This window comes from Trichosurus vulpecula, chromosome 5, assembly GCF_011100635.1.
Source record: "Trichosurus vulpecula isolate mTriVul1 chromosome 5, mTriVul1.pri, whole genome shotgun sequence".
Lineage (NCBI taxonomy): Eukaryota > Metazoa > Chordata > Mammalia > Diprotodontia > Phalangeridae > Trichosurus > Trichosurus vulpecula.
Genome location: NC_050577.1, coordinates 242,657,211 through 242,945,568, shown reverse-complemented (window position 1 = coordinate 242,945,568; position 288,358 = coordinate 242,657,211). Strand labels below are relative to the sequence as shown.

General features: G+C 37.6%; 3 protein-coding genes across 3 annotated transcripts; 2 read left to right on the top strand and 1 right to left on the bottom strand.

Moving 5' to 3' along the window:
• Positions 1–140,612: 140,612 nt before the first annotated feature.
• On the bottom strand, positions 140,613–195,410 carry CAPS2 (calcyphosine 2). The gene is made up of 17 exons (XM_036761517.1): positions 195,330–195,410; positions 186,125–186,171; positions 185,112–185,157; positions 184,885–184,998; positions 181,524–181,691; positions 176,616–176,738; positions 175,055–175,122; positions 174,061–174,180; positions 169,724–169,798; positions 169,051–169,146; positions 168,873–168,966; positions 163,743–163,861; positions 162,563–162,639; positions 157,566–157,720; positions 151,709–151,828; positions 148,845–148,941; positions 140,613–140,788 (listed from the first exon to the last, which is right to left on the bottom strand). The coding sequence occupies exons 1-17, from the start codon at positions 195,408–195,410 to the stop codon at positions 140,613–140,615; spliced, it is 1,776 nt and encodes a 591-aa protein (XP_036617412.1).
• Positions 195,411–210,802: 15,392 nt separating this feature from the next.
• Positions 210,803–231,298, top strand: LOC118849926 (GLIPR1-like protein 1). The gene is made up of 6 exons (XM_036759026.1): positions 210,803–211,028; positions 219,208–219,453; positions 220,453–220,550; positions 226,736–226,821; positions 229,069–229,095; positions 229,177–231,298. The coding sequence occupies exons 1-6, from the start codon at positions 210,843–210,845 to the stop codon at positions 229,335–229,337; spliced, it is 804 nt and encodes a 267-aa protein (XP_036614921.1). The 5' UTR covers positions 210,803–210,842; the 3' UTR covers positions 229,338–231,298.
• A 4,276-nt stretch (positions 231,299–235,574) lies between these two features.
• Positions 235,575–271,451, top strand: LOC118851229 (GLIPR1-like protein 2). The gene is made up of 3 exons (XM_036760727.1): positions 235,575–235,787; positions 247,161–247,406; positions 271,338–271,451. Exons 1-3 carry the CDS (start codon positions 235,575–235,577, stop codon positions 271,449–271,451), a joined length of 573 nt encoding a protein of 190 aa, XP_036616622.1.
• The last annotated feature ends 16,907 nt before the right edge of the window (positions 271,452–288,358 follow it).

The following is a 288,358-nucleotide window of genomic DNA, read 5'->3' as shown; positions in this document are numbered from 1 at the left end:
GGTTAAGCTTTTCTCAAAAACCTCCAAGTTGGGATTATAATCTAGTGTTTCACAACAATTAATAGTCAGAGAATTAAAGCCCAACTAAACCCTTTTCCTTGCCACATCCCTAACTTTGAAAAGAAAAGTACAAAAGAAGCCATTCATTGTCACATTCTCCACAAATGAGAGAATAGGCTTTTGTAGTCTTCTCTCTAGGAAAAATCAAACAAGGTAATTTAAGCTTTTGTCATTGGTCCATTTCTGCTTTTAGTCATTGCTCTCCTTTGCATCCTGTTTATGTTTGCAATATAATAGGCTTTAATTCTAATACCTGAAAATTCCAAGCACAATGTATATATTTAGAGTCATTAAACTTCAAAAATTTCCAGTGTATAGATGATGAAAGCTATCACATACAAACTGCTACTATATAATTAAAATCATGGGAGTTTTTGTTTGTTCTTCTGTGCTTTTTTTAGGAGCTTGAATCCAAAATCACAAACGTAATTTAGAAAGTCTCTCAATTACACAAGGAATATATTTTCAGTGAGCTGGAAAATTGTATTGAATGATGTGTTACAAAAGATGGGTGATTATGTGAAAGCTGAGAAATTTGAACTAGTTGAATAAACTTTTATTAATCATATTTTTCTCTATCCTTTGTAGATTATTCCTTAACATACACATGGGCAGCTAGGAGCTGCAGAAGACAGAATGCCAGCCTGGTGTCAGAAATATCTGAGTTAAAATCTGACCTCAGACATTTACTAGCTGCGTAACCCTGGGCAAGTCACTTAACTCTGTTTGTCTCAGTTTCCTTATCTGTAAAATGAGCTGGAGAAGGAAATAGTAAACAACTCTGGAATCTTTGCCAAAAAAAACCCACAAAGAGTTGGGTGTGACTAAAAATGATTGAACAACAAGAACAAAAATATATGCATATAACAATATGTTAGAGTTAAACTAAAAAAAAGTAGGTAATCACATCAACAAGAATGATTAGGTTATTTGTGAATTGTGTTATTGTTTAATGTTCCCTGAGTAAACCTAGCTGCTTGTTGGGTTAAGGAAAAGCTTCTGTCTTAATAATAATAAATAACATCTTACTTGCATCCCATGGACATATTTGAGTTTTACAAGTTTACACTATACCAAGAAGTCGGACTCAATAAATGCTCTAGGAGATGAAGTCTGATGTAATAAAAAGTAATTATAACTGATGGTTACATAACACTTTTAAGGTTCCCAAAGTACTTTATGCACATTTTATCATTTGATCTTTAGAACAACACTATGAGTTATTTGCTATAAGTATTACTATCATCATTTTCTGAATGTGGAATCTGAGCCTGGGAGAAGAGGACTGATTTGACTAAGGTCACATATCTAGTGTCTGGAAAAAGTTTTGAAATATTTTCTATGATTTCTTTCCCTTTCATTATGCTGTCAATCCCACAAAGAAGTATAAATATTTCAAGGTTTTGGGTATTGAAAAGCTTTGAAATATATCAACCACAGATAGGTGCTGCTCTTTGCCTATCTCTGGTTCCTATCCAAGACAAAAATGTAATCTATATCATAATCCAGGCAACAGGCACTCTTCATATACTTGGTTTTTTTTCTATGTCTAAAGCTAGAACAATAACTTCTGAATGTCCATGGATCTCATTAAGGAAGCTTGTGTAGATTCTGGTGCAATCAAACAATGTCAGCAACATCGGAATTTTATCATCTTTGGAGGAATCTCCTTTCCACATGACTCTGAGCAAGCCATCCTTCACGACAAGAAGAAACATCTTTGTCTATTATATATTTTCCTATTTTATGCCTCATCTGATGTTTTGTTTGAGGCAATCAGGGTTAAGTGACTCACCCAGGATCATAGAGCTAGTAAGTGTCAGAGTTCAGATTTGAACTTAGTTTTTCCTGACTCCAGGGCTGGTGCTCTATCCATTGCACCACCTAGCTGCCCTGATATTGATACGTATTAAATTGGACAGAGTCTTCTCTGTAATAGAATCTCTGAAGGAATCTTGTAGTCTATTAACAAAGTCACAGGAGATATCTCCTTGACCCTCCTAGATATATCTTGGATAGGAGTCAAATGCTTTTGTTGTAGTTAAGGAGCAAATACGTAGTAGGATATTGGATTCTCCATACCCTTCTATAAACTGTATGACTGTGAAGATATGATGAACCATAGAGAATTGATTATGAAAACTTGCCTGTTCCTTTTTTATGTTTTCAGCAAGGATACCCTCAATGAATGAATACATAGATCATTCTCAGAAAAGTTCTTATCAAAATGAGAAAGTGGTCAGATGCATTAGTAGTGACTGATGTTTTCCTGATGATTATTTTTCAGTAAAAACAAAACCCAGGATTTAAAAAACAATAATTTGCCTCTTTTCCTTTTTGAGATATTAATCAATAAGCCTTTGTTAAGCATTTTCCATATGCCAGGAACTGTGCTAAGCATTCAACAAATGGAAAACAAACAAGAGCAGTCCCTAGCTTCAAGGAATTTAGCTTCTTGTGAACATTTTGAAAATTTCTGAGTACCTTGAAAATTATGTCATCTATAACATAGATGCTTTCTTATGTGTGTTTGGTCAAACATTCTTCCTGATCTCATCTTCTTACTTGTTATTCTGACTTCTTAAGAAAGCCCTTTGGGTTCTAAGGGGAGATCATGTGTAATTTTACTGTATCTAATGATGATAAAAAGTCATGATAAGAATTCTGGAAAATCTATTCTATCATCCACTTAAGTTGTCTTTATCCAGCTTCATCCAAAATGTTCTTGTGATATGTTTTTGCTTGGGTTTCTCCACAAGCTTTTATGAGACAGAATGGTACAGTGGAAAGACCATAGACATGGTGTCAGAAGTATTGAGTTTGAATTTTGCCAATGACTACCTGTGTGACTTTGGCTAAATCACTTAACCTCTTTAGGCTTTTAGACCTCGACTATGAATATAAATGAGAGTGTTGGATTAGAGGACTTCTAAGGTCCCTTCCAATATGAGACTGATTATCCTACCAAAGCCTGTTTTTCCCTCTCGGTTGCTTTCCACTTCTTTTGCGAGATGATTTTTTTGGTAATTTTCCACTGTCCTTCTCTGTACATAAAGCACAGCATGGGACATAAAGTACTGGACTTGAAGTCAGAAAGACCTAGGCTCAAATTCCTCTTCTGATGCTTAATAGATCTGTGACCCTGGGCAAGTCACTCACATTCTCTGAGTCCCTTTTCTTTCATCTATAAGAGAGAGATAATGATAATAGCATCTGCCAAGCAACAAAATTGTGAGACTCAGATGCAGTAAACCATGTAATATACTTTGCAAACCTTAAATCATTACATAAATTTCAACTGTTTGCATATTACTTTGAGGATGTATTTGTAGTCTAAAGCAGCATTATCCTCACAGCTATTTATGTCCACTTATTGAAGAGATCAAGTACTTGCAGGCTGAGGCAGTTTCTGGACTTTTTTAGCTTTCTCATTGTGGTGATAGGTTTATATCAACTAAACACTTCTCTAAGAAAGGAAATGATGATAATGATGATAATCGGGGTCAACGTCTTTATTTATGTCCATTTCCTTATACCTACCTGAAATCTGCCCATCCTTAATGAGATAGACCCTCTAAGGCCAAGCACAGCCAATTTGTTCTTTTTTTTGTTTCATATAATGGCCTTTCTAGTATTTAAAGGAAGTTCTCATGTTCCCCTGCTTAAGCCTTCTCCAAACTAAACAGCCCCAATTTACTCCAACCAGTTATTAACTAAATGATTCTCAACTCTCTTGTGAGACAGGTTGGTAACATGGCTATTGCCCTATTTCACAGATGAGAAAATCTGAATCGCATTGAGGCTAAAGTAGAAGACCCCCAGTGACATTATAATGACAGTGAACACAGAGAAATTTTCTGGCCTTTGATCACCTATTTAAACTAAACCACATCCTCTTAGCTACAGTTCATAAAATCTTTTTTTTATTTTATTTTTTGAGATCAGGGTTAAGGGATTTGCCCAGGGTCACACGGTTAGTAAGTGTCTGAGATCATATTTGAACTCAGATCCTCCTGACTCCAGGGCCGATGCTCTATCCACTGTGCCACCTAGTTGCCCTTGTTGCGTACAATCTTTAAACATACAGATCAGAATTTATAGCTATCACTAATAGATATACTTTACCTTATATCTGTATAAAGATAGTGTGTGACAATGGCTTAAAGAGGCTGTCCCAGAATTAGGAAGTTTTGAGTTCAGGTCCAAGCTCTGACACATAGGGGCCCCACTCCTTTGAGCTGAAAACATCCATCCTCTTCTCTCACTTCATTCTCCTAGCTTTAAGTTCGGTCTATGGAACATGTTGGCTGTGTATACTTAGGCAAGTCACTTAAGCTTCCTAGTGTTCTAGACAACTAAGACCATAAATTTGTAGAGAGAAGGAATAAACATAAATATAATACCTACTATGTGCCATGCACTGTGCAGAGCTTTACAAATATTATCTCATTGGATTTTTGCAACAATCCTGGAGGTAGGGGCTGTTATTGTCCCTGTTTAACAATTAAGGAAACTAGGGCAAACAGAGGTTAATTGACTTGCCCAGGATCACACACTTAGTGAGTGTCTGAGACCAGATTTCAACTCAAATCTTCCTGATTCTAGGACCAGTGCTCTATCCACTGTTCCACCCAACTATTTCTAGAGCAGAAGCTGATTTATAGAGAGACAGATAGGTAGAGAGATGGATAGACAGATACATGGATAGATGGACAGATAGATTAATTTAGCTAGATATATGCTTAAAACCAATATTCTCTCTCTGTATATATATATACATATATATGTGTGTGTGTGTATAGATATAGATATATAGATAGATAGATCATCTATAGATATATACATATATACACACATATATGTAATGTGTATGGAAAGAATATATATATACACCTGTACATATTAATAACACATATACATATGTACATACATGTATATATATACACACATGCATGCAGACATATATACAAACCCACAAATAAACCGATTTAATCCAATAACAATCAATCCCAGGTCTGAAGGAGAGGATACACACACACACACACATACACACACACACACACACACACACATTTGTGTGAAAATATTGCATACATGTATGTGTTGATGTGTTTATATGCTTCTGTGTGTTTATAATGTATGATGTGCTTATACTGTGTGTGTTTATATATAATATGTTTATATAAACATTTATATTCTAGAGTTAATTTGTAATAGCATATTCATATATAGTATATTAAACTCTAAGAAATTCATGAAACTGTTAATAGTCCCCATAGAGAATACTATGCTGGCACAAATAAATGAAAACTGTGATTTTAAAATTGTCAATTTCCTTTAAGTAAAAAAGAAAATCCATTTAGTTTAAAAAAAATCTATGTGGATTGATATTGATTCATTGCTTTTCTCTCAATATGTAAATATTTGTGAGGAACAACCATGGGCTCTTTATGGTATATTCTTTTCTTTAAGAATAAAGACTTCAGATAAAGAATATCCTCAAATCACTGTCAGAAAAAAAAATCACTTCATGAAATAATAGGCAAGAAAGTAGAAAAAATTAAATGGCACAATCAAATAACTGTAGAAAGCAAAGGACTGCAACCATAAATACATAGTTTTCTGGATTTTTTAAAAATTAAAGTAGGAAAAAATTTCCCTTACTCAAACTACTTCTGTGCTTTGCTTAAAGAAAAATAAGCTTTCTAAATGGCAATTAATAAGTCTTTCCAAAGAACAGATGAGAAAGAATGAGTTAATTAATCATCCCTTGAACTCCCTAAAAATTTTATTATTGCCATGTAAAAAGCCTACTTTATTTTGAAATAACTCCTATATTCGTATCACATTTTAATTATGATTATACATACAGCAGTTTGTCAAGATTGTCTGACACTTTAATGGCCATGATCTATAATACATGAAAAGGTCATCTTAAATCTTCAATCATCATTTCCAATTTTGCTTTCATGTCTGCACTTCATCTGCTAAGTTCATAGAACAAATATTAATCTAAAGTATATAAAATGAAATTTTTAGAGTCTGAAATAAACTTGGGATTACAGTTAGCTTTTTTATTTTTTTTTTTGGAATTCCCATCTCCAGACTCCCAGCCTTTCTTTGCTTATTATCACACTGTCTCCTATAATAGATGAAGTATTTTTGTTTCTTGTACGAAATAGGTTGTCTGAGAAGTATGAACATCAATGACTTGGTCAAAGGAATCAAGAATTCAAACGAGAGCTTTGATGCAAAGAGCTTCCAATTTGTATCTCATGATGAAAATATTCTTTGGATAATTCTTCTAGAGAAAACAACGTAACTATAGGGGATTACACTGGGGTTTTACCTCTAATACAGACAAGTGACTAAATGCTTAGTTATCTCCAGAAACTTTCAGGAGAATTCTGCAAAATAACCTTATCACAAATATGTCGATTCAGACCAAACCACTGTAAGAACAGATACATCACTTTCACTTCTGGGTTTGTGTTCATTTCCTACAAGTTTGCATCTCCTGGTTCTGACTAGAATACTACCTAGAATATTGTTCTGACAGGACAAATCCTTACTTCAAATTCTTAGAGCAAGATGGCACTGTGGATAGAGTTCTGAACCTGTCAGGTCAGGAAGTCAGGAAGACCTGAGTTCAAATCTGCCCTCAGACACTTACTAGCTTTGAGATTCTGAGCAAGTCACTCAACTTCTGTCTGCTCAGTTTTATCAATTGTAAAATGCAGAAAATAATAGCATCTACTTCACAGGTTGTTGTGAAGATCAAACGAAATATTTGCAAAACTCTTAGCACACTGCCTGGTTCAAATAAATTATTTTCCTTCTCCCCCTTAATTGAGCTTCTAGCCTCAGGGTTCAGAAAATCTGTGGAAGTTATGAGGTGCACTGAATAACATAAAGAGCTATGGAATATGGGCACTGACCAAAATTTCATCAAAAATATGTAACTCAGCTCTGAAATCAGGAGGACCTGAGTTTAAATCTGGCCTCAGATACTTACTAGCTGTGTGACCCTGGGCAAGCCACTTAACCAAGAAAAAAAAAATAATTCAGCCAAATAAAAAGAATTGGAGATTTTTACTAATTTCACTTTGAAAAGTAATCAATTACTCAATCAGCGTTTACCAAGCACCTACTATGTGCCAGACACTGTACTACCTGTTGGGAAAGCAAATATAATACATAAAACAATCTTTACTCTCACAAGGAATACCACAATGCACTCATTTCTGTTTTCTCACATTTATTTAAATAGTGCTTTGAGGTCCTTCTAAAGGTCCTGTGAAATAGATATTACAATTATTTTTGTGATCTCTATTTTGCAAAGGAGAAATCTGAAGCTCAGAAAAGTCATCCAACAAGTAAGTTTTGAACACAGGTCTTCCTAATACCAAGTCTAATGTGCTACTGACTACATTGCTTCTTCAACTTCTTTGAAACTAGCTTCAAATATAGTTCTTAAACATCTTACTACATAGCATAAAGCATACTTTGAATTTTTTTAATGTTTGTTTATAACTACTTTGTGTTCATGCTCCCATCCCTTCTTGACTGGACTATTACAAACACTCCCTAAGTGGACTTCCAGTTTCATTTCTCTCCCACTAGTGAACTGGGTTCAAAGGAAGGAGGCCTGGCTTTGGAGTCAGTGCATTTGAGATCAAATCTTGACTTTGCTATTTTACTACCTGTGTGACCCTGGACAAGTCATTGGCCTCTTTAGCCTTGGTTTCTCATTCACAAAATGAAAACGTTGGAAAAGATGAACCCTAAGGTCTTTTCAAACTCTTGATCCATGATCCTATGACCACTTCCCATCTATATTCCACACAGTTTCCTAAGTAAGTCATCTTCCTAAAATATGAGCTGACCATATCACTCCCCCATCTAGAATCTTCAGTGGCTCCTTCTTACCTCTATGATAAAAAGAAAAACAAATCCTTAGACTTGTATTTAAAGCTCTTGACAATCTGATTTGAGCCTATTTTGCCACATTTTTAAAAAATATATTATTACATTTCACTCTCTACATTCCAATCAAACAGAACTGTTGACTGCTATTCATTCCAATGCCATCTTTCACCAGTCTTTATGCCAAGAATACTCCCCAACTCCCTTTTATTGCATCAAATTCCTAAGTTCATTCAATATTGATAGAGGGGATAGAGCCCTGGACTTGAGAGTCAGGAAAACTTGAGTTCAAATTTGACCTCAAATACTTACTACTGAAGAAGGAAATGGCAAACCACTCCAGTATCTTTACCAAGAAAAGCCCAAATGGGGTCACAAAGAGTCAAACAAAACTGAAACGATCGAACAACAAAAAATTTTGTGATTCTCTGGGAAGATACTTCAGTTAATCTGTCTGCCACAGGCTCTTCATCTGTAAAATAGTAATTAATAGTACCTCCCCACCCCATCAGGGTCACTATGAGGGAAAACAATAAGACATTTGTAAAATGTTTTACAAATCTTAAAGCACTATATAAATGCTAGCTATTATTATTATTATCAAAATAACAGGATCTTGCTAGAACCTCTTATGTACAAATAAGGTAAGTGAGACCAAGGGAAGGAGGAAGTAATTTGTTCATGGACACATTGGTAGTAGATAGAAAAGCATTTGAACCCAAGTATTCTGACTCCAAATCTATCATTTTTTTCCCCTACACCACACAGTGTATCCTCAAATCATGGCAATCCCAACTAGCTCTAAACCCGATTAAAAAAAAAAAGACTGTTAACATAGGGGAAGGAGGTCTCGAGTCAGAAAGTGATGGTTTGTACATGGGGGCTGGTGCCCATGGGCACCTTAACCTCTCTAAGATTTTTCTTATCTGTCAAATGCATTAGTTTGACTAAATGATCACTAATGTCACTTCAAGCCCATATGCTATGAAATCGATGTATCAAGAAAATCTGACATGAAATAGTCAAAAATAAAAAAAGAATCAAAGACTCAGAGTGTGAGAAATCATCAAACAGAATTCATGTTTAAATAAAATTTCACAGATTGTTCAGACTGTTGAGATCTGCTTGCAGGAACTTTTCAACACTAATAAACAGGTTATACTGTACTATGGTTGAAAGAGGTTCTCTTTAAACATCAATAAAAATAAAGCTGGTGGTGTATCAAGGGGTTCTGAACCATAGGAAGGAAAAAAGCAATTGTAGGTTGAATTAGTAAAAAGAAACTTGATTCTTTTTCTCTTTGGAATAATGTTCTACTTTTTAATTGAGATGATAAAACTATTTAGTGAAGATACAATAGTGTATTATGATATATAATATAGCATAATATTTTCTATTATTACTATATTATAGTGTATCATGTCCTGAATTTTAATGTATTATATCTTATGTTACATATATATGTTATATGTATGTATATATATACACATATATATATCTAGAACGAGTCAACACAATACAATAAAATGTGTGTGTGTATGTATGTATGGGTGCGTAAAACCATGCCACAGTGAATCAAGAGCGGCTTCAGAGAAAAGATGACTTAAATTTAAGTACAGATTCCGAAAGTATGGTTGGTGAATTGGGCACTTCATTTAAAATCAGACCTGAGTTTGAATCCTTCCTCAGACACTAGCCTTGTGACCCTGGGCCAATCACTTAACATTTCTTTGCCTCAGTTTCCTTGTCTACAAAATGAAATGATCTGACTTTATGGCCTGTTAAAGTCCTTTCCAGGTGTAACATCTATTATCTATGTCAAAATAGCTCTATAATCCCCTGCAAATCATTTTACCTCTTGCCTAAGGCAACTTTCTAAGCCTTAATTTAAATTTCAGAGCAAATGGCTATCTTTATTGATAGAGTGAATTTCCTCATCATAAAGATTTCCTTTTATTAATGTAATAGGTTCTAACCAAAATATATGGAACAGGAACTGAGATATGGACTGGACCTGTGATATGAAACTAAAATATGAATATATATTCTATTATGGTCAAAGGACATAAACAGAAATGAAAAAAGGAATTCAACAAAAAATAAAATGGGAAGAAAGAGATATAAAGAAACAAAAATAGAGCAAGAGAATTTTCTTTTCCCAATGAAGGACGTACCATTTCCCACGTCACTGTCCAAGATGTCACCCAATGCTAGAATGCTCCCCCTCCTCTGGGTATCTCTCACTCCCTTCAAGATTCATCTTGACATCTGCATGAGGCCTTTCTTGATGTCCTCAGTTGTTATTTTTCTCTCAAACTTTGAAATCATTTTGCATATAATTTATATTTACTATCTACACACACAAGTATACACATACATCTTGCCATAGAATATAAACTCCTTGAAAGTCAAGGATCACCTTTTTTTTCTCTTTGTATTTCAACCGTCTAGAACAGTATATAGTAGATATTTAATAACTATTGAGTAGAGAGTGAAATTCAGAAGCGAAGACAAAGAAAGATGTGTACTAAGTGAAGTACACACAAGGACATTGCCAAGAAAAGGAAAAGACACACAAAGAGAGAGACAAAATATTCACATAGATAGATAATCATCTAGAAAGAGGAGCAAGAGATTCTTATGTAATAATACCATTTTTAATGTCTCAAACCATGTAAAGTAATGTAGTATTTTCATAGCTATTGGCATGATATAGTCATACTCCCTTTCGTTTTTCCCATGGGCAAGAAAATGAAATAAAGGTAAGGACAGAGTCCTCTAAGCCAGAGATTTCCCAACCATAGACACACACACACACACATAACTTCATCTTTTTTCACTTAGATTTACAAATTGTTGCCTTTAACATTTCAAGCTATTACACTCATGTACCAAGACCAAACAGAAGAAAAACAAGTCTTAGGCTCCATCTATTTCTGAGAAGCTTCTTTGTTTCTTGTCTACAAAATAAAATGGTCTGACTTTATGGCCTGTTAAGCCATAATCTCCTTCCTCAGAATCTCAATCTCATGGCATCTCTAAGGCCAGAATACAACAAAAACAGAATGAATAAAAGATCCAGACTTGGTGCTCAAGTTGTCGTATGAAACTCAAAAGACCACAGAATCACCAAATCATAGAATTTTAAAGGTAAAAAAAGATATTGAAAATATCAAGTTAGCCTCCCTCAATATTACCTATGATCTAATTTTTTTGATAAACCAAATAAAATTTTACTGAACTAATTAATTTGGAAGCAGCATGTCAATGCAGAAGGAATGTTAGATTTGAAACTAGAGGACCTCAGATTGAATCCCATTTTCTCTTATTTAACTACCTATAAGATCTTGGGCACTTAATATCTCTTGGCCTCTGTTTCTTCATCTGCAACATTTAGAAGTTGAAATATAATTAACTCCAAGTTCCTCTCCAACTCTAATCTTTGATCTTACAATCTATATACACTCTTTGTCTGTTAGATATAACTAACTTCTGAAACCTCAAACATCCCCCTAAAATCTATGATCCTATGATTTCTCTAAGCCTCAGTTTCCTCCTCAGTAAAATGGGGAGAGTTGAAATGCATGACATTTAAGGTCCCTTCCACCTCTAAATCCTAAACTGCTTCTTTAGGAAAAGATAAAATGGTATTTTTTGTAGATTACGTTAAATCAGGTCATTCCAAATGTTACACCAATTAAAACAAATGCTACTCTGATCCAAAAGAAATTTAGATGGGGAGCTTTATCTAGCCTTTGCAGTATTAGGCTTAGTCAAAACATATTAATGTCCAGAAGGCATATATGATTCAGTTTTACATAGGGGATTTCAGGAGGAGAGTCATCATTAACAGCAAAGGATAAACCAATTAAAACAGCTTTCTGACTTGGAAATAGAAGTCCTCATCTTTGATATGCCTATTACAATTATACAAACAATAGGTTTTTATGCTATCAAGATATTTCAAATAGAATTTAAAGATGGAGAAATAAGCAGGGCCCTCTTTCAACTGGTATCTATTCATTTCTCCTCCTTTGCCAAGACTAGCAAATCTTTGAATGGAGGAAGATAAGGTGGAGTTTCTCATCTGAACCCTTTCCAAAGCTTACTGACTACATGACCCTTCTATGTCCTATGGAGTTCAATTACTATTATTCAAAATTGTCATTGGCAATTTATATTCTGTGGATTTTCCCTGGCAAGAAGGGCTAAAGCAAAAGGTCAGCTGATTTTCATTGCTTACCAGGTGGTGAGGCATAGGACCATTTGCTAGCAAAACCCTTTCAAAGAAACCAATATGTCAGAAAAGCATTTTATAACAAAATTCCAAAAAAAAACTCCCTAGCATTTAAATTCCTGTAAAATGTTGGTGAAAATCATTACCACTGAAGAATGGCCATTTCAACTATAAAGATATCCTTAAAATATTTTCCGTAATGTTTTTAAAGAAAATAAATTCAAAATGTCTTAGCATAGAACTCCAAAGTTTTCCCCAACCAGAGATTGGCTCTCTAACATTATTCCTCAGGACTCTGCCCCAATCAAAACACAATGGAAATATTGTCCTCAATTCTAGGCACTTTATTTTAGGAAGACATTGACAAGCTGGACAGTTTGCTGAGGAGGGCAACCAAGGTGCTGAATAGTCTTGAATTAATTCTCTATGATCATTGGTTGAAGGAACTGAGAATGTTTATTTTGAATAAGAGATTTCGGAGAACTGGAGAAGTGTGAAAATTTTAGGTGTCTTCAAGTATTTGAAAGCTCATTAAATAGAAAAGTGATTAATCTTGTCCAGCTTGACCCTAAAGTGTAGAACTAGGAACAATGGTTAGAAATTGCAGAGGTAAATATGGGCTTTGACTATATGGGAGATAAATTCCTAATGGAGTCATAGCTCTATAAAAATACCCAAGTGAAAGCCAAATGACTGTTTGTCATTTATATTGTAGGGTATCCATGTAAGTGTGTGTGTATGTGTATGTGTGTGTGTGTACACACCTATACATGTATGTATATGTGTATTATGTGTATATGTATGTGTGTATATGTATATATGTATGTGCGTAAGTATATGTGTAACATGTACATGTTATTATTGTTGTTATTATCATCCTACACAAAATTCTTCTCTTTTCTAGGCTAAACATGTATCCTTTCTTCATATGTCCATTAAAGCTCTTCACCATTCTGGTAATCACATAAATGCTTTTCAGCTTATCATTGCTCAAACAGATAGCACCCAGATCAACATTCTTAATGTTAATGTAATAAGAACGTTGGATCTAAGGTCAAAGGATCAACCCACTGCCCTGCTAATTATTACCCATATGACCTTGTATAATCTGTTTCACAGAAATTTCAGAGATGAACGGCTCCTTAAAGAACCTTTAGTCTAACTTTTACTCAAAAGAGAAACCCCTCAACCTAACAAGTGTTAATTCAGGAACACCACCATCATCTTTCCATGCACCCAGGTTCACAACCTCAGTGTCATTCTCTATTACTCACTCTCCCTCACTCCATAGATCCACTCAGTTGCCAAACTTTGGTGTTTTTATCTCAACATACACATCCTCTTTCTCCTCTCAAAGCTGCCATCTTGGTTCAGGTCTTTCTGAATTTCCTGCTTAAGCTATTACAATAATTCCACCAAACTGATTTCTCTAAAATTCAAATATGACTATATCAATACTCTGTTCAACAAACTCCAATGGCTCCATATTTCCTCCAGGATCAAATACAGTCTCTTTTTTGGAATTTAAAACCTTTCACAATCTGGCTCTGTCCTTTCTTTCTAGTCTTGTTACACATTACCATCCTATTATCCAGTCAAGCTGGATACTTGCTGGTACACACACACACACACACACACACACACACACACACACACACACAACTCTATCTTCCATCCATGAGAGCCATTGTCTAGAGGAGCAACCCTTGCAGAGAAGGGACCTGCCATCCTTGCCACCACCACCACCAGCTAACAGGTAGTTAAGCATAAGAATCCCAAGAGTAACAGCATACCACAGACCACCAGCCCTGTTTCCAGACTGTTCTATGGCCATCATATAAGTTGGAAATTCTTATAAAGATGTCACTGACTGCAGCATCTACAGCCCCTGTCAGAAGCCACAGATACTGAAGACCCAGAAAAGAAAGTTCTTACCACCAAAGTCCTTGGCACCATCAAACGGTTCAATAACAGAAACTTACGTATATGTGTTTTTCCTCTGATGAAAGTTACACTAAAGAAAATGTATTACCATCTGCTTTCAGCACCCTAAGGCTATCAGCACCTTAAAGATCACTGGAACTTGTGGCTAAAACCAATCAGAATGTGAACTTTTCTATTTGTATCCCTAGTACCCAATAGAGCAAAGAGGAAGAACTTAATGAATGCTTTTTCACCGATTCTTTTATTCATTCATTCATTCATTCATTCATAAATGCTTGTTAAGCTGATTTGGATTAGATAGTGGTCATTGTTGTCTGCTGTTGTTAACATCAGACACTCGAGAACTGTCTTTAGCCTATGTTTACTTTTGAACATACCCTAACCATTTCTTTATCATTTTGCTATTCCCTCTGCCACAGACAAAAGGAAATTGAAAAATAAAGTCTTAAAAGAATATCTAGCAAAGAATGCCTGGTACTCAGGCAATATTTACATATCAGAAGTAAATGACACATTAATACATTGTTGGCAAAGCTTTAGGTAATGAATTTGGAATTGTGTAAATACAGTGACTAAGATGCCATACCTCTTAAACTAGAGATTCCATTATTAGGCATATATCCTGAGGAAGCCATCAATAAGAAAAAAGTCCCCACATACTCCAAAATATTTATAGCATCACTTTTTGTGATAGCTAAGAATTGGAAACAAAGTAGGTGCCCATCAATTGAGGAATGCCCAAACAAATTGTGGCATATGAAAGTAATGGAATACTACTGCTATATGTAATGGAATATTACTGTGCTATAAAAAAACTGCTATGGGTGATGAATTGAGAGAAGTATGGAAAGATTGATATGAACTGATACAGAATGAAATAGGTAGAGCTAAGAAAACAATGTACACAGTAGCCACAATCATCTAACTAGAAAGAACAACACACCAAAAAATCAAAAGTAAGTGTAACAAAATTATGAAAGATCAAATGGGACTCAAATGAAGAAATATAAGAAGACACCCTCAACTTACCCCTTCATGGAAGTGGGAAGTCCACAGGTATTACATATTGTACATGTTTTCAGACTTTTTCAATGTATCAGCAAATTACACTCACTTTTCTTTTCTAAAAACAATACTATTTGTCATAAGGGATAGTCTTTGGGAAGGAACAGGGGGAAGAGGAGAGATATGTGTGATACTATGGTGAAATAAGAAACAAGAAGATATCAATAAATATTATCTAAAGAAAAGAAAAAATGGACCCCAGCAAAATACTGCTCCCATCAACCTACCAAGATTTCTTGTAAATGAACTGACCATGTGTCAAATGCATCAACAGTTATGATAATTATCAGTAAACTCTTTTTGTGTGCATTCATTTGTTTTACAGTATACAGATATAGCCTCATCTTCTCAAAAGACACTTATTGCTATGAAAACCAATCAAGAAGGGAAAGAAACAAAAGGCCGGAAATATTGCTTTCTCTATTAAAACCCTGCCTGTTTTGCACTAAGCTCCCTACTTGAATTCCTTTAGGCCACCAAGCCAAGTGTTGATCTTAATGTTTAGATAACCTACATATCCTTTTATCTAACAACAGAAACCTTGTTTTAAATATCCTTTGTGGATACATAGTTGGAACTGAATTTCAGCTGGGAACTTATTATAAAAGAAAAATTTGGGAGGAAGTCAAGACAGGTTTGAATTCACAATGGAAAAAAAATTCAAATAAAGTCTAATTGCAATATTCAAAATGCTATTTGCATACTTAATTATTTCCAAAGCTTTGCAGTTCAAAGAGTCTTAAAAATCTGTTCCTCCTTTCATTCCCAAAACCATAATCCCCACAGCTAATTTTCTAAAGCAACCTAAATTATTCATATATATTTTCTCTTCACTAAGCTGCAAAGAAAAATCAGTCAAGAAAAATTTGAACTAGCTCAGCCTCCATTTCAAGGCACTGCTGTTTGCTCATCCATCCTACGAGTCTCCTTTTTCATCTCTACAAGCTTTTCATCCTTTCCCTCCAAAAAAGCAGTCATTTTAAAAACAGTCATTTCCCCAATTAGTCTACTGATTAGGCTTATGTTACATGACATCCTTCCTCAGGGTTCTTCCATTTTTTTTTCAAAGTGGATGCTTAATTATACCCATTTAAAGAAACACTAAAAAGCTCCAATATTCTAGATCAGCAATTTGATGGTGACCAGATTTCTTTATCTGTTTTGGAAAATCATTGACTATTGGGGGACTTTTTATTAAATTATTTATTATAAACTTAATAGTATATGGAAATTTAGCTAAATATGCTAGGCAAAATAAAATAATTCCACATGGGCATTAAATAGTACTATAATTAATTTATCTTTTCAAAATCATAATAAAGTTTTCAAAAAATGGAAATTTTCCAAAAAAAAAAAGTAAAAAGGTTTTTTTCAACTTTTAGTTGGTGCTCTCTTTTCTTCACATCTATCACCACCTATCATCCCACCTCTCTTTTTTTACCCCCAAGTAGAAGTTTCCTTTATAGCAAATTTGTATAGTCAAACAAAATAAATCAAGATACTGGTTATATCTGAAAATTCTTGGCTAATTTTGTATCTCTAATCTATTGCTTCTCTATTGACAGATGCAAAATATCCTCAATTGTTGTTTTACTAATCAACAATTCAGTCAACATGCATTTATTAAACACCTACTATGTGCCAGGCAATGTGCCAAGTGTTGAGAATACAAAGAAAGGAGCTCCCAGTCTGGGGAGCCAACTCACCAACAGCTCTGTACAAACAAGCTATAGACAAAATAAAATGGAGCTAAACCACACCAAAAAGAGACCAGAATTAAGGGGAATTGGGAAAGGCCTGGGGGAGGGGAGGGGAAGAAGTAAGAGATTTTAGCTGGAACTTGAAAGAAGTCATGGAAGCCAGGAAATTGAGAAGAGGAGTTAGGGACTTCCAGACATGGGAGACTTCCATTAGAGGACTGAAATATTGTTTCCCCTCATGTTACTGTGGCCATTATATAAATCGTTCTCCTGAGTCTTCTCTTCACTCAGCATCACATCCTATTTTGACATTTCTCAGAATCTATAACATTCTTCTTTTCTTATGGTGCAGTAAAATTGCACTGCATTCATACGCAACTATTTGTTCTCCTATTTCTCAGTTGAATTACTTGAATTCCTTTAGGCGTCTGTTTTGTTTTCAATTCTTTGCTGCAACAAATAAGTGCTGCTATAAATATTTTTGTCTATAAAAGGCCTTTCCCCTCCGTCCCTGAATTCCTCGAGTTACATGTAGTTGAGAATTTTTGAAAGAAGTGTATTGAAAGCTGGGGAAGGGGGGAATAAACTTTAAATTTTCTCCCCAAAACATTTCTGGAGTTAATGAAGCAGAGAAGCTTTTCAACTTATCTCAAAAAAAAAAGAAAAACAGGAGACCAGCTTATTTGATAATTCATGAAATTCCTCCAAGATAAGTAGCTTGTCCTGGTGAGCACAAACCTAGGGTCACACAAATGTTTTTGGACAGGATTCAGTCACACCATGAAAAAGATTTTGAAAATACTGCTTGGCAATTCTTGGGCAGCCAAGAGATATTTCATGTTGAAACATATATGAATTTTTCAAGATGTACTGAACATCCTGTTCTCAGCCAACTGATCTTCCAAACGGTAAGGCTGAAATTGTTCCTTTCCCTTACAGCCTAATATTTATTTAAATATTGTCTCTTTTCTGGACTGTGGCAAAAGAAAGGTTTATTTCTTGTGGTCATAGAAATTGATGATGAATTCAATCATAGGCTCATCAATTTAGAGTTGGAAGGGTATTTAAAAGTTGCCTGACACAAATCTCTTCATTTTATGGGTGAGAAATAGGACCAGAGAGATGAAGTAACATACATATTAAGTGGTGGATCCAATACTCGAAGCTGCATCCTTGGACTCCAAATTCAGCATTGTTTCCACTTTGTTACAAGTGAATGTAAAATATAATTTTGATCTGAGTGACTTCTCACCAGCAATAGATAGTCCTCACTGAAATAATTCCATCCTTTTCTATTCTGGTAGAAATAATACTGTCTGTCCTTCATTCTCCAAGACCACCATGTCATCAGGGAGGTGATGCCATGACAAGCAAGTGAATTGAATTTAAGTGAGGGAGAGCTATATAAAGTCACCAGTCTCACTTTCTCCTACGGAATCATCTGGGTCCAGTGACAAGATATAGATCAGGATGACTGGAGATGGCCCTCAGTGCAGTGGGAGACCTTGACCTTTTTAAGCTAAGGTCTTTAATAGGTCTCAGTTTGACTAAGGTGAAGCCCAATCAGTGATTAAGGCTTATTATTAAGCCTTATGAAATGAGACAGAGAATGGTCCCTTTCACCCAGTCAAAAAAAAAAATCTGGGAGGGAAAAACTCTCAGGGTTTCTGGCCAAAACAGAAACAATTGCTATTTATATTCACTCTGAGCCAATCAGGATCCAAATAATTCCCTGATGGAGGCCAAGTGGTGAGGCCTCAAAGATCATCACTCTATCTACTAGGGTGGGGAGAGATGCGAAGAGCTGGATTCAAAATCTGCCTCTGGTTCATACAATTTCTGCATCCTTACGTCAGATATCTATCTTCTCTAGGTCTCAGATTCCCCATCTGTAAAATGGAACTAGTTAAAAATCTATAGTGTATTACAAGGTTGTTGGGGGGGCTCAAAAGAGATCACGTATGTGAAATGTTCTGCAAACTTAGTACACTATATAAATGTCAATTATAAGGAAATAAAAGAAATGCTAAAATATGTTTCAGACTGAATGAGACTGGAGGTAAAATTTGTAAGAAAATATTATAAGGGATAAATATAAAATTAAACTTCCTTTTTTTAGCCTGCTTCTTTAGGACGGTATTAATCAACAAGATAACAAGCTGGTCCTGAGTTTGGAGAATTTGATTATAAGGGAATAGATACTCAGGCAGTCATTGCAGGCTGCTTATAGATTCTTCTGCACTTGACCTTTGAAAATAGACCCAACTTAAGGTAGCATCACTTATTTCTGAATCTTCATTTCTGGCACCTCTCTCTGAAAAGATTCAGGATACTAAATATTTGCCATAACTTCAATTCTACATAGAGGACCAGCTTTAGAAGAAAGAAAACATTGATTCCAGTTCTGTCTCCAATACACACATTAGTATGAATAAAAATAAGTCACTCAATTTCTGAGTCCCAGGACATTTTCTAAGACTGCAAATGGGAAGGAAGCATAGCATAATGGAAAGAATACTCGTTCTGCAGCCACAGGATGTTTGACCTTGGGCAAGTCACTCCATATTTTTCATAACTATAAAATAAGGGGGTTAAAGTAGAAGGTATCTAAGGTCCTTTCTACTGTTAGATCTAAGACCCTATGAAGTTTCAAATAAATTTCTGACCTATTCTTGTAGGAAGGCCTACTTTGCCTACATGAAAGACTCCCTTCATTGACTGATAATGGCATGAAGACAATCCTAAAATCTGACAGGTATGCCAGCTCAGTGCCAGCCCTGGCAAGCCCTAAAAAGGTAAAATGTGTGTGTGTGTGTGTATATATGTATATATATATATATAATTTTTTAAAAACTTCAGTAACATGTTAGAGGTAGATTATCCATATGCAAGGAATTGCCATACTGTTTAAAGAAAATTATCACCAAAAGTTGGTCGTTAAATGATGGGTTAGGGAGGAGGCAATCAGTAATTCATAAACACTGTCTATTCAGCATGGAGGAGTCCCTCCCTATCTGAATCAGTGGAGGAGTACCCACAATGATGAAACCACTCATTTTCTGAAGCATTCAAATATGAAAATTGATAATGACAACCGTTACCAGATGTAACTTGTAAAATCTATCTGTGACAAAAAGTCCCCATTGGTCCTTGCTCTGCATTCTAGAGAGAGACAATCCAAGGTCATAATGCTTTCAAAGACAGTGCCATTCTTAGACAAACTTTATAGATTATTGAACAAGAGGAAAAATGGATTTATTGTTTGTAAAAGCAAGAATTTATATTTGCTTATGAAATATCAGGGGCTACACATTTGAAAATATTTATAATTTGTTCTCAGCTTGCAATGTATAAATTCCAAGAATTACTAAACATCAAATGTCCATAGCAAAGAACTGGACTCCCCGTACTTACAGAAACCCTTTGAAGTCTCATGCCCATTGAAATCTAGAGGACACTGTAGAGGCATGCTTCAGAACATGTCTATCAGATAGATAATATCCACCAGAGATCAGCATAATTCTTTACCTCTTTTGGTATTTTTATTTTTGGTTTAATAGTCTATTTGTTGTTGTTGCAGAGTCATTTCAGTTGTGTCTAATTCTTCATGACCCTATTTGCAGTTTTCTTGGCAAAGATACCAGAGTGGATCACTGCCCCCTTCTCCAGTTCATTTTACAGATATTAGAAACTGAAGTAAACAGTGCCTCTTCTCCCTCGCTCTGAGACGCTAGCCCTCCTGAACCCCCATGGGTCTCTACAGCAGCCCTTGTCCCCTTGGCACTCCCCAGGGTCCATGTTCTCTCCCTCTGGGCCTCACCAGAGTTAAGTGATTTGCCCAGGGTCACACGGCTAGTAGGTGTTGAGGTCAGATTTGAACTCAAGGAAATGTCTTCTTGACTCTAAACCCACTGCTCTATCCACTATGCCACCTAGCTTCCTTTAATTATGTATTTATCTGTCCTCAAAAGGATGCCAAGTAAAAACACACACATATGTGTCTATGTATGTATGTATGTGTGTATATGTGTGTATGTATATATATATATATGTATGTATATGTATATGACCAAAACATTCAGTAGTACAGGCACTATATTTTTAGACTTAAGAAATCATTTTGTTGTGGGGAAAGCTCTATGTCACAGTCCCATAAAGGTGGACTCAAGGGAATTGGGAGGGGGGAGGAGGGGAATCAGAAGCTATTGTCAAAGGCACAATTGTCACTGACCCAGAGACTCAGAGTCATAATCACCAAATGCTTTTATGTTCTCTGTGCCCAAGACTTTGGGCAACTCACAGAAATATCCTGGTATGCAGTACTTCCCTAAGGACACACTCAACACAAAAGAAGACAAAGACACACACAGAATAATGTACCCCAAGGAAAACAGAACTCTAAGCTATGATCATATAGAGGTTTCACCTGGCATTCTCTCCTCATTTAAGAATAATCAGTTTTGTGACAACAGTAGAGCAGGCCAGCCTCAAAAATCTGCCTGTTGTTGAAGAGCGGGTTTGTCTGTTTTAAATCTGCCACCTTCCAACAATCTTGTGGAAACAATGGGGCTGGTGTTCTCATCATGGCTATAAGTACCAATTCCTGTCTTCCCACTCACACAATTAAACTGTGGTACTGCCTTCCCAAGAAAGATCTCTGGTTCTAGATCAAATGAGATGAATTCAAATCCTGACTCAATAGATTACTACTCGTGTAACCTCGGGCAAATCACTTCCCCTTCCTGGCCCTGAGTTTCTTCATCTGTAAAATGAAGAAGGTGGACTAGATAATCTCTAAGGACCTGTCCAGCTCTAAATCTCTGTTGCTGTGATGGTGATAAGATCTTAATACAAACATCAGTCATTAGTTAAATCAGAAATATAGCATATTGATGCAGTGATCTCCATTCCATAAAAACAAGACCAAAAAAAGCAGGACACTTCATCTCTAAGATGCCTTTATTTTCATCCGTATATTGCCATCCTCTTTTTTTATCCTCCTGGCTCTTTTATATCCTCCCTACTCCCTTTTATCCTCCCAAAAAGGAACTCATATATTGCCAGAATTTAGAAACACTAAGAAAAATATGCCTTCACTGTAATTCACTTGAAAAAGATTTTTTAAAAAATGAATTCATTGCTTTTAGTAATACCCCTAAGGTTTACTAGGATTTCAGTTAACATTCATTCACTTGGTGACCATTTATTAAGTATCTATTATGTGGACACTAGGATAGGACAACACAGTGGAAAAGAAGAACACTTTGGAGTCAAGAAGACCTGGGTTCAAGTTAGGGGTATGTTGGAGCCAACTGGAACCAGTCCAGAGAACCGAGTGTTAAATGTTCATTGTGAGTTTTTAAACCTCAGATATCAGCAAACACCATAAATTGAGGCTTGATTTATTGTTTTCTAGATTACCTAGACTTATGAAAAGTGATGGAGAAAATGTTAATAATGCAGATCAAACTTAAAAGTATGTCATGTATACATACTTTCCCCAAGAACCATTTGTGAAACATTTACCAGCAAGTCCCTGTTTCATCCTACCTCTAGTGCCTCTAATGGCTGGGTAACCTTGAGCAAATGACTTAACTTCTCAGTGTCCCAGGCAAATCTTGATAACTTCAAAGGCCAATACAGATGATGCTTTGAATTGGTAGATATAGTTTTCTCATCAAGAGAATGTGCCAATAAATTCAAAGATTAGATAGATAGATGAATACATAGATAGGAGAGATGATTGATAGATAGATGATTGATAGATGAATATATAGTAGAGATGATAGATTGATGAATAGATAGATAGTAGAGATGACAGGCAGACAGATAGAATTATCAATAGATAGATAGATAGATAGATGATGGATTGATATATGACAGGTAGGTAGATAGATATATGATAGATTGATATATGATAGGTAGATGATAAGTAGGTAGATAGATAAATTGATAGATACACACATATATACATATCATATACACATACACACATATACATATAACATACACACTGTACTGGATAACATGCAAAGATAACCAATCAATGATTCCTGCCCTCATAGAATTATAATCTAGCAAAGGTGTGTGTATATGTACATATGTAAATATGTGTGTGTATACACACACAAATGTGCAATGCTACTGAATACAGCATGCAACTTACTGCATGCAATACTACTATGTGGTATAATAACCACACAGTAAGGATAATGCAGAGCAGAAGAAGAGCAAAGAGAGTTACAAAGGGCTATGTAAAGTTATAGGAAGAAAGATCATCCATAATGAAGGGAAACAGGGAGAGTTTGAGAAAGAGAAAGTAATTGAGCTAGTAATTGAAAGATGGGTAGGATTACTAAAAATTGAGATTGGCTAAGGATGGGAGGAAAGGAATGTGGGGGAGAGATTCCAAGCCCAGAAGATGGATTTAGCAAAGGCAGGTAAATGCTGGCCATACACAGAGTTCTGCTAACAGTTCAGTATCACTAGAGTCACATGAAGGAGAGTACATATGGCTGGAAAGAAAGTTAGGTATAAAATTTTGAAAGGTCTTGAATCCCAGTCTAAGAAAGCTGATATCTATTTGATTTGGTAGATTGCAGCTAGCTTTTGTTGAGTTTTACACAGAGTAATATTCATATCTGCAGATAAATAAGATTAATCTGGTGGCAGTCTGATGTTAGAAGGAGACACTGGAAGTGAGAAGGTCACTCAGGAAGTTGCTTTGGGGTGCAAACTAGTGACAATAAAGACTTGCACTATGGTAGCAGGATTAGGAATAGAACCATCTACAGAATTTGGATTCAGGTGATACTGTGGAGATAGAATCAACATAACTTGGACATAGCAGATGACAGAGAGTAAAAAAACAAAGAGAACCCCAAGATTCCAAGCATGAGGGAATGAGGAAATAATGTGGTCACTGAAGATATAGGAAAATCAGAGGAGAAAGCTGATTTGGGGGGGGGGGGGGACACACTAAAGTCTATTTTGCACACATTAATTCTGAATCACTTCTTGAGACATCCAGGTGAAGAAGTTCAATAAGTGTTGAAAGATGAAGGTCAAAAACAGATCTACCATCCCTCAAGGTGACCACCTTGAATAAAATGCCTATTTGGGTGCTTAAATTCTGCTATCCAAAAATGCAAAGACATCTTTGATTTTTGAGTCTCCAAAAGCAGGCTAAACCATTATAGATGGCAACCACAAAGCCACCTAGGACTTAGTAAGTAGATAAGTCATAAAGAGTTGCCTCTCACATGGAGCTTAAATAATTTGTCCAAGTCCACATGGCTAATGTCAGTGGCAAGACTGGTTCCTAGTCATTTCTTACTCTAAGACTAGAAATCAATCTCTCTGGAAAAGAAGCAGGAAGACACACACACATACATATATACATATATATTGTAGGTATGCATAAATATCTTTATATGCATTTATCTACGTGTATACGTAATTCTTGAATCCACACTCCTCTTCTCTACTCCTAATGCTACCACTATAGTACAAACCTTTGCTGTCATTGGTCTGCACCCTGAAACAACTTCATGAATGGTCTTCCCATTTCCAGTGTCTCCTTCTTATGCACTCATCAAACTGCTACCAGATTAATCTTACTCATGTACAGACCTGATCACATCATTCCATCTAAAAGTCATCAAAAGTTTACTATTGCCTGCCAAACAGATGCTTGCCAATTTTCTTAGGCTGGGACTAAAGGTACACACACACACACACACACACACACACACACACACACACACATATATATATAGTGCATATATGTGTGTGCATACCTTTGATCCCAGGCTAATGCATGTACATATGTATGGGGATGTATACACGTATGCATGCACATATGCATACCTATACATATATGTTTACAGGCATTACACACTTGTGGCCATGTGTACATGTGTTGTGTATGTGCATATGTATATATATGCCCATATACACACACACACACGGGTGTGTGTGTGTGCGTGTGTGTGTGTGTATCATGTGCGCACATATTATATATGTATAAGGGGGAGGAGTGGTCTGGACCTGCCACTTTATGGCAGCAAAAATCCTAACTGCTGCCTAAACCAATTAAAATGTTATTAGGAAATACTTAACAAAATAAATTAAATACAATCAAGATAACATTAATTTGTGACTTTCCAATTCACTGTGTGGCCAACAGAGATCCAGTTCTATTTGAGTTTGGCACCATCAATGTAGGGAACTCCCAGTGTGGAAGCTTCCTCTCCCAATGTAGATCATCTGCTGCTCTCTATCTCTGTATTCTTAGTGAGTTACCTGGGACACTGTGAGATTAACTGATTTAACAAGGGTCATAGAATCAGTATTATCTCAGAAGCAGAAATTTACCCTAGGTCTCCTTAACTCTAAAACCACATTTCTATTAAGATAGGTGTTCATCTATACATACAAATACAGAAACAGTGTGGTATTGTGGACTGACGATATCAGGAAAAAATTTGGATTCAAATACCAGCTCAGCCACTTACTAGCTGGATTATCTTGGGCTTAATCTCTTTAAACCCCAGTTTGCTCATCTGTAAAATGTGACTGATCATTGCACCTGCTTCTCATGATTGTTATGGGGATCAAATAATGTAATTTCAGCTGCTTTCCAAACCTTAAAGAACTATAATGAGCTATCATGTATGTATACATATATGTATACATATACACACATTTACACATAGATGGCTTAATTATATTTATTTATTTTTATATAATATATATTTAATTATATTTATTCATGAGTGTGCATTCTACAGTCGTCTGCAAGAAGTTTATCTGCTTCTATTGCCTCTAAATTGTTGAACAGATTTATCTGGGTTTTTCTGTATGTAACCTGAAAGGGTAAATTGTGACATAATTATGTCCTGAAGTTATGAAACCACAAACAAAAAGTGCACTATATACTGCTTTTTCCTCCAACTTGAATAAAGAAAGACTTGTCATATTTTATCAGATCACTAGTCTTCCCAGATCAAGATTTGTTTTCAACAAGAGTCAATTCTCAATGCTATAGAATTATATGAAAAAAGTTATTACATAAAAACCTAATCCTAAAAGCCTTCCTCAAGGCACACTAGGACAATCAGACAGAGGCATGGAAATTTCCTGCCTGTCCTCTGCTAGGCATTGACAACATGGTCCAGTCATGAAAGCATAGTACCAGGAGTCCAGAGACTGCTCTCCTATTTTCAACTCAACTAGTGACTCATAGTATGACTCACAACACAGCTAAATACCATTTCAATGATGCAATTTGTCTATGCATTATTTCCCATGCAGATTAAGACCGGCCACGTCCCATTGCTAAGCATATACACCAAAGAGGTCAAAACCAAGAAGGGCCTCACACACTAACCACCACAACTATAATAAGAATATAATAATCACAATAAGTTGCTAGGTGTCCCAGTGGCTACAGCAAACTCAGTCTCAGACAGTAGCTGCATGACCCTGGGCAAGTCACTTAACCCTGTTTGCCTCCATTCCCTCATCCATGAAATGAGCTGGAGAAGGAAATGGTAAACCACTTTAGTAATTGCCAGGAAAAGCCCAAAAGGGGTCAAAAGGAGTCAGATGTGACTGAAAAATGACTATATGACATAATTAAGGATAATAACAGTAACAACTCCCTCAAAGGATTGTTGAGGGAATCAAGCGAAATAATATTTATAAAGAACTTAGCACTGCACCTCATACATAGTATGAGTTGTTGTCCTTTGTTCTCAAAGAGGACCAAAATGACATCACTATGCTTGAGTCAAGGTCCAGTGTGTCCCACTGTGGCTGATCAGTCCAATATGAGCTCAGAATGCTCTGCCACAGGCCGGGCACAAATAGTCCTTGTGAACATGTGGGGTGGATACTCCAAACTTGTGCATCTGGCATTTCCTTTGAGCTGTTTCAATTCTGCTTTGCTCATAGAGCATCTCCGATGTGGGCATGCCATGCTGAGCGGTCCTGTGCCAATGTCTCCCATGTCACACAATCAGTTCCAAAGTTCTTGAGAGAGGCCTTGAGACATAGTAAGTACTATAGTAAGTATTCACACATGGTAAGTACTATATAAATGCTTATTCCTTTCCCCCTCCCAAATTATTCATAAACAAGCACTTATTAGGAACCTACTAGGTGGTACACACTATGCTTAGCACAGGGGATACAAAGGAAAAAAAACAGTCTGGACTCTTCCAGGGCCCCACAGTCTAATGCAGGGAGACAACATGCAACCAGCTGCATACAAACAAGATATATGTCTATACGGTAAATTGGAAATGATATCAGAGGAAAGGCATTAAGATTAAGGAAGAGCAGGAAAGGTTTCTTACAGAAGGTGGGACTGTAGCTGAGACACCTTTACCATCTTGGATATATCGCTTATACATAAGTATTCATTCAACAAATGTTAATTTAGGAGCTACTGTGTACAAGGCTTGAAGAAGATACAAAGACAAATATGACTCTGTGCCTAACCTCAACAGAGCTTTTACTCCAGGAAGGTAGAGATGACCGGACTGTATCATAAAAGGGAGTGTGCCAGAAAAGTGAGGAAGGAAACAAGAATTTATTAAGTACCTACTATGTTTCAGGAACTGTGCTAAGCACTTTGCAGATAGTCTCATTGGTTCCTCACAACAACCCTACAAGGTAGGTGCTCTTATGATCCTGATTTTACAGTTGGGGAAATAGCTATCTATATATTATGCCATGCCGTAGCTCCCTATTTCTATTAACAGCAATAGACAATAGAGAAGGAGGAGTTGGTATGCAGCAGGGTTGAGGGGAGAGGGGAATGATGAGTTCACTTTTCATTATACTAAGTATGAGGGCACAGCAGGAAGCTGCTAAGAGTTTAGATTTTAAATCTAGGCATGAAAAAATGAGGCGCAGAATCCAGCCTGGGGGAGAATAGGAAAGGAGCACTCTTCTAAAAATCTCCAGCAAAATGAGAACTTCTAAGACTACCTGATATGGAAAGGCATCATGCCATATTGGGAAGATTTCAGAACTAGGAATTAGAAAGACCCAAGTTCATATCCCAATTCTGACACTTAGGACTTATGTGACCCTGATAAGGCACTTGATATCATGGAGACTCAGTCCATTTATCTGTAAAATAGACATCATAATACTATAGTTTTGAGAATCAGATGATATAAAATATTTCATATGGTTTGTAAACTTCCAAGCATTCTAGTAATGTCAGCTACTACTACTATTTGCTATTATGATAAATCTAAGTTGAATAAGTAATGTTATAGCATTTCAATATTTCTAAAAGATGTGATACCTGATTTAATAGAGAAGAATAAAATACATGCCATTTCTAATTTTAAAAAAAAGTTAGGACAACAATAACAATTGCTAGCATTTACCTAGTGCTTTAAGGTTTGCAAAGCAAAATCATCTGATGCTCGCCACAATCCTGAATGGTAAATGCTATTATTATTCTCATTTTTACAAATGAGGAAACTAAGTCAGAGAGAGATTAAGTGACTTGACCCAGGTCACATAGCTAATAAGTGTCTGAGGCTGAATTTGAACTCAGTTCTTCCTGATTCCAGGATTCCAATACTCTTATCTTCTTGGCTACCTCATTGCCTTAGAAGTAAGAAATGTTGCATAAAAATTCACTCATTCATAAAAAAAAAAATTGTTGAGCACATAACTACCCGGTCCTCAATATTGCAAGTGTATGTCCTTTGGTAGATCAAATTAACTTCATAGGAATTTGTCAACTTTATCATCAGATTTTTTTTTTGGTCAGTATTAAGTTGGGTTTTCTAGGTATAGTCAACAAGCACTTGCTATGTGCCAGTTACTATAAGTGTTAAGGATACAAATAAAGGAGAGAGAGAGAGAGAGAGAGAGAGAGAGAGAGAGAGAGAGAGAGAGAGAGAGAGAGAGAAAGAGAGAGAGAAAGAGAGAGAGAGAGACAGAGACAGAGACAGAGACAGAGAGACAGAGAACAGAAGGAAGGCTATCTGAGAGGGGAAGAACTTGGCAGCCAAGGAGGAGACATGCAAAGTTCCCCTGAAGAAGGTGAGATTTAAGCTAAGTCCTGAAGGAGACCAGGGATGCAAAAATAAATAATACATATTTTTTAAATTGTTCCTTAAATCTTAGTAAGGATATTAACAAAAACAATTATTTGAAAGTCCTCGCATGATACCCAGAGCCTATCATAGTTCCCCGCATATAGTAGATGCTTGAAGAATTCACATCAATTAATTCTATAGCAATTCCGAGATTCTCAAAGTGAGACGTAAAGGCTAATATTCCCAAGTAAGCTCTTTGAGGGCAGGGACTTTTTATAATCTGTCTTTTTATATGCAGAGCCTAAGACTATTTGATAAATGCCTGTTGTATTGCACTGAGTTGAAATAACAGATTATATATCTAAACTTCAATTAACCTGTGTCTATAAGCCCTTGTATTTTCATTTATTCAAAAATAAGCCACTGAATTTCATTCACTTCCCCTCTGAATAACTGATGCGCTTCTAATTTGTTCATTTTTCGAAGAAAACCTAGTGGTATAATACTAATATATCGAGGGAGCGTGAAGTGAAAGTGTTACTGATAGAGTCAAAAATCCTTTTATCATCATCAACAATTACATTTATTACATGCCTACCACAGACAAGGCACTGTGCTATGTCATGGAGATTTAGCCAATATTCAAATTCTGAAACTTGAAATCTTAAAAAATAAAAAAACGAAAAAACCAGTGATGGAAAGTCTTCAGTAGATAAACCAGTAAAGACACTCTGGGTAAGGGATAAGGGAGGAGGATCAGAGCTCTGGCCTTTAAAGATCAAAGATAGAAGCTTTTTATCTCCAAGTGGAGAGTGAGGAGAGTGAATCACTTTCTCCTTAATTGTACTGTAAGTTCAAAGTCAAGGACTAGGCCTTTTCACCTTGGACAAAGAGATAATATCTTTGAGGGTATGGTATCTATTTAATTAGAACCTCACCCCACTGATATTCTGGCAATCAACCAATTCCAAAATCTCATTTAATGACATTCAATGAACATTAATTAAACACCTACTCTGGGCAATACATTGTGCTGAGCTGAGGACACAAATTGAAATAACACAGGGTCCTTATCCTCAAAGAACTAATATGTGTTGAAGAGGAAGTGGAATGCTTTGAATAGAGCAATAAATCTCAATTTATTTCCTTCCTTCCTTCCTTCCCTCCTTCCCTCCTTTCTTCCTTCCTTCCTTTTCTCCTTCCTTTCTTTCTTCTTTCCTTTCTTCCTTCCTTCCTTCCCTCCTTCCTTCCTTTCTTCCTTCTTTCCTTCCTTCTTCCTTCCTTCCTTCCTTCCTTCCTTTCTGTCTTCCTTTTTGCTCATTGAATACTATTATTCTTTTCAGTGAAGAATTGTAGGCATACTAGGGAAGAGTGAGAAGACTAGAACATGCACACAGAATTGTAAGTGTCAAACTCCATACAATTCATGGCACATCTAGTAGAAATTTCTGGTACACTAGTGGCTTATGTAGTGTTATGAAGGGGAAGACCTAGGAACGAAACTCACAAGTCATACATTTCCAGTGGGCTTCTTGGTCAACTACACCTCCTCTTGTTATATGTTGAACAATAAAAAATGCTGCCTTAAATAACATTAAGAGAGCTGCCATTACATGTCAAGTGCTTTGTTCAAAGAAGAAAGAAGTAAAAGAAATAATTTTGGACCTTTTTTCCACTGAAAAGAACCAAAGGTCTTTTCGGCTACAACTTTCCAAGTTAGCTTAGGGATAAGCTAATTATTGTATTCAAAGAATTTATGTAGAAAGCAAGGTTTCTAGTTAGAAATTCAAGATGCCACAGAAGATAAATTAACCAGAAATATTCACAGCTTCCAATCAAAATTATTCATGAATAGACTAATTTGAAACTAGTCATTCCCATATGGGTATTATATACCCCCCTAGGTATTTAATTACGTAATTGGGGATATTACACATATTATATGTCATACTTTCTGCATTAATGGAATTAACCTTAAGAGGCAAGGCAAGACCAAAAAAAAAAAAAAAGAATTTTAGTAGTTTGAACTGCAAAGGCATAAAAAGGTCTCTAAATTTGAAAGAATATAAACTAATTTATTTTTCAATGTTTATACCTCCCTATGGCTATAAGTTACAGAACAATCACTGATCTTCTTTGATATATGGGGTGCTTAGGCATCAGAAATCCCACTCATGCCAATTAAATCATAGATCTAATCTTAAAATTATTTGTTTTGCCCACTACATCTAGGCACAGCTCCAGTCCTGCTTCACACAGCTTCCCCTATACTTTTCTCATTAGCAGCTTTGCTGTCAGAATATCCTCCCCAACCCCCATATTGTTTTCTAGTGCTGAAATCATAATAAAATTGTGAAGAAATTCTGGATGAGGTACCAAGAAGAAACACAAACCCTTAAGGATCACAACTCAGGAAATATATTACTTGCAAGCATGCAAGCCTGCAACTATGCAGCTCTTCAGTCCCATGGGCAAGCTCAGGCTGCTGCACAGATGGAGAAGAGCTCTGGGTCTTTGCCTGATGGTTATTACTGGGCAGCTTCACAGAGATCAAGTGAGAAGAGGGTCTTCAGGGCAGTCAATCTGTTGTTGTTCAGTTCTGTCTGACTCTTTCTGACCCCTACAAAGGTTGTCTTGACAAACATACTGGAGTGGTTTACCATTTCCTTCTCCAGATCATTTTACAGATGAGGAAACTGAGTCAAACAGGGTTAAGTGGCTTGCCCAGGATCACACTGCTTAAGTGTCAGGCTGGATTTGAACTCAGAAAGATGAGTCTTCCTGACTCTAGGCCCTGCACTCGATCTGCTGCTCCACCTAGCTGCCCCAACAAGTGGCCTAGTGACTCCCATTATCAATCACAAAGGGCAGTGTGATGAGGGTGAAGTTTGCTAAACTGATTATAATAAGGAGAGCCTTGTATTCCTTGTCTAAATGATGCTGACTAAAATAGTTACTGGGTACACAGGAACTCCTGGTACACAGGCCAGTCAATCAGTGATTAATACATGGAGTCACTTCTGTCAGCCAGGGCCTAGCAACATACAAATCAACTCTGTCATTGTTCCTAAAATAGATGGGTCACTCTACAGCACCATTCACCATCCTTAACTTTGCAAACCAAAATTCCCCTCCCTGGCCAACACCCTTAGAATGCAATGCCCTCCTTAAGGGTAGAGACTGTTTTCCCTTTTGTATTTGTATCCACAGAAATTAACTCAGTTCTTGGGCCAAATTAAACACTTAATAAAATGATTTTTCATTCATTTATTCTTTTTCATCTCATCTTTTCAGGATTTTAATTTGAGGTTTTTGTAATTCTGAACTAAAAAACCCTAGCAAACACTCCATTTACAATGAACAGAAAAAGAAGATTATATGTAAAGGCACAAATCTCTTTGATTTAGGATGTTTGGTTTGTGTTTTTTAAACACATAATAAATTCAACACATTAGTTCCAAATCTATTCATGTTTGTTTGTGTCTCCTTCTGAACTTCCTTCTGTTCTCATCTATGCTTTTTTATAAATGTTTTATTGATGCTCTTTTATTCCTTTTCTTCTTTTTGTGACTTTATTATCATTGGTGCCCTCTTACCACTATCATTATTCCAAAAGGCCTCCCTTCTAACAAATAAGCATACTCAAGTAAAACAAATCTACAGATGGCAATATCAGAAAATATATGTCTCATTCTATACCTCTAATTTATCACCCCTCTGCCAGGAGGTGGGAAGCACACTCAACCAATAGTCTTTTGAAGTGGTGATTGGCCATTTCCTTGATGACACTTATTAAATCTTTCTAAAGTTATTAGCCATGTAAAAATTCTTCTCTTGGTTCTACTCACTGCACTGCATCAGCTCATGAAAGTCCTCCCAAATTTCTCTGAAACCACCCCTTCCACAATTTCTTACAGAACAATAGTATTTCATTGCATTCCATAATCCATTCAGTCATTCCCCAATTAGTGGATAATCTTAGTTTCAAGTTCTTTGCTACATAAATCATTCATTTATGAATGAGTGATTCCTTTCCCTCTCTCTCTGGGAGATAAGCCATGTGGTGTTATCAGCAGATACAGAATTAGTAACTTTTTGAATGTATCTCCACCTTTCCAGAATGGCTGAACCAATCCACACCTCAACCAATAAACAGTGCAGGAGTGAGTCCTTATGATAGTTGGAGTCTGGGTTTATCAACCACCACACAACTATATTTCTTTCCTGATGGATCTAGTATGTACCACTGATTGACCTCCATACTATGCTTTGACAAATCTAAACAGCATACTAAAAGCAGAGACATTTCCTTGCCAACAAAGGTCCATATAGTCAAAGGTTTTTCCAGTAGCAATGTATGGTTATGAGAGTTGAACTATAAGGAAAACTGACCTCTGAAGAATCAATGCTTTTGGACTGTGTGCTGGAAAAAACTTTAGAGAGTTCCCTTAGACAGCAAGGAGATCAAATTGGTCAACACTTAAAGAAAATTAGTTCAGACTATTCACTGGAAGGTCAGATACTGAAGCTGAAGCTTAAATACTTTTGCCACATTGGTGACAAGCCAGGATTTATTGGAAAAGAACCTCATGTTGAGAAAGATTGAAGACAAAAGGAGAAAGGGATTGCCGAGGATGGGATCGATAGATTGAGTCATGGAAACAACAAAAATGATCTTGGACAGACTTTGGGAAACAGTGGAGGATAGAAAGTCCTGGCATGCTGTGGTCCATGGGGTCACACAGAGTCAGACATGACTGAACAACAACCAACAGCTAGCTTTTCTACAATTGTATCAAATAATAATGGTGGGGATGGGCATTCTTGCTTTACCCCTGATTTTATTAGAAAGGTCTTTAGAATTTCTCTAAAAAGGTAATGTTGACTCTTGGTTCTAGTAATGACCATATTAAGGAATAGTTCCTTTATCTTTTGCTATTTAGTGTGTTTAACATAAAAGAGTCATGTCTAACCCTTTCTGACACCATGGCATAGAGCATTCCTGGCCTTTCTATCCTCCATATCTCCCAAAGTCTGTCCCAGCTTATTTGTTGTTTCCATGATACTATCTATCCATTTCATCCTCTGCCATTCCCTTTTCCTTTTGCCTTCAATCTTTCCCAACATCAGGGTCTTTTCCAATAAGTCCCATCTTCTCATTAATGCAGCCAAAGTATTTGAGCTTCAGCTTCAGTATTTGACCTTCTAGTGAATAGTCTGCATTTATTTCATTTAAATGATCAGTTTACTTATAGTTGGACAAGTTTGTTTCTAATAATTTATTTTTTAAAAAAATCTGATTAACTTATGATTTATCTATTTTATTTTTAAAACTATCTCCTAGTTTTATTTATTAATTGAAGGGTTTTTTGTTTTAAATTTTAATTTCTTTGATTTTTAGAATTTCTATTTTTGCACTTATATTTTTCATTTGTTCCATTTGTAATTTCTTTTAACCTATACATCCAGCTTATTTACTTATTCTTTCATTGTTTCACTAATGAAAACATTTTGAGACACACAGTTTTTCTCTAATGATGGCTTAATGATGGCTTTGGCCACATGCCCAAAGTTTCAGCATGTTGCCTCTGCCATTTTCTTTTTGAAATTATGTTATTTCCATGATTTGTTCTTGGATCTTCCCTTTAGGGTTAAATCATTTTATTTCCATTGAAATTTCAATTTTGTTTTCAAAGGTACTTTATTAATCCTAATTTTATTTTATTATGGTAAGGAAGGACATTTTACTGTACCTGCATAGGTTTATGATGTTTTGATGCCCTAGCACAAGTTCAATTTTTGTTAAAGTGACATACATAGCTTAGAAATGCACACAGAGACAAAGTCCTTTCTATTCCTGATCACTAAGGCTATATCATATTTAACTTTTCTAAAATTCTATTCAGGCAGTTTATTTCTTTCTCATCTATCTTTTTTTAGATTAATCTACATCAGAAAGGGTATTTGAAACTTCCAATTATTATAGTTTTTTTTGTCTTTCTCTGTGATTCAATTAACTTTTTCATTAAATACTTAAGATATCAAACCATGTTGTACAGATACATTAAGTATTGATACCAGTTCATTTTCTATGATTCCATTAAGTATAACGTTGTTTTCCTTTTTCTCTCTTTTACCAAGATTATTTTTACCATTACCTTGTCTGAGATCATGAACCCTACCTTGTTTTTTTTTAGGTCACCTAAAACATAAAAATTCTGTTCCTGCCACTCATTTAATTTTTTTGTTAATGTTTCTAGTACATGTCTTGTAAACAACAAAATGTAATATTCTGTTTCTAATACATTTTGCTATGCTCCTCTGTTTTATGTGTAAGTTTATCTGCTTCATATTCACTTTATGGTTATTAATTGTATATTTACTTCCATCATGTTTAACACATTTTTTCTCTTTTTGTTTTCCACCACCTCTCTCTTTACAAAGGAAATGGTGGTTTAAAAAAAAGAAGGAATGTAATTAACAGAAGTAGCCTATAATTCACATAGTTTTCTTCCACTCCACTGCCCCTTCTCTGTTCATCTCACCCAGACCTGTATTACTGGTTTTTACTTTCTTTCCTTTTAGTCCATATTTTATGATCTAAAGCTTGTTTCCTTATAACTAGTCCTTCGGTTCTATCCTCCCTTGCTAAGCTCTATCATCCTTTTCCCTGTTTCCCTATAATGTTCAACTACACTAGCCACTTTGTGTGTGTAAGTTTTCAATCTTTCTTTTTTCTAATTCAGATAAAGGTGAGGTTCATATGGTGTTTGTTTTTTCCATTCTTCCACATTTGTGTACTCTTTCTCTCCTACACACATATTTATTAGGAAGTAAGTTCCTACCCTTTCATACCCATGACTTCCCTAGAGTATTGCTTCACCTCCCTTTTTTCCTCTCAGGGCCATCAAAACAGAACAACTCCCACCTCCAACTTTCTGTTTGTTGGTAATTTTCTCTATGATGCTTAAGGACATTAGGATTCTGGAAGGACACATATCTTCTTGCCCATTAGAATGTAAGTACTTTATTGTCATTTGGGCCTTTCCAATTGCCCAAATGTACTTATCTTTCTTAATTTTTCTTAATTCTTTTGTTTTCTTTCAAATTCTTCCTCAACTATGATTTTTCCATCAGGATTGTACTTCAAAGTTCATTCCATTAAAGGTTCATTCCATTATGGGATTATACTCAGATTTGTCAGATAAGTGATTCCTGGATACAAGGCTTTATATTTTGCCTTTTGGAGTATCATATCTCAAGATTTTCTCTTTTTATAATAATTACTATACAGTCTTATGTGATTTTGATTTAAATTCCTTATCTAGCTGAACTTTTTCTGTATATAAGCAAATTTTTTTCTTTAACTTGGAGGCTTTACATTTTTGCCGAGCTATTTCCAAGAGTTTTCAATGTAGGGTTTCTTTCAAGTGACTATGTGAGTAATGGTTTATTTCTATTTTTACTTTCCTTTTTGGTTATGACGGCGCTGGGAAGTTTTAATTTGACTTCTTGAAAGATGCTATGCAGGTTTGTTTCTATTTTTTTCTTTTTTTTTTTTGGAAGGCAAGGTTTGGTCATGATTTTCAGGAAGTCTGATGATTCTTAAGTAATCTTTCCTCAATCTATTTTCTATTTCAGCTTTTTATTCTTAAACTGATACTTTATATTGTTTTATTTTTTAAATCTTTTTAAAAAATTATTATCTCCTGAAGTCATCGTGATAATTTGCTCCATTCTGATTTTCAAGGAGTCTATTACTTGGGTTTTTCCATGTCCTGTTCTGAACTATTCATTACTCTAACCATTTTGTTTTTCCTAAAGCTCTTATTTCATTTTTTTATCTTTCACTTTGTTTTTCTTCTACTGCACAATTATACCTTGTGGCCAAGTCACTTTTTCTGAGGCTCTCCTTGTATTTTTTGTAGAGTTGCTTTCTTCTTTCAGGTTTACTCCTTAGAGGTCTCATGACTCATAATATTTTTTCACTGTTTTCAGTATCTTCTTCTGTTTATTCATAAAATAGCTACCATTTATATAATGCCTTAAGGTTTGCAAAGAGCTCCACATACATTATCTCTTTTGACTTAACATGTCCTGCTCTAGTTCCTAGTTAAGAACTTTGTGCCAAGGCGCAATGCTGCCCCCTTACACACCATTTAATGGAGTAGCAAGGCCCTTTTCGGTCATGACTTCAATGGCCTGGGCTCCTGAAACTAGCTTCCACCTACCCTGGGGTTTCTGCTTTCAAAGTACCAGCAAGTTTCAGGTTAACCTTGATCTTCTCAGGTTAGTATTCTGTAGCCTTCAGGCTCCACTGAATCATCCTGTGTCAGAGCTCTATGGTTCTTCTGGACTCCCTGAAACAGGCATAGGGAGCTTGGGGCCTTAAGGACACATGTGGCCTTCTAGGTCCTTAAGTACAGTCTTTTGAGAGAATCCAAAGTTCTGTAAAATTTGGATTCAGTCAAAAGGCCACACTTAAGGACCTAGAAGGTCACATGTGCCCTTAAGGCCACAGATTCACCAACTCTGCCCTAGAACATCCCACAGAGAACACTGCCAGCCTCTAGGCCTCCTAGAACTTTTCCATCAGGGCACTGTGGGCTTCCACAGTCTCAGATGTGCTGTAGATCTCCTGCTTCAAGTACTGTCAAGCTTCTAGCCTGTTTGCTTAAGCATGTACTGGCTGTCCTGGTGAAACTTCTTTTCCAATGCCCATATGTATTTTGTATAGTTCTGGTGTAGACAAAGGAGTTTACTATTGTTTCCCTTTGGATTTATTTATCATTGTTCAATGTTTTTTTTTTTTTAACTTAGATCTTTACTGGATTGTATGCAGGAGAAACAGACTACTCTATGACCTTCCTGTTGCCATCTTAACCAAATGTCTACAACGTCCTCGTGTTGTACAGAATACAGCAACTAGCCACAGATCCAGGATTGGTCTTACACAAAATCAGTTAGAATGTCAATTTTGTCTTCAGTGCCCTTCCAGTTCCCTCTTTTTCACTCAAGTTGATATGCTAATTAAGCACTTGCTATGTTCCAGACACTGCTCTAATTGTTGAGAAAAGGAGTACAAGCTGAAAGAAAGACAACTTCTTGCCCTCAATGAGCTTACACTCTAATGGAGGAAGCTAACATATAAAAGAGAGATGAAAGTCAAGAGGCTGTGTGGAAGGTACCCAGTACTGGGGCATGGTAGAGAAAGTTCTGTGGAGATCAGTCAGTAGTATAGTCTGCGGAGGAATGAAAACTTTGTTGACCTGGGCCTCCTCATTAAAATGGAAGTTCTGGGAGAAAAGAGCCAATCATATGGAAAGGCTATAGGGATAAGAGAGCACTTCCAATGTGAGTTGTTCAAAAGTGGAGTGAGCTCCAAAGGGGAAGAAGTTTCTAATGACATGGTAGAGAAAGTCTTGTTTAGATGAGTTAGCAGTGCAGCCTGGAGAGGGATTGAGGCCCTCCTCCCCCCACCAATGTCCTCCTATTGCTCCCTAACTGTTTAGGATGCCACCTCCATCCACTGCAGAGGCTTTTCTCCCCTCTTTAGCTGGTGCCTCATGCTCTAGACCTTTCTAATTATCCTACATCCCCATCAAAGCTTATCTATCCTTTTTTCTTATTCTCTCATATCTTGGCCAGATGACTCACTAGATAAATAACAAAACTAATTTATGCTGATGTGCAAAGTGCAGTGATGGACTTAGTATTGTACCCCTTCCACTGCCCCCACAGCCATCCTCCAGGGGAGCAACCCTTGTGGATGTGTGACTTGCCAATTGCCTCAGCAGAAGCTGCAACACTGAAGACCTGGAAAAGAAAGACCTAGCTGGCAGTCTTTAGCATTGTCAAACAGTTCAATGTCAGATATAGTTTTATCATTAGAAATGGCATTAAAGGAGCCAAGATGGTGGCTGGTAAGCAGGGAATAGCATGAGCTCCCTACAGAGTCCCTCCAAAAACTTATAAAAAATGGCTCTGAACCAATTCTAGAACGGCAGAACCCACAAAACAGCAGAGGGAAGCAGGGCTCCAGCCCAGGACAGCCTGGATGGTCTCTGGGTGAGGTCTATCCCACACGGAGCTGGGAGCTGGGAGCTGGGAGCTGGGAACGGAGTGGAGCAGAGCCCAGCCTGATCGGCGTGGACCAACAAGACCAGCAACCAGGCAGAGCATGCCCTAGCGCCCTGAATCAGTGAGCTGCGCAGTTACGAGACTTCTCAACCCACAAACACCAAAGACAGAGGAGAAGGTTAGTGGGAAAAGCTGCGGGAGTGGAAGGAGTTCGTGGTTCGGCTTCCAGCCCCGGGGGCAGTGGAAGTGGGGCAGCTACAGTTGTTGCTGCTTCCGGCTCCAGGCCCACCTGGTGGGAGGAATTAAGTGGCGGATCAGAGCAGGGGTACACAGCCTGCTGAAGATCTAAGCCCAGTTCGGGTTGGGGGTTCTTGGGGAAGGAGCAGTGCTGGTGTGGTAGAGCTGGCACCTCCCCCACAAACGTGGAACATAGAACTCTGTAGTTTACAAGCAGTCATACCCCACTGAAAAACTCATAGGTCAAGTTAGTTGGCTGGGAATATGGCCAGGTAGTGAAAACGCACCGAGATTCAGTCTCAGACTTTGCATTCTTTCTTTGCTGACAAAGAAGACCAAAACATACAGACAGAAGAAATTAATAAAGTCAAAGAGCCTACAACAGAAACCTCTAAGAAAAACATGAACTGGTCCCAGGCCATGGAAGAGCTCAAAAAGGATTTGGAAAAGCAAGTTAGAGAAGTAGAGGAAAAATTGGGAAGAGAAATGAGAAGGATGCGAGAAAACCATGAAAAACAAGTCAATGACTTGCTAAAGGAGACCCAAAAAAATACTGAAAAATACACTGAAGAAAACAACACCTTAAAAAACAGACTAACTCAAATGGCAAAAGAGCTCCAAAAAGCCAATGAGGAGAAGAATGCCTTGAAAGGCAGAGTTAGCCAAATGGAAAAGGAGGTCCAAAAGACCACTGAAGAAAATACTACTTTAAAAATTAGGTTGGAGCAAGTGGAAGCTAGCGACTTTATGAGAAATCAAGATATTCTAAAACAGAACCAAAGGAATGAAAAAATGGAAGACAATGTGAAATATCTCCTTGGAAAAACCACTGACCTGGAAAAATAGATCCAGGAGAGATAATTTAAAAATTATTGAACTACCTGAAAGCCATGATCAAAAAAAGAGCCTAGATATCATCTTTCAAGAAATTATCAAGGAGAACTGCCCTGATATTCTAGAGCCACAGGGCAAAATAGAAATTGAAAGAATCCATCGATCACCTCCTCAAATAGATCCCAAAAAGAAATCTCCCAGGAATATTGTCGCCAAATTCCAGAGCTCCCAGATCAAGGAGAAAATACTGCAAGCAGCCAGAAAGAAACAATTTGAGTATTGTGGAAACCCAATCAGAATAACCCAAGATCTGGCAGCCTCCACATTAAGAGATCGAAGGGCTTGGAATGCGATATTCCGGAGGTCAATGGAGCTAGGATTAAAACCTAGAATCACCTACCCAGCAAAACTGAGTATCATGCTCCAAAGCAAAATATGGATTTTCAATAAAATAGAGGACTTTCAAGCTTTCTCAGTGAAAAGACCAGAACTGAATAGAAAATTTGACTTTCAAACACAAGAATCAAGAGAAACATGAAAAGGTAATCAAGAAAAAGAACAAGAAAAAGAAATTGCAAGGAACTTACTAAAGGTGAACTGTTTTGTTGACATTCCTACATGGAAAGATGACGAGTATGATTCATGAGACCTCAGTATTAGGGTAGCTGAAGGGAATATGCATACATATATGTTTATGTATATATATGGGTGGATGTGTATGTATGTATATATCTATGTGTGTGTATATATATATAGAGAGAGGGGGGGGGACAGGGTGAGTTGAAGATGAAGGGAAGATATCTAAAAGAAATAAAATCAAATTAAGGGATGAGAGAGGAACATACTGAGAGAGGGAGATAAGGAGAGATAGAATGGGGTGGATTATCTCGCATAAAGGAGGCAAGAGCAAGCAGTTCTGTGGGAGGAGGGGAGAGGGCGGATGAGGGGGGAATGAGTGAACATTGCTCTCATCAGATTTGGCCTAAGGAGGGAATACCATACATACCCAATGGGGAATCTTACCCCACAGGAAAGAAGAGGGAATAAGATAAAAATAAATGGGGGGGATGATGGAGGGGAGGGCTGATGGGGGTGGAGGTAGTCAAAAACAAACACTTTGGAAAGTGGACAGGGTCAAAGGAGAAAATTCAATAAAGGGTGATGGGTTGGGAAGGAGCAAAATATAGTTAGTCTTTCACAACATGAGTATTGTGGAAGGATTATACATAATGATACACATGTGGCCTATGTTAAATTGCTTGACTTCTTAGGGAGGGTGGGTGGGAAGGGAAGAGGGGAGAGAATTTGGAACTCAAAGTTTTAAAAACAGATGTTCAAAAACAAACAAAAATGTTTTTGCATGCAACTAGAAAATAAGATACACAGACAATGGGGTGTAGAAATTTATCTTGCCCTACAAGAAAGGAAGGGAAAAGGGGATGGGAGGGGAGTGGGGTGACGGAGGGGAGTGGGGTGACAGAGGGGAGTGCTGACTGGGGAACAGGGCAACCAGAATATACGCCATCTTGGAGTGGGTGGGAGGGTAGAAATGGGGAGAAAATTTGTAATTCAAACTCTTGTGAAAATCAATGCTGAAAACTAAATATGTTAAATAAATTTTAAAAAAAGAAATGGCATTAAAGATGATGCACTGCTCTTTGTTTTCTTGCTGAACCTTAAGGACCACAGGGCATTTCAATATGACTTAGAGAATAACTGTGTTTTTGCATTTTTGCAAAAACTGTGTATTCACATTTTAACTGCAGTCTTCTGGAAACATAATGCCTCATTGCAAGGGTGGGGAACCTGTGACCTCAAAGCCACAAGGGGCCCTCCAAGTCCTCAAGTGTGGCCCTTTGATTGAAACCAAACTTCATAGAACAAACTCCCTGGATTCAGTCAAAAGGCTGCACCCAAGGACCTAGAAGGTCACATGGCCTATAGGTTCTCCACCTCTGCCTTAATCAAAAGGAGTGATTACAACACTAGGAATTTCACACTCCAGTACAAGTTAATGGAGCTAACTTTTTCTGCCCATCAAATCAGACCAACATATTAACAATGTACAGGACTGGCTGGCCTTTCCCAAAAACTTTAAAGTTGAACTGCCTTGTGTTCTTTTGTTAAGTAATCAAAAAGTACTCCAACCTAATAGCTATTTGTGAAATTCTGAAAGACAACATAGTGACTCCATTGAAGTAAGGTAACTGGTTACCATGTCAGGAAAAGGTAAAAGAATTTGACTCCTTCACCTATCTAAAAGATTATATCTAATGAGATGTTGTCCTTTTGTTAGTTGGGGCAATAAAATAACTCAATATCCCAATAGACTTTCAATCCTTTTAAGTTGATTTTTTTGTTTTGTTTTGTTTTTGGAATGATACCCCCTAAGCTAGCACGGTGAATGGTATACAATAAGCACTTGAGAAATGCTTGAATGAATAAATCTCACCTAAACCAGAACAACCAGATCTATTTTTTTTAATAATAGACATTTTAAACAAAAATACCCCAGTAGCCTAAGTAATGATGAGACCTCATTGATAAACACAGAGCTACAAACCTTGACATACATCTATCTGATTGAATTACCATGCTCTTCACTTTTAGAACATCTCAAAAATGTGCAGCAAGTACATACGTTTTTGCTATTTTTCAGACCTGAAATTAGCTATCTAATATTCACACAGCCTCATTAAAATACCTGAAAATACTAAATGTTAGATTTTATAAGGATGCTACATTTTTAAGCAAGAGAGCAGATTTCCAGAAACCTGATTTATCCTATAATTTAAAAGGAAAGTCAAAAAAGATGTATTTTTCCTTGGAAGTTGCCTCCCTTTCCAGAGATCAAAGAGAAATGAAATTTCCACTCATTTATTTTCAAAACTCCTTTGCAAGGAACTTCCTTTAAAAATTTGACTCTTTCTTTAAAATAAAATATGTCATGGCTACAGTTTGGTGCCAGCTGGCATGTCTTAAACTATAATTTCTAAATGTACTAAACTCCAAATCAATCAAGGATTAGTTAAAGAAAACTATACTAAGATTTGGAAATAGGTTCTATGTCTGTGTCCCTGGCTTTCTTCTGATCAAAGTTTCAATAACTTCAATGAAAAGGTAACATCAGTGCCCTCCAGACTACTAGCCCTATTGCCAACGCTGCCCCCACAGCTATCCTCCAGGGGAGCCACCCTTGTGGATGTGTGACCTGCCAATTGCCTCAGCAGAAGCTGCAATACTGAAGACCTGGAAAAGAAAGACCTTGCTAGCAGTCTTTAGCACTGTCAAATGATTCAATGTCAGACATAGTTTTATCATTAGAAATGGCATTAAAGATGATGCATTGCCCTTTGTTTTCTTTCATTTCAATGTAACTTAGAGAATAACTGTGTTTTCTCCCCCTTTAAGAATTGTGAGCTCCTTGAGAAGAGATTGTCTTATTCTTCTATTTGCATCTTCAGTAGTAATCATAGGGTTTGGGACATTATAAATACGTGACAGATGCTTTTTCATTCATTGGTTCTTGTCAAATTCATAGATGAGAGGAGCATGGGAGATGCAGCTAACATCAGATCATACAGCCAAGTTCTAAAATGATCTTTGCCAATTAGGATAATGCTTCAGCTTCAGTGAACTGAAATTTAATATGGATAAATGTGGATGAAAATAAAAATAAATCTCAGAAATAGGACAAGTAGGATTCTACGCCCTAAAATTCTACAGGAGAAAGCCAGCCTGAGAAGGGTGGAAGTATCTCAAGAATGAAATTCTGATAACAGACACAAATGATTCCAATGAATAAGAAAAAGAGAAGTGGCTTAAAGATACTGATTTAGATTTTTTTTTCTTTAAGACTGGGCATTCTTAACCTTTTTTGCATAACAGACTTCTTTGGCCTTCTGAGAAAGCCTTTGGATCCCTTCTGATAATAATATTTTTAAATGCATAAGACAAAATATTCAGGATTACAGAGAAAACCAATTATATTGAAATACAGTTATCAACTTTTTTTTCTAAAAAGAAGTTCATGGACCACAGGTTAAAAACCCTTGCTTGAAGAATTGCTAACAAGATAGAAGCAAGGGTAGGTAATTGAAGGATAGAGACAGATGAGTAACACTGATCTAGAAGAATAGAATGCTGAAGCTCAAACACACCTCGGGAATGGAGAATGCCAAGAACCACAAAAAGACTTGTTGAATAGGGGCAAAACCAATATCAAATAAGTGTTAGAAATACTACTTTAGTGATAGAAACATTACCATTGTGATAATGGACAGAGGATGGAACTATTATCATCATCATGTACAAAGCACTGTAACAGCAACCACACTAGCACACCCAGGATGACTGCTAATGCAGGTTCTTTCATCTGCTTTACTAGGAAAACAACTTAAAAGGGGTCAATGATCTTTAATTAAACAGAAAAAATGCAAAGAGAAATAAAAACCAACAGACAGGGCTCTACTGCCTGAATCAAAGCTTTACATCCACCACTGAATCAAGATAGAGCCTTTACCTCTGAGGAGTCGAGGAGCTCTGAACATGCGGCCACTCAGAGTCTCAACCAGGGAATCACAACATCTTTCTCATAAGCGAGCCTCCAAAGCAAAAGCTCACCTCTCACAACATACACTCTTTCAGCTAATAGGCTCAGAGCCAGAAAGCATCACAACCAGACTCATTCCCTAATTAGCTTATTAACAAAAGGTATGTAAGCCTTCCTACAAGCAAGCAAGCTTCCCTTAATGGGCTCCACATGAGGCCACAGTCTTCCTGCCAGGGAGGATCTTACACCCCTCTCCCATTAACATAACAAGGACTTTTTAAATATAATTTCATTTTATCTTCGCAGCAACCCTGGGAGGTAGGTGCTATTATTACTGCCAATTTACAACTCAGACAACTGAGGCAGAGAGTGGTTAAGTGACTCACATAGCTAGTGTCTGAGACTAAATATGGGCCCAGGTCTTCCGAGTACAGCACAATACCTACTGCACCACCTTTCTGGTACCTATTATCTTCCCACTGACTTTGTTCTGAGGGCAGAACAGACACCGTTAACATACAGTTGAAATCCAAGCCCAATTAAGAAAAAAGTAAAGGGACACCTGACCAACTCCAATGAGTTCAAGTCACCGTAGATGGGCCGATTACATTGCAGCATACAAAATCTTATCAAGAAATAAGCACATATTGAGTACCTACCATGCGTCAGGCACTGGGCTAGAGACACAAAGCCAAAAGTAAGAAAGCTTCTTTCCCTCAAGGAAGTTACATTCTACTGGTGATAAACAGCATATATGGAGTTGGGTAAATGTAAGATATATACAAAGTAATTTTGGGCAAACGGAAGAAGAAGCATCTTGGAACTGGAAAAGTTTCAGGTAGGAAGTGGTACATGACCCGAGCGTTGAAAGAAGCCAGAGATTTTAAGAAGTAGAGGGAGGAGGGAGTGCATCTTAGACATGGGAAAGAGTATAAACAAAAGCAAGATGGTGGGAGGTTGAATATGTTATATGAGAAATAGCAAAGAGGCCAGCTAGGCTAGAACAGAGAAAATGAAAGAGTGATATGTATGTAAACAGAAAGGAAAGGTGGCCTGGAGCCAGATTGTAAAGGGCTTTAAATGATAAAGAAGTTTGTATGTTACCCTCAAGGCAATAGGGAACCACCAGGGCTTTTTAACCTGGGGAATGGCATAATTGGATCTATGCTTTACAAAGATTGCTTTGGCAGCTGTACAGAAGATGGATTGGAGAGGGGTGAGTCTGGAGGCAGGAAGGCCAATTAGAAGGCTGTTGCAATAGGTTGGGTGAGAAGTAATGAAGTCCTGAACTAGGATGGGTGAGTTATGTTATTGGAGAGAAGGGCATGAGTGAATCGTCTGAAAGTCAAATGGTTATAAATCCAAGACTGTCTGTACATATACAATACTGATCAGGTAACTGATTTTTCATCCAGAAAAAGTAGAGAGGAATGATTTTATCTGAATCATATTTACCATCATGGATAACAGTTAGATATTGGTGACACACAGACCCTAGAGTAGAGATAGGCAAAAATGAGCAGCTGCCTGTAATACAACATTCAGGAGAGCACAACAAGAGGCTCTTTTTAAAATTACTTTTTACAAATGCTCATTTTTATAATGACCCCAAGCTGCAACCTGCTCCTCCTGGGCACAAAGACAGCTTTGTATCACAAATGTTCTCCCCTCATCCCACCCCCTACTGTGACTATTGACAGCTCTCAGTGCTTTAAGCCAGGGAGTCTCAAACTTTTAATTCTCAGGAGCTCTTTACACTCTTAAAATTATTGAAGATCTCCAAGAGCTTGTTTTTAAGTGGGTTATATCTAGTGACATTTACCATATTCGAAATTAAAACTGATATTTTAAGATATGTATTTCTTTATTTTAAAATAAAAAGAAAAATATTATACATGAACACAAATGGCATTTTTAATGAAAAATAACTATTTTTTTAAAGTGATAATTTTATAATTTTTGAAAAACTCTTTAATTTCTACCTTAATAGAAGATAACAGGATTCTCATATCTACTTCTGCATTTAATCTAGTGTGATATATTGTTTTAAGTGAAATATATATGAAGAAGTTCCAGCCTTGCACAGATATGTAGCTGGAAAAGGTAAAGCCATTTACAGAGCCAAATAATGTCTTACTATTATTATGAAAAGACATCTAGGTGACACAATGGATAGAGTGCCAGCCCTGTAGTCAGGAGTTTCCTGAATTTCAGTTTAATCTCAGACACTTACTAGCTGTGTGATGATTGACAAGTCACTTAACCCTGTTTGCCTCAGTTTCCTCATCTGCAAAATGGACTGGAAAAGGAACTAGCAAATCACTCTAGTATCTTTGCCAAGAAAACTCCAAATGGGGGTCACAAAGAGTCAGACATGACTGAAATGACTAAATAAGTAGTTTTGATCTCAAGGTCTCTGAAAGGATCTCAAGGACCCCTGGAGTCCTCAGACCACACTTCTAGAACTGTTGCTGTAGGCAATCTGAAGAGTTGAAGGTATAGGTGACCCAAAGGGAAATGGAGAGATGAATCCCAGATGTAAGTAGGTTGTTGAATATTTCTAATGATAACTTACACACAAGGATTTGAATAAACGACATCATCAGGAAAAAAATGATTTCTAAAAAATATGTGATTTGGTTTTGTGGAGAAAACAAGGGAGAACAAATAGATGGCCCATGTGTCCACTGGTCCCACAGTAAATGTAAAAGAAGTTAGGAAGGCTTCCAGTTCACTGGGGGCAGGCCTCATGGGTGATTTGGAGAAGAACACAGACTAGAGTCACATATGAATGAAAAGTCATGGATGAGTCCTGGTCAGCACTGATGGAGTGAATGCCAAAATTGTTGAAGTCCCTGAACTTCTGAAGTATAGTTCACAATTGTACCAAATCTGTTCTCCAGGAAGATTAAGTCTTTATCTTGTATTAAATCAAGTGTAAATTGTTATACAACAAATGCCCAAAGCAGACATGGTGTTGATCTTGGAGCTAGAAGAATCCAAATTTCTCCTCAAGACACTTACTGACTGTGTGATCTTGGGCAAGTCATTTAACCTCTCTATGCCTCAGTTTCCTCATCTTTAAAATGAGAGGTTGGACTCAGTGCCAATAAGGTTCCTTCCAACTCTAAATCTATGACTCTACAAGGCTTTTTTAATTGTTAGTAGCTTTCCTCCTCACCCTAGAATCATAAGATCATAGATTTATAGACTCACAGATCAACCTCCTCACTTCTAATACAGCGAAGATCACTAGATAGAACCCACCTAAACAAAAGTTCCTTGAGATTCTCAATAATTCTGAATTGTAAAGTTTCCAAGAACCTAAAGTAGGGGTGAAACCTAGAGCAATACCTGGCACAATGTTTTTGGTTTGTTTGTTTGTTCTATTGTCATTCCAGATCTATGATTTCACCAGTGAAGCCAAATTCCACCTACCAATAATGGTTAGAAACTCTACTACAACTTGGGCTCTCACAGAGTTGCATGGAACACAAAAAGGCTCAATGACTTGCCCAAGATGACACAGCCAGTGTGTGTCACAGGCAAAACCTGAACCCTGGCTAGATAACAGGCTTTAGGTGGTACGCCTACATAGCACAGTGGATAGGGGATTAAGCGCTGGAGTCAGGAAAACCTGAGTCCAAATCTTACCTTTGACACTCACTAGCTACACGACCCAGGGCAAGTCCCTAAACCTCTCTCTCTCTCCCTCAGTTTCCTCATCTGTGAAATGAGGATAATAATTGCACCTACTTCAGAGGGTTGTTGGAAGGATCAAATGAGACAACATATCTAAAGCACTTTATTACTGTTAAAATGTTATGTAAGTGCTAGCTATCAATACTATTTGTAAATGCTTATTGAATGCTTGCTAATTTGAACCTGATGGACAACACATATGGAGGATGATTTTCCAGTCTGTCCCTAGGACGAACAAATGCCTGATCCAGACACATGCTGTGAATCCCAGCATCCTCCTCCAAGAGTCCCATGCACAGCCCAGCCCTACCTCTCTAGGCCCCTTATCTTTGGCTGGCACCCTGGCTCCCTTTTGTACTTACCTACCGGCTGTCATCCTAAGGAACAATTCCAGGCCCAGTGGCCTATTACTATTTTTAAAAGCCCTAGTCCTATTCAGAATCCTACCTTTAAAGGCCACTTGTACTATTATATTGGACAATAACTCCCATTTCATGGAAATTATGGCTGTATTAAAATTATTTCCTTTGGATTCAGACAGACACCCAAGTAATACAAAGTCTATATTTTTGATAATCAGCACTGTCTGTTCCTTGCTCTCTAGATAGGGTTTTAAACAATCAACAGAAAATTTTAAAGAACATGATTTGCACTGTATTGTACAGGCAAAATACCTGTCTAACACTTTTCTATAATTATATAACTGATACTGGAACTTAAAAAAATCACTAGTCATAAGAATTCAAAATTATATTGTGCTAAATTCTGGGAAGGAGTGCCAGATGAAGAAAAGAAACTAGAGTTAGAAAAGGCAATAAATAATCTAGTCCAACTCTACCATTTTACATAGAAACTGAGGCCCAGTGACTTCCTCCAAATTCCCACAGGGAATATCTGGATGAGTCAGATTCAAACTCAGGACTTCTGACCCCAATGCTCTTTTAGATACTATATATAACATGTATATGTATGTGTATACAATATGTTTATTATTCGCCCAATTGAAAGGTACAGGTTGGGATCTATTTCCTCTGAAATCATCTAGCCAAGCGGAGTCAAACTTCAAAATAGGAACAGGGGCCATCAAGCCATAGATAAGGATGCCTATGGGCTACATATTGACTTAGAAAACCACATTAATAATATTAGATATATCTAATTGTGTTTTCATTTATTTTGTGAAATACTTCCCAATTATATTTTAATCTGGCTCAGGCCACATTCAGGAGTATTGTGGGCCACTTGCAGCCTACAGGCTAGGTGACTGACACTTGTGATCTAATATACCCTTCCTCCTAATTCAAGAATCCTTTTTAAAACATCCAAGGAAGGTGGTCACTTAACTTCTGCTTAAGTATTAAGTGACAAGAAACTCATTGCTTCATGAGGGAAGGCATTACATTACAGGACAATTCTTGTTGGTGGACATGTATTCCCTAATTCAAGATTAAATCTGATCCTCTCAAACTTTCATCCATTAGTTCTAGTGGGATAAAGTGTTTTGTCTGGAGTCTGGAAGAACTAAGTTCAAATCCAGCCTCAGAAACTTACTAGCTATGGGACCTTGGACAAGTCACTTAACTTCTATTTGCTTCCATTTCTCCAGCTATAAAATAAATTAATAACAAAACCTACCTTCCAGGATTAAATGACATAATAATTCGTAAAGTGCTTAGGACAGGGTCTGGAACATAGAAGGCTCTATATAAGTGCTTATTACTATTATTATTCCTTTCCTCTATGGAGTAATACAGAAGGAGTCTACATTTTACTACATGTCAGTCCTTCAAATAGTTACAGCTCACATGTTTTCTTTTTCCCCAGGCAGCTAGATAACACAGTGGGTAGAGCACTAGGAATGGAGTGATAGAGACCGAAGTTTGAATTCTGCCTCAGACACTTACTAGCCATGTCACCATAGACAAATCACTTAAGCCCTCTGAGCCTCAGTTTCTTCAACTATAAAATGAGAGGGTTGGATTTGATGGCCTCTAAATTCCTTTTCATCTTGAAATCTAGGACCTTATGATTCCTTATTCCTTCACCTATTCCTTTATAAGACTGTTTCTAGATCTATCCTGCTTGCTCTTTTCCAAACATACTTGTTTGTCCCTTTTTGTTTTCCCTTAAGGTTAGAGGTCCTAAATTGGATATAGTATTCGCAATGTAATTTGACTAGCACAGACTATACAATAAGATCATTAAATCCCATGATCTTGACAATATACTTCAATTAACAAAGCCCCAAATTTTATTTGCTTTTGTAGCATCTGTGTCATACTACTGGCTCATTTAATTTGCCATCTTCTGAAGCCCTTGAGTCTTTTTTCACAAAGATGCTTTCTAGATAAAAACCATACCTCAGGACCAGATTCACATAAACCTCATCAAGAAAACCCTCCACATGGTTTTGTAAATGAGAGAAGAAAAGGAGGAGACAAACAGATAGATAGATAATATAGGTACAGATGAAAACATAGACATAGAAAGAGACATAGGTATAGACATAGACATAGACACAGACATAGACACAGACCTCCATCCTGGAAGAAAAGCTGATTATTTACAAGCCTGGATCATGAACATCTTCTGGAAATTCTCTTGAGAGCAAGAAATGATTGTTTTTTAAAGAATGAGTGAAAGAAAAGCATTTATTAAGCTCGTACTATGTGCAAAGCATTGTGTTAAGCTTAGGGATGCAAATAGAAAAATCAAGACAGCTCCTATTCTCAAGAAGCTCACACTCGAATAGTCAGAAACAACACATTAAAAAGAAGTTTGTTTACAAGGCAGACAGAAAGGCCTGGAATTTCTAAGGGAGAAAGGAGCAGGGTGGATCGAGGCTCAGGCATCCTTGGATGCATCTGATGGTCAAATGACAGTGCTAAGGCAAAGGGTGAAGCATAGTTATCTTTTATTTCATTAAAAAGAAGAAAGTTATTGACTCTCAATTGACTTCCAAAAGTTCCAAGTCAAGCAGCTCAGATCATATCTGTGCAGTCCTAAAGCTAGGGGTGAAAGGAAGGCAAAGGAGGAAGTCCTATGACAATTATGAGCCAAATCCTATGATGCTTCTGCAAATGCTTTTCAGAAGAATTTCAAACTATAAATGTCCACAGGAAAACATGATCCAAATTATTAACAGTAAAAGAACTACCAGTTAGAATAACAGTGAGGTTTCACTGCACACACTGAAAATTGATAGAGATTAAAAAATGTCAATAGTCAAAGTTTGAGGAGTTGTTGGAAAACAGCCACATGGATGCCCTGTTGGTGGAGTTGCCAATCATTCTATACTTCAACTTGGAAAAGTACAAGAAAAGTGACTAAACTGGCCAAATGTTTTGACCAAGAAACACCATTCACTACTAGACATATATCCCAGAAACCTCAAAGAGAAAAATACAAGATACACACCAAAAAATTCATAGCAGAACTCTTTCTGGTGGCAGAGAAGGTGCTAACCTGCATTGATGGAGGGAGTTATTCATCCAGGAGCTCCCTATATCAGTTAAAATTTTCACTGATGGCATCAAGCTAAAAGCTGTCTCTGAATTCTGCTACCTCAATGAAATTATGCCAAAACAAAATGTTGAATAGAGAAACAGATGACTGAGTCCAAACATCCAGGACTAAACGTGACATCAGTGAGCCACTGAACATGGAATAAACTGTAGCTTAAATAATATTTAGGCCTGGCTTTACACCCAACATGGAGTCTTGAAAAAAATATTTTACATATATGTGTATATATGTGTATATATGCATATATGTACGTATATATGCACATATATTATATATGCAGAGAGAGAGAGGGAGTAGACCCAAGACTCTTTCTCTCTGTCTCTCTGTCTGCCTCTCTGTCTCTCTCTCCCTTTGTCTCTCTGTCTCTGTTTCTCTCTCTCTTTCTCTCCATCTCTCTGTCTCTCTCTCTCTATCTAAATATATATATATATAAAATATATATGTATATAACATGTGTATAAATTTGGATTCTTACATTTGTTTAGAGCTAGAAGTGATGTTACAGGCCATTGAATCCAATTCCTGCATTTATGAATGAAAGAACTAAGACAGAAGGAGATGAAATGACTTGCCCAGGGCCACACAGAGAATAAGTGGCTGAAGTGGGATTTGAACCCGAGTCTTCCTGACTTGAAGCCTAGTCCCTTATACCATTGAGCCTTCAAACTACTCTGCCAGGTAGGCATTACAATAATAATAATAACAACAACTGACATTTATATAGTCATTTCTAAGTAATGCTATCTCTGTTTGCTGAAGAGGAGATGGTGCTGCCTCATCATCAAAGAGAGTTCTGGGCATAGAATCAGGAAACCTTGGATTCTAATCCTTCTTCTTAGGCTTACTAGATGTATGATCCTGAGCAAATCACTTAACTTCTCTGTTCTTCAAGCAATTTCATGAGGCAATTTCCTACTGTCACAGAGCTGTAATGATCTTCTTCAGTGGAAGGTGTCCACACACCAGAAAGTGCCCAAATGGAAAATTAAAACACTAATGCACTGTTGGTGAAGTTGTATACTGATTCTGGAGAGTAATTTGGAACTATGCCCAAAGGGCTATGAAACCATGCATACCCTTTGACCAAGCAATACCACTACTAGGTCTGTAGTGCAAAAAGATAAAAAAATGAAAAGGAAAAGGACCTATAGGTGCAAAAAATGTTTATAGCAGTTCTTTTAGTGGTGGCAAAGAATTAGAAATTGAGGGAATGTCTATCAATTGGGGAATGGCTGAACAAGTTGTTGTATATGGAATGTGATGGAATACTACTGTGCTATAAGAAATGATGAGCAGGATGGTCTCTGAAAAACCTGGGAAGACTTACATGAACTGATGTAAAGTGAAATGAGCAGAAGCCAGAAAACACTGTATAGAGTAACAGCAATATTGTATGATAATCTACTGTGAATAACTTAGCTATTCTCAGTAATACAACGATCCAAGAAAATTCTGAAGGGCTTATGATGAAAGGTGCTATCCATATCCAGAGAAAGAACTGGTGGAGTTTAAATGTAGATCAAAGATATGTTTTCTTTACTTTCTTTACTTTTCTTGGGGTTTTTTGTTTATGTTTTCTTTTACAGCATGACTTACGTGGAAATGTGTTTTATATGACTACACATGTTTAACCTATGTCAAATTGCTTGTTTTCTCAGTGAGTGTGGGGAAAGAAAGGGAGAGAATTTGAAACTCAAAATTTGATAAAAGAGTGTTAATTTTTTTACATGTAGTTGGAAAAAATAAAATTTTAAATTTTAAAAAAGAAAGAAAGAAATTCCCCACATGAATGAAATAATAGATCTTTCATATGCCTGTTTATCAATGAGAACATTGAGATTCAGTGAGCTAGAGTAAGACACAGGATTATTCCAGAGTTAATCTATCTACTATGCCACTGTTATAGGACCAATATTCTAACCCCTATGAAAGTTTAACTAGTTTTTCCTTTTAAAAGTTATTGAGATCATCCTTGAGAATGATGGGCTCAGAGGACTAAAGTCTCAGGTTGTTGACATTGCTTCCGGGTTTCCTAAATCTGAAATAATCATTAGAATTTCCGGGAGCTCTTTGATGCTTGGCTGGTAGAAAAGAATGGATAACTCAGGAAAGGAAACTTCACTAAACTGAATTAATGCAAGGTATCTTCAATGCCTGTCCTTTTTAAATGTGCTTAGCCTTGTTGAATAATCTTCTCCTGCTACAGCAACATCTCATTTTGTTAACTCTGTATCTTATTTTGTTTCAACACCAAACACAAACTATAAAGCCACTAGTCTGAGTCCAGCTCACTTCCCCTAGAATTCTGAGTTCTATAAACCAAACTTATCACACGACAGCCCATGAATCCCAAGAGATTTGAAGCCCAGTTATTTTGTCTATGAATGTTCAAGTCCTCCCTGCTATATCTGAGTCGCAATATTGACAAGTGACTGAGTACAATACAAGAATTTCATAGGCACCAAGATTTAATCTCAGATGAAGTAATCATAACTAGCACTGGCAAATAAACACTATTAAATATGACTTCAAGGAATTTAACACGGGCACTTGCTTCTGGAAAACACTGATGCCAACAGCTCAGACTGGGGCGGAAGAATAAGAAATGGGTTGAATGACAGAAGAACCAGAAGCAGCCAGTTTTCGTAAGCAGTGTTCTCATTTCCTATCCTCAGCCTCCAAAATAAATGAAAAATCTGAATCTGAAAAGCTTTTTTTGTGGCACATGAAAAAACTTAGTGATTATGAATCTGATTTAGGAAGCTGTACCACATTCCAGGGCTTACAACAACCAGCATGATGTCACCAGCAAAATGTATCATCTGGCGACATCACCAGCTCCAAGGAATCCCTCTTTGATGCAGGCTTGGGCTAGAATTCCTCCATGACAATGGTGAGCACCTTTGGCAAGCATATGTCTCCCTTTTCTATGCTTCACTTGATGAAAGGCAGGGTAGCACAGCGTATATAAAGCTACCTCAAAGCCAGAACACCTGGGTTCAGGTCCCACTTTTGATACATACATATTATAGGACCCTGGACAAGTCACTTAACTTCTCAATTTCCAATTTTACATGATTATACATGTATAACTTACATTTGATTGTTTACCATCTCAGGGAGGAGGGAGGGGAGAGAGGGAGGGATAGAATTTGGAACTCAAAACAAAAAAAAAGGTTAAAAATTGTTTTAATATTTAATTGGGGAAAAATTATATATATTTTAATTTCTCAATTCCCTGCTGCAATGGCAAGCAAAGTGGGATTTTTTGCTGTTTTTTTTTCTTTTGGAGTTAAGTTTCTGTGACACATTAAGAGCTTAATGTAATGTTAATGAAATGGAATGTTAGTGGAATAGGACCTGCTTTGAGCTCTGGCCCAGCTCAAAGCTGTGGTGCATCCTGAGTCACATGGAGCCCGAGTCACAGGGAGCCTATATGGGGGAGGAGCTTGCCCAACAGAAAAATGAGTGGGAAGTGAGAGCAAGGCAGAGCTGAGGGAGAGAAGCTAGCGTGAGTAGCAGAAGGAGGAATTATCCTGGGGGAACTTGCTTGTGGGGAGGCCTAACAGAAAGACTGTTTGGGATGTTGGCACTCCCTCTCTGTTGATCTGTGTTAATCTCTCAGACAGAAGCCCTGTCTGTTGGTCTGTGTTAATATCTCAGACGGAAGCCCTGTCTGTTGGTCTTTATGAGTGAATTGAGCTGAAGGGTGGAGACCTGCCCACGAGAAGGAGACTTAGCTCAAGACTCTTTTAAGAGCTGGTAAAGTGACTTGAGATGATGGTGCTGGTAATGTGTGTAAATATTGTTGTAGCCCCGTTAAGGTTTGCTTTCCCAGAAACAGAAGCTACAGGCAGGAGCCCCTGGAGCCTGCAGTCAGACAGAAGCAAGGATTACTTGGAGTGGAGCAGTCCCCGTGAGCTGAGACATGGAGCAGGAGCAGAGAGCTGCCTGAGTGTGAACCCAGGCAAGAGCTGCAAGTGTTATCCCACAGAGGAAGAGCCATGGGACGTGGAAGTCAACCTTGAGTTAAGACACTCTGTATTGACTGAGGACTTACTGTGACCCAAGGGTGGATGGCATTTGTATTTTCTGATACCTTTTAAGGATGATATGTGGCTAGAGGAGAGGGGAGGGCGCCAGGCCAGGGAGGGGAGAAGGGGAGAGGGGCAGGAGGGAGGGAGGGGAGGGGAGAGGAGAAGAGAGGAAGAGAGAGAAACAGATAGATAGATAGATAAGCAGCTGTCATTTACATACAAACTGAGTAAAAAGTTGAACAGAAAGAAGAAAGGAGACAGGGCTACTTTTAGAAAACTGAAAAACTCTTTTAGTGACCTTCACAAAATCTACTCTGGAATAAAGGCCAATTTTTAAAATGCAAATATTCTTCTGGTTTTGTGGTATAGCTGTGAGTCATGGGATGCTACAATTTCTGAAGAACTGGTGAAATTAAGGTTTGCCAAAAGGGCAAAGAAGAGGCAAAAGTTGGCATAAGCAGGCTATGACACATTACAGACAAGGAATTACAAAGAAGAAAGTATGTTAAGGGTGTCATTTTTAAAATGTACAATCCAAAATGAAAATGAGTTGATGATGGGGGAGAATGAGAAATAACAGATGAACAACCTACGTACTTATTGGAGGATCCCCAATGACAAGTTCTGGGATGCACTTGTAATTGAATACTTGAGTAAAATCTGAACAACTGTTAATGGCTATAAGATAAAACAGGAAAATAATTAAAATCCTGATTGTAATTCTGTGGTCAAAGTTGATTGTTTAAGTAAAATGCTTTGCTTTAACAGATGCATTGGTACATACTAGCAAATGAAAATATATTGGAATTTTCATGACTGTATTTTAATGTCACACACTTCATGTCATACTCTAGGCCCTGTGGGTCTAGGGACCTATGCCCAAGTAGTATGATTTTGAAAACATAAAATCAAAAAATAGTCAAGAAAAATATTGGATTACTACAAATTTTGAAGAGATTTTTGTTTAGGTATGAGTTGGACAAGATGGTTTCTATGATCTTACAAGCTTCATTAAAGTAATAGCTGATTACCTATTACAAGGTAAGTTTAAACAGAACTCCAATGAATGAATCTGAAAATTGTTTGAGACAGAAATTATTGTTCTATGGCTGTGATGTGGTTCCCATTAGATGGGATTCCAAGAGTTCCTGATAGTCTTTAATAAAAACCAAGGCATAGGATGGCCAGTTGTCTCTTGCTGGATAAAGAGAAGTTTATCTACTCTGGGATGATATTTAATAAAGGAAAACTCTCAACAGATAATATGATTTTATTTTAATTAATTATCAAAGAATTAGATGGATAATATCTTAGACTCCTTATACTCATAATTTAGTTGTTCAATTATATATGTGACAAAACTTAAGATCATTTACAATGTGGATCACATAAGTTTCAGGGGAAATGATTGCTTTCACCACTGTCTTTGATGTCCATGTCTCAGTAGAGATAAACAAGAGATTGCCAGTTATTAAATAGCCAAGACTATTCAGTACTGGGCAAGACCTTGGATTCATTGACTTAAGAGTCAGAAGGCATCTTTGAGGTCAACCTAGTACAACTCCCTAAATTTATAATCCAGGAAACTAAATTTCAAGGATTTATGACTATTAAATAATAAAGCCCAGGTCCTCTGACTCCAAATACAGGGACCTTTGCATTGCACCAAGTTGCCTTCTTGAGATTTATCCAGAAGACACAGCGTACACACACACACACACACACACACACACACTACACACTCTGTTTGATGATATGATGACATCCAGCAGATATTTGCTATGCCTGCAACATTATCCTATAATGTAAGGATGCTTGGGCATTACCATTAACCCCACTAAACACCTATAGGACTTCCAGACTTTTCCAGCTGCTCCACAGCTGAACTTTCTTTTGTATGTTGCCTCCTTGCCATTAGGATGCTCTTGAGAACAGGGAGTGTCTTTATTTTTCTGTTTGCAACTGCAGCACTCAACACAGTTGTGGCACATTGTAAATGCTTAAGAGGCAACTTGGTGATACGTGAAAAAAAGGGAAATGCTTGGGGTCAGGAAAAACTGAATTCAAATCCAGCCTTGGATACTTACTAGCTGTGTGACTCTGTGACACTAGCTGTTCCATGTGATGAAGTGGCCGTCCTCCTTACCAAAACTAACCTCTCTACTTGGATTCCATTCCATCTCATTTCTTCCAACAGATTGCCCCTCTCTCATCCCCACTCATTCACTCATTTTCAGTCTCTTGCTCTCTACTGACCCATTTCCTACTGCCTACAAACATTCCCATGGCTACTCTATCCAGAAAAACAAAACCCTCACTTGATCCTTCCATCCCTGGTAATTATCTTCCTATCTCTCTTCTTCCCTTTGTAGCTGAATCCCTCCAAAAGAGCCTTATAATAGGTGTCTCCACTTTCTCTCCTCTCACTCTCTTCTTAACCCTTTACAACCTGGCTTCCAACCTTATCGTTCCACTGAAATAGTTCTCTCCAAAGTTATTAATAATCTCTTAACTGCTCTATCCTTTTCTCAATCCTCATTCTCTCTGACCTCTCTGTGGCTTTTAACATTGATGATCTCTTTCTCTTTTCCTTGTTATTCTCTCCTGCATAAGTTGAGACACCAATCTCTCTTAGTTTTCCTTGTAATTATCTGCCTGCTATTCCTCTGTCTCTTTCACTGGATCCTTCTTTAAATTGTGCCCTCTAAAAACTGATACCCCTCAGGGTTCTGTCCTGGGCCTTCTCATCTCCTTCCATGCTGCTTCGCTTGGCAATTCATCAGCTCCCATGGATTTAATTACCATCTCTACTTCTCCTGCCCCAATCACTCTGATAACCTCCAAACTCTCATCTCTGACTGACTTACAGATCTCTCAAACCAAATACCGAGTAGACATCTTAAACTCAACATATTCCAAGCAGAATTCACTATATTTTGCCCTAAGCCCTTACCTCTTCCTACCTTCTTTATTACTGTAGAGGGCAACACCATCCCTCCTAGTCACTCAGGCTTTCAACCTTTGAATCATCCTATATTCCTCACTACCTCTCAGCCCCACATAAAATCTGCTGTCATGGCCTGCCAATTTTACCTTTGCATTATCTCTTGAATATGCCTCCTTCTCTCCTCTGACATTGCCACCAATCCGATGCAGGCTCTCATCACCTCATACCTTGATTTCTGCAAGTCAGTTGGTGGATCTGTTATTTCAAGTTTCTCCCCACTTCAATCCATTTTTCCATTCAACTACTAAAAGTGTTTTTCCTAAAATGCAAGTCTGATCATCACACACACACACACATACACACACATTCATAAACTCCAATGGTTTCTTACTGCCTTCAGGTGCAAATGCAAAAATGTTTGTTTTAATCCCGCGCCCCTCTTAATCTAGCCCCCTTCTCCGTTTCCAGGCTTCTTACACCTTACTCCCCAGCATGTACTCTTTGATCCAGTGACACTGGCCCCTTGGCTGTTCCACAAACAGGATGTTCCATAGGCTGTAGGTATTTTCTCTGACTGTCCCCATGCCTGGAATGCTCTCCCTCCTCCACTCCAACTAGCGACCTCCCTGGCTTCCTTTAAGTCTCAGCTAAAATCCTATCTCCTACAGGAAGACTTCTCTAATCCCTCTTAATTCTAATGCCTTCTCTATGCTAATTATTTCTTATTTATCCTATATTTTGCTTGCTTTGCATGTATTTGTTTGCATATCACCCCACTCCCACATTAGATTGCTCCTCGAGGGCAAGGTCTATCTTTTGCCTCCTTTTTTGTCCACAGTACTTAGCACAATGCATGGCACATAGTAGGTGCTTAATAAATGTTTATCGAATTGAATTGAACCAGAAAAAAACCAATATATACAAAAACCACAACAATGAAAAAGAAAAATAATAATAAATTGAAACTGAACACCATAATTGTAATGGCCAGTCTTTGGTTCTGGAGAAGTGGTTAGAATTAGATATAATTGAGGTTAGACACATAATTAGAGTTAGAAGTGGGGTTAGAATTGGGGTGAGGACAGAAATTAGGAAAAAAGGCACCTCCCTCTTTTCATTGGAGAGGTGGGGGACTATCAAAGGAATATGACATCCTCTGTCAGACTAACTGATGTGAATCAGTTGGTTTTGTTTAACTATTTTCTTTGTTACTGGCAAGAGGAAGAGATGGAAATATATGCTAAAATGATTGCTATAAAACCAAAAAGCATCACTAAAATGTTAAACTATAAATAAATACATAAAAAAGCAAAAGCCAGTGACTTGCCCAGGGTCACACAGCTAGTAAGTATCTGAGGCCAAATTTGAACTCAGGTCCTCCTAACTGGAAGGCAAGTGCCCTAACCACTGAGTCACCAAGCCACTTCAAGAGGATAGGATTTTAAGGCCTGTTTCAGATGCTTAGTAGCTGTGTGACTTTTAGCAAGTCACTTAATGCCTGAATTCACTGAATTCACTGAAAAAATGGGAATAATAGTAATGGCATCTACTTCATAAAGCTATTTAAGGTAACATATGAAAAGTGCTTTTGCAAACCTTACAGTGACATATAAATGAATGGCTTACCACCTGATACTGGCTCAGACAAATGCATCTGCACCCTCTACTTGTTGTTTTTTGTCCTTCATTTTCCAGGAGGACCTATAACATCACAGGGTGATGTCTCAACTTATATGAATTGGATTTAAGTGAGGCAGAGTTGCACAGAGTTGTCAGCCTCACTCTCTCTCCCAGAGGGACAAGGCAAAAGTCAAGATAATTGGAAATAGGGCAGCTAGGTGGTGCAGTGAAGAGAGCACCAGCCCTGGAGTCAGGAGGACCTGAGTTCAAATCTGACCTTAGACACTTACTAGCTGTGTGACCTTGGGCAAGTCACTTAACCACGATTGCCTTGCCTTCCCCCCTCCAAAAAAAAAATGACTGGCAATGGTCTGGTATGCAGTGGATGACCTTGGCCTTTCTAAATTAAAGTTTCTCCCGGGCCTCAGTCTGTCAATGGCTAAGGACTAGGAACGAATTGAGACAAAAGATGGTCTAATAACAATCTGGGAAGGGAAGGCTCTCAGATTTTCTGGCAAGAACAGAAAACAGTAGCTATTTATTGTTTTTGCCCTTTATTTTCTAAGAGGATTAATGACATCAGAAGAGTTATATCTTGACTTGTGTATGAATTGGTCATTCATTTCATCCCCAGGCCATTGCCAGTCATCTTCACTTTTGTCCTGCCGCTGTACTTTGATAACTCAGAAAAAGAGAGAGTGATGCTGAAGACTTTGTGAAGCTATCCACTGCTTCATCTATAAGGTGTTTTTGTGGTTGTTCTTCTATTTTGCTTTGGTTGCTTTTTTGTCAGACCTATATTTTAATGGGCATAGGGGCTTCTCAATGGGGAAACTCCCTCCATTAAAACAGATCAACATCTTTTCACAACTTATAGCCTTAGAGTTGCCTGAGGCACTTCAAAGTTAAGTGACTTGCCCAGGATCACCAAGCCAATATATGTCAGAGATGGACTTAAGACCAGATCTCTCTGACTCCAAGGCTAGTCCTCTGTAATGTGCCAGCTTGACTCTAATTATCTTCATAAATATCACTCCAAAAGAGCATCTTTATGAGATCATTTGCTGTCGAATGGCCGGGCCTTTGAGATTGCAAGCTGCTCTTCAGCAGAATTCATCGAATCCACAATGGCCAAGAAATGTTGGTGTGGGCTGGCTGCTGGGATGCAGAAATGACCTTCTAACATCTAACAGGCTGTTATTATGATATTTGTTCAAATGATATAGTACCTGGATATAAAAATATTTGCCCTGGAATCCCCAATGTTATCAGAAGGCTCTCTTATAAGAGCAGACACTGAATTAACCTAGCAAGTTGAAAATCAAACAGCCCTCTGAGAAGATTAAGCTATATTAAAGGCAAGGAAACTGTGAAAAGTAAGACAGTAGGAGGACCAGAATAATTCTGCCATATACAACACAATTTGAATTATAAGCCTCAAAACATAAAGAATTAAGGCCAATATATCAAAGTCTTTTTTCTTTTAGATTTAATCCCATCCTCTCCCTTAAAAAAAAGGAAAAAAACACCAATTCCATTGGAACTCCTAAGTGCTGAGCACTTTATAATTATTATCTTATTTGATCCTCACAACAACCCTGGGATGTGGGTGCTATTATTATCCCTACTTGACTCACTAAAGTTACCTTAGTGCTTAGCACAGGGCTTGGCACATAGTAGGTGCTTAATTAATGCTGGCTGACTAACTTTTCAACAAGTGCATTGGCTCTACCCTAATGCATAATTGCATTTGCAAAGATGGGAGCAGGGAGCCCCTCTCTCCAGCTTGGACCACAAAGAATTATTTCATATTTCCCATACTAGATTAGTTTTCTCAAAAGCAAGGCTATATTACTATGTTTTCAGAAATTTCCATTTCAATTAATTCCCACCCCAAAAAGCATTTTTAAGTCAGCACAATCACATAACAGATGAGCACTGGAAAATAAATAAGTAGAAACAAGAGTGAGCTCTCCCTATGGATTCTGTGTCATTGTTTCCATTACGACCACCATGCAGTCAAAATGTACAAGAAATATTTCAGAGTAAAAAAATTTCCAGAATTAACACTGTATTTTCATTTCTGTGATTGCAGGCGAAAAGAAGAGTTCACATCAACTCTGAAGGGCGCCTGGTCTTTAATTGACTCAGAGTTGTGTGGTTAATGGTGATATTGATGATTACATACTGATTTGGATGAAATCTTTTATTTCTTAAACAAAAATCACAGAGCTTATTGCTGTAAATTTAGAAATTTATTTATCAATAGTATGATATGCAGATGCATTTCTCATTCCAATCCTTTGCCTCGTTATGGCACGGATATCCATGGAAAGGAATGGATACCAGTAAGCCAAAGTTCAAATGCTTCCCACTTCTCTCTTAGGATATTTGGTTTCCAAATAATGTAAGACAGTCTATAGGAGTTACACACATACACACACACACACACACACACACACACACACACACACACTTTTTAACCATTTATTCAGTGCACATAGTATGTTTGGCCCAATATGCAGAGGTAGACCTCATTCTCCAGGACAAGAATTTTTCATCTGGTAACCAGGAATTTTTAAAAATGTTTACATAACCTTGATTTTTAAAATATTTTAATTCTGCATCTCCATATAATTAGTTTTTTAGAAATCTTATATATTTTAATTTATGTATTTAAAAAAAACATTATTCTGAGATATCCATAGGCCACTCTAGGCTTCTAAGGTCAATGATTAAAAAAAGAGGGGGGGGTGGTACTAAGAACCCTATTCTATGGTGTAATAGGAAGAATACTAGATTTGAAGTCAGTAAGACTTAAGTTTATATGTCTGCTGCACGACTACGGGTTAATCATCTAACCTTTTTGAGCCTCACATCTTTATTTTTAGAAAATGCTGGGAAAAAGAAAAAGGCCAGAAAGAAGCACAGACAAGGAAAATGACGTTGAAAGCTTTGAAAACTTATTATATTCTTAGAAAAAATAAGCCATAGGTAATATATTTTCACAGTGTCATGTATAATCCTCTTTTTCTGATCCACTGTGTTTAGGGAAATACCCATTTTATTTGGTGTTTCTTAAGTTTAGAACAATTTTTTTTTAAAAAACCCTCTCTAAATTTCAGTTTCTCTATTTATAAGATAGCAATAATAATCATAAAAGCACCAAACTCCTAAGGTTGTCATGAGGGTCAAATGAGTTAATATCTAAGTCACCTTGTAAATATTAAGGTATTTCATAAATATTAGTCATCCTGAAAACATTTTTTTAGAAAAGAGAAAGTCTAGTAATGAAGCAAACACATACTAATCATCTCACTCTCTTTCTCTCTCTCTTTCTCTCTTTCCTTCCCTTTCTTCTTCTCTCTCTCCATCTCAAGACACTGAAACCGTGGCATACAGCACTTGCCATTTTCTGACAAGTCCTCTCTCTTGCCAGAGCCACAAAGGAGAAAGTGCTAAAATCTGAAAGCAAACTCACTGAGGACTTTGAAGAGGGAAAATGATTGCTGAGATGCTTCCCTGAACTCTTCCTTAACCCAAGAAGCAGAGAAGTCAGACCACAAGTATCAAAATATACTTCTCTACTTCCATATTGATCCCTAAGAAAAAAAGGTCATTCAATCGATTGTGCTGTTACTACTCAGGTGATAAAAGCACATTTTGTCTCCCCTGATAGAATATAAGCTCCTTGAGAGCAGGATAGTTTCCATTTTTTCTTCATTTTCCCAATACCTAACACAGTTCCTGGAACAGAGAAGCTTTATCAATGTTTGTTGATAAATTAACTTGGAGTTAGAAGACCTGAGTGTTAAGTGTTGGCTCTGCCATTTCCTGGTTGTGTAACTAGGTAAAAGTCACTTATTTCTGTCAGCCTCAATTTCCTCGCCCTTAAAGTAAAAAAGTTGAACTAGATGTTCTCCAACATCCCTTCCTGATCTAGGTCTATGATCCTATGATGTGATTCAAACTGATTATAAAATAACACTTTAATTATTATTAATGATAATAACATCCACACTACCTCACAAGGTTGTTTTGAGACAAATATAAATATGATTTACCTTGAAATGGGCACAAACTACAACCAACTCTTTTTCCCAGAGCTAGGCCTAACCATTAGATACAGGTAGAGAATAAAAAATAATAATTACTGAAGAACCACATCCATAGCAAGTTAAAATATAGTCCTTACATAAAGGATAAAAGAGCCACTTTTAGGATGCTTTAAAAAATGATCAACACTGCCATTTTTGGACAACGACTTAGGCCTATCAAGAAAAAAACAAGGATGCACAAATAGCAACAAGGTCTTTGAATGGTGAGAGCAGACACCAACCAGAGAACAGCTATCATATGTGCACAGAGTGGCAAGGGTATTCAAAGGTGGTAAATGATAGCTGTATTTAAATATTTGAAAGCCTGGCCTGTGGGAGAGGAATTAGATTTGTTCTGCTTGACTCCACTGGAAGAGCTAAAAGCAAAGGTTTATTGTTGTTTGTCCTTCGTTCATGAAGAGGACCAGGACATCAGGAAGATGATGTCACGACTTGCAAGTGAATTGGATTTGTGTGAAGGAGAGTTACAAGGTTACCAGCCTCACTTTTTCCTCTGGAGTCATGTGGGTCCAGTGGCCAGATATAGATCAGGATGACTGGATATGGCCCTGAGGAGCCATTTGTCTGAAGAGACAAATTGAGCTTTGATTCTAAGAGAAACTTCTTAACAGTAAGACCCATCCTTAAGTGGAATTTGCTCCCTCAGAAGATAGTGGGTTCCCTTGGTTCTAGTCTTCAAGCAAAGGTTGGATGATCATCTGTCAAGTGTATTATATGGGGAATTCTTTTGCAGATCAGAAAAATAGAGAATACATAGAAAAGTTAGACAAGATAGCCACTGGAATCTCTTCCAGCTTTGAAGTTCCTTGAACCCGTGAATAGCTAGCTAGCCACCCCCTAGTACTTTCAGCACCATAAACGCCCAAGTCAAAATCATTTTGAAGAGCAGGATGAGACATATATTTAGTTGAAGAAGTCATATATTAACCTTTCCCTCTCTACACAAAAGAATTTCACCCACCAGCCTGCTATAGTGCCTGGATTCCCTATGACTCAATCTTCGGAATTGAAGCACTCAGGGTCCCAAGCAAAATAGGGTAACATTTTCATTACTAACTATTAGCTCCTTAGATCAAATTAGTTTATATTAGGTAGGCTAGGGTTAGATCATATGGTTAGAGTTTGAGTTAGCAAATTAGAGTTAAAGAAATAATTTGGAATGGGGGATAAAGGACAGTCCTTGGAGTCAGAAAGTTATGGGGTCATGTGCCAACTCTGTCATTGCTTTAAAGCCCTAAATAAGTCACTTAACCTCCCAGCATCCTAAGCAACTTTCTAAGATTACAAATTATGAAAAATGCTACTACTCTGCATTGTAGAAGGACCTCTCTGATCTGACCAATAACATCATAAATCCAATTCCTTCTCATTAGCTAATAGGCACTTAGTAAGACTGAGGAGATGGGACATAGGACAGGTAAGTTTTGATACTGGTGAAGAGGACAAGAACAAACTGGAGTATGAGGAGATTCTTGGAAGGAGAAGCACCTTCTACATGAGCTGAGCTAGTGCTTTTCTCTAAAAGGTAGTGAAAACCATCCTTGAGACTTAAATGAATAAGGGGACCAAAGGCTCAATCTATTGTTATTTCTAACTGATTGCTAGAGGGAAAAAAGGAGTTCCAGCTCTTCCCTCACACTTCACTGAAGGATCAGCAGTATGATGCATAGGAGAAAGATTTTGGCATAGTAATACTGTATACAATATACCTATTTTATATGACTATGGTCAATCTTATATAAACAGTATGTACCACATATATATATATATGGAATATATGTGTTTGTGTGTGTACATGTATATCTCAAAGTTCACAGTCAAGTCAAAGACAACTCTTCAAAAGTATGTACTTTAGGTAAGAAACTATACATATGCTCTTGGGGGAGATAAGGGAGGGAACACATCTATATAAATATATGCTCCTACCCCTTCCCCTCCCCCCAAAATGGGGATGACAGGAAATAGTTAAAGACATTAAGAAAGGAAGAATTATGTAGCAGATAAATAATTGGCCTTAAAATTAGGAAGACCAGGGTTCAGGTTCTGCTACATGAAGACAGTATGATTCTGAACAAGTCATTTATCCTTTCATTATACTTATATTATAAAATTATGGGACAATAGTTGAGCTTCTCTAGCAAGTGGACTTTCCTTACCAAGAGTTCCCTACACTACTGAAATCCCAGGTTCATACCAAGAATAAACAAATAAAGCATTGAAGGAGCTGCATTTATGAAGATATACCAGTCTTCTAAAATACTGCCCTCCTTTATATAAGAAGTTACATAATCATTTTTTTGAGGAATGCCTCTCTATGAAAGGGGTATATTCTGTCTATATATAGATCCCTATAATGGGACAAAAGAGCTTCTCCTGCGTCTAGTAAGATCTCTGAACCCTCTAAAGAAGGACATGCACCTAGGCACTCCCATTTCTGTCTATGAAGAGCATGTTTGCATTTTAGGTATTTAATAAACAGTTATACTAACTAAGAAGATTCATTAGTAGAACCTGTTAACCCACAAGTTATTTCCTGCATCAGTGGGGATGGTTATGCAATGGATTCGGACTGAATGATTTGACAATATTTTGTAAACATTTAGAACAATGTGTTAGACATATCTGAAAATCCCCAAATGGATGAGACTTTTCATTTTCTAAGATGCAGAGGGAGGAAGGGGGAGGGAGTGTCTTCAATAAGGCACATTTCAAGTGAAAATCAAAGGCAGATTACATAATCAGTATACCAGTGGGGTGGATGACTATGGACCTGCATCAAATCTTAGGTTTATGAAATTACGGTGCTGATCACCTTTATGGGTTTCATGACAGAACCACAGCAAAAATGATTTCCTGAGATCAATATATGGCTGAGAGAAGGCTGTTTTCAATGGAAACAGGAAACCAGGAGCTAACCTGTTTCTATGGCAACAGTAGCAGCAGCTACCCAACAGCTGGAGAGGAAAGGACCCAAGTTACACAGGCAAAAAAAGCTTGCTCTTGTTTTACTCTATAAGTATTATGATCCTCATATAGTAATCAAAATTTAATATAGATACATCTCAATTCATGATTCTGTCCTAAATCATTTTAAGTGATAATCATAAATAAGTTTTAATCAACCTCAACCTTTCTCAAGACATTCCAACAACACGTCAAAGAATGTCAAAGCTGAAAGAGACCCTCATTGGGTCATAGGATGACAGGATCTCTGATTTAGACTTGGAAGATCTTCTAGCGCAGTGGTGTCAAACTGAGATAGAAATATATCCCTGTGGGCCATATATCGACTTGAAAAAAAGCCACAAATTAGCATTATCTATATTGTATTGCATTTTTATTTATCTTGTTAAGCACTTCCCAATTGTATCTCAGTCTGGTTTGGGCCACATTCAGGAGCTTTGAGGGAGGCTGCCAATGGTTGTGAGTTTGACACCTCTGCTCTAGTTCAACCCTCTCCCCATCATTATCCAAATAAAGAGGCTGAGGCCTAGAAAGGTGAAGGAATAGCCCAAGGTCTCAAAAATCATCAAGTAGTAAAGCCAGGTTCCAAATTCAGTTCCCCTAACTCCAGACCTAGTCCTATTTCCATGATGCTATACTGAGATCATCTTTATTTTACAGAAGAGGAAAGCAACACAGAGAAAGGTTAAGTGATTTGCTCAAGGTCACTCAGTGACAGAACACAGGTCTCCTGATTTTCATTCAAGGTTCTTTTCTGTGTTCATTCTACTACATTACTACATTGTTCCTCATGTCTTTCTTCTTCTTACCTCAAACTTGCTTTCTAGAAATACACTGACTAGGCATTATGGAAATCAGTTAACAATTTGCCATGGTAAAAGAATATAAAGTGGCTTTATCATCCCCAAAGAATATCATCTCCCTCAAAAACAAAAAACAAACCAACCACCACCACCAACAACAACAACAACAAATGATCCCTTCATACCTCAAATAAGACTCTGGACTAAGTTCATGCAACACCCTATGTGTCATTTGACCAGATTGTTTATCCACCATGTATATGCTATCATTTTCCTTATGCTGTTAGCTAAAGGTCTTTTACAGATCCTTTAATGTCCTTTACTATTTTGTTTAGATGTATTCCCAAAGATTGCCATGATAGAAGGATACGTGACTCAGAAGATCTAAAAATATGAGACCTGAAATCACATTGACTTCATTTGGAGTAGTGAAAGAGAAGGGTAATGATATGCATTTTAAGATTTGAAAACTCTGTCATAACTTTTATAAAAACATAGACATTTCTTTGTCTCCAGGTGCTTAGAAAGTAAGATTTTTGACAGACAATAAATGTTTCCTCTTCTTTCCTATTCCTCAATTTCTTTTATGAATAGGTGCCTGCCAAAATACTCCTGGAACCACATCTGAACCTAGTGAACATACCTACACTAATCAGATTGCCTGTGAGTGTTGATTGATTGGCAAAGATAATAAATAGTTGACCCAATTATGTTAAAATAGACCAATTGACTACTTTGGTCTTTTGGATAATTCTAATAACCCAAATACACCAATTCTTCAGCAATATGACCTAATAAATGCTCAGCACTTTACCATATCATTGTGAAATTAAGTAAAACTGACTCAACTACAGCCTCAATTGACCTTAAACAAACTGAGACATGTGGAAGGTCATACACAAATCAGAAACACTGGACAACCGAAGCTCCATGTTTTAAGCTGCTTTAGTGCTTGGTTTGTATTACTCTGTGGTGGACTGGGTAAATGCTAAATGATCAATTTATGATCCATTACCTTTTTTAAAAAAAGGTGAATTGAGCACCCTACAGTTGATTCATTTATTTGGGGAAAGAACAGCACTGAATCAATGCTATATCCACACCTTGATACTATGACAAGGATACTCCCAAATCAATTAGAAAACATGAGAAATACACATCAATGAACCAAAACATAATAATCTCAGACAATTATAACAGACAATATCTGTAACCATATTTCTAACAGAAATGGATTCATATTTAATGTGTCATATTTTGGGTACTTTTATATACAATTTTCCAATTTATAATATCTTTATAAATATATATATATATATATATATATATAAAAATTCATTCTTATCACTACAGTAGTAAACCCAACTTTCTAAAAGTAGGCAGCATGTATTATAAGCAGCTAGGTGTCACAATGGTTAGGGCACTGGTCCTGGAGTTCAAATTTTACCTCGGATACTTACTATGTGACCCTGGGCAAGTTACTTAACCTATGTGTACCTCGATTTCTTTATCTGTAAAATGGGCATAAAAATAGCATCAACCTCTCAGAGTTGCGGTAAGGATAAAATGAGATTAAATTTTTAAAGTGCTACATTAACATTAGCTAGTATGATTTTTAAAAGCCCATTTGGGACATCAATTCTTTGAAATGGGAACCATGATGAAGACAAAAGTACTTCATTCAAAACTTCTAAAGAAATATTTGCTCGTATAGTACTGTAATGTAGGAAAGAAAAGGACCCATCTTTTAGCTTCCACATATATTACGTATCTCCAGGGCAGGAAAAAAAGATTTGCCAGTCACATAGCAAGAAAGTGGGTATACAGTATATATGGTCTGTGGGTTCCGTGTTAAAAGATCTAAACATAAGTTCCAGCAAGTTTGGTGGCCTCCCTATGGTAGATTTACAGGCAAAAGTGGGCAAGGAGTACCACATTAATAGCACAGATCCATCAAATTACTGAAGTATGTGCCAATATATTGTCTTTACATCAAATTTCCTGATCTGGAACATTCAGCCACTTGAAATGCTTTTGTTTTTTCCATTTTTCTCCACATGTGTTTGACTTCCTACATAACAATTAAATACCTTATGGAAACTTTGGTACAACTATCAGAATAACTAAAAAAATAAATCCTAAAGAACTAATTAAACAAACACCAGATTTCATGGAATAGGTGCCCTTCTGATCTTCATTGCTTTCACTGGCATTGAGGGTATAATTCTACTAGTATTTTACCAACACAACCTCTTTGCTATATAATCAGAATCACTGTAATAAGTAACAAAAAAAATTTTAATATTTTAATATCTTAAAATATCGTGCAAAAGTGATGCAGGCATAATGAACAATTGTCTCAAGATTTTGGAATTTTGTGAAAAAAAAAGGTGGATTAGACAGAGCTAAATAAAGTATGGGATGCTGCAATGCTGCACCCACAAAAAGCAACACTTTAATTGCTGTGTCATTGTAGAAATTCATTCTCTTTCCTTAACCAACCCCCCTCCCCCACTTTCTCTGCAAAATGTTCCTGGAAAAAAGCAATAGAGGTGCATAAGTTGTGAATGATATACAGATTCATTGAAGGAGATCCACACTTCTAGATATCTGAATTTCAATCTTCTCAAAAAATTAAGTTCAAAGAGAAAGTTTCACATGTTCCTAGTTACATGACCAAAGGGATAAGAGTGAACAATTTTTTTAGTATGGCCTTTATTTCTCACCTTCAGTCCTTAGAGTATTTTTTTCTTAACTTTAAAAATTCAAATTCAGCAAAGAATCTTTCTACAGGCATCCCTTTGTTCATTAGTAATGTAGTATTTTTTTATAGAAAATAAGATACATACTCCATTTGCTTCTAAAATGTAAGTATTAAAATAGAAATAAAAAAGATACAAGATTATTATAAAGGTCTATAAACATCTCAGCGTAACCTTGTTCTCACTGTTTGTGTAATATCATCTGATAGTATCACTAGAATAATCTCTCCTTTCCTCTCCTGATCTCACTTTCTTGCCAACAGGTTACCATGACAACTTATATTTGAATTTCTATAAATTTCTATTTTTAGAGAACATAGTTAAGGATAAAAATTCATGTCATAAATAAGAAATGCGACCTTGTTTACCAAAATACATCAAGTTAATTTTGTATATTTATGTATTGTGATTATATACGTTTTTGTAATGTTAAAAAAAGTGGAAGAAGGGGACCTGGGGCATCAACTTGAGCAAAAGACAAGGAAAATATGTTGCCATATGTAACTAATTATGAAATTTCTAATAATTGTGGTTTCATAGTCTGTGAGTTTAAATCATTAAAGTTAAATAGGACAAACATATTATTTCACTGAAGCAACTACTAGACAGCATGAAATAGAGACCCTGAGAAAAAGGATGAAGAAAATAGGTACAATTAAATACAAAAGATGGAAACAGATCTAAACATATTAATGGAGCCAAAATTATTCAGCAAAAAGGAATAAAAAATGAATCTTTTTTTCATTCCAGTGATCATGAAAGTTAAGGTACTTAATGACATTACATATTAGAAATAAAATGTCAATGAAACGTGCTGAATCAAATGATTTAATTAATTAATTTATGTCTACTATGATAACAATATTACATATGTACCTGTATACATACAGACATATGTATATATTATTTCCACCTGGATCTCCCAATGCAGTCATATTCATCAAATCAAGCTGATTACTCAGGTTATTGGCTTAACTGCAAACATTTTCCAAAGCCCTGGGTACTTTCAGAGTCATTTGAAAACTCACATATATCAATGACCATTTAAATACATAGATATTATTCATGATAATATTAGTTTTATCCAGTAATTTGAGAGGGGACTTCCCAGAGGACAAGTTCATCACCAGTAGACCTAAGAAAAAGGAAAACATTAAGTACTGACTAGACAATAGAAACTCGAAAGTTCAAAGGTTATTTTAAAATTATTCTATATTCTTACTCTTTCCTACAGGAAGAGAAGGATAACAATTCTACCAACCTAAAAGCACAGCCACTAAAGTTGTAGAAGACTCCTAGATATTAGAATTTCAATAACTATATTACAACACATCATTACAAAAGCAACATGGATCCACAGAGAATTAACAGACTCAGGAATAATAGCTTGTAACTTAAGTCCTCTTCTAGTTGTCATTCCTCACTGCTTCTTACCTCACCTATAAAATGGGTAGCCTATCAAATACTCCATATTACTCATCTCTGTGTATTGCAAACATTTCTGATGCAGTGGCCTACATTTATAAAGCAATATTCAACATAATGAAATTCCAGCACAATGTGGACACCTCACCATTGACCTAGACTGATACGTCCCTTGGGTTATCATGGAGAACACTGATAAAACACTGCCATTCATATACACCACCTGCAAACAATGATGTGTGGTGAGCCTTAAAAGAAAAAAAAAAGAAAGCCACCAAATGAGAAGATTCTGGGGTTCTCAGACTGAAAGCAAAAGAGAACTACAATAATCATAAACTGAAATTAGTATTTCTCTCTTTGTGAATGTTAGATCTTCAGGATTAAATTCTGAGAAGAATCATCGCAAAGAAACAGAACATTTCAGAGTTCAAGTTATTAATACTATTTCTAAAGATAAAAGTGTGAACAAACCAGAGAAAAAGTGTGTGAGTCTCAGTAACTTCTTTTACAAGGGAAGAAAAGAAATACTATACCAGATTTTCTCCTCCACATTCTATCCAATAACTAAAACTATGATCCCCCTCTGCTCCTCAAGACATTATATGTAACAAAATCTGTTCATTTTCAATCAGGTATTATTTGAAATTAGTCATTAGACTTTGTTACCAAGTATTATCTTATCATGGAAAATGTTAACAAAGAGAAAGAAATGAAGATGAGGCTAAAGTGTAATTGGAGAATCCTTTGATTTACAAATCAGATTGATTTAAAATGGTTTAATGATTTAAAATGATTAATGATTTAAAAGGAAAAAAGACATTATTTTCCCACGCAAAATTAGAACCCCTAACTATATGACTTTCTATTTATATTTATTTAATGCTAAAGGAACCTCTAATGATTAAATCCCTTCAAAAAAAAAGTGAAGACTGAATCTGGGCTCTTTCTAAGCAATGGCTGAAGATAGAAACTAGAAAGAAAAACTGAGTTGGGGTCATGTCTCAGTCAAAAGTTATGAAGTTGACACAATTTGAAATCAGGTCGCTTTTTAAAATTAAAACTACATTGTTTACCTAAATAAGTAATTCAAGATCAAGCTATTAGGAAACTGGCTGAACGCCTTGACTTAGTTTTTTTTGGTGGGTTTGGGGGTTTTTTTTTGGTTTTTTAGTATAAATGTAGGATATTCAAACTCAGTGTCCTGATGGGGCTTTGTAAGCTCCTGAAGACCAGCTCAGTGAAGTTCAGCAGACTTCCAAACTAGGGAAGGAGTGAGCTCTAAAGAGAAGATTCTCTTGACCAAACACCTTGCATGAATACACACACACACACACACACACACACACACTCTCTCTCCCTCTCTCTCTCTCTCTCTCTCTCTCTCTCTCTTTCCCCAGGCTGGAAGGTTATGCTTCATTTGGAATGTTAAATCAGTATGACCACAGGGTAGGAGATAGCTGTAAAGGTGAATGAAAAGTGGAACATAGAAGTAGAAAAAATAATTAGAGGTAAAGGTGGTTTGAGTTCATGGCTCTCCCAGGGTTTGAAATGTTAAATCAAGATGACCACCGGGTAGGAGGAAGTAGTAAAGATGAATGAAAAAGTGGAATATGGGAGTAGAAAAAATAAGGAGAAGAGGTAAATGTGGTTTGAATTGCTGAGACTCAGACCAAGACTTGCACTAGCCCATAAAGTGAGTTGTATTTTATTTATACCCCGTTTCCCATCCTAGGCGGAGAAAGTCAGTGTGGCCCTTTGTACGGTCTACAATCCTGTGGGGTCCAAAGGCCCTCTAGGCGGCACAGGGTTGACCCTGCAAGGACCCTCAGAGAACCATCCTACCAAAGACAGAGCAAAAAGGAAGAAAGCAAGCAAGAAATAATGAAATTGGGGAGGAGTTTGGGGAAGAGGGTGGGGTCGACCCTGGCCTTACCCTGGCGGCTCGAGAAGAGTAGGGATCCTCGAAGAGAGCCCACATCCGGGGCTGCAGCCTTTTCCAACGGCCAGCTTTGCAGTCCGGGCCCCCCACCCCCGCCACCTCCTCGATGCCCAGCCTCTTGGCTGTCAGGTCCTCGTCGTCGCCTGGGTCGCCGCCAATGAGGTCGGGGGTCTCAAAGATGTCGAGCGCCTCCTCCGCGTCCCGGTGCTGCCTGTAGGTCATCCAGCAGCAGGGCTCCACGTCGGTCTCGTCGATGCCCCAGAAGGCCAGCTCCTCCTCGAACAGGGGGCCGCACACGTCGGCGGGGCAGTGCAGCTTGCCTGTGCGGTAGTAGTTGAGGACGTAGGCGAAGACCCCAGGGTGCCGGTCGAAGAAGAACTCGTGCCCTCCGCCTCCATGGGCGCCCCGGGGGCTGCAGTTGCTTGCGCTGCTCTCGAAGCAGCCTCCGGCTGGGCCAGGCGGCAGGGGCGGAGCGGGGGGCGTCGGGGGAGGGGGCGACGGCTGCTGCTCATCGCCTCCAGTCAAATAATCGCCCTGGGGCTCCGAGGCGAGCAGAGCTAAGCGGGTCCCCGGGAGGGTCTTCAGCGTGCTGCGGTAGGTTTCGTGCCGGGTCCCCCCCACGTTGAGGATCACCCTCTCGTTGTTCTCGATCTTGCCCATTTCTGTGGCTCAGACATGACTGAGGGGAGGCGAACACACCACCGGGTTAAAGCTACAGGCAAGGCAAGAGGCCACCCCCACCCTTCTCTCACAGACCCCGCCACCCCCGAGAGGAAGTGAGTGATGACACAGAGAGTGGACAAGGGGGCCAAGAGCTGGAGGAGTCAGAATCAGCTTTGAATGCTATCTCCTCTTCATCGCACCTCCTCCCATTAACTGCCTTTTCTGATTGCCCCAGATCTTCCTTGAGCCTTTCGGTTTTCCCTAGCTCACGCCCCTCTGGCTCCCCAGAGCTCCCCTAGTTCATCTCTTCTACCTTCCTCCCCTCGTCTTCCAATCCGTCCACTGACTTACTGCCCCTACAGCTCCCCCTCTTGCTCTGCTCTTTCCCCAAGCGCTAGGGGGCTCGTCATCCTCACTTTAATGAACCTCTCTGCACTCACAACTTAGAAACTAGTGTGTGGTAACCACAACCCTACCTTCTTTCCCTCTCCTAGCCTGATCTAAAAGCCCGGGATTAAAAAAAAAAAAAAGAAAACCTCCACAAACCCGGAACGGACGGTTTGCTTTGCTTTTCCCAACTGAGCTGTGGGTTCCCCCAGGCTCTTGGTCTTTAACTCCCATCCACTTCTTCACTTTGCCTTGCGGAATTGTCCAAGGGACTGAAGGCAGAAGTCATAATATAGATAGATGGATAAACAAATAGATAAGGCTGCCTCTTACCGAACAGACCCTGGTCTAATCTCCTTTTCTTCCCACCTTTGGAGGGAGGGGGCGGGGCATGAGAATGGATGGCTAGGAGCTGTCTCTCTGAAGGCAAGTAATCAGTTCAGTGCGCTCATATTCCCCAGGGGAGTGGGGGAGGGGGCGCTGAAGAAAAGCATTTGCTTTCTAGGAGGGGTATAGTGCAATCCAACGCACTAAGGAGATCTCAGCGGATAGCCGTTGGCAGACAGTCACAGCTACCAGCTGTTCTAACACCAGTCTCCTGCTCACCTTTCCCTGGGGTTTCACCTCTACAATCAGATGCCCAAACAGCGGGAGGGGATGCCTGCCAGTCAAGTGCTCCTATCCCACAGCATCCCCGACTCCATTCCTTCCCTCCCTCTCCATTCTTCCTTCCATCCCTGAATACCTTAACAAGCGAGAGACCAAGAGAAAGTAGGTCTGCCTGCTTTCCAACACGACGCGGCTTTCTTGCCTGCTGGACTGACTCCCACCTGACGCCCAACCGATCCTCCTTCCACCAACGAGAAACTACTTGTTGGATTTTTCCATGTTCAGGTGGCTATGCCGCCTCCCTCAGCGCTGAACTCGGGAAGACACAGAAACAGCCCCCACTGCCAACCAGCCGGGCTTTCTGCCTTCATGTTGAAAGATGTACACCAGGCATCAGCATCAGAGCTCACATTCACCATCACAGAGGTCTGGGGAAACCATGGAGCTTTGGGTGGGTCCGAGCGATGCTCCCCAACCCTAACAAAGAACAGATGGACTGGAGGCTTCTGAGGTGCCTTCTGAGACCAGCTGAATGTCACTCCCCTCCTGGAAGGTTAAATCGCCTTTGCAAAGGCTAGTGTTTTCCCAGTTCACAAACCAAAGCTGTCCCTTCAGCACTAATCTCCTGTCTCCTCGTGTTCCGAGGCTTACATAGCAAGAAAGGATGGGTGGGTCTGGTGAAAACGTATTGTACCAACCGAACTCACATCTTTTTTTCTTTTGGGAAGCTCTGTCCCCACCCTCGCTGCAGCCTCTGCCTTCTTTACATCCCACTCCCCACACGCTGTTCATTCCCCACTGCCTCCCACTAGCCCACCCTCCAACAAGAGCTGCTAAGATCATTTGGGATATGTTTGCTGACAGCTGAAGGGAAAGAGAAGTCTACCTACAGGTGATAAGCCAAGCTTGTTTCTTATATCTTATACGTAGTTTCGGCTTCCTCTCTTCTCTCCAGTAAAATGTGGGTTTCCAGATATTTCTTTAGGATTACATAAAAGCAAGGAGTTACAAAAGTTTATTCCAGGCACACATCATTCCAGAAAAGAAAATGTCAGGTTACTTCTTTCTTAAAGCTAAACATCCAAGCTACAGACAGCCAAGTTCTAAAGCAGGGCTATCCACCTCCAGGAAGTTTCTCCACATTATCCAACAGGTAGTTTAACAAAATATTGTGTATTGTATCAAAAAAGAAAATCTAGGAAGGGGGCAGACATGTTCCCTAGTCAGAAAAATCATAACATTTGAGAATGAAATGCCTTTGGGAGGAGATCTTTGTGAAAGGCAAAGACACTGATAAAAAAAAATCAAAATGAAAAAGAAATTAAGAGAAAGCGTGCTAAAGGTAACATGCCTTGAAAAAGTTAAGTACCTATTGTGTTTAAAGCATTATATTTGTGCTTAGAAGTCAGGTGACTTTAAGACCTGAATATTGACAAATGACACTTTTACCTTAGGAAAACAATTTTTTTTAAATTATTACTACAAGCAGTAGGAAGTGATGGGAAATGGCCATTGCAGAAAAAAAGTGCATAGTAAAAATATATGTAGATTATTGTGTACATCTCCATATATGCTTCAATCATTTCCATTAACTTGATAAGAACAGCATGGGGTTTGTTTTTGAATAACTTAAATGTCAGGATCCTTCCTGTAAAATCACAAGAGCATACTAAGGTTAAGATAGAATTTTCGAAAATGCCAGTCAGAGATAAAAAGAACTTTGAGTTGTAGGGCATTAAATTTGTATTATGAAATATGTGTGGAGAGATCTAAAGGAATGAATTAAGGATGCAAAGCACCCATGGGAGAAAATGGGGGAGAAAATGTTCTAATCAATCAAGACCTTAGGGTGAATCTAGAGAGAATATTCTGGGATTTTATGTTAGAAGGACTCCAAAACATAACAACCAGAAGTGGGATTATAGAACATATCAAGAAAGTACAACAGCAAGAACATAAGACGCAAAAAGGATGTGTAATGCATGTCAATCGATACTAAGAAAATGAATGGGATTCAGTCTTTAGTAATATTTCCCTATACCATATCTTGCCAATGTTCAAGAAAGACTAAAACTAATATCCTGTCTTCATTAAGTGAGATATGAGGGGAGAATAGGAAAACCTCCAATAAAGGTACTCTTATGATTTATTTGAAATATCTATGTATGTATAATACATATCTAAATATATAGATATGAAAGTGACAGGAAAGGAAAGGTCTAAAAGATAATGATAGAAAAGAAAGAAAAAGAAAATTTTTTTTTCTTTATTAGTTATGAATCCAGTACAGTTTCTTTAATTCGTTCATATGGAAAAAAGAATAAAAGAAAATCATGGACCATTTTCACTAATAGAGAGGGTCCTAAAGTGCTGTTATATTTTGTTTCATTTTGTTTTGCTTTTTGTTTTGTTTTCTTTGGTAACTCCAAGCATCTATCATGGAGGGTTTAACAAAGAAGAAGGGGAAAATTAGTTGGGATAGTTCTAAGAAGTGCGTGTCAGTACCAGAAAGAAGAAAGAAAAAAAAAAAGAATGGATGGTTCGGAATCCAGCTCAATATCATTCCTGATGAAATTGCCTTTGCCAATTTGGTTCTGCCTTGTAAGTGATAACTGCAGGAGCGCCTGTAGCAACACTCCCCTATTAGCTTCCCCAGGGATTCTGTTCAGTGGTTGAATTCATTCAGCTCCTTGCTAAGCATTTCATAAGATGAAATAAGATATGATACCTGCCTTCACAGGGTTTACAATCTAATGGATCAATAACGTAGGGACACAAATAATTAAAATAAACATTATTTTATGCTAACTGTACAGGAGAGATCCAAACATAAATCTGAAATGAATTAATTAGTGGATTTGAGGAAAGAAAGATCACTTCCAGATGGGAGCAGCGGGAAACCATCATGGAAGGGGTGTTATCTAAGCAAGGATTTGAAGGAAAGGAAGGATTTCAACAAGCAGCAATGGAAGGAAGAAGGTTCTATACATTCTATGTATGACTTGAAAGAAGACCTGGAAATAGAAAAAGACAAATGATTCCACACTGTACTGGTCATGCCGACACAATTTTTAAAAGCTGACATCTAATCTGGAAAAATAAGTGATAATTTCTGGGTAATGTAGTGGAAATTTCTGTGGCAAAATACCTTTGAGACTTTTCTTAATGACACAGTTAGATGTTAAGAATGACATTTTCCCGACCTCAGACACTTGACACACTTGCTAGCTGTGTGACCTTGGGCAAGTCACTTAACCCCAATTGCCCTGCCTTCATTTTTTTAAAATGGCATTTTCCTAAGCTTGAGGTCTTAACAATTGTTGGGTCATAGTCTACAACCAAGGCCTCATAGCACGAATCACAAATAAATCACAAAATCTCACTTCAAAATGTAAATACTTCTCAAAAAATCTTCAAATGAAAACCAATAGCTAGTTATTAATGGCCTCATCGTACAATATACTCTAGGTGCTCTGCAAACTAGCTAACTAACCCACTGTGAAATGTTCTAGACATGATGTGCAGATGCAAACATTTTGAGCCACATTTGTTCCTCATTTGTAGGAAGTCAGATCAAAAAACAACAAAATAAGTTATCAGAAGCCAGCTATTATCCATAAATATGACGTCATGGATAGATAGCCAGTCAATGGTAAATGAGAAATGTAATGTTTAAGAGTGCTGAGAGAAGACACTTAAAAAATGTGGGATGGCATCAAGTAGTGGTTCCACATCTGATGCAATGGATCACTCAGAGCCTGAGTGATTCATTGTATTCATTTAATCAAAACATTCACATACCACCACCCCCTAGGTTTAAAAAAAAAAAAAAGTTCCCAAAGTAGTTAAAAAAGCAATTCACAAGAAAATAAAAACTGCTAGCAAAAATTTTTTAAAGTAATTGAGCAAGGCAATTGTTTGAGGTCTCTCAAAACCTTTCTACCCAGATCTTAGAGCTAACTTGATATTTTCTTTATCCACAGAGACCATGTCTGGATCCCCAATCTGTCCACCTTGGGACAGAGATAATTCAAAATGCCCCAGATACATTCCATAGCTCCTTCATCCTCACCAGTCCCAGCTGGTGCTGTGAGAGACTGGAGCAGGCTTATCAAGTCTTCCCAATTCCTCTAATATCCTGTCCCACAATGTATGGGAAGAGTAATTCCACCAATGCAAAATGATGATAGATCAACTAAACATATGAGCATATAAAGCTAAAGTTGAAAGTGACCTTGTGGCTATATGCAGTCATTTCTATCTTTCTCTGAAATCTCATCTCCTACTTTGCCTGACAATCCTGCTCCTGTGGCTCAAGTGGGACATTCTTCAACATCCAGCTCAATGTTTTATGTGAAGAGTAGGAATTCTAGGTGTTCAATAAAGCTTGTTGACTTCTTAAAGCTGCCTAAGATCACTCATGAGTTTTTCTTGTTAAATGGTGTCTATTACTGGTATTTATGTCAGAAATTAATATATATCAGAAATGAATTTCCTATATTAAGTAATTGATAGCCTGTCTTGAGTAATTCAACTCCACAGTCATTCTCATTAATTTTTTCATTTTAATCTATGAATATACTTTATTATTCTTGGCCCCAGAGGAAAAGACCAGGACCAATGGATGCAGGTTATAGGGAGACATTTTTTCCATAATAAAAGAAATTCAAAAGATTTAAATGTATTTGAAAGTGAAACAGGCTGCTTTTGGTGGTACTAAGTTCTTTGTTATTAGAAGTGTTCAAACAGAGGCTGAATGACCACTTGTGGAAGCTGATGGAAATGGAATATAGGATTATGATCTGGGAAGGCATTTAGAATCATTTCATCTGATCCCTTGTGAGGCCCATATAGGTTAAGTAAAGACCAAATTAATACAGATAGTAAATAGCAGAGGCAGGTTTTGAATAAAGGTATTCTGACTCCCAATCCATTGATCTTTGCATTAGACCTTAAATCCTCATATCGAGATCAAATTCTATGACCTCTAAGATCCCAAATTTCCAATTCTATAGTAGCCTCCTCCCCTCCCCGCCATGTTTTTTGCAACCTAAGGAGTTGGAATATAGCTGGAATTGAAGCCTGAAGAGTGGGATAGAAAGCATCAATGTATTCTGCTCAAAGGGTTATTGGGTGTTATTATTGCCCTGGGACAAGACCAATGTCCTTCTTCTCTCATTTGAAAGTATGGGGTAATTGAAAATCTCATCTGTAAAATGGGAATAATAAAAATAATATCTATCTCATAGAGTTGTCATGAAGATCAAACACATAGAATATGTGTAGCCAACTTTAACGTGCTCTATAAGTGCAAGTTATCATTCTTATTGTGTCATGAAAGTCCAGAAGAAGGCAATGGCTTCTAGATAGGATGTAACATGTTCCTCCCATGGAGCTACTGAGACATGTTCAGAGTTCCTAGTGACCAGAACCACCACTGCAGACAATACTGCTACTCCCCTTGGGGAGCTAAACATATGAAAGTCACGCAGAGCTAATGCTGAAAAGATTGTCTCTGTTTACAGAGACAAAAGATAACAGCACTTCTGTTCACCCCTCCCATTTCAAAGCTTATCTCTGCTACGTTAAAGTTTGTCATATTTGCTCTCCACCTACTCTCTACCTGGGATATTTAAGATAAAACTGTAGCTAATAAAGCAATAGTGGTCTTACTGTGGAGGAGGGAGCGGGGGAGAAGTATTAAGGTCAGCTGCAGAAAGAGCATGAAGGAAATGCTCTCTTTTTTCTAAATGAGAGGCTTGAATGAACTAATGCTATTTTATTTAAAGGCATTATTATAACTCATCGCAATCAGGAAAAGATTATACCACTTGAATCCAAACCTTCAAAGATTACTCTAGAAAATTTGGTATAAGGGCTAAAGAGGTTTGGTAAGGAGAAGCTTCCTCCCTAAATTAGTTGGGATTGGTTCCATACCCCTCCTATTGATCCTTCCCAGTAGGCAGTTTCAAAGAGCCCTATCTGCCCCTGAGGGGCAGCATTTAGCAAGAGAAAGTTAAGCAAACTCAAGTAAAAGCTTGGAGGAAAGAGTTGGAAAAGAGGGTGGGGACCACCTAAAAGGGAATGTTAGTTTTACAAAGGAAAAGTTAGCTTCTAGGCTATATCCACGTGATGTTTGGGGTTGTTCAAAGGAGAGTGGTTAGATTTCCTGCTAAAAACCACAAGAAGATCCAAGAGGAAGTACTTAGCTTTCCAGCTAAACCCAGCAACTCCAAACCTAGCCACTATTTGACTATGCAGCTATAGAAACCAGGAAATAGGAAAAAGATCAAATCAGCAATTATCCTAAACTACTGCCACAGAGCTCAGTCTTATAGCAACAGGAAAGCTTGAAGAAAGCCAAGGGAAATATTGAAATATGAAGAACCAAAAGGTATATTAAGAACAACAACATAGAAAGTAATAAAGTAAAGATAATAGAAGGTAATGAAGATGAGGGGTAAATATGCACAATAAATTTTCCTGACAGTTAAATGAATTGCAAACCTTTTTGTTAGATCTTGAGACTAAATCTTCCCCTGTTATTTAATGAATAGCACACAAAATGTAGTTTTAAAAATAATAATCAAAGAACAGACGGGAATTATAGTAGGTTTTAATGCAAGACGAGAAGAAATTGTGCTGAGCTTTAAATGGCATATGAAGATGATCAGTGGATAAACCATGACCCATATATCTCATCTGGCAAAGGTATTGGAATAATTAGACTAGTTTCCTTAAGAAAGAGGATTAAGGGGGAAAAGAAATGCTATGGTAGTCAGGGACATGAAAGAAAGCTAAAGCAGAGATGAACACTATTGGTTTCATTTCTTTGCCTAGACAAACGTGGAGAGATAGAAAGTTTGTTGTTCCTCCTTCATTCTTGAAGAGGACCAATGACATCAAGAGGGTGATGTCTTGACTTGTGTGTGAGCTGGATTAAAGTGAAGCAGAGCTGCATGAAGCTGGCAGCCTCACTCTTTCCTCCAGAGACATCAAAGTCCAGTGTTAAGGCAAAAGTCAAGATGACTGGTGATGGACTGGGATGTAGTGGGTGACATTGACCCTTGTGAATGAAGGTCTTTCTAAGGTTGTCTTAGTTTATCTGAGGCAACTCCCATTCAATGACTAAGGGCTAGGGAAAAATTCAAACAAAATATGACCTAAGTTACCAGCATAAGAGGAAGATCTTGAAAATTTCTGGCCAGAACAGAACACTTGATAGAAAGGTAGAACTCTGAAGAAACTGCAGAGTACATCACAAAAAGAAGCCTGGAAAAGTTTGAGAAAAAAAAAGATAATTCAGTCAAAGAAGCAGTTAATTCAAAAGGAAAAAAAGACTGAGACAAGCATTTTCAGAATTTTGTTTTTATGAAACCTACTGCAACTTGCTATGGAGTGATTTATTTATAAAATGGAATGAGGAACTTATATTAAATCAAGTTCTTGGACCTCACTCCCATCTTTACAGATGTGGGGGACTATGGATATGGAATATTTAATATATTGGAAGATTCAGGTGATGGGTTGGTTAGTTTTGCTAAGTTGCTTTTTTCCCCCCTTTCTTTTAATTCTTTGTTATGAGGGATAATTCACTGTGTTAGGATAGAGTGGATATCCAGAAACAAAGGTAATATAAAACCAAAAGATGTTAAAAAAAAAATCAAACACTTCCAAAAGAAAGTTGCGAATAGTAATATGACTAGAAGTTTTACAAGCATATAAAAATCTTTATCTTCTTTAGAATGTCAAAATAGCCCTACAAAGAATCAATCAATCACTAAACATTTATTAGGAGCTACTATGTGCCATGACCTGTGCTAAGTGCTAAGGATATAAAAAGAGGGAAAAGGCAACCCCTGCTCTCAAGGAGCTTATAGTCTAATGTTGAGACAACATGCAAAGAAATATATAAAGAGTAAGCTATGTACAAGATAAATAGGAAATAATAGAAGGAAGGCATTAGAATTAAGAGGGGTTGGAGAAGACTTTCATAAAAGATGGAATTTTCATTAGATGTAAAGGAAGCCAGGGAGGTCAGTAGGCAGTGGAGTGGAGGAGGGAGAGCATTGCCAGTATGGGGCAGAGTCAGAAGAACAGCCAGGAAGCCACTGTCACTGATCTAAAAGTAAGTGTTGGGGAGTAAAGTATAAGAATATTGGAAAGGTAGAAGGGGGCTAAGTTATAAAGGACTTTGAAAGCCAGAGGATTTTATATTTGCTCCTAGATGCAATAGGGAGCCACTAGAGTTTATTGAGTAGGGAAGTGACATAATTGGACCAGTCTTTTAGAAAAATCACTTTAGTGACTGCATGTAGAAGGGATTGGAATGGGGAGAGACTCCAGATATGAGGTGATAAGGGCCTGTACTAGAGCAGTGACAGTAACAGAGGAGAGAAGGGGGCATTTTTGAGAAATGTTGCTAAGGTGAAATCAAGAGTTCTTGGCAACAAATTGACCTCTAGATTGCAAGCCTGAGGGTCTGGGAAGATGGTGTTGCCCTCTATAGTAAAAGAGAAGGTAGAAGAGAAGAGGGGGAAAAGCAGACTATGCTAACTCTCCAAAGGATCTTGTGATCTGCTTCCCATTAATATAAAGATTTCTTCTAATCAAGAGATTACATGTATAAAATATTTTGTAACCATAAAGCACCTTGTAAATGGAAATTATTTTATCATCTACCATAATCCTCTTTATCTCTGAAAGAAGAATATTCATTTTCAACCTCCCAATTAGATATACAACTAAAAGAACTCATTAGCTGTATTAAGATCCCTGAATATTTTACCTTTCGCTAAAAATCTATACACTAAGCCAAAAAGATTTGTGAATCTCTCAGGATGGGGGGCAGAGCCCAGATGGCAAAGTAAAAGCAAGTACTTGCTTGAGCTCTCCCCCAAATTCCTCCAAATACCTGTAAAAATGACTCTAAACAAATTCTAGAGTGACAGAAACCATAAAAAGACAGAGTGAAACAAATCTCCAGCCCAAGACAACCTGGAAGGTTGACAGTCTAGCGTGGGCTATGCCAGCACAGACAGGGCTGAAACAGGCCTCAAGGGAGCAGCTGTGGCAGTTTCCAACCCACAAAAGCCAGAGACAACATGGAAGGTCAATAGGAAAACTCTGTCAGACCTGGGTGAGAGAGAAGAGTGGTCTAGCCCAGCCTCAGGAGGTGGAAGTGGCAGTGGCACAACAGCAGCAGCGCAGCAGCAGTAGCTGCTTCCAGAGCTCCAAATCCACAGACAGAGCGGGGATCAAGCAGCTGATCAAAGGAGGACTGCAGGGATCTCTTTGCTGGCACTAAGACAGGATTCTCTTGCTTTGACCTGCTTGGGTCTAGGTCGAAGTCATGGGTGGCAGACCTGGAGTGAGGAAGAGTGCTGGCATGGCAGAGTTCATGGTGGTTGTGGAGAGGGAATCCTCCTCACAGTTCCAAGGCAAAAAAGAGTGCTTGAGGTCACTCACAGACCAGCACACAGGTTAGGAGAGGCGTAAATGCCTCTCCTTTGATCATAACACTTTAGAAGAACTGACAATTTACAAGTGCCTAGAAGTATCACTGAAAATAGCTGCTCAAAACCCCTGAAGCTTGGGACAGCGCACTCTCCACTCTGGAAGCAGAGTTCTACCTTGACAGAGAGCTCAAAAGTCAAGTAATTGGCTGGGGAAATGAGCAAACAGCATAAGAAGCTCAATTCTAATCTTACTTTTGTGACGAAGAAGATCAAAATACACAACCAGAAGAAGACAACAAAGCCGAAGCTTCTACATCAAAAATTTCCAATAATTTTTCGGGATGGACAGTTTTCTTTCTTTGTTATAATTTTGTTGTTGTTCAGTCACCCCATGGACTATAGCACTCCAGGTTCCTATACTCCACTGTCTCCCAAAGTCTATTCAAGTTCATGTTTGTTGCTTCCATGACACTATCTATCCATCTGATCCTCTGCCATCCCCTTTTCCTTTTGCCTTCACTCTTTCCAAACATTGGGATCTTTTCTACTGAGTCCTCTTTTCTCATCATATAACCAAAGTATTTAAACTTCAGCTTCAGTATTTGTCCTTTCAATGAATAGTCTGAATTCATTTCTTTAAGTATCAACTGATTGATCTCCTTGTTGTCCAAGGGACTCTCAAAAGTCTTCTCTAACACCACAAACAAAAGTGTTGATTCTGTGGTGCTCAGCTTACCTTATAGTCCAATTCTCACAGTCATACATTGCTACTGGAAAGACCATGGCTCTGATTATACAGACAGACCTTTATCAGCAAGGTGATGTCTCTGCTTTTTAGTATGCTGTCCATATTTGCCAAGGGTTTCCTTCCAAGGCATGCCTTTTCATTTCATGGCTACAGTCACCACCTGCAGTGATCTATGAGCCCAGAATTATAAAATCTGACACTGCCTCCTTTTCTTCTTCCTCTATTTTCCAGAAAGTCATGGGACCAGTTGCCAAGATCTTAGTTGCTGGTTTAAAAAAAACAATAATTGTCAAGCCAACTTTTATAGTCTTTTCTTTCACCCTGCTCAAGAGGCTTCTTGATTCTTCTTCACTTTCTCCCTTGGAGTGGTATTGTTTGCATACCTGAAATTGCTGATATTTCTCCTGGTAACAGTAACTCTGGTTTTTTATTCTTCTAGCCTGGCATTTAACATGCTGTGCTCTGCATATGTTAAATAAGGTGAAAATATACAGCCTTGGCATACTCTTGTTTTAAACTTAATCCAATCACTTGTTTCATGTTTGGTTACAACTGTTGCTTCTTGGCCCACATACAAGTGCCTCAGGAGATAAAGAAGATGATCTGGTACTTCCATCACTTTGAGGACTTGCCACTTTTTGTTGCAATTCACGTACTCAGAGGCTTTAGTGTAGTCAATGAAGCAGAAGCAGGTTTTTTTTTTCCTGGAACTCCCTTGCTTTCTCCGTAATACAGAAAATATTGGCAATTTGGTCTCTAGTTCCTCTGCCTCTTCAAAAGCCATCCAGCATATCTGGTAATTCTCAGTTCACATATTGCTGAAATATAGTTCTCAGAATCTTAAGCATAATATTGCTGGCGTATGAAATGAGCATAACTATTTGGTAGATTGAACATTCTTTGGAATTGTCCTTCCTTAGGATTGGGGCATAAACTGATCTTTTTCAATCCAGTGGTCACTGTTGAATTTTCCAAATTTCCTGGCATATTAAGTGCAGCACTTTAACAGCACTCTTTGAGGTTTTAAATAGCCCAGCCAAAATTCCACCAACTCCACTAGCTTTATTGTTAGCAATGTTTCCTGCTTGACTTCATTCTCCAGGATGTTTGACTCTAGATCAATAATCACACCATCATGCTTATCTGGGCTGTTAAGATCTTTCCTGTATAATTCTTCTGAGTATTCTTGCCATTTCTTCTTAATCTCTTCAACTTCTGTTAAGTCCCTACCATTTTTGTCTTTTATCATGCTCATTTTTACATAAAATACTCTCTTGATAACGCTAATTTTCTTGATGAGATCTGTCTTTTCCATTCTATTTTTTCCCTTCTATTTCTTTGCATTGCTCATTTAAGAAAAACTACTTATCTTTCCTTGCTATTCTCTGGAATTCTGTATTCAGTTGGCTATATCTTTACCTTTCTCCTTTACTTTTTGCTTTTCTTCATTCCTCAGCTATTTGTAAAGTCTCATCAGATAGTCATTTTGCTTTCTTGTTTTTCTTTTTTGGGGGATGTTTTAGTTGATACCCCCTGTACAATATGGCAAACTTCTGTTCATAGCTCAGGATTTTATGTACCAGTTCTAATCCCTTAAATTTAACTATCACTTCCATTTCATATTCATAAAGGATGTTATTTAGGTCATAGCTACATCATGTGATGATTTTCCCTACTTTATCCAATTTAATTCTGAATTTTGCAATAAAAAGCTCATAATCTGATCCACAGTCAGTAGGTCTTATTTTAACTGACTATATAAAGCTTCTCCATCTCTGACTACAAAGTAAATAGTCAATCTTGTTTCAGTTTTGAGCATCTAATGATGTCCACGTGTGGAGTCAGTTTTTGGATTGTTGAAAAAGAGTGTCTGCTATGACCGTTGAGTTATCTTGACAAATTTCTATTAGTCTCTACCCCACTTCATTTTGTACTCTAAGACCAAACTTGCCTGCTATTCCAATTATCTTTTGATTTCCCACTTTAGCATTCTAATCCCCTATGATTAATGTGATATCTATTTTTGGTGTTATTTCTGGAAGATATTCTAGATCTTCATAGAATTGAAAAACTTTGGCCTCTTCAGCACAGTGATTGGAGCATAAACTTGCATTACTGTAAAGTTGAATAGTTTGTCTTGAATTTGAACAGATACCATTCTATCATTGTTAAGATTATAACCCAGGACTGAACTTTTCTCACCCTTTAATTGATGAAGAGGGCTACTCCATTCCTTCTAAGTGATTCTTGCCCATAGTAGTGTGTGTAGTGGTCAGCTGAATTAAATTCACCCATTCCATTCCATGTAAGTTCACTGACATTTAAGATGTTAATGTTTAATTTTTCTATCTCCTGTTTGACCACATCTAGCTTACCTTGGTTCATAGATCTTACATTCCAGGTTTTTAATGATTGCTAATGATCAAAACATCAGTTAAAAAACTATAAATGACATTGCTTTTTAATATTTTTTATATTTTTTTTTATAAAAAAACATCATGCTTCCCAACCTTTTCCACACCATTTCTACCATAACCTACTTGAAGTAATTCTTTTGGGACACTGAAAAAAAAATTTAGAAGAACCACTGATATGTTGGAGCCAGCTGCAGATATAGTCTGACCAGGACAAAGTATACAGGACTAGAAGTTCCCTCATCTGGATATTATATTTATTTTACCTTAAATAGGTAACCTAGAAAGGTTTGGGAAATACAACCAGTTTAGAAAATCTACCTATGTTATTATCTATTTAATGTTTCTTGATTACAGTGATAATTTGAGTGACTACATCAATAATTAATAACTCGGTAAAACCCAGGAAATCTGCTATGTCTGGTTATATGATTTCACTGATATTGGCATTCTCTGCAATGGTGAAGATTACAACACATCCATGGCTTCTCACTCTGTTAAAATCTGGTCTATGACCTACAATAAATCTTATACAGAGGGTCCTCTCCACATGCTCTAAATGTCTTGATACTATAAGGTATGAAGGATACCAGGCTGCCTATCTTTTGCTCTAGTTACATTACTGTTCTATCTCTTTTTCTAATCATAAATTTCTGTGAAGTTATCCTTTATGATAATTTTGTTCCATAATTCCTCACATGTAAACAAAATGTCCATTCTTTGGCATGCTATTGCTTGATGTAGTCATAGAAATGCTTGCTATAGAAATAAAACAAGAAAAAGGGAATTTGGGAAATAAGCAAAAGCAATAAGAAAGCAAAATTGTCTCTATTCACAAATAATAGGTTACTTAGAGAATCCTAGAACTTCAACGGAAAAAAATCCAAACAATTAGTAATTTCAGTAAAATAGCAAAATGTAAAGTAAAGCAGTTTGGCAAAAATTAGGTTTATGCAAGCAATTTTCATTGTGTATTATAATGGGCACATGACCAAAGTAAAAGTATCATTTCATTAAAAAAAAGGGAGAAAATGGAAGGAGGTTCCTTGAAGAATTATGCAATTAGTTGGGGGTAAGGGGAATGAAATTCCTAATTAAGCAAAAGATGATCATCATCAGAAACAAAATGCCCAACTTTGGACAGGTAAAATTGAAAATCTGTTTTCTAAACACAATCAATGTAGTTAGAAGAAAAGAAGTCAATGGGGAGGGTGGGGGAGACTGCATCAAATGGAAGATGAAGTCCCTATATATGACGAGGTCCTACAAGTGCTCCTGATGTCAGACAACATTTTGTTTATTTCATTAAATACCAAAGCATTGCACAACCTTGAAAATAAGTCTCAGAATCACTCAAATGAGGTTGACCTAAGTATCTACATAGGAAAACCCAGCATATTACTTTAATTGAAGAACATTTATATATTGCTATTCCAAGTAATATGTTGTTCCACTTATGACTTGGAAAAACCTACAAACCTCCTAATGACCATCAGAGTCCGCGCTTCCAATCTCACATCCATTCAACTAGTAATAGATAAAGCCAGAATAATAAACACACTGAAAATGCAGATTCCTTATCTGGAGTCACTATGTCCTGGAATTGGTTCCTTGGCTAATAAGAAACTTATAAGAGACTTCTTACTTGAGTCCAGTTTTGCCTCAGTTCAAAATTTCTTTAATCAGTGAAGATTAACACTGTATATTGAAATGTGACCTAACAAGGGATCAGGATTATCTACTGAAGCCTCAGTTCATGTAAGTCTTCCAAGGTTTCTCTGAAATTCTCCTGCTCATCATTTCTTTTCTTTTAAAAAAATATATTTTTGAATTTTATTATTTATTTATAACATTGTTTTCTTTTTAAATTTTGAGTTCCAAATCATCTCCCTCTCTCCTGGTCTCTTACCGCCCCCCCCCCATTAGAAGACAAGCAATATATCAATTTTACATGTGAAATCAAGTAAAACATATTTCCATACTAGCCATGTTTCAAAAATGCAAGAAAATTTAAAAAGTGAGAAAAAATATACTTCAATTTGCACTCAGAGTTCATCAGTTCTCTCTCTGGAGGTGGATGGCATTTTTTTTATCATGAGTCATTTGGAATTGGATCATTGTATTGATCAGAGTAGCCAAGTTTTTCAGAGTTAATCATCATTACAATATAAATGCTACTTATGCAAATGATCTCCCAGTTCTCACTTCACTCAGCATCAGTTCATATAAGTCTTGCCGTGTTTTTTTTCCCTCAAACCACCCCCTCAATCATTTCCCACAGCACAATAGTACTCTATCCCAATCATATGCCACAACCTGTTCAATCATTCCCCAATTTATGAGCATCCTCTTGATTTCCCATTCTTTGCCACCATAAAAAGAGATACTATAAATATTTTTTGTACACATAGGTCATTTTCCTTTTCCTTTGTTCTCGTTGGGATACAGACCTAGTAGTGTTATTGCTAGGTCAAAGAGTATAAACAGTTTTATAGCTCTTTGGGCCTAGTTTCAAATTATTCTCCAGAATGGTTAGACCAGTTTACTCTCAACTCCCCCAAATGTTCATTAGTGTACCTGTTTTTCCTTCATCCCTTCCAGCATTGCCATTTTTGGTAGGTGTGAAGTGGTACCTCAGAGTTGTTTTAATTGGCCTTTTTCTAATCAATAGTGATTTAGAGAATTTTTTCATATGACTATAGATAGCTTTGATTTCTTCTTCTGAAAATTGCCTCTTTATATCCTTTGACCACTTAGCATTTGGAGAATGGATCCAATTTTTATAAATTTGACTTACTTCTATGCTCATTATATATTTGAGAAATGAGACCTTTATCAGAGAAACTCACTGTAATTTTTTTTTTATATTACTTCATTATCTTTGGTACCTTTTGGCAAAATGTAGTTTCCCCAATTATCCCTTTTAATTATGTCTATTTTTATTTTTGCTTTGTCTAGGATCATGATTGCTGCCTCTGTTTTGTTTTTAGTTTAGCTAAAGCATATTAGACTCTGTTCTAGCCCTTTATTTTAATTCTGTGTGTGTCTTTCCATTTCAAGTATGTCTCTTCTAAACAACATATTGTTGGAATTTAGTTTCTAATCTGTTCTGCTATCCACTTCTGTTTTATGGGTGAGCTCATCCCATTTACATTCACAGTTATGATTACTGTGGTTTTTTTTTCCTTTATCCCATGTTCTTTTGTTTCTTCTCTCTCTTTTTATCCTGTCTATCCTCAAAAGTCTATTTTTATTCTAACCACTGCCTCCTCCTTTCTCTTATCCCCTTTCTCTCCTATTTCACTATTGGATAAGTTACATTTCTATACACAACTGAGTGTGTATATATAGTCTTCTCTCTTTGAACCAAGTCCAATGAGAGTGAAATTCAAGCATTACCTGTCCCTCCTCTTTTTCTTCTTTACTGTAAAAACTCTTCTTTTTGTACCTTTTTTATGTGAGCATATTTTCCCAGTTCTACCTCACATTCCCTTTTCTCCTAGTGCTTTTCTTTTTCTCACAGCTTCATTTTTTTAGAGATTATTCCAACATAATTGACTCATATTTATGCCCTCCATCTATGTAAATTCCTTTTAACTGTCCTAAAAATTGGAGTTACAGGTGTTATCTTCTCATATAACAATGTAAAAAGTTTAACTTTATTGAGACTCTTATGATTGTTTTTCATGTTTATCTTTTTACACTTCTCTTGAATCTTGTATTTGAAAGCTAAATTTTTTTTATTCAGCACTGGTCTTTTCATAAGGAATGCTTTAAAGTCTTCTATTTCATTAAATATCCATTTTTTCCTCCAAAGAATTACACTCAGTTTTCCTGGGTAAGTGGTTCTTGGTTGTAATCCTAGTTACTTTGCCTTCTGGAAAATCATATTCTAAGCCTTGTACTCCTTTAATGTGGAAGCCACTAAATCTTGTGCGATCCTGACTCTGACTGCACAATATTTGAATTGTTCTTTTCTGGTTACTCGAAATATTTTTGCTTTGACCTGGGAGCTCTATAATTAGACTAAAATATTCCTTAGAGTTATGATCTGGGTATCTCTTTCAGGTGAGCACAAGACCTGGTGTCAGGAAGACTTGAGTTCAAATCTGGCCTCAGAAACTTACTAGCTGGATGACCCTGGACAAATCGCTTACCCTTGTTTGCTTCAGTTTCCTCATCTATAAAATGATTGGTGGAGTCTTTAAATTTCTATTTTATCTTATGGATCTCAGATATCAGGGCAGTTTTCCTTGATAACGTCTTGAAACAGGATGTCTAGGTTCTTTCTTTGATCATGATATTCTGATAGTCCAATAATTCTTAAATTATCTCTCCTTGATCTATTTTCCAAGCAAGTTGTTTTTCTGATGAGATATTCCACATTTTCTTCTATGTTTTCATTGCTTTGGTTTTATTTTGTTTCTTGATGTCTCATGAGTCATTAGCTTCTATTTGCCCAATTCTAATTTTCAAGAAATTATTTTATTCAGTGAGATTTTGTACTTCTTTTTTCTTCAATTTTGTGTGTGTGCCTCTCTTACCAACCTATTAATTCTCTTTTCATAATTTTCTGTCATCACTATCATTTCTTTTCCCAATTTTTCCTCTACCACTCTTATCTCTTTCTTTAATTCTTCCAGGAATTCTTGTTGGTTTGGGGTCCAATTAGCCTTTTTCTTTGAAGCTTTGTTTGTAGTTGTTTTCACATTGTTGTCTTCTTCTGAATTTGTTCCTTGGTCTTGCCTGGTACCATAGTAGCTTTTTTTATGTTCAAATTCTCTTCTGATGTTGTTCTTGTTTGCCCACTTTCCCAGCCTATTCCTTAACTTTGACCTTTCTGTTAAAGTTGGGTTTTGCTCACCTAGAGGTGAAGAAGCACTATGCTAAGCTTCAGGCTTTTTGTTCTGCTATTTTTAGACTGAGTTGTTGTATCAGGAGGGCAGAGTTTATAATCTCAAAGAGGATCATAAACATGTCTGAAAGGTTCGGAATCGCCGGATAGAAGAAACTCTCAAAGTAGAAGGCAGAAGAATCAAAACATTTATTTAGGCTCAACAGTAACCAACCCATGAACCAGCAACCCCATTTTGATATGTTGATCATAATCTTCCAGGCCCAATAAGTACGCCTTGAAAGAGTAACCAGGAGGCTACAGAGAAACATGATTGCGTAAAGCAAAATCATGTTTCCCCCTTTTATGGTAATAAGATTACCCACTGGACTGAAGTCTTTGTTCAGCTTCCTCCCGTAGATCAGCTCTGCTACTGGCAGCTCCTGCCTCAGCTGTGTCCGTGTCTGTAACTCAAGCTGCAACTGTAACTGACGATGTAACTGTCGTAACTGCCTCTGTAACAGTCGTTGTAACTGTCGCTGGCTCAAACCGGAAAAGGAAAGAGAAGAATCTTCAAGCTGTCCTCTCCCCTCTTATAGGGTTTTTGACATCATCAAGCTCCGCCCGAATGACCAGGGCTGATTGGTTCTTGAGTTGGCTCCTCCCCCTAGGGTAGACATTAACACCTCCCCTCAGCCAGCCCCATGACTCCCCACACAGGAAGCCGTCTGCCTCCCGGCATGCTCCCCGGGCCTCCTGCCCCGGAAGAGCAAGCCACAGTGTCCAGAGGCTCAATGAGGCAAGCTGAGCCATTCAAAGAAAACAAAAGCCATTATGGCTACACTCCACCCCTTGTTATAGGATACATAATCTAATCAGCCATGTATCCTAGAACATACATTGTGATCCAATTACAAAGGAAACTAAAACATATCATTCATTATAAAGCAAAACATATCATTCAGTGACATTCCCAAACATTGGTTAACGATTCAAATGTGATCCACCCCTAGATCCCAGCAAGATAATCTCTTCAATCAATCATCCCCAAAATAATTATTAATAATTCAAATGTCCACCCCTAAATCCTTGTATCCATTACATAGGATCAATAATATCATAACAATAAAACAACACAGCAAGGATAACACAAAATAAGTAAACAGAACACTATCATCATTTCCACCCCCCTTGAACGATTGGGGCTCAAAATCTTGGGGTGAGGGGTGAAGGTCTCATTTTCCATAGCTTCTTCATGCTGAAATTGGATGTAGAGATGGCCCTGCCCCCAAAAAGTCCCATTCCAGAGGTCATTTCTTTAACGAGCTGGCAGGAATTCCAAGAATGTTACATGCTTAGGCAGTCACCGGAAAGTGCAGGGTGCTTAAGCCTAAAGGAAACAAAACTAGCAACAAGGTTAGCCAAAACAAAGGACAAAAAGAATAGACAAGTATAGACTATAATTCTTCAAATAAAATCATCTCAAGTTTGGTTGAGATTTCAATTATGCAAAGATCCAACATCAGAGCCAAACTCAGGTGGGAAATGTTTCTTTTCAAAAGAAACATAATGAGGAAGCCAAGAGGATCCCACCCTAGATATAGACTAAGATTGTCCTCCCAGCCTTTCCCCAAATGTACAAGTTTTCATCCGTTAATCACACAAGGTCACCTTCAGTCTGAGTGGCTTGTAGGCTTGCAGGAGCAGTTCTTATTTCCCTATTTCTCGTGTTATCAAGTCCTCTATACATTCTGTATAATTCATTGGTTGGAATTCCATCTATCATTTCAAAACCTACCCCTGCTCTCAATAAAGCAGTAAACATTTCTTTCCTTGTTACTCTCCTTTGGCGCCAAGTTTGCTGGTTATTCACCCTTCTCTCTCGAGGAGATCTATCCCCTCCCCAGTCACCTAAGTCATATAACTGTAAAATCTTATTTATCACTGTTGTAAGACGGCTCCCTACTTCTCCAAGTAATAAATTCAAAATTAGTTGTTTATAAGCAGGGGGAGCTGTCCTAATTATTAAATTCCTATGAGGCAGTTCCATTGAATCATTGTAATATTTGTCTGCAGTTCCTGTCATAATGGCAGTCTTCATTACCTCCTCCTTTAGTCTCATGATACAATCTCTAAGTGAATACCAGGGTCTGTGCTCAGTGGGCCACATAGAATCAGTAGCATATCTCTTATTGCATCCCACAGCGGCTAATGCCAACAGAGTAGTCCTGCTATCACCATCTCCTTGCTGATGATGTTCCCTAAAAGCTTGTTGAACTAGAGGATCATGGCTGATACCTATGAATCTCATGCAGTCTGTCCCATCTACTGATATTCCACCGGCCCCTTGATCACTGAGTCTTACCATCCAAGATATCAATGGTTCTCCTATTCTTTGGCTGAATCTACTCAAAATATCTGTGACCTCTTGCGGTGAGAAATCTTCCTGAATTTCCCTTGTAACTGAATCTTCACCTCGGGTTTCTGTCTTCCTCCTTTGTATGGGTCGAGCCCTTGTCTGATCATTTAACCATCTCCTATTCTCTGTGTGAGGCACATCCTGAACCCCAGTAGTGTTTTGTGCCTCAGCCCCTAACATTGTCTCATTTTCTCCCCACTCACTTCCTCTGCCACCATGGCTAGGACGAAGCAGGCAGTCAGGCTCTTTCTGGGCTGGGTTGAAATGCACTCTGGGCTTTTTTGGTCTCCTATTGCTCTTAGCCACATTAATAGAAAAGTTCTCATTTGAGTCAGTTTGGTCTCCTGCTATCTGAGATTCCTCTTCTTCCTGTGGGGTAGGAGTGCCCCCATGTCTTTCACTTAATCTCAATCTTTCGTATACTAGCCGGTAGGCTGATAACACTATCCAGCTTTGCCTAGATAGTGATGCCCCTGACTGAATCCCAACTTCTCGTAAACACTTTTTCAAATCCCTAGGATCTCCTCTCCGTAGCCTTGGTTCCCAGTTTTCACAGGGTCCAGCTTTTTTAGCCAATTCTTTTGCTAGGGAGGAATAAAATGGATCCTCCCATCCTGGGATATTCATCTCCTCCTCTGGAATTGTTCTGCTTCTAAATAGAGATCTTATACCTAGCGATCCTGTTCGTGACGCCAAATGTATCAGGAGGGCAGAGTTTATAATCTCAAAGAGGATCATAAACATGTCTGAAAGGTTCGGAATCGCCGGATAGAAGAAACTCTCAAAGTAGAAGGCAGAAGAATCAAAACATTTATTTAGGCTCAACAGTAACCAACCCATGAACCAGCAACCCCATTTTGATATGTTGATCATAATCTTCCAGGCCCAATAAGTACGCCTTGAAAGAGTAACCAGGAGGCTACAGAGAAACATGATTGCGTAAAGCAAAATCATGTTTCCCCCTTTTATGGTAATAAGATTACCCACTGGACTGAAGTCTTTGTTCAGCTTCCTCCCGTAGATCAGCTCTGCTACTGGCAGCTCCTGCCTCAGCTGTGTCCGTGTCTGTAACTCAAGCTGCAACTGTAACTGACGATGTAACTGTCGTAACTGCCTCTGTAACGGTCGTTGTAACTGTCGCTGGCTCAAACCGGAAAAGGAAAGAGAAGAATCTTCAAGCTGTCCTCTCCCCTCTTATAGGGTTTTTGACATCATCAAGCTCCGCCCGAATGACCAGGGCTGATTGGTTCTTGAGTTGGCTCCTCCCCCTAGGGTAGACATTAACACCTCCCCTCAGCCAGCCCCATGACTCCCCACACAGGAAGCCGTCTGCCTCCCGGCATGCTCCCCGGGCCTCCTGCCCCGGAAGAGCAAGCCACAGTGTCCAGAGGCTCAATGAGGCAAGCTGAGCCATTCAAAGAAAACAAAAGCCATTATGGCTACAGTTGTCTAAGTGAGTCTGCAAGTTTTTTGGTGCTTCCAAGTTGGCATGATGCAGGGCACTGGACACTGCTCTCCTAGTCTGCACTCTGGTTTTTACCAAGGAAGCACCCCTGGTTCCCTGCAGCCACAAGAATTGGTGTTCCCCTTGGCCCTGTAACTGTGATGAGGTCCTTTGCTCCCTTGTGATTGATCACAAGTGCTCCTTTCTGCCCTAGAACTGTGACCTAGAACAATGAATGGACAATAGAGTTGCCAAACAGCACCAGTTGTACTCAGTGCCAACAAAGGGTCTCCTGCAATCTCTTTCTTAGCAGTTGCTGGTCCACCTTACCATCTCTAGGCTGAGAGTACCTGAAGCTGCCATAGTGTATGTAGGCTCCACAGGCCCTGTGTCACAAACTTTTCTTCTTGACTTCCTAAATTTTCTATACTATGCCTTGGTGTCACAAACTTCTCTTGCCAAGTTCCTGAGTTTTCTTAGACTGGAAAACTGTTTCAATATGACCTTTTGTTGGCTCTGCCCTTCCAAAATTTGATTTGAGGAATTATTTTAAAGTTATTTGGAGAGGAATGTTGAAAGAGTTCAGTTGGGTTGCCTCTAATCTGCTATCTTGGCTCTGCTCTTACATCCTATGTAAGAATACCATTAAACATGGCTATGGGGGGGGGGGGAAGTCCTACATTCAGAGGCAGAACACCTAGTTAGGTTTGAACCTTAGCTATGTAGTTTATTAACTTGCACGTCCTCGGGCAAATCATCCACCTGCTCTGAACCCCAGTTTCCTCATCTTTAAAATGAGGTTGGACTATGTAACCTCTGAGATTTCTTCCAGCTCTAAATGGTGGCTCAGTAGATAGAGCACAAGACCTGGAGTCAGGAAGACTTGAGTTCAAATCTAGCCTCAGAAACTAGTAGCTAGATGACCCTGGGCAAATCGCTTACCCTTGTTTGCCTCAGTTTCTTCATCTATAAAATGAGCTGGAGAAGGAAATGGCAAACCAATCCAGTATCTTTGCCAAGAAAACCCCAAACAATACCACCTAGGTAACAACTGGAAAGAAACAACTGAAAACAAAAGATAAAGACTAACCAATAGACTAATCATCCAAAAGGTACTTGTTCCCCCGAAAGAGGAAATGTTAATCTAAATAAATCTCTAACTGGTAGAATGGGGTGGGGGAGTTTTTTATCAATCAGAGGACCTTCTGACATTCCTTGCTTGATGTAGTTAGCTATCACACACACTGAACCAGGATATTATGTAAAATACTGGGAATCAATAATGCAGCTGCGTGACCCATTCCTTGTCTTAACCTTCGTAAATGGCTCAGTAACTTCATGGGCTTCTTGGTATATTGCTAGGGAAGACAGGGTGAGTAGGTGCAATGAATACAGGAAACTTCAATGGAGAATTAAGAGAACCAATGTTTGTTTTCAATACATCCAATCTCCATGACACAGATCCCATGACCTCCATAACCCCATAATAAATTGGTAGTGTCACCCATTGATATTGAAAATCAGATTGAAAAGACAGTTCAGTAAAGCTAAATATGGCATAGGATCAGCTGGCAGTACTCTTTGCTTAATAAAACCACCTTCTGAAAACACCGAGCTTACATTAGCATGGGATAATTATGATGTATGAGAGTCCACATGGGAGCTCCATTTATGCACCTAAATTAACAAAGAGCACTGTGAGGAAAATTCCCCTTCAATTTTTGGCATCAATACCAACCTTTGATTTCAGTTGGAAACCTGTCCTGAGACTCCTTCCAAGTTGAATCAGACTGGGGTATCTGTGACTATTGAGGAAGATCCTAACAAGAAGAGGGAGATTTTTATACAAGTAAGTCCTTTTCCCTTTAAAAAAAAAAAAAAGTCTTTGGGATATAGACCTAGCAGTGGTATTGCTAGACCAAAGGGTATATATAGTTTTATAGCCCTTTGGACATAGTTCCAAATTGCTCCCCAGAATGGTAGGATTAGTTCACAACTCTACCAACAGTGCATTAGTGAGATGGAACCTTTTTAAGAATAATGTTTTGAATGAATAAAATAAAATGCATAGGATACCAAAAAAAAAAAAAAAAGTTCAAAGACTCCAGGACAAGGATGCCTGTTCTAGAGCTTGTTGCAGTAATTGGCTACTTTACTACCACCTCTCTTACCCTATACCATTACCTGTAATGTGACTGTAGCAAATCAGACTTTTGCTTTAAGCTTGGGGCAGTGATTCCTGCTCGAGCTTTTCCTGATTTCTGGCTTTCAAACCCATTGCTTAGATGTTTGTTCATAGCATAATTGTATCACATTGATCCATAGATGGAAAAAATTCCAGACTATCTAGTCCAAGCCATCTGTTTTGCAGATGAGGAAACTGAGGTTCAGAGAGGCATAAGTTGGCCAAGGTCACATAGGTAGTAAATATTCGAAGTTAAGATTTGAACCCGGGACCTCTCACTGCAGCTACTAATGTGTTTGTTTGTTTTTTCCCACTTCTACCTCATTTGGGTTTATTTTAGACAATTTGGCCAGGTATTCCAGAATGTTCCACAAGTTAGTCTCAGTCTCCTTCTTTTACTGCACCACTCTACACTGGCTTCCCCTACTATTTGGGGAGTTTCTCCTCATCTATTCTTTACTCATGAAAGCCACTTCTACTTAAGCATTACCTGTGATGGACCCACATAAATATTATAAGTGGGCCCAACATTCCCTATGAAATACTAGACTAATGGATGCCTTCTTTCCCTTCTTTTGTATTGTTTATACTTGGGAGATTCACTAAAACTTTCCATATAGCAGCTACCTATTTTTTTCTTTTTTGTCTATTTGTTCTTGATCATTCCCCTGTCCTGGTCCAAGACTGATCTCTTGGCCTGAATTTCTATTCTGGCAACCAGTTTTCATCTTTCCTAACTCCTTGGATTGAGGGACTTCAGAGAAACCCTGATTTCAGCCCAGTCTGTCTTGGGTGTTTGGTTTCCTTGAAATCTGAATAAGATTTCTTCTTCCCCAGATGGAAGGCCAGGTGTGTAGGCGAAAGAACACTGGACTTGGAGTCAGAAAAAGGTTGGTATAAAATCCTACCTCAGATACTAGCTTGTGACCCTGAGTTAGTCACCTCAACTTTCTGCACATAAATAACTTCCTTATTTCCAGCATGATTGCTCAGGAGAATATTATTAAACACCAGGTTTCATCCATTCCACCAAAATTCAGAGGTCTCAGCATATCAACATAATAGATTTTTTTTCTAAGTAAGGAAAATGCTTCCAAGAATATCTAACTCATGGGAATTTGTATAGAACCTATTTAAACAATTGAAATGAACAATGTGGGAGATATATTATGCCCTCATCGGACCAAAAATGTATAGTTTCGAAAGGCAACTTTCACAAAGCTTGGGAAAGAAAGCCCAGGAGCACCATTATCTAGTGAGCAATATCAAAAGTTTGATCCTATCTTTATTGTGGAGATACAACTTTCTTGATGAACGAAATGCCTTTTTATGAACTGACTCAGCTCTTTCCAGAGAGTATTGTCATGTTTAAAAAGTTCAAGAGACATAGTTCCCAGGTAATTAGTTATCTTAATAATAAAGCCAGCATTTTAGTAAAAAGAGGTCAGTGGCACTGTCAAATGCCAAAAACCATCATAGTGGTAGGTTCACAGTTTATATGCTCTTGGAAAGAATGGCATTCCTGAGGATGGCAATCAACCCTGATTGGCTAACAATTAATGAGAGAATGAATGTTACAATGAGGGATTGGACCTATTCTGATGAACTTTGATTATCTCATTTATTCTAAATTACCCCAGCCTTGGGCAATTTATTCAAAGAATCTAATCTCGCCCAATCCTGAGTAGAGCACAATGGCTTCCCCACCTAGGTGAGGTCCTGAACAAGATTGTTAAAAAAGTTAATCCAATCTTGTTATCAGTAATGTCCTTCAAGAGACAGAACTTTGAAATGAGGACTATAGAAAAAGGGGGAACTCTGGATCTCCCCATATCACTGGTTATTAATAACCATTTCTCTCAGTATATAGAAAACATAATTTGCTGAATGGTACCAATACTAAGCAATACATACTAACCTAGAATCAATATCTTTTTTTTTAACTGTAATTATATTTTTACTGGTATAGGAAACTGGATGAAGTAACTCCTACCAATGTGGGGGAGAAACTGTGCTGTTATTACTACATTTTATTATAGAGACTTGAAGCCAAGACTTCCTGATTTCAAAACCTATCCTACCACCAACCAAGCCTTGGTTATGAGAATAGGAACTTTAATGATCTGAATCAATCAAAAGTTCCCCAAATCTTAATACAACTTCCCCAAATCTTAATACAACTAAAATATTATACTCTTGTTATTTTGTTTCTTAATTTTTCCTCCTCAAAAAATGAGTTATGATGATAAGAAAATAAATGGCATTGTCCTACAGATGTTTTGGGGAAGAAAACAGGAAATCCTCAGCAGGATCAGAGCTTTCTCACCCCTACAGAATAAAATAATGGTACACAGAGGGAAATCCTGCAGACATTTCTAATAAAAGACTGAGATCCTGGGAGGTATGTTTATTAATCTAGCACCTTTCCTACAAAGAGAAGATTAGCAGGGATTTTCATTATTAAAGTCTGTTTTACGTGTGATTTATTACAACATGATTATTACTGAAAAAAAAAGAAAGCCATTTAGGGGAAAAACGTGAAATCTAGAAAATGTTTTTTAAAAGAAAGTCATTATTAATAAGAGACTAAGAAGAAAGATGCAAAAATCTGAATGCCTTAGAGTCACGACTACTGATTTACATAGCCAAAATGAAAGTTTGCACAGTTACGTGAATCATAAAGTGAGGAAAAATGCCCCTTTTTTTTGCTTCATTTGCCCAGAGTGGTTGCACCAATATTCTGTAGTGAATATGTGAAAGATCTGTTTTCCTCAATCTATCAGATTCCTGTTGTGGAAACTCCTTCTTCCAGTATAGATTGCCATTCTCTTTTACTCAAATCAATTTAATAAGATCAAATTAAATTCCTACTATGTGCCAGACATCATGCTAGGTGACAAGGCTACAAAGATAAAAATGTGACAGTCCTTCCCTTCAAGAAGATCACATTCTACTAAGGGTAAGCGATATGTACAAAAGATGAATTAAAAACTAAATTTAAATTTAAAAATTTTAAATTAAATTTAAATTTAAAAATAAAAAATAAGTGGGCAGAACCCACAGAACAGCAGAGGGAAGCAGGGCTCCAGCCCAGGACAGCCCAGATGGTCTCTGGGTGAGCTCTATTCCACACGGAGCTGGGAGCTGGGAACGGAGTGGAGCAGAGCCCAGCCTGAGCGGCGTGGACGATCCAGACCAGAAGCCGGGCGGAGGGGGCCCTAGCGCCCTGAATATGTGAGCTGCGGCAGTTACCAGACCCCTCGACCCACAAACACCAAAGACTGCGGAGAAGGTTAGTGGGAAAAGCTGCGGGAGTGGAAGGAGTTCCCGGTTCGGCTTCCAGCCCCTGGGGCAGCGGAGGTGGGGCAGCTACAGTTGTTGTTACTTCCGGCTCCAGGCCCACCTGGTGGGAGGAATTAAGTGGCGGATCACAGCAGGGGTGCACAGCCTGCCGAAGATCTGAGCCCAGTCTGGACTGGGGGTCCTTGGGGAAGGAGGAGTGCGGCTCTGACAGAGCTGGCACCTCCCCCCCAAACGTAGAACATAGAACTCTGTAATCTACAAGCAGTCATACCCCACTGAAAAACTCAAGAGTCAAGTTAGTTGGTTGGGAATATGGCCAGGCAGCGAAAACGCGCCCAGATTCAGTCTCAGACTTTGGATTCTTTCTTTGGTGACAAAGAAGACCAAAACATACAGCCTAAAGAAGACAACAAAGTCATAGAGCCTACAACCAAAGCCTCCAAGAAAAACATGAACTGGCCCCAGGCCATAGAAGAACTCAAAAAGGATTTGGAAAAGCAAGTTAGAGAAGTAGAGGAAAAATTGGGAAGAGAAATAAGAAGGATGCGAGAAAACCATGAAAAACAAGTCAATGACTTACTAAAGGAGACCCAAAAAAATACTGAAAAATACACTGAAGAAAACAACACCTTAAAAAATAGACTAACTCAAATGGCAAAAGAGCTCCAAAAAGCCAATGAGGAGAAGAATGCCTTGAAAGGCAGAATTAGCCAAATGGAAAAGGAGGTCCAAAAGACCACTGAAGAAAATACTACTTTAAAAATTAGATTGGAGCAAGTGGAAGCTAGTGACTGTATGAGAAATCAGGATATTATAAAACAGAACCAGAGGAATGAAAAAATGGAAGACAATGTGAAATATCTCCTTGGAAAAACCACTGACCTGGAAAATAGATCCAGGAGAGATAATTTAAAAATAATTGGACTACCTGAAAGCCATGATCAAAAAAAGAGCCTAGATACCATCTTTCAAGAAATTATCAAGGAGAACTGCCCTGATATTCTAGAGCCACGGGGCAAAATAGAAATTGAAAGAATCCATCGATCGCCTCCTCAAATAGATCCCAAAAAGAAATCTCCTAGGAATATTGTTGCCAAATTCCAGAACTCCCAGATCAAGGAGAAAATACTGCAAGCAGCCAGAAAGAAGCAATTTGAGTATTGTGGAAACCCAATCAGAATAACCCATGATCTGGCAGCTTCTCCATTAAGAGATCGAAGGGCTTGGAATGCGATATTCCGGAGGTCAATGGAGCTAGGATTAAAACCTAGAATCACCTACCCAGCAAAACTGAGTATCATGTTCCAAGGCAAAATATGGACTTTCAATAAAATAGAGGACTTTCAAGCTTTCTCAGTGAAAAGACCAGAACTGAATAGAAAATTTGACTTTCAAGCACAAGAATCAAGAGAAGCATGAAAAGGTAATCAAGAAACGGAAATTGCAAGGGACTTACTAAAGTTGAACTGTTTTGTTTACATTCCTACATGGAAAGATGATGAGTATGATTCATGAGACCTCAGTATTAGGGTAGTTGAAGGGAATATGCATATATATATATATATATATATATATATATATATATATACATATATATGTGTGTGTGTGTGTGTGTGTGTGTGTGTGTGTGTGTGTATATATATATATGTTTATGTATATATATAAGTGAATGTGTATGTATGTATGTATCTATGTGTATATGTATGTATGTGTATGTATGTGCATATATATATATGTAAAAGAGAGAGAGCAGACACAGGGTGAGTTGAGGTTGAAGGGAAGATAGCTAAAAGAAATAAAATGAAATTAAGGGATGAGAAAGTAACATACTGAGAGAGGGAGATAGGGAGAGATAGAATGGGGTGGATTATCTCGCATAAAGATGGCAAGAGGAAGCAGTTCTATGGGAGGAGGGGAGAGGGCAGGTGAGGGGGGAATGAGTGAACATTGCTCTCATCAGATTTGGCCTGAGGGGGAATACCATACATACTCAGTTGGGTATCTTACCCCACAGGAAAGAAGAGGGAGGAAGATAAAAAAAAAAAATAAAAGGCGGGGGGATGATGGAGTGGAGGGCAGATGGGGGTGGAGGTAATCAAAACAAACACTTTGGAAAGGGGACAGGGTCAAGGGAGAAAATTCAATAAAGCGGGATGGGTTGGGAAGGAGCAAAATGTAGTTAGCCTTTCACAACATGAGTATTGTGGAAGGGTTATACATAATAATACATGTGTGGCCTAGGTTGAATTGCTCAACTTCCTAGGGAGGGTGGGTGGGAAGGGAAGAGGGAAGGGAATTTGGAACTCAAAGTTTTAAAATCAGATGTTCAAAAACAAAAAAAGTTTTTGTATGCAACTAAAAAATAAGATACACAGGCAATGGGGCGTAGAAATTTATCTTGCCCTACAAGAAAGGAAGGGAAAAGGGGATGAGGGGGGGGGGGTGATAGAGGGGAGGGCTGACTGGGGAACAGGGCAACCAGAATATAAGCCATCTTGGAGTGGGGGGGAGGGCAGAAATGGGGAGAAAATTTGTAATTCAAACTGTTGTGAAAATCAATGCTGAAAACCAAATATGTTAAATAAATAAATTGCATTTAAAAAAAAAATAAGTGAATACTTAGTAGATAAAGCCTAGGAAGTACCATGAGGTGCAGAGATACAGACATCCACCCAGGATCCCAAGATAATAAGTGTCAGACGCAGAATTCACACATCTATCTTCTTGATCATCCAGCACTCTCTCCACTATACCACAGTGGCCTAATTCATTAGTAAATTGACCAAAATATCATGCAACCAATCCTCTGTTTTGTTCTAGATAAATAAGCATGGCCTTAATAAGAGACTGATAAATATATGCTTGCTGAAAATTTCAACATTACTATGTAAATTCAATATTAATAATGACCAAAAGGATTGGAGCAAAAGGATTATATCGGCCTCTTTCAAGTTATGATTTGTTTAGAGTAGGGTGGAGGGAGTATGAGAGAAAGGTAGACTTTCTTTGATAAAGTTGATTGCAACACCTGATCACCATAGTTTAAAAAAAAATCACTTCTACTAATGAAAGTCAGTGATTACAAAATTGGATAAAACTGCTATAGGAAATGGGGGAAGAAAGAGGAGGGAATTATTTCTTCTAGAAATAATAGAAACCGAGATAGAAGTGTTAAAGGGACAAATTTTCCACTAATGAAATCTGGTTTGCTAGTGAAATACAGATTTATGCTTAATATTTTTAATTTTATTCAGTATCTGCTTGAATAAGATGACATAAAATTGGGTTCATCAATTACATAAAGTAAAATATGCTAGGAAATAAGAATTTTATAGATGTGTGAGAATACTATGAATTCTGGGAGGACATAAGCTCCTTGAGGACTAAAATGATTTCATTTTTGTCTTTGTATTACTACAACCTACAGTGATTAGAACATGGTAGCAATTTTGCAAATGTTTGTTTAATTGAATTAGTAACTATCATAAAATTATTCTTTAAAAAAATGAGAAACTACAAAACTCTTTTTGTGAGACATGTATATTCCAAATACCTAAACCATGGAAGGATAAGGAAAAGAAAGAGAACTATAGACCAGTATGATTTATGAATACAGACTCAAAATTTTTAAATAAAATACTGTGTGAAGTGGGGGAAGGGGTATTATTCCTACTTATCCAAGAAATCATTCACTGTGATTAAGTTAGATTTATGCCAGGTATGAAATTATGGCTCATAATTAGGCAAACAATTAGCATAATTAATCATATTAAAATTAAAAACATACAAAACAAAATAATTACATGTCAATAGTTGCTGAAAAAGCCTTTGACAAAGCATAATCCTTGTTCGTGCTAAGAAAAAAATAGATCTCCTAGGTGTAGCCATACAGGAATATTTTAAACTTATTAAAAAGTATCTGACTAAAACCAAAAGTTAGCATTTTATGCAATGGCATCCCTAATAAAAGCATTACTAATGAATACAGGAGGAAAATAAAGACGACTCTTTTCTTTCTGTTATTTGACATAAGCGGAGAAATATTAACAGTACCAATAAGCCAAGAGAAAGAAATTTAAAAAATAAAAATAGACAAAGAAGAAACAAAACTAACCCTGTTTGCCAACGAAATGATGGTTTACTCAGAAAGTTCTAAAGAATAAGTAAAGGGACTTATTGAAATTAATAGCTGCTACTATGTTGAAGACTACGAAATAACCCTACAAAGACCAACAGGATTACTATATGGAAATGGTAAAAATCCAAGAGGCAATAATAAAAAAAAAAAGAATTCCCATTTAAAAGTCAATCAACCAGAGCATTCAATGCCTATATAGATATAATTACAAAATACTCCTTAAAGGAATTTTTTAAAACTTAAATAATTGGAGAGCTATTCAGTGCTTATGGCTGGGATGTGATAATATGAGGCATCCCTAAAACATTTAGTGCAGTTTTAAGCCTTAATAAGCTTAAATGACAATTAAAATGACAATGATAATATTTACTGAAATTAATTTACAGATTTCATGCTATACCAAGCTAACAAGGGGATGCTTTACATAGTAAGACCAAATAATAGCAAAATTAATTTTGTTGTCTAGATCATGGGATAGATTATTATCTAGAATATTAAGATAAATAACAGAAAAAGGAGTGAAGAGAAATAGCATTTCCAAGTCTCAAACTATATAATAAAGCAGTAGTCATCAAAACTATATGGTAACTATTTGGAAAAAAAAAACTTAAGTAGACCAATGTTACAAACTAGTCAAGGCAGAATTAGAAATAATTGAAAACAATAACTCAGTCCTCAATAAACCCCAAAACATAAATTACCTAGAAAACAAGTGCCTCCTCAATAAGGATTACTAGAAAAACAGAAAATAGTCTGACAGAAATTAGTTGCAGACCAACATCATATACCATATGCCACAAATAAGCTCAAAATATACTTTCCTGAATGTTAAAATAAAATATTATTAATTCCCTTAAGTGTATGCCAAAATAATTCTCAAAAGAACTTCAAACTTAACAACTATGTGTAAAATTTTCCAAATCACTGAAATTAAGAGAAAATATTATTTTTAATCTGAGAGTTTACCTAACACCAAGAAAATTGACAAATATAACACCAAATGGTAATAATCACCATTGAAAGGATTGTGGAAAGAGAGATTAATATATTTTGGGGGGATCTTTGAAATGGTCCAACCCTTCTGGAAAGCAATTTGGAACTAGACAAAGAAAGCAATAAAACGTCCCAAATGCAAATATCCTGCTCTGGGCCTACGCTCCAAGAGGGTCAATGGCTAAAAGAAATGCCTCATAAGCACCAAAATATTGGGTCTACTACTATGCCATGCTTTTTTTGCTATTGCATAGGGACTAAAAGGTTTACTGACAATACCAGGTAGTATCTATATGTCTAAACAGATTAAATTAAATATGGTCAATACAATTATTTTGTCCTGTTCTACTGTTACAATTTGGTAATTTTCATTTTCTTATCGGCTTAGTAGACTTGACATTGCAGTGATCCAGCTTGCAAACATACAATCAGTTGGTTATGAAAAGCTAATCCTAGTCTTTCTCCTTTCTTATGTTGAATGTATACTAGAATATTATCTGAGGTTTGGGTGGGGTTAATCAATGGAATTTTAAAACAAATGAAAATCCTTTACCCAGATTGGTTTAATTTCTTTTTTAGTGGTGATATTGATAGTGGTAATATTTAGTGTTGAGTTACTGATTTCTAATTCTGCCTTGTTTCCTTAAATGCTTATAATTAACATTTACATTTCAGACACATAGATCCTTGAGCAATTCTTATACATGTTGATGAACAACTCCATTTGGGTTCAAGGGAGTTCAAATCCAGATAAACTGCTTGAGTTCAATACTGAATTATTAGCTTTACGTGTAATGCAAGGCAGTGTGGGAGAGTGGAAGTGAAAAGAATAGAATGGAAAGAGTACTGGCTCTGAAGTCAATCAATCAGTCAATATTTCTATGGGCCAGACACAGTGCTAAGTGCTAGGGAAACAAACTATTAATCTAATGGGGGAAATAGATTCAGAGAACATGAGTTCAAATCTTGCTTCCGACATTTACTTTCTGTATGATTTCCAGGAAGAACTTAACCTCCATAGGCCTTAGTTCATCTAGAAAATGAAGGGTTTGGATTAAATGATCTCTGAAGCCCCATGTTAATCTATGATCTTCAGTTGTTTTTAAAATGCATTAGTCATACGGTAAAGATTAATATAGATTTCAGATATGCCAAAGTATATTCAGTAGCAACCATGCCATTAATGAAAATCATAATAATAGATACTCTACAGAAGTCAAATTCTTAAGATTATATCAATCCTCCTTTTTCCATATATCCCAATGAGTTAAAAGACAGGAAGAGAGGTGCATCCACAAAGACATTCATAGCAGCATTTTTTTGTAGTAACAGTGAATCAGAAACAAAACAGCTACTTATTAAGAGTGGTAGGGCTAAATAAATTGTTACCCAAATGCAACGGAATATTACCACGCCGTAAGAAATGATGAATACGATGAATAAAGAAGTATCAAAAGACTTATATGCACTCATGCAAAGTGAAGAATAATCAAAAAAATACACATACATGCCACTACACTGTAAATGGAAAGAACAGCAAAAAGCAAAGCACTATAATTATGACCAAGCATAACTCCAGAGAAAAGTTGAGAAAATATATCTTCCTTGCCTTTTTTCAGAGGTATAGTGCTATATCTATAAAATATACTGTCAAACACAATTAATACACTTACCTGGTTTTAATTTTTTTCCTTGCCACTTCATTTATTTATTTATTTATTCACTCACTCATTTATTTATTTATGCAATTATTTATTTATTTATTTTTTGTTCATTTATCTATTGATCTATTTATTTATTTATTGTCACAAGGGACATCTCACTAAGTAGTATAGAAGGGTGGAATAGTCAGAAATGAGGGTCATAAAAATGGAAAAGGTATCAATAAAACAATAGTTTTAAAAAGATCAAATGCCATGTTTTTATTCATTAGCATCCATATTTTTATTCACGTCTGTTTGCACTTCTCCTTACCTCCAACTCTTAGAGCACATATTTTCCTTCAGAAATGATCTCAGTTGCCACCTTTTACATGAAGTCTTTCTAGAACCCCTTCATTATTAGTACTTTTTACATCTTGAAATTTATTTGTATTTGCTTATCACAGGACATAGTACATGTTAGAACATGAACAAGATTTTTATTTTTATCTTTGTATCCCCAGGACCTATCACAGTGTACCTGGAACATAGTAAGTGCTTAATAAATGGTTGTTGAATTAAATTGGATTGAATTCATCCAGCATTAATAGAGAAACCAGAAAATTTCCATAACTTCACTGAATCTGAGATTTGCCTGATGTCTGAGACATTGTCTAATCCAATTTCACTTCTAGTATGTAAATGCACTCAACACTAACTTTGTGGTAGAACCATTCAGACTTTGCCTTATCACCCCAACAATGCTGAGCTTAATAATTACCAAGGCAACCCTTTCCATCTGGGAGCTGCTCTCTTCCTTATGATAGTCATTTGAATATTTGGAAATAGCTATCACAACCCCTCTGAGTTTTCTAGGCTGAATGTCCCACAGTTGTTCAGCCATTTCTCATGTGACAAGTTTTCCAGATCTGACAACAACATTGGTGACCTTTCTCTAGACATTTTTTTTTACCAGTGTACCTATTAAATTGTGGCAGCTGGAGCTCAACAGATTTCATTTGACAAGTTTAGACTATAATGCAAATGATTGTTTTTTGGTTATGTACCTACTACATAGTAGCATATTACATAGCCTGATAATAGAGAGTGTCCCCAAAGTCTTAGTCTATTAAAGCTTAAAACTTCACTAAGACTTTTGGGATACCCTGTATATAACATATTTTAGAAGCTCATGATGTTTGTATTCAACTAAAATGACTTCAGCATTTGTTCTATTTCCTACTCCATCTAAGGGGATTTTTCCTGCCACTAGTCCAAGGCATAGGTGTTGGCATTTGCTCTAATTGCAAAAAAATTTTGGTTATGACCATCTTGATCTCCATTGCAAAGCAAATGCTCCCAACCCATATATCTAGTGAGCTCCCCAAGGCTTAGCTATTAAAAGCCCCCAGGGGGGTGGCTAGTTTGTTTTCTCCACCAATTCCATTATTCCCTTTCTTAGTCAGAGAAATGTGCATGCTTCATTAAAGGGATCACTGGGTGTGGTGCCAATTTTATAGTTAGTTTAACATCTTGTTAACACATTAAAATCTAATTATCTATGACTAAATCCTGTGACTATATAAAGTGAGCTGGAGGGAGTTTGGACTAAGAATTAAATCACCAACCCCCTCCCACAGAACATCTTTAAAAATACAAAACTATTCATCATACTAGATTTCGGACAAAAGGACTAGGGGGATTGGCTATTTTGACAGTTCATCTTGTAGTGTTTTTCTGTTGCAAATAACTGTCAAACGTGGTCTTGCTAGAGCTGAGGAAGCATAGCCATTTATACAAGGACAGCCAGAAAGTATAAAGAAGTCATATCAAATCTCCTTCCCTCCCTTCCCAACTCCATGGCAGAAGTGAAAGGTCCACAGGTGTGGAACATCTCATATATAATCAAATAGTTTTTTAATAAATCGATTGTTTCTGCTTTTTTTTAGTCACCAAAGTAAGATTCTATAGTCTGATTCCCTCCCCACCCCCCATTTGCTCATTATCCCAGCCAATTACTTGACTTTTTAGCTCTTCGTTAAGGTAGATCTCTACTTCCGGTGTGGAGAATGTACTGTCCCAAGCTTCAGAGGTTTTGTGCAGCTGTTTTCAGATATATTTCTAGGAACCTGTAAATTGTCAGTTCTTCCAAGGTGGTATGATCAAAGAGGTCTGTGAGTGACCACAAGCACTCTTTTCTGCCTTGGAACTGTGAGGAGGATTTCCTCTCCACCACCACCACAAGCTCTGCCACACCAGCACTCCTCCTCTCCCCAGGACTGTGACCCAGATCGAAGCAGGGCAAATCAAGAAAATCCTGCCTCGGAGACAGCAAAGAGATCCCTGTAATCCCCCTCTGATGATCCATCAACCCCACCATCTGTGGACCAAGAGCTCTGGAAGTAACCACAGCCACTACCACTGCCACGGCCCAGGGCTGGAGCCAGACCATGCTCCTTTCTCACCCAGGTCCAACAGACCTTTCTCACTCACCTTCTATGTTGTCTTTGGCATTTGCAGGTTGAGAAGTTTGGAAACTGCCACAGCTGCCAGTGATTCAATCCCTTGAGGCCTGCTCCAGCCCTATCTGTGCTAGCAGGGTCCAAGCTGGACTGTGTTCCTCTCTCTGCCTGGTGCAGCAGACCATTCCTGTCAACTTTCTGTGTTGTCTTGCATTGGAAATTTGTTTCACTCTGTCATTTTGTGGGTTCTGCTGCTCTACAACTGGTTTAGAGTAATTTTTTACAGGTACTTAGAGGGGTTTGAGGGAGAGCTCAAGCAAGTCCCTGCTTTTACTCTGCTATCTTGGCCCCTGCTTGCTTTTTTTTTTTTTTTTTCCTCTTCTCTTTCTTAAAAAAAACCGAAAAACCAACAAAAAAAACTTTGTCTTATGGAATGGCTTTCTCAAAGAAAAGGGGGAGGAATACAGGGGAAACAGATAATGTTAATGTAAAAACCATCAATAAATATTTATTTTTAAAAACAAGTCACATCATTAGGAATCTATTGAGACAGCTATCGATTTGGGTGCACTTTGTAAGATGCAAAAGAAATAGAAATAAAGACTTGCCTTTGAGGAGCTCACAGTCTGGCTGAGGAGACAACTTTTGTACGTGAAGAAATGAGAAAATAATACAAGAGTAATGTATTACACAAAAAGCGTGGGGTTTGGAGTCAGAAAAACTGAGTTTGATTCCTCACTCTGCTACTTACAAACTGTGTGACCTTGGGTAAGTCATTTCATTTCTGGTGAATTCTTCATCTGTAAATTGGATAGATATAAGGGCTCTTCCCAGTGTAAATCCAACCATTCCATTATCCTACTGCACAAAATTAAGCCCTGGAATTGTATAATATGCAATAAAACTGCAGGTTTCACTAAATTTAATGGAAGAGAATATTACCACAGGCTGTGGTAGTAAGGAAAGTCTTCATGGAAGATGTGAGACAAACTGAGTCTGGTGTGAAATTGAAGAGTTTTATTGACAGATAGGAAGGATTAGGGCTTTTCAGGTAAGAAGAGGGGGGTGATACGGATTTTTTAAAAAAAGAATGGTATATAAAGAGAAGAATAATAGTTTTCCTCTTTGAAGTATGACCTCTAACAGACTGAGAGAAGTGGCAGACCTACTTTGACCATATAACAAAAGGGAAGTCTTGACAAATTGCTAGGAAGTCAGACCAGACTCAAATCCTGACTCTGACACTTATTAGCTGTGTGACCATCGATCAAATTATTTACATTCTCTGGGCCTCCATTATCTCCTCAGTAAAATGGCTATAATACTATATTATATATCTCACAGGATTATGATAAGTAGATTGCTTTGCAAAAGCATGACCTAAATGTTCGTTATTATTTTTCTGCCTATTAGCTTTTGGAAAACACATCCATTGACAGGCAGTTTGTTATGGTGGAAATAGTATTACACTTCTGAATAAACTGGATTTGGGGGGCAGCTAGGTGGTACAGTGAGTAGAGCACTGACACTGGAGTCAGGAGGACCTGAGTTCAAATTTGACTGCAGACACTTGACACACTTATTAGCTGTGTGACCTTGGGCAAGTCACCTAACCCCAATTGCCCTGCCTTCCCCCCCAAAAAAAGATCCCTTTGGGATCTAGGGCAAGTCACTTGTCTCTGAGTCTCATCTGTAAAATGGTATAATAATGTTACTAGTCTCACCTTCACAGGGTTGTTGTGATATCAAATAAGAGAATTATTATGAAAATTGCTGGGTAACTCTAAAGTGTCTATAAATGCAAGTTATGCTTGAATACTTCCATGGATCTATAAGAAATATGTGATCTATTCACTGTCAACACTATAGGGTGTCTACCCAATGTACTAAGAATCTTCCCCTCCATTGCTTAACAAAATTTGGGCTAGTCCTGGTTAAAACAAACATACACACCCAGACACACACACACACACACACACACACACACACACACAGACCCAGACACACATGCAGGCACCTACACGCACACAAATGCACACACACAGACCCAGACACACACATGCACACACACGTATGCACACAGACACACAGACACACACACACACCATAGCATGTGGCTAGTACTATATGTAAAACCATTTCAATTGGTAATAGTAAGAATAGTAGCTAGCTTTTGTAGAGAGTTTTAGTTTACCAAGTATTTTACACATGTTACCTCATTTACATATGTTACCTCACAACAACCCTGCGGGCTAGGCACTATTATCATCCCTATATTAAGAATAAGAAAGCTGAGACTAATGGAGATTAAGCGACTTTCTCAGGGTCAGGCAGCTAGTTTAACTTTGGAGACAGGATTTAATCTCAAATTTTCCCTACTCCAGATCCAATGGTCTATCCATCACACCAGAAATGTCAAACTTGCTCCCCCCACCACCAAAAAACAAGCAGAACCAAACACCTCACTATGGCATGAACCAGATAAAGAAGTAATTGGGAAATGTTTAACAAAGTAAATAACCAAAAAAAAAATGCAATACAACACAGATAATGTTAACTTTTGTTTTTTTTTTTTAATTCAAACCTGCAGGCTTAGCTTCTAGTTGAGTTTGACACCACTGAACTACATCCCCACTTAGATCTTGCCAGACCTTATGCCATAACTCTGAAGAGCACAGGGTCACCTTCCTACCACAACAAGGCCTCAGAGGTGGACTTTTCTGACTGTTATTATGACTGAAATTTATCCTTTCTCATTAGCCCTCCTATCAAAATTTAGTGTGTATGGGAATGATGGAAAAATTTGAAAAGAGCATCAATTTAAATCAAAACTTACATAAAAATGTTAACATGATATAGGGGAAAGGATAATGAAGTTCAGGTCTGGAGACAAGTTATGGTTCCAGGTCTGTCACCAACTAGCTATGTGGCCTTGGGGGAACTACTCAGCCTCTCTCAGGCTCAACACTGTCTTCTATTAAATGGAAAAGTTAACTAGATTCACCAAGGTTTCTTCTGGCCTGGTTTCTGTCATATTGTCATTCAGTCATTTCAGTTGTATCCAACTCTTAGTGACCCAATCTAAGGTATTCTTGGCAAAAATATTAGAGTGGTTTGCCATTTCCTTCTCCAGCTCATTTTACAGCTGAGAAACTGAGGCAAACAGGGTTAAGTAACTTGCCCGGGGTCACATGGCTGGTAATTATCTGAGGCCAGATTTGAACTCACGAAGGTGAGTTCTTCCTGACTTCAGGCCTGGTACTCCATCCACTGTATCACCTAGTTGCCTTATTTGGCATATAGTAATCACCAAATAAATGCTTATTGAATGATTGACTCTAGAATTAAAACTGTGTGTGTATATACTACATAAATTATATATAAGTAATGGTATTTACAGCTATGTCTCAATCAATGAGAATAATGAATCCTCTGACATGCTTGTATGTCTTCAAATTCACACTATTTGAAGTAATAATTATGTAAAATATGGTCATTGGTTCCAGCCCAATGGAAACATGCAATGAGAATTCAAATAATGAAACCACTTCAGGGGATTCATTATTCGTACTAATCAGAATCTAGCTGTACTAAATAATTTGCGGAGGTAGGGGAGAGATCAGACTTCTTATTTCATCTACCTCTTATTTCATCTATCTCTTATTTCATCTGCAGCTCTACACCGAAAAGTTCAGTGACTTATCCAAGTTCACCAAGCCAGGACTTGAAGCTACTTCTTCCTGACTCCAAGGCCAGCCCTTTGTCCCCTATGCCAGGCTAAGGTTAAATTACGTGTTTATAGGGATAGTATCTGGACCTAGGATTTCTTTGGCATAGAGAATTCCTGCATTCCTTCTACCAGATGCAGGCCAATAACTCCTCTGTGACTTAAACATCTCATGGAATTACCAGGAGCAATAGTGTCAAACTCAAATGGAAATAGTAGCTATTAAACCATCTGTAAGGATCCACATGGTCTGCGTATTGACTTAGAAAACCACATGTTGATTTTTTTATTAATTAATTTATTGTTAAATATTTCCTAATTATATTTTAATCTGTTTGGACACACTTTTGATACCTCTGGCCTAGAGTACTGAAAGGGTGAAGTAACTTACCCATTAAACTGTGAGCTCCTTGAGAGAGAAGGAACTATTTGAGTTTTGTTTTTCTTTGTATCCCCAGTGCTTAGTATAGTGCTTGGTACACAGTAGGCACTTAATAAATGTCTATTGACTGGCTAACTCACCAAGGTCACACAGGCAGCACATGTCAGTAGCAGGTCTTCCTAGTTTTGAGGCCAACTCTCTAACCACTACATAATGCTGCCTCTCAGTACACTAATACCTTTATTTTGAAATGGAAATGCTCTAATGATGTATTTCTTTGTCAAACTTTATAAAGGACTTTGAAAGAGTATAGAAGGCATAGGGACACATTCTAGGAAATCCGATGAGAGGAGGTTACCATATTTAAAATATCATTATGTACTACCTAAATATAGGATCAAGTGTGCCACGAAACATAGAAAACACAGCTAAGAGACTTGGAAAAGAGGAAAGTAAGAGGCGAATTAAGGTTAGGAGATCTGTGAGAGGGTGAGGGCCCTGGAAGAAGGTAAAGATGGGGAAAATAAACTTCAGTGAGGGAAGAGGTCCCAGAATTAAGGGTAGGCCATGAAAGGGAATTCTCTCTACCCAGCTCTTTCTTCTTCCCCTGGGTAGCAGGAGGGGAAGGGGAGCAGTAGAAGAGAGCTTACAAATCTGTGATTTGTGGGCTTCCATTGTCCCTCTAATCTCTGAGCCTGCTTTTTCTTCTTCATTGTAGGGGGGAGGGATGGAAGGAGACAAAGCTGAGAATTTTGAAGTGCAAAATGCTGGCCAAGGTAAACCTAAGACTCATTTAGAGTGTTATTAGTCTTTCCATCAATAAGGGTAAATGACTAGAATTAGTAGCAACTCCAAGGCCTTAAGGGGAAATAGAAAATGTCAGAGGAGACTTCAAAAGGTCAAGGAAGGAAAGATCCATCAATCAGTCAACAAGCGTTGTGGAGGACCTAGCATAGCCAGCCACTAGACTAGGGGACGGGTGTCCAAAGATAATCACAAAATGAGATGATGTTTCAACAATCCAGCTAGAAACTTCTGTGGGGGTGTAAGATCCACCAACAACCAGCACCCAGAAAGCTGCCAACACGCTGCAAAAGCCCAGGTTCTTGTGATCTGCTTTAGTAAGGAAAGCAACGTTAAGGGGTTGACAAGCTTACTTTAATTGAGCATACAAATATCATTCACTTAGTTCCAGGGAAAAAACCACCACCCTGAACTTCAGAGCAAAATAAAAACAAAGTACAAACATGGACAGACAGACCAAATACAGATTCATAGTTACCAACATCTAGGTTCAGCCCAGGAGCTCATAACGTGGGCTGACCCAGAGTCACTTGCGCCACCACTGCTGTGGGTAAGAGCTCCAAAGAAGAGAAAGCCAACCCCTGGTTTTATATGTTTTTCAGGGTCAAGGGTGAGTCACACATGCGACTCACCCAAGTGACCTAGCATTGTCACAAAGAAGCGACTTAAACCCACGTCGTCTAAAAGCCTCTGTTGTCCCAAACATGTCACTCAAACTCATGTGTAAACCAGGCCCTCCCCTGAGGCAAAGAGGTACCAAGGACACCCAAATCTAATCAAGGAAACAAAGGTCAAACTCTTCAAGGGCACTCAGTTGAACTGAGTGCTAAGGGCCCATTTTGCTTACCAACACAGACAATCATTGTATTTAAGCAGTTTATGTTGCTGTTGAGTCATTCAACAATTGGTGACCCCATTTGGGGTTTTCTTGGCAAAGATGTTGAAGTGGTTTGCCATTTCCTTCTCCAGCTCATTTTACAGATGAGGAAACTGAGGCAAACAGAGTTAAGTGAGCTACCCAGGGTCACCTAGCTAGTAAGTGCCTGAGGCCAGATTTGAATTCATAAAGAGGAGTTTTCCTGACTCCAGGCCAGAAGCTCTATCCATTGTGCCACCTAGCTGCCCTAAGCAGTTTATGTTCTATTGATATAAACAACAGGTTACCATAAGGTACTACCCCTTTCACATGTGAGTAGTTTGGTGTCTGAAAAGAGCAGAAAAGGAACATGTGTGTCCCTCCTTTACCACTGCCACCACTGGCACAGGCCCTCATCACCTCACAATCAGACTATAGCAATAGTTGCTGGTTGGTATTCCTGCCACAAGTCTGTCCCGAATATATCCCATCCTCTATTCCACAGCGAAAGAGATCTTCTTAAAGTACAATTCTGACCACGTCATGCCTCTATTCCATAAACTCCCTATTGCCTCTAGGATAAAATATAAAATCCTCTGGCATTCAAATCCCTTCATAACCTGTCGCTCCCTTCTCATGTTCTTACACGATACTACTCTGCCCCCATATACTCTGTGATCCAGTGACAATGGCCACCTTGTTGTTCCCATCTCTGGACTCCAGGCATTTTCTCTGCCTGTCTCCCATACCCAGAATGCTCTCCTTCCTCATCTCCACCTCCCTGTTTCCTTGGCTTCCTTCAAGTCCCAGCTAATTTCTCACCTGCTACAGGAAGACTTTCCCCATTCCTCTCAGTTCTAGTGCCTTTCTTCTGTAGATTATGCTTAATTTGTCCTGTATAATTTATTTATACATAATTGTTTGAATGTTTTCTTCCCATTAGACTATAAGCCCCTTGAGAGCAGAAGCTATTTTTTTTTTTACTATTCTTTGTATACCCAGCACTTAGCACAGTGCTGGCACATAATAGGTGCTTAATAAATGCTTATTGACTGTGTAAGGAAAACTGATCAAACCAGCTTGTGAAGAAACAGTCTCCCAGATAAGATGGTGTGGAGAGATAGAATATTCTGAGGATCAGATAAATAATTGATCCTCATAGAAGCAATGGAACATGTAGGATCATAGAGAAGAAGCTACAGGAAGAAAGAAGTGCGACCTCAAGCTAAGCCCCAGGCACAGAAGGAGTTGGAAGAGAAGATAGAGGAGGCATGAAAGAAGCTGCTTCCAGCTGAGGTGACTGAGTCTTCCATGTTTTGTCAGCAGTTTGCTGATTGGAAGGGGGCAAGAAGGGCTTGAGGAAAGGCTTGGTCATTAGAAGCAACTCTTCAGCCACTAGGGTGATTGGAGGGGAGCTGAATCCTGCTGCTGTATACAGGAGTATCTGATCTTACTCCTCCCTAGTGCCATCTATATCCTGAGAGAAAACCTCTCCGGATTGCTAGCTGCCTTCTCTTGTCAATCAGTCAGTCGACAAGCATACATTAAGTGCTTATGCTATATCTGGTACTGTGGAAGCAACGGGTCAGGAAGACAATAAGCATTTGTAAAACACCTACTATATATCAAATGCTTTGCTAAGATCTGAAGATACAAAGAAAAACATAGGACAGTCTCTGCTACCAAGGAGCTCAAAGTCTAATGGGCAAGGCTGCACAGAAACAGCTGGATATAAACAAGCTATAGATATGAATTGGATGAGTGGAATTCCTTACACAGTCAATAAGCTGTTGATTGGAAATAATGAGCTGAGGAAAAACATTAAAATTAAGAGGTATGGAAAAGCATCTCATAGAAGGTGGGATAGACACAAAGAGAAGAAAAATAAGGGCCCTTGTCATTAAGAAGCTTGCATTTTCCAAAAACACAAAAACAAAACAAAATTTGGGGCAGCTAGGTGGCACAGTGAGTAGAACACCGGCCCTGGAGTCGGGAGGACCTGAGTTCAAATCTGGCCTCAGACACTTAGCACACTAGCTGTGTGACCTTGGGCAAGTCACTTAACCTCATTTGCCCTGCCTTCTCCCCTCAAAAAAAAAAAGAAGCTTGTATTTTCATGCAAGAGATAATATGCAAATAATTACCTGCGTATATCATGCGTGTAATGTAAATGTTTCATTTTAATCTCATTAGGAAAGGAGAGGCCAGACAGGACAAGAAAGCCCTATTGAAGAAGATGGAATTTGAGCTGAGTCTTGAATGAGGCCAGGGAAGCCAGGAGGCAGAGCCGAAAAGAGATTTCTGGGCACTGAGGATAGCCAAAGAAAAGGCACCGTATTAGAGGATGGAATATCTGTATGAGGAAAAGCAAATGGACTAGTATTGCTGGACTGTACAGATCTTAGGGTTTGTACTGTCTTCTATGATTTTAAAGGAAGAAATGAGGGGGAAAGAAAGGTTTTGCATTTGTTTTACCGTGATCTGTGTTTATTAGAGAAGAGTCCTTAATTTCTAGTAGCTGGTTGGAGAAAGCAGAATTCTGTTGAGTGGCTCATGTACTTCATTAGTATCTATCTATTTACCTGTCTGTCTGTCTGTCTTTCTATCATATCAACCTGTCCATCTGACTCATATCATATTTATCTACCTACCTATCTATCTGTCTGTCTTACCACTGATTTAAATGAAAGGTTTATTACTAAACAAAGGCAGTGGGGGGATGGATGGATGGATGAATGGATGGATGGATGGATGGATGGATGGTTGGATGGATGGATGGACAGACAGATAGATAATAGATACATCTCACACACACACAAGTGGGTACATATGTGTCTCTAACACTCTCTCAGCACCACGTTGAGTGGCTGTAAGCTGAAAGAACTTATCACTGCTTCATTAGCTAAGGAGCGCATGGTGAATGCCTTTGCCCTGTAGGGGCTGAGCAGGAGCAGCTAGCTGAATAGCAGGTTACTGTGGTGCTGATTGCATTCCTCAATAGACCAAGGGCATCCAGGCCTTCGGGTCAGAGTTTTGACTTGCCTATCACATGGGTTTCCCCACTAGTGTGCCTGTCTGCTAGGGTGCTTTTTGTTAATTTCTTTTTTTTTAAATTAATTATTTTTTTTACTTTGCAACACTCAGTTCCACAAATTTTTGAGTTTTTCTCCCTTTTTTTCTCCCTTTTCCTCTCCTCCCCCTTCCCCCCCAAGATGGCATGTAATCTGATATAGATTCTACATATACCTTAACATTAAACTTATTTTCCCAATAATCAAGTTGTAAAGAAGAATTATAACCAATGAAATAAGCCATGAGAAAGGTTGTCTGATAGTTTTTATAAGCATACGTACACTCTCTCCTAATATACTTGTGCTTTTGTGGGAGAGTTCAACCCAAGTTTGTGGGTAGACTGTGACGTTTTGGTTACTTCTTCTTTTGCCTGATACTAAGTAAAAATATGATTATTCCTACTTTTCCCTTGCTGTTTATTCAATGTTTAATACTTAAGAGTCAATCGCATCATAGAGAATGATTGATTTTGTATAAATGGAAAGCACACGAGCTGAAGCTCAGGAGTTGTGGTTGTAAATGGTAGAAGTGTATCCCCACAACCCACATGGGGTTTTCTCTATTTCCCTAAGGAAAAAAAAGTAGGAGCTTCATGGTCATGGCCAACCTTACATGCTGGAAAAATAAATAAACAAACAAACAAAAACAACAACAACAACAAAAAAAACCCAGACCCACCGATGTGAGAGATGTTCAGAATGAACAAGATTGCCCAGAGAGAGAAGTAGAGGTGAAGGTAATATAGTACAGAAAAGAGGTATCAAAAATGTGGCTGCATGAACAATATAATAATAATATACTATATTAATAATAATAATATAAGAATGGATAATAAGGCAACAACAGGAATAATTATAACATTTACTCAATAGAAAATAAAAGTGGGAATAATACTATACATGCTCATTTCTGAAGGATTCCTGGTTACCAACCTTACTTCAGAGGTAACTGCAAAGTTTTGTCTGCTTTTAAGTGCAAAAAGAAATGTAAATTTGTTTATTTCTTACAAGTGAAATACCATAAATTCAGTAGTGATTGAAACCCAATGGAACCTTGGAGTCATCTTTATTGTCTTCTTCCCCTCTGATGGTTTACAAAGTTCTGGTGGAAAAGATTTTGTGCCCGATGCAAAAGTCAGGTGTGATATCTGATCTTTTCTTATCGTAATCACAAGTTATAGGGAAGGACAGCAGGAGGGCACGTGAAGAGGGACCAAGACACTTGCCAGATGGTAGGAATAGAAAAAGTACAGAAATTGGAGCCTGTCAACAGGGCTATAATTAGTAATTGTATGCCTGGGGCCACTATCACAATCTATGCTGGGAGCAAACATCATGAAGCATACCTTCAGTTGATCTGATGGTGATGGGACATTGCTCCACGAAGGTAAGATAAAGAAATTACTGCAGGTGAAGCCATCGTGTGTGGTAAGGGACAGTGAAAAGTAAGGGACTGGAAAGAAATTCACCAACACTTCTTTCTAATTTAACATTCTGGGGCAACTCTTCTATTGGTCCACCTTAGTTATGACTCTCGCTAGATGTAGATCTGACCCTGTTTACCTTTAACTGGACCAGGGCAAAAAGTAATGCCCAGATTGCAAACACACACATCTCTGTTCCACATGATTTATGAAGATTTCTATTTGTTTGTAACATAAACTTTGTTATAAGGGAGCTTCATTCCCAGAGGACTCATTAAGAGGTAGCAGTGTATGCCTAGTTACTATTGTTACCCATTTATTAAAGAAACCATGTGCTGTTTGCAGCAAATACAGGATATGATTCTTGCTCTTAAAGGATTTCCATGGCACATTATAATCTAATTCCCATAACATTACTTAGAAAATTTGTAACAATAGCAAAAGAGTTTCTATGCCCTACTCTCCTGAAGTTATAAAAAGCAATCAAACTTATAATTTGAAATAAACTATCATAATTTGTCACTCCTTCATATATTGCTGGTTGTATTAGAAAGAAATTGAAACAAGATCTCAACGTTGAAGTTTAATCAATCTTCTTCACCAGAGAACATTAGAGAAAACCCATGCTGTGACGCAAGCATTTCAATCTTAAAGCGACAGATTCTTAAATGAATTAAATTGGTTCTTTAGTAATGGGAAAACTTTTTAGATCATTTGGTCCAAGAAGGAAAAATGTGTCTCATAGATGGTAATTTTGCAGTAGTATAAATGTTTACTGAATTCAATTATTAGATAGGACAATGAAGCTGCAATAGCAATACATCTGCACAGACTTTAAATTTAGGGGGAAATGGGAAAGGGGGACAAAGATATAGTGCCAGGCACTTGTAGCCAGAATGGGCTTTGTTTTCTTTGAATGACTCAGCTTACCTCATTGAGCTTCCCTGGACGCTGGGGCTTGCTCTTCCGGGGCAGGACCAGACAACTTCCTGTGTGATGAGTCATGGGGCTGGCTGAGGGGAGGTGTTAATGTCTATGCTAGGGGGAGGGGCCAACTCAGGAACCAATCGGCCCTGGTCATTCGGGCGGAGCTTGATGATGTCAAAAACCCTATAAGAGGGGAGAGGACAGCTTGAAGATTCTTCTTTTCCTTTTCCGGTTGGAGCCAGCGACAGTTACATCGTCAGTTACAGCGACAGTTACATCGTCAGTTACAGTTGCAGCTTCAGTTACAGACACAGACACAGCTGAGGCAGGAGCTGCCAGTAGCAGAGCTGACCTACGGGAGGAAGCTGAACAAAGACTTCAGTCCAGTGGGTAATCTTATTACCATAAAGGGGGAAACATGATTTTGCTTTACGCAATCATGTTTCTCTGTAGCCTCCTGGTTACTCTTGCAAGGCATACTTATTGGGCCTGGAAACTTTTCATTAATATATCAAAATGGGGCTGCTGGTTCATGGGTTGGTTACTGTGGAGCCTAAATAAATGTTTTGATTCTTCTGCCTTCTACTTTGAGAGTTTCTTATATCCGGCGGTTCCGAACCTTTCAGACATGTTTATGATCCTCTTTGAGATTATAAACTCGGTCCTCCTGATACATTTGGCGTCACGAACAGGATCGCTAGGTATAAGATCTCTATTTAGAAGCAGAACAATTCCAGAGGAAGAGATGAATATCCCAGGATGGGAGGATCCATTTTATTCCTCCCTAGCAAAAGAATTGGCTAAAAAAGCTGGACCCTGTGAAAACTGGGAACCAAGGCTACGGAGAGGAGATCCTAGGGATTTGGAAAAGTGTTTACGAGAAGTTGGGATTCAGTCAGGGGCATCACTATCTAGGCAAAGCTGGATAGTGTTATCAGCCTACCGGCTAGTATACGAAAGATTGAGATTAAGTGAAAGACATGGGGGCACTCCTACCCCACAGGAAGAAGAGGAATCTCAGATAGCAGGAGACCAAACTGACTCAAATGAGAACTTTTCTATTAATGTGGCTAAGAGCAACAGGAGACCAAAAAAGCCCAGAGTGCATTTCAACCCAGCCCAGAAAGAGCCTGACTGCCTGCTTCGTCCTAGCCATGGTGGCAGAGGAAGTGAGTGGGGAGAGAATGAGACAATGTTAGGGGCTGAGGCACAAAACACTACTGGGGTTCAGGATGTGCCACACACAGAGAATAGGAGATGGTTAAATGATCAGACAAGGGCTCGACCCATACAAAGGAGGAAGACAGAAACCCGAGGTGAAGATTCAGTTACAAGGGAAATTCAGGAAGATTTCTCACCTCAAGAGGTCACAGATATTTTGAGTAGATTCAGCCAAAGAATAGGAGAACCATTGATATCTTGGATGGTAAGACTCAGTGATCAAGGGGCCGGTGGAATATCAGTAGATGGGACAGACTGCATGAGATTCATAGGTATCAGCCATGATCCTCTAGTTCAACAAGCTTTTAGGGAACATCATCAGCAAGGAGATGGTGATAGCAGGACTACTCTGTTGGCATTAGCCGCTGTGGGATGCAATAAGAGATATGCTACTGATTCTATGTGGCCCACTGAGCACAGACCCTGGTATTCACTTAGAGATTGTATCATGAGACTAAAGGAGGAGGTAATGAAGACTGCCATTATGACAGGAACTGCAGACAAATATTACAATGATTCAATGGAACTGCCTCATAGGAATTTAATAATTAAGACAGCTCCCCCTGCTTATAAACAACTAATTTTGAATTTATTACTTGGAGAAGTAGGGAGCCATCTTACAACAGTGATAAATAAGATTTTACAGTTACATGACTTAGGTGACTGGGGAGGGGATAGATCTCCTCGAGAGAGAAGGGTGAATAACCAGCAAACTTGGCGCCAAAGGAGAGTAACAAGGAAAGAAATGTTTACTGCTTTATTGAGAGCAGGAGTAGGTTTTGAAATGATAGATGGAATTTCAACCAATGAATTATACAGAATGTATAGAGGACTTGATAACACGAGAAATAGGGAAATAAGAACTGCTCCTGCAAGCCCACAAGCCACTCAGAGTGAAGGTGACCTTGTGTGATCAACGGATGAAAACTTGTACATCTGGGGAAAGGCTGGGAGGACAATCTTGGTCTATATCTAGGGTGGGATCCTCTTGGCTTCCTCATTATGTTCCTTTTGAAAAGAAACATTTCCCACCTGAGTTTGGCTCTGATGTTGGATCTTTGCATAACTGAAATCTCAACCAAACTTGAGATGATTTTATTTGAAGAATTATAGTCCATACTTGTCTATTCTTTTTGTCCTTTGTTTTGGCTAACCTTGTTGCTAGTTTTGTTTCCTTCAGGCTTAAGCACCCTGCACTTTCCGGTGACTGCCTAAGCATGTAGCATTCTTGGAATTCCTGCCAGCTCGTTAAAGAAATGACCTCTGGAATGGGACTTTTTGGGGGCAGGGCCATCTCTACATCCAATTTCAGCATGAAGAAGATATGGAAAATGAGACCTTCACCCCTCACCCCAAGATTTTGAGCCCCAATCGTTCAAGGGGGGTGGAAATGATGATAGTGTTCTGTTTATTTATTTTGTGTTATCCTTGCTGTGTTGTTTTATTGTTATGATATTATTGATCCTATGTAATGGATACAAGGATTTAGGGGTGGACATTTGAATTATTAATAATTATTTTGGGGATGATTGATTGAAGAGATTATCTTGCTGGGATCTAGGGGTGGATCACATTTGAATCGTTAACCAATGTTTGGGAATGTCACTGAATGATATGTTTTGCTTTATAATGAATGATATGTTTTAGTTTCCTTTGTAATTGGATCACAATGTATGTTCTAGGATACATGGCTGATTAGATTATGTATCCTATAACAAGGGGTGGAGTGTAGCCAGAATGGGCTTTGTTTTCTTTGAATGACTCAGCTTACCTCATTGAGCTTCCCTGGACGCTGGGGCTTGCTCTTCCGGGGCAGGACCAGACAACTTCCTGTGTGATGAGTCATGGGGCTGGCTGAGGGGAGGTGTTAATGTCTATGCTAGGGGGAGGGGCCAACTCAGGAACCAATCGGCCCTGGTCATTCGGGCGGAGCTTGATGATGTCAAAAACCCTATAAGAGGGGAGAGGACAGCTTGAAGATTCTTCTTTTCCTTTTCTGGTTGGAGCCAGCGACAGTTACATCGTCAGTTACAGCGACAGTTACATCGTCAGTTACAGTTGCAGCTTCAGTTACAGACACAGACACAGCTGAGGCAGGAGCTGCCAGTAGCAGAGCTGACCTACGGGAGGAAGCTGAACAAAGACTTCAGTCCAGTGGGTAATCTTATTACCATAAAGGGGGAAACATGATTTTGCTTTACGCAATCATGTTTCTCTGTAGCCTCCTGGTTACTCTTGCAAGGCGTACTTATTGGGCCTGGAAACTTTTCATTAATATATCAAAATGGGGCTGCTGGTTCATGGGTTGGTTACTGTGGAGCCTAAATAAATGTTTTGATTCTTCTGCCTTCTACTTTGAGAGTTTCTTATATCCGGCGGTTCCGAACCTTTCAGACATGTTTATGATCCTCTTTGAGATTATAAACTCGGTCCTCCTGATACAGCACTGTGCCAAGCAGTTTGCTCTAAAGAAATGTCTTTATCAGACACCTCATATTCCAGATGTGATGATTTGATTTATGATACATGTACATAAAATGATGCAGGAACGTGTGAAATTTATTGAATCTATAGTGTCACAATGCATCCTCATCAAGCAGCCTTTTTTTCCCCCAATAGAACATCACCTCCTTGAGCTTGAGGGCAGGGAAGTTCCATTCTTGTCTCTGCTTAGCCCATGCCTAGCTCAGAGCATGACAGAGTAGATACTTAATGAATATTTGCTGATTGGCTGATTTTTAAAACCCGTTATTTCTTTTTCTTGGATGATTTTCTTTCCTAGAGGAGTCATAGGTACCTTACATCATTCAGCAGAATTATTCTTTCTATAACCATTTTCCTGGCAACATTTCCATATCATCATTAGATTTCTATATCAAGAGCAATGCCAGGATCTTTTAAGAAAGCTTGGTGCCTCCTTTTTTGTTACTCCCAGATACCTCAATACCTCCCCCCAACCCCATATAGAATTACCTTATACTTCTTTGTATATATTCTGCATATACCTCTATATGCATATGTTGCCTTCTCTGATTAGATGGTAAGCTCCTTGAAGTAAAGAACTGTTTCACTTGTGTCTTTATATCCATAGCTCTTAAAACACATAATAGGTGCTTAATAAATGCTGATTAGTTGTAAATACTTGGCAATTCAGGTCTTTAAGAGGAGAAGTCAGTCAATCAATAAACATTTATTAAGTGCTTACTATTGTACCAGGCACTATGTTAAGTGCTATGGATATAAAGTCAGGGCTGGAGATAGACAATTAGGAGTCATATTCATAGAAATAACATTTAAAACTATAATGTTCTCTCCTTAGTGAATAAAGTATAGGGCAAGTATGGGTTCAGAGAGGTCAAAAAAAGATGACATTATCAGGTAGCACTGAATTACAGAATTTCAGAATTGGAAGGGATTTTAGTGACCATCTATTTCAACACCTACCGAAAATGAACCCTGATCAGGGTCAAATGTCATCCACTCCACGAAGCCTTCCTTAATATTCAGTAATCAGTAATTGCTATGCTCTTGGACTTCATAGAGAATACATTTTTGGGTAATTTTCTAATGTGCTTACTCTAAAATATTACCTCTCATACTTATATGTTTGTGTTTGCTATTAGACTGTAAGCACCGTGAGGAAAGAGAATGTGTCTTATCTAAATTTTGTATGCCCCTGGTGCCTAACACAGTACTCTGCACACAGTCAACATTTAACAATTATTTGGAGAATTAATAAACTAATAGAACTCACTACTTGCACAGGCAAAAATAGGCCAATTGCCCTATTTATCAAGTTCCAGAAAGGATGGCCCATGCACAGGTTCTTGGTATAAAAACAGACCATACCTGACCTGCAAGGGCTCCTGAGGAGTTTGGCATTGGCCACTTTCATATTGGTGTTGCAGATTTAGGTAGTCACCAACATGCAAGACTGTCTGCTTTAGGGAAAAAAAAATAAAGGTGAAACTCTCAATCCACATGGAAGTAGGAATCTTGCTCATTAGAGCAAGTCCCCCTATAAAATGAAATAGTGATCTTCTACTTTGTGGTTTGAGAACAGTGAGGTTGAACATTTTACTTACTTGCCTTCTTCAGCAGAGCTTCTTTCATGCACTGCTAGTCTTCCTGGAATCATTCCCCCATAGTTGGCAAATTTCCATCCTCGTATTTTCCCACTCCCTGTGATATCAAATCCATTGACCCTGAAGAGTAAACTCTCTTCTCCAACTGTTGGTGTCCACTATCCCATGCTTATCTCTCTCAACTCTGTGCCCCAATGTCCTATTTCAATTCTTCCCACTCTCTGGTGGGAAAAATGTTTGTATGATACACTTTTAAATTTAATCTTCATTATTCAGATCTTTTACACTTCTTTGTTTTTTTATTTTCATAATTTATTTAGATATTTTTTATTACAAACAGTGATATCCAAAATTCTACTAAACAACATATTAAAATGATCAAGGAATTTAATCATGTGACCTAAAACAAATCCAAATTTAATTTTCACCAACTATTAATTTAAGTTTAGACATTATATTTCCTATGTGTCCCCAGGAAAATTTCTTGGAAATTTTGCCACGATGCCAAGCCTGATACAATTGGGCTCCCACCAAAGCCTGATTTCTTATAAAATTATCTCAATAATAGAGGCAGAGTTTAAGTCAGAATTGTTTAGATCATCATCATTCCATTGTGCTTTTTATTTTAAGCAGTTTTTCATTAATCAATTTTTTTGTTGGTTTTCAACATTCACTTCCATAAGATTTTGAGTTTTAAACTTTCTCTCCCTTCTCCCTCCCCAAGACAGCATGCAACCTGATACAGATTTTCATAAGTCTAGACAATCGATAAAACCATAAATCAAGCTCTGATTTGTAGTGTTTTTTGATTCCTGAGAAGTAAATGCTCAAAATTTAACAATCATTTGTAATGAACCAGTTTGAGGGGGCTCCAGCACACCCTTGCTGGAGTCAGTTTTGAATCAAAGGAGTTCTAACCTATTATTGAACAAATAACCACCTCCTCAATCCAGTCCACATTCTTCATTGAGAGAATTGAGGCGATTAGGACAGCAAATGGTTAATTGTGAGAATTGGGTGACCCACACTGACACCATCTTGTGACTTGATACTGGAGTTAGCCCAGTTCCCTTTCTACTCAATTATGGGTCTAGTCCAAATTCCGTCTTATAAGAAAATTTTATTCAATTGTGAGTATTGGGAGAAAACTTGATTGCATTTTTTGAAGCTAATCCTGTGTGGCTGGGGATCTGGACCACCTCTCCCTGCTTCTTAGAGACCTTTAACTAAGGACCTAAGTTGTGGTGAACAGAAACCGGGTAAGATCCAAATAATGATGCAAGGAATTTTCTCATAGTTGTACATCTCAAGTAATTCATATGTGTTACCTGAAAACTGGCCCCATATGGAACAGTTATTGTTTCCTTGTGCATTTGATTGTCCACAGACTCTTGGGGGAATTGCCTTTTCTGAATTCAGGGAATTGTACCTGTTTACTCTTCCCCCTCCCGACTTGGAAAGCCCCTAATCTTTCCACCAATTAGATATCAGATTACCTAATGCTGTATTGTTTCCTTTTTAATTAATTGATCTTATTTTGTTCATTGTTTTTAATGTACAAAAGTCAATCTCCCTCTGTATTTGGGGTTCAGGCCTAAGCTGAAGAGGTCTGGTCCTGGTTTGTTAGGCAATCGGCATGCATTGTTTAATAAATCAACATTCTCAGAAGATCAAATTTTTGTTGCCTCGGTCACTTCGTGTTCCACCTGTCACCATTATGGAGAATAGTTTTCAATCAAGAAGTTCCTGATTCATTAATAAACAGAAAGCCACTCCCTAAATCCATTACTCACCAAAGATCAATCTTATCTATATTCACTGGTGGCAAATGAGGGAAAGATGAGTTATGTTATAATCCTCCTCCCAATAAAATAACTAGAAGGTGCCAATTGTTAACTATAATATTGCCACGGGTGGCTAAGCTGAATCTCACATCATTACGGCTATCTCAGCTCCCCATCGTATCTTTCCTGATTTTTCCTTGAAGCTTCACTTTTAATTTTGGACACCTCACTATGGAGCACAGCCACATACTAAATCACATCTAGACAAAGGCAATCAGGATGGAGGGAAGCTTGGAAATCATTTCCTAATTAGAAGACAGTGTTTGGCCCAGTAGAAGGGAAAACTCCGCAATAATCAGAGCTAACCAAACATATCTGTGCATGTATGTGTATGTAATCTTATGTAATATGTCACATTACGTTATGTTACATTATGTTACATTATGTTGTCAGGTCAGATTATATTTGTAAAATACATCCATATAAAAGCCAGTTGTTAAAGTTTCAGTCTGAGCATTTATACCTTAGAAAATGATGCATATGAATTAGGGCTTGCAATAGTTTTCTTGATTGGAGACTTAAGAAAATGATGAAGAAAATGTTAATGATTCAGATTAAAGTTTAAATTGTGTTATACATTATATATATGTGTGTGTGTGTGTGTGTGTGTGTGTGTGAGTATGTATGTGTACACACAAACACACACATGTGATGAAGAGGGAGTCTATTCCTAGACTTCAGAAATAGGATAGTGATAGTCCTACTGTTCTCTGCCTTCATCACATCTGGAGTGTCCTGCTCAGTTCTGGGCACCGTGATTTAAAGAAGACATTGATAAGCTGGAGAGTGACCAGAACATGGGGAAGGGCCTTGAATCCATGCCTTAAGAGGATTGAAGGAACTGGGCAGGTTTAGGCTGAAGAAGAAAAGTCAGGAGGGACATAATCACTATCTTCAAATATCTGAAGTATTGTCATGTGGACCAATTATTAGGATTGTTGTTTTACTCTAAAGGACTGAACCAAGAGCAATGGGATGGGGTGGGGGGGGGGGGAGGAGGGCATTACAGAGGTGGATTTAGCCTTGATGTCATGGCAGATTTCTTAACAGTTAGAGCTGTTCTAAAGTGAAATGAGCTGCTTTGAGAGCCGGTAAGTTTTCTCTCCTTGATGGTCTTCAAGCAAACATTGGATGACTATGTCTCAGGCATGTTCTGGTGAGAATTCATTTTGTTTATGAGCTTGATTAGATGGTCACCGAGGTCCTTCCCAAATATCAAATTCCACAATTTTAGATGTTTAGCTACCCAGTGTAGTTCTAGTAAATAGAATCTGGTTTATGTATAGAATTACAAAGAGATAGATTTTAGCTAAATATAAGCTGGAACTTCCTAAGTTAGATCTCTCCGAATGGGAATGCTTTCACAAAATAGTGAGCTCCCTGTCATTGTAAGTGTCCAAACAAAGGCTCAGTGACCATCTGGGACAGAATTATAGACTCTTAGAATTGGAAGAGACCTCTGGCTGTCAGATGAGTCTGTTAGCCCCTTAGCATTTTGTCAAAGAAAATTATTTTTAAAAAGGAGAGTTCCTTTTTGCTTTTAAAGAAAATTCCAATAAGTACAGTAAAACAATTTTTTTTAAGTTACACAACAGTTGTCCACTGAAGTCCTATTCAGTTGCCGCATGATGGCATGTTCTCAAAGACTGTACCAATGGGGCACATCCACTGACGAATCTGACCAAGCTGGAAAAGTTTTAAGAATAACAGTAAATAAGTTTGATGTGAAGGTAAATGTAGAACCTACGTTGGATTACATGCTGTCTTGGTGGGGGGGAGGAGAGGGAGGGAGAAAAAATTCAGAACCCAAAAACCTGTGGAACTGAATGTTGTAAACTAAAAATAAAAAATAAATTTATAAAAAAAATAACAGTTATAATATCTTTTGTCTGTTATCTGACTAGTAGCCTGGTTAAGTTTGGAAAAGCTCATCACGAGGTTGGCCATGAAGTGATAAGATTTTGGCCATAGCAGTTCACAAAGATTGTCTTTGAATGCAGAAAGGAATTGCAATCTGTGTCAGTGGAGAGAGGACCCACCCACACTATTGAAATCACGGATCTTTGAAGAACTGAAGATTCTGAGTCTCACAGAAAAGACCAGATGCCAAAAAGCAGCCCCACAGATGGGACTGGAAACACAGTGACTTGGGCTTGAGTGGGTTGGGGCTAAGCTGTCTTCATGCCTGGATGAGGCAAGTCTTTAGGTAGGTCTCTTCCTGGATACCATCCCTGATCTTAGATCAGGATCCTTAGACCTCTGTGTGTCTCAAATCATTTATTCCTTCTGATGAATATGGTGGGGGTGGAGGGGTTGGTAAAGAGGAGGGATGGATACAGAGATCAGAGACCAAAGTGAATGAAAATAAACTGTTGTTTTTCTGCTATTAACCTGTTGTTGGTCTTTCTGTAGGTGAAATCCCCAGGACTTAGCACAGTGCCTGGCACATAATAGATACAATAAGGATTGTCTCTCCCTGTATTTGTATACTAAGGACCACAGAATCACACAGACCCAAAGTTGGAAGATAATTCAGCAGTCAACTAGGCCAGCTTGTACGCAGAAAAAACCCCTCTACCACACACTCAACAATTGGTCATCTAACCTTTATTTGAAGACTACCAATGAGGAAAACTCCACTACCTCCCAAAAGGCAGTCCATTACACTTATAGAGATATCTAGTTGCTAAATTAAATTTTTCCTGAGTTGCCCTTGAAATCAGCCTCTTTGAAATTTCTATTCATTGCTCCAAGTTCTGTGCCTTGGCACCAAGGAGAACAAGTACAGCCCCTTGTCCATGTAACAGCCCCTCAAATACTTGAAGGTAACCACCATGTCTTCTCAAGTCTTTTCTTCCCAAGGCTAAGTACTCCCAGTTCTTTCAACTGATCCTTATATGATAGAATACTGAGGCCCTTAACCATGTTTGGTTAGATACTTAATGAAAACCTTCCCTAAAATATAACATTCTGAACTAAAAACAATACTCCAGATGTGGTGTGATTAGAATACAATAGCATTCTCACCTTCTTATTTATAGATGTTCTGTCTCTCTTAGTGAAGCCCTAATTCACATTGGATCTTCCCTATCTAACTGTAGGCATCCCTCAAGGTTCTGTCCTGGGTCTTCTTTTATCCTCCCTCTATACTACTTCTTTTGGTGATCTCTTAGCTCCCATGTATTTAATTACCATCTCTACACTGATGATTCTGAAATCTACCTGTCCTGCCCCAATCTCTCTGTTCATCTCTGATCTCCAACTGCAACTTGTGTTTCCCCATAAACCTTCCCACTCACATACCCCTGATCCAGCCTTTTCTACTTACTCTAGGAGGGCAACTCCATCCTCCCAGTTCCTCAGGCTCCCAATCTAGGAACCATCCTAAATTCCTCACTATTTCTCATCACCCCCCACCCCATATCCAATCTGTTGTTGAGGCCCATCAATTTCACCTTTCTGATATCTTTTGAATGTGCCCCTCTTCTCTCCTCTGACACTGCTACCCCTCTGGTACAGGTCCTTATCTCCTCACTCCTAGATTATTTCAGTAGTCTCCTGGGGGAGCGGAGGGACCTGCCTGCATCAAGCCTCTCCCCATTCCAATCCATCCTCTACTGAGTCCCTAAAATGATTTTCCTAAAGTGCAGGCCCTACTATGTCGCCCTCCTACTCAATAAACTATATTATTTCCAAAGAGAGGGCAGTGACCATCCAAGTACTTAATAGAGACACTTCAGTTAACTCACATGAGCTCTGGATTTGGAATCAAAAATCAACTTGCACCCCACTTGGGACTTGTAGTTCCCAGACTTCATCTCTAATACTCTGTCCTATTACACTGCATATTAAGGGAATGAATCAATAACTTTTAATTCCCTAAAGCCTTGGTTTGTCAGATGTGACTCTCTTTCCCAAAAGAAAAAATGAGAAGGGGGTGCCTAGATACTCTAAACCAGAGGTGTCAAACATGCTGTTCTTTGGTCACATGTAGTCTACGGAATTCCAGATCCAAATTAGATTAAAACATAATTATAATGTAAATGTAAAATAAAAATACAATAAAACAGATAATACTACATTTTAAAACTAAGTCAACATGTGGCCTGAAGGGATCCTTATGTATGGATTAGTAGCCCCTGTTTCTATTTGGGTTTGACATCACTACTAAATACATATAGTCTTAGAGGATCTGGGGCACTGAGAGATTATAACTTAGATATACTTATTTATATATGTTTATATTTTGTTCCCTGACCTCTAAGAGGTAGCTCAGTGGTACAATGGTTAAGGCCCTGGACTAGGAACCAAGAAGATCTATGTGACCCTGGAATACTCATTTAACTTCCTTCTGCCTTAGCTTCTTCATCTGTAAAATGGATAACATGGAATAACAGCATCGACCACTCAAGGTTTTGTAAGAATAAAATGAGGTAATTTGTAAAAATCTTTACAAACCTTAAAATACTTACATAAATGCTATTATTATTATTAAAATATAGACTCTCTGAGGACAGGGACTGCCTAAATTTTATCTTTGCATCTTGCATCACAATAATGGATAATATTTTTGACTTTCTCCAGTTCACATAGCCAATAGGTGTGATTTCATTCTGGATCTCCCTAACTCGGAGTGAAGACTCTTTATCTATTATGCCATGATGCCTCTACTAATAAGTCCAGAGATGACTACCAACACTAATATGAAATAAAGTATTTTCCCTAGGTGCCAGCTCACCCTAATTTGTCCTAGCGAATTGAACAGAGGCCCTTAGCAAATGTTTGCTGAATGAAGAAACATTGAATTTAATAGCTCTGGAATTTTTTTAATGACACCTACTTTTACAGGATAGTCAGGTGAGAGGAAACGGGAGGGGGCAATTTGTTGCACCCAGATTTAAACTAAAATTAAATAGCAAACTATATATTTCTGAAACAGTTCTTTCTCAGTAATAGGGATGTGAGGTTCATTACTGTGTCCGGTCAAGCAAGCACTGCATTCTCTAGTACCAAAAACGTGACCTCTTCAGCCTCTGTAGAAAAACCATTAAAGCTGAAAACAAAAAAATTCCTAATGAAATGTTAGAAAATGCCCTGAAAAGACTGCAGTCTCATGACTCTGTATAACAGGGGTTATTAACCATTTTTGTGTGTATCATGTATCCATTTGGCAGTCTGGTAAAACCTCTGGCCCCTTTCTCAGGATGATGTTTTAAAATGTATAAAATGCATAGAATTACAAAGGAAGCCAATCATATTGAAATATAGTTATCAAGATGCATTTTTTAAAAAGTTCATAGACTCCAGGTTAAGAATCACTGCCGTGTAGAAGATAAAAGCAAATTTTTGTGAAATAATGAAATACACGGGGTTTCACGATTTACCTTTGGTTGCCTTAAAGGTAGTTGAGTAATGGTCTTTTTAAAAGAGTAAGAATCCTGAGGTCTTTGGAGTTCTCTCCCTTGGAATATTGGTTATATTCATCATATTCACTCCTGGAACCTTTCTCTCTCTGTCTCTATCTCTCTGTCTCTGTCCATCTGTCTCTGTCTTTCTCTGTGTCTCTCTCTGTGTCGCTCCCCGTCTCTGTCTCTCTCTTTCTCTCTCCTTTCCTCAACTCTCCTACTAACTTCTTCTCTCCCCCTTTCCCCTCCTCCCTTCCCCTTCTCTTCCTTCTCTTCCCTTCCCCTTCCCTACTCCCCTCTCTCCTTCCTTCTCCTCCCCTCCCCTCTCCTGTCCTTATCTCTGTCTGTCTCTGTCTCTTTCTCTGTCTGTCTGTCTCCCCCACCCCTTCTCCTTCTTTTCCATCCCTCTCTTTCTTTCCCTGTCTGCAAGATATTTACTTATTCTGACAGGTAAATGCATGAATAACCAAAAGTAGCACCATACTAGATAAGAAACTATACTAGTTGAAGGAACAACTCATTAAGTCTTTGACATCCAAAATGGTTTATCTTGGTTTAACTTTAGTAATGCATGAAATCTTGGCTTCCATTTTCCATACAAAATAATTGTTCCTTTTTCTGTTTCAAAGAAGTTGATAAATGGAAGGTATTTTCTTTTTTCCATAAATATCCTTTGAGTATTTAAGATGTCATTGACTTAGCACGTACACCAAAGACATATGGAATATGCTCCAAAACGATCATTCTTTTCTTTTGCAAAGAGGTCCCAAATTATTGAGGATTTATTACTTCAACATCATCCACTCATTGATTCTTGTCCTTTTTACATTTTTTTTCTTTTGGCAAGAGCAGAATAAGACCTAGGATTTCACTGATGTAAGGAAACCACTGATGTAGAAACTCCCTCTCCCAGTGTAGGTACAGATTAAAAAAAAGATAAAACTCATCTCTAAATTCTAGTTTTTGAAGTACATGGAGAAATTAAACAATTTGACAGTGGTCACAGTCTAAGATAGGAAGTGAAACCAAATTTTATGATTTCAAAATCTTCTCCCTACTATGCTCCTGCCTCTCTGAGTGTTTTTACATAAGGCATTATAATTTTCATGTTACCCAAACTTTGTCTTTTTTATATCATTTTCTAGAACAACTTCCTTCTCTCTTTTTAACCGATATGTCAATCATTTTAATGATCTTCAAGGTTTTGTTTTTTTTTTTTAATAAATTCTTCCTTCCCAATTTCCTTAGCCACATTTTAAGTAACTCAAAGTGGATCTAGTATAGACAAAATATTCTATAATGATGATATATGTGCTGGCTGGTTAAGAAAATTTAGAGTTGCCACTCATTTAGGGAGAAAAAAAACAAGCAAGAAGCAGCTAGAAATACTCTTATAAATTAAAAAAAAAACTCTATTCAAATATTTTTGTAAATAAATGTAGCTGGCAATAATTTCAACTCCCAACAAAAGAACAGTTTGAATGCAAAAAAAAAGAGTAATTCAAGATACGGATTAAATCTTCCTAAAGATTGTGAATTTTTTTAAATTACTCAATAGTTAGACAATTATCTTACATTTTCTATTATTACTAACCATAGATTCAACAAATTCAAAAATTCCATTAAAACTTCTGTTAAGAAGACATGCTTGTATTTAGCACATCTAGCTAAATATCCTACAAATTGTATCATATTATACAAGTTTATCAAGCCTTAATTAATATTTTAATTAGCTATTGCAGTTTTTTTTAAAAGACTCTTGAACAATACTCATTTTCATAAAATGGTTTTATCTTGGAAATTCAATACTGCTTTATAAAGGTCTTCCACTAAAGACCTACTTCAACATATCTTTGTGTTGTGGAGGTGAAACCTCGGTATCGAAGTCTGTGATAGTGAAGTACAAGGCTTTTTAGGATCCTGCCAAGCTGGAAAGGCTTTGAGTATAAATCTAGTGAGAGACTATTATATTGTCCTAGGACAGGCATGACCAAGCTTAGAAGCCCATCAGCACGTTAACTGCAGCCATAGTAACTCCTAAAAACCATTTACTAAAGTCAAGTCATAGAGAGTTCATGAGAACTGACATTGACTGAGATAATATATTTAAACCATTCTTTCAGTCTCTGAGCACTATATAAATGGCAGCTATTGTTATTGTGATCAGCGACAGTAGACAGATTACTGAAAATGATGGAATTTCAAATCTTTGAAGTACTGACATTTTAGGAAGAAATTTAAAAAGCCAACTTAAATACTCTAGTTCATAAAGTACTGTACACACATGTATAAATATACACATGCACACATATACATATACATGTGTATATGTATGTATAAATATGTTTATCAACATGAATTGCCTATTTTCAAAATTTTGGAAAATTGTAAAAGAGACATTAAGACAATACCAATCATAACTACATAATTCTTTAAATGATTTAGAAGGTCTATCAGGATCTTGCAATGTCTCAGAGTCATCATTATGAACATAAATTGTCCCTGTATCCTGGTTATCAAGAAATGCTGGTTCATAGAAAGTTCTACTTGTCAAGTTGGGAATAAATAATAATTTCCTCTATTAAGACTAAAAAATATACAAAATCAAAACACAGATTTTTAATAATTAAAAATTAACTAAACAGACCAAAAACTTGACTTACCATATTACAGCTCTATATCAAAATGACCATGAAAAAACAAATTTTGAGAATGATGAAATTAACTACAAAGACACATTTACCATTAGTGATAACAGCTTCTTACTCAATAAAATGTTATGTTTCATTTATAGCCTTCTGTGTGTATACTTTGGGAAAACTGTCACAATAATAAGTTAAATTCACAAAGGTTTTTTTGAACAAAATTTAAATTTTGCATATGCTGATTTCACAGAAAAAAAACTTTACACAATGATATATTTATTTAAAATTCACAAAGAAGAATGATCCATGAAAAAACACATTCTACAAATACTACTTGGAAAAAGAATTATGCATTTATCATAAAATACTGACAAAATTTAGGATTAGCTATGGTTAGTGAGATCATTTTTTTCAAGAAAACATGACTCAAGTGGCTTCATACTTACAACAACCTATATTTTTATCAAAATATTTATTTCAGAATATTATGGCTAATTTTCCTTATCCTACTTTTCTGAAAATACTTAGAATGCATACTATGTATTTATGACAGCTGATGATATGATTAATTAAAATACATTTTAAATATTCTAGTTTTCTTCCAAAATATTTAGTAGTGTTTCTCTTTTATCTAAATCCTAACACTAATGATGAAAATGAACATCACTTCAAATATTTCTGGCTCAAACAAACCCCGCTATATGTATGCCACTTTTCTGGTGTGGGATTAGCAACCACACTCTTCATTTTACAGTTGAGAATAGTAGAGCAAAGGAGATGAGTGAATCAAAGGTGGATTACATTAGAATCTAGCCTTACTCACAATTGGTTACTTTTCAACTTGACCAGACACATGTTATTTTAGGGCTATTTAAGTCTTCTAATTTAGATTACTTTAACATAAATGAATTTAAATTGTGAATTTAATCTTTTTTTCCTTTCTTCCTTTTTGTCTATTTTCCAAGGAGCAATAATATATACAAGATAATCTAATGGAAAAGGACAAGGAAATGTTTAAACATTCAAGTATGTTACATTTGCATTTGAGCCATTTACATGGTTTAAGATATCATAAATATTTCATCATATTCTTTTCCATCTTCTATTTATACCAACCTGTCACATATGTTCTATAAGTACACCTCAGTGCACCCTTTAATAACCAAAAGGCGCATTCTTCCAACTTAGCTTTTCAATTTATGTATATGAACAAAGACACTATGAATATAGAAGAATTATGAACTCCTGAAGAGAGACTGGATAGGTCAGTCCTCTAATTAAGTAGAGTTATAGGGTAATAGCCAATAGCATATAATCTGGGGTTGTGTGCCTTTGCACAACAAAATTTAGAGCTTTATAAACTAAGTTTATGTACAAACATGACATTTTTATGGGCATCCCTTCATGATCCTCTATCTTATACAGTCAGCTCTAACGTGATTGCAGGCACTAACGAAAATCTAGAATTATATTACAATTTCCTTTAACATAACTTTTCATTCTAATATTTGCAGCATATTCCATACAAGTTGCACTGTTTTGTTTACAGGTGAGTAAACTCAAAATTCACTGAAGCTTTATTCAGGGTGGGAGAAGGAATTTGGAGAGGCAGAGATATAGAAAGAGGAACAGAAGAGAAAGATAGAAAGAATTGACAACATCGACATTCATATGCATTTCTTTCTAGATGGAATTTTCCCATTGACAATGATAAAAATGAACTCCAGAGCATCTCCACTGTGTTCAACAAAACGACAAGCAGTACAGTTCCTTCAGCGTCTCACACACACCCACAAACACAGTCCTTGTTCTAGAAATATTCCCCTTTCCAGACACGATATCTTTTGAAGAACTATGTGTATGAGGACTGAGAGAAGTCCCAGAAAAATAATATATTTCATACTACCTCACATTCAATTTGTCTCCCATTTGAAATTTTCGGTGTGGGCAAATTTTCATTTGTGCACTTTTCAAAACTAAATCCCCCAAGAATTCCTTAAGATATTAATGAAATCTTCATCATCTGATATTCCAAAACTTAGTCCTTCATAGTAATCTTCAAATTCACAGTATAACACTTCATGGGGATGGCTACAGGCATTCTCTAGGGTTTCTATAAATGAAGATTTAATTTCTTCCTCTGTTGCACAACCTGCAAAACAGGGCAGGTTGTAAAACAATCTTCTGAAGAATTGAATAAGGCATTAGCTCTATTAAAAAAAATACTTAATCAGTTTATGAAATCACACTGTTAACAGCTTGAAATTATACATTAAAACTACTGTTCAATTTATTCCAACATTTTTCCCATGAACTAGAATTTATTGGTGATTGGAGGTTGCAGGGGAAACACAGGGAAGAAAATTCATAAGTGATATTTATCAGTAAATATTTTAAGGGCTATTTAAAAACTTTTAAAAGATTGTATTCAATATTAATTTATGAGTGAAGACTTTTTATAATCTAGGGTGAGGAACCTTCTCCCACTGAGTTACTGAGCCATATTCACAAAGAAAAATAGATGAAAAATACATTCTACACATATTAGAGAGGAGGAGGGAAGCAATCAGGAGACACAAAAAACAATCAGACTGGGTATTTGTGTTATAGAAAGATAATCTTCCATTTATCTGTTTGCTTGGATTTTTTTTATATTAAGAAAAGTAAACACAAAACATAAGATTGTAGTCAATGAGTGAAACATATTTATGTCTCTATCTCAGTTTTGTATTACATTGAGGAACAAAGAGGAGTAAGAGACAATGAAAAGGGGAGTAAAAATGAGGGTTTTGGAAGAGCAAATGTGCAGCCCAAGTAGTAGGAGAGAAAGAAATGAAGAGACAAAGACAAAGAAAGACTCAGAGAGAAAAAAAAAGAGACACAGAGAATATGAGAGAGATGAAAGAAGTACTTTGGTATGTATCACACACACGCACATACAAATACACATACAGACACACGGGTATATATAAAAGAATACCTGGAATCCCAGGATTTTAGTGTACCCACTTTGACCAAGAGAGGGAAGTAGTCTCTTAAAGTGGAAAGAGTCCAGGACATGGGATCAGATGACCGGGGTGTTTAAATCTGCAACTAGATATGACTTCAAATAAATCACTTATGCCCTTTGGGACTCAGTTTACTTCTCTGTAAAAGGAGGAAATTTGACTCAAGGACCTAAAAGGTCCCTTCCTGTTCTGGGTATATGCTTGTGTATCACTGAACCCCAGTTTCTTCATCTGTAAAAGGGGGTGAGTAATGCTTGCAACTACCCATTCCACAAAATTGTTATGATGACTAATAAGATATCACACATGAAAAGACTTCATAACTAAAAAGCATTATAGAGAAAGAAATTAAAGGTTTAAGACAGGCAAAGAAGCAATAAAAAACTATCCATTTGCTAATAATATGATTGTTTATTTAGATAAACCTAGACAATCGGCAAAATTGCTAATTAAAACATATCTTCAACAACATTACAGGCAATGAAATAAGCTCTAAATCAACAATATTTCTGTATAATAATAACAAAATCCCAAAGGCCATCACAGAAAGGGAAATACCATACAAAATGCCTACAAAATGCTTAAAATCACTAGCAATCAATCTGTTGGAGCACAAAAAAAATACTTGTATACATTCAATTAAAAAGCGCTCCTTAAAAAAAATAAAGAATACCATAGTTTAGGGTGTTCAATGTTCATGGCTGGGCCATACCAATACAATAAAAATGACAATTCTACTACTACTGCTATACCAGTCAAACTATCAAAGGAATATTTTTATATAACTTCTTTAAAAATAATAAAATTCATTTGAAGACACAAAGATCTAGAATACCAAGGGAAACAACTTTTTAAAAATATTAATGAAGGATTAGCACTTCCAAACTTCAAACTATATTATAAAGCAGCAATCATGAAAAACATTTTGGAACTGATTAAAAAATAAAGATTGAGATCTATGAAACAGGCTATACAAGGGGAAATTGGAAATAATAAAACTCAATAACCTTGAAAAGCCTAAAACATAAAATTATTTAGGAAAGAACTTCCTGCTTGATAAAAACTGCTGGAAAAACTAGAAAGCAATCTGGCAGAATTTAGGCTTAATCTAATTTCCAGGTCACTTAACCTGTCTTCCTCAGTTTCTTCATCTCTAAAATGAAAATAATAATAGCACCTATCTCCCAAGGTAGTTGTGCAGATATAATAACATTTGTAAAACACATTGCGAACCTTAAAGCCTACAGAATTTATTTATGTTTGATACAGAATCTCTCTTATCATCCCTACTTTTTTTAAAAATAGAATGACAAAGCCACACCATATTTTTAATGAATATAGCCTAAATAGTTATTCAAATGCTGATGATATTAGAAAGCTGGACAAACAGAATTGCGGTACCATAGATGTAGAGTTGGAAGGAACCCTAGTTTGTCCAATCCCTTCTTTTGATAGATGAGGAACCGGAGACACAGAGAGAGTAAGCGACTTCCTTAAGGTTACAGAGATAGTAAGATGGCAGAGTCAAGTTTCCAACCCAAGTTGTATAATCTCAACTTTTCCAATTACAATATAATGCCACAAATATTAAGCTTTATGTGTATTTTAAAAGGCATATACATCCTGGGTAGTCTTTTTTAAAGTCTGTGTCTTAATATGATAATGAAACAAAAGGATGAAAATGTCTTTTTCTTAAATTAGTTTTACCTACTATGGTGTGTAACAAATAAATCTTTTAGATTTGTAGCATTTTAAGATTGGCAAAGTTACTTAGTTTCAAGCACTTTTTTTTCCAAACTACAATTTATAGAAGAATCTTATAATTTGAATTTTAAAATTCAGGAATAAAATTTGCCTTGTCTCATCTGTAACTGAGATCAGGCTTTGCTGATCTGTCTTAGAGAGTAGCAAATTTCTGATTAGGGAATATTCCGTTCTGCCAATAATGTCTTCCAATGCCATTAAACAGAAAGGTCTTTTGGAAATCTGATTTCTATTATGCCTTACAGTGTTTTTTCTTTGATGGGATATTTAAGTCAAAGAATACCAGATGGTTTCCTAGAAACTAAGTGAAAATGTTGTATAAAAGCCTTAATTTGTAAATGACTGTTAACTACAAACAATCCATATACCAGAAAGGTCTATGCATAGATTACTATTGACAATATATGAGATGAAAAGTTTAATTTTGTATTTTTTCCAGTTTTAAGATATAACAACAGTAAATTCCAATATATTTTCTTTCATGTATTAAAGAGAAAAAGGGAAAGTTTATTTTTTCAGACAGCTTACATACATCCAAAAATATAATTATGAGCCAAGTTTAAAGGAGGTAGAATTTGAAAGAAATAATGTTTAAATCATCTATCTGAATTAAGAACAAGGGGAAAAAATAATAAATATTAAAAGTTATTTTCAACATTCAAGTCTGTATTTTGGCCAATTAAGAAAGACATAAAGACCTGAGCCCTTAGAAGGAGGAAGAAAGAAATGGATAAATGGTGAGAAAGGATACATGGTGTGTACATGGTAGGATAGACAGCTGAATGCAGCAAAAGCTCACTTAGTTCTGAAAGGTATGGGTTGAGTAATCCAACTTAGATTAGAACAGGGATAAAAAAACTGAAGGCCAGGATTGAATAACATGTAATTTGATAAATAACATATGTATGAAATAATTTTGCCAACCTTAAAATGCTACATTAATGCTAACTTATAGAATAATTCAGTCATATCTTTGAACATAACTCTGATGTGTGTATTGGATGCCAGCATGCCTCCCTACTACAACATGATTACCTTAGATTTAACCTCTTTGGTCCCAGAGAGTAGAAGTGGTTCCCAATTAAGACCAAAACGACATCAGTATGCTGGGGTCAAGGTACAGTGTGTCCGACCATGGCTGATCGGACTAATATGAGCTCGGAAGGCTCACAAAAAGGTCGAAGTAGGGGCATAAGATGAATGGAAGCAGATTTTTTTTTTCCAATGGAAGGAAAAATATCTCAACAATTAAAGATTTCCATGAGTGTAGTCAAGAGATTGTATAAGCATTTGTTGGAGCCATTATAGAGGAGAGTCTATTTCTGATATAGATTGGGATAGATGACACATGAGATCTCTTCTAATCCTGACGTTCTAGAATAATAAACTATAGCAATCTCCATGAGGGAAAAAAATTAAGGTAATTTTTTTCATCACATCCTAATGTTCATGCACATGAGCTGTAGCCAGAGACAGTTAAGTGGTGGAGTAAATAGAACACTAGGCCTAAAATCAAAAACATATAAGATCAAATACAGCCTCAGATACTTGATATCTCAAATCCTTGAATGGAATTCTGGTAACAGACTGAATCTGTTTTCCAAGGACCAGCCTAGCTAGTGACACAGAGGCCCATCACCAGTAGACTAGCCACCTAGTGATGAATTCTTTTGGCCAAGGGAACCCATGAAAGAAAGCAAAAAATTTTAAATGGTCTTAAGTGCTATTCAGCCCCTTCTGTTTCTGCAATGCCAGTAGCAAAGTGTTGGGAAATAGCCCAGATGGTGCTTGGACTCACATCATTTTTAGACTGCCTATAAGCTTCAATTTGATTATTGATACTATGGATCAGAAACTCTTGTTCAATCATCAATGAGTGGACGTTAGTAGAGGTGCTAATTCATATCAATCTTGACATTGCTGCTATAAACCAGGGGTCCTTAATCTGAAGTCCATAGACTCCCACTAACCCAACCCTTCAAAGGATTCATGGATAGATATCAGGGTCCATAAACATGTAAGCAAGGAGGGGGATGATGTCTTTTTTCACTAAACTCTAACCAAAATTTAGCATTTCCTTCATTTATGAATGTAGGCAACAAACATAATCATAAGGGGCCCATAGATTTTACCAGACTGCTAAAAGGGTCCAAGTTTTATACAAAAGATTAAGAACTCCTGCTATAGAAGAAAGAGAAGTTTCAGCTGAGGAAGGCTTGCAAATACTCCTTGGAGAAATAACGAAAGGAGTTGGTAGAGTGGGTTTTATCCTATTCCCAATGACTATAAGAAATATTATGGGGGACATTTGGTCCTTATCATATACTGCAGTGTTAATTATAAGTATGTATTTCTTTTAAAAAAACTACTGTAAAAATAATTGCAGTTTATATACCAATATCAGTTGCTGAGAATAAAATGGTAAAAAATTTTGAGAGAAAACTTGGCAATACCCACCAAAATCAAATTAAAATACACTAGTAGTTGGTTACTTCAATACAAAGGTGGAAAAGAAGATATGGTAAAATGTGGTTGAGGAGAAAGAAACAAGAGAGGCCAAAGATTTGTAGATTATACAGAACGTTCACTTATCTACGTCGAAAACATTTTCTTCAAAAAACAAATGGCTAGGTACTGAACATGGTGAGCTTCAGATAATACCACAAAGAATAAAACTTTCCGCAGTACACCAGATGTAGCAAATTGGATGCACAGTGTGGGGAAGAGAAGAGCATTTAGGATAAATTACAGCAGTAATGCACATGGAAGTAAAGGAAACACAAGCATTAAAAAAGAATTGCAGTCTGGGGCCATTTAGGATAGGACCTACTATCCCTGTGTAGCTCAATAATGAGTGCATAGTAAAATAACTAATGTTATTGGATGACTAAATGGTTGGTTCAAATCCTTATTCGGTCATTACCTACAGGACCTTGGGGAAGTGACTTTATGTCCCTGTTTCCATATACATAAAAGGAAGATTTTAGACTGGATAGTTGAGGATTCCTAACTTGGTCCTATTAACTAGTTGGTTTTGTTTGTTTTACTATTTCAATATAATGGGTCCATAAGATTACCCTATAATCCTATGTATTTTATCTTATATACTTAAAAAAAACATAATTCTGAAAAGGGGTACATAGGCTTCCCAAAACTTCCAAAGGGATCCAGGACACAAAAAGCTAATAACCCTGCTATAGGTCTTTACAAGCTATAAATCATATGATCCTATGACCCAAGGTCATCAGGAGAATATTAAAAAGCTATGGTTACATTTGGTGTTTAGTAAGGCAGAGATTTACATGATGTATTTTATAAAGCTTTCTGTCCAAAATGATAAAAAAAGAACTACAGGACTATTGCTTAAAAGAATAAGGTTCTGTATCTGGAAAATTCGTTTATTTAAAACATTTCATTCCCTGATGATACTAGATTAATAAGGCATTACTATATAATGATTTTAGGGGAGCCAATTTTACAGAAGACTGTAAGAGTTATATATCTTACATTTGTGAACTGTAGCTATAATCTGCTTCACTTTGACCAAGGTATTCTGGGCCAGTTCTAAGAGGACTTATGCGTCTGGGTAGGAAATCACTTATTCAACCTGCTCTCTCCTCATATGCAAGGGACTACCTCAATTCCTTTCAGGATGGTCCAGTCTGCTCTGATCGATCCATATTAAGTACAGAGAGGCTGCTTTTCTATGTGGGGGCTCTATATTTTTCTATGGGTGGGTAAGTAGCTATAGCAGTAAAGAAAACAGGGGGAGCAATAAAGGGAAGAGTAGTCTTTTCCAAGGACTCTCTAATGGAAATTTATGAAAATCTGCCCCCATCAGTCTCTCCTCCTTTTGTCAGGCTATATCACTCATACTTTGTGTGTTTAAATCTCTACTGCCTCTGGGAGAGAAAGGGGTTTTAATAAATATACCTGTGCCAATACTCCTTTTCCTCATTTGTCCTAAACCTGGATAATTTAAATTACCATAAGTCATGTAACAGGAAAATTAGGTTTCTGGGTTTTTTTTAAGAATTCTAAGAAACATTCCATGTTACTGGTGACTTTGAGTGACATTTTCACCAAAGGTAAATCCTTGAAAGGACTTCATTATAACCAGATACCCCTGGCAACCTCACAATGCATAGTAGTTTCCAAGATTAGAAGATTCTAAGTTCTTTGTGAGGAGATAATTAAGGAAGAGGCATTTAAGGTATGCTGTTCTCTCTCTCTCTCTCTCTCTCTCTCTTTCTCTCTCTCTCTCTCTCTCTCTCTCTCTCTCTCTCTCTCTCTCTCTCTCTCTCTCTTTCTCTCTCTCTCTCTCTCTCTCTCTCTCTCTCTCTCTCTCTCTCCTTCTGCCCCCTCCCCCAATCCCTTATCTCTCATCCAATCTTTAAGCCAAACCATTTTTAAGGAACAAGGACACCTACTCATTTAGAGACTAGATGCCAAGTCAAGATGGTTGGTGGTCCAAGATAAAAGGACCTTAAAACCTTCTCGAAGTGTTTTCCCAAACGGCCACTACTTATTTTCCCCTAAAACGTCATCAACTTTGTACTTAAGTTAATTGAAAAGTCAAAGACCAAAGACAATTCGGTAATAAGATAAATTACCTTAAATCAAATTTCAGGTTGCAGGTAAACAAAGGTGATGTGACTTGAGTCAGGACAATGAGAAAGTGGAACCATTATTTACTTGAAACATCTTTAATCAGTTTTGTAGTTTATAACCTCATGTTTCTGTTGCTGTTATTTTTTGTTTTTATCAGGGGGGAAGGCAGGGCAATTGGGGTTAAGTGACTTGCCCAAGGTCACACAGCTAGTAAGTCTGTCAAGTGTCCAAGGCTGGATTTGAACTCAGGTCCTCCTGACTCCAGGGCTGGTACTCTACTCACTGCGCCACCTAGCTGCCCCAACCTCATGTTTTGAAGCATGATTCAAGCCAGTTCTAAGTCTGGGATTAATAGAGGAAACCAAAATAATGACAGTAACTCTTGTTTGAAGAAAGAAAAAGAGGGGAATTATAACCTGTGTATTAAAATTATCCTATAACTAGAGATGCTCATCTAGAGGAAACTCTAGGGATCATACACATGCATTTGTATAAATAACCATTTCTTCTTTTCCTCCCAATCCTTAAATATTAAGGTAGAGAGAAGCATTTATCTGGTTGTGTCCAAATGTACTTTTGCTTATCCAGCCAGTCCCTCAGCAGAAAATAAAAGATTCTGGACTAAATAGATTCTGGAATAAAAGGTTCTAAATAAAAGAAAGGCAACAATATAATTTTCAGAGAATTTTACAAACAGAATGGGCAAACATAGCCTCAGGTGCAGACTAAGAATATTAACTAACAATGAATTACAACAAATTTGAAAACATTATGGCTATAAACAATAGCCTAGAAGCCAGAAGTATTGGGGCGTATATCACTTACCAGATATCACATGAGGGTGTTTCTTGGCACAATAGCATTTTCTGATGTCAACCATGCTCACGCTGCCAGTTTTGGTGAAGTCTAGCTTCATATAGGCCTAAACAAGGAGAGAAGGATATCAATTAGCATGAAATCATGAGAAATAATAAGTAAATGATCTTGTCTTTGCTTCAAACAAGACATTCCTAAAGTACTAAAATGGCATTTATGGCAGGGGGCACGATGGGTGCACCCAGAAGAATCTTGAACTGGAAGTTAGGAAATCAACATGCCAGTTTGCGCTCTGCCTAACCACACCGACCTACACTTTAGTCTTTTAACCTCTGTAGACACTTTAGCTCCCTCATTGGTAAAAACACAGAATAGGACTAATGTCTAAGGTCTCTTCCAGTTCTAAGATTCTATAAACTATATAAATAATATATATAAATTTACTTGTATTGCGTAAATTATTTAATGGTATTAATTTTGTATGGGTTTTGTTTTGTTTTGTTTTTTTGCTGTTGACCTGTTTTAATTGTGTCTGACTCTTGGTGTCCTCATTTGGGGTTTTCTTGGTAAAGATACTATTTCCTTCTCCAGCTCATTTGACAGACAAGGAAACTGAGGCAAACAGGATCACACAGGTAGTAAGTGTCTGAGTTCACATTTGAATTCAGGTTTTCCTGACTCCAAGCCCAGTGTTCTATCCACCATACCACCTAGCTGCCCACGTAATATCAATAATAATATTCATTGTGCTCAACACAACTTTGAATAACAGAAGAGTTAAGGACATAAGAAACAATCTTCTATCAGTTACATGGGAAATAATATTCCCTTTTCTTTTTTTTTTAACTTTTTTTTGTGGAGGGGGAAGGCAGGGTACTTGGGGTTAAGTGACTTGCCCAAGGTCACACAGCTAGTAAGTGAATATTCCCTTTTCACAAATGGCAAAAGAGGCCACCAGACTTACACGAGATGCCTTCTTAGAAGGGCCTCTACTAAAACTAAATTTTACAAATCACAATTATGTCCTTTCTTCACTCTGCAGAGGAAGCTAGATGGTGCATTGCATGAAGAACTGGGTCTGGTGTCAGAAAGACCTGAATTCAAATCCAGCCTCAGATGCTTAGTAAGTTGTATGACCCTGGACAAGTCAGCTAACCTCTATCTCTGTTTCTTCAACTATCAAATAAGGATTAGACTAGCATCTACCACACGGGGTTGTTGTGAGGACAAAATGAGACAATATTTGTAAAGTGCTTACTTAGCACAATGCCTGCCCCAGAGTAGGCATCTAGTCAACGCTAGCTCCCTTCCTATTCCTTCATTAAGAAAAGCTACAATGCATCTTCCTCAGTCAACTCTAGGTCTAAGAAGGTGTAAGGAAACACGAGAAGGACGAGACAAAAATGTGCAAACAATACTCATCTTTGCTAGCTCGATTCTTGCTACCATATTGCAAGGTAAGGGGTCAGAATGCAGAATTTCAAACTCAGCAACCGGAGGACAGGATGTTAGTCTCCTGTGTAGCGACCATCCTACAAGCGGTGAATGGATGCACCATTCATTGTAGCTGTTTTCCTGGTCAATAAGGGTAGGGATTTTGTTTTTTCATCCTGGGATTAATATCCCATATAATTGCTTGAATAAGTACACTCTGGAAATTGCTACCAAAAATCACAGTAATGAACACAGAGTCCACTTCAGTCAGGTCTTGGCTGTACCTGTTTAATTTCCCTACTTGAAGGAGACAAACAAACAACTCAACTCAATAGAGGAAAAAAAGGCAGTAATGGGTGGAAAAAAGGCAATCAATCCAGAATGTAGCTGTCTGTCACTGATCCTTGGGCTATGGTAATCATAAAACAGCTTCCTGGAAAAAGCCATCTTCAGCAAGAATGAATCAGAGGTGATTTCCTAGAAAGATGGTGGGAGGGTTGATTCTCTAATAGTAACTGAAATAGCAGTTGAAAAGGCCAGAGCAAAGTCAAAGAACACAGAATCAGAAAAGCCCAAATTAGGATCTTTTATTATGCAAAAGAGCAAAGAAGTCCAGGATTTTTAGAAAACAGAGATGAACCTAGATTTGATCTATACTTACTTCTATTATTAAAATGAAGCAAGAATTGTTCAAGTAATTAAATGTTTGGGCATTATTCATTCATCATACCATTAGGAATCTTGGAGATTATCTCATGTAGGCCTAGATCTTTTAAAGGCCTGCCCAGGATCACAAAAAAGTGAAAGAACCAGGGCTACAGCTGAAGTCTTTTGACTTAAAATCCAGTATTCTTTTCACCATATCAGCAGCTAATATCGAAAATAAATTTCAAAATCTCTCATCTTTATCGCACTTATTTTTTTTAAGAGGGTATCTCCCTATCTCACACTTAGGCTAGAAGTATAGCAGTCATTCAGGGGCCCAACCCCACTACTGATTAGCATGGAAGCTTTGACCTGCAACGTTTCTAACCTGTCTTTCAGCTGCTTAGTGCCCTCCTCCCTCTTCCAGAGGCTCACCGTATCAGTGCCAAAGTTAGGACAAACAACCGGTCAGCCATAATCCTCAGAACTTCTGAGTTCAAGTGATCCACTAGGCTCAGCTGCCCTAGTAGCAGAAATTAAAAGCATGTCCCACCATGCCAAGCCTAAATTCCTCTAAGAGCATAATAATATTTAGCTTCTTTTTAAATATTTAACAAAAGCATTACAAAACCCAGATCACTCTACTTATAAATATCTATCTTAAAGATTCTTGGGATAAGTTCCATCACAAACCACAAAGAAATAAGTAAAATATGTTAATTGATCAAAATAATAAATAATCTAATTCTCTACTTGATGTAACCATTTTAAAAGACTACTTAAAACAAACTTACTTTTCGAAGAAATGTTTTTCTGTATTCATTCATTTCACCAAAAATGGCACGTTTAAATTCTCCCCAATCAACTTGACCGTTACTGTTGATATCCAGAATTAACCATAAATCTTCAAAGTCCTAGAAATTAAATTCAATAAGCTATATAATTTAAAATATATCTTTAAAAAGTCATCACAACAAAATCTAACTAACTAATTGCAACTAGTGGTAAGCAAGTTGTTTAGAACCTATGGGATCAAAGGATATACACTGTTTTCAGAAGAAGTATCAATCAAAGAATCAAAACTATCTATAGCCAATTAGAAAAAAAGTGCTCTACCTTATTACTGATTGGAGAAATGCAAATTAAAACAATTCTGAGGTACTACCTCATAGCTATTAGATTGGCTAATAAGACAGAAAAGAAAAATGACAAATGGTAAAGGGGATGTGGGGAAAATGAGCATTAATGCATTGTTGGTGGAGTTGTGAACTGATTCAACCATTCTGTAGTACAATTTGCAACTACGCCCAAAGGGCTATAAAACCATGCATACCCTTTGACCTAGCAATCCCACTACTAGGTCTTTATCCCAAAAGAGATTAAAAAACAAAAAGGAAAAGGATCTATATGTACAAAAATATCTATAGCAGTTCTTTTCTGGTGGCAAAGAATTGGAAATTGAGGGAGTGTCCATCAACTGGGGAATGGCTGAACAAACTGTGGTATGTGATTATGATGAAATACTATTGTGCTATAAGAAATGATGAGTAGGATGCTCTCAGAAAAACCTGGAAAGATTTACATGAGCTGATGCAAAGTGAAATGTACTGTGTACAAAGTAACAGCAATTACTGTAAGATGATCAGCTGTGGATGATTTTGCTATTCTCAGCAATACAATGATCCAAGACAACTCGGAAGGACTTGTGATGAAAAATGCTATCCATCCCCAGAGAAAGAACTGATGATGTCTGAACACAGATTGAGGCATACTTTATTTTACTTTACTTTTCTTGAGTTTTTTTTCTAGTCTATGCTTTCTTTCACAACATGACTATTATGGAAATGTTTTGCATGACTACACATGTATAACCTATATAAAATTGCTTGCCTTTTCAATGGGGGGGGGAGAGACCATTTGGAACTCAAAGTTTTAAAAATGATTGTTAAATATTGTTTTTACATGTAATTAGGGAAAAATAAAATACTAAATAGATCCTATGAAGACTCTTTTAATTTAAAAAAATCATTTTGTGATGCCAATAACTATTTGCCACTTCAATTTATCTGTTTTATAGCTAAAGTTTTATGTACAATAAACTTTTTTATAGCAAAATTTTTATGCACAATAAACTCATTTTGATTTGTGATAGTTAAGATACAGAAGTATGTTGATTAATGAAGAATTTAAATAAATCTTAACTTTTCATGGATATTAATTATCCATAATTTATATGTAATAGGACTAATCATGAACTCTCTCCTCTCCCATGTGCTATGATTACAGCACATCTGATTGGAGTATGCGGGGAACTGAGTTAGGCTCCCCTTGGCCACTTACAGTGGGCTACATGTACTCGGAACTTAGTTCCACATATCCTTGAATATCCTTGCCTGAGCACATGAAGGAGGGGGTGACTTGTCATTATGCTTATCATTACATAAAGAAATATCACTATACAATCAATACTATATCTTGATTAAAAAGTATATCCAACTTCAATCATGTAGAAATCAAAATTGACAAAATTGTGTTCCTGGTTTTGATATAAAGTGCTTTGAAAATATGCTTAAATTCATCTTCTATGTTGATTCCTCCACCTACATAATATTAAGACTACCAGCTTTCAAAAAATTGGAGCACAATAGCACACACATATTAAAACAGGATTAGAATATTTTCTCTGATGACTTAGAAGGCATTTCAGCATCTTAGAGATGTGTCACAAGATTATTGAATATCTTTATACTAAAGATGTGGATGTGGATAAAGTGTAGTTCGGAATAACTTCTTACTTACCCGGGCACAGACACCAGAAGGTAGCATTAAAAAAGAAAAGGGTGGAGTTGTGAACTGATCCAGCCATTCTGGAGAGCAATTTGGAATTATGCCCAAAGGACTATAAAAACATGCATACCCTTAGACCCGGAAATACCACTTCTCGGGCTATATCCCAAAGAGATCATACAAGTGGGAAAAGGACTCATATGTACAAAAATATTTATAGCAGCTCTTTTTGTGGTGACAAAGAATTGGAAATCAAGGGGATGCCCATCAATTGGGGAATGGCTGAACAAGTTGTGGTATATGAATGTAATGGAATACTACTGTGCTATAAGAAATGAGGAGCACATGGCCTTCATTATAAGCTGGAAAGACTTATATGAACTTATGCTGAGTGAGGGGAGAAGAACCAGGAGAATATTATATATTATTACAGACACATGGTATCTATGATGACTAATTTTGATAGACTTGACTTTTCTCAGCAATACAAGGTTCTAGAACGACTCCAAAAGACTCATGATGGAAAAAGCTATCTACATCCAGAGAAAGAATTACAGAATCTGAATGCAGAATGAGGCAAACTATCTGCTCTCTCTTGTTTTTTTTCTTTTTTGGTTTTGCTTCTTCTTTCTCACGGTTCATTCCACTAGTTATAATTCTTCTTTACAACTTGACAATTGTGAAAATAATTTTAATGTGAAGGTATATGTAGAACCTATATCGGATTACATGCTGTCTTGGGGAGAGGGGAGAGGAGGAGGAGAGAGAGAAAATTTAGAACTTGAAAAGTTGTGGAACCAAGTGTTGTAAACTAAAACTAAAAAAAAAAAAATTTAAAAAAGAAACGTGTAATATCAGGGGGTGGGCAGAAAGGAGAGATAAAGACAAAGACAGAGAGAGAGAGAAAGAGAGAGAAACAAGCATTTATATAGCACCTACTAATGTGGCAGATTACAAAAATTATCTCACTTGATCCTCAGTAGTGGAGTAGGTGCTGTTACTAAACCCATTTTACAGTTGAGGAAATTAAGACAACCAGAGGTTAAGTGACTAGCCTAGGGTCACACAGCTATTAAGTGTCTGAAGCTGGATTTGAATTCAGGTCTTCCTGATTTTAGGCTCAGTGCTCTATTCACTGTGCCACTGAGTTGCCTGCTTATTAATTTTCCTTCCTTCCTTCCTTCCTTCCTTCCTTCCTTCCTTCCTTCCTTCCTTCCTTCCTTCCTTCCTTCCTTCCTTCCTTCTTTCCTTCCTTTCTTCCTTTTCCCCCTCATGAATAGGTCCCTGCCCAAGCTCCATTTAATGGTTTCATTTTGGGCCCTCCTGGCTTAGAGTGAATGTCAATTGTAACTGTTTCTCTTTGGAACAGCAACCCTGAGGGTCTTCCCCTCCCAGTTTGATTTTTTTTTTCTAATTAAAAGGGCCATCCCTTGACTCACTTTTTAAAGATGCCTATTCACTGAATGGGCATTACCTCACTCTAAGTGAGTGCATGAAAAGGCCTGAGCCTAAAAGGGCCAGGGTCTTCCATTGCATCTTGGGTCACCTCCAGTCATCCTGATGAATATCTGGTCACTGGACCCAGATGGCTCTGGGAGGAAACAGTGAGGCTGGTGACCTTGCACAGCCCTCCCTCACTCAAATCAAGTCAATTGCAAGTCACGTCATCATTTCCCTGATGTCATGGTCCTCTTCGAAGATGAAGGACAAATACAACCTGTTTAGAAGGTGTGATCTAAATGAAGATCCAGCAAAGGAGACTGAGAAGGCATGACCATATGGGCAGGAGGGAGCGATGTCCTTAAAATCTAAAGAAAAGATATTACGGAGGAGTAGAGTGATAAAAGTGTCAAAGGCCGCAGAGAAGCAAAGGGGAATGAGGACTGAGAAAAGGTTATTGAATTTGGCAACGGAGACATCGCTGGCAGTTTTGGAGAGGGCAGTTTCAATAAAATGATAAAGTCAGAAGCTGGATTGTAAATGTTAGAGAAGAGAGTTAGAAGAGAAATCGGAAGCACCTCTTGTATTTGTTCAGCAGCACCTGTAGAGGAACGAAGGCAGCAAATGGTGGGAGTGATCCAAGGAGGAGGTTTGGCAGGGCGTAATTGGTGATATAATAAGGAGGCTAAGGATTCAAGAGAAGAAGACAGCATAGAGTTGAATTCACTCATCAAGGGGTCAAGATAGGGAGAAGAAGAGAGAGCAGCTACTGCAGGGAAGATGGCCTAGAAGAGAACTGAGGGATTGAATGTCATGATACGGACAAAAAGTTTCGTGAGGGAAGGCAGGGAGAAAGGTGAAAAGCCAATAGGTTATGGGTGGATAAGAGGATTTTGAAATTCTTGAATGGGGAGGGTGATGACAAGATCAAGGATATGACCAACTTTGTATGTGGCTGAAGTGTGGTGGGGGTATGGAAACAGGAGATGGAGTATCATATATAAGAATTAAGAAAGCCAATTTGGCTGAACAGTAGAAAGTATAAAGGGGAGAAGAACAGACTGGGTATGATGAAGAGGAGATTCTAAAACCACAGTCTGCACAGGAAGGAGCTCATACCATAAACTACACGAGGACCTAAAACAAACAGATGATGGAAAAGCAGATTCACATCTATTTCCCTCCCATCCTGGGGCATGCATGCATTGCAGAGAAGGGCAGGAAGAATTGCCCACAGCAGTTAAATTGTCATTTTCTACCCTTCCCCCCTTCACTTTTTTCCTCCTTGAACATCTAGATGACTATACCAAAGTTAAATGAGGAAGAAATGACTCATTAAACGTGGATAATTCTGCTTCATCCTTCATCTACTGAATTCCAACATGCCTTTTAAAGCCTAACTCAACTGCCAACTTCTCAGTTAAGCCTCCCTTGATTCTCTCTGTAGATATCCATTTTTTCTTAGCCCTCACACTGCACTTTGTTATTGTCAGATCACGAATGCATTTTACATGTATTATTCTGTATAAGAATCATCTGTGTGTGTGTGTGTGTGTGTGTGTGTGTGTGCGTGTGTGTGTCTTATTCCTCTAGTAGACAGTAAGCTCCCTAAAGGCAGTGACTGTCTGCAACCTCGAGGCCACTTTTGGCCCTCTAGATCTTCAAGTGCTGCCCTTTAACTGAATCTAAACTTCACAGAACAAACCCCCTTAATAAAAGGATTTCTTCTGTAAACCTCAGACTCAGTCAAAAGGCCATACCCAAGGACCTAGAAGGCCACATGTGGCCTGGAGGCTGCAGGTTCCCCACCCTTGCCTCTGTCCTCAATTTTGTACCACGTTCAAGGCCAATATCAGTACTCAGCGCACAGAAAGCACTAACTGTTTGCTGAATTGAATTCTAGGTATGGGACATATCTAGGAGTGAGCAGGAGCAGTCCAGTTTGGCTGAAATGGAGAGCACGGGAGAGACAGGGAGATTCAGCAACAAAAGGCAGGATGGCACCATATAGTAGAGGGCTCAGGATTCTAGACCCCAAAAGCAATATCCGATGAGGTAGGAGAGAGGGAGACACTGAATGTTTACCAAGGAATTGGTGATCAAGGTGAATCCAGGGAAAGAATAGCAGAGAGCCTTCTGGGGAAAGCCTGGAGTCAGAGAGGTCGGTTAAGAAGGAGACTGCAGTAGCTGAAACATGGAGATCATGAAGGACTAGAGACCATACTGAAAATGGCAAGGCATGGAGAGGAGGGACTTCTCCAGAGGAATAACCAAGATGGTTTTTTGTTTTGTTTTGTCTTGTTTTATCAACTCGATAAAGATAGTGCAGGAATTAAAGAAGAGGATGAGTCTAAGACAAATGATGTCCAAAAACTACACAGAACCCAAAAGGAAGAATGCAAACTGCTTTTCTGCTGGACATACCTTTTCAGGAACCTCTAAGCAAAATACTTTTAGGGTCTGTTTGAAATCCGCTTTACATAGCAGACCATTCCCTTTTTTGTCCAAATTCCGGAAGTATTTTCCCAATCCTGTTAGAATACGAACAGCCCTTTGATGTAATTTCTCTTTTAATAGATCTGTTCAGCAAGAAAAGAGATAAAGTAAAAGCTAAACACTTTATTCAGGAATGAATCAAATTGGAGCTGATTTTTTTTTCACATGAAAATGGCACGGTCAAGGTACTTCATACAGAGAATAAATAATAATAGCTAATATTTACATGGCACTTCTTATGTGCCAGGGATTGTGTTAAGTATTTTTTTTATTAGTTATCTCATTTGATCCTCGCAACAACCCTGGGAGGTAGGTGCAATGATTACCCCATCTTACAGATGAGGAAACTGAGGCAGAAAGATGTAGAGTGATTTGCTCAGGCTCACACAGCTAATAAGTTTTTGAACTTAGGCCATATTTGAACTTAGGTCTTCCTGACTCCAGGCCCAAAGCCTTGCTCACTGTATCACCTAGCTTGATATTATATGAAGCCAAAGGAACAGACAGACTTATATAGCTATTAGCAGCCACTGTCCACATCGGCTAAACTGTTGTCTGTTTCTATACTACTGAGATAAGGTGCCTGTTTGCAAAGTTTGAAGGATACCACATTGTCTCCACAGAGGTTCGGTTAAGCAATCTGGTAAATAAACCAGAGCTGTAGCACCACACTGTGGCAGAAGTTTTAGTGTATGGTTTGAAGGAAGAAAGGGGAAAAAATGCTTTATGAGCATATAAACCTCCTTTGTGTCAAAAATCAAATTTCACTGTGTTCTCCCTGTTGAGAATTCCCCTTTTCTATGAGCTTCCCTAAGTCTTTTATAATGGTCCTACATTTTTTTTCTTTTTTTATAATTAATTAATTTAGCTTTAGTTTTCAACATTCACCTCCACAAGATTTTGAGTTCCAAATTTTCTCCCCATTTCTCCCCCCCACCCCAAGATGGTGTGCATTCTGAATACCTCTTTCCCCAATCTGCCCTCCCTTCTATCATCTACACTACCCTCCCTTCTCTTATCCCCTTCCCTTCTATTTTCCTGTAGGGCAAGATAGATTTCTATACCTCATTGCCTGTATATCTTCCCAGTTGCATGTAAAAACAATTTTTAACATTCATTTTTAAAACTCTGAGTTTCACATTCTCTCCTTTCCTCCCTCCTCACCCACCCTCATTGAGAAGGCAAGCAATTTGATATAGGTTATACATATATAGTCATGCAAAACACTTCCATAATAGTCATGTTGTGAAAGACTATATTTCCCTCCATCCTATCATGCCTCCTATTTATTCTATTCCTACTTTTTTCTATTGTGGTCAAATACTACCATTTCTAGTCTCACTATCTGTATGCCCCCAAATAAGTCATTTGAAAGAATACCCATGATGCTTTGTTGATGGTATTGAAAGTTCTAAATGACTTTGAAATCCTTAAATCAGTCAATAAGAATTTACTTACCTAATACATGCCAGGAATCAATGTTACTTCTATACAGTCAAGTTGAAGAGACACATGATATGGATGAATTTAAAATAATTTTCCCTACCAAAATTCATCTAGGGTCATGTTCTTAGTTTCATCACTTTTTCTCCATACCCAGTTGACTTTATTTAATGTTTAATTCAACATGCTATCTTATCCTCAGGAAATAGGATACAAATAAATTTGTTTCTTAAAAAATTTTGTCTAACAAATTAAAAGAACAAAAAAGAAACTGCCAGCTATAATTACCAAAGGAAAAAAAAACTAGAGTTTGTTTTGTCCCAAACAAAACCCATGATTTGATTTAGATAATGAATCTATGGCTATGTATCTCATCATATAATTAGTAACAAGGAATACACTTGGGCTCATTTACCAATGACAGTTAAAGTCTCTGTCCATCCTTCCAACTATTGCTCCCAAACTGAGGTGAGCCTCAAATAGGAGATGCCATGAAGAAAATGAACACCTTTCCAATACTTGAATATGTGGGAACTGAGCACAATAAATCTATTTATTTTATAAATAAGAAAATTGTAGACCCAAGAACTTAAGAGATGTCCTCATGGTTACAGATAGTACACAAAAGAAATGGAACAGAAACTTAAATCCAAACCTAATGCTCTTGTCATGGTACTAAGCCATCTCTTAGTCAGGACACAAGAGTTATCTTGCAGTATTTGAAGAAAACTTTATACGTGGACAAGTGGTTATACATATACATATCTTCATGGATAGAAATTATAGAAACGCATATTTTGACTCACTAAAGATTAAAAAACAAACTTCCTAACAATTTATGTTGTCCAAAAATAGAAGGAACTGCCTTCCAAAGAAATGAATTAAGTATTAAGCAATCAAAAAAAATTAGGTCCCCACTATATGCCAGTCATTGTGCTAATCACTTGGGGTACGAAAGCAAAAGGTGCAACCTGCCTTCCTGGTGTTTACAGTCTAGTGACAGGAAACAACGTATACATATAGATCTGTACAAAATAGCTACAAGATAGTTTGGAGAGGAAAGTACTGATAGCTGGTATGGTCAGAGAGGGTATCATGTAGAATATGGTACTTGAGCTGAACCTTGAAGGAAGTCAGAGATTCTAAGAAGTAGAGGTGAGAAAGTGCATTTCAGGAATGATAGCCAATGGAGGGCATGTAGATGGGAGATGGAGTATCTTGAGAGGAACAGTCATAAGGACAGTGTGACTGGACTACAGATATGCATGCATGAAGGAGAATGAGGCTTAACTAGGCTAGAAAGGTAGGTTAGGAACAGGATGTTTAGGACTTAAAGCACCAATCAAAGGATTACAGAGGTCATAGCCACTGGTGCTTGAGTGGGGTAGATTCGTGGTCAGATATGTGGACAGAGACATAGTCAGATATGCACTTTAGTAAAAATCACATGGGCAGCTGCATAGAGGATTTATTACAATAAGAAGATACTTGAGGAGACCAATTAGGAGGCTATTCCAATAGTTCAGAACAGTAGCGATAGGGGCCTAAACTATGCTGAGGCATCGAGATGTCATAAGGGTAGAAATTACATTGGAGATGTTAAAGAAGCTAAATCAACATTTGTTTGGTAGACTGGAGAGGAGACTCAACCATTGGTCAGAAAGTGGACCTTTAAGACCCTCTAAAGCTCTGAGTTTTCTAAGTGCAATAACCTAGTGAATTCTACTGGATACCTAGAACAGCATTCCATAGGTAGGATAGTTTCTTATGTGTTAGTGAGTCAAAGAAAATTCCAATGCATGAAATATTTTAAAGCATTCTGCTGTTTAATGGGTATGTACTGATCACATGGACAATTTCCATTGATAATCTTTTCTTATAGATTGAGTGGGACAATTGAATGCACTTATAGATTTCTTACTAAACTACCTTATATTTAACTATTTGCTATTTATATGTTATATGGTATGTTTATCATATGTGTTTGTGTGTTATATACATTATATATAGGATTTTTTCTTTATCTACTTATCTTCTCTACTAGAACATGAACTCCCTGCAAATAGGGATTATTTCATCCATTTTACTTGTATTCCCAATGCCTAGAACATAGTAGATGCTCTACAAACATTTGCTGATGATTGCTGACAAAGGGAGGGTACCCTTTGAAGTGACTATTAGTGCTGAGTATGATTTTTATTACATATTCAACTACATCCCCCGCCCCCATGTTTGCTATAGAAATCAATGAGAATAAAAGATTCTATAGATATATTTCTACTTTATACATTTTTGGACAAAAGCTGCAAATTTTATTAATATCAGGAACTTTTAATGAGTAAACCCTCCTTACTCATGCAAATAAGTACTTGCTTTGCAACTCGGAGTCTTAGAGAACTATTTCCTGCACTGAGAGGTTAAATGATTTGCTTAGTCACCCACCCAGTACGTGACAGAGGGTGGATTTTTGTATATATATATAATAATATTACCTTATGCATGAGTAATACTCTGCAGTTTTCAAGGAACTTTCATATCTATTATTTCATTTATTTCTTATAAGACAAATAGAAGAGATATTATTCCCATTTTACAGATGAATGGGGGCATTGAGATGAGAACACTGGGCCTCAAAAAAAATGTTCAACCTCACAGTGTTAATAAAACCAACAGAGACAGGTTTAGAATTCAGCCAGGTCTTCTGGCTCCCACTCCACTCACTATACCAGGCTGTTACACAACTTACTGGCAAAGTAAATAATGCATAAAGTAAGGTCAAACTTCCTTACCAAAAATAATCTACGTTTCACTCAATTCATTTTTTCAACCATATGTTCTAGTAGTTGATGGATTTCACAAGCTCATACTTCATATAATTCTGCCATTCAGCTAAATATAACTGTCATGATGAGAAATACTGCAATGAAGAAAGATACACCCACACACAATTAGCAAAAGAAAAAGGGAAGGGAAGGGAAAGAGAGGGAGAGGGAAGGGAAGGGAAGAGAAGGGAAGGGAAAGGAGGAAGGGAAGAGAAAAGGGGAAGGGAAAGGGGGAAGGGAAGGGAATGAAAAAGGGAAGGGAAAAGGAAAAAAAGGGAAGGGAAAGGAAAAAGGGAAGGGAAGGGAAGGGAAAAGGGAAGGGAAGAGAACGTAAGGGAAGGAAGGAAGGAAGAGATGACACTGAGACACAATGGAAAAAGTAATGGATCTGGAGTTAGAAGATATGGGTTCAAATTACAGCTCTGCCATACACAACCTGTGTTGGGGGCAAATAAATCATTTCACCTATCTGGGCCTCCGTTTTCTCCTCTATAAAATGATGGGATTTGACCTGATGACTCATAAAGTCCCTTCCTGCTCTAACACTATGACCTTATTATCCCATGACCTTGAAAAACATGGAGAAATGCCCCTTCATGAGTGGTAAGGAGACTAATTAAATACTTAAATAAAATACAGAAAGGTAGGAGTTATACAAACCTTGTATACTCTTGAAGATGTTTCTATCACTGGCCTCTTGTTCAGTCAAACCATCTCCATTTTCCACAAAATTTTTTCTGCAATTAGAATGTTTATAAAAGTTAGAGGAGATTCTTGCCTCCAGTAAAAGCCTTAGTCCTCCTTTCAGAATTTCTCTGACTCTACAAGGGGCATTTTCTGTTCACAAGAGAAAGAAAACTTCCAATTAAACAAGAGAATGGCATACCCCTCAATCAAGAGCTAAAATCATAAAATCTAACAAGAGTCTCTTTTAAATGTTCTGCTCATTTTTTAAAAGCCACTTCAACGATATTTTCAAAGAATTTACATTTATGAAGCAGTAAGTCTTTTTGTCAGGAAAAAACAAACAGAAAATCAAAATATTTGAAAAAAGGATAAAATTTTTGATGGATTACATTTAGCTCGAATACAATAAGATAAATAATATAAAATTTGGATTTCATTTTATGCATTTTAATCACTTAATAAAGTAATAGTAACATCTGCAATACTTTGATATTTTGTTACAGCAAGATTGTAACCATGAATAATGCTATAGTAACAAAAATACAATAAAGAACAGCTACATCCCAATTAGCGTGAATAACAAATTCCCTGAAGTGGTCACATAATTCAAGCTTGCACCTCACATTTCCACTGGTTTGGGACCAATTACCCCTTTTTATATAATCTTAACTTTGAATAGTATGACTCAAATATATGCTACTACTTCCAAGGATTCATTATTCATACTAATAAATTAAAGTATGGAATTATTATTGTACAAAGTGATCAAAATTGAAAATCTGAGTTATTGTGTTATCTGTTATAGCACCCAAATATCATTTCAATGAAATAATGTCATGATTTAAATTTGTTATTATCTTGATAATGTAATAAAATTCAAAGGAAGGTAAGTAAGATTTTCTTAAATTTCTTCTTAAAATTTATTCATTTATTTTGTATTATTCACTTGCCTTCTTTCCTCCACTACACATAATATGCATAACATTGCATAAAATGTGATGTAAAATATAGACTGTTTAATGCTTTGGGGGTGTTAAATGACCTAAAACATTAAGACTCTTTAGAGCGAAGAATGACAATTTAAGGTTATTCATAACCTATGTTGTTCTTTTCCCATTGTACCCTCTAAATGACAAATTGGTCTGGAACTTACCTGAGATCGTCTAAAGTTAATTGATCAACATGTGTGATTCGAAGAGTAATTAATGGATTTTCTTTTATGCTTTCTGGAAGATTAAGATGATAAGAACTCAAAAATGTCAAGTTAGCACCCTGAAGACAATGACAAAAAGGGATGATTTGCAGCTATGAAGCAGATATAAAGAATCTCAAGACTACTAGCTTAATATTGCATGATACCAAAAAAGTATATCATGGGACAACCATATAGATTTTGGTTAATTCTATATATTTCCTACAAGAAATGGAAGAATTAATCTTTAAATACCATTCAATTAAATAAATGATAAAATCCAAGTGCTCAAAATAAAAAACTGAACTGTTCATGCTAAAGGAAAACTTGCTTCAACATATAATGTGTCTTCTCTAATACATAGAAATGGTACTAATGAGCCATAGCCATGTGTTTTAAGTGATGATAGATTTTGCTATTAACTCTATACACTTTTCACCTCCCTCTGGTGAAACTGATACAAAGGGGTTAGTGGGTAGTCCATGGCCAATAACCAAGTTTCTCTCCATGATGAGAGATAAATCAGAACTGAAACCTTAACCTCATTTATTCACTGAACACTTATTAAACCTCTGTTGTGCACAAGGCACTAGATTAACACAACTTTAGGAGCAAATGAGCTAACCAGCAATCAGAACAGAGTTGGGACGGGACCTATGAATTAATTACCATAGGAAACTCCCGAATGAGCAAACTCCCTCTACCAATGCAGATAGCATCTGCTCTGAAACTTATAATTTTAGGGTTCCCTTGGACATGGATAAGTTAAGTGATATGTCCAGAATCACACGGCCAATATGTGTTAGAGATGGGACTTGAACCCAGGTCTTCTCGGCTCTCTACTACACTATGCTGTCCCTCAGAAATAACTAAATAAATGGGTTTTTGTCCAATTCTTCAAGATAACCTTGTTCTATCAAACAAAACAGGAAATGGGAGGGGAGATAACATGAATATAGGATTAAGCTCATATCACCTTTTGGGGAAAAATATGTATTTTAAAAGAACCAGTGATTAAGAAGTATGCTAAATCTACTTAGGAGTCTTGCTCATTATTATTACTTTTTAAAGTCACTCAAGGGAACGTAAAGGATTTTTACCTCAAAAGTAATTCATCATTTCATTAATTTTAATAAATTCAACATCAACATTGGTTTATTAAAATTCAAACAGTATGTTTTGCATGTACAGAGTTGTCCCCAACTTCCCTCTCATTAGAATATGAGCTTCTTGAGTGCAGAGATCATATTTTCACTTTTTTTACATCCCCAGCACTCAGCAAGACGCCTGGCCCAGAGCCAGGAGTTATTTCTGAAGAAAGTTGTATATAGTTTACAAAATACTTTATATTTCATTATATAACTTATAATATACACTCCCAATGAAATATCTAAGCAATTTTGTCAGATTCTGAGATAACACAATAATAAAAACAATATGAATACAAGACAAAACTTTTAATTATCTTAGTTGAGCCTCAAAGTCTTGATATTGCTTGTTCTTTGCGAGGAGGAAGGGAGGGAGTTAAGAACTATTCCTAAAATGTCAAGTTTACCTTTCGGCTAATGAATCTTTTGCAATCTAAAAGAATCTGAGTTATAATATTACAAATAAGAAAATGTTTTACTTTCCTTACAGTACAAAAACCTGGGAAACATTGATTAAAATATAAAAAGTCATTATTGTGAGATTTTTCTGTTAGAACAGGAATCCTTAACCTATTTCTGTTATAGACCTCTTTGGGAGTAAAGCCTATGAGCCCCTTCTCAGAATAATATTTCTAAATGCACACAGTAAAATATATAGGATTGCAAAAAAAAATTATGTTGGAAAAAAAGATGTTATTTTTTCCCATTCAAGTTCGGAGACCCCCAAAATCTATCCATGAACACTTGGAGATCCATGGAGCCCAGGTTAAAAATCTTTGTATTAGAAGACATAAGATTAGAATATCAGTATGGGCAAAAATCTTAATAAAATGCTAACGTCAATATGTTCTTTGAATACTTCCTGCATTACATTTTAGTAACATGTTAATCACGCTGAATAAAATCAAAGAGTAACATAGTAATTTAATTCTTAAACAAAACCTGATAAATGATTTGGATTTAATCACTGGGTGTTGTAATCACAGTCTTATTCATAAACTCACTCCGATGGGTTCCTTTATTAAACTAGGTGATTGAAATCACATTAATCAAAAAAGGCAACTAAGTCGACGAACACAGTTTGTATATACAAACAATATAACAAACCCAGTAGTCATTAAGTGAGTGACTGCTATCATATTGAAGGTGCTACATCATATTTTAAGGTTTACAAAATACTTTAGATAATATTTTTGTGTTATTTGAGCCTCAGTAACACTGGAAGATAGCAAATATTCAAAACCCTGTTTTATAGGAGCAGCACAAAGTTGCATAACTTCCCTGCATTCATGCTACTAACCAGTGACAGAGTCAAAACCTCAAACTGTCTTCTGATTTTACACCATCTAGTCATTATTACCATGCTTCCTCTCTAAATTATAGCAATATGTCACAAATACAATTAGTCTAATCTTGTTACATTTTTTCCCATTTCATAGATTATTAGAATGAAAGTTAGCAGAGACCAAAGAGAAAACAGAACTTTCTTGGATAAATGGATAGATAGAAATATTATGTTATATTATGTTATGTTGTATTATATTATATTATACATAGATATACCTATATAGAGATAGATATATAGTTAGAGACACAATAAACATACATAATATATATAGATATATCTCTATGTAAATACAGATAAATAGATGAATAGAGATATAGTAAATATAAATAGTATATAGAAATGTACATATATATGGGTATAAGCAGATAGATAGATGGACAGACAGACAGACAGATACCTTAACCCAATCATGGAAGCTGTTACTGTTAATATAGTGTGTAATAAATTACCTTTAATCAAGAGCATTCCCCTCACCCAGAATCACACTGATATCTTTTGTCCTAATTATGTGACTTTAGAGAGAGAAAGGGAGAGAGAACTGAATAAGCAATTTTAAAATATCTAGAGAACAGAAACTGTCATTTCCCTCGGTAGTTTATCCTAGTGTTTAACTATAAAAACACAAAGCTTCCCTGTCCTTAAATGTTTTTAGAGTCAGTATCCTAAAGTTCCAATAGGTGGGGATGTTACTACATAAAAGATGCCATTTTGATTAGCAGAATGAGGTTTAGCCTTCCTTACTTTCCAGAGTAGGAAGAGGGTTTTTTGTTTATTTTTCCCTCCTTTGAAGGGAGTCAGCATTGATTTGTTTTGCTTAACCATATACATTTCTTTAAGGGAGGGGCTTTTACTGGTCAGGGGTAGGTTGACTTGTTGGGTAGTGATAGACATGAAAAAAAGAGTGACGACAAAACATTTTAAGAGGTGCATCAAGGAAGACAGAGAAAATGTAGAAGGGGACACAAATAGAGCAATTAGTTACTATATCATTATGCCTTTAAATACATACATATGTGTATATACACACATACATACATATAAATTATATATAATATTCTGCCAAGCAGTGTTGTTTTTTAAAGAGTATCAAGTAGGATATGTGTGTAGTGTGTATGTATATATGTAGGTATATATACACATACACACATATACCATATATACCCTATACATCATATATACATACCATGTATACATATACCTTATATACAATACTTCTGTCATGTAGTATTGTTTTTAAAGAGTATGTATGTATTATACACACATATACACACACAGAGAAAGGTTTTAAAAAAAACAACTCTGACCTCAAGGGGCTTCTATTCAAATGGGGAAGATAGCATGCGAACGATTGTGTGCATATAACTTTTTTCCATGTAGAAGTGATCCTGAATTCCTGAAGGTTTCACCATGGAAGCATTAGCTCTAGATGGTAATCTACAGGAAAATGGTTAGTTCTTATCCTTCCTTTTCAAAGAGAACCAAAATGATATCACTGTGTTGGAGCAAGGTATAGTGTGTCTGACTGTGCCCAATCAGACCAAAATGAGCTCAGAAGGCTCTATTCCAGATTGGGCACAAATAGTCCATATAAACAGGAAACTGGGAAGGCTTGAAGTACTAATGCTGAAAAAGTTCTCAAGTCTCTCCCCACTACAGTCCAGCCTCCTCTCAGTTTTGGTAAAGCACAAGTCTTACCATGTCTGTCTCATCCATTTAGTAAACTCCAGTGGCTCCCAACTACCTTGAGATCAAATATAAAATTTTCTGCTTGGCAGTTAAAGCCCTGGTCTCTTACTATTTCTCCAGTTTTCTTACACCTTACTGCCCTCCACATAATCTACATTTCAGTGACACCAGCCTACTTACTATTCCTTAAATAAGATACTCCATCTCCCAACTCCAGGAATTTTCACTGGCTGTCCCCCATGTCTTTCTCTTATCTCTACTTCCTTATTTCCCTGGCTTTCTTCAAGTCTCAGCTAAAAACTAGCTTCTACATAAGCCTCTCCCAAGCCTCCCTTAATTGCTAGTGCCTTCCCTCTAAGATGATCTCCAATTTCTCCTTTATGCAGGGTGTGTCAAAGTCTTAGTGGAGTTTTGCGCTAGTTGAGCTTTAAGCTGCACAAAGACAAACTTAATATACCATATGTCTTGTTTGTACATACTTGTTTCATGTTGTCCTCCCCATTAATTTGCAAGCTTCTTGGCTGTTTTTGCCTTTCTTTGTACCCTCAGAACTTAGCACAATTCTTATCATATAACAGATTCTTAATAATTGTTTATTTACTTGACGGCATGTCTTTCGGGCAAGAACTAGCCAAAGTTCAGAGATGCTCATCATCAGGCCAATGGTCTCTAGATGCATGGTTTGAACCACACCAACCCACGAAACTGTCTGTACTTGTGAAGGGAAAGTCTACACAGTTAAAAATAGAGTCTTGAGATGATGAAGTTAGCTACAATTCTAAAATTGCTCCTTGTGTTTTCTCACAGTCACTTCTGGCCTAATTTAATCTCACTTCCTCTTGTGTGGTCTTCTGCATCACCCACCCCAATGAAGCAAACATCGAATGTTTAAAAACTAATAATACTTACAACATAAAAGTCTCGAAGTTGATACTGTTTGCCTTTTCTTCGTCCATGTTGATGACTATAAATGCCTTTATGAATAAGTGGAAGTGCATTTGTTCTAGAAATTAAATCAGAAAATCTTGAAATTATGACATTTCTCTCATACTGATCTTTAAAATTACTGTAAAGTTATGGAACTTGCCTACTGCTGCCAAATTGTCGATATTCGTAAATGGTAAGTGACTTGTCATGTGCAAAGAAGAACCCCATCAGCTCTCTGCAAGCATCACGTCCATTCCTAGATAAGTTGAAAATTACTAAAGTTTCACACTTAACTGGATCTATTTCGAAGTCAAGTCAATGAGAAATGCAATACTTTCCTAACAAACCAAAATGGAAAGATAAAAACCAAAAATATATCTTAAGCCAAATTCTTCTTATGACTAAAGATTTTGATACTATCCAAAACACTGAAAGGGAAATTAAATTCAAAATAAATCTAATAAATTTAAGTTGAAAATCAAATTTAAAATAAAGAGTGAAAAAAGTTTATATTTTCATGAGAATAACATGTAGCATGTTTTTTAAATGTAAGTTTTCTGGTTTGTCTTTAAGTCATCATGTTAAAATGTTTTTAATATCCTCTAATTTAAGAAAAATGCTAGTGTCTTTATATTCACATTTTACAGTTATTTATAATTTGTTACATAACAAAATAAGTCATATTCACTCACTAAAAATGGTTTAAATTCATTTTCTTCAATTATAATATTAACTTAAAATTAACTTCTCACATTTAAGTTTCACAAGAAAGTTAATATATTTGTATGTATTCTGTATAGATAAGGAATGCTTATATTGAAATTCACAATTACCTTGACAAAATACGAGCATCAAATCGTAACTTGTTTGAAAGCATATTTTCCGTTAATGTTGAGTTGGTTTTTATCCTGTTAAGAAAAAAAAATTAATTATTTTAGGGGGAGTTTAAAAGAAAAGTACTTTCCCTTTCTAAAACAATAACAAGTTTCAAGTGATCTGTTAAAAGGAATATAGCTGAAAGGGACTTCAGAGTCCATCTAGAACTGGGTGGGGAACCTGCAGCCTCAAGGCCACATGTGGCCTTGTGTGGTCTTCTAGGTCCTTGGTACAGCCTTCTAACTGAGTCCAAGTTTTACGGAACAAATTCTTTTGTTAAGGAAATTTGTTCTGTGAAGTTTGGATTTAGTCCAAGGGCTGTACTTGAGGGCCTAAAGGGCCATATGTGGCCTCGAGCTTGCAGGTTCCCCTCCCCTGATCTAGTCCAACTTCCTTATTTTACAGGTGAAGAAACCGAGGTCCCATGGAAGTTAAATGCACATGGTTATACAAGGAGCATGAATCAATCAATCAACACGCTAAATACCTACCATGAGCCAGATACTATGATAGGCACTGCAGATACAAAAAGTCTCAGACCTTAGGAAATTTACAATCTAGCAAGGGCAGACAATGTGTACTTAATATATATGACACTGAGACAGTCACATGTGCAAGACACAAGACTATACAATATGAGTGATGGAAATATCTATAATGCCTGGATAGGTCAAGTAGGGACCAGGTTGTAAAGAGTTTTAAGGGCCAAACAGGAGAACTGATACTTGATGCTTGAAGTAAAAGAGGAGTGTGGGAGTTTTTTGAGTAGATATGACATGGTCATATCTGCACTTTGAGAAAATCATTCTGGCAGCTTTATGGAGGAAAAGTGAAAATGAGGAGAAACTCGAGGCCAGGTGACCAATTAGAAGGCTATTACAATTGCCAGAGAGAGAAAGAGGTGATGTGGGCGGTCATTGGAAAAGTGGAAAGAAAAGGGCTGACACGAGAGATATTGAGGTAAAAACAAGACTTGACAACTGACTTAATATGTGAGGTGAGTGAGAATAAGAAGTCAAAGTAGTTTACACCAAAGTGATGAAGCTAGGTGACCAGTAGCTTCATGGCGCAGTGAATAGAGCACTGGGCTGGAAATCATGAAGACCTCAGTTCAAATTTGACCTCAGACCCTTACTAGTTGTGTAACTATGAGTAAGTCACTAACTCTCTGAGGATAACAACACACCCTCCTCTCAGTGTTGTTGTGGCAATCAGAGATAATATTTGTAAAGCATATGTCACATTAGTAGGTTACTTTTATTCCTCATGTTGGTACCCATGATGTAAATGAAGAAGTGCAGAAAATGGATGTATTTGAGGAAAAATACAACTAGTTCTGTTTTGCACATATTAAGGCTGAGATGGCTATAGGACATTCAGCTGAAAAGGTCCAATTAGCAGTTGTTAATGAGAAACTGGAGCTCAAGTGAGAGCCTAGAGTTGGCTATATAGATCTAGGAGCCATCATAACATATAGATGGTAGTTATACTCATAGAAATGAGTGAAGTCACTGAGATAATGTGTGGAGAGGGAAGAAAAGATAAGAGGGCTCAGGACAGAGCCTCAAAGTAGACCCATAACTAGGGGACACGATATGGATGATAACCCAACGAAGAAGACTGAGAAGCAACAAACAGGTAGGAGGTGAACAAGGAAAGAACATTGTCTTGAAAACCCTGAGAAAGTATCCAGGAGGAGAGGATGGTCAGCAGTGTCAAATCCTGCCAAAAGATCAAGAAATAAGATTATTAAAGACTATTAGAATTGGTAATTAAATCACTGGGAACTTTGGAGAGCAGTTTCAGCTGAGGGATGGGGTGAACAGCCAGATTGCAGAGGTTGAGAAACAGATGAGAGAAGAGGAAGTGGAAGCAATAATATAGACATCTTTTACTAGGAACTAGGCTCATGAAAGGGAGGAAAGATGCAGAAAAACAGCTTAAGGGAATGGCAGGACCTAGTAAGGGCTTTTGCAAGAGGAGTGAAGAAGGCATTAGAGAGAGAACCAAGAGAGGTGGAGAGATTGAAGAACAACTGTCATAGGAATAATTTGAACCTAGTCTTCTGACTCCAAAGGCAAGGCTCTTTCCACTGGTCTATGCCATTGTAACATTTAGAACAGGGGCACAACCTGGATAAGTAATAGTACCCTCTAATCTTTCCAAGTTGCTAGCCACACATTTAAGAAAGAAGAATCTCAGATAAATACTAAATCACCTGTAATTCCTATTTAATATGGTAAGTTATATAAAGGCAAGATTTTATCAAAATATTTTAATCAAATGAACCAAAACTCAAATATATGTGTATGATTTGATGTTATAATACCAAAAATTTGGTAATTCAAAGTAAACCAAACTGCGACCTCATCACAATAAATGAAAAAATTAAGCAAAAGTCAGACTGGATAGGTACTCTCTTATTAGTCTGGCAGTGGGCCTGTAGACCAAACATAAAACATATACAGGCTTCTGCCTGAAGTTAAAGGGGCAAAAAAGAAGCTAGTAGAATTGGTAATTAAGAAATCACTGGTGACACATTTACAGAAGGAAATGGACAAGAATAATAAAGAATGAAAGATTGTGGATGACTTGTAATTGTCATCAGTGGAGAAGCCAAACAAAGGAAATTATCCATCCAAGTATTTATTCAACTAGGAGCCACTTGCATGTCATAGTATCATCTCTGTCACGGTTCTCTTCTGAGAACAAAGGACAAACAACAATCTCTGTGAGTAGTTGTAAGAGCTGCCCCACTGAGGACCCAAGTGGAACTGGCCAGTTGGGCAACACAGTTCTTTCTATCTTCCTTCCTTCCTTCTTTCCTTCCTTCCTTCTTTCCTTCCTTCCTTCTTTCCTTCCTTCCTTCCTTCCTTCCTTCCTTCCTTCCTTCCTTCCTTCCTTCCTTTCTTCCTTTCTTGCTTTCTCTTTCTTTCTTTCCTTCCTTCTTTGTTTCTTTCTTTTCTTCTTTCTTTCTTTCTTTTCCTTCCTTCCTTCCTTTTTTTCCTTTCTCTCTCTCTCTCTCTCTTTCTTTCCCTTCCATTCCCCTTTCTTTTCCTTCCCTCTGTTCACATAGGGTATAATGCTCTGCCCAAAGGAATGTAAATTTTGATCACTGAAACCTCACAAGATATCTTGGGGTTTACAGGCTAGATTTCTTTCTTAAGGACCATGCCTTAAACCCAAGTCACTCTGGCTCTTATTGATTGGCCAACAAGAGGTCCCAAGCAAGCCCCACTTGGTCATTGTTTGGGCTCTGATTAGCTTAGAGTCAATATAAATAGCAATTGTTTCTGTTTTGGCCAGAAATCTTGAATGTCTTCCCCTGCCAGACTGATTTTTTTTTTTACTAGGTACAAGAGGTCATTCTCTGCCTCATTTCTTACCTAGCTTTAATTGCAGATTATGCATTGCCTCAGACAAACTGAGACCTGGGAAAGAAATTAGCTTACAAAGGCCAAGGTCTCACGCTGCATCCAGGACCATCTCCAGTCATCCTGATCTACAGGGTGTTCCTAAAGTCTGAACACATAAGGCAAAACTGCATATTTTCAAGAAATGAAATGAATGAAATTTTCAACATTTTATTTAATTGGAATAATATTAACAAATAACATCTTCAATATGACTTCCATCATTTGTGATGCAAAGGTTGATGTGCTTTGCAAGATTCATGTGAACTTGATGCAATAACTCCGCATTGCCATCAATTTTAGCACATATACTCTTTATGTATTCAATCAAGCGCGTTGCATCTATCATTTTCATTGAGTTCACCTTCTCCTTTAGCATACCCCAGAAAAAGAAGTCGCTGAACAACACAGAGTCTTCAGTGAAACAGTTAATGAGATGTTAATGTGATTTCCTATGTGTCCAGACTTGAGGGACCCTTGTATATCTGGTCACTGGATCCAGATGTCTCTGGAGGAGAAAGTGAGACTTTGCACAGCCCTCTCTCACTTAAATCCAATTTACTTGCATGTCATGGCATCACTTCCCTCATGTCATGGTCCTCTTTGAGAACAAAGGACAACCAACGTTAAACGTGTTATCAAAATAAAAAGATTTTAAAAAGCAATATTTGAACCAATCCTAAAGCCCATTCCTGTGCTATAAGCAAAGAACCAAAAAATGAATTTGTAAATAAGAGGAAGTTTTTAAAATGATACATACATCATTAACCTTCTTATAGGAACAAATAAAACTTTTTTTAAGAAAAAAGGCAAAGGGAGAAGAGGAAAAGTCTTCCACACCAGTAGCATGGCTAGAATTTGTCAACTTTTAAAAATCTTACTTTGTTTCATGTAGTGTTCGTTTCCTTTGATGTAGAGGTGCCTTTTCAAGGAAAAGAGGAAGATAAGGAACTTGCTGGCTACCAATTATTGAATTTTGTTCTGGGTCGCTGATGACTGCTCTGAAATACAAAGCAAACTGATCTACAATTAAATGTAATTCCTACATTTGCTCCATCACCCATCTATTTATAAACAGTTGGGATAGCTCACCTAGATGAGACAAACAACATTTCTAGTGAAGCTGTACCTATCTCAGATATGTACCAAAGAAGCATAGTATATTTAACACCAACAAACGAAAAAGATACTGTTGTTTGGCTATTTAACCATAATTATTGTTTGAAATCAAATGGAAAAAAAATTGAGAATGTTAAGACACTCATTGATTTCAATAAGTTGCTAGACTATCACAACAAAGTTTTTCCATGTACTTAACCACTTGGGTGCCTGTTGATCGTTTTGCTCTCAATCTAGTTAACATTTCAGATTTCATATATGAAGAAAAGTCTATATTCACAGAATAAAGGGAGCATAACCTTGTGTTCTCATGCTTTTAGTTATAATTTCCATGCTTAATTAACTCTCCAATATCTACATCCAGTTCTGATGTCTTCCCCAAAATCCAATGACGGCTCCAGCTAGTTAAAGGACATTTCCACTTGGATATAATTAAAAGAATTGCCAACTTTTATCTATAGGACTTTAAGGTTTACAAAGGAATTTACATATATTGTATCCTTTTCTCACAATAATCCTGTGAGGTAGGTACTACTGGTATGATTCTCCTCATTTTTGACAGAACTGATATGTCAACACTGAAACTTGGACATGTTAACTGACTTTGCCCATAAGGGAAAGGAAGGGAAGGGAAAAAGGAAGAAGAAAGGCAATGGGGAAGGAGAATTCAGAAAGAAAAGGGAAGGGGAAGAGAAGTAGCAGCAGACACTGAATAAATCGTTACTGGATAAATGCTACTCAGTAGTACAATTTTACCTGGATAATTGATCAATCATCACTTGTTCTATTACAGCTTGCTGCTTCTTCTCGGCAGCCACAACTTCCTAAGAGAAAAAAGAAAGGGTAAGAAGTAATAAAAACAATCATTTCTTTTTCCCGTAGCACAGATGAGCAATGAAGTAGGCTAACAGGAGAATCCAAAACAGTTTTGAGCATTTTTCCCAGAAAAATAATTCACATTTATATAGCATTTTTGTTTACAGAAGGATATTTATTAGATCATAAATTTAGCTGGTGTAGAATTTAGAGATGATCAGGGATTTTTAACCTTTTCCAGAGTCTTAGATCCCTCTGTAAGTCTGGTGAAGCTTATGGAGCCATCCTCATAAAAATGTTTTAAATTGTGTAAAATAAAATACACAGCATAACAAAGGAACCATTATTGTCAATAATAACAGCCAGCATTCATCAGTGCTGTAAAGTTTACAAGCATGTTACATTATCTCATTTGATCCTCACAACAACCTGGTGAAGCAGGTGCTATTATTATCCCCATTTTACAGATGAGAAAAACAAAGTTGAGACAGGTTTAGTGACTTGCCCAGGGTCCCATAGCTCCATTTGAATTCAGGTCTTCTGGACTCCAAGGCCAACACTGTATACACTATGCCAACTACCTGCCTAGAAAATTAAAATATTTTTTAAAAAACAAGTTCATAGCCCCATAACCCCAGGTCAAAAGCCCTTGAGTTTACTATAACTTTTTGATTTAAAGACAAGGAAACTGAGGCCCAGAAACATTAACCTGTCTGTGGCCCCACCAGCAACAGCTGGCAAAATTCGTCTCTGAACCCAGGTTGCCTGATTTCAAATCTGGTATTTGTTTCATTCCATCACATCACCTGAGAATTTAATAAGCTCTTGATCTGGTCCTTTGGGGGGTAGACATATACCTCAGCTAGCAGGAAGTTTAACACCTATTACCTTTATTTCAAAATCATTTAAAAGACTCTCTACTACATATTTTTCTTTTCAATAATTTTCTATTCACTTGCACTGATATGACAAATCTATGAATGATGTGACTGATGCAATGATGTGACTTAATTTAGTTCTTTATAGAGGTGCTTAATATCAAGCTTCTAATCAAATATTTAATTCAAATTATTACCTAAAAGATCTAAACTTTAAAAGTGGATTTTTGAAGTTTTCACTTTTTCTCTGATCAAGTAGAAAGAAGGGGTTTAATACATCATGAATTTCCTTTCTCTTTCTTTGTTTTAAGTTTCAATTTAACAGTCTTTAAAATAAAAAAAAATCATATGGTAAAACATTTTTTCCCAGATATTTCTTTTTTTTTACCCAGACATTTCTTATATTAGATAAGTCCACTGTCATAAATGGTAGTTATTATCATTTTTGCAAAGTACATTGGGATATCATAAAAAGTTATAACTTCCTACTAAAATGAGATAGCATTGGCATTTTTTAAATCAGAATTCATCCACATTTGAAAATAAATCCCATGCCCTCCCCACCAGAAAAAGAATCATCATATAGTTCACCAAATCACTAAGTCCAAATAATGGTAACTTACAGCTTCTGATCTCTTTTCGCATTGCCGTATGTTGAAAGGGCTGTTTGTATAACATTGCTGCAAAAGGGCTTTCCTGTCCAAAGCTGTAATACTGTCCTGGACCTGTTCGTCAACTTGTGCATTCTATATATAAACAATGCATGTGGCATAAATAGACACATTTAGACAGAACAATCAGTCTTAACAAAATAAAATCAGACTTTAAACCAATACAACACAAAAATATTCTAAAGTTTGGGTTAACATACTCTTTGGATCTGGCAGAAATTTCAAAGCTATATGCTATCAGCAGATACGTGTGAACCAAAAGAACTGATGACCATGAATTATTTTACACTAAAAGGCATTCTGATAATTAGTTTTTTTTATGTGTCTGTGAATAGAAAAATAATTACCTTATCAATAGGATATTTCCATAATTTATCCTCCACTTCCAAAATGAAAATTTCAGACCAAATTTTATTTTTCATTGTGAGAAAAAGTATTTCACTATTAGTATTCCTAACTCTCTGTCATTACTAATACTCATTGTTAAAATATTAGCAAATATTAAAATGCATCTAAAAATTGAATTGCTGGTCCAGTGGTATAATTCTACCTTAATATTGGTCAATTAAAACATTTTCAGGACCAAATACTTTCACCCGACTATAAGGAAATCATGAACATGAAATAAACTTATCTGTTTCTATGATATAGTTAGTCATGCTGGGATATCCTGATATCACAAATTTTAAGCCAGAAAGGACTTCAAAAATAATCGCGTCCACCTCTGTCGTATTCTAAATCAACAGTGAGATGCAGAGAGATGAGATGAGTAAGCCATAGAGCAATGATTAAAATTCAGGTTTCCTAATTCTCAAGTTCATGCTTTTCTACCACACCATAAAATCTTAACTTTTTTTTCTACTTAAGTACAAGGCCATAATTAACAACAGTTGATCATTATTACATGACTCATCTTCAAAGAGAACTTTGGAAGCCACTGTTAATTGTCTTAGTCATTTAATAATTTCCTTCCTCCTCCCAAGTGAAAGATTATAGAGGATCTTTAGAATTCCTCTTTGAAATAACTTGCTATATATGGGTTTTACATTCCAATTACATTTATAGATAAGCAAATAAACCATATACAAAGTGTCATCTTCTTTATAGAATTAAAGAAAATTGGAGATGTGCTATGGACAGTAGACAAAAAAGATATGAAATTAGATTCTGAAAATTATAAGACAGGCTTAATTTCTTCTAGTCCTTTGAAAATTCTAGAATATGTTATTAAAGGAGGAGTACATAAACACTTAGAAAGCAAAGTGGTGCTTACCATAAGCCATCATGAATTTATTAAGACCAAGCTATACCAGACTAGTTTCATTTCTTTGTCTAGATTGCTAAATCAAGGAAATGCTGAAAATAAATAGTTATACTTGGATTTTACCAAGGCATTTGAGAGCTCGTCATTATGCTCTTGTGGACAAGATGGAAAAAATGTGAATTATATTTAGGTGTATACAGAAATGACTGAATGAAAGGAAGTACAGGGTGTTTTTAGTGGATCTGTGTCAAACTGGAGGAAGATGTCCAGCAAAATGCCCCAGGGTTATTATGCACTTGGCCTTGCTCTGTCTGAAACCAAAGCCCTGAATTAAGATATGGTCAGCTTGAAATTACTTGAAATCGGGAGGGAGATTTTTTCAAATGAATAACAGAATCAAGATATAAGATTTTGAACAAGATGAATCTAATAAAAAAAATAAATGGGAAGTCTTATATTTGGGTTCAAGAAATCATTCATATAGGGAGGAAGAAAGAGAAAAAGCATTGTTCCAGGCACTGTGCTAAATGTTTTGTTTTGTTTTGTTTTTTACAAATTTTACCTTATTTGATCAAAGATAGGATGGGACAGGTCATAGAAAACATATAAATTTATTTTATGTTCATGATCCCATCTCTCAAACATAGAGAACTGTTCATATGAAAAAAATCTAAACATTTTGGTAGCCTACAAATTCAGTAGAAGCAAAAAGAGTAGAAGCATTATGTCCAGATCAGAGAATGATGGTACTACTAGAATATGGTCAGGCCTCCTCAGCCTATATCTAAAATATTTTGTTCAGGTTTGGGGATGACATTTTAAGGAGGACATGATTATAACAAAATGAGGAAGGTTGACCAGAGGGATGATTGTATCATAAGAAGAGTGAATGTTGAACTAGGGATGTTTAGTCTACAGTCAAAGGAACTAGCTATGCACCAGACATCGTGCTAAGTACTGGGGATACAAAGAAAGGCAAAAACGAACCCTCCCTTCAAGGAGCTCACAATATATTGGGGAAGACAACACACAAAGAGCTATATACAAGCAAGATATATAAAGGCTATGTTGGGAGATAATCATAGAGGGAAGGCACTAGCATCTAGAGGACTGACAAAGATTTTCTTCAGGAAATATACAGAAAAAGAAGAGACATATAAAAGATACATTAGATCTATAGCTCAAGAGCCAGAAGGCCTAGAAAGGGTAGAGGCTGATTTAGGCCAACCTCTCTTACATTCTGATACTATTATCCTGGACAGGTCATTTAATCTCTCAGTGTCCCCAGGCAATTCTAAGATTATAAACTGGAGAAAAAAATATTGATTTGCAATGGTGGAAGGAATTTGTTTCCTCAGGAGGAAGACGCCAGTATCCTATACAAATGAAATCACATGTCTAGTTCAAAAAAGAGTTACTTTCTGCCCAGTCTCAAAAGAAAGAAACAGGACTAAAAGATGGACATAAAAGAGGCAGATTTCCAGCAGGCAACAATTACAGCTGTTGAAAAATAGAAAGTGCTGTACCTTGGGGAGGTAATAGGTTCCCCAAAACTGCCAATCTTTAATGGGGCTGGGTGATGACTTGTTGGAGTACTGCATCTTTCACGTAAGTGGTTGGACTCAATTACTTCCTATATCTTTTTTTAATGAATCTGTCATATGACACCAATATTCTTCCCATCAGTGAATATTATATACCTCCACACTTAGAAAATAACTACCCTACTCTCACTAGTTTATAAATATTTCCAACAGCCAACCCAAGAGCTGTTACCAATCTATTTATAAAAAGAGCTTAGTACTCTCTAACATAAAAGCAAACAGATGTTTCCATTTGGATATAGTATCTAGGGGGAAAAACAACAAAAGCTTCCACAACATATAATTTGGAATGTTAGGGTATGACCCAGTAAAACAGATGTTAGTGGAAGGCTTTGTTTTATTTTGTCAATGTGACCATAATGTATTACGTACCTATATATTTATACATACATACACACAAACAGATCCTGGATTCCAGCAGAGTGTGAAATTGTCTGATACCAGATGGTTATGTTTGTACAAATCTGGGAGTTTCTTTTACAACACAATTTTAAAGTACACTATAACCTCTATCACTATTATTAGTCTATTAGCTAAACATTGAGTAATTTAAGCTAATTTTTACACATTTGGAACAGCTAAAAAATTAACTGTTGTCATGTATTATTTGTAAAGTTATTAACTTGTTTTTGTCTATGTAATCATTTTTAAAGTCTTCATCCTTTTAGCAACTACACTGTTGTTTATAAAAACAAGTTAAATGGGCTTTATATCTGAATGCATCCTTTTACTTATGAGTAAGCATATACTATACAGCTGAAAAAAATTATTTTGGAAAAATTACTCAAGGCTTTTTGTAAGAAGAGAGCACAGGAGAGGAGAGCCAGCTGGCCACGCGAGGGACACAGATTTAAGGACATATGGTCTTAGCAATGGAAATGATATTGAAGAAGATACATTCCATTTCTTTCTGCTGGACCTAGCCTTCTCATCTGAGTTGCAGCTAGAACCTTCTATAAGTGTTGTCTTCCCCTATTAAAAAGTGATCTCCTTGAAAGCAGGGACATTCTTGCTTTTCTATTTATATTCCCAATTCTTAGCACAAAAATTTGCATATGGTTCATTTCATAGCAGTGACTTACTAAATGTTTGTTTCCTTCTTTCTATCTTAAAATACATGTATCCATTTTTATTAACAAGGAATATACAAATAAAATCAGTTTTAGAATATACAGAGGTCTCAAAAAATTCAAGTGTATTTTTAAAATTTAACAAATTATATCATAAGAATAATAGAAAATTTGTAAGTGGCATATAAAGGAAATTTATTAAAATTCAAGATGACAATATTATATGGATGTATAAAATATACTCAGTTCAGATCCTGAAGCAAATGAAATAATGTCTATCAGATATGAGAAAGCAAACTGTGTCTTCTATCTTAAAGTCCATCTCAACTGTGAGAAGAAACAAGTGCTTATTACTAAAAAGATTACACCTGGTTTTTCTAACTGCAAACCGGTCAGTGCTTCTCATAAAACAGACCACAGCGCACATGTGTCATGAGTTTCAGGAGATATGAGAAACTCCTCCCTATACTTGAAAATTCCAAATCCCTAAGGCTTTCCACTCAGCTACAGTTTGTTTATTGCTTTTTCCAGTTTAGCAATGGAAAGGTCACAACAGTAACTTGATCCAGGAAGCAAAAAAAAAAAAAAGTCAGCTCATTTTCTGTGAATCCTTGGGAAATTAAGAAATATGAAGAAATGTAGGGGAGGGAAAGAAAGTACAAGGAATCCCAAAGCCAAATAATTGGTCTGGTAACCTGAACTCCCAGGAACCATTTTTTTTCCATAACAACACAAATAAATATTCAATGTTTTGCAATTCTTCAAGTAAAACAAGAAGAAAGATAAGAAAGCCAAAGAACGATCAGAATCACTTTTAAGTTAAGAACATTCAAAACTTTCAAGCCAAAGAATGATCAGAATCGCTTTTAAGTTAAGAACATTCAAAACTTTCATAGAGATTTATAAAGATATGGTACAGTACCATTTCCTCTATAATCTTTGGAGACTGCTGCCATGGAATATTTGGTTGTTTCTTCTCTGAATTTATCTGACTATAGCGCTTATAGCCCTCTTTCATCTCTGTCTGATATTGCTGATATTTTTGCTTATATTTCTGGGTTGGAGATGGCAGATTTTCTGGTATTGTTTTCTGTGTGAGGAAAAAATGATGATATTCATTAAAAATACAGTCATTAAGAGATTATTTTAAAAATACACCAAAATGAAAAAAAATTTAATGTTTCTTCAGCTTAGCATTTCATAGAAAATTGTCTGTATCTTACAATCTATATCATAAAAGAATCTAAGCAGGGAAGCATTAAATTCCCTATGAGGTTTTTATTAGTTTCTTGATAGAAACAACTTCTTAGTTGCCTATTCTCAAAGAAATCATTGGCAATGTCAGTCTCCAGAACAGAAAAAAAAAATCCAGTGATTTTTCTAACACTTCACACTTTTTTTTCTCCTTTCATGTCTTCCTTTTACTTTCTTCTTCCACTGTGTTCCTGTGCTTCCCTTCCTCACCTTTTTTTTCCTTTGTTTATTTCTCATGTCTACCAACGACATCAATGAACATAACCTACACATCCTGGTAATGGCTAAAGAAGTTACAATTTCTCATTCTATAGTAAGAGTTTCTTAACAGAAAAGGGGAGAGGTTCCAATCTCTTTCACTAGAAATGAACAGCGCCATTGAAAATAGAGCATTTTTAAAATTTCTGTTTCATCTTTTCTAAATATTAATATTCATTAGATTCCTTTAATGAGGATTCATTCCAGTTCCTCATCAGAGTATCAGCATGTCTTTGGGTTCTCAAAGATTAGCCAAGCAGAGGGCAAAGCTTTGGTGAATCCTATACTGAGACAGAAGGGCTCTGAGGTCAGTCCAGCAATGAACTTTGTATCTTTCATTAAAGAACCAGCCTAGTTATATTGGGAGAGGTTCATCACTGGAAAGCTGGTCATGAGGAGATTTAATTTTAGTTTGGCAATGGTAATTGTCATGGCAATTCATAAAAAATCATCTATTAGGCAAAAATAATTTTTAGTTCCTCAAAGACAGGGTAAACTAGGGGAGCCCAGAGGATAGCATCCCAGGGCTGGATTCAGGATGATTTGAGCTCAAATCCAGACTCAGATGCTTTTAGCTGCGTGACTCAGGACAAGTCATTTAGACTCTAAGTTTCCTGATCTGTAAAATGGAGATAAGAATAACACCTACCTCTCAGGGTGGTTGTAAGGATAAAATGAGATCATATTTGTAAAGCACAGTGCCTGGCATATAGTAAGCATTATGTAAATAGCTATTGTTATCATTATTTTGTTTTCATCTTTATATCTCCAGTGACCTGGAATACAGTAAGCACTTAATAAATGCTTACTGAAAAAATGAAAGAGGAGTTGTGGCGCATGTTGGAGAAAGCCAGGACCCAGACTGACAAAATCACACTTTGGGAAAATATGAAGCAATAGGTTTATTATTTAGGACTGGTGGTAGTTTATGGACAAAGATGTACCTATTATAATATTCCTTAAAAAAAACCATAACTGGCCAGGATGGCAATGGAGAAATTGATTTACCAAAAAGAAGGTCATTTTTTCATCCTTAAATTGGAAAAAAAAGTTCAAGAGAATCAACTTTCGCCCCTTAAAAGCATTGAATGTTATTGAAAAGAAGTTAATTTTACCAAAATCATTATAACTAAATAAAATTTTAATTTTGCCACTCATGGACTGGGACAAATTTGTTAAATAATGAGTGAATTCGACTTGATAAATAAGTTCCTCCCTGAGGTTATGCCTTGGAAATGGAGCAAATATTTAAGTCATTGTACCCTAGGCAGCTAAGGGTATAAATCAGTTTTCAAAACTTGCAACATAAGGTATACATCACTCTACCAACCAGATCTGGTCCAATCTGTAAACAATTTCTGGTTTCTCAGGCCATGCATTTGTATAATTTATCTACTTTATTATAACTTTTTAAAAAAGTGATACTACATTTTAAGTACTAATTAAAGCAAATTTTAATGATCTCCCACATTTGATTGCTTCCAAACTACAGCTATAAATTTTTTAAAAGATAAAAGCTTAATCAGATATAATTAAGTATACCAGTATAAGTACCTACACACTGAATAAGTTACCAAAGATACAATAATGAATTCACAGATCCCATAGATTTATCATCTTTATGCTAATAATTCTCTAATCAACTTATACAGCCCTAGACTCTTGGCTGACCTTCAGACTTACATCTCTAACACCGCAGGCATCTTAAATGCAACAAATTCCAAACTGAAATCCTTATCTTAGCCCCTAAACCCTCCCCCTACTTTCAAACTTTCCTATTTACTGTCAAGGGCACAACTGTCCTCTTAATCCCCCAGACTCACAATTTAGGTGTCTTCTTTAACTACTCACTATCTCTCACCCACCCCATATTCAGTCCGTTGCCAAGGCCTGTGAATTTCACCTTTGCAGCATCTCTCCAATACATTCCCTTTTCTGCTCTGCTGGCCTATTGCAATAGGCTGGTTGGTCTACCTGCCTCAAGTCTCTTTCCACTCCAGTCCATCCTCCTCTTGGCCACCAAAGTGATAAGACCATGTCACACACCCCTACTAAATAAACCCCAGTGGCTCACTCTTGCCTCCAATATCAAATATAAAATCCTTTGCTTGGTGTTTGAAGTTCCTCATAACCTAGCCCTCTCCTATTTTTCCAGTCTTCTTATGCCTTACTTCTAATCATGTACTCTTTGATCCAGTAATACTGGACCTCCAATATCAGTACCAAATATAAATCAAACATAATATCAAATATAAATACAAATATCAAATCCTTTGTTTGGTGCTTGAAGCTCCTCATAACCTAGCCCTCTCTTATCTTTCCAGCCTTCTTATACCTTATTTGCCATCATGTACTATTGATCCAGTAGTGCCAGGCCTCCTGGATGTTCCACTAATAAGACACTTATCTTTCAGCTCTGGGCATTTTCTCTGTCTGTCTCCCGTGCCTGGAATGCTCTCCCTCCTCATCTCTACCTCCTGGCTTCCTTAGATTCCTTCAAGTCCAAGCTAAAATCTCACCTTCTATAGGAAACCTTTCCTGGTCCCTCTTAATTCTAGTGCCTTGTCTTTGTTGATTATTTCCTATTTATTCTGTGCACAGCTTGTTTGTACAAATTTGTTTGTTTATTGTCTCTCCCAGATTATGAATTCCTCAAGGGGAAGGACATTTTTCTACCCCTCTTTGCATTCCCACTGCTTAAAACAGTGACTGGCACATAGCAGGTGTTCAATAAACGCTTATTGACTATTGACCTACTGAAAATTACTAACCTGCTCATTTGAAAGATCATCAGTACAAGGCAAGCCCCAACTAATAGCAGAGGAGGAATAGGGTGCATCAAACTTAAGACAAACTGTACTAAGAGGAAGACCTGTAGAATCATCCTAAAATAAAGTCAAATGAGATAATTTGTATCTTAAAGATGACATTCCTTTCAAATATTTACCACACAAACATCTAGACATGCCTACTGCCCCCCCCACACAAATCAAAGTACCTCATCATCGGAGTCTACCAGTCTCCCAAAATCAAGCTGTGGCACACTGAAGGAAATAAAATATGATTAACACAGCTGTGTGTGTGTGTGTGTGTGTGTGTGTGTGTGTGTGTCTAACAGACATATATTTGGAAACTGAATATACAAAGAATTCAAAGAGACATTGCTAACCAATGCCACATACCCACAACGACCCTATAAGCCTATCTAGTTCTGTCTTCTATATCTATAGGAGCCAGAACTCTAGGTTAAGGATTTGAATTCTATGGTCTAAGATACTTTTATCAACTAAGAAATGGGATTCCCAGAGTGGACAAAGATCACAGCTTAATGTCCTGAAAACTTACATTTGATATATAGCAAATGTGTCAACTTGGGCAAGTCACAGTTCCTTTGAGTTTCAGTTTCCTCTTCTGGAAAATGGGAATATGTTCCTAACTCACAAGGTTATTATGAGATTCCAAAATGTTTAAGGACCATGTAAATTATAAAAACCCTCATGTAAAAGTTTTCACAATTCTCAATAGAATTTGAATACTTGAATTAAAGAGTATAATTCCTAAATTTAGAAAAAATAAAGGCTTGGCAAAATAATTGAACACCAATTATAAGAATATATAGTGGGAGAGCTAAATATACATAAGTGGGTAGTTATTTAAAAATTAAACTTCATGAAGCAATTAAATGTTTCTAGTCAATGGAAAAGTCCTGAAAAGATCACCAGAATTCTTAGACTCAGAATGGCAGAGCCAGAAAAGATCTTAGAGATGATCAATTCCATCCTTCTCATTTTATGAATAAAGAAACTGAAGCCCAGAGGTCACAGATCAAGTCTGCATGAGAGGCAGAGCTTAAGACTAGGACTCCTGTCTCCTAATCTTAAGCTCTTTCCATTATAATATGCTGCTTCCATTCCAACTATTAAATTTATGTAACAGTAAGATTCATATACTTAATAAATAACTTAGAAATAAAAACATTAAGAATGCAAACATTAAGAATAAGATACTTACTCAGACGGACGTGGACTACGGCATGCCCAGGATCTGAATCTCCATCCCTGTTTGTTTGTTTTTTTTTTTTTAAATTTAAGAATGAGAACACACACATATTTAGTCTGTTCTTCAAAATTTCTGTGCTTCAAAAAAAAAGTCAAATAATGATCTACATAGTAAATACAACTATCATGTGCCTAACTATATGCAAATTCATATGTATGTGTACCTGATAATTTTTTTTATTTTAAAAAGCTTGAAAAGTTATGCAAAATATTATACGCTCATAGAACCAATGACTTTGCAAAACTAGATTAGGTCTAGTTTCATAAAATTAAATGATCAAAAATAAATAGCCTGCCAGTTAGTGCTGGTACTATACTTTATAATTGTCATGAAACACATTATTTCAATGAAGGAGGTACCTGACAAAAAAACTTTCAAAAATTCCTTTAACCCAGTGAAATTATCAGCAAGACTGGTTTTTCTGAAAAATGCATTTCTGTCATTCTGACTGATTACTCAAATTCTTGAATTCAATTCAGGCTAAATATTAGCAATAATAGACTAAAATTACCATAATCAGTCAGAAAGTTAGGGAAAAGTAATTAAAAATCACTAAGAAACATTAATAGGAAAACAATATAGATATAATACACATACAATACACATATGTATATATGTGTATATATAGCCTATGATCTATATATGAAAACAATATATGTGACTATATATACATGTATATATGATGTATTCTAAAATAACTTCAGTCTTCTATTACACAAAGTCAATTCTTAATTGAATTCTGATTGTACTGTATGATAATCTATTTTAAAAATTAAAATCCATTGTGTATACAGTCTCTGGTGTTACTTTTACAGGAATTAGTTTAACTAAAAAACATAAGAGCAAAAGCATCACATTTAATTCCTGAAATAATAAAAGATAATTTGAAAAAATATATGGATAAACAGCAAATGGAATGCACTGCGCTGTTCACATACTGAAGTAATAGAATGAACTAACATTTAGGACTTGAAGAGAAAGACTTTATTTATAAGGAGAAGTAATCATTTTCTTTTACCATGAGAGATGTAGGTAGCTGGAATTTAATGCATGCTAAGATCCCTGAAAAGTACTTATATGCATCTTCTAGGCAATTTTGTTTATCACAGAAGTATACAATGAACTACTTTAGGACACCTAAATAGAAGACACACATGACGAAGGACTTCTTAATCTTTGGTCTTTCCAAAATAAAGGGGTCTTGTCTGACCAATCAGGAATAGAAAGAATTGCCTATAAGAATCCTTATTTTACCTGATATATACACACACATTACATAATTTGAATGTCACATTCTGTTCAATTGCAAGTTTCTATAGAAAAGGCTCTATATATGGCAGGAACTAAATGATATTTGAATATTCACAATGAATTAACACTACAGTTGTAGCTTATTTTTTAATCTACTTTTTACTTTTGATCTAAAGATAAGTCTCTATAAACAAAAGATTAAAATATTCTACTGCTAGCAAACATGCCACTTCCACCCATTAGGATTCTTGAGAATTTGTCAAACTTCTTTTGAATCCTAATTCCTAGAATGGTGCTTTTCTTCTAGTAGGCATTTAATCATTATTTGTTGAATGTCAACAAAGTCATGAATCTTTTAAATTAGAATATGCTGAAAAGAAAATATATTCCTCATGCCTTATTAGCCAATTTAGAAAATACCCTCATTTCACTGGTCCTAGCTATGTTACTACCTTTCCTTGTGGATAATAGGTCAGTTCCCTCTTGGTGACAACTTTGAGGTGAGATCTTACAGACTGAAACCTCTGCCCCTCAATCCTGTCATTCCTGCCTACCTTTAAGGGAAGATATGCTCCAGATATGCGCCATACATCCATACATCCATATGCCTTCTATCCTAATCTCACCTCCCTTCAAGTCAGGCAAAGATGAATGGAAATCATAAGCCATATATTCTAGTAACAATGGCCAAATGGGAAAACTAGGCATTTTCTGAGTCTCCTACATGCTGGAACCCATATCACTGTAGTACCAGAATGCCCACGTGCCTGAAGCAAGAGAATTCTCCTCAATGGCTTCTATCCAGGTCCCATTTTGTGGGGTGCCAGATTAACTACTATAACTGTAATGGGACAATTCCAGCTGATCAAATGACTGTAGAGGCAACTCCGCTGGAAAGAGTCGTACTAATTGGACAATCAAGTTCAACTCAACATGGGGGCATTCCTGTAGGCTCACATAGTAGCAAAACTGAAAAACCAATGACTATACGTTACCCATGAATCTGCCCACTGAAGGAGATCATTCCTTGAGGAAAAAAGCAAAAAGAATGACAGCTGATCGGGGCTGACCCCAACAAATCCCCTCAACAGCACAATGGATCTAAAATGGCCATGGAAATGAATATATTAAGTAGGAATGAGCCCGCCAGAGAGGAGCCCACCTCTCCAAAGAAGAAGCCAAAGAAGTGAGGGCTACTTGCACCTGCCAACTTCATTGCCACATAGAAAGGGGCCTTTTTTCCTGAAGCTATGGCCAGCTATACCATGGCAAGTAGCTTATGTAAGCTCCCTTCCATAGAGTCTATTAAGTTCTGCGGCATCAGGCAATAAGGGTGAAGGAGGGGAGGGAGTTTGGGGATGTCACTCTAGTAGAAATCAGTATGTGGTGGTAAATAGGGATAAATGGATCCCGTGTGAGATAGAAGGCCAGGGTCCCAGGGGGACATTGTGGATCCTGCTTACCATACGGTCTACCTTTATGCTGGTGGGAAAAGAAGTGACTAGACCCAGAAGAGAAAATGTTAGGTTGTGAGATAAAGAACCCCGGACCCTGTCCTGGACACTTCCTTACTTTATTTCCACAAGTAACTTTGGACACTGTTTGGTAAATAATAGAGACCCCATTCTCACTGCTCCTGCTGACCTATTTGATTTTCCATTTGTTCATTGACCCTGATCATCACCTATGTAGTGGAGGCAAGCAGACCCAAATGGGACCATGAAAGCAGTCCTACTTCTCACAAGAACTCACTTGTTTTTGTGTTATTCCCCCAGGTACAATGCTGTGGAGCCAATCACATTGAACTCCTTCATACGCTCTATGCCAGCCATAGCAGCAGCACTGAACTTCAACTTCATATGGATCTGTCACCTGAATCCAGGAACACCTGATGGGTAGATCCAAAATGCCTTCCAAATCCTGGCTTTCTGCATGATAAATAAAGTCGTCATCCTAATGATAACCCATTGAGCTCTGCAATGCAATGTATTCATTGCCAGCTCGCTATCAACCTTCGCATGTCCTGGACAGGAGAACTTTTGTTTTGAATGAAGGGTTCTGGGCCCAGAGTGCGGTGGATTGTGAATTAGTGAAAATCAGTTTAACTGATATGGCCTAGTATGCATGTATACAAAAGCCCAGAGACTGGCTTTACCCGCCACCACCAGCCCCAGCCTCTGCATGGATGACACAGTTAGAATTACGTTCTCGTGCTTTATTAGATAATTTGGAAACTATTTTCATTTCTCTTGACCTGGCTATACTACCATCTTTCTCTATGGAGGAAAGTGCAGTCTCCGTTTGGTGCCAGACAGGTTTTTGTCTAGTATTCGATGTAAGTATAAGCCCTGAGGGGTTCTAGGCCTTTGACTAGCATGCAAAAGCCACTGCAGAGTCCTATAACCAGATGCCATCCCACTGTGTGTTTCCCTTGGCTGAGGCACACTGAGACTTCTCTATTGGCATCGATTCTCCTTTTCCCTCGTAATAAGATTTTGTTAATTGTTATCCCTATATGACCCTGCTGATCTCCAGCCAAACTCTATTGCACTACACATGCTATCGGAGAAAGTGAACAAATTCATTCTTTACATTCTCACTATGAGTAGGACCAGATGACAAAAGACAATGGTAACTAAATGAAATAAAGACTCATGGGTTCTGTTGGAAAAAACAAAGCTGACAGAATTTATTTTTCGTATGTCCATATCAAACAAGAAACATCACTTTATAGTATTTTTTGTGTCAAATTTTGCAGTCTCTGTGTAGTTGTTGTTTCCTCCAAAGCAGAATATAAGTTCATCTATATCAGCACCGATCAGAGCCTCTGCCACATAGTAGTAGCTTGACAAATGGCTAATGAATCTAATAGTACATGATAAAAACCACTTACATGAACAAAACAGAATAGAATTAATTATGTGGTAAGAAAAAATGACGATGAAGAATACAGAGAAGCATGAAGAGATTGCATGAATGAACAGAGTGTGAAGTATGAAGAATTTGGAAAACAATACAAATAACATTATACGAGAAACGGAAATAACTATAATGCAGCAATATGAAAGCTACAATATGAAAAGTAGAAAAAAAACATAAAAGAACATTGAAATTGAACTCCAATCGTAATGACCAAGCTTGTCACCAAAGAAGGGATAGGAGAATGCACTCTCTTTTCCCTCCTTTGCAGGGGTGGGGGTCCATGAATGTGGAACATTGTATATGCTGTCAGTTGACATGCTGGTTTATTTTACTGAATTGCTTTTCTTTTCTCTTTTTTATTCACCATTATAATGGATGGCTCTCTAGGTTGGAGAAGAAAGAGAGAGGGGATAGGGAAATGAATATGATTTTTAAAAAAAGATATCACAAATATTTTGTTTCTTTAAATATAGGAAATTGGTACAATTTACATAAAAGACCCAGAGCCATTCCTTAATAAAGTCTTCAAAAGAAGAAATACAAAGAAAAACAATCACCATATAAAATGTCCCAAAGTATTAATAATAAATGGAATGCAATTTTTATTAAAACTTGGAAATAGTACCTCAAACCCAGACAATAGGCAAAGTGATGAAAGGCAGAAAAAGTCAACGTTGGAGGAGCTATAGAATGATAGACACACTAATACACTTTTGATGGAGCTGTGAAATGGTCCACTCATTCTATAAAACAATTGGAGGTTTTCTGAGCAAAGTCACTAAATGCGCTTTTGACCTAGCAATTTAGCATCTGGTTATATTCCTCAAAGAAGTCAACTATAGAAAGAATGATCTCACACATGTGAAAATATTCATAATCAGACAATTTGTCAGGTCAAATCAAGTCAAAAAACATTTATTAAGCACTTCCTCAGCAGAGTGCTGGAAATACAATATAAGCAAAAAGAAAGTCCCTGACTTAAAAAGCTTACATTCTAATGAGGGAAAACAATCCATTAAAAGACGCTGAAAGTTAGAGATGAGAGAGAGAGGTACCTGCACAGGGACCTACAGAAGTCCAGATAGTTAGAGGTGAAGCTGGGATTAACTTAACTTAAATTTTTTCTTTTACAAATAAAGCCGATATAGCCAAGAATAGAAGGAATGCAGAAAATTGGGGGTGGGACAGGATTTTCATAGACAATCTCTCAGATAAGATGTGATTGGGTTGGTATATTGCTGTTACAGGAAACAATGAGCTGACTGATTTAGGAAAACATGGACAGACTTGGATTTATGAAGGAAGAAGTTATCCACTTTCAGCAATGGGAGGAAATAAACATAGCACAGTTTTACATATATGTGTATGAGTGCATATGTGTACATATGTGTATGTTTATGGATATCTATGTATATATATGCATGTACATACACACACATATACATAAACAGCCACACTTACTTGTAGCCTTCTTTAGGGTGGTAAAGGGCAGGAGGGGGAAAAAAGTGCACAGCAGAGAACAAAAGAAAACCAACAAGGAAGTAATGAAAAGTTGGAGAGCTTTGAAAACAAAGTGTAGTATTTATTATATAGGTTTTCCTGAAATGACCTCTCTTATGGTCTGCTGTGTACATAGCAATATTTTTTTTCTAATTTTGTATTTAAGTTTAAAATTTTAAAAATTACCATAAATAAAAAAATTTTAAATTCTAAAACAAAAAAAAAGATCTTATGGAGGAAGATAGTGAAACTTATTGGCGGCAGCATCTCCTAAAATAGCAAGAAATAATAAAGATAAAACAAATTTATAGAAAGCTTAATTAAGCCAGATCATCATTTAAGAGTAGGAAACAACAAATACACATCATACAAACATAGAAAAAAACTGTCAAATTTTTCTATAACAAATTACTTTCACAATCAAAGTCAACTGAACCATCATATTTGTATTCTAATATCATAGTCCCCAAAGTGCTGCATCAAGAAGAAATGGTTATACAGAAAATGGAGATCTTGCATAATTAAACTTAGAAGGATTCTTCTTAACTATAGGTGGTCCATGTGAGCTCATAAAAGATAAAATGGACAACTATAAGTACATAAAATTAAAATATCTTGTATTACTAAAAACAAACACAAAACTAGACAAAATTGGCAGAGTGGAACAAAATATCAATTCTGCTCTACAAAATATATGGGAATTGACACAAAACATGTTTGAAATCACGATAGTAAGAGAAATTTAAATTAAAACAACTTTGAGATTTTCGTCCATCCAAATTGACAAAGATGGAAACAGTCAGCGTTGGAAGGTTTTTAGAAAGACAAAAACACGGACACACTGTCTAAATCCATTCTGGATTTCAATTTGGAATTTGGAGTTTTCTTATCCAAGAAAACTAATTTAAATGTTGATATACTTTAACAAGAAATTCTAAAACTAGACACATAAATCAAATGTAAAACATTGATATGAAGGTCCAACATATGCCAAAATATCTATTACAGAACTCTTTATGTTTGCAAAAAAAAATTAAATCAGCATAGGTTCCAATCAATTAGGGAATGGCTTAAAAAATTATTGTAAATAAATTTTTAAAATTTTTAAGTATGTTTTTGACATAGAAATATAAAAATAAAAGTATGGTATATGAATGTGTAAGGACATGCCTTCTGAAAATTAAAATGGCACATAACAGAAAATAAGATGTAAAGGTGAGCTGCTCTCATGTTCAAGTAGTTCATTTTGAAGTTTTTAAAGAATACAAAACTTTGAGTATATTCATTTGTGCCTAGTAAGGGATTTGAGTCTTTGAATATAGCTCATTGACATATGAAAAGAACAGGAAACGAGGTAAACCGCCAGTAGACTTGTCCCCAGAGCACACAATGCATGTGTGTGCCATGAGGAGAAGTTTAAGAATTTGAAAATCTGATGAACCCTGAACCTCAGAACTTTTGGTGACTTTCTGGTGAATGGCCATTGCCTGGTTATAATCTAGTCTACAGAGATGAAGATTTGGGAAATGTATTAGTCACCATAAACTAGGGTGAGAGCTCTCAGCCATGGACTACAAAGTATTGTTCCAGGAAGTTTTCAAGGTCTTCTTTCCTACTTACTGCTTAGAAGGTACTAAGACTCAGAGCTCAAGCTCCATAGAAGAACTAAGGAGATTTCTATCATCCCTATCCTTTCTCACAGAGTTTAGCAGTGTCTCAAAGCAGCATTTTAACAGAGCCTGGAGGTGATATAGAGGAGAAATGTGGAACAAGTAGTGAGCCTGGCAGAATTTCCACAGAGCACTGAAATATTAGTAGTGAGTTGCCTTTGCCACAGATTTATCATTAACCTCTGCCTCACTACCACTGATCTAAGTATGAGGCCACAAACATTGTATTTATTGTGGGAGAACATTCCCTAGTTTTATAGAGGGAATGTTTTCTACCTAATGTTTTTGCTATTCCATCTAATAATGTCTACTGGGTGTTTGTCAATGAGAAGCATACTTATAGGCATTTATGAGCTTTTCAGTCTTAGAAGAGCAACCTGAAGAAGTAGCTTCCCCCTGGGGGACCTAAGCTGCTCATGTGAATGCAGACTGTTGGGAGTGACTCAGTGGGGGTACCACAAAGGTTATTTAATAGTATCATCCACTGAGGAACTCAATGAAATGTGTGAAGATTTGGATAAACTTTTACAAAATCAAATATGTGTTTTGTATATTTACATATATATTTTTTAAAGTATGTAATTTCATAGAGGAATATGCTACTCAAAATAAATGTCTTCCATGCATATTTTAAAATCATAAAATATTCCTTGAAAAATTCAGCAGAAGTAATTTTGTTCAACAATCTTCTAATTGCTAATATCAAGCCAGTCATAAAACAGAGGGAGTTCATGGCTACTTTCAAGGAGAATGTCCAGCACAGAGTATAAATGAAAGAAGTAATCTCTATCATATGGTGAGATATTCCAGAAGCTCCTGTTTACAGATGACAGTGTTGATTACCTCAGATTCCCAAACATTGCAAAGCCTCCTAAATGGGACTGATAATAATTCAAGAGTTCAGCCTATCCGAATAGGAAAAACTAAGTGGATGAAAAATGTCTATTACCCATATTATGATGTTTATTTGGCTGGATGGCCTCTGAATTGGACCCACAATTGAATATGAAGGAAAGAGTGGTTTACATAGCCTTTAAGAAAATGCGTATCACTTTTAATGACCTTACACTTCTCCCTGAGAAAAAGATCCATTTTTCAAAACAATAATATTCTCCCAGGGATATTTTATGGCTGACAGTCACAAAATACCACAACTTCCAAAGAATTAAAGTTGAGGTACCACCCAAATAACAATGGAGAGGTGGACAATGAGTTTGTAAATGGCAAAACATTTTTAATAACGAATTGAATTGGAAAAGTGGCATAAAGGATGTCATCAGATATGTATGAATGGAAAAGAAGGTGATCTGGAGATGTGGGGAGGGTCAGGGGAAAATAACAGATAGCACATTTACTCCATTGGTATATGTGCAATGTGAAAAATTCTATAGGAACTAGAGGGATATAATCTGTGGATGATTTATAGAAAAAGGTGGAACAAGTCACACAGAATCAGAAGTCATGGATGGGTTGTGATTTGTGCAACTGAAGGGAGGACCCACATCAATGTATCTCCATAAAAGTAAGATGAACTGAGAATCACCGAATATTATAGCTAGCAGAGACTCTTAAAAAGTCATTTAGTCAATTCTCATTATTTTAAAGATAAGGAAACTGGGCCCCAGGAAGATTAAGTGACTGATGTACATTGCACATTGATAAACGTTTGTGGCAGAGTGAATTACCCAAGGACACACAATGATTTAGAGGCGAGTTTCCTAATCACAATTCCTTCTAAAATACAATTTAAATAATAAAAACTGGTATATAACAATAAAAAATATCATTTGAACCCCAAATTGTAGTATACATACTTGCATATGCTTCTTATTACTGGAGAATTGCTGAGTTAGGCTCTTAGGGGAAGCAGAAACTCCTTTAATTTCTAAATTCATCTAAATGCAGCTATATTTCCTGCAATATATTAAAAAAGAAGAAAAAAAGGCAAGGTAAAATACTGTATGAAACTATGCATAAATGAACTATGCAATTTATTACAATTGATACTAAAAGAAATCAGGGAAATGATTAATACCACCCTTCCTTAAAATCTGTTCCCTGATTCACCTTTCCTGTTTTCTTTCTCTTCACTGCCACTGAAATATATTCTTCTGTCTTTCCTAGAGCCTTTTTATACTACCTTTTAAGTTAAAATTTAAGAACTATGTTTTTCTGTTGGTGAAGATAGATTTGTCTCTATTTATGCTTAATTACTTAGTCAACTATGGTGGATAAAAGAAGAAAAGGTAATTACATTGGGCAGGGAAAGTATACCAAAGTATACTAAAAAATCCACTTTTGAGGATGAAATGATTTTAAAAAATGGATCAGTGCCTGTACTACCCAAGGTTTGGAAATTTTATTATAGAGTTTTTGCCACCTCTTATGTAGCCAACAATGCATCTTTGCCCAAAAGTTCACTCCCTGTTTAGTAATGGAAAGAGAATCCCGACTTGCTTTCGTTTGCTTGATTTGGCATTCAATATAACCATGGACTGCTCTCACCCAAGATTTCCCACTTGGGTACCTTCCATCCCCAACCTAACCAGCCTACATCTCTCTTCCCTATCCATTATTTTCCTAAAACCTTCAAAGGGACTACAGGTTCCACCTATAAATATAAGGGAAAAACTTCCTTGGCTTGCCATCAAGTGTATGATGGTAATAAACAGATGACACCCAGGCCCCATTCCTTCCTATGTCAGTACCTAAGTATCCTTCAACTAATACAAGACAAACATTTATTGGAAAGACACATGCCCTTAATTTAGTTTATCATACTTAACCACCAAACCTGTTACAGCTCTGTTACTGGTCCAAATATATTCTAATATACACTGGTGCCTAAGTACAAGTCACTGTTGTCCATTCAGTTATGTCCAATTTTTCGTGATCCCATGGATCGTACATACATGGGCATGCCAGGCCCTTCTATCATCTACTATCTCCCAAAGTCTGTCCAAGTTCACGCTTGCTGTTTCCATGATGCTATCTATCCATCTCATCCTCTGCTATCCTCTTTACCTTTTGCCTTCTAGCTTTCTCAACATCATGGTCTTTTCCAATGAGTCTCGTCTTCCCATTAATGTGGACAAAATATTTAAGCTGTAGCTGTTTTAGTGTTTGAACTTCCAGTGAATATCCTGAATTAATTTTTTTTAAGTATTGACTGATCTGATCTCCTTGCTGTCCAAGGGACTTTCAAAAGTCTTCTCCAGCACCAAAATTCAAAAGTATGGATTCTGCAGTGTTCAACTTTCCTTATAGTCACACAGCCCATACATTGCTACTGAAAAAACCATAGTTTGACTCTACTGACCTTTATCTCAAGCTGATGTCTCTGCTTCTCAGTTTGTGTCTAAGTACATATTTGAATATATTTAGGCACCACCAGTAACAATATTTGTTGTTGCTTTTCTTGTCTGAACATTGTTAAGGACAGGTTCAAAATTAAATCTTGCGCACATTTTTTTAAAGTCCCACAGGTATTTCCAACTCCACAAACACATAGGGCATGTACCTTAGTCACGAACTGGGGCAGGCCATGGGGGGAGGGGGAAAGGAAGGGCTGGGTGAAATAAGAAAATGTAAACATACCAGAGAAAACTGAAAAGCTATTCAAGTATAGTGTCCCGGAGGTCTCGGTAAAGCCACTTAGGCTAAAATTAGGCCAGAAACTCACCCAAGGCATCTTTCCCGGTTCAGGACAGTTTGCAGCTTCCAAAGACCAGAGTCAATTCTCCCCTCCTCGTGGGACGGGGTGGGCACAGCGCGGCTGCATTCAGATTGGTTATAATGCAGCACCCCTGGAATACTCCCAGTCGATCTCAATGTCACCCTTCTCTCACCCCACACCATAACTTAACCATACCCACAGTGGGGAGGGAGGGGCTCAAAGACCCACCTGAGGTCCTCGGAGCCTGTGATGACCAGATCCGGGGATGACTGGGAGTGCAAGCATATGAGCCTGAATGAGGCGGGTAAAAGATGCGTCTTCCTCTTCCTTCAGGGGTCCCACTTAAAGAGACAACTTTCCCTTTACTTGGTTCTGGGACTCCCTCACAGCACGGAGTCTCTGCGGTCCCGGGCACTAAGCAGTTTGGCGTCACCTCTTGGAGCCCGGGGATCAAACCTCGTTTAGTAGGCGTGCTGGCCAAGAGCAAAGAAGGCAGTGTAGTTACTCGGTTGCCTAGAAACATATGGACGCTTCCTCCCCTCGCGCTCCGTCGCCCTCAAGCCCAGACCGCAGACGGGAGGAAATTAAAGGTCTTAAATCCCTTTGCCTGCCTCTCTCTTTTCTCCACTTGCACCACCCCTCCCCCACAAAGGCTCTGCACCCGCCCCACTAGCCATCGGGAGAACCTGAAAGATCGTGGCAGCCCTGCTTACTTAAGCTCCTCGGCATCTGCCGCCTCAGCTACTTTAGCCTGGGGGTGTAGTGATCTGTTCTGCAAAGAAAGGTATAGGCCACAGGAAGGGGACGGGGTAGGCCTTGTGGCCCTATGCCGGCTCGCAAAGCGGGTGCTGGGTGCACCTTCTGGAACCTAAGTAGGTATCTAAACGTGGATTCTGAATCTCCAAGGTATTTAGGTTAAGATAAACTTTCTTGTCTATGCAACTAGGTGACAGTAGATGGAGTGCCAGGGCAAGTCACTTAATCCTGTTTGCCTCAGTTTCTTCATCTTTAAATCCTCATTCATTAAAATAAAATAAGATTCACATCAAAGGATCCAGTCCTCCTAGGGACCTCAAAAGTCATCCAGTTCAATCTCTTCTGGTTACAAATAAAGAAAAGCCAGAGCCCAGAGAGGTTAAGTAATTTACCTACAGTCTCAAAGCAAGTTCTTGGCAACAAAGTAACCACAAAACTTACCTCAACTTCCAATCTTCAGCTCTTCCACTACTACAACAAGCTTGTCTCCTCATATTCTCAAAGAATAATTTGAATGCAATACTCCTTTAAAATATTAAATTTAACTGGGTAGAAGAAGATGAGGATGGGGTGGAGTGGCAGTGATGAAAGGTAGTGACAAGGAAATTAGCATTGTTTTCAGATGAACTATGTGCTAAATTTAAATGTTCCCCTAACGAATGGATCATGTAGCATCACAGGTTGACAAGCCGTCAAAATATCAATATGTATAAAATTAGTGGAACTTCGTTGCAAGGCTTCCTACTCCTTTCCTTCTCAGGGCATAAAATCAATGGGAGACAAGCAGAAAAGAGAATATAACAAGGAAACACATTCTTGAAATTAAATATGTAGGACCCCCAACTATGTTACCCCCAACTGGTACTCACCCTGGCAAGTTGCTCCTCGTCCCCCAAGGATGGCTGCTGCCTTGCTGGAAGGTTGCTCTGTAAATAAGTTTTCTTAGATTGTAAGTGATGCATTTAGTGAAGGAAGCTGTATGCCTTATTAGCAGGAGAACCGAAGCTAGAAACAATTCCCTCCCTGCCCCAAACTGTTACAGAGACTCTTAGGATACAGAATCAATCCACAGCACTCTAACATACTGACAGCCAATCTGACATGACAGGTATAGACACACAAGTCCATAGGGATACTGATAGTCAAGCCCTTACCAACTACCAGCTTTACTCTGGTATATGAGCTGAGAGATGTGTCAGTGAGAGAATTTGGCCTATTAAAGACACTATGCTAAGACATGATGTTACCGGTAAACCTAAAGATATAGTTACACATATATCTAGGTGACAATACCAGAGATTATCCATGTGAAATGTGCCTTGCATGTAATTGCATATGTTTGCTCTTGTACATATGGCAGCTAGGTGGCGCAGTGGATAGGTAGAGCACTGGGCTTGGAATCTGCACTCAGACAGCTGTGTGACCCTGGGCAACTCACTTAATCCTGTTTGCCTCAGTAGCCTCATCTGTAAAATGAGCTGGAAAAGAAAATGGCAAACCACTCCAGTATCTTTGCCAAGAAGACCTTAAATGGGGTCAAGAAGAGTAAGACACGACCGAAAATGAAACATTTTACACGTGAATGTGCATAATGTCATGTATATGTGAGTATACTTGTTTTTTGTTTTTCTGTTAATGTTCATTTGGCTTTGTTTTGTGTTATGTTTGTGTTATAATATCTATTTGTTAATTTGTTGTTTTGCATATATGCTAATATTTAGAGATAAGTTGGACTTTGTATATAGACCAATTGATAGCATTCTTATTGTTGCAACTAGCTAGCTTTACTTTGTTAGGTAGCCATGCTTATTGCTTTTGAATGATTGATTACTGGGTATTATGGCTATTCATGTACTTTTGAAATCTACTGTATGTAGTTAGGTATGTTGTCACTTTAGTTCCCTCCTAGGTTATACTCTGTATAGTGCCATGTCTACTGCATGTACTGTTGATGTGTATTTGTTTTATTTTCAATGGTACTGAAGTTTGGCTACCTGGGATACCATGAAAATCACCCTTGTTGTTTTAAAGCACTGATGTTTGTACTGATACTGTAGAGTTACAGGTTTTGCACTTGTTCCAGCTGTTCTTCCCAAGGTAATGCAAAGTTTCAGCCCAAGGAAGCAATGTAACCTGAGTCCCAAAGCCCATTGGTATGGACTCCCCTCATTGGTGGAGATCAATTCCTTGAGCCTAGGGATTGCCCTCCTTTTAAATTCTCAATAGGGCTACCTCCACCCATTGTACTCAGTTCTCAGCCCACTTTCTTTGCTGTTTCATATGCCAATGGGCCAATCAGAATCCTCAAAGGGGAGCATCCCTTTCTCTATGACCTGCTCATTACCTCCTATAATCTTGTCAGATGAATTGTGGGTGGAGAGGAGAGTGAGGGAGGACTCAACTAATCAGTAGCTAGCTCTCTAAAAATCTGTTGGCTGGTTGCTGTATATGTGACTCTTTGGTGACCCCATTTTGGGGGTTTTCTTGGCAGATACTAGAATTGTTTGCCAATTCCTTCTTCAACTAATTTTACAGATGAGGAAACTGAGGCAAACAGAGTTAAGCAATTTGTCCAGGGTCACACAGCTAGTAAATGTCTGAGTCTAGATTTGAACTCATGAAGAAGAGTCTTCCTGATTCCAAGCTCAGTTACCTATCCACTGCACCACCTCAGAAATGACATAGAGAAAAATAGAAAGAGGTATGATGGAGAGAAAGAGTGTGATTAATAAATGGCTATAGGTCTAATGGTGTTTTGCAAACTGAATGCAATTTCTGAAAAATAAAAAAAATTGAAAAATATGATTTTAATTGAAATTTTTGACCAAGCTGATACTAGTGATCACTGCTGATACTTGAGTATAAGCTAATAGTTTACAAAGAGCATTATATGCACTATGCATGTTTCATTATAATATTAATGATATTTCTTGGCACATAGAGGTAATAAATACATATTGAATTAAATGATGTAACATTTTAAATTCATTAGCTAGAAGCATTTAATTTATTTGAAAGCAGTTAGCAGAAGTAGGATCCTAGAGAATTCCTTTTAAAACCAAAATCAATGGATGAAAGTAAAAATATATTGTTCATTCCTGAACAGTGTAATTTATTCATGTAATGGATTTAAATCATTTAGATTAATGTCCTAATACTGCCAAGTGAAATTTCTAACCTTCAGTGTACTAGCAACATAATTCTACTTCTCAGGGCTTTTATATTCTTGAAATGATAGGATTGAGATAGTCCAAAAGACAGAAGGAAAATTTACAGAGGTGCTTTTTTTTCACAAGTTATCAGGTTATGACAGATCCAAAGGCCTCCTCAGTGGAAAAGTGACTGTTTTTTAAAAGTTTCATTTTTACCCCTTCAAGGAGCCAACTTTTTTACAGGTAAGGAAATGGAATCCATTAATTTGTTGTTAAATATCTTGGCAATATTAAACATTTAACAAGCCTATTGCTTATATGCTGAAGAATAATTAATACTACCCTTGGTTTCTATACTCTTATACCCTATACCCTATACCCTAGAGGTAGGCTAATAATATGTACAACACTGTGTGATAGGACTATCTAACAGATCCAACCTCAACACATGTATTAGGATAAGGCAGCAAAGCAGAGACACTTTTGGGGGGTGTCAAAATTGAGGAGGGGAGGAGGTAAAAGCCTGAAGCTCTACCTCCCTTGACACAGTTTTCTGGTGGCTTCTGCCTATGTTGATGCGGCTTCCTGGTCACCTAGAGGATTGAAAATTTCCATTGACGTGTTTTGGAGTCCCTTCTAACTTAATAGATATCCAAAGACTACATAAGTAATCATGGCCTGCCTGCTGACCAGACTGTTTTCCATATGGAGATCATCCACCCTTCCCCCACTCTACCCCATATATCTGTAGAAGCTAAGTCCCACTGTATCCTTCTTGCATATTTTTACTATGTAAACCTTCTTTTATTAATTGCTCAGTTAAATACCATGGTCTTATTTCATTCCAACTGTTTTGTGATCTAACCTTTTGTTGTAATTCCCACGGAGACAGTGACACTTTCAAAAATCCCACCAGCCACTGACATCGTAGAACTGTTTGCAAGGAATTCAGGGAAGATGAAGCAACCAAGTGAACCAAGTAGAAACCAGTGGCCCCTTTGGTGAGCAAAGATACACCTTACAATCAGAGCAACTTTTTATAGTTTGGTGGTTACATAAAATCCAGTGATGCAAACTAAACTAAGACTATGACTATGTCACCTATAAGAAAGGTGAAGGGTGGATATATAGCACACTGACTGACAAGAAGGGGTCTCTAGAGTTCATAGCATGGAGAAAACACACAGCTGAATAACACTCTCTGGAAAGTCCAGTGACAGATACCACTTAACACCAGAGACCTGCTGCTGGGCAAAGTATCTCTTGAACAGATTGACTCATCCACCAATCACTTTCTAAATCTTCCACAAGAGACAGGACCAGAGATCCTGAGCCCCAGTGCAGTAGAGCAGGCAAACACCAACGCCAGGACCCTGTCACATGCCTCAGCATAGCCAAGGGAACAGCAGACTCGAGCTCTGAGAACCATCACGTGCTTCTGCATAGCCCCAGGGAAAGAAGCAACCTGGGTGTGGGGGGGCAACCTCCCCCCAAGCCTCATTGTAGCGCCTGGCAAAAAAGCAAATGCCAACCTTACCAGTACCAAAGTAAACAGGGAGCTACCAGTGCCAGACACCTGCCATGTGCTTCAGCATAGCCCTGGGCAAACAGGCAGCCACCAGCCTCCAGACCTCCATGTGCTTCAGTGTAACCCCAGGAAAACACAGAAACACCCCACCAGCCTCAGCACATGCCACACTAGGACCCTGGCTCAGCACCAGGTAAACTGCTGACCCCGACAGCCTCCAGAAATGCCAATCATCCCTCATCCCAACCCCTAAGTGCAGCACCAGAAACGGGTCCCAGTCGGCCTCAAGACAACATTAGTAAAGCACCAAGTAAAAAACCAGCTCATGCAGCCCCTGGCACAAGAAGCCTAAGACAGTCCCCTTCCACCCCAGAAGCAGAGCTCAATTTTAAAGCAAAGGAAAAAAGCCAAAAAAGATGAGAAAAAACAACAACAAAAGAAAAAAAGAATTTGACCATGGAAAGTTATTATGGTGATAGGGAAGATCAAGACACAAACTTGGAAGAGGACAAAAATGTCAAAACATCCATGGGCAAAACCCCAAAGAAAAATGGGAAATCATCTCAAGACCTGAAAGAACTTATGAAAGAGCTCAAAAAGGAGCTTAAAAATCACATAAGAGAGGTAGAAGAAAAATTGGGAAAAGAAATGAAAGTAATGCAAGAGAAATATGAAAAAAGAGTCAGTTGCTTGAAAAAAGAAAACAACTGTTTAAAAAGTAGAATGGCCAGATGGAAAAGGAAATACAAAAATCCACTGAAGAAAACAACTCCTTAAAAAGTACAATTGGCTGTATGGAAATGGAAATATAAAAGCTTACTGAAGAAAACAACTCCTCTTTAAAAGTTAGAAGTGGGCAATTGGAAGCTAATGACTCTATGAGAAATCAAGAATCAATCAAATTCAAAAGAATGAAAAAATGGAAGAAAATGTAAAATACCTCATGGGAAAAACAACTGACCTAGAAAACAGATCCAGGAGAGGCAATATCAGAATCACTGGACTATCTGAAAGCCATAATCAAGAAATTATCAAGGAAAACTGCCCTAATGTCCTAGAAGCAGAGGGCAAAATAGGTACTGAAAGTGATGGAATCCTAATAAAGCTGCCCCCAGCCCCAGTATTCTAACCTTCTGTTGCAACAATCTGGCTAGCAACTGCTGTGGGGGTGAAAAACCAACACAGGCCCAACAACAGGAACACTGCAAGCACGGGTTCTTTTGATCTGCTTTACTAAGGAGCGTAGCATTAAGGGGGTTAACAATCTCATTTCAATTCAACATATACATATATCTTTCACTTAGTTCAGAGGAAAAAGCCAGAATCCTGAACTTCAGAGCAAATACAAACAAATTACAAGCATACATTTATAAACAGACAAAATACAATTCATAGTTACCAAGAAACCATCAACATCTGAGTTCAGCCGGGAGCCTCTTACAGCAGCTGCCCAGAGTCCCGCGCCTCCAGGAGAGAGAGCCTAAAGCAAATAGCCCCGTTCCCTCTTTTCATACACTCTTTAGCTGTCATCAAACGTTATCTGAGCGACCAGAACTCAGGCTCCTACTATTGGCTCTGGTTTTAGCTTAGCTTAGGATGCTGAGGGCTTCACACCCACGTAGGCTTAGCACCTAGTAGATAGGGGTTTGGGCCTGGGGTTTAACACCTAGTAAGACTCAATCAAAGACACCCAACTTAATTGATATTACACCTTCTTATAGGCTCCACTGAGCAGCAGGCCCACTGCCCCTACCTAGCCACTCACCCCCTCCCCCCCATGCGCACACTCTTCTTCATATGCCTCATTGCTTATTAGAACAACAGGTGTGTCCATGAACTCATATTTCTCACAGAACAGCAAGCATGTCTATGTTATGAGATCCTAGCCACTGCCCCCAGACCCATTCTTCATATTTCCCATAGAAACAGCAGGTGTGTCCATGCACTTGACCACAATCACATCCATCTAGTCTCAGACAAGGACCATAATAGTTAGCCAATCAGAAAGCAGCACCACCAGGCTGACCAAGCAGGATGTGAACCCCAAAACAATATAAGGGACTTTCCCTAAGTAGGCACCTGCACAGTAATAGTAAAGAACTGATCTGGAATAAACTTATCATGTAGGGAGGCTTATTATAATATCATTATCATACATATGTACCCCCCAAATGGGTTTTTCTATATGCATTGTGGGTAATCATATTCACAGTTCCTCAGTGGCTGGGACTCCTCCCCTATCACCTAATCCCTTTTTTTAATATTCATAATTTCTGTTATGTAATTGCATCTTCACCCTATAAAAATCCATCTTGCTTTCTCTGAAGTTGCTGGTTCCTCCTGGAACTTAGCCCACTTCATGAGAGGCATCAGTCTCAATAAATATACTTGGATTAGAGGTGGTCTGACTCTGAATTCTTTGAGGTGGTTCCACTACAACACCTCATGAAACTGTAACAAAAGAATGCACCAATCACCTCAAGAAAGAGATCCCAAAATAAAAACCTCAAGGAACATTATAGCCAAATGTCAGACCTATCTGGTCAAGAAAAAATATACTGCAAGTGGCCACGCAGACACAACGGAAATATCAGGGAGCCACAATCAGGATTACACAGGACTTGGCAGCTGCAACTTTAAAAGCTCAAAGGTCATGGAACATGATATTTAGGAGCACAAATCAAGAATCACTTGCCTAGCAAAATTAAGCATAATACATCAAGGGAAAAAATGGTCATTCAATGAAATGGAAGGATTTCAAGCCTTCATAAAGAGAAGACCAGAACTAAACCAAAAATTTGATCACCAATATCAAGACCCAAGAGAAGCATAAAAAGGGGAAAAGAAAACATAAGGGACTCAACAGAACTAAACTATTTATATCCCAACATGGGAAGATAATACTTGTAATTCTTAAAAATTATATCACTAATAGTATAGCTAGAAGGAATATACATAGACAGAAGGTACTGGTATAAGATGAATTTGAGGAAATGAAATAAAAAAAAATTAAGGGATGAGAAAGAGGAGTACAATGGGTACAGAAGGAAAGGAGAGGTAGAATGGGGTAAGTTATTTCACATTAAGAGACACAAAGACCAATTACAATGGAGGGGAAGATAGGAGGGCAGACGAAGGGCTTCACTTGAACCTTATTCTCATTGGTATTAGCTCAAAGAGGGAATAATATACACAATCACTTGAATATAGAAATCTATCTTATCCAGCGGGGAAATAGGAGGTGAGTAGACCAAGTAAAAAAGGTGGGGGAGAACTGACAGAAAGGAGGGCAGATCAGGGGACATGGTAGACAGAAGCAACACACTGGTGAGGAGGGAAAGGGTGAAAGGGGAAAGAGGACAAATAGGAGGAAACAAGGATGTCCATTATCACCACTATTATTCAATATAGTACTAGAAATATTAGCTATAGCAATGAGACAAGAAAAAAAAATTGAAGGAATTAGAATAGGCAATGAGGAAACAAAATTATTACTTTTTGCAGATGAGATGATTATATACTTAGTTCTAGAACCCAGGAGAATCAACTAAAAAACTACTTGAAATAATGAACAACTATAACAAAGTTTGAGGATATAAGATAAATCCACATAAATCATCAGCATTCCTTTATATGACTAACAAAGCCCAGCAGCAAGATATAGAAAGAGAAATTCCATTTAACGTTACTGCAAATATTATAAAATACTTGGGCATCTACCCCTCAAGACAAACTCAGGGAACTATATGAACACAATTACAAAACACCTTTCACACAATTAAAGTCAGATCTAAACAATTGGGAAAATATCAATTGTTCATAGGTAGGCCAAGCCAACATAATAAAAATGATAATTCTGTCTAAACTAATTTACTTATTCAGGGCCATACCAACCAAACTACCAAAATATTATTTGATGGAGCTAGAAAAAAAATTCATCTGGAAGAACAAAAGATCAAGAATATCAAAGGAATTAATAAAAAAAATACAAAGGAAGGTAGCCTAGCAATATCAAATCTCAAACTATATTATAAAGCAGTAATCATATGCCTAAGAAATAGAGCTGTGGATCAGTGGAATACATTAGGTACACAAGATACAGTAGTCAATAACCATAGTTATCTAGTGTTTGATAAACCCAAAGACCTCAGCTTTTGGGTTAAGAAATCACTATTTGACAAAAACACTGGGAAAACTGGAAAAGACTAGGACACAAACTAGGTATAGATCAACATCTCACACTATATACCAAGAAAAGGTCAAAATGGGTGCATGATTTAGACATAAAGGGTGACACCATAAGCAAATTGAAGAGTAAGTAATAGTCTATGTGTCGGGTCTATGGGGAAAGGAAGAATCCATGACCAAACAAGAGATAAAGAGCATTACAAAATATAAACTAGATAATTTTTATTACATTAAAAAGCTTTTGTACAAAACCAATGCCACCAAGACTATAAGGAAAGCAGAAAGCTGGAAAACAATCTTGACAGCAAATATCTCTGATAAAGGTCTCATTTCTGAAATATATAGAGAACTTATTCAAATTTATAAGAATATAAGTCATTCCCCAATTGATAAATAGTCAAAGGATATGAATGGTTAGTTGTCAGGTAAAGAAATCAAAGCTCTAAGTATATGAAGAAGTGATCTAAATCACTTGTGATTAGAGAAATGCAAATTAAAACAACTCTGAGGACTACCTCACACCTATCAGATTGGCTAATATGACAAAAAAGGAAAATAATAAGTGTTGGACAGGACGCAGGAAAATTGGGACACTGATGGTGGAGTTGTGAAATGATCCAACCATTCTGGAGAACAATTTAGAACTATGCCCCAAGGGCAAAAAACTCTGATCCTTTGATCCAGCAATTCTACTATTAGGTCTGTATCCCAAAGAGATCACAATAATGGGAAAATGACCTACATATGCAAAAATATTTATAGCAGCCGTTCGAGGTTGCAAAATTTTGGAAATTGAGGGGCTGTGCATCATTTGGGGAATGGCTGAACAAGTTGTGTTTGCTGTATGAATGTAATAGAATTCTATTATACAATAAGAAATATTGAACAGGCAGTTTTTAGAAAAACCTCGAAAGACTTGTACAGATTAATGCAAAGTGAAATGAGCAGAACCAGGAAAATATTGTACGTAGTATCAGTGACATTGTGTGGTGATCAACTATGAATGACTCAGCTCTTCTCAGCAACACAATGATCCAAGACAGTTTGCACTGTCTTGAGCTCACAAAGGCAAATGCTATCTATATCCAGATAAAGAACAAGAGTGGAAGGACTCTGAATGCAGATCAAAGAAATTTTTTTCATTTACTTTATTCTTTCTCGTGGCTTTTTTCTTTTATTCTATTTCTTCTTTTACAACTGTGATTAATACAGAAATGTTTTACATGACAGCACATTTATAACCTATACCAAATCACCTACCATTTTTGGAAGAGGGAAGGGAAGGGAGAGAGGAAGAAAAATTTGGAACTCGATATCTTGTAAAAATCAATGCTAAAAATTGTCTTGACATGTAATTGGGGGAAAAATACTATTAAAAGAGAGAGACATAAAGACATAAAGGGACAGCTTGTGGCCTTAAGATTTTGGTGCCATTACTGACTCTACTGCTGAAGCCTATACAAGTAATTCCAAATCTGATCCATAGAGATTAGTTACAGTGACTAACTAAAAACTCTTAACAATTTATCAATCAACATCAATGGGAGAAGATGGTGCTCTTAGTACTATAACTAAAGAAGATAGGGCTTAGAGAGGTCATAATAACTACTGCCATTTGAGAAGCTATCATGGGGAAGTGAATAGATTTGTTTTGCCTGCCTCCAGTAGAGAGAATTAGCTGCAAGGGAAAGAAACTGTAGAGGGGAATGATACTCGCATTACCCAGCTAGTGGTTGGAAATGAGTACTTCCTCTGTCTTAAAGAGTTACATGTGAAGGGCCGCTAGGTGGTGCAGTGGGTAGAGCACCAGCCCTGGAGTCAAGAGGCCTCAGACACTTGACACGTGTGACCTTGGGCAAGTCACTTAACCCCAATTGCCCTGCCCCCCCCAAATAAACAAGAGTTACACGTGAGTTGTTTGCTATCTTATGAGGTGATAGAAATTAATGTTCTCAGACTTTTTATTTGTTTTTTATTCCAAACCTAAATAATAATAATAATAGCTCGTATTTATGTATTGCTTTTAAGCTTTGCAAAGTGTTTTACTTTCTCTCATTTGATCCCCACAACTACCCTGTGAAGTAAGCACTTTTATTATCCCCATTTTACAGAGGAGGAAACTTAGATTGAGAGAGGTTAAGTGACTTGCCTAGAGTCACGCAGGTAGTAAGTATCTGAGACGGAATTCAAACTCGGGTCATTCTGATTCCAAGTCCACTTGTGTGTGATCTTCCCCAAAGAGAGATGCTTTGTTTTGTCCAATTCCCATTCTTTAGCTTTGAACTGTAATGAAAAGAACTCTGCATTTGGAGGCAGGACATGGGAATGGAACCTGGATCTGTGACATATCACTCATATGCTACCTCTGGCAACTCACTTAAATTATTACCCAACGTTTGGTTTTCTGACTGTAAGACGAAAGAGGTGACCTTTACAGGAACTTCAGACTCAAATCATCTAAGGAGCCAAAGAAATCAAGAGTTTCAACAAGTTCCCCCTCTGTGCTTTACTGAATACATTTACAATGTATCCACAAGAATAGTCAAGATATGAGGTCAAGCCAGCCTCCGGTTGTGATTCTGCAAGCCTCGGGTTTCAGAGACCCATTCATTTTGTAGGTGAAGAATCTGAGTCTCATAAAACTGGAAGTGTTTTGCCCTCCAGAGTTCTCTTTCTATTCTTCATGTATTTTGACTGTACCTATTTATCTTAGCTAGACCATGAAAATGAAAGCTCCTTAAGGGCATGGAGGACTGTTTTTTGCTTTTTCTCTGTATCCCCAGACATTTAGGCACAGTGCCTTGGCTAAAGTATTTAATCAATGCTAGCTTAATTGTCTAAGGTCAAGTATACAGACAGGTGGAGGATCTGAACCCATGTCATAGAAGAGCTTGATGGGACTTTAAACACCATTTAGTCCAACTCCTGAATTTTACAGATAAGGAAATTGAGGCACTGAGAGATTATGTGAATTGTCAGGAGTCATGTAGTTAATAAGTGTCTGAAATGAAATTTGAACTCAAGCCTTCCTTACTGTCCTGCCCAATGTAGCCCTATGTGCTATGTGTTAGTTACACCACTCCGCCAGGAGATGAAGGAAAGAAATTTTGAACCTATGTCCCCACCCTCAACTTTTAACCATTCCATCCACCCCCCCACACCCCCACCCCCTCCCTTACTCCCTCCCCCCCACTCCACCGTTGTTTTATTGACCTGTTGTTGAGACTTGCATATTGCTATTGTAATTGGTAAAAGACCCGAATTCAAATCCTGTCCTGAATAATTACTAGCCGTATGACCCAAGGTAACTCATTTAACTTATCTCAATGTTTCCTTTGCTTTGAAAATGACATAAAATAACCGCACCTACCTTATAGGTTTGTTGTAAGAATCAAATTCAATACCAAGTGTAAAGTGGTTTACAAATCTTTAACGGTTTACAGATGTTCTAGCTATTGTTGCTATGTTATCTGTATTCTGCTTCTCCTAGGGCTTTGAGATTAGGGTTTTCTGCCTTTACCCAGCTCAGAGTCCTGTCCGGCAGACCCCCCAGGAGCTTTTAGGGCGGGGATCTGGTAGCAGTGAAGCCACAACACGTGATGGAGACCTGTCCTGGGGCGTGAACTGGAGAGTGTGGAGGCAAGGCAGATGTGAGGCAAGGGTGATGGAGGAATACTGGAGAAACAACTAGAAGTTGGACTTCAACTTTAGATATCCTGAACAAGCTTCCAAGAGGAAACAGCATGGCAAACACAAAGTGCAGACGCTGCTAAAGGCAGGCGAGGACTGGCGCAAGAGCCGACAAAGCCCGAGGCAGGGCTTGGATAGACGGAGAGGGGCAAAGCCTGCCTAAGATGGGGGCAGGGCTTAGGGCTGGTGTGGGCCAAGTCAGGGCGTGACTAGGGCGTGCTCGAGGCGGGACAGAATCAGCCGTTCTGGGCAGTTAATAGCTGTTGGGAGTTTGCGGAGATGTTCTAAAATCCCTTTATCATCTCAAAGACTCAAACCCTAACCCAAATTGGTGGTCATGATGTTGGATCAGAGGTTCCCCTGCCTATGGGCTCTGATCCTGGCCTTTATGGTCACACAATCATCCCCTGATTTTACCCAAATACCATCAATCACGGATCCCAAATTTATCCAGGAATGTGTCGATATGCACAATCAGGTGCGCACTACAGTCGAACCGGTTTGTGGAAACATGAAATACATGGTGAGAAACAACTGCATAGAATCCTGATAATTAATCATAGTTAACATTTATCTAACATTTTATGGTTTACAAAGCGTATATTTTGTTTGAACCTCGAAAGAATCCTGTGAGGTAGGTAGTAGCATAGATATTCTTATCTCCATTTTACAGATGAGGTAATCAAAGCCTGGAGAGAAGCAAAGGTTAATAATTTCATAGACTTTGGGCTAGAATGGACCTTCTAGGTCATTTTAGTACAACTGCTCATTTTTCCGTTGAAGGAATCAAGAGTGGTGAAGCCTTTATCGGAAGGTGACACAGACAGTAAATGATGGAACCAGGTTTGAAACCTGGGTGGTCCAGCTCCAAATAAGCATTCTGCCCATTGCATCATGCTGTACTGTAGTGTCTATGACAAGAAGGAATTTTTTTAAAATTACCTACTAGTCCAGCCTCTTCATTTTCGAGATGAGGAAACTGAGTACTCTCAAGGTCACACAGATAGTGTCAGTCCTCAGATTCATGCCAAGGACTCCTGATTCTAAATGCAGTGTCCTTCCATCACATCAAAGTAGCACAAGTATCTTCCTTGATTGGATTGCTTCCTCTTCCTCCTTCCACTCCCATAATCTAATTGTAATCATCACAGTTATTTTATGACTGTTATATATAAAGGTTGGGAACACTTTGCCATTTTATTTTTTGTGTACTTTTAAAATTTTTCAATAACATGTTTAAATATTTGACTATTAAATTTTGATTATGTACCATATCTTTTTCTCATTATCATGCTTTATTCTCTTTTATCATAAATTCTGATCTCTACTCTCTGGATGGTCTGACTATGTACAGGAAGCCAACTCAAAAATAACTCCCACGTCAGTAATGTCTCCACAATTTCTCCCCACCCTCACCTTTTCTCATTTTTGCATTGAAATCACCAAATATCAGAGTGTTTGATAATTTGATATGGAAAGTTTATCATGTTCTTAATCAGATTTCTCTACCACTTCATCCTCAGCAGCTAGCATTGGTACTTCAGCTGCAGTTATTTTAATGGTGGTCTTTTACAAGTACTTCTCATTAGTCCAGTAATATTTGAAGACCAAATGTCTCATTAGATAATGTTTCTTGGAGTTTTGGGAAATAGGATAAAACTCACTGTACTAATTCCTTTTTTTTTCCTCTCCAAGGATCACCTGAGGGCCACCCTTCCATTCAACTGTAACTTTCTTTCTTCTCCCAGTTTCGTTGATGGCAAGAAGAGAAAGGATTTAGTTTCTCCAGTAATTTGTCCTCTCATTTGTCACTGAATGACAATCTCACATTTAGAGTTCCAACAATCAAATTAAAGTTCCAAAAGGATGTGATTCTTAACCATCCATCCCTCCCCTCCTTCATATCTCCTTTCCTACTAACTCTGTGGCCATCCCTGCAGAATGTCATACATATATAACAAAGAGCAATAGAGTACTTTAGGTTGGGTAGGTACTTTATATGTATCATCTGATTTGATCCTTAAAACAACACTATGAGTTAGGTGCTATTTCTATCCTCAGTTTATAGAAGAGAAAACTGAGGCAAAGTGAGGTCACGAAACTGGCACAAAGTCACATAGTTTATAAATGTCTAAAGTAGAATTCGAACTCAGGTTTTCCTGACTCCAAGTTCAGTGTTTTACATACTGCTACTACATAGGACTGAGGACCTTTAAAAATGTTTTCTTTATTTCATGGGTTGTTATAGCCAAAAGAATTCCACATGTTTGGCATTCAGACAACATGGCCAGCCCACTGGAGTTGCATTCTCTGCAGTAGAATTTGGATGTTTGGCAGTTTAGCTGGAGAAAGGACTCCAGTGTCTGATACCTTATTTTGCCAAGTGATCTTCAGAATCTTCCTAAGTCAATTCAAATGGAAGCGATTCAGTTTCCTGGCATGGTGCTGGCATACTGTCCAGGTTTCGCATGCATACGACAATGAGGTCAGCACAACAGCTCTGTCAACCTTTAGGTTGGTAGGCAATCTAGTATCTCTTCTCTTCCATACTTTCCTTTGTAGCCTCCCAAACACTGAGCTAGTTCTGGCAATGCTTGCATCAACCTCATCATCTATGTGTACATCCCTGGAAAGTATACTGCCACAATAAGTGAACTTATCCACAGCATTCAAAATTTCATTTACTGTAACTAACAGTTCCATGTATGGATGGTGTGGCGCTGGCTGGTGGAGAACCTGTGCTTTCTTGATGTTAATTGGTAGGCTAAAATTAGCCCAAGCAGCAGAAAAATGATTCACGTTTTGTTGCATCTCAACCTCAGAGGCTGCATTGACTATGCAATCATTTGTGAACAAAAAGTCTTCAACCAACTGTCCCTCCACTTTAGTATTGACTTGTATAGCTTTTTCAAGTTAAATAATTTACCGTCAATGTGACAGCTGAGCCTGATACCATTTTTGTCCTCAATGAAGGCGGTCTAACAACTGTCATACTGGTAAACCCTGTGGAATTCTCAGTTTTTCATTTAGTAGCTTCTGAATTTCCCCATCACTTCCATTAAACCAGTCTTGATGCTTAACGGAGTGTTCTGGGCCAGATGAGTAAATTCAGTACTGTTCACCAAATCTCTGATCAATGCCCACACCTTTTCTACTCCACTATTGCCAACTCTGCATTGGCTCAGTTTTCCCTCCACTTTAGTAACAAAGTATTCATGTGTATTGGCAATCAAGATGGGCTCTTTGCACTCATTCAACCAAGTGCCCTTGAAGAGTTTGACCTTTGTTTCCTTGATTAAATTAGCAGTCCTTGATGACCTCTTTGCCTCAAGGGAAAGCCCTGTTTACATGGGTTTGAGTGGCGTGTTTGTGACATCAGAGGCTTTTAGATCGTGTGAGTTTAAGTCGAATTTTTTTTATTAATTTATTTATTTAACATATTTAGTTTTCAGCATTGGTTTTCAAAAGAGTTTGAATTACAAATTTTCTCCCCATTTCCACCCTCCCCCCATTCCAAGGTGGCATATATTGTGGTTGCCCTGTTCCCCAGTCAGCCCTCCCCTCTGTCACCCCACTCCCCTCCCATCCCCTTTTCCCTTCCTTTCTTATAGGGCAAGATAAATTTCTACACCCCATTGCCTGTGTATCTTATTTTCTAGTTGCATGCAAAAATGTTTTTTTTTGTTTTTGAACATCTGTTTTTAAAACTTTGAGTTCCAAATTCTCTCCCCTCTTCCCTTCCCACCCACCCTCCCTAAGAAGTCAAGCAATTCAACATAGGCCACATGTGTATCATTATGTATAATCCTTCCACAATACTGTTGTGAAAGACTAACTATATTTTGCTCCTTCCCAACCCATCACCCTTTATTGAATTTTCTCCCTTGACCCTGTCCCCTTTCAAAAGTATTTGTTTTTGACTACCTCCACCGCCATCAGCCCTCCCCTCCATCATCCCCCCTTTTTTTTTATCTTCTTCCCTCTTCTTTCCTGTGGGGTAAGATCCCCAATTGGGTATGTATGGTATTCCCTAATTAGGCCAAATCTGATGAGAGCAATGTTCACTCATTCCCCGCTCATCCGCCCTCTCCCCTCCTCCAACAGAACTGCTCCCCCTTGCCACTTTTATGCGAGATAATCCACCCCATTCTATCTCTCCTTATCTCTCTCTCTCAGTATGTTCCTCTCTCATCCCTTAATTTGATTTTATTTCTTTTAGATATCTTCCCTTCATCTTCAACTCACCCTGTGTCTGCGCTCTCTCTCCCTCCCTCTCTCCCTTTCTCTCTCTCTATATATATACATACATGTATGTATATATATATATACACACACATATACATATATACATACATACACATTCACCCATATATATACATAAACATATATGTATGCATATTTCCTTCACCTACCCTAATACTGAGGTCTCATGAATCATACACATCATCTTTTCATGTAGGAATCTCAACAAAACAGTTCACCTTTAGTAAGTCCCTTGCAATTTCTTTTTCTTGTTCTTTTTCTTGATTACCTTTTCATGCTTCTCTTGATTCTTGTGTTTGAAAGTCAAATTTTCTATTCAGTTCTGGTCTTTTCACTGAGAAAGCTTGAAAGTCCTCTATTTTATTTAAAATCCGTATTTTGCCTTGGAGCATGATACTCAGTTTTGCTGGGTAGGTGATTCTAGGTTTTAATCCTAGCTCCATTGACCTCCGGAATATCGCATTCCAAGCCCTTCGATCTCTTAATGTAGAGGCTGCCAGATCTGGGGTTATTCTGATTGGGTTTCCACAATACTCAAATTGTTTCTTTCTGGCTGCTTGCAATATTTTCTCCTTAATCTGGGAGCTCTGGAATTTGGCAACAATATTCCTGGGAGATTTCTTTTTGGGATCTATTTGAGGAGGCGATCGATGGATTCTTTCAATTTCTATTTTGCCCTGTGGCTCTAGAATATCAGGGCAGTTCTCCTTGATAATTTCTTGAAAGATGATATCTAGGCTCTTTTTTTGATCCTGGCTTTCAGGTAGTCCAATAATTTTTAAATTATCTCTCCTGGATCTATTTTCCAGGTCAGTGGTTTTTCCAATGAGATATTTCACATTGTCTTCCATTTTTTCATTCCTTTGGTTCTGTTTTAGAGTATCTTGATTTCTCATAAAGTCACTAGCTTCCACTTGCTCCAATCTAATTTTTAAAGTAGTATTTTCTTCAGTGGTCTTTTGGACCTCCTTTTCCATTTGGCTAATTCTGCCTTTCAAGGCATTCTTCTCCTCATTGGCTTTTTGGAGTTCTTTTGCCATTTGAGTTAGTCTGTTTTTTAAGGTGTTGTTTTCTTCAGTGTATTTTTCGGTATTTTTTTGGGTCTCCTTTAGCAAGTCATTGACTTGTTTTTCATGGTTTTCTCGCATCCTTCTCATTTCTCTTCCCAATTTTTCCTCTACTTCTCTAACTTGCTTTTCCAAATCCTTTTTGAGCTCTTCCATGGCCTGGGACCAGTTCGTGTTTTTCTTGCAGGCTTTTGGTGTAAGCTCTTGCACTTTGTTGACTTCTTTAGGCTGTATGTTTTGGTCTTCTTTGTCAGCAAAGAAAGAATCCAAAGTCTAAGACTGAATCTGGGTGTGTTTTCGCTGCCTGGCCATATTCCCAGCCAACCAACTTGACCCTTGAGTTTTTCAGTGTGGTATGACTGCTTGTAGACTAGAGAGTTCTATGTTCCACGTTTGGGGGGAAGGTGCTGGCTCTGCCACACCCGCACTGCTCCTTCCCTAAGAACCCTCAACCCGGACTGGGCTTAGATCTTCAGCAGGCTGTGCACTCCTGCTCTGATCCACCACTTAATTCCTCCCACCAGGTGGGCCTAGGGCCAGAAGAAACAACAGCTGTAGCTGCCCCACCTCCACTGCCCCTGGGGCTGGAAGCCAAACCTCGAACTCCTTCTACTCCTGCAGCTTTTCCCACTAACTTTCTCAGCAGTCTTTGGTGTTTGTGGGTTGAGAAGCCTGGTGACTGCCGCAGCTCACTGATTCAGGGCGCTAGGGCCCCCTCTACCCGGTTCCTGGTCTCTTTGGTCCACGCCGCTCAGGCTGGGCTCTGCTCCACTCCGTTTCCAGCTCCCAGCTCCCAGCTCCGTGTGGGATAGACCTCCCCCAGAGACCATCCAGGCTGTCCTGGGAAGGAGCCCTGCTTCCCTCTGCTCTTTTGTGGGTTCTGCCATTTTTGAATTGGTTCAGAGCCATTTTTTATAGGTTTTTGGAGGGACTCAGTACGGAGCTCATGCTAGTCCCTGCTTACCAGCCGCCATCTTGGCTCCGCCCCCTTAAGTCACATTTTTGCAACAATTTTAGGTCATGTGGATGAGTCGCATGTGTGACTCACCTTTGACCCTGAACAAGATATATAAAACCAGGGGTTGGCTTCCTCCCTTGGAGCTCTGAGTCACAGCAGGAGTGGCAGATGACTCTGAGCCAGCCATTGTCAAGCTCCCTGGCTGAACTCAGATGTTGGTAACTATGAATTATATTCAGTCTGTTTGTAATTTGATTGTATTTGTTCTGAAGTCCAGAGTGCTGGCTTTTTCCCCTGAACTAAGTGAAAGATATTTGTATGCTGGATTAAAGTAATATTGTTAACCCCTTAACGTTGCTTTCCTTAGTAAAGCAGATCAAAACGACCTGGGCTTTGCAGCGTTCTGTGTGCTGTTTGTTGTTGGCTTTATACCTCCATAGCAGCTGCTAGCTGGAAAGCAGTCCTGAAAAGTGCTTAGCAGCTCTCACACCGTCTAGGTGCTAACTGATTTTTTTTTAACTTTCATCAATTTTAGTATTAGTCAGTCAACTAACATTCATTAAATACTCACTGTGTATTGGAGCAAGTGCTGGGGATATAAAGAAAGTCAAAAAACAGCCCCTGCTCACAAGACACTTACAGTGTAGTTGGGGAGACTGTATTCAAATAACTATCTATGAACAAGACATATATAGCATAAGGAAGGTGAAAGCATCAAGGGGGATCAGGAGATTCCCCCTTTTGCAGAAGATGGGACTTTAGCTGAATCTTGAAGAAAACCAGGGAAGCCAAGAGGCTGAGACGATGAAGAGAGACTAGCAGGCATGCGGGGACATCCAGTATGGGTCCAGGAAAGGATGCTAACGTAGTTAACACTCTTGTTCTAAGACCAGACCACTTTGAAGTCAGATAAATCCTATTTAATAACTTTTTATGCTACTTCTTGGAAGCAAGTGACCAGTGGTAACACTTACCAGCTTGATTAAGACACTTAGTTCCTTTCAGTAGCTTTCTGGGTTGCCATTTTAATTCTTCTGAGTTGGCAGTTCTCCACTGTTCATATCCGTACAGCATCATGAGGAATTGAATGCTGGTTATTTGCAGTAATGATTAGTTTGGAATCATTGGCATTTGCAGGAACAAACAGTTTGGAATCTTTGAAATAATTATGTAATTTCTGAAATACAATCTAACTTGATCTCCTCCTACTGGAATGAAGGGAGCATTCACTGTCCTTCTGCTGTATCTGTCTAGGATCCTGTAACTCAAAGTGCTGATCTTCCAGTTAAATGTCACACAGCTGCAGTTCCTATCAAGTATTCACCCACCCTTCTATTCCACACCTGCTTCTATCATCTAATTCTGAACTTTGTTTCCTGTTTCCTCCTCGCTGTTTCCATTCTCATATGTGCTTTATTGCATCCTAACTCACATTATTGCTATTTGTATCCATGTTATCCCCTTTTTATTCAACCGTATATTTCTTGGATGAAAATCAATAAACATATATTAAGTGCAAATGCATGTAGGTCCTGTGCTAAGCACTGGAATCAATTTTTGTTTTACAGATTTACAATCCATCTGTAGTGAAAACTGTCTAGAATGGAGCAGAGAAATGTTTTTTAGAACAGGATGTTTATTTGGGCAAAATAATCCATGCTGAATACTCTAACTTCAAAGTAGAGTGCTGAGCGCAACATAAATGCTCAATAAATATTTGGTTGACTGCTCTGGTTTTTGAAGGAAATGAAAGACATGGATAAAATGAGACTTAAAAATATTTCATATTCATATGTAGAGAAGTAGAAATTATAGCTGTTGGGTTTGAAAATAGATCCAATAGATAGCAATTTTCTTTGTTCGTTTGAGTCAAATCTCAACCTTTTACCAGAATTGAGAATGTATACCCATGTAAAATGGATTACATGAGGTTTTTTTATGTTTCATATATCATATATCATAGCTATAAGAAGAATCAGCAGACAAGTCTGACAAAATTAGGAAAGACCATTTACGCAAGTACTAGCCTGACAATGAACGATCTGCGTGTTATCTATGAACCAGCCTAATTAATTCAGAGAAGTTCAATTCTAGGTTGGTTGAAAGGTGATGACTCATTCATTTGTTCATTTGTTCATTCGTTCATTTGTTTGTCTGTCACAGTAACTCACCAAGACCACCCATGATGTTGCAGAAGGGTTATGATTGGTGTTGGTATAAGACATATCCCTACTGACAACACGGCTCATTGATCAGTTACTTAAAGTAACCAAGGAGATTAGAGTATAGCTAATATAGCTAAGACTACACATTTGTATTTTACAAGAATAATAAATGTAAACTTTAAAAAAAACCTTATTTTACTTCAATTCCTAACTGTGCAAAATTTGGTTGCTTTTATTTTTCTCTTTCAGAGTTGGGATCCTGCTTTAGCAAAGTCTGCCAGAGCATGGGCAAAGAGATGTGTTTTCCAACATAATAGTCTTATAGGCCAGAAACATGAATGCCATCCTACTTTTAGTACTGTAGGAGAAAATTTATGGATGGGCAAAATAACTGACAATGTTGTCAGAGACAGTATTACGGATTGGTATAATGAGTCCCGATATTTTGAATTAGCCCCCATCATATGTACAACATTCTGTGGCCATTACACTCAGGTAAATTTCTTCTATTCTTTTGCCAATTTAAAACATGATTAAAATGAGATTTTAAAAATCAATTTTGGAAAAAATTGTTATGCTTGATACTGTGTTCATTCTGTAGAGACTCAAAAATCTGCCTAGAGGTGGTTTATTTGGTTTAATGATTATATACCAATTTGTAAAACACAATTAACCTCCTGCCCCCAAATCTCTCTTTGGAAATATTTCATATACATACATACACACATACATATGTGTATGTTAATTATAACTATCATATGTTATTATGTATACAAAAGTCATATGCTCTCTTGCCCTCAAAATATTTACAATGTACATGAGATGATCAAAATAACACATACGTTTTTGCAAAATTATCAAGTCTGAGATCAAATGGTAGTTATAGACTTGATCAGAGTTGGAAGGTGTTTATCTGAGAATGCTTAGTGGAGAAAAACATTATCTGGGACTTGAAGGAAATGATGCACAAGGTTTGGAAAAGAGGAGCAAGTTGGGCATGCCAATTAAGAAATAACAGACAAGCAAAGACACAAGGGCAGAAATTATTAAATTAGGGAACAGAATTTTCTAAATATTTCCCAAGAGTGCATATCTTTAATTAATTTGCATTTCAGAAACCTATACGGAAACTGATTCCATTAATCAAAACTCTTTAAAACCATTTGCTGGGCTCTCTTCTTTATGCCTGAAGGGAACCCCAAAGGGAAAGGCCCCTCACCCTATGCTTCTCTTTCATTCTTTATTATACCCTGCTGACCCATATAATGCTTCATTTGTATAAAAGTAGAAAGAAGGGTTTTATTAGATCACTTTCAGAAAAAACTCTTTTTTGGAGTAGAAGGGAGGTTGCCAAGGTATCCATGAAGTACTAAATGGCTCATTCTCTTGCTGCACCCCCCCCCCAAAATACAGTTTATTCCCAGATTGTCATGTAATGCAAGCATTGCCTTATAATTTTCAGGGTGTTTTATTTTTAAATCCATTTTCTTCTAGGTTGCCTGGGCCACTACCTATAAAGTTGGCTGTGCTCTTAAAATGTGTCCTAATTTAGGAAAAAATTATGTACTGTTTGTGTGTGATTATGCACCTGCGTAAGTAATTTTGTTGTTTAAAAGTATTTTTAAAATGGAAATAAGCTATAGAATTGTTCATATTAAGAACAGTAACATTAAGATCCATAAGGATTATGTAATTCAAGGGGAAGAGATCTAATAAAAAGGGGTTGGGCAGGAGTACTATATGGAAGAAGATGTAAAACAATGTAGCTCTGTAAAACACTATCCTCTACCTCCTCCAGAGATTATTAAGGCATTGTCACAGAGATGTTGGAGGATCAAATATGGACATGGTTGTCTAGAACTGTGGATTTCAAAGGGTGTACAATGGCTTGTGTACTGCAAGTTTCTTTCATTAGTTATGATGCACAATTTTGCTCTGAACAAATTTGTTTAGAAATTCATAAACTAGGAAGTACCTATTTTGGCCACCATGATAAGTCCAGCTACTTTCGTATTTAACAGGCAACTCTATGAACCATTAGAATCCAAACATAATGCCTAAACTGAAGTTGAAAACTTTCTATTATTTTGAAGGGCCTTCTGGCTCCCTCCCCTATACTTCCACCTCATCATACTCTGAGACATAATCATTCCCTAGTCATTCCAAAGTACCTGGTTGTTCTTTGCTGCCTGCTCTTCCAGACTCCATATCAGATCACAATAACAGCTCTGACTTTGGAGAGGTACCATTAAACTTTCTCTGATAACAGAAAAAAAAGTTAAGCAACATGGCCAAAGTAATATGGCCAACTGTGCCTGAGACAGGGAATGTTTTTGCTTTTCTTTGATTCCCTGTATTTATCAAAGGGCCTGGCTCTTAGTGAATACTTAGTGAGTGAGTAATTAATAAATGCTTGATTAATTAATTGCCAGGGCATGTAATTTCTCATATCCATAAAGAAAGGGGTGGTGTACTTCTTTATCTCCTTCCTAAGGAGGAGACTGGTTATTAAGATTAGAGTACAGCTACCCTGTAGTGTTGCTTTTTGCTTATTATCTTAATTCTATACTTTGTTCCTATAGTTCTACTTAATTAGCCCTCTGTCATTTCAAGTCGTCCCACATTTCTCTGAATTCCAGATATTCGTTATCTATGGTGTTATGTATTTAGATACCAAAATTTATTCAGCCATTCAAAAACTGCTGGGTATCCACTGTGTTCTCAGTGTCTTGCTACCACAGAAAGTGTGATCCTGAATAATTTGGTATATGGGGAGCCTTTCTGTCTCTGATACACACACATGCACGCACATGGGCGTACACATCTCTTCCTGTGTGGCATCTTGTGTGTATTTGTCTGTATATATGTTTATATATATATTTATATACATACGTGTATATATGTGTGTATGTGTATGTGTGTGTGTGTGTGTGTATATCTTCTTAGATAAAATATCTTGTGGAAGAAAGAATGCCGGACTTGTAGTCTGGAGAATCTACCTCTGATGGCAAGTTCAATGGTCAAAAAACTTAATCTCACTGAGTCACAAATTCTTTATCACTAAAATGGGTTAAAAAATATGGGCAGCACCAATCTCACAGAATCATTATGAGCATCCCGTGAAATAATATACAGAAATAACTTTCTGAATTTTAAAACATATAAATGTCACTTTTTAAAAAAATAATTTTATCTAGTACTTTTTATAGAGGTATGACATAATAGAGAACTGACCTGGAAACCAAGAAGAACCAGGTTTAAACACTCCTTCTAATACACACCAGCTGTGAGACTCTGGGCAGGTTACTTCTTGGTGCTCTCTAAGGCTCAGAGCTGCAGAGAAGGTGCCAGCCTGCGTTGGTAGAGGGAGTTTTCTCAGCTGGGATTTCCCTATACCAATGAAATCACAGGTCCAGGCCTTTTTCCTTTCCCATTAATTTTCATATACAGGGCTTTCTGATAGAGATCAGCATTGTTTGCTTCATATAAAGAAATTATCTTCACAATTATGATACATGCTACCAATACTTGTACTTTCAAAAAGTTACCAGCCAGTGCTTACAAAGAAATAGTACATATAATAATACATATAATACCTAAACTTTATCTTAATCCATGAAACAACAGGACGACTTTGAGGTCTCTTCTTGCACTAAAGCCTGTCTAAAAGTGATACAAATCAACAGTGTATCTGAACCCATGGGCAACTAGGTAGAATAACGGATAGAGAGAGAACCCAGGCCTGGAGTTAGGAAGACCTGAGTTCAAATGTGGCCTCAGATATTTATTCTCTGTTTGACCCTGGGCAAGTCACTTAATCCTATTTTGCTTCATTTTCCTCATCTGTAAAATGAGCTGGAAAAGGAAATGGCTAATTATTAAAAAACAATTAAATCTACATTATTAATAATTCCTGTGATAATTTTCAAAATCCATTTGCAACATGTAGAATATTAGGGCAGTATTTTGAGTAATCATCTATATCATTGAGGAGGACCTGTGTTGGGATCAGATGAGAAGGCAGAGTAGATAAGGATTTGGACACACAGAGACAGGACAGACACAGCTCAAAGGTAGTCATCACATTTTCTAATGCAGTGTAGCTAAATTCCAAACTGAGGGAACAAAACCAAACACCCCAAATGGAAGGAACAAAACCTAACAGCCACTGATTTGGAAAGCTGTATCACAACCAATGGCATAGATTGTCACCTCTGACTTTCTCTGGTCTCTGTTTCACACTTAATTGTATTCTTATGCAGCAATGATCATGTAACCAAAGAAAACTAGCTCCTGATTGGTATATTATGGAATTAATGGGCAAACAATAAAAATATATTACAAAAGGCGTATACTATATTTTCTGTATAGTATTTGTCCTTCCATGTAGTTTTTGAACCTTGTTTTTAATTAGAAAATTAATTTTTCAGTTGAACATATCATCATTAAAGTATTTTGTCACATCTGTTTACTACTCTTTGCAAATTCTTTTTTTGTATTGTGAACTTGACAATCATCAACAAACATGAACATTTCTACATAAAAAACTGGAAAGGATTGCATTTAAAATAATTGATATTATGTATAGATTTTTTCTTTTTAAAATACATGTGAAATTTAACACAGTGACATCAATACTTCCCTATTTGTACCTCCTAGAAACTCTGTACTTGTATGTGTTTTTAAATGATCCATTGGCACATCTTTCTCTCCTCTGTTCCTTTCTTTCTTTCTTCCTTTCTTTCTTTTTTTTCCTTCTTTCTTTTCTTTCTTTCATTTTTTTTATTTCTTTCTCTCTTTCTTCCTCCTTCCCTCCCTCCCTCTCTTTGTTTCTTTTTTTCTTCGTATCGATATCACTATCCTTCAACTACCCTTTACAACTGTCCTCTCTGCAAAATACATGCTTTTCTTTGTAACAAGTATAGTCAAGCAAAACAAATTCACACACTGGCTGTGTTTAAGAATGTATGTCTCTTTCCACTACAATAATCTGTCACTTCTCTGATAAGAGGTAGGAAGCATGGTTCATCATTAATCTTCTAGAACAGAACAACCATGGCCCACAATACTCCCTAATACTGCCTGAACCAGATTAAAATGTAATTGGGAGATATTTTTTTAATTTTGAATATGTGGATTTTTACCTTTTATTCTGAAAGAAGATCCTTGTAGCAGTATCTATGAAGTCTTATAGTATTTCTCTTTTTTCTTTTTTTTTGAAATTTCTTTTTTATTAATTAATTTATTTTTAGTTTTAGTTTACACCATTCAGTTCCTCAAGTTTTTGAGTTTCAAATTTTCTCCTCTCTCCTCCCCTCTCTCAACCCAAGATGGCGTGCAATCCAATATAGATTCTACATATATCTTCACACTAAACATATTTTCACAATAGTCAAATTGTAAAGAAGAACTATACCCAATGGAATGAACCATGAGAAAGAAGATATAAAACAGAACCCAAAACAAAAACAAACAAAAAGAAAGAACAAATAGTTTGCTTCAATCTGCATTCAGACTCCGTAATTCTTTCTCTGGATATGAATCACTTTTTCCATCATGAATTTTTTGGAGTTGTCTTAGAACCTTGAATTGCTGAGAAGACCCAAGTCTATCAAAGTTAATCATCACAGATACCATGTGTCTGTAATTGTGTGTAATGTTCTCTCTCCTGGTTCTGTTCCCCTCAGCATCAGATCATATAAGTCTTAGCAGGTTTTTCTGAAGTCCATCTGCTCCTCATTTCTTACAGCATAATAGTATTCAATTACATTCATATACCACAACTTGTTTAGCCATTCCCCAATTGATGGGCATCCCTTCAATTTCCAGGTCTTGGATACCACAAAAAAAGCTGCTATAAATATTTTTGAACATATAGGTCATTTTCCAACTTGTGTGATTTCTTTGGGATACAGCCCTAGAAGTGGTATTGCTGGGTCAAAGGGTACATACATTTTTATAGCCCTTTGGGCAAAGTTCCAAATTGCTCTCCAGAAAGGTTGGATCAGTTCACAACTCCCAAAAATGCATTAGTGAATTGGGAGATACTTGACAAAATAAATAAAAAGAGAATAAAATAGAAAATGCTAACATGTGGTTTTCTAAGTCAGTATGTGGCCATCAGGGATCCTTACGCACAGTTTAGTGACCCTGTTTCTATTTGAATTTGACACCACTGTTCTAGATTCATGGTAAACCATTGCAATGATTAGAGTTCTAAGGCTTTCATTGTTGTTTTCCTTTACAATGTTGAAGTCATTTTATAAATTGTTCTCCTGGTTCGGCTGTCTTTACTCTCACACAAGTCTTCCCAGGTTTCTCTGAATCTATCCCTTCCATACTTTCTTAAGGCACAGCAATATTCTAATTCATTCACATAGCATAATTTGTTCATCTATCATTCAATTGATGGGAACCTCATTTATGTCCAATTCTTGGTCCTTTCCCTCAATTTTTAATCTCTTTGGTGTATATGTCTAACAGTGCTATTGCTGGGTCCAAGGGAGGCATAGTTTATTGACTTTTAGGATACAATTCTAAATCATTTTCCAGAATGGTTAGACCATTTCACAGCTCCCTAAACAGTGCAGACAGTGTTTGTCCTTCCACTGTACCCTCAACAGTTGTCCTTTTCTTCTTTTTTCTTGTCATTTTTATCAGTCTGTTGAGCATAAAGTAGAACTTGAGAGTTGTTTTGCATTTCTCGTTAATAACTTTCATTATTTAGAAAATGAATTCTGAGGAATGTTAGGGAGATGGGAAACATGTCTTAAATTATCAGAGAAATAAATTTGAAGGTAATGTTTGACATATCTACTTGAATAAACAATGCACAAATATAGTGTTGTTTCCTACCGTCTTTGCTTCCCGTAAAAAATGGCCCAGAAAGTTTGGTTTGGGGTTAATTAACAGGAAGTAGTGAAGTAGTTGCTTTAGAGATCCTTCTATTGGCCAATCAACATTTATCAAGTACTTATGATGTACCTGGCAGTGAGTGCTCCTACCAAAGTCGTCCCACCAAAGTGTTTGATTCCATTGATTGAGAAGTTTGAAAACTGTGTCTAGTATCTAGGTTCACTGTGGAAATCTAACAGTTGCAGCAAGATGGTCAACAAAATCCTGAGAATTTGGGGTGAATCCATTTAAATGCTATTCACTATCCTTTCTCAATAATGGCATTAATTCAAAATAAGTTATCTTTTTTCTCTTTATTATACTTTTTGTTCTTACTAGCTTCTTGCATCTAAAAGGCAACTGTTTTCTGCTTATATTGAGTGAAAATGAAGATATACTTTCCTGTCTTCAAAGAATTCTTTAAATTCAAAAGTGAAATGCCCCTTTCTGAATACTAGTTCATTAGAGTTTGTTTGTTTGCTTGCTTGCTTGCTTGCTCGTTTGTTTGTTTTAATGGGTCTGAGTCTAGAACTTTTCATCTTTTTGTGGTTTCTGCAGTTTGGTAGAGCCTTTGCACAATAATGTTTATATTCAAAAAATTAAAATACATAGGTTTAAAAGTAAGCTAATTTTATTGAAAGACAGGTTCCAAAATATTTGAAAAAAAGTTAGTGGACAGCAGAACTCCTGGTCTAGGATGTATCCTAACCCTGTAGTATGCAATTAATGTTTCCTGAAGTGAATTATATTATTCAGAGCTTTCAGAAATCAGCATATTGTCTTAATTGATTTAATCATAAACTACTCATAGAATTTAAAAATAAACAATTGAAATGATAACTATTGATATCTACCTAACTAATGAAAATTATTGTTTTTATAGAGGGAACTTGGTTGGAATACGTCCTTATGAGAAAGGACTGCCATGTGATTATTGTCCGGAAGATCGTTGTGAAAATAATCTTTGCAGTAAGCAACAACAAACAACAACAGTAACAACAAATCACAAAAAGAATTAAATGGGATAGGAGGATTTCCATAGTTGAATGAGTTTCAAAGTTTTAGCTTCTCACTGAGTACAGAATGTTAGAAGGGATAATTATCATAACAATAAACATTTGCATAGTTCTTTAAGGTTTGCAAAATAATGTTTTTATATTCAAAAAATTAAAATTTTATAAAAAAAGTTTATTAAGATTTATTTCATTTTATCCTCACAGCAGTCCTGGGAGGAAGATTATTATCCTCATTTTACAGATGAGAAACAGAGGTTAAGTGATTTGCTCAATCACACAGCTCAGTAAGGGTCTAAGGTCAAATTTAAACGTCTTGACTTCTTAACTGCCAAGCCTGGTGCTCTATCTGCTGTGCCACCAACCCATACCCAAACAAGAATATGCTCCACAGTATAGTCCACAAATAGGCCTCCAGCCTCTGTCTGACAGGGAATTCACTCCCTTTGAGGGCAGTTCATTCCACTTTTGATTCTAATTGTTAGGGAATTTCTTTTATATTGAGCCTAATTTTGCCTCTGCAACTTCCATTCATTACTCCTAGGAGTAAGGAGAACAGGTCTAAATGCTCTTCTGCAAGACTGCCTGTCCAACACTTTAAGATCATTGCCTTATCTATCCTAAGTGCTCCCTTATCCAGGCTAAAGATTTTCATTTCCCCATATGGCATGATGTGAAGGCCCTTCGATATCTCTGTCCCTTCTTCTGGGGGGCTGGCTAGCTTGCCAGTATCTGTCTTAAAACAGCAAATGGAACTATAACAAGGAAGTGAAATCTCTTCAAGGATAGAGATGATAATATTGGCATCTTCCAAAGCTCAATGTACTATCGCTATAGTAGTCATTCAATAAATCTTTGTTGAATGAACAAAAACATAAGGCTACTTTGAGTTCACTTAATAATAACATGTTCTCTCCCCACCCCATCCCTTAGCATAATTCCTTAACCCTAATGTCTTTATCTGAAAACAGTGCTGTTCTTGGAGTCAGGAGCGCCTTGAATTCCAAAGCAAACTTCAATACTTACTAGCTTTGTGAACATGAGCAAATCAGAAGTATTTCTTCATCTGCAAAATGGGACTTTCCATGCTTGCCTCACAGAGTTATTACGAGGGCCAAATGTGATCATGTATGTAAAGGATTTTGTGTGATAATGACTCTAAAGTGCTATATAAATGTCAAGGTCACTGCTATTATTGTGAAGCTAATGGAGAAGAAGGGAAAGGGAGGAGAACAAGCATTTATATAGAGCCTATTATGTGCTAGAGAATATGCTGAGTGCTTTAAAAGTTTTATTTCATGCAATCCTCACAACCACCCTGGGAGGTAAGCGCTATTATTTTCCCATTTTACAGATGAGGAAACTGAGGCAGATAAAGGTTAAATGACTTGCCCAGGGTCATACTGTTTGGATCCAAAGCTGGATTTGAACTCAAGTCTTCCTAACTCCAGGCCCACTGTTTTATCTACTGTACCACCTAACTTCCACTGGAAGGAATTTTAGGCACCATGATAGATTTTGCGGGGTAAATACTTTTTTTGTAGTTAGTCAGACAGATTTTTTCACCTTTCAAATAACTTCACATAAAAGACTGCCTACTCCCTTTTTTCTGGGCCTACCTCTCCTCATACTTTTCTAGAGACAAGGAATAACTACTGAAGATATGATTTTTGCTGACTTGCAAATTATATACAGAATTAAATATGATTATTCAAACTTGTAATCATTCTCACACTTGGTTAGTGAGGAGCATGTCTCTGTCAAATTGGCTGGAGTACAGAAATCATTTGAAGAGGCAAGGAGATAGAGAGATTTGGGGAATTTGGGTTAATGGGGCACTCACTGGGGTCTTGAGGCAGCTAAGGGGCCCTAGGTTATGGCAAGGCCTCAGTGGCAGGATGGTTAAAAAAAAAAGGGAGGGGATTGAGAGGTACCAATAAGAAATCTTATGTACTTCATAATTTTAGCTAGGATTGACATGTGCTTTGTACATAAAAAAGCTTTTTACAAATGTTTTCTGATTCACAGTTGCTATTAGTAATTTGAAAGCATCAACTTTTAAATGCCGTATTTGCTCATCCCTAATCTTTCTATTATGTGTTTAAAACATAACTCAGACTAGCTTCCTAAATTGATAACCTTATTTAAAAAGTGAAAACAAAAACCCTAAAGACCTTTTGATTTGTATTTTTTCTCTTTCTAGGAAATCCAGCACGTGACAAAGTCTTAAGTATGTATACATTCAAATATTTAATTATTAGTTATTTGTTTGGTGTGACATTATGCTAACTATTCTGTCTTGTTGTAACAGGTTACCCATATTGGAATCCAAGATGGGAATTTCCTCGTCGGATTACATGTAATCCATTCTGTCAAGTCTGTGTGTCACTTAGACTGGGAGGAATGGCTTTAGCAACTGTGGGTGTTATTGTGCTACAAAGGATAAAGCCACACATGCATTTAAGGACTTAGTTTATGACTAAGGCTTAGCTACCATCAATCCAATTCTCTACTAAATCTCCATGCCCTAAATGTCACTTCTATTTGAATTAAATAGCAGGTCAGAGGAGATCCTGTAGAGAAGAAAAGACTGGACTAGCGAAATAAGGTAGTAAGGCTGACAAAGTAATTTATGTGAACTTGGCATTATGACTACATAAATGTGAGGAGATTCTCATATTCCTGTTTCCCAATAGAATGAGTGCCTTTGCATTAAAGATAAAGTAGCTGTAAACTATAAAACAAATGAATTGATGTATTTTGCTTTAGCTCCAAAACTTAACTTTGAGAACATTGCCACCAAGATTCACAATAAAGAACAAATGAGCATTTTTAGTTAGATGTGTGACGTAGGGGTTGCCCAACATATTTATATAAGCATATTTTTAAAACAATATTAAAATTATAAATGTTAGGATAGCTGTATAGCAATTAACAATGGAAAGAAATCTCAAAACGAAACATGACATTCTGATGTAATTCATTGAAAGGGAAGCCTCCAAGCTGACTATAAACTCTCAGTAAGCAAATTCAGAGTTTTTGAAACTCAAAAATCATATTTTAGGACAAGCCAACAGGAATTGCTTTATTCTGACCAAGTTAAGATAACAGTACAAAAAATTTTATCTTTTTAAACCTAAAATAAAAATGTGAGTAATGAATGAACATCTGCTCTGAGATGAACAATGACCAAAATGTTAATTTAGCATTTTCCTACGTGGTGACAAAAGAATTAGCTTTTAGTTCATTCAGTTTTTAAAGTTCCATTCATTGCCTGGGTACCAAATTGACTTAATTTTTGTCACTGTTAACTAATACTGTAAAAAAGAAAAGTATTTTGTAAAATGAATTGTTGTGAAACAAATAGTATTTTTCCATTAACTTCCATTTTACTGTGAGAAATATATTCCTGAAAGGGGGTGGGGAGGAGTAGCTTCCCTGACATTGTGCATTTCAGCTGAAATAGCAGTGTTTTTCAGCTAGCAAATGCCTATATTGCCTCTGGGTTATTGGTTATTTCTACACAATAAAAACATTAGCATTAAAGTTAAAAATGCCAATCTGCAATGTTTGTGTTTCCAAGTATTTGAATATTTCCATTTATCTGAATAATTGATAAAATATAAGCAGATATGTCCAGGTTCTTTAATTTTTTAGCTTTTGAATCTGGTGTTTTGTTACATCGTAGATGCAGTCATTGCCTCTATCAGGTTTTAATAATACAAGTCCTTTCATTATTAAAATTTGAGTAAACAATGGCTAGCAAACATGGTTTAGACAAGATAGAGAAAAAGTCATATATGAGAGCAATACAATGTTGGAATTCACATTGCTTTGCTATTTATCTAATTTCCATTTGCCATTTGATTTGTTGTCACGCTGTTAAACTTTTGTTTAAAATTAAATGTATAATTAAAACATCATCTTAGAACAGAAGTCTTCAATTACTCAGATTAATTATATTTAAAAGTTTGACAAGATATTTGAAAGATTATATTGTAAAGAACTACATGTGTATACATATATAGAGATTAATAATTTAATTGGTCCATGCAATATGATAAATATACAATATATAATACTATATATATGTACACACATATGTGTGCATATATGTACACGTGTATATATTTCTACATAACAATTTAAAATAACCTGATTTTCGCTGGCTTTCTTAAAGAATTATACTAGAGTTGATATTTCCCTAGGGTTTACTGTTAAAATTTTTTAAAATTTAAAAACAGAGACAATTACAGAATTTCCAATTAAATGCACAGGTCCCAATGGTAGTCCTTAGGCTATGTAAATTACCATATTCATTGTTCATAAAGTTTGTAGCAATCTGTAGTCTCTAACAATGTAAATATTTATGTAACTGTATTCTGCAACCCACAAGTAAAATTAATGTACATAATAAAATGCTCACAAAACATAAGGAAAAAGGTCTTCATTTCTAAATTTTAGAATTCACTTGCTGTTATGTGATCAGGAAGATGATTGGGAGTGGTCATTGTTCCCCATATCTTTCCAACCTAAAAACTTCCAGAAACAGGAAATAGCCACCAAATCTATAGTAATTAAAGCTAAATTCACAAGAAGGCAACTACCACAAAAGGTAGAAGCTTCATGAAATAACATTGGAGACTCTCACTCCAAACCCCTCCTCCAAGCCTAACCTACCACAGGATCTCTTCAAGCAAACTCATAGGCCTGTTTCCGTCTGGTTCCTCTACTGTAACAAGTCAGGATGACTTACTCTCCCTTCCACAAATGCTCATCCATGTGAAAGAAAGGGAGTACAACTGTCCATTTTAGCAATCATCATTTCTACTCCTTTTCCCCCCTCTTTCTTCACGTGGCTGGACAAAATTTCCAATTAAATACACAGTTTCTGATGGTAGTACTTGGGCCAAGTAATTAAGTTACCGTATTCGTTGTTCATAAAGGATTTTTTTTTTAAAAGTGGTATCCCAAGGACCCCCTAGGGTGAACTTTTGGCTGAAAAACCTAATAGTCATTTAGTTCCTAGGTTCCTACTCTCCACTCAACCTAGTATTTAGGGACAGAGACCTCCAAAGAGTCATAAGGGCCCAGAGAGGGATTGCAGGATAATCTGATTTAGATCTTCAAGGATTGTTGCTCATTCATCCCATTTAAAAGAGGGGATCATGAAAGTGACATGAGAAATGGGGGCCATCAAAATAGCTAAATAGAGAATGTGGGTTCTCCAAAACACTAAAAGTCTTAGTCTCTGGGCTTCTTTTATAGATTGCAAGGAAGGAAGAAACTACAGATTTTTCTGGACTGTGTCTGGGAGGATCTGGGTTCTCATCTACTCCATTTCTCAAAATTTGGCACAATTGGCTATATCTTGTATTTTCTTAGGGATGATCTGCCTAGAATTGTCCTTCGTATGAGATATCATCTTGTCAATATTACATCATGAATGTAGTGGTAGATGGTAATACTGTCAGGAAGAAGGGTCTTTTCAAATATCTGCCAACCAGACTGTGAAAATATGAAGTACAGTTCAAGTAGCACTAGAGAAAGACAGGGAGGGAATATTGGATTCCTCCCCATCTGAAAGCCAATTGTTTCTGGCTAGTCTCAACTATATAAATAAAAAAACACATTAAGTTCGTAACTGCATACCACTCACCAGTGGCTTAGATTACCTGGAACATTGCATTGATAAGGTTAGGAATGGCTCCATCAATTGACGTGACATCTTTGTTCAACTAGTTGCAGTCAATGTAAGTCACCAGAGACCGTGTGTTTTCCTCACTAGACACAAAGAGTTATTGTAAAGGGATCCAATGCAGTAAAGTGCTCTACCCTCCAATTCCATCTCCATTTCTAGAGAGGAAATAGCTTTCACTCCTTCTAACACCCAATATTCTTTAGTGTTAACTGTAGGGAAAGGCTCAGGAAATTCCAAGAGTTTCTGTATGTCCCATTGCCACAAGAATTGATATAGTTGTTAACATAAATGTCTGTATAAAGCTCATGATATTTTTTCTCTAAGGGCAGGGGGAGGGAGAGCCATCCTTCAAAAATCCTCATGGAAATTAGGCTGTCCCATGGATCAGTTGGGGGTACCTTGATATGACAGCCTCATATCCAAGTGAATTAGGTGCTTTCAAATATGCCTTGTCCTTAGTTGGGTTGTAGGGTGCTTAATGCCATGGAGTTGAATGTCGTCCTACAGTTTTACTAGTACCTCTGTAAAAAAGTGATTTATTGCTTCTTTTCAACCCCATGTTTCAGGAGCCATACCTAACGCTATCTCTAGAAGAGTCTGCTGTCACCCTCCTACTACTACTATGACTCCTGCCATCATCCAAGATATACAGAAGGACACTCTTGTTCCATTCTCCTAGGTACATTTCACCAGTTGACCCGTTCATACTAGTATGGTAGTGTGGTAGGGGAGGTCCATAGTCACCACTGAATGAGTTGTGTAGAAAATTACATATGGAAAATAATGGAAGATGTTAATTAAAGGTTGGGTAGTGCTGTGCACACTCAAAGGGCATTTATATGTCAGAAGGATTTGTAATCAAGATTTGTAATCTTGAAATCACATGTAAACACAAATTTTAACATTCGATGCTTATTTCTAGACAGATATCATGGAAGATTGGTGTATCATCTCATTATAATTACATACCCAGTGAAAGTGCCATGTCAACATTTACTTATATCTTAGGTTCTTTCTTAGGTAATGGTTTATTAAAAGAGGGAAGGGGAGGGGCAGAAAGAGAATAAGCATTTATATAGTACCTACTACATGCCAGGCACTGTGCTAAGTGCTTTAAAAAAAAACAAATATATTAAATTACTATCTTTCATGTCACTATACAGTCTGGCCTTCTTGCTGTTCCTCACACATGACACTCCATATCTATATCCATGCCTCTGTAGGGGCTGTGCCAATGCCTAGAATGTACTGCTTCCTTACCTCCACTTCTTACAACCCCAAATTTCCTTCAAAGCTCTAAAGCCACCCTCTACATGAGACCATTCCTGATACATTCAGATGCTAGTACCATCCCCTTCAACTTACCTTGCATTTATTTTGTACATCTTGTCTCCTTGGATAGAGTTTAAATGCATATTGATGTATTAAAATAGTATATTATTTTTTGCTTTTATCAAGTCAATTTGAGAGCTTCTGACTCTCACCTTCAAGAGAGAAAATGGAAGAAGCAAATCCTACTTCAGGTTGCTGAAGGGAAAAAAAATCTCTGAAAGGACATGAGAGGAGTTGGCAGTTTCCATCATACCCATCAACAACACAGATAATAAGGATTAATTCCCTGAGGTCTCTAGTGTGGCAAGCTGAGGACAAGGATGGAAAATGCCAATGCCTCTCATGTCTTTCCAGAGTCTTTTCCTTCAGCAATCTGAAGCGCTATTGGCTTCTTCCGTTTTCTTTCTTGAAGCTGAAAGTTAGAAGCACCCAAATTGTCTTGAAAAAATTCTGGAGCGATTCAGAACTTGAAGAGAAGTGAAGAGCTCTTCTTTCTCCTGCAATTGCTAACTCTGTCCTGCCCTTCAACACAGGCCAGTATTTGCTAAAAAGGAAAGAGACTCCTACCATTGGGTTTGGGGACTGAGGTGACACATTAAAACCCGAGAAATAAATAAAAATAAAAATAAAGTGATTCTAGGAAGCATTTGGAATTTTAGAGTGTAGGGATCAAACTGGAAAGAACATGGGTTCTAAAGTATTTCCTTAGGGGGCAGCTAGGTGGCGCAGTGAGTAGAGGGCTGGCCCTGGAGTCAGGACCTGAATTCAACTCCGACCTCAGACACTTGAAACATTTACTAGTTTGCCCTGCCTTCCCCGCTCCAAAAAATAAAAAAAATAAAAAAAAATAAAAAAAAAAGGAAAGAAAAATAAAGTATTTCCCTAGAAGTTGAATGTGGGGCTGTGAATTATAGATAAGGATTCTTAACATTTTAAATATGTGTGGTGGACCCCATTGTCAATCTGGTGAAGCCTGTGGACCTCTTTTTAATGCTTTAAATGCAAAAAAATGAAATTCCATAGAATTATAAAAGAAATATAATGGAAATTCCATAGAATTATAATAGAATTATAATTCCATAGAATTATAATTATAATTATACAGTGCCTAATTATCTTGAAATACAAATTTTTTTAAAAAGTTCATGGATCCCAGGTTAAGAATCCTTTCCCTAGAGTGTTTCCTTCAGGAAGTTTGCAATCTCCTTCTTCAGTTAAGTACGGTCTTGCAGGTATGAGGGATCCTGCCATTCAAAGCATGGGGCAGGTGCAAGGTAGAGTGGGAGGAGAGGAGGCAGGTCCAAGGTATCCTGACAAATCAGAGTCTGGGAGCTCTGAGTGGGCTTGGGATAGAAGAACACGAAGGTGCAGAGTGCTGGTGTATTGAGGGATCCTTCCAATCAAAACTTAGGGAGCTGTCATGGTAGGTGACGCTGCCCTCCAATCAAAGGCTTGGAAGCCCTGGGAAAGGAGAGGGGCAGAGAGACAGACAGGAGAGAACTCCCCAATCAAAGCCCTGAGAGCTCTGGGAATGGGCAGGGCAGACAGGAGAGAACTCTCCAATCAAAGCCCTGGGAGCTGAGGGGGCGGGGGAGGGGCGGGGAAGAGGCGGGGCAGGTAGGAGAGAATTGACCAATCAAAGCCTCAGAAACTGGGCAAGCGCAGGCTTGCTGCGCATGCCTGGTACCCGAGGCGTGAGGCACAGTGGCCAAGTTGAAGCCATGAGGCCTTGCCTGAGCGTTTTCTTGCTCCTAATCCTCAGGGTCAAAGGGTCATCAAAGAGCAACGTTCTCGAGATTGATGATGTCGAATTTATCCATGAGTGTGTGGAGATGCACAATTTGCTTCGGACACGGCTTACCCCGCCGGCAGCCAATGTCCAGTTCATAGTGAGTGGACTTAAAAATCCTTTACCGCTTATATTTTAGTGTCAAGTATAATTAGCAAGTTATAGTTAAAACAAAAAATATTTAAGAATTGTCAAATGGTTGTATTTTCGGATAATTGATTTCCTTTGTAATCTTTTGCATTTTATTTTTGGCATTTAGAAGCATTATTCTGAGAAGGGAGCCATAGTCTTTCACCATGATGCCAAAGGGGCTTGTGGCTTGTAAAAAAAAAATTAAGAATACTTGATTTAAGCCAACCCCCTCATTTTACAGATGAGTTAGTCAATAGCCATTTATATTAAGCACCTACTATGTGTGCCAGGCACTGTACTAAGCTCTGGGAAAATTGGTGATGACCCTGCCCTTGTTGGCTGGGGCCCCACTCAAACTCTACGGGTTGCCTCACCACAATGCCCGATGAGGTATGTCTTGTCTCCAGAAACCAAAAGGCTGATGATACATTGGATGTAACAAGGGGTCTCTCTCTTTGGTGGGATTGTCTCACTGAACACCCAGGAACTTGACTTGTTGAGTGGGCTGCTGGATCTTACCATTGTTGGTAGCCCAGCCATCACCATCGAGCAGCAAACGAGGCCTTCAGAACCTTAGACAATGTCCTTACTCAGCCCAACCAGGATGTTGTTATCAGTGCAATGGAAGATGGCCATTCCAGGGGCACAATCGAAGAGGCCAGTGTACATCCCATTCATTGGAGGCAAGTTGTGGGAGTTTTCCGGGAAGGACAGCAAAGGTGCACTGTCTACCTTGCCAAGTATAAGCCATCTGAAGAAGGCTCATCTAGCTAGATGAACAACAGCATACCAGTGTCTGGAAGTAGGGGTCAAGTGGCCCATGGTGGTAACTATCTTCAGGACCATTGAAACAGTAGGTGGGACCTCTTTGTTGAAGGCCCAAGTCAGTTGTCAAGCTCCATATGCCACTGGCTTGTGTACTGGCTAAACAGGACTATTTAACTAGAAAGTGGTCAGTGACAGCAACCTTGTATCCAGGAAGTGTAACAACAATGCTACTGTGGCTGTGTAAGGCCAATAACACCAGCACACAGGAGGGTTACTAGCACAGATTCTTTGATCTGCTTTTCTAAGGAAAGCAACTTTAAGGGGTTAACAATCTTACTTTAATTAAATATACAAGTCAGCACTTCAGAGAAAACACAAACAGAAATTACAAGCAGAAACTATATAAATAGAGCAAAATAACACAAATCAACAGACAGGCTTTTAGCTGTCTGACCAAGACATTACATACATAGTTACCAGAGAGAAAAGCACCAACATCTGGGTTTATTCAAAGCTGGGGAGCTCTTAATGGCTCTCCAGAGTCTTGTCTGGTCAAATCACATGACACTTCCAGTGAGCGGGCCCTAAGCAAAATGCTAACCTCAGAGTATATATACACGTCTTCAGGGTCAGTGGGCATCACAATCATGCGACTCAAACTCATGTGACTTAGGCTTTCTTGTGACTTAACAGGTCATCAAAGACTCTTGATTCAAACAAAGGACACAGTCAAAGGCACTTGATTGCCTTAGTGCTGAGAAGCACTCCAAAATAAAAGACAACAAAAAGTCCCATCCTGCTTGCCACTACAGGAGGGACTGGATGATGGTGAGTAGTCTTGCTCTCACCTCCAGATATCTGACATTGCTTCACTGGCATTATTTGATGGGGAGCCAAAAGGTAAGAAGATTATAGCTGGAGACACTACCAACTATATTGAACAGCAGTCAGTTGCTATTTGGTGGGGGCCTATTTCTGGTGCTTTGCAGTATTATTAAAGCAATGCAGGATTAGTTCCTATATATACTGCTTTCTACAGAAGGGGTTCACAGTCTACCACAAGGGCTCATATAGCCCCACACTGATAGTGACAATCAGTTGGGTGTCCCACGTTAAGTATTCATGTCCAAGCAAAACTATCAAAAAGTGGGTCACCCGGACTGTTGGGACTTCCCAGGATTATAATCACTTAGGTGCCAGTGTCCAGAAATCTCATGAAATGAATTCTTCTCATGAGAGCCCATTGTAGTGACAAGGCTAAGTGAGACACTCCTAGTCCACCTTGGTGTCCTTGATATACAGTTAGGTCAGGGTAGAGACAGGCATTGTCAGATATTTGGCCTCCAGATGAAGTGATGACTCCCTAAGTGAAAGGCCTTCCTCCTCCATCTCTCCCAGAGGTCCCCATTCTGATCTCTTGCCTATGTAATTGCTCTGATGATCCTCTTAAGTCCGCTGTTGAGGTTCCCCTTGGGGACCTTTCTGCATCTCTGTATTTTCTCCATATGGTGAGATTGGGAGTTCTCTCTATTTCTTCCCTCTTCTCTCCAAGGTCTAAAAGCCAGAGGATGAACCTTCTGCCTCTAGCCCTACTCTTGGATGTATAGCCCACCTAAACTATGGACAGTAGCATAAGCATCTTACCTTTCTCTATGGCTGGGTCTGTCCTTGGTTTCTGCTGCCCCCCACCTCACCCAAGGCCAAAAGCTGTTTGGGGAAAGGCTTAAGTTCCCCTCTAAGATCTGGGAAAGGTAAGTTACACATAGCATTCCTTCTAAGTTACCCACTTTCAACAAGAGGGCCACAGGTCAAGGACAAATCATCTGGCATGTTGGCATTGCCCTCATTGTCATATAATCAAGGGGCTACTATCAATTGCCTCACTATCCTAATTGTCTCAGTGTGAGTAGTCAGTTGGGGGGAAGGGTCTGGGGGGGGGTGAGAATCTCTTGTAGGTAAATCATAATAATGAACACTTGAACTCATTCTAATAAGGGAACAATAATGAGTTTGCCCTAATCATCTTATCTCAGCAGTGAACATGTTGCCTGCTATAGGGCATTGGTATTGACCCAACTCCTGTGTTTATCTAGGTGCCATCTTGCTATAATGGTTGTTGAGGGTCCATCATCCATTTACCTAGAGGGTCCTTCTCCTTTTGCTGGAGGCCATCCCATTTTGTGTCTGGCATTGAAAAAGGGGATAGTTTCACAGTGGAGGATCCAAAGTGGTCTAGAATTCAGAATCCCACAGGGTTCCTGTTTATGGACTATGTATTCCATGATGGTCAAAAGGAAGAGGCTTGTTAATACATTAGAAAAAAATTTTATGTAATTGAATGTCATGAACATGGTAATAGTAAATCTAAGATAGGACAGGATGTCAGAATACTTTAATATGTGGTACAGAATATTATATAAAACACGGCAAAACAGCCAAAACAAACCCAGGAACTAGATGAACACAATTACAAAACACTTTTCACACAAATAAAGTCAGATCTAAATAATTGGAAAAACATCAGTTACTTGTGGGTAGGCAAAGCAAATATAATAAAAATGACAGTTCTACCTAAATTAATTTACTTATTCAGTGCCATACCAATCAAATTGCCAAAAGATTATTTTATAGAGCTAGAAAAAATAATAACAAAATTCATCTGGAAGAACAAAAGGTCCAGAATTTCAAGGGAATTAATGAAAAGAAATGCTAGGGAAGGTGGCCTAGCCATACCAGATATTAAATTGTATTATAAAGCAGCAATCATCAAAACTACTTGGTACTAGCTAAGAAATAGAGTGGTGGGTCAGTGGAATAGGTTAGGTACACAAGGCACAATAGTCAATAATTATAGTAATCTACTGTTTGATAAACCCAAAGACCCCAGCTTCTGGGATAAGAACTCAGAATTTGACAAAAACTGCTGGGAAAGCTGGAAAATAATATGGTAGAAACTGGGCATAGACCAACATCTGACACTGTATACCAAAATAAAGTCCAAATGGGTACATGATCTAGGTATAAAGATTGATACTATAAACAGATTAGGAGAGCAAGGAAGAGTTTATCCATCAGATTTATTGAGAATGGAGGATTTTCTGAGCAAACGGGAGACAGAGAAAATTATGAAATACAAAATGGATAATTTTGATTACATTAAATTCAAAAGCTTTTGCACAAATAAAGCCAATGCAACCAAGATTAGGAGGGATGAAGAAAATAGGGAAAGAATTTTTACATCTAGTGTTTTGATAAAGGCCTCATTTCTCAAATATATAGAGAACTGAGTAAAATTTACAAGAATACAAGTCATTCCCAATTGACAAATGGTCAAAGGATATGAACAGGCAGTTTTCAGAGGAAGAAATTAAAACTATCCATAGTCATATGAAAAAGTGCTCTAAATCACTATTGATTAGAGAAATGCAAATTAAAACAACTCTGAGGTACCACATCACACCTATTAGATTAGCTAACATGACAAAACAGGAAAATGATCAATGTTAGAGAAGATATGGGAACATTGAAACACTAATTCATTGTTGGTGGAGTTGTGAACTGATCCAACTATTCTGGAGGGCAATTTGGAACAATGCCCAATTGACCCAGCAATACCACTTCTAGGTCTATATCCCAAAGAGATCATAAAATGGGAAAATGACTGTCATGCAAAAATATTTATAGCAGCTCTTTCTGTGGTGTCCAAGACCTGGACATGGAAGGGATGCCCATCAATTGGGGAATGGCTGTGGTATATAAATGTAATGGAATATTATTGTGCTATAAGAAATGATGAACAGGTGGACTTCAGAAAAACCTGCTAAGACGTATATGAACTGATGCTGATTGAAGTGAGCAGAACCAGGAGAACATTGTACATAGTAACAGCCACAGTGTGCAATGACTGACTTTGGTAGACTTAGCTCTTCTCAGCAATGCAAAGACCTAAAACAGTTTCAAAAGACTCATAATGGAAAATGCCATCCACATCCAGAAAAAGAACTGTAGAGTCTGAATACATTGAATTCATCTGAATACACCGGATAGATTGAAGCATACTATTGGCTTTCTCTTTTTGATTTTTTCTTTGTTGTGGTTCCTCCCATTCATTCTTATTCTTCTATAAAACATGACTAATGTGAAAATATGTTTAATAAGAATGTATATGTAGAGCCTATATCATATTGCATGTCATTTTGGGGAGGGGGAGGGAAAAGGGGGGGAGCAATTTTAAAATTTATAGAAGTGAATGTTGAAAACTTAAAATAAATAAATTAAATAAAAAAGGCAAAATGAAGAAAGGTAAAGTCGCATCAACTCTGCGTAAAATGTTTGTAAACAACCACAAGAAACAAAATAGCATGATAAGAGATGGAGCGCCTTTCAGCTGTATAGTTTGAAGATCATAATCAAAAACATTTCTCTTAGCCAACTTGCTCTTCAGACAGAAGTTCCAAATTTATAATATTTGAGGCAGTGAAAGAAAATGGAAATGAAATGGAGTGAAGAAATTTACTGCAAGCTTTGGTTCAGTTGCTTTAAAAATTAAGTTCAGTTGTATAATGTTAAAATTATTAGAGAGGAGGCCATTGCAGATGAGGATATGGCAGCTAAATATCTTGATATTTGAAAGAAAATAACCAAAGAAGGTGATTAAGGGCAGCTAGTTGGTGCAGTAGATAGAGTGTTGGGCCTGGAGTCAGGAAGACACATCTTCATGAATTCAGATCTGGCCTCAGATACTTAGTGCCTGTGTGACCCTAGGCAAGCCACTTAAGCCTGTTTGCCTCAGTTTCCTCATCTGTAAAATGAACTGGAGAAGGAAATGGCAAACCATTCCGATATCTTTGCCGAGAAAACCCCAAATGGGATCACAGAGAGTCAGACATGACTGAAACTGACTGAATTTTAAGTTGATTGGTGAGTTCCCTCTGTCTCTCAGACCAATCTCATTTTTCTTCTTCATTGGAATTGTTTCTCTTTGTGTCTTTGGTATTTCATTCTTGAGCATACCCTATCCCTCCTGAGCTAATTTTACCTGAATCATTTTAGTCCATGGTATCCTACTTATCTTTCCTCTGAACTCATTGAAATCTGCCTTCCCAAAATCTAGGGTGCAAAGAAACTAAACTAGTTACCCTCTCCTTTTGTACTATAAATTCCTAAGCTTCCCATCATTTCTTCCCCAGTTCTCCTGTTGGCGAGAATCAGATCTGTAATAGAATATCTCTGTTTCTTCTAACTTTTGAAATATGAAATTATCACTAAGGCAAGTAAAGAGGTTATTAGCTTCTCTGCTTTTAGGCTAAGAGTAGACATGGGGATAGGCAGACAGAGAGACAGATGGCTCCAGCAGATGTTTGGATGATTGAAGTCCCTTATTGCTACTATAACATTTTCAGGGCATGTTTCTTAGATGCTTGAAGAATGTTCACATATATCTGTAATTGTGAAACGCCCACAAAGTTTATTTTCTAATCCTCCCAGGTCATTCACAGATATCTCATGGTTTACTGCCAGCACTGCCAGAACTCATGAGGCTTTAGGCTTCATGGCTTCCTTATCAGGACTTTCATTGACCAGGGACTTGGCTTCCTCCTAATAGCCTTTATCTAACACTTCAAAAAGGTTATTTTGATTCAGGCCTTCTAACTGTATTTAAAATCTTCTAGGCCCACCTTGATACAGTCCATTCCTATATTTCAGGTTCAGAACTAGAACAAAGCAAGACACTGAGAAACAGTTAACAGTTAAGAAAAATAGGTTATGAAGCCACAGCAAGGAAAGATTATTCAGCAAGGCCATAGTATTGACTTAATTGATCACAATTTTCCTGCAATTGTGTTGGCCGTGCCAATGTGGAGGTGGACCCTAAAGGAGGAGCTTCTGCTTGGGTTTGTTTTTATACTTGATTCACTAGTAAACTATGTCAATGTCTTGACAGTTTCACTATATTTTTTAATGGAAAAACTCATTTAACTTATGTGACAGGAAGAGTTTATGTTACCACTACCATAAGTCCCAGTCAAACAAAGTTATGTCTATAACATTTAAGGATGAAAATGGAAGGACAACAAACAAAAAACAAATGAAAAGATCTGCAAAGATTTTTCTTTGGTCTAAACACTTTAATTTTTTCAAATAGTATTTTATTTTTTTTCCAGTTACACATAAAGACAATTTTTAACATTCATTGTTTTATAAATTTTGAGTTCCAAATTTTCTCCCCCACTCCCTAAAAAGGTAAGAATTTTAAATAGATTATACATGTGCAGTCTTATAAGATATATTTCTGTATCAGTCATGTTGTGTAAGAAGAAACAGACCAAAAGAAAAAAAGTACAAAAAATAAAGTGAAAATAGCATGCTTCAATCTTCATTCAGACTCCCTCAGTTCTTTCTCTGTGGATAGCATTTTCCATCATTAGTCCTTTAGAAGTATCTTGGATTATTGTATTGTTGAGAAGGGTTAAGTATTCGTAGTTGATCATTGCACTATGCTGCTGTTCTCCTGGTTTTGCTCACTTTACTTCTGTGAAGATTTTAAAACAAACTTTCTTCACAGTCAAAGAAAGGGGAACCACCACACTTGGACTTTAACATCACCCTCCCTTAGGTAGATGGTAGAGATAGAAATGACACTAAATAAAACAAAAATGGAAAAAGTACCTGGATTAAACGATCTATATCTATATCTATCTATCCACATATATATATATATGTATATACACACACACACATATGTATACATATATACACAAACATTTATGAAATCAGTGCTGGAGTCAGCAGAGTTGTAAGAAACAATAAAGGATTAATTAACAAGGTATCTAAAGGAGGGAAGACGTCCCATTCGGAAAAGTCTGGAAGATTTTTCCGACCTTATTAAGATTTTTTAAAGTGCCTGAGAAAGCAAGTACTGCTCTATCTACGTATTTTCCCATATATATAAAATTTTGGTTAATATTACTGTGTCATTCTTGATGTAATGATGTCTACAGGGAATATCCCAATTTTTAAGCCCTGTTCCATAGAAGACCTCCCCTTTACCATCACACAATTTACTGAAAGATAAAGAGTACAAGATCTCTCTGTGGTTATTGTTGTTGGTTACAAAAAAAAAAACAAAAATCAGATGATTCAGTAAAGTAAAACATTGCCTTAAAGGCTTTCTTACAACAAAGTATTACCCATCTACATATCAAGATCATGTAAGATTTCTTGAGAGATACAATAATAGATAACTTGTTTAATAATTCTCTTATCATAGATCAGCTAAGGCATAAAAAAAGAGTGCTGAAGATATTTGCCAGTGTGATGAAGGAGATCTAGTGTAGAGTCCAAGATGATGAGAAATTTATCTTCAAATAACAGGGATTCTTAAACTTTTGTGTTTGTGTGTGGTGTGTGTGTGTGTCTGTGTGTGTGTGTGTATGTGTGTGCGTGTGTATGTGTGTGTGTGTGTGTAAGAGAGAGACAGAGAGAGAGGTAAGGGTCTCACCTCAGAATATTTTTTAAGCATAAGGTAAAATATATAGGCTTACAAAGGAAATCAGTCATAGTAAAATAGTTTAAAAAAATTTAATCATGGAGCATTATGAAGTGTAACTATCCAAGTTATGAACCTTTCCCTCTAGATAATGATGTCTTGTAGAAGTTCTTATTGGTAGATGAAATTGTGCTGTTTACACCAAACCCTTCAACACTTTAGAGATCTTAACTGCTTAATAGAATTTGGCCTAACTATCCACATAGAAAAAGAGTGTGTAGAGGGATAATGTCCATTGCAAAGATTACGATAAGCAGTTACACAGTCAACCTAATTTGGGCTTCTAATCAAAGAAAAAATGGAGTGTGGGCTGAATTTCCTTTGGGAAATTACAAAGTTTCTCTAATGACCTCAAACCTCCTCCAAAAAAGCTCATATTTTTAATATAAATATTGCACTAGTATATTGTGTAATTGCAAGTCATGAAAAATTATGGTCTCCAAGGAATTTGAAATTAGTATCATGTAAATGGAGAGATGTGTGGTGGGTACAAGTGTGCTTTTACATATAATGAATAAGAAACTTTGAAGAAGATTTGGTGCAAAGAATGTCATTAAATGCACAAATGAAAAAGAAGATGGGTTACTTGCATGATGAGAACAAAGAAGAACGTGCTCCACAGGTATCCTCACAATGTTAGAAGAAAGCAGGAAAGGTCTTCTGTTTGTTGGCTGAACTCCCATGTCAGTCAATAAATGTATATTAAGTACCTACTGTGTTCCAGGAATTATATTAAGCACTAGGGATTCAAAGAAAGACAAAACATAGTCATGATTCCTAAGAGCTTACGGCTTAATGGAAACAACATCATGCAAACAACTATGTACAGACAGGCTATATGTAGGATAAACTGAAAATAAGCAATAGAGGGAAGATACTAGAATTAAAAGATGTTGTAAAAGGCATCTTGTAGAAGGAGGAACTTGAAGGAAGCCAGGAGGCAGGGATGAGGCAGAAGATCATTCCCAGCATAGAGGTCAGCTGGAACTCAGGAGATAGAGTTTGTTTGAGGAACAAAAAGGAAGCTATTGTCCCTGGATCACAGATTATATCTCATTGGGTGGGAATGTAAAGTATAACGATAGAGAAGGGCAGTCTGTTAGAGAAGAGAGAATAGAATTGGGACCATTTTTTCACGTAAAGGGGTTTGCCTCTGCAAGGAGAAAGGATACCTCATTACATAAGAAATGGGTGAAGGAGGAGATAGTGGCAAAACACATTTGGGTAATATGAGATGAGGAGGAATGGAAAAGAAGGAGCTTTCTGTGAATGCCTCCAATTTTTCAATAAAATGTGAGTTTCTCAGCTAGGAGGGTGGGTGGGTGGGAGGGAGAGCCATGGAGGTTTGAAGAGGGGTGCAAAGATTTGGAAGAGTCGCTGTGGAGAATGAGATAGTGAGTCAGTTAAGGAGATGTAAAAGGATTGTCTTCCAACAGTGAGAGCCCAGTTGAGGTTATGTAACATAAATTCGTCAATACAGTAATATGGTTTTATGATTACTCAAGCTTCATTCAGCAGCATGTGTATGGGAGTAAAGACAGCAAATAATGGAAGTGATACAAGGCTGAGATGTGACAGGTCAAAATTGACTATACCGAAAAGGAGCATGGGACTCAAGAGAAGTGAACAGTGTTGTGTTGAAAAAGTTTGCCAATGGGTAAGGATGGGGAAGGGAGAAGAATGTAACTGGTATAGGGGTGTGGCCTTGAAAGAATTTAGGGGTGAAGGGATTAGAAATCATGGTGCAGATGAAGAACAGGACTTTGGGTTGCAAGGCAGCAGGAGAGGTAGAGTGGCAATAGATTATATTCTGATAAAGGTATTTCAAAATTCACAAACATGGAAGTGGTACATTTGTGAGTGGTGCCAAGTTCAAGAGTGTGGCTATCTTTGCAGGTGGTTGAAGTGAGTTGGAGAAGTAGATTGTGGAAAATGTGTAAATTTAGGAGCGGTGAGGTTATGCTGTTTAAGGGAATATCTATCTACTTATCTATACACGCATATGAGAATATATACATACATATGTGTATATGTGTATGTGTGGATATATACATATATGCAAATACACATATATACATATGCAATATAAACTGCATATATGTAAATATATATGGACACACACATATGTATATATATATATACACACATACATAAACATACACATACATATACATAAACACACACGCCCAAGTATGATGACAAGAGTTGAGGAGGAGAGGAAGACTGTGAGCCAGGCACTGAACTCTTTAAGGAAAGAAGAATGTCTTGGAGTTTGATAGATAGATGACAGCTAACAGGATTTTGATTGGATGGTAGATATGGATTAATTAAACCTCAGCAGAGGAAAAGAGGTTACTGAATCGTAGTAGTAGAGGACACATGGAAAAGAGTTGCCCAGCATGGGAAGACATGGATAGGTTGCAATATGTATAACTGGAGAAGACATTCAAGTTGGTGAGAGCACAGGTCCATTTGGGTGTATTTTAAATGTGTTTTCCAAATGAAGCAATTTTTAAAAAGTTCGTTCCTCCATTCTTTTTTTTTAACAGAGATGTTTAATCCATTCATATTTAAAGTTACAATTCTCAGGTTTGTACCTTCATTAAACTATTTTATATTGTATTCCCTGCTCTCCTCTTTGTTGTGGCAGTATTAGTCTTTCTGATTTGTTTTGTTTATAGTAAAATATCCCTATGTCCTCCTACTCATTCCCCTTTCCTACTCAATTTCAAGTTCCTAGAATTTACTTTTATTAATGCTCTTTCTCCTTCTAATTTGTAGCTTCTCTTTCCTAAATATACATTGTTTCTATTTCACTCCCTCCTTCTTTACTCTTTCCCCTTCGAATACTCCAGTCTAATCCCTCCTGTTTAAATTTTGTGCTTACATCATCTTCTCCTTTTGTCCTTATCAATCTGCACTTTTGGAAGACACTTGCTCTCATTTCTGACCAATTGTATATCTCATTTTAGAATGCTGAAACAATTTAAAGCATAACTCAGATTTATTTGTTTTGGTTTGCAGACTTGGGATGAGGGTTTGGCAAAGACTGCCAGAGCCTGGGCAAAGAAATGTGTTCCTGAAGGTAATATTCATTTAGAAGAAATGAGAAAATCTCATCCTGTTTTTAGTGGCCTTGGTGAAAATATGTGGACTGGGCCTGATAATGAATATTCCGCAACTATTGCTATCAAAGCTTGGTTCAGTGAAGCCAAGTTCTACAATTATGAAAATAATTCATGTTCAGGCATCTGTTCTCATTATATTCAGGTATGTATTCTTCATCCTATTGTTTATTTCAAAATTTCTGAAGTGCCTAAATTCTTATTGATTAGATTTCTCAGGGATTATTTTTAACAACTTAAGTAGATGAAATTATTATTTGTAATAATTCCAATAGAACTAAAACTATTTTTAGTATTTAAGTTTCATTTCAAAACTGTATGGACTAAAATAATTTGCATACAAAACCCATATTTTATTAAAGGATATATTTAAAATTCAAAATGTCTTGATGTCATTAACCTTTTGTCCATTAAAGAAGTGAAAAGCACTCCTTTGAAAGTAGTTTAGAACCCCAGCTTCTGGGATAAGATCCCACTATTTGAAAAAAAAAATGCTGGGCAAACTGGAAAATAGTATGGCAGAAAATGGGCATAGAACAATGTCTTAGACCATATACCGCAATAAAGTCCAAATGGGTACATGATTTACATAGAAAAGCTGATACTGTAAGCAAATTAGGAGAGCAAGGAATAGTTTATCTGTCAGATTTATGGAGAACAGAGGAATTTATGAGCAAAAAAGAGATAGAGAACATTATGAAATGCAAAATGGATAATTTTAATTACATTAAATTGAAAAGTTTTTGCACAAATAAAGCCAATGCAACCAAAATTAGAAGAGAAGCAGAAAACTGGGATTTTTTTACAACCAGTGTCTCTGATAAAGGCCTCATTTCTAAAACATATACAGAACTGAGTCAAATTTATAAGAATACAAGTCATTCTCCAATTCATAAATAGTCAAAGGATATGAACAGGCAGTTTCCAGAGGAAAAAATTAAAGCTATTTATCATCATATGAAAAAACGCTCCAAATCACTGTTGATTAGAGAAATGCAAATTAAAACAACTCTGAGGTACCACATCACACCTATTAGATTGGCTAACATGACAAAACAGAAAAATAATAAATGTTAGAGAAGATGTGGGAAAATTGGAACACTGATTCATTGTTGGTGGAGTTATAAATTGATCCAGCCATTCTGGGGGCAATTTGGAACGATGCCCAAAGGGCTATAAAAATGTGCATAAATTTGACCTAGCAATACCACTTCTACAGCTATATATCCCAAAGAGTTCATAAAAATGGAAGAAGGACCCACATGTACAAAAATATTCATAGCATTTCTTTTCATGGTGGCCAAGAACTGGAAATTGAGAGGATGCCTATCAATTGGGGAATGGCTGAACCAAGTTGTGGTTTATGAATGTAATGCAAGAAATGCTGAACAGGTGGACTTCAGAAAAACCTGGAAAGACTTATATGAGCTGATACTGAAGGAAGTGAGCAGAACCAGGAGAATATTGTACACAGTAACAGCCACAGTGTGTGATGACTGACTTTGAAAGACTAGCTCTTCTCAGCAATACAAGTACCTAAAACAACTCCAAAAGACTCATGATGGAAAATGCCATCCACATCCAGAGAAAGAACTATGGAGTCTGAATGCAGATCAAAGCATACTGTTTGCTCTCTTTTTTGTTTTGTTTTGTGTTTTTCTTTCTTGTGGTTCCTCCCATTCGTTCCAATTCTTCTATACAACATGACTAATGTGAAAATATGTTTAATAGGAATGTATATGTAGAGCCTATGTTGGATTGCATGCTGTCTTGGGGAGAGAGTGGGGGAGAAAGGTGGAGAAAATTTAAAATTTACGGAAGTGAATGTTGAAAACTAAAAATAAATTAATAAAAAATAATGATAACTTTTAAAAAGTAGCTTTAAAAGTAATGTAACTTAAAACAAGTGATTTAGAAGCAGGAAAATAAAATAACTTCTTATAATGTTCACTTTAAGCATTAGGAAAACTATAGACTGTATTTAGACAAATAAGTTATTCTACTGTCTGGATTACATTATGCATTGTAAATTATGCAGTAATTACTAGAGCTCACTAGGGTATTAAGTTCTATAATTTTGTTTCCTCAGAAATGTGATGGTTTTTTTTTTCCACTGCGTTGTACTACAATCCATCTGGAGTGCATTAAAAATTGTTTTAAGCTATTATTGAATCTCAGTGGTACTGTATTCCAGCCTTATAGCTGTCTACTGTATCTAGACTTTATTTCAGTTCTTCTTCTTTCAAATTCATCACGCCTTGTGAGGGTAAAAAACATCTTATTCAAACATCAAATTGGTTATATTGCTCCCTTTAGAAGTTTATGGTGGCTTGTTATAAAACACAGATTCCTTCAAATTCATTCAAGGCCTTAATTAGCTATACCTTTCTGCCTTTACAACTTTGCCAGTATAAGTATTTTCTTTATCATTGTAAATTGCAAACTAACCTTGCATTGTATGGAATTATTACCTCCATATTTCCATAAATGCTTAAAAATAACATGCAAAGATTTTCTGGAGTTTTTTTTTTAATGTTTTGTGGATACTAGTTGTGATAGAATCAGTGTTTTCTCGATTCAGCGTCCCAGAGTTCTCTGACTTTCTTCCCACCGTGCAACCTCATTGGACCCAGCTTTCCTGACATAGCATCTTGGCTTGGGGACATAAAAAGTCAAGAGGCATCTAGGTGGTGCAGTGGAAAGAGTGCTGGGCATGGAGTCAGGAAGACCTGAGTTCAAATCTAGCCTCAGACACTGTGTGATGTTGGGCAAGCAACTTAATCTCTGTTGCCTCAGTTTCTTCCCCTGTAAAATGGGGATAATAACAGCATTTACCTCTCAGGGTTGTTGTAAGGATCAAATGAGATACTATTTGCAAAGCACTTAGCACCATGTCTGGCACATAATAAGTGCTTAAATGTTTATTCCCTTCCCTTTCCTTTCCCCTTCCCCACATGTAGTCGATGCTTCTTAGATTCTCAATTACCTAAACCCACATGAATCACCATATTCTGATGATGTGCTGACTAGATGTGTTTCCAGATTGAGGTGAAAGAGGTTGCACATCCCGGATGAGCCCTTTGAGTTTGGGGCAGCTAGGTGGTGCAGTGAGTAGAGCATGGGCCTTGGAGTCAGGAGGACCCGAGTTCAAATGCGGCCTCAGACACTTGACACATGTACTAGCTGTGTGGCCTTGGGCAAGTCGCTTAACCCCAGTTGCCCTGCCAAAAAACAAACAAACGAAAGAGGCTGCTCATCCAGGGAAGCTAAGTGACGCTATACTCTTGCTGTGTATCCTTGCTGTTTGAAGACAGTAAACTTCATTTGTTCAATGACCCATGAGTGCCTTGTTTCATCTCAAAATCCAATCTGAACTCAGAGAGATCTGGGTGTAGAGCTGTGTTTACAACACCAACACTTTGGCTGGCTATCCATTACACTTTATTCTTAGTGTAAGTTTGACCCATCTTTTCTGGCCATACATCAAGGGTCCCAGCCTTGACAATGTTTTTTATGCTGCTGCTTGTGTGCAGGTCATTGTTGGTAACATGTTACAGCTTTCTTAGACTCAGATTGCTTTCCATTGGCCTTTTATTCACTTGCAAATTTGCATCCTCTGTACTGTTGATGTTCCATGATTCATAGTCACATGGTATAACCGAGATCATGTTGGTATTTTTAAAATATGCATTTGAAAAGTCAAGCAGATTGGAATCATTGGAAGTTCTATTTCATTTTCCAAATTTAATTTTGTCCAACTTAAGTCTATTCAGTTGTGGACCCAGCTCCTTGTCCTCTAGCACTTGGCCAAAATAAATGATCAGTAAAGCAGAATTCATTATTGAAGGCTCTTTTCAGGCAAGGAGCCTTCCCTGCATGTGTTAGGTATCTATACTCATTGTCTCCATTTTTTTTTTGGTCTTCTTACTTCTTAAGCATTTGCATTTTTCTTTCAGACCTCATGATGAAACTGAAATTACCCTCCCTGAAGTTATTGATTTCTTTATTTCAAAATCCAATGACCTTTTCTCATTCTCCGTGACTTGTCTTCAACATTAATTTGACACTATTGACCACACTTTGCTCTGGGATACCTTTTTCTCTCTGAGTTTTTGTGACAGTGATCTCTCTTGATTTTTCTCTTTCCTCTCTGCATGTTTCTTCTCAGTCTTTTTTGCTGACTCAAGAGGGGCAGCTACATGTCAAAGTGGATAGAAGTGGACTTCGTAGAATTCAGGAATATCTCAGTTCAAATCCTCCCTCAGCTCTTGATAGCTTTGTGACCTTGGATAAATCATTTAATCCCTCTCTGCCTCAGTTTCCTCTGTAAAATTGTAGTCCTCTTTTTGCTTTCAACTTTGAATGTTCTTGAAATGGCTGCTTTGTTGGATAGCTTGTCAAGCTCTATTTTTTAAAAAAATAGTATTACAGTAATTCTTGAATACAAAAAAAACCCAATAATGTTCCTCACACATGGACAAATATTAGACTATTCAAATTATTCATTTTCAACAAAATTTTTTAGAAGAACAAATCTTATGGTTCTATGAGCACAGCACTGCTCTTTTGTGGTGCCAAAATAACTAAGTTTTTAAGTGAACAAAGAAGATCTAGCTTAAGGAAAATCATGGATTGCTATATATTTATTTGTAAAACAAACAAAAGAAATAGATTATCAAATAAATATCTTTCTTGCAGATAAGTATGTAGGAAATTTAAAAAGGGTACCAGGAAGTTTTGTTTCACAAAATCCCCCAAATCATAAAATCATTATACATACTTGTCAAACTTTCTTTGTGCTGGTTTTACTCTATACTGCTTCTCTTGATTATATGAAATGATACTGCTCATAGTCACTCTTATTTGTAAGATTTTACAACCCAATGTTGCCTTTAGAAGGTATGCAAAGTATTTGCTGACTAAGGTGTTAAAATATACAACATATAGAAGGAAACAAACACAATAGCAGTGTATGATAAATCTAAATGCCCACATACTGGAGGTAAAGACTCAATATTTGACCCACAAAAAAAGCTGCTGGGATAACTAGAAAGAAATCTGAAAGAAAATAGATTTAGACCAACAACTCCTACCCTATTCCATATTCCACAGGCAGTTCAAATAGATAGTTAACTGAGATATTTAGGCTCAAATTATAAACAAATTAGAAAAAGATGCCCTTTACAACTATTGGGAACGGAAGAGACCTTGACCAAACAAGAGATAGAGGATCACAGAAAATAATTGTTGTGTGGAATCTTTGTTGCCTAAAATTGAAAAGAATTTGCATAAACAAAATTAATGCAGTTTGAAGGAAATCAGCTTGGGAGAGAGGGACTCTTTACAGTACATTTCTCTGGTTAAAATTTCACTTCCAAGATACATTAGGAACTGATTCAAATAGGTAAGTATGATGGCTGTTATGCAAATGGCAAATATCAAAAAAGTATGAATAAGTAATTCTTAAAGGAAGACATCCAAGCTATTGGCAGCCATTTGAAAATATGCTCCAAATCACAAATAATTAGAGAAATGCAAATTAAAACAACATAGAGGTTTTAATTCATAGCCATCAGATTTTTGAAGGTTACTAATGAGGAGAATGACTTGTTGGAGGGGCTGTGGGAATATAGGCACATTAATGCACCTATGATAGAGCTGTGAATGGATCCAACTATTTCAGAAAATAATTTGGAACTAATTACTAATCTGTGAATACCCTATGATACAATGATTCCTCTCCTGGGGTCATACCCATAAAAGATCAAAGAAAAAGAGAAAAGAACCATATATGTGAAAATGTTTGTAGCAACTGTTTTTGTTGTGCTAAAGTATTGAAAATAAAGTAGGTTTCTACCAATTGTGAAAAGACTTTGAAAAAAATGTTATGATGTATGAATGTAATTGAACATTATTTCATGGTTCTAAATGATGAGAGGGACAGTTTCTAAGAAGCCTGGGAAAATTTATATGAACTGATGCAGAGTTAAATGAACATAATCAGAACATTTTATATAAAAACAATATATGCATGTATATACAATTTCAGTCTTGTGAATTTGTTTTGCTTATTTGTTAAAACAGCTCATTTTTCTTTCTTTTCCTTTGATAGGGTAGATTTGAGTGGGAAGAGGGGGATTAGTGATAGTCCTGACCAACAAAAAAGAAAAAGAAAAGAAAGAAAAAGCATCATTAAAGAGAAAATTAAAGAGAACAGAAGGCAGTTCAGAGGTCAGCATAGACAAGCAGGCAATTTGTGAAAGGAGAATTTTGAATTTATAATATGCTTTTAAAAAGCAAAATATAAGTAATAGAGATTAGTAGTTTCATATGCAATCCTCTTCTCCTTTGTATATGGAATGCTCTTTTGTATTTTTGAGTGTTAAATGGAGAATTAAAAACAAGTAAAGGTTAAAAACAAACAAACAAGTATTTATTAAGTGGTTCCTTGTGCTAGGAACACAAATAGAATGAATGCAACAGTTTGTATTTTTTCCCACCTCTATGCCTTTAACCTAACTGTCCCCCATATCTGGAACTTACTACCTCCTCACCCTTGCCTCATTGAGCAGCTAGTAAAAGTAAAGACTTCATTCATTTGCCACCTTCTAATGAGGACCTCCTTGATCTCCCTTCAGCTGCTAGAATATGTTTATCCCCTCAAGAAATTACCTTATATTCATTTTAGCTATATTTTGCATATGCCTTTATATGTACCTGTTTGTCTCACCTAGTTAAATGTAAATTTATTGAAGAGAAAGACTTTGTGTCTTTTGTCTTTGTATCTTCAGTGCCAGCACTATTGCTGATATATAGTAAATGCTCAAAACTTTTTGGAATGTTTGATACAGAATTCCATGGCAGATGGGATATAACTTTGTTCAGCATTTGATTATCAATATCCGCAAGGTATAAAATAGGGAAATATGTACTTATAGAATGTGTACATTAGTATCATATGGAATATCTTGTGAAAACTCTAAATAGAAAAGGGATTATCTATTCATGGAGAATTTTTCCACATTCATCTCTTCATGAGTGACATTGTATTGGTTGCATAAAACTCTAGAATACCACAGGACTCTTTAAATGAGATTTATAAGCACTTTCCTAATAATTTATACAAGGGGAAAAAGTGGAGAAAGAATGACCCATATTGCCAAGTTTATAACAGAATTGGACAAGTTACTTATTGTATTAATTCATCAGTGTCTCCCTACTGAAATTCCCTTTGCTTTTTCATACATACTTTCTGTAGCAGCCAAGTCTGCTTATTGTTGCCCCTGAACAAGATGGTTCAGTCCCATTTCTGTTCCTTTCTGTTCCCCTTTTCCAAATCTTTGAATGTTCTTTATTCAAAATTAGTTTTAATTTACCAGGGTTTGATATTGAGAGAAGTAGGAATTAGCAATGGGCTCTCCTCTCCTTCTATGTACTCCACCCCCACAGATAGAAAAACAACAATAACAAAAAGAAACATGTTTTTCACCCACTTGTAGCAATAGAGTAAAATTAAACTCATATAAAAATGACCAAGCCACACACTTCAAGAAAGCATAAAATAGAAAAATGCAATATGCCATATTCACTGCGTATCTTTTCAGATTTTATTCCAATTTTTTTTTGCAAAAAGTGGGGTACAACCATTATGTGAAGCTTTTTTTAAATGTGTGCCAGTATTACTTTAAAAATCATTTATTACCAAACTTTCTTTGGTGCAAAATATTTACCCATAATCAAAAAGAAATGTTTCACACATTAATGTACCACTGGTAGACAAACTGTACAGCTTAGTTAGTGCGGGAACATGCAAGTCTTACCATATCATGTGACTTACTCATGGCAGCTTCACCTGCCCACCTCTTCCCCTTGTGCCTACAGCTCTTCCTTGGGTTGAGTGACAATACTGTTAGTACTGTAGTGCTCTAAACAAACCACACTGACAGCATGCATGCACTGAGAATTCTAGGCTCACAGCTCACAGTGTGTGAAAGATAAATAAATATCCATATGCTACTGGTGAATATATCGCTACTCTGCCTTTTAAGCAGTGTGACAAACAGTCTTATACCATGTGACAATTACGCAGTGAAAAGTTATAAAGCAATTTTTGGACTATGAAAACAGGATGTAATGATTATGTGGTGATGATTATGTGGTAAAATACAGGATATCTACATATTTATATTTGTACTTTTTGCAGTTGCGAAGAATTAGAAATGCCACATGTCCCCATCAAATACAGAATGACAAAATAAATTGTGGTACATGTATGTAATAGAATATTATTGTACCATGAGAAACAATGACTTGGACTTTTGGTTAAGTCCTCCCCCACAAATCCCAACAAATTTCTAGAGAAGATGCCAGACAGAGCTGTGATATATAAAATTAAAGGGAAACAAAAGTAAGCTCTTCTGTACACTCTACAGCTATCCCAAAGGACAAACAAAGCTGGAAGAGGCTGTGAAGGGACAGTCAACATAAGAACCAGCATAAATTCTGGTTAACTGGCTGACTGGATGAGGCTGAGAGAGGAACATAGCTCTCATAATTGATCTTGAAATCTTCTGTGCTCTGAGCAACGGATTGGCTTGGACACGAGGATTGCAGTTATGATTGGAAGAAATAAAGCAAGAAATAAAAAATGAAATTAGTTTTCAGAGACACATTGAAGGGTTAATAAATAGCTTAGAAAAGAAGGAGGAAAACATTACCTAAGTGGTAGACACCCTGTAAAACAAAATGCAGCAAACAGAACAAAATGACTCCATGAGACAACAAGAAATATTAGAACACTGTGTGTATGTGAATGTGTGTGTGTGTATAGTTATGGGAGAAATAACTTCCTTTGGAGTTCATGTGATAGGTAACTACTGCCTAAACTTATCTACCACAACATAAAAATTATAGAGGTAAAAAACTAGGTTTTATTAGTATGTGCAGGTTCAGGCCTCAGGAAAAAAAAATAAACCTGAACAAAGATTTGGGTTGTAAAGAGGCTTTTTATAGACAAAATTACATCAGAGTACTAGAGAAATAATTATTTTACATATTGTACCTTGTACGTTCTTTTAGACTATAAAAGCTTTTAAAAAATCAGATTCATAATCCCTTGCTTCCTTCAATGTCATAAAAATTGAACAAACTTGATCAGAATCATGTTCTCTTGCATTGCCAAAGGAAACAAACCTGATTAACAAATACAATTACATTTAGAGAGTTAACAATGAGCTAATTGAGAGGAGAGATTTATATACCTAGAGTCTCATCAGGAGAATCTTTCCTCAAGTCAAAGTACTTGGGAAGCCATGACTCTTTTTTTGGTCTCTTATCTGAAGAATGTTTGAGGACTTAATCAAAATTTCTTACATGACAGATTTCAGCCAACTCAGTAACATAATTAGGAGAAAAGACCCTGTCCTCTACTCAAATAATAAAAATTAGTTAAATGAAATCAAAGATAGAAATATTATCTATATCAATTTTAGTTCTGGAGAAACAGGTAGAAGAGAAGAGAAATAATTTTCAAAAATTTTAGTCCTCCTGAAAGCTATGACCAAACAAAAACCTAGTCACTATATTTTAAGAAATCATAAATTGTGGGAAACCTGGGGCCATGGAGCCAAGATGGCAGCTGGAAAGCAGGGACTTGCTTAAGCTGTCCCCCAGATACCTCCAAACACCTGTAAAAATGGCTCTGAACAAATTCTAGAGCTGCAGAACCAACAAAATAGCAGAGGGAAGCAGGTCTCCAGCCCAGGACAGCCTGGATGGTCACTTGGAAGGGTCTATCACACAGTCCTGGGAGTGGAGTGCAGCCCAGGTTGGGCCCCGCCAGGACCAACCACACCGGGAGTTGGGTGGAGCAGGCCTGAGGGCCATGAATCATTGAACTGTGGCAGTTACCAGACTTCTCAACCCACAAATGCCAAAGACCATGGAGCAGGTTAGTGAGAAAATAGCAGGAAGCTCCTGCAGCTGCTTCAAGAGCTCCAGTGTCAGCTGCTTCCAGAGTCCCTGAAACACACGGTGGGAGGAATCAAGCAGCAGATTGGAGCGGGAGTGCAAGGATTGCTTTGCTGGTGAGGAGGCAGGTTCTCTCGCTGTGCTGGTGTAGACTGAGGACAAAGTCACAGAGCTTATAAGTCTCTAAGGCTGTATTTGAACTCATTTTCTTTTTTTTTAAATTTATTTATTTAACATATTTGGTTTTCAGCATTGATTTTCACAAGTTTGAATTACAAATTTTCTCCCCATTTCCACCCTCCCCCCCACTCCAAGATGGCATGTATTCTGGTTGCCCTGTTCCCCAGTCAGCCCTCCCCTCTATCACCCACCTCCCCTCTCATCCCCTTTTCCCTTCCTATTTTGTAGGGCAAGATAAATTTCTACACCCCATTGCATGTGTATCTTATTTTTTAGTTGCATGCAAAAACTTTTTTTTTTTTGTTTTTGAACATCTGTTTTTAAAACTTTGAGTTCCAAATTCTCTCCCCTCTTCCCTTCCCACCCACCCTCCCCAAGAAGTCAAGCAATTCAACCTAGGCCACACATGTATCATTATGTATAACCCTTCCACAATACTCATGCTGTGAAAGGCTAACTACATTTTGCTCCTTCCCAACCCATCCCGCTTTATTGAGTTTTCTCCCTTGACCGTGTCCCCCTTCGGAAGTGTTTGTTTTGATTACCTCCACCCCCATCTGTCCTCCCCTCCATCATCCCCCCCACTTTTATTTTTTTTTATCTTCCTCCCTCTTCTCTCCTGTGGGGTAAGACACCCAAATGAGTATGTATGGTATTCCCTCCTCAGGCCAAATCGGATGAGAGCAAGGTTCACTCATTCCCCCCTCACCTGCCCTCTCCTCTCCTCTCACAGAACTGCTTCCTCTTGCCACCTTTATGCGAGATAATCCACCCCATTCTATCTCTCCCTATCTCCCTCTCTCAGTATCTTGCTCTCTCATCCCTTAATTTCATTTTATTTCTTTTAGATATCTTCCCTTCATCTTCAACTCACCCTGTGTCTGCTCTCTCTCTTTTACATATATATATATACATATACATATATAATAACACACATATATATATACATATACATACACATACATACATATACACATAGAAATATACATACATACACATTCACTTATATATATATATACATACACATAAACCTATATATATATAAATGCATATTCCCTTCAACTACCCTAATACTGAGGTCTCATGAATCATACACATCATCTTTCCATGTAGGAATGTAAACAAAACAGTTCAACTTTAATAAGTCCCTTGCAATTTCCGTTTCTTGATTACCTTTTCATGCTTCTCTTAATTCTTGTGTTTGAAAGTAAATTTTCTATTCAGTTCTGGTCTTTTCACTGAGAAAGCTTGAAAGTCCTCTATTTTATTGGAAATCCATATTTTGCCTTGGAACATGATACTCAGTTTTGCTGGGTAGGTGATTCTAGGTTTTAATCCTAGCTCCATTGACCTCCGGATTATCGCATTCCAAGCCCTTCGATCTCTTCATGTAGAGGCTGCCAGATCTTGGGTTACTCTGATTGTGTTTCCACAATACTCAAATTGTTTCTTGCTGGCTGCTTGCAATATTTTCTCCTTGATCTCGGAGCTCTGGAATTTGGTGACAACATTCCTGGGAGATTTCTTTTTGGGATCTATTTGAGGAGGCAATAGATGGATTCTTTCTATTTCTATTTTGCCCTGTGGCTCTAGAATATCAGGGCAGTTCTCCTTGATAATTTCTTGAAAGATGGTATCTAGGCTCTTTTTTAGATCATGGCTTTCAGGTAGTCCAATAATTTTTAAATTATCTCTCCTGGATCTATTTTCCAGGTCAGTGGTTTTTCCAAGGAGATATTTCACATTGTCTTCCATTTTTTCATTCCTTTGGGTCTGTTTTAGAATATCTTGATTTCTCATAAAGTCACTAGCTTCCACTTGCTCCAATCTAATTTTTAAAGTAGTATTTTCTTCATTGGTCTTTTGGACCTCCTTTTCCATTTGGCTAATTCTGCCTTTCAAGGCATTCTTCTCCTCATTGGCTTTTTGGAGTTCTTTTGCCATTTGAGTTAGTCTGTTTTTTAAGGTGTTGTTTTCTTCAGCGTATTTTTTTGGGTCTCCTTTAGCAAGTCATTGACTTGTTTTTCATGATTTTCTCGCAACCTTCTCATTTCTCTTCCCAATTTTTCCTCTACTTCTCTAACTTGCTTTTCCAACTCCTTTTTGAGTTCTTCTATGGCCTGGGGCCAGTTCATGTTTTTCTTTGAGGCTTTTGTTGTAGGCTCTATGACTTTGTTGTCCTTTTTAGGCTGTATGTTTTGGTCTTCTTTGTCACCAAATAAAGAATCCAAAGTCAGAGACTGAATCTGGGTGTGCTTTCGCTGCCTGGCCATATTCCCAACCAACTAAATTGACCCTTGAGTTTTTCAGTGGGGTATGACTGCTTGTAGACTAAAGAGTTCTATGTTCCACATTTGGGGGGGGAGGTGCCAGCTCTGCCACACCAGCACTGCTCCTTCCCCAACCCCCAACCCGGACTGGGCTTAGATCGTCGGTAGGCTGTGCACTCCTGCTCTGATCCGCCACTTAATTCCTCCCACCAGGTGGGCCTGGAGCCAGAAGTAACAACAGCTGTAGCTGCCCCACCTCCGCTGCCCCCAGGGCTGGAAGCCAAACTGAGAACTCCTTCCACTCCCGCAGCTTTTCCCAGTAACCTTCTCCACAGTCTTTGGTGTTTGTGGGTCGAGGGGTCTGGTAACTGCCACAGCTCACATATTCAGCGCGCTAGGGGCCCCATCCGCCTGACTCCAAGTTTGGTTGTTCCACGCCACTCAGGCTGGGTTCTGCTCCAATCCGATCCCAGCTCCCAGCTCCCAGCTCCCAGCTCTGTGTGGGATAGACCTCACCCGGAGACCATCCAGGCTGTCCTGGGCTGCAGCCCTGCTTCCCTCTGCTGTTCTGTGGGTTCTGCCATTCTACAATTGGTTCAGAGCCATTTTTTATAGGTTGTGGGATGGACTCGGCAAGGAGCTCACTCTAGTCCCTGCTTACCCGCCGCCATCTTGGGTCCGCCCCCCCCTGAACTCAAGTTTTCTTGACTTCCGTTTGGTAAATTATTTAAACATTTTAAAAATCTAATCTATTTTCTTAAACTCTTTTCCCAGATCATATAGTCCATATGTGAAAATACTTTATAAACAGTAAGATGCTATGCAAATGTGAAATACATTTAAAAATAGAATATTATAGGGAAACAGTGTAGGCATATTGATTTTTCTTTGGGGAGTCACTTTATGCAAGTAGTAGAAGATCAAAATATTATCTCTTAGGAACTCCTTAAGTTGAAGTCTTAAAATCATAGTATTGGAAAGGACCTGAGATCAAAATTATTAAAGGGTCTATTGATTAGGTACTAAATTAACATGCAGAGATAGTTATCTAAAGATTTTATTTATGTCTAGAGTATAGGCTTGTTGGCATGAAGTCAGTAGGCCTTGAGCATTAGCTTCAGCAACCTTATATAGAATATGACTATGCAAGCAGCTTTGAAAAATGGAACCTTACAGAAATCAGGAGAGGAAGATAAGAGTATATTGCTGTTGAGTAGTTTTAGTCATGTCCAACTGTGTTGGTAAGCAAAATGGGCTCTTAGCACTTAGTTGACCTTTGTTTCCTTTGAGTAATTCAGTGTATTTCATTGAACCTTGCTAGGTGCTAAGCCCCAGGCCCAAACCCCTCATAGGTGTAAAACCTATGTGGGTGTGGATTGGTAACTAAGGTTGGACCCAAGGTGGGGCTAACTCAGGGGAGGGCCTAGTTTTACACATGAGTTTGAGTGACAGGTTTGGGACATCAGAGGCTCTTAGTTGCCTCTTTGTGACAATTTTAGGTCACGTGGGTGAGTCGCATGTGTGACTCACCCCTGACACTGAAAAAGATATAAAACCAGGGGTTGGATTTCTCTTCTTTGGAGCACTTACCCACAGCAGTGGTGGCACGCATGACTCTGGGTCAACCCTTGTTCTGAGCTCCCGGGCTGAACCTAGATGTTGGTAACTATGAATCTGCATTTGGTCTGTCTGTTGATGTTTGTAATTTGTTTGTAATTTGCTCTGAAGTTCAGTGTGCTGGTCTCTTCCCCTGAACTAAGTGAATGATATTTGTATGCTGAATTAAAGTAGGCTTGTCAACCCCTTCATGTAGCTTTCCTTAGTTAAGCAGATCAAAAGAACCTGTGCTTTTGCGGTGTGCTGGCAGCTTTCTGGGTGCTGACTGTTGGTGGATCTTACACCCCCACAGAAGCTGCTAGCCGGATTGTTGAAACACCAACTCTTCCTGAGCCCATTTGCGGTTTTCTTGGCAAAGATACTGAAGTAGTTTGCCATTTTCTTCTCTAGCTCATTTTACAGATGAGGAACTGAGGCAAACAGGTGCCTAGGGTCAACCCACCGGCAAGTGTCTGAGGGTAGATTTGAACTCAGGAAGTTGAGTCTTCCTGACTCCAGGCAAGACACACTATCCACTGCACCACCTAACTACACATAGTGGGAAATAGAGATAATATAAGAAGTAAGATATCAATTTAAAATTTCAATTGCTTTACATTTATCTATAAATTCTACGTGTCAGCTTTTCAGTTTTATTTAAATCATGTGTTATTTATATTCTTATTTCTTCAAACATATAGTACATTATGTTGTTGAAAAATGAAGGTAGGAAGGACATCAGCATTTACTGTGTGTCTACCATGAGCTAGGCATTTTATGTGTTTCTTGAAGACAATCACTATATCTCAATTCTTCTTGCATTCGCCACATCATGTACAAAAGTGCCTTGTTCATAGTAGAAGCCTAATGCATTTGTTGAGTGAATAAATGAAGGAACAAGTGATGAGAACAGCAATGATGATTTGGCTTTAAATTATCAGTGCTTGGTAGACAGGATCAAAATAACTTTTGGCTCTTTGCAAAAAATCAAATCATTCTTCAGAGGATGAAGATTTGCCACTAGGGAGAGAAGATGGCAGAGCAGAGGAAGCTTTACAGCCAAGTTCTCCCAACGTTGCCCTCCAAACAACTTTAAAATAACATCAAATTAAATTCTGTAGCCGCAGAGCTATTTCACGATGAGACATTTTTCCAACTGAAGACAACTTAGGAGGTTGGAAGGAGAGGACTGCGACATTGAGGAGTGGGCCTAGAGCACATACAGTGGCAACACCAGCTGTGGGACTTAGAGGCAGTTATGACAGCAACAGCAGCAGCTTCAGGAACTCTCAGCCAAGAGACAGTAAGGGGATTGGAGAGCTGGTCAGAGAGAGATTATAAGGGACATATCTGTGCTAGCATTGGGCACAGGATTGGCCACAGTTTTGCAGCTCTGTTGCCCATACCCACTTGTGGGTCACAGTTCCAAAGTGGAGAAGAATGCTTGTGGTTACAAGGAAGCAGGAGCCCTGAGAAGCAATAGTGTTTGTGGCTATGGCTATAAGGTAACAGGGTCCTTTCCTGGGTAAAGACCGGAGCACAACCTTATAGAGCAGTGATCATACCTCTCTCTGGATCACACTATCTTGGAAGCACCAAAAACTTACAGATCCCTAGAACTAGCTCTGCAAACAGCAGGACACAGGAGAAGAAGATGATCAGCAGCATCAAAAGCTATATAGAGTGCAGCCAAGATGGCAGAGAAAAAGCAGTGACTCTCCTGAACTCTCCCCCAACCTCAAAAAATGCCACAAAACAATTCCTGGAGCAGCAGAACCCACAAAATGAAGGGATGAAATATTTTTCCAGCTAAAGACAACTTAGAAGGTCAACAGGAAAGGTCTGTAGCACTTGAGCGAGAGGGGAGCATAGTCCAGCACAAGCCGTGCAAGCACAGACTCAGACCCAGCAAACCAGGAGCAGGCCTTGGGAGTCATTGAATCAGCAGTGGTAGCAGCTGCTTCTGTAGCTCTCAGGCCACAGACTATAAGGGGGGATCAAATAACTGATCAGAAGGAGATTATAGGGGGTCTGTTTGCTGGCATTGGGGGCAGAATTGCTTTGGCCATACTCAGATCTGGATTGCAATCCTCAGGGGGCAATCCCAGGGTAAAAAGGAGCACTGGCACCCCAGAGCTTGTAGCTGCAGTACAGCAGGAACTGTCATCACAGTTCAGGGCAGAAATGAGTGCTTGTGGTCACTTGCAGACCAGAGCACAGGACAGGAGAGTAGTAAACATACCTCTCCTTAGATCATACCACCTTGGAAGAAGTGAAAACTTACCGGTCCCTAGAAGTATCTCTGAAAACAGCTGCACAAAACTCTAGGAGCCTGGGTTGCAGTGCCCTCGATGCTGGAAGTAGAACCCAACTTTAACAAAGAGTTAAAAGTCAAGAAATAAACAGGAAAAATGAACAAACAACAGAAAAAATTCTGACCACAGAAAGTTACTATGGTGACAAGGAAGATCAAAATACACACTCTGAAGAAGACAACAGAGTAAAAGCTCCAATATCCAAATCCTCCAAGAAAAATATGAATTGGTCTCAGGCCATGGAAGAGCTCAGAAAAAGATTTTGAAAATCAAGTAATAGAAGTAGAAGAAAAATTGGGAAGAGAAATGAGAGTGATGCAAGAAAATCATGAAAAAAGAAGCTTTGTAAAGGAGACACAAAAAATACTGAAGAAAATAACACCTTAAAAAACATGCTAGGCTAAATTTTAGAAGAGGTTTAAAAAACCAATGAGGAGAAGAATGCCTTGAAAAGGAGAACTGGCCAAATGGAAAAAGAGGCACAAAAATTCACTGAAGAAAAAAAAACTTCTTAAAAAGTAGAATTGACCAAATGGAAAAGGAGGTACAAAAGCTCACTGAGGAAAATAATTCTTTATAAATTAAAATTGGCTAAGTGGAAGCTAATGAGAAATCAAGAAACAAACAAAACTAAACTAAGACAATGAAAAATAGAAGACAACATGAGATATCTCATTGGAAAAACAACTGACCTGGAAAATAGATCCAGAAGAGATAATTTAAAAATTATTGGACCATGAGAAAAAGAGCCCAGACATCATCTTTCAAGAAATTATCAAGGAAAACTGCTCTGATATTCTAGAACCAGAAGATAAAATATCAATTGAAAGAATCTGCCAATTTCCCCCTGAAAGCAGTCCCAAAGTGAATACTCTTAGGAATATTATAGCCAAATTCCAGAGTTCCCAGGTCAAGGAGTAAATATTGCAAGCAGCCAGAAAGAAATAATTCAAGTATTGTGGAGCCACAGTCAGGACAACACAAGAGTTAGTAGCTTCTACATTAAAGGATCAGAGGGCTTAGAATATGATAATCCAGAGGACAAAGGAGTTAGGATTACAACCAAGAATCACCTACCCAGAAAAACGTTATATAATCCTTTAGGAGAAAAAATGGATATTCAATGAAATAAAAGACTTTCAACCATTCTTGATTAAAATACCAGAGCTGAATAGAAAATTTGGCTTTCAAATACAAGAATCAAGAGAAGCATAAAAAGGTAATATGAAGGGATGGTATCTAAAAAAAATTAAGGGGAGAGAGAAGAATGTACTGGGAGAAAGGGAAAGGTAGAATGGGGTAAATTATCTCACGTAAAAGAGGCAATAAAAAGCTTTTGCAGTGGAGAGGAAGAGGAGGTAAGTTGAGAGGGCATGAGTGAACCTTGCCTTCATCAGAATTGGCTCAAAGAAGAAATAATGTACACACTCAATTGGGTATAGAAATCTATCTTACCTTATAGGAAAGCAGAAGGGAAAGAGAATAAGAGAAAGGGGGTGATAGAAGAGAGGTTTGATTGGGAGTGGGGGTACTCAGAAGCAAAACCCTTTTGAAGAGGGAGAGGGTGGTATAGGATGAAAGGAAATACAGTTAGCAATAGTAACTGAAAAAAAATTTTGAAATAAGTTTTTTCTGATAGAGGCCTCATTTCTCAAACATAAAGAGAACTCAGATTTATAAAAGTAACAGTCATTTCCCAATTGATAAATGTTCAAAAGACACGAACAGTCTTCAGATGAAGTAATCAAAGGTATATATAGTCATATAAAAATGCTCTAACTCACTCTTAATTGGAGAAACACAAATTAAAAACAATTCTGAGGTACTACCTCACACCTTTTTGATTCATTAATAGGACAAAAAAGGAAAATGATGTGTTGGAGGGGATGTGGGAAAGATGAGACATTAATGACACGTGATGGAGTTGTGAACTGATTCAACCATTGTGTTGGAACTGTGCATACCTTTTGACCTAGCAATACGACAACTAAGTCTATATCCCAAAAGAGATATATAAAAAAGGAAAAGGACCTATATGTACCAAAATATTTATAGCAGTTCTTTTCTGGTGGGAAAGAATTAGAAATAGAGGGGATTACCATCAGTTGGGGAATGGCTGAACAAATTGTGGTATGTGATTATGGTGGAATATATTGTGCTATAAGAAATGATGAGCAGGATGCTCTCAGAAAAAACCTGGAAAGACTCACTTGGCATCACTGATGTAAAGTGCACGAGCTGATGTAAAGTGGAATGTACTGTGTACAAATAGATAACAATATTGTAAGGTGATCAGCTGTGGATGCCTTAACTATTCTTGGAATACAATGATTCAAGACAACTTGGAAGGACTTACAATGAAAAATGCTATTCATCCCCAAAGAAAGTACTGATGGTGTCTGGATGCAGATTGAAACATACTTTTTTACTTTCTTCATTTTCCTTGAGGTTTTTGTTGTTTGTTGTTGTTGTTGTCATTTTTGGTCTGTGTTTTCTTTCACAACATGACTTATATGGAAATGTTTTGCATAACTACACATGTATGACCTATACCGAATTGCTTGCCTTCTCAATTTGGGGTGAAGGGGAGGGAGGAAGGAAGAGAATTTGGAACTCAAAGTTTTAAAAATAGATGTTAAAAATTATTTTTACTTGTAATTGGGAAAGAGTAAAATACTAAATAAAAATTTTAAACAACAAAAAGCTATAGTTTGAGGAAAATGATGATTGAGAGAGGCCATTAGAATCGGCAATTAAAAGATCACTGGTAACTTTAAAGATAGTAGTTTGGGGTGGTGTAATGAGGTTGGAAGCCAGATTGTAAGGGTTAAGAAGAGAGTGACAGGAAAGAAAGTGAATTTAACTCCAGAGGGCAGAAGTTATACAGAACAATAGTGGGTATGGAAGGATCCAGTGAGAGGTTTTTTTTTTTTTGTTTTGTTTTGTTTTTCCCAAGAAGCAGGAGATATGGTTGTAGGCGGTAGGGGGAGGAGCCAGTAAAAGAGAGGGATTGAAAGTAAGTGATAGAGTGGAGGGTGACAGAGGGGATAATCTGTTGGAGGAGACTGGAAGAGATGGGATCATTAATGTAGTGAAGTGTGGGCCTTGGCAAAGAGTAAAACCATTTCTTCATGTGAAGTGGGTGAAGGAGGAGGTAGTGGCAGAAGGCAGATAAGTGGCATAAGATAAGGAAGAGGGGAGAAGGGGGAGCTCACAGTAAATGGCCTCAATTGTATTCTGTAAGATAAGAGGCAAGGTTCCCAGTGAAGAGCAGAGAGGAAGAGGGAGCCAAGGAAGGGTTGAAAAGGGATGAAAAGATTTGAAAGAGCCATTGTGGAGAATGGGATAGTGCTCTTAATGCAATATTTTATTTCAAGATCTCCACTCATTTAGAGTGGTAAGCTATAAAATTTTATGTGACGCTGACACTGATCGTTTATTTGGCTGTTTGCAGTATTTTTCTTCAACATAGGAAGCTTTTGATTTTGGCTATAACATTTCTGGGAATTTTCATTTTGGGGTTTCTTTCAGGACAAGATCAGAGGAGCTTTGGATAATCTTTTTGCTGTGGATATTCTCTAACTTATTTGGGCAGTTTTCATTAACAAATTCTTAAAATATGATTAGCAAGCCCTTAACAGAGATATAGTATGTTTGCCTAGTGACCGTGAGGGCCCGGTTAAGGTTGGGTAACATAAATTTGTTGTGGACCCAGTCAGAATAGCTGCATATTTTTCTCCACCTTCATTCAGCAGCATGTGTGTAGGAGCAAAAGTGGCAGATAGGTGGCAGATAGGACTGATCCGAGGCTGAGGCTTGGACAAAACCCACTGATAAAATAGTTAGTTGGAGAAGTATATTAAAGAGAAATTGATGACTCCATGTGACGAGAAATATTAAAAGTCAAAATACTGAAAAATGTACATGAGAATATATATATATGCATATATATATATATATAAAAGATATATATGTATATATAAGAAATACTTCCTAAGAAATACAACTGATCTGGAAAACAGTTCAAAGAGAGATAATTTAAAATCATTGGACTACTTGAAAACTATGACCAAAAATAAGGGCTTGCATATTATAAAAATACAGGCTTACAACCAAGAATAATTTGCCCAGAAAACTGAGTATAATCTCATGTGAGGAGAAATGAAATTTTAAAAAGAGGTCTTCCAAGCATTATTGATGAAAAGACTAGAGCCCAGTATAAACTTTAAAATGCAAATGTGGGAATCAAGAGAAATTTATAAGGGCAAATATTGGAAATTGGATGGGATTACATAAGGATGTGTTAATATAGCTGGCATGGTGGTACATGCCTGTAATCCTGCTACTTGGGGCCCTTAGGTGGATTCCTTGAGTTCCAGAACTCTGAGCTTTAGTGATACTAAAGCTAATATATTGTCCACACTAAGTATAGCACCAATATGATGAGCCCCCAGGAGTGGAGTGCTCTCTTATTCCAGTATCTCCTCCTCTGCGTTACAGGAAGAGGTGGCCCTTCTCTTTGCCAAGCAAACCCCTCTGCATGCACAAGTGATCCCATTCCATCCCATCTACAGCAGATTTCCCCCTCTATCATCCCTACTCTCTCACTAATTTTCAGTCTCTGTCTACTGGCTGCTCTCCTAATGACTACAGACATGCCCATTTCTTCTACATCCTTAAAAAAACCCCTCAGTATCCTATCCCTTCTAGTTATCATCTCCATATCCTTCCTCTCACTTGTGGCTAAACTTGAAACCATCTACAATAAGTGCCTCCACTTCCTTTCTTCTCACTCACTTGATATTCTACCATCTGGCTTCTGATCCCCTCAATTCACCAAAATATGCTTTCTCCATAGTTAGTGATGAGCTCTCAATCAAGACCTTTTATCAATCCTCATTGTTATTGTTCTTTGTACAGCCTTTGACACTATGAGTAACCTTCTTGATACTCTCTTGTCTACATTTTCATGACACTACTGCTTTTTCTCCTACCCATCTGATCTTTCCTCTCTCTTTTGCTGATCTTCATCCAAGTTACGCCCCAGTGGGTATCTCCTAAAGCTCTGTCCTAAGCCATCTTCTCTTCTTCCTGTATACTATTTCATTTGGTCATCTCAGTAGCTCCCATGGTTTTATTTGTTATCTCTGTGCAGATAACTCTCTGGTCTTCTTGTTAGCCCTACGTTATCTCCAACTGCCTGTTAGACATCTCACACTAGATGTCCCTAGACATCTTAAACCCAAAGTGTCCAAAACTAAACTGTTTCCCCTTCTGAGGCAGGATGTTGTCCAGAGAGGCACAACACTCACTCAGAGGAAGTGGACTACCTGGGCAACAAATCACTGAAGATCTTACCCATTATAAGGTCCTCATCTCCTATTAAAAAACATATCTCTCCCCACATGGAAGTATCCGTCAATAGGACTTCCTCCCACTGCTGATAAGATCTTTCTTTTGTGTCTTCTTGTTTCATTCCCTTCATTTGTCACTTCACTCATTTACTCGTAGCTCCTCTTTTTGCTGAGAGACTAAAGGAGGTATTTTTCCTTCTTTATTTGCCATTAACTTGATTAGGCCACATCATACCTTCCCCTCTATCTTTCGTCTCCTCTCTCCTTTTTTTATGTACCCTTCCATTCTGTAATTTAGTCCTACAAAATACATTGAATCACTTGTGGTAGGGGGATGGGATTGTGAGGTTTAATCCATGGTTTCTCAAGCCTCTTCCTCTACTATCACTTCTATTTCTTTACGTTCTTCTTTTATCTTTATCCCCTTACGTACAAATGAAATGAGGAATGTCTTAATGATTCCTCTGATATTATAGCTTTTCTTTGATGTGTTCAAAAGTCATATGATATGTTTAGATCTATTTTTGAGGAATACTCCAGAATGCCTCTCTTTTTCTGAACATTCATTCATCTTTTTTTTATTATTGGTGATTAAACCTGAGTGTTCCGGGTACATCATTTTAGGTATTATCTTGAGCTCCTTTGCTTTTTGGAATATATTCCAAATTCCCTTTGTGACTTCTGGTGGGTGCAAGGTAATCTTATTTTATTCAAACTTCCTTTATTTTTGAAGGTCTTTTCCTAGTTGTTTGTGGAATTAGTTGTCATTTTACTTGTTAAATTCTAGAAAGGATCTGTAGATGTTTTTGTGATTTTTGCTTTATTTCCATATTCAAAAATTCTGGGGTTTTTCTTGAATTTTTATTGCATTGTGATAAACAGATTTCTTTCTTGTTACGTTGTTCTGGAAGGCTTTTCATCTTTTAGCTGTTTCTGTACATCCTGTATTCAAAATTAGTCTGTTTTGCTAGTAAGGAGATGTTGTATTCTTTTAATGTTTCTTTTTCTTGCTGATTTTCTTCCAGATTGCTTTTCACTTCAGTGTGTATTCTCAATAGGTTGTTCATATTTTGGAGAGGTGTGCCACCATGGATTGAAGTTTTTCTCTTGTGCTAGTTATTTCTGCTATGCGGGCCATGAGTTCTACCTTTTGTTCCCTTTTAGCTTGTATTGAGATTTTGATTTCTTTCTTTCCACATTTGGGAACATCTTCCTGGAGTTTCATGCTGCTATGGGAATCCACAGGGTTCTCTGCTTCATCAAGTATTGGTTCAGTCTTCTTTGTCTTGCAATAGAATTGATTTAATTTATTTCAGTTACTTGGTCAGTATCTTCTTTTTTGTTTTAATATCTTCTGTGGATTTATCTGCTTGTGCTATAAGTTTTTACCTGAGTTTTCTTCCTCCTGATAGCTTTGGTGGTTTAAGATCTCTTCCCACTCTAAAATTTGGAATCCATGTATGTATTTGGAACTTTATTCTAGGATGACGGGCTGACGCCTTTAGTCCTAACATTAACTTTTTGTTGGACTCCAAGTATACTTCTCAGTTCCAGGAAGGAACATCCCTATCTACCTGCCTCTGAACTGATCTGATTTGTCCTTCCCTATATTCCCTTTTAAAAATAATGTTGTTTTTCAAAGGCTCATTCTGTTACCCTGTACATTTCTGCTTAGAAGTTGGTCACTGCTTTTTCTACTTGTTTGATTCTGTTATGCTAATGTACTTTATCTCACTAAACAATAGAAGTTTGTGCCTTACCTTAAATTATCTTTCTGATCCTATATTTATTGGACATAGTTAATATATCTATATACTTTCCGTTATGCTGGTCAGTCAGCAAGATTGATTATTGTCATCTTCCCCTCAAACAAACATGTTAATACCCTTAAAAACTCTCTTTACTTAATTTTCTTTTTAAATTTTGCTATAGGAAATAGCACATATATATGCATATACATAGATAGATAGATATAGATGTATTACTTTCAAGTAAAAAAAAACAATACTTTTCTTATAATTTCCTTGCAAGGTCAGTAGTATAAACACTATTATCCACATTTTATAGATGATGAAACTAAGACTCAGAAAACCAAGGGGTTGAAGTATAATTTGTGATATAAATTGAGGGAGGTGGATTAGCAGTTGTGGGAGACAAAATTTCTATATGAGGTTAAAATCAGGGAAAGTTTTAAAATAAATTTTCATTTTAAATTATGCTGCTTTCTCTCTGGTACATGAAGAACAATAGTTACAGAAAGATCTATTTTCTTGGTTAAATATTTCCTTGAGGTCATTTTCTTAATTCATTTTTGTTAAGAATTGACAGATACGTGTTATTTAAATTCATATGAAAATTGATATTCTAACAAAATGGTTTTTTTTTCTGTTTTTACGGTGGAAATCCTATGAGAAGGCCCTATAAAGCAGGAAGATTTTGTACCCAATGTAACGAGGGAGATGAATGCCGGGATATGCTATGCAGTAAGATTAAGGCAATAAGTTGAATGTGGAAAGAAAAGAATAATATCCATAAATGTATTAGATGACAGTGATATGATATGATATAATAGTGGTTTCTTACTGTCATGTTATTATTGTTCCACCTGTAGAATTATATCGTGTTAGAGCTGGGAGCTACCTTAGACGTAACTTGCTTCAACTTATGACTATATCATCCTTTATTTCATTTAAAGCATGAATTCCCTTCTAACAAGTGATCAATCAACAATTCTGCTTGAAAATAAACTGCCTCCCTAAATGGCCCCTTCGTTTTCTGATAGTGGAGCTTCCTAACACTAAACTAAAATCTGCCTCCCTGTAAATTCCACATATTGGTCCTAGTTTTTATCCTCCGAAGCCAAGCAGAGTAAGTCTAATTTTCCTTCCTGGTGTATATATGTATACACACACTCACAAATATGTGTGAGTATATATATATATATATATATATATATATATATATATATATATATATATATATATATGTATATATTTTTATACATATATATATGTGATGTGACATATTATATATATGTATATATATACAATTGTAATCTTCAAATTTTTAGAGATGTAGATATAGATATAGACATAGATATAGATATAGATATAGACACACATATACATCTCCAAATATTTAAAGATCGCAATAATGTTGGTAGCAAGGTCTTCTCTTTTCCAGACTAAACTTACTAGTTCCCTCATTTCTGGTCTTTTGATCAAGAATGCTTGGAAATCCTCATTCCTTTAAAAGTTCATTTTCATCTTTGTATGATTATACTTAGTTTTGTAAAATTTTATCTCTTGCCTTTTGGAATATCGTATTTCAAGTTTTCCTCTTCTTTATATTTGTAGTTGCTAAGTATTGTGTAATTCCTATTGTGGCTCCTTGGTATCTGAACTCTATTTGGATACTAGTATAATTTTTTTTCCTTTTACTTGGAAACTCTCTATTTTATTATGATGTTTTTGAGTTTTCATTTTGCTCCAGAGATTTCTCTGGGATGTCTTTCATCAGCTTCAGAATCAGCCCACTGACCTGTGGTCTCTGTCTTTGCCCCAGCCTTCTACAGTGTTCTAGAGCATTTCTCAGATCAGGCCCCGAATTGCCACCTACTGAGTACTGTCTAGGTTCCCCCATGCTGCACTTTTGCCTGCCATGTGAGTCTGGCCTCCTGAGCCTCATAGGACTTAACATCTCCATATGCTATGAGGCTGAACCTCAAGGGAGAATCTTTGCTAGTCTAATCACCTCCTTCTTTTAGCAGACTTCTCTCCAGTCGCCTATATTCTTCTTGGACTCATTCCTTAATGGTTACCATACCAGCGGGCCCCCTACCCCATACACTCACATTCCAGTGATGTTAAACTCCTGGCTGTCATTGGACAAATGTCATTCCTTATCCCTTACTGCTCCCTTTCTTAGTCTGTCCTGTCTGCTATGTTTTCTGGTTAACAAACTCCGTGGTTAAAAAACTCATTTTCATCTTAAAACTTTTCCTTTCCCACTCCCTCCCTCTTTTTGGCTCTCACTGTGATCTGACTCCCTCCTAATGATATGGTATCCTTGGCCACTCTTTTCAGTACTAGTTGTACTTCCACTCATACCCCTTGGTTCACTGGTCATGGTGATGGACTCAAAATACTTCTGTTACCTGGTCTCACTTCCAGAATATCCCTCTACTGCCATCACTCAGTAACCTTTCATTCTTTGAAGTGTATTTACTTATCAAATTTATCACCAAATCAAGATTCTGATAGACATTATCTACCAACCCCCAGGACATCCACCTTCCTTCCCCAGTGAATTTAATGCCTTAATAGTCTTTCTCTCCAGCTGTCCTCATACTAAGGGATTTCAACATCAATATTAATATTCCCTCAAACACCCTAACATCTCAATTCCTCAGTCTTCTCGGTTCTCTTGACCTATTTCATTCTCTTTCATTTCACATGTGATTGGGTTGGTATATTGTTGTTATAGGAAACAATGAGCTGACTGATTTAGGAAAACATGGACAGACTTGGATTTATGAAGGAAGATGTTATCCACTTTCAGGGAAATGGATGATGGGAGGAAATAAACATAGCATGGTTTTACATATATGTGTGTGAGTGCATATGTGTACATATGTGTATGTTTATGGATATCTATGTATATATATGCATGTACATACACACACACATATACATAAATAGCCACACTTACTTGTAGCCTTCTTTAGGGTGGTAAAGGGCAGGAGGGGGAAAAAAGTGCATAGCAGAGAGCAAAAGAAAACCAACAAGGAAGTAATGAAAAGTTGGAGAGCTTTGAAAACAAAGTGTAGTATTTATTATATAGGTTTTCCTGAAATGACCTCTCTTATGGTCTGCTGTGTACATAGCAATATTTTTTTCTAATTTTGTATTTAAGTTTAAAATTTTAAAAATTACCATAAATAAAAAAATTTTAAATTCTAAAACAAAAAAAAGATTTTATGGAGGAAGATAGTGAAACTTATTGGCGGCAGCATCTCCTAAAATAGCAAGAAATAATAAAGAAAAAACAAATTTATAGAAAGCTTAATTAAGCCAGATCATCATTCAAGAGTAGGAAACAACAAATACACATAATACAAACATAGAAAAAAAACTGTCGAATTTTTCTATAACAAATTACTTTCACAATCAAAGTCAACTGAACCATCATATTTGTATTCTAATATCATAGTCCCCAAAGTGCTGCATCAAGAAGAAATGGCTATACAGAAAATGGAGATCTTGCATAATTAAACTTAGAAGGATTCTTCTTAACTATAGGTGGTCCATGTGAGCTCATAAAAGATAAAATGGACAACTACAAGTACATAAAATTAAAATATCTTGTATTACTAAAAACAAACACAAAACTAGACCAAATTGGCAGAGTGGAACAAAATATCAATTCTGCTCTACAAAATATATGGGAATTGACACAAAACATGTTTGAAATCACTGATAGTAAGAGAAATTTAAATTAAAACAACTTTGAGGTTTTCATCCTTCCAAATTGACAAAGATGGAAACAGTCAGTGTTGGAAGGTTTTTAGAAAGACAAAAACACGGACACACTGTCTAAATCCATTCTGGATTTCAATTTGGAATTTGGAGTTTTCTTATCCAAGAAAACTAATTTAAATGTTGATATACTTTAACAAGAAATTCTAAAACTAGACACATATATCAAATGTAAAACATTGATATGAAGGTCCAACATATACCAAAATATCTATTACAGAACTCTTTATGTTTGCAAAAAAAATTAAATCAGCATAAGTTCCAATCAATTAGGGAATGGCTTAAAAATTATTGTAAATAAATTTTTAAAATTGTTAAGTATGTTTTTGACATAGAAATATAAAAATAAAAGTATGGTATATGAATGTGTAAGGACATGCCTTCTGAAAATTAAAATGGCACATAACAGAAAATAAGATGTAAAGGTGAGCTGCTCTCATGTTCAAGTAGTTCATTTTGAAGTTTTTAAAGAATACACATATTCATTTGTACCTAGTAAGGGATTTGAGTCTTTGAATATAGCTCATTGACATATGAAAAGAACAGGAAACGAGGTAAACCGCCAGTAGACTTGTCCCCAGAGCACACAATGCATGTGTGTGCCATGAGGAGAAGTTTAAGAATTTGAAAATCTGATGAACCCTGAACCTCAGAACTTTTGGTGACTTTCTGGTGAATGGCCATTGCCTGGTTATAATCTAGTCTACAGAGATGAAGATTTGGGAAATGTATTAGTCACCATAAACTAGGGTGAGAGCTCTCAGCCATGGACTACAAAGTATTGTTCCAGGAAGTTTTCAAGGTCTTCTTTCCTACTTACTGCTTAGAAGGTACTAAGACTCAGAGCTCAAGCTCTGTAGAAGAACTAAGGAGATTTCTATCATCCCTATCCTTTCTCACAGAGTTTAGCAGTGTCTCAAAGCAGCATTTTAACAGAGCCTGGAGGTGATATAGAGGAGAAATGTGGAACAAGTAGTGAGCCTGGCAGAATTTCCACAGAGCACTGAAATATTAGTAGTGAGTTGCCTTTGCCACAGATTTATCATTAACCTCTGCCTCACTACCACTGATCTAAGTATGAGGTCACAAACATTGTATTTATTGTGGGAGAACATTCCCTAGTTTTATAGAGGGAATGTTTTCTACCTAATGTTTTTGCTATTCCATCTAATAATGTCTACTGGGTGTTTGTCAATGAGAAGCATACTTATAGGCATTTATGAGCTTTTCAGTCTTAGAAGAGCAACCTGAAGAAGTAGCTTCCCCCTGGGGGACCTAAGCTGCTCATGTGAATGCAGACTGTTGGGAGTGACTCAGTGGGGGTACCACAAAGGTTATTTAATAGTATCATCCACTGAGGAACTCAATGAAATGTGTGAAGATTTGGATAAACTTTTACAAAATCAAATATGTGTTTTGTATATTTACATATATATTTTTTAAAGTATGTAATTTCATAGAGGAATATGCTGCTCAAAATAAATGTCTTCCATGCATATTTTAAAATCATAAAATATTCCTTGAAAAATTCAGCAGAAGTAATTTTGTTCAACAATCTTCTAATTGCTAATATCAAGCCAGTCATAAAACAGAGGGAGTTCATGGCTACTTTCAAGGAGAATGTCCAGCACAGAGTATAAATGAAAGAAGTAATCTCTATCATATGGTGAGATATTCCAGAAGCTCCTGTTTACAGATGACAGCGTTGATTACCTGAGATTCCAGAACATTACAAAGCCTCCTAAATGGGACTGATAATAATTTAACAGTTCAGCCTATCTAAATAGGAAAAACTAAGTGGATGAAAAATGTCTATTACCCATATTATGATGTTTATTTGGCTGGATGGCCTCTGAATTGGACGCACAATTGAATATGAAGGAAAGAGTGGTTTACATAGCCTTTAAGAAAATGCGTATCACTTTTAATGACCTTATACTTCTCCCTGAGAAAAAGATTCATTTTTTAAAACAATAATATTCTCCCAGGGATATTTTATGGCTGACAGTCACAAAATACCACAACTTCCAAAGAATTAAAGTTGAGGTACCACCCAAATAACAATGGAGAGGTGGACAATGAGTTTGTAAATGGTAAAACATTTTTAATAACGAATTGAATTGGAAAAGTAGCATAAAGGATGTCATCAGATATGTATGAATGGAAAAGAAGGTGATCTGGAGATGTGGGGAGGGTCAGGGGAAAATAACAGATAGCACATTTACTCCATTGGTATATATGCAATGTGAAAAATTCTATAGGAACTAGAGGGATATAATCTGTGGATGATTTATAGAAAAAGATGGAACAAGTCACACAGAATCAGAAGTCATGGATGGGTTGTGATTTGTGCCACTAAAGGGAGGACCCACATCAATGTATCTCCATAAAAGTAAGATGAACTGAGAATCACCGAATATTATAGCTAGCAGAGACTCTTAAAAAGTCATTTAGTCAATTCTCCTTATTTTAAAGATAAGGAAACTGGGCCCCAGGAAGAGTAAGTGACTGATGTACACTGCACATTCATAAATGTTTGTGGCAGAGTGAATTACTGTATCAGGAGGACAGAGTTTATAATCTCAAAGAGGATCATAAACATGTCTGAAAGGTTCGGAACCGCCGGATATAAGAAACTCTCAAAGTAAAAGGCAGAAGAATCAAAACATTTATTTAGGCTCCACAGTAACCAACCCATGAACCAGAAGCCCCATTTTGATATGTTGATCAAAAGCTTCCAGGCCCAATAAGTACGCCTTGCAAGAGTAACCAGGAGGCTACAGAGAAGCATGATTGCGTAAAGCAAAATCATGCTTCCCCCTCGATGGTAATAAGATTACCCACTGGCCTGAAGTCTTTGTTCAGCTTCCTCCCGTAGATCAGCTCTGCTACTGGCAGCTCCTGCCTCAGCTGTGTCTGTGTCTGTAACTGAAGCTGCAACTGTAACTGACGATGTAACTGTCGCTGTAACTGACGATGTAACTGTCGCTGGCTCCAACCGGAAAAGGAAAAGAGAGCTCTTCAAACTGTCCTCTCCCCTCTTATAGGGTTTTTGACATCATCAAGCTCCGCCTGAATGACCAGGGCTGATTGGTTCTTGAGTTGGCCCCTCCCCCTAGGGTAGAGGTTAACACCTCCCCTCAGCCAGCCCCATGACTCATCACACAGGAAGTTGTCTGCTTCCCGGCATGCTCCCCGGGCCTCCTGCCCCGGAAGAGCAAGCCACAGTGTCCAGGGAAGCTCAATGAGGTAAGCTGAGTCATTCAAAGAAAACAAAGGCCATTCTGGTTACACTCCACCCCTTGTTATAGGATACATAATCTAATCAGCCATGTATCCTAGAACATACATTGTGATCCAATTACAAAGGAAACTAAAACATATCATTCATTATAAAGCAAAACATATCATTCAGTGACATTCCCAAACATTGGTTAACGATTCAAATGCGATCCACCCCTAGGTCCCAGCAAGATAATCTCTTCAATCAATCATCCCCAAAATAATTATTAATAATTCAAATGTCCACCCCTAAATCCTTGTATCCATTACATAGGATCAATAATATCATAACAATAAAACAACACAGCAAGGATAACACAAAATAAGTAAACAGAACACTATCATCATTTCCACCCCCCTTGAACGATTGGGGCTCAAAATCTTGGGGTGAGGGGTGAAGGTCTCATTTTCCATAGCTTCTTCATGCTGAAATTGGATGTAGAGATGGCCCTGCCCCCAAAAAGTCCCATTCCAGAGGTCATTTCTTTAACAAGCTGGCAGGAATTCCAAGAATGCTACATGCTTAGGCAGTCACCGGAAAGTGCAGGGTGCTTAAGCCTGAAGGAAACAAAACTAGCAACAAGGTTAGCCAAAACAAAGGACAAAAAGAATAGTCTGTGAATCTATTATTATAACCTATTCACGGTAAAATATATGGTTCAGGGGTACGATTTGGTAATTATTTTCCCCTGAATAGACAACTGTTACAGTGTTGTCCTTCCCATGGGCTATAACTTCTGCAGCCTTTGGAATATCATCTGGCTTCCGTTTTACCCATACCTTAGCTCCTGACTTTATTCTATCAATGGAGCAAGACCCTTTTGCCCCTCTAGTAGTTATTTTGGGAGGAGGGTCAGTTTTCACAAAGGGTATTTTTTCACAGGGGATAATAATGACTTGAACCATCCTATCATTTCTACAAAATTGTACAGGTTTTTTACCCATATTCTGGAGTGTCACAACAATTTCTTTTTGATAATTAGAATCTATCACTCCAGCCAATACATGTATTCCTTGAGCCGCTAATCCTGGTTTAGGTAATATCCGTCCAAGATGATTCTTGGGGATTCTCATACATACTCCAGTAGGGGTTTTTCTTATCTCTTTCCTATTTAACCTAAAATTCTCTATACAATGTAAATCATATCCTGCTGAACCAGGTGTTCCTGGACTTGGTAGTGGGACATCTTCCCTCACAGTCCAAAATTCAATGTTTTGGATCTCACATGTTTGCTGTTCTCTGATCTGCAGATTTGGGGTCATCATTCTGGCTAGAGGTGTACTCCCCCCTAAGGGCCTATTATTCAAATTACGTAAGGCAATAGACAAATTATCCTTCCAATGTCGATATGAATTATTTGAGCTTAATTTTCTCAGCTGTTCTTTCAACAATCCATTCATTCTTTCAATTAGCCCAGATGCTTGTGGGTAATATGGAATATGATATATCCATTCTATATTATTCAACACACAATATCTTTTCACTTCTTTGCCCTTGAAATGTGACCCATTGTCACTTTGAATCTGCATTGGGGTTCCATAATATAAACTTACAATATCTAGAGTTTTACAGGTGTTTTTCTGAGTTGCGTCTTTATAAGGACAAGCCACTAGTACACCTGAATAGGTGTCAACACACGTACATACATATTTACTTCCTTTATCCTGGGGTAGTGGGCCAATATAATCTATCTGCCAAATTTGGGCTGGAACTTTTCCCCTTGCTATTTCTCCAGTAACTATCCTAGGAAGAGTTCGTTCTTTTTCTAATTGGCATATACAACACTCCTCTGTTATTTGTTTTAACAACGCATGAGAAATACTGATACCTCGATCCTGTGCCCATCGATGGGTGGCCTGGACCCCTAAATGGCCAGCAGTCTGGTGGACCCATCTTGCTAAGGCTGGGTCATCAGTTGGAGTCGGAGTAGGGACAATACATTCAGTAGCAATCTTTGCTAGTCGATCCGCATGTGCATTGTACTCACGTTCTGGTGTGGTCAGGGTTGCATGAGCATCAACATGAAAAACTGACAGATCTGTAACCAAAGACATGTCCCATATATTTTCCCATAACTCTTTACCCCAAACTTGTTTGCCATGAATCTCCCAATTCTGATTCTTCCATATAGGCATCCACGTAGCTAATCCATTAGCTACCGCCCACGAGTCAGTAAATATATGACACTGTCCTCCTTTCTCTGCTCTGATGGCCTGATGCACTGCCATCAGTTCAGCATATTGGCTACTTCCACCTATCCCAGAACTTTCCAGAGTTCTCCTTGTACAGGGGTTAGAGGCTACTGCTTTCCAATGTCTCTTCTGTCCTAAATATTTTGCTGTCCCATCAGTAAACCAAGCATGTTTCTTCTGTTCTTCATTTAGTCCGTCATATCCATTATTCCATTTCACTAAGGATGGTACCATCTGTTGCTTAGATTCAAGGGGCTTTTCATTGCTCTCAGTATCAATGTTCGCCACAGATTCATGTAGAGCAGAAACTCCATTTTTGCCTGCTCTGGACCTATTCTGAATATACCACTTCCATTTGATTATGCTTGCCTCTTGTGCATGTCCAATTCTGTGAGAAGCTGGGGTACTCATTACCCAAGTCATAATTGGAATTCCAGGCCTTAATACCACTTCATGACCCAGAGTTAGTTGCTCAGTTTCTACTAAAGCCCAATATGCAGCTAACAGCTGCTTCTCAAAAGGTGTATATTGCACTCCAGATGAGGGCAGTTTCCTTGACCAAAAGCCTAAAGGTACACTTCGGCTTTGTTGTTTTTGCCACAGACTCCAATTTGCATAGTCATCTTGTACAGTCACTTGTAACTCCACTGGCCCATTTTGCATAGGCCATAAGTCTAGAGCTAATTGAATAGCAGCCTTTGCTTCCTCAAAAGCTCTACTTTGTTCAAGTCCCCAGTCAAATTCATATTTCTTTCTGGTGACTTTATACAAGGGTTTTAAAATCTGTCCCAAATGTGGGATGTGGTGTCTCCAATAACCAAACAGCCCTATGAACTTTTGGGCCTCTTTCTTATTGGTAGGGGTGGGAAAATCCTGGATTTTTTGTCGAGCTTGTGGGAGAATTTCTCGCAGTCCTCTATTCCACTGTATCCCCAAGAATTTTACAGTTTGAGCTGGCCCTTGAACCTTTGCGGGGTTGATTTCCCATCCTTTGCTTTTCATATGGTCAATTAATAATGCTAAACTCTCCTCCACCTCCTTTATATTCTTTCCCTGTATCATGATGTCATCTATGTAATGTGTAAGCTGTACACCAGGTAACTTTAATTCATCCAAATGTTCAGCTACAATCCTGTGGCAAATAGTTGGGCTATGAATATATCCTTGCAGCAGGCGTGTAAATGTATACTGTCGGCCTTGCCAAGTAAAAGCAAACTGATTCCATTGCTTGGGGTCTATTGGGATTGTAAAGAAGGCATTGGCCAAATCAATAACTGCATACCAAGTCCCTTCACGTTTTTGTATTCTCTCTATTAAAGTAACCGTGTCTGGGACAGCAGCATACAAGGGAGGAGTCACTTTGTTCAGCTGTCTATAATCTACTGTCATCCTCCATGTCCCATCTGACTTTCGGACTGGCCAGACAGGGTTGTTCCATTGAGTAGTTGTAGGGACTAACACTCCTGCCTCAACACATTCTCTTATAGTGTTGGCAATTTCATCTTGCCCACCTGGCACACGATATTGCCTCAAAGTAATTACTTCAGAAGGTTCGGGCAAAGTGATTGGATCCATCTTGATTTTCCCCACTAAGACTGCATTAATGCCTATTTTCCTCACAGCAAATTGGTATTTCCCTTCAGGTAAATTTAAGGTCATACCCTTCAAAATGTCTATTCCAATGATGTATTCAGGAATAGGCACAATAACCACACTATATTCTTTCTTGGGCAACTGTCCAATTTTCATCATCAATTTAACTTGTCTGGCTGATATTTCAGTCCCTCCTAGTCCTGTAATGGTAATAGGAGTTCCATGGCTGAACTTGTCTGGATTTCCATAAATAAGGGTGGCCTCGGCCCCAGTATCTATTAATGCCTCAGTTACCGTACTTGACCCATTTTTCCAATATATGGTCAAGTTAATGTGAGGTCTACAATCCAGCCTGTGTATTTCCTTAATTTGGGCTGGGGCCTGGCCTGTTCCCTAGTATTCCCTTTCATGTGATTCACTTGGGTATGAAGGTTCAACATCTGTAGCATTTGCAGGAGCAGTTCTGATTTCCCTATCTCTCCTGTTATCAAGGCCTTTATCTCTGTACATTCTATATAATTCATTGGTTGGAATTCCATCTATCATTTCAAAACCTACTCCTGCTCTCAATAAAGCAGTAAACATTTCTTTCCTTGTTACTCTCCTTTGGCGCCAAGTTTGCTGGTTATTCACCCTTCTCTCTCGAGGAGATCTATCCCCTCCCCAGTCACCTAAGTCATGTAACTGTAAAATCTTATTTATCACTGTTGTAAGACGGCTCCCTACTTCTCCAAGTAATAAATTCAAAATTAGTTGTTTATAAGCAGGGGGAGCTGTCTTAATTATTAAATTCCTATGAGGCAGTTCCATTGAATCATTGTAATATTTGTCTGCAGTTCCTGTCATAATGGCAGTCTTCATTACCTCCTCCTTTAGTCTCATGATACAATCTCTAAGTGAATACCAGGGTCTGTGCTCAGTGGGCCACATAGAATCAGTAGCATATCTCTTATTGCATCCCACAGCGGCTAATGCCAACAGAGTAGTCCTGCTATCACCATCTCCTTGCTGATGATGTTCCCTAAAAGCTTGTTGAACTAGAGGATCATGGCTGATACCTATGAATCTCATGCAGTCTGTCCCATCTACTGATATTCCACCGGCCCCTTGATCACTGAGTCTTACCATCCAAGATATCAATGGTTCTCCTATTCTTTGGCTGAATCTACTCAAAATATCTGTGACCTCTTGCGGTGAGAAATCTTCCTGAATTTCCCTTGTAACTGAATCTTCACCTCGGGTTTCTGTCTTCCTCCTTTGTATGGGTCGAGCCCTTGTCTGATCATTTAACCATCTCCTATTCTCTGTGTGAGGCACATCCTGAACCCCAGTAGTGTTTTGTGCCTCAGCCCCTAACATTGTCTCATTCTCTCCCCACTCACTTCCTCTGCCACCATGGCTAGGACGAAGCAGGCAGTCAGGCTCTTTCTGGGCTGGGTTGAAATGCACTCTGGGCTTTTTTGGTCTCCTGTTGCTCTTAGCCACATTAATAGAAAAGTTCTCATTTGAGTCAGTTTGGTCTCCTGCTATCTGAGATTCCTCTTCTTCCTGTGGGGTAGGAGTGCCCCCATGTCTTTCACTTAATCTCAATCTTTCGTATACTAGCCGGTAGGCTGATAACACTATCCAGCTTTGCCTAGATAGTGATGCCCCTGACTGAATCCCAACTTCTCGTAAACACTTTTCCAAATCCCTAGGATCTCCTCTCCGTAGCCTTGGTTCCCAGTTTTCACAGGGTCCAGCTTTTTTAGCCAATTCTTTTGCTAGGGAGGAATAAAATGGATCCTCCCATCCTGGGATATTCATCTCTTCCTCTGAAATTGTTCTGCTTCTAAATAGAGATCTTATACCTAGCGATCCTGTTCGTGACGCCAAATGTATCAGGAGGACAGAGTTTATAATCTCAAAGAGGATCATAAACATGTCTGAAAGGTTCGGAACCGCCGGATATAAGAAACTCTCAAAGTAAAAGGCAGAAGAATCAAAACATTTATTTAGGCTCCACAGTAACCAACCCATGAACCAGAAGCCCCATTTTGATATGTTGATCAAAAGCTTCCAGGCCCAATAAGTACGCCTTGCAAGAGTAACCAGGAGGCTACAGAGAAGCATGATTGCGTAAAGCAAAATCATGCTTCCCCCTCGATGGTAATAAGATTACCCACTGGCCTGAAGTCTTTGTTCAGCTTCCTCCCGTAGATCAGCTCTGCTACTGGCAGCTCCTGCCTCAGCTGTGTCTGTGTCTGTAACTGAAGCTGCAACTGTAACTGACGATGTAACTGTCGCTGTAACTGACGATGTAACTGTCGCTGGCTCCAACCGGAAAAGGAAAAGAGAGCTCTTCAAACTGTCCTCTCCCCTCTTATAGGGTTTTTGACATCATCAAGCTCCGCCTGAATGACCAGGGCTGATTGGTTCTTGAGTTGGCCCCTCCCCCTAGGGTAGAGGTTAACACCTCCCCTCAGCCAGCCCCATGACTCATCACACAGGAAGTTGTCTGCTTCCCGGCATGCTCCCCGGGCCTCCTGCCCCGGAAGAGCAAGCCACAGTGTCCAGGGAAGCTCAATGAGGTAAGCTGAGTCATTCAAAGAAAACAAAGGCCATTCTGGTTACAATTACCCAAGGACACACAATGATTTAGAGGCGAGTTTCCTAACCACAGTTCCTTCTAAAATACAATTTAAATAATAAAAACTGGTATATAACAATAACAAATATCATTTGAACCCCAAATTGTAGTATACATACTTGCATATGCTTCTTCTTACTGGAGAATTGCTGAGTTAGGCTCTTCGGGGAAGCAGAAACTCCTTTAATTTCTAAATTCATCTAAATGCTGCTATATTTCCTGCAATATATTAAAAAAGAAGAAAAAAAGGCAAGGTAAAATACTGTATGAAACTATGCATAAATGAACTATGCAATTTATTACAACTGATACTAAAAGAAATCAGGGAAATGATTAATACCACCCTTCCTTAAAATCTGTTCGCTGATTCACCTTTCCTGTTTTCTTTCTCTTCACTGCCACTGAAATATATTCTTCTATCTTTCCTAGAGCCTTTTTATACTACCTTTTAAGTTAAAATTTAAGAACTATGTTTTTCTGTTGGTGAAGATAGATTTGTCTCTATTTATGCTTAATTACTTAGTCCACTATGGTGGATAAAAGAAGAAAAGGTAATTACATTGGGCAGGGAAAGTATACCAAAGTATACTAAAAAATAATCCACTTTTGAGGATGAAATGATTTTAAAAAATGGATCAGTGCCTGTACTACCCAAGGTTTGGAAATTTTATTATACAGTTTTTGCCACCTCTTATGTAGCCAACAATGCATCTTTGCCCAAAAGTTCACTCCCTGTTTAGTAATGGAAAGAGAATCCCGACTTGCTTTCATTTGCTTGACTTGGCATTCAGTATAACCATGGACTGCTCTCACCCAAGATTTCCCACTCGGGTACCTTCCATCCCCAACCTAACCAGCCTACATCTCTCTTCCCTATCCATTATTTTCCTAAAACCTTCAAAGGGACTACAGGTTCCACCTATAAATATAAGGGAAAAGCTTCCTTGGCTTGCCATCAAGTGTATGATGGTAATAAACAGATGACACCCAGGCCCCATTCCTTCCTATGTCAGTACCTAAGTATCCTTCAACTAATACAAGACAAACATTTATTTGAAAGACACATGCCCTTAATTTAGTTTATTATACTTAACCACCAAACCTGTTACAGCTCTGTTACTGGTCCAAATATATTCTAATATACACTGGTGCCTAAGTACAAGTCACTGTTGTCCATTCAGTTATGTCCAATTTTTCGTGATCCCATGGATCGTACATACATGGGCATGCCAGGCCCTTCTATCATCTACTATCTCCCAAAGTCTGTCCAAGTTCACGCTTGCTGTTTCCATGATGCTATCTATCCATCTCATCCTCTGCTATCCTCTTTACCTTTTGCCTTCTGGCTTTCTCAACATCATGGTTTTTTCCAATGAGTCTCGTCTTCCCATTAATGTGGACAAAATATTTAAGCTGTAGCTGTTTTAGTGTTTGAACTTCCAGTGAATATCCTGAATTAATTTTCTTTAAGTATTGACTGATCTGATCTCCTTGCTGTCCAAGGGACTTTCAAAAGTCTTCTCCAGCACCAAAATTCAAAAGTATGGATTCTGCAGTGTTCAACTTTCCTTATAGTCACACAGCCCATACATTGCTACTGAAAAAACCATAGTTTGACTCTACTGACCTTTATCTCAAGCTGATGTCTCTGCTTCTCAGTATGTGTCTAAGTACATATTTGAATATATTTAGGCACCACCAGTAGCAATATTTGTTGTTGCTTTTCTTGTCTGAACATTGTCAAGGACAGGTTCAAAATTAAATCTTGCACACATTTTTTTAAAGTCCCACAGGTATTTCCAACTCCACAAACACATAGGGCATGTACCTTAGTCACGAACTGGGGCAGGCCATGGGGGGAGGGGGAAAGGAAGGGCTGGGTGAAATAAGAAAATGTAAACATACCAGAGAAAACTGAAAAGCTATTCAAGTATAGTGTCCCGGAGGTCTCGGTAAAGCCACTTAGGCTAAAATTAGGCCAGAAACTCACCCAAGGCATCTTTCCCAGTTCAGGACAGTTTGCAGTTTCCAAAGACCAGAGTCAATTCTCCCCTCCTCGTGGGACGGGGTGGGCCCAGCGCGGCTGCATTCAGATTGGTTATAATGCAGCACCCCTGGAATACTCCCAGTCGATCTCAATGTCACCCTTCCCTCACCCCACACCATAACTTAACCATACCCACAATGGGGAGGGAGGGGCTCAAAGACCCACCTGAGGTCCTCAGAGCCTGTGATGACCAGGTCCGGGGATGACTGGGAGTGCAAGGATATGAGCCTGAATGAGGCGAGTAAAAGATGCGTCTTCCTCTTCCTTCAGGGGTCCCACTTAAAGAGACAACTTTCCCTTTGCCTTGTTCTGGGACTCCCTCACAGCACAGAGTCTCTGCGGTCCCCGGCACTAAGCAGTTTGGGGTCACCTCTTGGAGCCCGGGGATCAAACCTCGTTTGGTAGGCGTGCTGGCCAGGAGCAAAGAAGGCAGTGTAGTTACTCGGTTGCCTAGAAACATATGGACGCTTCCTCCCCTCGCGCTCCGTCGCCCTCAAGCCCAGACCGCAGATGGGAGGAAATTAAAGGTCTTAAATCCCTTTGCCTGCCTCTCTCTCTTCTCCACTTGCACCACCCCTCCCCCACAAAGGCTCTGCACCCGCCCCACTCCGGAAGAAAGAAGTCCAGAGGGACCTCCGCACACTCTCCTCCCCACTAGCCATCGGGAGAACCTGAAAGATCGTGGCAGCCCTGCTTCCTTAAGCTCCTCGGCATCTGCCGCCTCAGCTACTTTAGCCTGGGGGTGTAGTGATCTGTTCTGCAAAGAAAGGTATAGACCACAGGAAGGGGACGGGGTAGGCCTTGTGGCCCTATGCCGGCTCGCAAAGCGGGTGCTGCGTGCACCTTCTGGAACCTAAGTAGGTATCTAAACGTGGATTCTGAATCTCCAAGGTATTTAGGTTAAGATAACCTTTCTTGTCTATGCAACTAAGTGACAGTGGATGGAGTGCCAGGGCAAGTCACTTAATCCTGTTTGCCTCAGTTTCTTCATCTTTAAATCCTCATTCATTAAAATAAAATAAGATTCACATCAAAGGATCCAGTCCTCCTAGGGACCTCAAAAGTCATCCAGTTCAATCTCTTCTGGTTACAAATAAAGAAAAGCCAGAGCCCAGAGAGGTTAAGTAATTTACCTACAGTCTCAAAGCAAGTTCTTGGCAACAAAGTAACCACAAAACTTACCTCAACTTCCAATCTTCAGCTCTTCCACTACTACAACAAGCTTGTCTCCTCATATTCTCAAAGAATAATTTGAATGCAATACTCCTTTAAAATATTAAATTTAACTGGGTAGAAGAAGATGAGGATGGGGTGGAGTGGCAGTGATGAAAGGTAGTGACAAGGAAATTAGCATTGTTTTCAGATGAACTATGTGCTAAATTTAAATGTTCCCCTAACGAATGGATCATGTAGCATCACAGGTTGACAAGCCGTCAAAATATCAATATGTATAAAATTAGTGGAACTTCGTTGCAAGGCTTCCTACTCCTTTCCTTCTCAGGGCATAAAATCAATGGGAGACAAGCAGAAAAGAGAATATAACAAGGAAACACATTCTTGAAATTAAATATGTAGGACCCCCAACTATGTTACCCCCAACTGGTACTCACCCTGGCAAGTTGCTCCTCGTCCCCCAAGGATGGCTGCTGCCTTGCTGGAAGGTTGCTCTGTAAATAAGTTTTCTTAGATTGTAAGTGATGCATTTAGTGAAGGAAGCTGTATGCCTTATTAGCAAGAGAACCAAAGCTAGAAACAATTCCTTCCCTGCCCCAAACTGTTACAGAGACTCTTAGGATACAGAATCAATCCACAGCACTCTAACATACTGACAGCCAATCTGACATGACAGGTATAGACACACAAGTCCATAGGGATACTGATAGTCAAGCCCTTACCAACTACCAGCTTTACTCTGGTATATGAGCTGAGACATTTGTCAGTGAATTTGGCCTATTAAAGACACTATGCTAAGACATGATGTTTCCGGTAAACCTAAAGATATAGTTACACATATATCTAGGTGACAATACCAGAGATTATCCATGTGAAATGTGCCTTGCGTGTAATTGCATATGTTTGCTCTTGTACATATGGCAGCTAGGTGGCACAGTGGATAGATAGAGCTCTGGGCT

Coding starts and splice junctions, on each gene's coding strand:
- LOC118851229 (XM_036760727.1), top strand. CDS start 235,575: ATGCCTGGTACCCGAGGCGTGAGGCACAGTGGCCAAGTTGAAGCCATG. Junction 235,788..247,160: donor CAGCCAATGTCCAGTTCATA/GTGAGTGGACTT, acceptor TTTGGTTTGCAG/ACTTGGGATGAGGGTTTGGC. Junction 247,407..271,337: donor TCTGTTCTCATTATATTCAG/GTATGTATTCTT, acceptor TTTTTCTGTTTT/TACGGTGGAAATCCTATGAG.
- CAPS2 (XM_036761517.1), bottom strand. CDS start 195,410: ATGAATTTAGAAATTAAAGGAGTTTCTGCTTCCCCTAAGAGCCTAACT. Junction 185,158..186,124: donor CGTAGTCCACGTCCGTCTGA/GTAAGTATCTTA, acceptor TATTTCCTTCAG/TGTGCCACAGCTTGATTTTG. Junction 174,181..175,054: donor ATGATTGATCAATTATCCAG/GTAAAATTGTAC, acceptor TTTGTATTTCAG/AGCAGTCATCAGCGACCCAG.
- LOC118849926 (XM_036759026.1), top strand. CDS start 210,843: ATGATGTTGGATCAGAGGTTCCCCTGCCTATGGGCTCTGATCCTGGCC. Junction 219,454..220,452: donor TCTGTGGCCATTACACTCAG/GTAAATTTCTTC, acceptor ATTTTCTTCTAG/GTTGCCTGGGCCACTACCTA. Junction 229,096..229,176: donor AGCACGTGACAAAGTCTTAA/GTATGTATACAT, acceptor TTGTTGTAACAG/GTTACCCATATTGGAATCCA.